Consider the following 243,793-nt stretch of genomic DNA (forward strand, 5'->3'; position numbering starts at 1 on the left):
GAAGTTTTCACCTTCCTGTAAATGCAATCTCATCCCCTCTTCACCCCACAAAATGCTAATCACAATGCTAAACAAAACAACCCAAATTTAATCCTATATGTGGAAGACAGTACGCTTCTTGTCCTGCACACTAACCACTAAACTACATTGCCACAAGAAGAGTGAACACCCTTTGGATCCGTTGATTACATTGACTATTAGTGTCTGAAGCGATGCAGAATAGACACAAATAATAACTGTAGCTGGTGACCAAAGGCTCATTCAGGGTCCAGCTGTATAAATTACAACCTCTTACCAAGGAAGCTCAGGGATATACTAAAAAAAAAAAAACAACCCTGTGAAGCATGCTGTAAATAACAGATGCAACAAACCAGCGAAAAATCTGGCTCCCCCCGACCAAACTTCTCTTGCTCTCAGCCCGACCAAACTTCTCTTGCTCTCAGCAGGATAGGAATTTTACTTTAGAACGAACAGTTGCTCCTACTTTGGCTTGGTGTATAACAGATATATGATATGGCACCTCCTGAAAGATACCTGGAAAAAAAGACAAGACACAGATGTCTTACAGATGTTACATATATCAGTCTTGAGTTTTAGAGACATCCTGATATGTCAGAAACTGTCAACTCTACATACTATTTGAGAAACTGTATTTCTATCAATTTAATAGCTGCAGAGATGACAACTCTTCATACTTCAGTCTGGTCCTATTTGCACAAATCAAAGAAGCAGAGTCTTACTGGATCGTCACTACAGTCTACGGCAAGGACAATAAAGTACATCAGAATTAGAAGTTACAGTTATAGATATATCCACCTCCATGCTGGTATAACCTGGCGTCATTCCTTTACAATCCAGGAAGCTGTGCCAATCTGCGTAGCTGAGTATCTAGAAAACACTGAACTTCTACGGCACTAACAATTTTGCTCTCCTCTGTTTGAAGAGATTGTCAAGGTTGAACTGCAAGATCAAACGGGAAAACAGTATGAATTTCCTATGCAGCCTTTTTATATGATTGTGTCTAGCGGCTTGTCCCGGTTAAACCCCAGCCAGCAACCAAGCACCACACAGCCACTCACTCCCTCCCGGTGGGATGGGGGAGGGAATCAGAAGGGCGAAAGTAAGGAAACTTGTGGGTTGAGATAAGAACAGTTTAATAATTAAAATTAAAAAATAATAATAATAAATTATAGTGAAAAGGAAAACAACAACAACAAAGAGAGGAACAAAACCCAGGAAAAACAAGTGATGCAACCGCTCACCACCCACTGACTGACACCAAGCCTGTCCCCGAGCAGCGATCGCTGCCCCCTGGCCAAGTCCCCCGCAGTTTATATACTGGGCATGACATCATACGGTATGGAATGGCCAGTCTGGGTCAGCTGTCCTGGCTGTGCCCCCTCCCCGCTTCTTGTGCACCCGGCAGGGCAGGGGAAGCTGAGAAGTCCTTGACTGGTGTAAGCACTACTTAGCAACGACTAAAACATCAGTGTGTTATCAACATTGTTCTCATCCTAAATCCAGAACACAGCACTCTACCAGCTACTAGGAAGAAAATTAACTTTATCCCAGACAAAACCAGGACACTGCTGAAAAAAGCGATGCTCCAAATGACCATGCATAGAAGCGTTTGGGGATCACAAGCAATGGAGACATGCACCTTAGTAGAGGTTGGTAACCTGCCAAATTTACCACCTTTCTCTCAAGACTGTAGACATTTCACCCTGTCTATAGATATGGTGGAAACACTGAGCAGAACACTGTTTTTCTTGTTTCAAGCTTAAGTGTTGAGTAACTTCTGCATTAAACTGTTTAATAGTCAACTTTTATTTCCCTCTCTCCTCTTACAAGTTACATGACCAGAGAGAAAAATTTATCAGCTTTCTCATGGAGCCAAATTTTAAGCAACTGCGTTTTAAACCCCACATTGCTCAGACTTCATGTTTCAGGCCACCGACACCTAACATTTACCAGAAAATTGCCCTGGGGCTACAAAGAATTATCCAGTGAGAACAAACTCCATCCAAAAAGCAAAAATAAAACCACTGATTTTGATTCTTGCCTTCTCATCATGAGGTTGAGGAAGTCCTCACCACTTCCACAAAGAACAAAGGAAGCATCCTTTGAAAGTGGCTTGGCAATGTTGGTATGGACACACTGTTATGGGGTGGGTTTTTGGAAATCCACACCCAAACAAACAGGCAGACTAAGTGAGCAGGATCGCTTGAGCTACCCATGGGCTTTTTTGCTGGCATCTGGTCTAAATTATTTCCATGTGTACGTCTCAGTGTGCTCTCTATTATCAGCATCCGTAAGTACCACAGCTGGATCAGGACTGTGCATCTACAACACCCCCTGGCATGGGATAAAGAGGGGAAGCTTGGGGGTTGATTCGATATGATGTGCTACAGTTCTAGGACTTTTACCTACATAATATTTACCAGCGACGTGGCTTGTATGCATTTGCAGGTCACAGGCATGCCTGAGCAGTGCACTAATTGCTGGAGGACGTTGTGCTCACAACACAAGTTGGTTACCATCGGGAGCGCTCCAGCATGACTTCGACCTTGGTCCACCAGGAAGGAAACCACTCTGAGCACGCTGGTGGTGTGCATAAGGGATTACTGCAAAAGCACAAAGATTGATGCCAGGTAAGGAATGCCTCCAGCATACGTTAGCGTAGAGGCATACCGCACTGCCAGCTGCGCCATGCTGAGCACCCTGTACTCGTGCTGTCTCAGGTATCTTCTGCAAGCAAGTATCAAGCTGCATCTGCATGGCATATTGGTCCCTTTATTCCAGCACTACTTGATTATAACCATTGCCATAATTAAGATAACTAATACTGGGAGGACAATGTGGAGCTGCATTTGAGATCAATGAGTTTTCTGAAGTCAGCAGTGACTTTAAAGGCCTCAATGCTGTGGTAAAACCCAAGAATAACTTCCATTTCAGAAGGTGGAGGCACTCTGAAAACCAGCTCTTTTTAATGCATTTCTACCTGGGAGCCCCAAAGCAGCTGGATCACTTGCCATTTTCCATATACTGGGCCAATATTTGCCTGTGCAATGGAGTAGTGCAGTTTCCAGAAAGCAGTATGTGAAATTAATCATAGAATCATAGAATCGTTAAGGTTGGAAAAGACCCTTAAGATCATAGAGTCCAACCGTTAACCTAGCACTGCCAAGTCCACCACTAAACCATGTCCTCGAGCACCACATCTACCCGTCTTTTAAATACCTCCAGGGATGGGGACTCAACCACTTCCCTGGGCAGCCTGTTCCAGTGCCTGACTACCCTGTTGGTGAAGAAGTTTTTTCTAATATCCAACCTAAACTTCCCCTGGTGCAGCTTGAGGCTGTTTCCTCTCGTCCTAAATCAGCCCAAAAGCCTAAATATCAGCCAACGCTTATGAACTGAATAGCCCTTAAATTTGGTGAAAGTTCTGACTGAAAATTCAGGTGTAGTTAGGAAAGGATTTTTAAATTACCATTTCTCTAAAGTGTCCTGGACTAGAAAGGTGCTTACACATAGACAAGAAGGGCCAGGGGTGAGGGGCAAAAACCAAGGAAACAAATCTGTTTGATGAAAAATTCTACTTCAACTAAAGTCTACATCTTGACATCCTACTAATGTCAAAGTGAGACACGTTGAGGCTCAAAGGGAGCAGGCTGAAGCCTTTGCTGCTACCCAGACTCTTGTGGTCATTATCCTTTCTGCAGCATTCCTGCATTAAAAGTATTCTCAGCCTAGACTCAGCAAAGCTCTTAAGCACGTGCTGAAACCAGTCAGATCAAGACTGGACAAGAAACAAGCTCTCATTCCATTAGGAGTTACAAAGCTCACTGCAGAAGTGCCTAGTGACGTTATATGGCTTGTTGCACGTGAAAGGTTAAAGCTCTTCCTTACCCGAAAAAAATAAACCACATTTTTAATCCACTTCAGCAGAGTGCCTAGTGCTGTCAGGACCCTGATCACACACAGGGCTGAAAATATGGCTACACTAGTTGTCTGCTCTTAGCAAAAATAAGCCAGCCCGAAGGAATTACAGCTTTTTACCTATTGCACTGGAAACTCTAGCTGATGAGCTTTCTCCCCCAAATAATGTGACATTCTGAAGTTTAGTTTAATTTGGCACTTTTCCTTCTCTCTGCTTTGAAAGGCATACAGCAAAAAGTTGCTCTAAAATATTTGTCCAGCAGAAGTTCACTCTCGCAGAGTAAAGAACCATTGAGAACAGAATGGAAATAACAGAAGCATAAATTATTCCGTTGATTGACTCCACCCTTCACCAGCCTGAGATTTTGGGACATGATGGCTGGAATAAAGCGCTGCCAGTCCAGGCTCTGAGGCTGGAATTCTCCTTCCTGGCAGTGCAGAACACAGCCTCGGCATGAGGCAGCTTTAAGGCAGCTTTGCGTACCTCTGATCTGCAGCTGCCAGATCCTAGGCCCAGGCACCCATGCAAGCTGGGGCAATCTGTAAGCTCTTCTATGCCATGACTGCTGCCAACAGACGTTCCCGCAAGCAAGGGTCAGTGGGATTCAGGAATAATCTCAACACGTCACCCTCTGCCAGGACAGACTGCCAGGAAGGGGCTGTCTGGCAATATTTCTCACTCGCTCTTAAACTAGGATTCCTTGAGGCAAGGCTGAATGTCAAGTTGGAGGTACCGACAGCTTTAAGACTAATTCGCAAAGTCAAGCAGCTAACCCAGATCTTAAAGGCCCTCCACATCTGATAAGTGAGTCTTTTATAATAAACAATCTTCATGAGGACTGCTTGAATTCACCTCCAGGGTTCTTTGGTCTTACAGCTCTGTAGAAAACTCACCTCCTTTATACTATAACACACTCAGAAATCCACTTTCGGCACAGGAGCAAATACTGACTTATACTCCCTGTCTCAAGTAACTGCCTTTTTGTAAACAAATTCACCTGCAGTGACTGAAAAGCAGTAACAAGTCTCCTAGGGAATGTTATGTATGCACAGGATACATGCTAGTGTGTTTTAGGAAAGTGATATGGAGTTTGGAGATTAGGGGATAATAAAATGAAGAGAAATAACTCCTCATCTAATAATTCTTCAAAGGAAAAGACCACTCAGAAAAAAATGCGGATAGATTCCAGCCTTACAGGAATTTCCTTCCGTTCTGCATTTGGCATCAGGTTCTTTCTTATTTCTTTACTCAGGCGTATTTTCCTTCCGGGAAAATACATTACAGTTAGAACACTGCCCATGATTTCATATGTATTTATGAAGTTAATCATACTCACGTCTCTCAAGGCATCTGTTAATCTGGGCTGGTAAATTCCTAATGATCCTTGCAGGGCAGCAATATCAATCCTGAGTCCTAGTACAGTGGGTTGCCACATTTAGTGTCCAAGGAAAGAACATGTTCTTCAGGTGTGATCAATGAGGGCTGTCTGGTACCGCAGCGGGCAATTTGCAACGTACGCCGAAACTCTTCCAGCGCATTCATCTCCTAAATCTTTTCCCCTCTCTGCCTGTTAGATTTCCTCTCAAGGAGACCTACTGTGATAAACATCTAGCATAAACAGACACAAATCGGTTAGATTTGTTTTACTTAGGGAAGAGCAGATGAGGGAACGTACGATACAGAAATGAAAAGGTAGCTGCAGAAAGAAGCGGTTAAGTAGCTGCATGTCCACAGTGGGTAGGATGAGAAGTAAATGACTAACTGAAGAGAGGGTGACTTGGGCTGGATGTTAGGACTGCATTTCACAATGATACAGAGAGCTGAGCACCGGGACAGGTTTGCCCAGGCAGGCTGAGGACTCTCTTGTCATTGGAGAGGTGTGGTTTGGACATGGTTGGCCTGGCTTTGGGACAGGTTTGGACATGGTTGGCCTGGCTTTGGGACAGGAGGATGAAGTTCCCTCTCCAGGGACTTGCTGATTTACATGGAGGATTTTAGGGAAGTCACAGATGTGCCAGGTTACATCAGACAAGACCTAGTGGATATTCATGATTTTTTAAAAGCAAAAGCGACTAGCTGAATAGAAATCAACTAGCCAGGTAGAAATTGACTTTATTGATTTCCACCTTCCATTTTAATCACTTCTTAATGATCATGACGGCAAAGTACATAATTTGTCATATTGTAACACAAAGCCTACAGCACCTCAGCACAGGTCTTCCCTCTCAACTAAACCACTGCAACTCAGCAATGCTAGAGACAAAAAATCTGACCCAAGCTGTGCTAAATTCAAATTAAAGAAGAAAGAAATGACAGCACAGTGGCACTTCACAGCAGACTCTAGCTTTTCTCACTGATACCTCTGGTTGTGCTTTAAACATGTATAAACACAGTCTGTATTTGCCTCTTGATGCGGATGCTGCAGTTTAAAACCAACACTTCACCTGCACAGTCCAGCACCCAGTGCATTTCTAATTAGAGCTGCTGCAGCGGCATCTAATGTTTTAAAATACTGTTGTAATAAATTCTGCAGCTGTAAATTCAATATTTCATAAAGGCAGGCAAGACAGAGTCTGAGGGAAAAATTTGCTCTTAACTGAGTCCTGTAAGAAAGCATTTCAGGGAGAGAGAGGACAAGCAAGCATGCTGGATTTGATCCTCCAGTCTTGCCTCCTCCACCATGAACGGGGACAACGCAGCAGGCAGGAATGGAATTCCTTGATTTTAAGCAACATCTTTACAGTAAAAATCCCTTTAGACTTTCTCCAGTCTTAAGCACTACTTTATAGATTCTGGTTACATGAAAAACCCCATCTTCAAATGACAAACAGAAATTTTACATTTCAAAGACAGCAGACTGGAGAGTTCAAAATTATCATTTGTACTATGACAGCAACTAGTATCACAGCTGAGACTGAGGTACAATGGTGCAAGTAGCCAACGTACTCACAAATAAGAAGCCCCTGCCTTCAGTAATTGAAAATGTAATAAAGAAAGAATTAAGCGCTCTTTGGAACTTTGGAGAGTCACTACACTCTTTCTTCTTACTACTTGATGAGAACTTGAGCCAAGTTTGCTTTGTCTAGAAACACAGCAAAGAGCCTAAAGCTAACAGATTATGGAACAAAAATAAATATGGAGCCAAATCTGCATCCCAGCAGAGATATACCACAGACTGCAGTGGTTTTGCACTAACATCCCCAAAAGCATAACCCATGATGTCTGAAGCTACAGGCCCTGAACCAGAACGCTGCTTCTACGCCTTAATCTTAGGCAGGGAGATTTGTGGGATATCCAGTCATTCTCACAATCCTTTACTCTCACAAAGAGGAAGTGTCAGCCCGGGCATGAAGAACGGATAAAGGAAACCCACTGATGCTGACCTGACAATACGACATGTACCTTGACATTCGGCAAAGCTTCAAAGCAAAGGGAGAGTTTGCTCTTGTTTAGAAATCCAAACTTAGGCACTCAAATGCGTATCAGAGAATCCAAATATCTGACCTCAATTGAGGGCGCTGCTGCTGCTCCCACTTAAGTTGCATTGAAGTTTTGACACACTCACACTTTTGAAATTAGGCATTTATGTAACTGCCCAAGTAGGAATTTAGAAACTAAAAATAAAAAACCTAACCCTGTGATTAGTTTCTTAACTAACCAACAGTCCTCTCTGCCCTGTGGGTTTTTTTTTTCCTACATGATCAAATCACCAATGTTATCCTCCATCACTCACTCAGGGTTTGGGTTTGAACTAATTGCAAAGGATGTACAAAACAGCTATTACAGCATACAATAGCAAAACAAATCCTGCCTTTGCATGGGTTTATGATCACACTAATGCATGCCACCTTGGAGGTCAATTTTTAAATACTGTGCCATCTTTGGATTCTGCAATAAAAAGAGAAAGCACTGGCACTGTCAGGGCCCACATCCCAGGAAGCATTTTGCAAGAGTTATGCAAAGTGCAGATAAAGCATCTGGTGTGATGCCCAGGGATCACAAACAGCCCTGCCATCCGGGGGAGCTCAAATCCACAAAACAAGCTCTGGGAGAGCTTAGATCTCTCTAAAGATTTCAAACAGCTGGGCACTTTGATTTAGCGGAACAACTAGACCCTACCAGTAATCAGTAGAGATGGACAGACACGTGCAGCAAGTGCATTACTCCTTCTCATGAACAGCCTTCTGCGGGGACCCACCAGAGAGGCAAAGCCTCTCTAACTAGTTTGGATTCTACAAGTAATATTTAGACAGCTAAAATTACCACAGGGAAGATCACCTTGCACACCTATGCAAGCAAAGATGAGACCAAGGCTGAAGCCATAAAGATCCTCTCACAGACTCCCCTGCAAGCTGTAAATGTCTGCAAAGTGACTCTAGAGCCAAAGCAGGATTGTCAGTGTGCATTTCTGCACAAAGAGAACAGCGCAGCTATTCCAACCGCATACCAGACAAAACATGATTTGCTGAGACTTACTGACCCCCACCACGTCCCTGAGTATCTCCTGAAAGAACAAGTCTCAAGCCTGAATAAGTCTCAAGTCCTGCCCAGACTCACAGGTGTGACTGGGGCAGAATTTAGCCCTAATAAGGTTCAGAAGCAAAGGAAAAACATCACTTTGCTGACAAAGCTTGTCATCAAACGAAAAAAGTACCCAGCCTGTGTGCAGTACTATCATAGAATCAGTTGGGTTGGAAGGGACCTTTAAAGGTCATCTAGTCCAATCCCTCTGCAATGAGCATGGACATCTTCAACTAGATGAGGTCGTTCAACGCCCCATCCAGGCTGACCTTGAATGTTGCCAGGGATGGGGCATCTACAACCTCTCTGGGAAACCCGTTCCAGTGTTTCACCACCTTGTTACAACATGGTGTTCACCAGCGGTTCCAAAGCCACCTTTTGAAAGTAGGGGGCCTCTCTGCACTGGCCAGGTCATGCAGAGTCCTTTAAGGGCACATCAAGGATCTTCACAGAAGTAAGAACCTGGCTCAAAATCCATCCATTCAACAGTAACCTCCTGCTGTATCACACTTTTGCAACACAAATGGTAAGATCTGTTTAATAGACTTATAGCTCTGAGAGTTTTCCAACATGCTTGACAAAACTACAAATCAACAAAGTAAAACAAGCCAGGGAGTGGTTCTAGCTAAATGCCAAGTACAGCAAGAAGAAAATCAATCCACGGGAGCAAGTAATAGCCCTTTTTTTTTTTTTTTTTTTTTTGCTGCTGTCTTTACGCTTCAGACTAAAATAGCCAAGATAAATTTAATGCATGGAATGGCTGCAGCGATATGTAATACTTGAAACAGGGGCCTGGGATAAGTCTCATCAGCAACAATAATTGTTTACCAGACACAGATATCCTGTAGGTGTTAAATGAACACCAGGGACTAGCGTACAAGTGACACAGAGAAAAAAAGATTGTCCTGGGGTATCGCAAGCCAGGAGCACAGCTGTGAAATTGCTCTGGCAGACACTGTTACAGCTAATAACATGATCCTTTCAAACACACGCATTAGAGTCTTCGTGCATTTGTAATTTGTTAAAACTCCCCATCTATCACTTCATTCTGAGGACATGAGGAGAAAGCAAGCCTGTACTCTGCTTGCCTGCACATACCTTGGCTCACCGGCACTTTTTACAAGTTTTACAGCACTTCTGCTAAAACACTGCACAGGTAGCAGCAAGGAGACTGATTTGTGTTGCTTGCACGCTTATGGCTACATAAGGGACAGCAGCACAGGCACGCCAGGGAAAATAGCATTTGTGAGATTCCACACCAGCACATTCAGAAATACAGCAATTGCGATTCAGGTGCAAAGATAAACCACTGGCACCATTTAAATGAACTCTGTGTTTCTGAAATGCCAACTGTAAAAAACTGCTGATATTTAATTTCTTTAGATATATTGCATCTGGTGTTTATGGCTTAGTGCTGTTGCCAGAGAGCCCCAGGAGCTTCGGTCTGGGAGCCAAGCCAGTGTCTACCAACTTAGTTGGACTACTGTGGATACACAAAGATCCAATATTCCTCTGATTTAAAGCTTTCAGGCAGATTTGCAGAGACTTTTGTTTTATTTATAGCTAGCATGTGTGGAGAGAAATAAAACAGTCATTTAATATGCTGCGCAATTATGGGCTTATTTCTTCCAGTTTCATGTTTCAGTAGCTTATTTTGAAGCGCAGAGAATTGAAAATCTGATTATTTCTACCTTAACCGTTCATATGTGCATAGACACAAAGAAATTCAGTAATGGCATGCCTTTCCATTAAAAAAGGAAAAGGCCAAATACAGTTTCATCACAAAAGCTGGACACCACAAAAGATGGTCATCGTAACTGTTACAGTCACATAATAGTTAAATGTTTTTCCTTCTTCCACTCCTTATGGCACAGATTTATATCCTTCTGTTACAGGAAACTCTGCCTTGTCAATGAAGATGCCCTGGTGCTCTGATCCTTGAAGTTTTAAGATTCTCTTCTGCTTGAAACTGATGCTCTCCAACCACCCCTACAGAAAATCAGAAGAATTCTGTTCATTAAACTAACCAAAAAATGTATGCCTCAGTCTCCAGAAAATTAAACAGAATTAGTAAAAATAAAGAGTATATATTCCATCTTCAGGGAATATTTTAAGCATCTGTGTAGACAAAAATATTAAACAAAAGTGTGCACAATTTTATTTCGCAGGGAAGTGTAGGACGCTTGGCCATCTGCTGAAAATGTAAGGCTGCCAAATATCACAGATTCACACCTTGAGTCTGGAAGTTGAGTTCACATGGCAAATCCATGCATTTCTTGTGGTGTCTGCATTCCACTGGCCTTTCCTTTACCTACTACTCAGTTTTACACTTCACTGACTGCTAAGCTGGATTGCTTCACAGGTTTTGAATGAGCAGAGCCCAATTTTGCAAAGTCCCACTGGCTGCCAGAGCTGCTGGCAGGATACCTGACTGTATGCTTGACAGGTTTTCAGAATTGGGGAGCATAAGAAAATCAGAGCATTCGGGAGATCAGGGCTCCCGCTCAAAGCAACTGGCATCAGGAAAAGGAATAACATTGTGCAGTTTGGGAAAAATTCTTCCATTCTGAAAAAGTAATCAAAAGGAAAATCCTTAAAGGCTGAACTTTTACAGGCCACCAGCTTATACTATGAAAAAACCTGAGACTTCCATGAATATCTGACTTAATCAAAACCTTGCCATACTTTTAATTCATATAAACCTGTTCCTTGTGTCTGATTAGCTGAGAGTATGGGACTAGTGTTCCCCTAATTTAAAGGGTGTTAACCAGATCAGGACGAAGGCAACAACAGTAAAACAAGGTTTCAGACAATCTCTTTGGAAATCTTGCCACTGTTTATAGCAGAGAACTTTATGGTGAGGTCTGCTAGATAGAGCAAAAGTCACTATTACAGTTGCTGAGCCTGGCAGGAAACAAATTTCTAGCACCTGCTGGCAATTGGGAAGATGACAAATATAGATTGCATTTTTTTAAAGTTCAGAAACCTATCTAACATTAATGCTGTTTTTCATAATGTTTCCTCAAATATAAAAGTGATCTTTAAACTCTTCTATTATTTATTAGGTAGTTAGCCAATTAGCAGGCATCCACTCACAGATTTTTATCATTGAAACTGCGGTATACCTCTAGTGCCTTCGCAGCTCAGCTTTGGGGTCCACAGCCGGCTAGGACACAAGGCGATGTGTGTCTGTGACTGCAGCTTGTATTGCTTTACCCGCAAACAGGCTAGCTAGCGCAGGCACCACAGTCACTATGCTGATTATGGGAGAAGCCTCACAGTTTAAGATAGAGTCAGGTCAAAAAAGCTGAAAAATACTCTGACTTTTTACCTTTACTAAATTATTTGCTTGTAGAGTGGTCTTGCCAGCAAACCTGAGCTACCTAGTTCAAAGGTAAATCAGGCAGCATCGCTGAGCTGTGGTCACTGCTGTACAGACACACCGTGTATGACAAAAGCTACATCACCTCTTTTACCTTATACTTTGATACTTTGTAAGGAGTATTTTTCACTGGACAACTTCTCTGTCTGCTTATGTCCAGGATGTGCCTTGGAATCTAATCCATCTGATCATCCCAGAGCAAGCACAATTTTGTGCCTTTTTCTGTAGGTTTCAACACAAACTGCAAACAGCATTTCACAAGATTCAACTTTTCTTGTTCTGTCCTATCTGTAAAATAGGGATAACCCTCACCTGTGTTGAAAACTTTGTATTCTAGGAGGACTTACACAGCAAAGCCCGCTGCCCAACCTGCCTCTAAGGGGACATGCACAGCATCCTTTGAAATTCTGGAGTATCTTTAATTCCTTCTCCCTTCCAATCTGCTGCCATTATTTAAAAATCATTTCCTCTTCATTTCTGCTGAAAGTCTTCACGGTTTTTTTTATTGCAGATTCCTGCTGGCATACCTATGTTTGGAGAAGTTCTTTGAAAAGCATCTGTTGTCAATACCACATCATTCATCAGCTCGAAAGCCAAATGGATTTCTCAGAACTCCTGCTTGTTTAGCCATCTTTCTCTGTAGCTCTCCCAGTGGGACAGAATGAAATTAAATTTAAACTAGGCTTCAAATTATTTAGTCAGAGATAACTGAGTTTGGAAAGTCATACTAGAGAATGATCACCCAGGGAAGTAGCTAAATATGATTTTGGGAGAGGAGGGGAGGCAGGATAAGGAGTCAATGTGTTGTATTAGGTACAGTAAAATCACAAATGTTATCAGTTCTCATAGTAAAAGGCACAAGCTGCTCTTTCATTCTGGTCGCGCAGAAAATAATTTCCTGCACACTTAAGAACGGCATCCTTTCTCCTCTGAAGGAATCCGGCCCTAAGGGGGCTGAAAGACCTGGTGAACAGATTACCTCATTTTTAGGGGGATTACATTTTCCAAATAAAAGAAGAACAAGCAGAACTTGTTTTTACATTATTAACTTTTCATTATGCCATGAGGGCCTCCTATAAGGGACAAAAGCTAAGTAGAACAGAAAGGCTGCGTTGATCTCACCACTGCTTTTAACTCAACAGTGACACAGACAGGTTTCCTTGAGGAAAAGGTATTTTCTAGTTTAGCTGTATCTGAATCTATCATAAAACAAGGATCATTCATATTCACCTGAAGTAATAAAATAGCTCTGTCAACATCCATCCTTATTTTACTCCCCCCTCTCTCTAGCCACCATCAAGCACCATCATTCCCCTGGATTTATCCTGATAGAAGCAGAGCAGTCCTGCAACTGCTTTCCTCAGACCAGTATTTCATAATTACCTTTTCAGAAAAACCCAAACTCTGCCCTAACAGACTAGATAAAATCCACTCCGACTGATTAGAAGGGAACCAAAATGATGTAGGAGGTGAAGGAAGATGCTCAGGGCTGGCACAGGCCAGCACCTCTGAGGCAAAAGGATGCCGTTTTGGGCAACTCTCGCACGCTGGGCTTCCTGCTGTGCCGTGAACGGCTCAGGGTGACCATCCTGCTGGGCACGGGTTTTTTAATTTTCCAGGGATAACCGATGGTCCTGATCAGGCAGGAAAGCACCATGGCTGCACAGTGACCGTGGCAGGCAAAAAAGTTCTCCCCTGTGCACGCACATATACGTGACAGAACTAAGTGGGAACACACCCAGGCAGCAGTGACCGCTCACACGCACAGCACAACTAAACCTGCTGTTACATCATACCAGCAATCATACATTTCTGGGCTTGGTATCTCTCCCAGAAAGCTCCACTGTAACACTGTCCCCTAGGCAAAGGCACCGCTTTCCTCTCCCCAGCGCCGGCAACGGGCCTCGCCCCGCAGCTCGCCCCGACGGGGACTCCCTGAAGGAGCCAACGGCCCGCCCGCCGCTGGCGGGAAACGGGCGGCGCCCCCGCCTCCCCACCGCGCCTGCGCGCCCCCGCCCCGCCGCCGCCACCGCAACGGCAGGCCGCGGCGCCGCAGGATGTCGCTGCCCGAGCCCCTGAGGAGGCGGCTGGGCTCCTTCAGCCGCACCGTCTTCACCGACAGCCACCGCACCGCCCCGCAGTACCCGGGCGACGGCGCAGGTAAGGCGCAGCGGCTCGCCAGCAACAAAAATGGCGGGGGGGAAGCTTCCCGGGCATGAAGATGGCGGCGCCGCCAGGCGTCACCTGGTGGCCGTTGGGGCGGGGCCTCGCGCTGAGGGCCGTGTCCCCCCGCCCCGGGGAAGGGCCGTGTCCCCTCCCGCCATCCTGGGGCGGGGAGGCTGAGGTGCCGGCCCCAGAGCCCCGTCGCTCTCCCCTAGGTCGAGGGGGGGAGCCCGGGAGAAGGCCTCAGAGTAGCCCAGGCGACGCGGGTGCCAGCCGGGCGCTAAAAGGAGAGGAGATGCCTTTTCGACGAGCTCTGCCTTCGCTGTCAGTCACGCTGCTGCTCTGTCGCCCTACGCTTCACATGCTGCAGTGTGGCAGGCTAAGACAGGCCTCCTTTGCCCTTAAAATATTAAACGGGGGACAGCCTGATTTAAAAGCAGGTGTGGAGAACCCTCTATAGCTGCCTTTACAAGTTAGTAAGCAAGTTTGCATAAAATATTGTAGATAAAATCCGTTGTTACTCACTCTGCCTATGCCAAAATAAAAATTATAAATCGTTTATGGAGGATACAGAACAAATAAAAGAACTGAGTTATTGTTTTAAGCTCACAAGTCCAGCACAGTTAGGGCACCAGACGCTTAAAACACAAAGAGGTATACCAAGCTAGAGTTCACCAGCAAAAACTCAAACTCGCCATACGCCAGCTTTCTCTTACTTCTTCCAAGTCTATCATAAGGACTGATAACTGTTCCTTCATCATATTGCCAGTGAAACCTGCAGGCTAACATGCCCTCTTTTCATACCTTTGGAGTGATAGTAGACGTCAAAATAACCACGGTCTGTCTACATAGGAAGGTTGTATTCATAGAAGTTAGCGTGTGAATTTCAATTTACAAATCAATTCCAAGCTGATAAAATTAATCAAAAAGTCATTCATATTTCAAGATAGGAGTTCTCGTTTTCTTTGTGCAGTCATGCCAGTGGAGTTATACTGCTAATACTAATTACTCATTTCATTTATCAGACAACACTGAAATATTTTCTGAACTCCAGGAATAGCTTCTATTTTTAATAATTTCTTTTCCATTTCCCATCATGAAAACTCCTATGTGAACATCCAACCCGTTGAAACCAATTGCGAATGTACCATTAACTTCTTGGAGGTCAGGATTTCAAAAATTAAGTTTACACATATATATCTTAGTGAGTTGCCTGAGCATCAAAGAATTGGCCATCGGAATACTGTCTGGCATTTCCATGAATTTTAGCAATCCCAGAAGATAAGCGTTAGTTCAATTTAGAGATAGAAGGATGAACTAGAATTGGCTTATATCACTAAACTTTCATCAAAAACACAGTTTTAAAACTTGAGCAGAAATAACTAATACCAGTGCTATGTCAATGAAACCTTTAACATACCTAAAACATCATCACAATGGAAGTTAGAGCTGTGGGCTTCTCTGGTTTAAGTAATATAGCCATGAACCATTAAATTTTCATCCAATACATATAGGGCAGAAGCATAGTTACTTGTAATTGCATGATCATGGGTTTTTTTGAAAGATAAAACAGTGCTTTAGAATTGTATCTTGGTGTCCTCTAAAGTCCTCCTGGTGTTTGAGAGCTTCATTCATTAGGACAGCTGGGACAATTTCAGGTAGATGGTGAAACTGTTTTTGAGGTCCCTATAGATTTTCATTCCTTTGTAGATGTAAGAAAGTGTTGATGCTTAAAAATGGGGTTATTAAAAAAAATATATTGGTTGTCTTGCACTTTCTATTTCAGTATAAGAAATCCCTTCCCCTCACAGCCTACCCTTAAGATCTGTCCCAGTTTTGTTCCCAAATCCTCCCTCCCTTCCCACCTAGTCTAGCAGCTACCAATGAATACTTCCGCAGCTGGCATAAAGACTTCTGGAACAGACTGTACCAGGCTGCATGTGGCTGGACTGGAAACAGGGATGCCAGACTGACATGGAACAGAGACAGGTATGAGAATGGTTGGAAGATACGGAAAGCGAAGGCAACATCAGAAGAGGTGGTTCTGAGGCTGGAAGTGAGACAACGTGGCTCACTCAGTGAGACAATTTTCAATCAAATATCACCATGGTGACAGACAGGGGCACAGGACTTGAATACAAATCAGCAAGTCACAATGAATACTTTCTAAACTTGCTCAGGTAGTACCAAGTGATGTGGCTACAAACTTCAGTTGGGGAAAACATGAGAAAGGGGACTGTTGGTAATTGAAGTAAAATGGATGCAGTATCAGTTTACTAGAATATGGCAATAAAACTTGACCCATTAAAAATGAACGATTCCCTTAGACTGCCCTTTTAAATTTTTCCTTGTTTTAAGCCTAATCTTGTAAAATCTATTATTAAATCCTAAATACAGAATTTACAGCCTGTGTGTTAGAGTTCAGTATTTGCTTTTCTCTACATTGTATGAATGCATTTTGTTCTCTCCAGAATTTAAAGGGTAAGTTCTAGTTTGACACATATTTGAAATTCTTAGCTCTTAAGAACTAGAAGAATTACTGGCTTCTTGCAACATTGCTTCCATCCAAATGGATGTTTAAATAAAGATTGAAAATGAAGAGTGGGCAGTGCAACCCTGCTCTCTAGCAGTAAGTCCTTACTCAGGAGGATCATCTACAAAATAACAATAATGCAGTATGTACTCATTTAAACTTTGGCCATTCTCTTAGGAAAAGCAATGAAATAACCACTAACTCTTTCTGCAGTATCAGTATACAGCACTACTTGAGCCAAGTCTATCAGTCAGATTGTGGAGTAAGCCATAAGCCACCAGGTAATCAACAGTCAGACACTCAACTTGAATATATGATTAAGTGACCAAAATTCTGTATCCCGTGAACTGAAGGTTGCATTAAATTCCAGGAAATGGTGTAACTCAGGATAGAGTAGAGATTTTCCTCTGGATACATAAAAATATTTTTCTTAACAGGGAAGAGTGTTAATGCCCTGCTTGAAGCTAAGGTGGAGCGGTATCTCTCTGTCATATTTATGGAAGGGAAGTATGGAACAAACTAGGAGTGATAAAGATGTCTCTCTATCTACAGATAATGAAATAGTTTCCAGTTTACCACTGCAGATGTCCCTCTATTTCAATGTTTATTTTTTCCCATTTTGGTGGCTCAGCACAGTTGTCACGCTCCATCTGAAGGTGAGTCCTGAAGGAAAGTGATGGTTTGCAAATGTAATATGTTTCTGATCAAACACCTCCCAGTACCGAGATAACCTGTAACTCCAGTGAGCTCTGTAAGGTTTATTTGGGAATTCCTGAAACTGGAGGTTCAAGAGTATTTGAAAGCCAACACAACACTGTCAACTTAGAGTAGCATCCAGTGTCTTCATTTAATCACAAACAGCATGTCATGAAACAGCACAGCAGAAACTTTTACTCTCTTCTTCCCTCTAGTATCCAGTCTTGTCAGATTACTACAAGTTCATCCTGGTGACAATCATGATCCTAGCCTCTCTAATAGAGGTCATTCGACTCTACCTGGGATACATGGGCAATCTGCAGGAGAAGGTATGTTACAGCATGTACATATTAATTTGTGCAGGAGAGCATTTTGGAGTTGAACATAAATAAAATAGTCTACCAGTTCTCTACGAAGAGATTTAAGTTGAGGAGATGGTTATTTCTCTAAGTTGCAATCTGCATCTTCTATTCCCTTAGCATCAGCTTCCATTTACTTTTGTGCATTCCAAGAAGTTTTCCTTCAGAAGAGAGCCCTCTCGCTCCCCAAAACTGTTTTGTCAGAAAATATAAGTATGGTTAAAAACACAGTATATGGAACATTACCTCACTTTTGCCATTTTACATCATGTGGTGGCTTTTGGAAGATAAAGAAAAATGTGGTTTTCTCCACAAAGTTATGTATTTTTTCATCTCCAACTGCCAGTTAATTGGTGATGTCTCCCTGATATAGGTCCCTGAGCTGGCTGGGTTTTGGCTCCTGAGTCTCCTCCTGCAGTTGCCTATAATTTTCTTCTTGCTATTTAATGAAGGTCTGAAAATTCAGCCACTGGAGCGAGCAGTCCATATTGTCTTTGCCTTCTTCCTCACCTTCCAAGTCATTGCAGCCTTTGTCACCCTGAAAAGAATGGTAAACAAACTGGCCACTCACTTCCGCCTTAATGAATTTGACCGGCTGGAGGAGCATCCTGCGCCTGATTTCTACAGCCTGGGTAAAGAAGAGGGAGCCGTTTCCATGGCTGGTAGGGGCCCATGCTGAGGAGGTTCACCCAGTAAGTGCTGCCTGCGGATCACACACTGAGGGCCCGAGAAGCCAACAGAAGCGGGCCTCATGTTGCTGCAGCTCTGTTTCCATTTTGTTGGGTCATCCTTTACCTTCCTACATCAGAGATATTAAGAATAGGTCTTGCTTAAGAGCCATCATTAAACCTCAGAGATCTGAGCTCTACTCTGCAAAAAAAGTCAAAGCCAATTACATAAGTGGCTTGAGTGGACTATTTGGGGACTGTTACTGCGTAGAGTACCAACAGAGCAGGTTTGGTGGGGTTTATATTTTACAAAGTCACATGGTGTTTTTAAAAAAATGGAAGTCTTTTTTCCTCACTGTTTGCACAGAATTGTTTTGTTTACAATAAATCTTTTATACACATTTTTATTTGTGTTGATAACCAGTTTTCTCTCTGTTCTTCCGGATTTGTTGCACATATTTAATGTCTGGTACCTCAGTTAAGAAAAACAAAAAAACAAAGCCAAACAAACAAACAAACAAAAACCATACCACCAAAAAATCCCAGATCCAAACCAACAAAGAACTCCAAGAAATCTTGAGGCACAGAAAGAACAATGACAAGATAGTGAACAAAGACTGCAGTTTCAGAGATGGTCTTCCAGGTAATTCCAGCACTAGGAATTCCTTACTAATAAACTAGGGATGGAATTTTAAAAGTGTTCCTTCCTCAAAACTTCTACACTAATCTTCTTTGGCTTAGCTACAGTTTTAACTATCAAGCCATTCAAACAGGGTGGTGCAATTTTCTCCAAGGAGGATTCAGTAAGTCAGCAGTAACAAAATTACAGCCATTAAAAAAATTGGTTTATGACACTGAAAGGCAGAGCCTGTTTCTCACAAGCCAGGGCGTATACCAAGGTTCTCTCCTTCCTGCTAGTGTATATCTGGACTATCTTCTCCAGTTTTGGTAATGGCTAAAAGTTCACTTTCTCTGTCAAGGAAGGATGGGGATCAAAAGTTAAAATAAATTTTTCATCTGAATCCTTTGAGTCTTCTGCAGGGCAAGAGTTGTCAGTTTTGACAGCTGGCACAAACATCCAAACTGCTCAAAGGAGTGTAAAGAAGATGAGTCTAATGTGAAAAAGGCGCAGTATGCTTAAAGCTGCTGCATATTTAAAGCTTATAGAACCTCTAGTGAAAAGAGGGCGTTAGCTTTGTTTTATGCCAGAACTGTTCATTTTCTTTTTAATCCATGAGTGAATGGTACAATTAATTTTACTAAATTTCCTTCTTCATTTTGTTACTGTAAAACATGTATTATCAGATCGCATATCCCTTTGTTTTTAAACAAACTACTGGCTTGGATTGGCTATTGTGCAGAAAAAGAGGATTTCTATAAGAGAATCTCTAAGAGTGTCTTTAACAGTTAACATAAAACATTTAGAGTGCCGTATTCAGAGCCTGCAAGAGAGACAGCGAGGTTTAAGCAGAAGTTACATCATTTCAAAAACACTTTCACGCATTAGAAACTCCTTGTAAAAACATTCTTAACTGATGCAACGGCTACGTTGCATGTATTTTCATGTCAACCACAATTATGCTACTGGAGAGTGCCACAGATGAGCTACAGGAGAAGTATGGTAGGATCCGTGACAGTAACAGGTAGCAGCACAATGGGTCCTGACAGGCCAAACAAACATCAGATACCTTGGAGCCTGTCTTTTCCAGTGGTCGTGAACTGTAACTCAGATGTCTTAGCGTATCGATAGCCATACAGAGCTGCCTCTTCCAGCCCAAATATGATGGGACTAACACCAAAGGCTGCCCCTCCTGGCCAAGGATGTAGGGTGGACCTCCAAGGAGCTCACATCCACCACAAAGAAAACCTGGGTGTTAGAGAAATACAAGCTAACGACGCAGCATGGAAGTTGAGCACTGCTGGTTTTCAATGCCTTCCAATAGTTTCTCTAAGAGAACACACAAGTTAAGGGAAGGCAGTATCTTTTCCATAGGTACACCGGTTCTCTGAGTCTGCCCTTGATATCATTGACAGGACAAGCACTGGGACAGCTTATAAGAGACACTAGGGCAGTTGCCATCCCTCCTGCTCTGCTTGTAGCTTGCCTGTTCCCCTTATTAAAAGCCCACTATGGGAGATAGTAGGGAGGTACATTGAGATGGTGTGATAAGCCAAGCTCTGAGGAGGCAGAGTGATTACCTGTAGTAATCCAATCTCTTGCCTTAAGTAGAGAAAGGCGTATCCTTTAGTTTTCTTTCCTGTATCGCTTTAAAAAGTTTAAAACATAAACTCTTTTGTAAGATTAGGAAGAGTTTAATGGGTGGGAAGGTTTTTGACACCAAATACATCAAATACAATGTGATAAGGCTGAAGAGAAGTCGACTATATACCAGTGCTGGCAACAAGGAACTGGCCTCCAGGCTTAGGGCCCTGAGACATGATTCAAAATCCTTGCTTTTAGTGATAAGGAAACTTGGAAGATCAAATTGCCATGCAAGACAATTATCAGGAGCCAAAGATACAGGGACACACAACTCTCTGCTGGAGAGAGAGAACATTGACGAGGTAATACAGAGAACCGGATTCAGAGAAACACTGTTAGAGTTGCATGGAAATGCTGAAGGTAGAAGCCAGTCTGTGATGTAAAACTTCAGCAACATACTTGATAAACACAAGACCTCTGCATTCTCTCTGCTCAGGCTTCCTAACAGACCTGCTAGTCTATTTTTAATTTCATCATTACCAGCTTAAACATTTAATTATGAAGAAAGCCTGCGAGCACGTAGAACTCGCATTCAGTGCCTACAGCTGCATTTTTTCCCATGAGTTTCCTATTCCTCATGTACTCAGAGACAGAAGAAAATTACAGTGACGCTCGGGAAGAGAGAACGACAAATGGATACTCTCACTGAAACTTTCCTTCAGTTTCCAAATCTCACAAGAACCATCAAACAAGCAGAAAATACACTAGTCACTTCTAACAGTTAAATTTTAGACACATAAAAGCAAACTTCAGAACAGAAACTTTCAATAAGCCTGTTGGGGAAAAAAAGAGAAGTGAAATACATGAGAAGAAAAGGGGAAAAAACACTACAGAAGGTACTTGCGCAATAAGTATAAATCAGAAAATAAATGGAAGGACTTTTTATCATCAAGAGCAAAGCAGCAATAATGGCATTAATGTTTTAAAGAAAAACATAGGAAAGCTTGGCTTGTTTTTAATGAAGAAGTTCAGGAATAATTGCCAGAACAAACTGGGAGCAGTGAAAGGTATGCGAGAACTTCAAAGGGGCACAGCAGGAAAGCTCACAGTCCTTCATAAGTCCTCTTCCTCCTGTTATTCAGATAGCTATGAGCAGGTATGTTGTCCCATAACAGGAAGAATATATTCATCTTGCAGTGCGAAGTATTCCCGAGTAGAACATGAGAATTTAAGATTCAGCAAAGCGGGTGTTTGGGGAGCGAGGGGGTTTGGTGGGTCATGTCATTCCAAAATAGATGGAAACAAAGGTGAAAGGAGGAAACTCAAGAACATTGGAAACTAGTGGAAGTTCCTTGAGCAGCATCTAGGCAGTTTTGAACACAAGCTGTACAATAGCAGCCTTTTGCCACACTAGGGTTTGTGCAGAGAACCACAAAACATGCGTTTTTTTATGATCTAGATGATAGCTACAAATAGCTTTCCCTTCACAAGCAAGATCTTTGAATGGCAAAAGTCTATGTACAGAACTCAGTTATTTTATTCCACCAGGTTTACTGCTAGGAAAGGCCAACAGCTAATTTTAAAGGAAATTTGTACCAACGTATTTCCTATACCTGAAGAAAAGAAGTAAGGAATGGGCATATTATCTTAAAATGTTCTTTTTTGGGTTACTGATCAATTTGAAGATGAGGAGTATTTTGTATTCAAGGGCATAGTTGCTGAGTTGTTCATACCTGAACTCAGCATGTGTTCCTTGTCTAAAATGGGCTTTGTAAGAGGATTTTTTTTTTTTTTAATAGTTGCAGGACTTCCAAGAAGAGAAAATTAAATTTGGAAGAGGCTTCAATTATGTACCTTACTCAAGCAGATAAAGCAGACATGAGATAAGGCACAGATTTGATAAAAAACAGACAATTGATAAAAAAGGGGGTACAGCATTAACCTTTCTATACCAAGAATTCACTCTTTCAGATTGCTGGAAGAACTGCACCCAGAGGAATGAGATCATACATTTCACTCTTGCCTTTGTCTCTTATAAACTAGACTAGTCTTAGCGTTAATCTTTAAATAGTTAATGAGGCAGGTAGAATTGGCATCATTACACGGTCTGATAAGATAGTCAATAGTAATATTTCATAGCTGGATAAGGCTGCAGAGATAATTTATTCTGAAAAACAAATTTTGTTTCTCCAGGACAAAGCTCAGATGGCAGCAATTAAAGAGGACTTTGTTCAGTGCTTTGAATAAAACAAAGATAATAAAGAGGTCTTCTATAGTTAGGCAGGCAAAGTAGTATATAAGGGTCAGCTGATAAGACCAAGAAGAATTTAAACTATAATAGAATAAATAATAGGTTCAAGAAGTGTAACAACACTGAGGGAAAATGAGTATGTTGATGACTGATGCCATTGAAGGAGCACCTGGGTACACGAAGCAGAGGATTGATGAAAAGGAAATAAATGTGCTAAGTTACTAGCTTGAAATCTTATAGGGATTCAGAGGAAACATTATTCCACCAGCTAAGCAGCAGCCTACGGACACAGTTCCACATTCATTAAATGAATGACGATCCAGGGTTTGAAGGTAATAAAAATATGGTCCCTGGGAAGCTCATACTAGCCAAGAGAGAATGAGCACAACAGAGAAGCCGTAGAGAGAAATGGAACAAATCTATCAGGTGGCTGCAAGCACAACCGTGCTAAGACCTATGGCTTCCCTGGTGAATTTAGAAAGTGTTAGTGACTTCCTTGAGAGCTGCCTTGAACATCCAGTGTTAGGGAAGGAGTTCCTGCAGTCTATGAAAGAAGCTACTGTTGTTCTTTAAGGAGTAGAAAAGACCCTTCTTTATTCACACCGGTAGACCCACACTGTTCCAGAGTCAAAAATGCAAGCAAGAATGCTTGAACCCTCTTTAGTTACCATGGTCTCAATTTATTGAAACTGTGCCATAAGCTGAATTTGTTAAGGTGAGAAGAATATCAGATATACCTGTTCCAAGTGACTCATACTGCTAATGCCAGAGGAGATTTATTTCTTAATTACTTTACACAGAGAAAGCTTATGGCAGGCTGGAGCTCTGAACAGAACCTCTCCTTCCATGCGACTACTGGTCCCCAGTTCTTAAAGAGGAACCTATTGCTTGTGTCAATCCAGAATGATTTGTATCAGTCAATGTGTTTGATCTCCTGTTGGAATTATGGAACGGATTTTAGCATGAACATCTGTTCTCACTTTGTTTTGCCCTTGACCCCATGGCCTTTTGTGCAAGAAACACAGAATTTATCACAGGATTAAAACTTGCAAGAGCACATCAGAAGATACCCAAGTATGCTTATGACTGCAGGATACTCATGTAAAAGTCAACAATTAAAATATATAGCTAAAGGATTCTGTATTTGATTTTTTGTTTGTTTGCTTTTAAAACACCTCAGTTTGAAGTGAAATCTTACCACAGCCAGAAATGCTAGAAATCCTCCCTTTGTAAAGCAGCTGGGAGTAGCTGGACAAGAAATCTTTGAACAATGCCTTCATTTTGAAATCCTGGAGAAACCTAAAGCTCACTCTTTTTTTTTTTTTTCCTCTCCCAAATGATTCAACATGGTTAGCAGAGCATGTATAAAAACATGGGGCGGGGCAGGGCGGGGGGCAAAGTGTTTTGCCAAGGATCTTCCAAACTATTCCAGAAGCGTATGAAGAAATACCAGAATTGATAGGAGTAGAAAATCCTCAGCACATGGCAGAGGCTTTCTGCAGGCATCCCGAATAACTCCGAGTGCTGCAAATGCAGTGACTGTGGCTCAGGGTGCTCTGAAGCACAGCTAGGCCATCTGAACAGAAACTGTGATGATGGAAAAATTTCAAGGTTATCATGCTGTTAGAAACATACCTCCAAAAGTTATTAACATCTTTTACCCCAGACAAAGCTATGCTCCTAGGAAAGAATAACTGGTTGATTGCTTCTTACCTTAGGCATCACCTGAAAGCCACAGCTGTTTAGAAAGACCAACACCACCCTGAGAAGTTACCTCCAGGAGAGCTTACTTTACTGCAGAAGGGAAAAGGATTAAATAACCTCAGGCCGCACCCCAGCAGGGAACAGCTTCAGGAGTATCTCACAGCCCTGACTGAAAGAACTCAAAACTCAGAATTAATGGGTAGAATGGGGACAGCTCTTTGGGATGTCCTGGGTGTAACTTCGGCTGATTAGCAGATGTCTCCTCATGCTCAAGAGATAAAAGGGCACTCGGTGAGGAGCAGCAACAGCAGGCAATGCAGGCCTGTCCTGGTGAACTGCTTGGGTCTGCTGCATTGAAGAGCACGTGATGAGAACAAGTGTGCTCAGCTGATGTGTCCCACCAAAAAGAAAGAGTTTTGACATTTGGCAATGGTTTTCTTTCCTTTTATTTTTCTAAACCAATCACACCAAAAGAAATAAGGGTTAGTCTCATGCTGGTAGGCACTAAAATACTAGCACCCTGTGCCTGACAACATATATGTGTATAATCCCCAAACAGAAAAACTGTCCCCTCTGCCTCTAAGCAATATCTACAGTCCTGTGCTAAGAGTAACAAGCAAGCAAATGAGCACTGCCCACGACATACATACACACATGAACTTTTAGCCGGTGAGAGGGATTATTAAATATTCACTTACTCCAAATTGGAATTGTTCTTATCTGCCAAAAAAAAAACCAAACCAAAGCTTGTCCAGTTATTTGATAGAGCTGCTTTGATTGATAGATAGCAGAAACAACAGGCTTCTGCCACGAAGGCGCTCGCTCCCATGTGATAGTACCTTCGTAGCAGAGCATCAGCACGGTGCAATCTGTATTTCTCTAAACAAAGGGACAATGTCCTTGTACGATCGCTTTGACCCCCCCACTCCTGAGTATGTGGTGAGGCTTGAGAATTTAAAACTATTCCTTTTATGCAATTTTACTTTGGAAAAAGAAGCAACTGCAACCTCTGCCCTAGGAAAGGTAGGGGCTTGCCACCGGCGCTTGCATGCTGTGCTGGGCAGGCATTGGCAGGTAAACGCCACTTAAATCACAGAGGCTAACATTTGGCGTAAGTGCAAATGCACATGCTGATCCGTACCCCATGCACAGGGAGATTGCATCTTATAGTGGTTCTCTGCTCTTTCACCACTCCCATCAGGAATGGAACTCTTTCCGTGTTGTCAGCTTTGGAGAATATTGAATATTCCTCTTTCCCAACTGGAGAAAATGTGATGGCAGCTGCCAAAATCAGGATGCTTGTCTTTGTATGTGACCACTTACCAGACTGAGCAATCACAGAGGGCAGCTGCAAATTTCATAGAACTGGGGGGTGGGAGAAACAAGAAAAAACCCTAAAAGCTGTGAAAGTAGAATGGACAAACAATGAATTACAAAAAGCCAGCAGCAAAAGGATTAGCCAGGCTGGTTGCAGTCAGCGACAGTGAAATGTGACACAATAAAAACTCACTCAGTTATTGAGTTAGGACAGCCCTAGGATACAAAAGACTGAAATGAAGGAAAGCTGTGGATTGCTTTGTTCTTGAATATTGAATTTTTTTTTCCAGAAGCGTGAAGCATGAAATATTACAGTGATAACGGAGACTGAAAAAGAAAAAAAAAAAAGAAAACAAAAAAAACCAAAACCAAAACAAAATCCAACCAAGGAAAAGTCTTTAACGGCTTATTTAGGATGCACTGAAAGAGTAATTTGGTTCAGTCCTAAACATCATCTGCAACAAAGCGGCCCAACAGCTATGCGGAGGATGGGACATGTTTGCCTGTGTTCACATTTCGCAGTGCAGCTTTCAATTGTATGTTGCTAAAGGACCAGTGCTGGCCCAGGAAGGCCAGGGAGCAGCAGTACAGCTCCCCATGCTCCCTGGCCAGCACGTTCCCACCCGGTGTGCCCAGGGGTCCTTCCTCCTTCAGCAAAGCCAGTCCCTGGGTGCAGGGCAGCTTTGGGACCCTCCTGGGTGGGGGATGCACCAGCGCTGCACAAATGCAAAAAATGGTGACGCCGCTGCCCTGAAATCCGGCCCCTGCCAATGGGGATTTTAACTGTGAGAAAAAGATGAACCCTCAAACAAGGAAGAGTTTGTTTGTGTTTTTAATTTCACCATATGGCCAGCTGCCATTGTTTTAGACTGTATTGCTGTAGTTAATCAGGCAGCCAGCAGCTTTAATTTTTGGTGCTGGCTGGCAGCCAGTTGCTAATATTCCAGCCCGGCGTGGTCACCAGCTGTGACAGGAGCTTGAGCAGGACCTCTGTGTCCAGCCTGCCTTCATGCTACTGCTACGTCCATCTGAATGCAAACCCACAGTAGGCACGTGGGCTTTAAAAGTGCTGCTGAGCGTGTTCCTCATCCCACGTGAGTGAGAAATCTGCTGGATTCCCCCCACCCCAGCACCCTGGATAAATACAACTTGTTTCTCATGAGGTCTGCAGAAAACCTGGGACTTCCAACAATGTCACCTGGTCTCTTTTCATCCTCAAAAGGTGTCTGCCCTGTTTTGGTCTTTCTCAGAGGACCAGGCACTCAAAAATTGATATTGCCCTATTTCAAGCATAAAAAAAAAATCAAATAATTAAAGCTAAACCCTTGAGGGGAGCAACATCTCTTTCAGGTAAGAGCTCTGCCCATTGCCCCACTGAACAAATGGTTTGAGCCTGTAAAAATAAATAAATAATTTCTTATTCTCTTTCATGCTTGGAGGATCAGGATGTTTAGAGAAATTGCACGGTGCTTTGAGGCATTTTACTGCTTTGTTGTTAGTACTTCTGAAATCGGCCGGTGAACAAGTGATATTCTGGGTCTGAAGGCTGACGGACCCTTCTCACCCAAAGCTGAAAGACTTCAGCCACTCCTGTTTGCCACCTACATAATACGGTGTTGCCCATTTTATGCCATCAGATCACCATCCCATATGAAGAATATTCAGATCACAGCTTTTCCCATACTTTTACAGGAATTAGGCACTTTTCCAGGCACATGCGATTCAGCCCTGCAGAAATCCCAGTGCTGTTTGTATGCAGAACAGGCACATACAGCTGGCTCAGTGCTTCAGCAGCCTTGCAGTGACAGCTCTGTTATTTAGCACCCATTTTCTATACATCATTAATACCCTGTAGGCTTTCTAACATGCAGCTTGTTCCTGCTCTCACTTCTGTATGGTTTTGATGTGTTAGACATGTGAATGGTGCTTTTCAGGGTTATGTTCAGAGCAATGCTTACGGTCTTGTTTGATCTGCTGCTGCATGAGTGTGATTTGGAAACTAATAAAAATGGAGGCATTGGCTTCACTGTCAGCAGCAGCATGCACTTACATGGAGGCAGTTGCCTGGAACCTTTTAGGGGAAAAAAAAATATTGGAAATACCTTCTATGCTGTTTTCAGCCAGCAGAGGGGCAGGGCAGCTTTTTCTCTTGCCAGCAATGTAAGAAATCCCTGTTGTAATATCTAGTGCTTATTATCCTTGTTGATAGCTCCGTGCTCCCTTGCAACCCAGGAAGAAGCTGTGGCAGGAGAGCAAGCACAGAGTTGCAGTGGATTGGGATTTATTCACTGCTGAAACCTTCCCAAGTCATCTAAACCCTCTGTCTCAGGTGCCTGCATTCTTCTTAAAATGGAAAAAAATACAAGCAGCCTGCACCAGAACCAATGAATCAATGGGGAACCAGAACCAGAGTCAATGGGGAGATGCAGTAGGTGCTGTGTAACCGGCACAGGCACAGGGAGAGGCAGTGTGGGCGGGTGTAGCATAGCTTACCGCCTGCTGGTTACGATAGAGAAGGAATTATTTTCCTCCTCCTCTATGGCTGGGAGAAATCAAGAGCAAACAGAGCCAGGTTTTAAAGCAGTGCATTGTGTAGCAGCAAATTGAACTAGCAACAAGAAGCGCTTTGCGAAAGCTTCTGGTGTGCCACGCCATCAGTGGAGGACAGCCTTTCGGCTGAGCCACAGCACACGGCTCCTTCTGCAGGATATACTGACTTCAGCCACCTGCTTTGAGAGATTTAAATTCTAGAAAATGCCCAGCATCCCCTTCGAAAAAATAAAATCTGATTGCTTTAAATGCTCCCAGGTTGTACCTTTGAAGCCCTGTGAGGTGTTTTCCATGATCTGTCTCCAAAATGGAGAGGAGGAGAGCGTGACAAAGTTTGAGGGACACAGAGAGGAACATGGAAATCCTAGAATAAAATTGCCCATCATCACTGTGACTGTGTAGTTTAATTGTCGAAGCTAAGACCAAAATCCTACTAGAGTTAGCATTATCAAGCACATCTTTACTGCAATATATCTTTCACATGTGCAGCCCACCCTTAAGAGAGGCACTTTGGCTCGGTATGTTAGAAAACCTCTTAAATAAGTTTAAGCTGTTGCACTTATTCAGCCATGTGCAGATGTTTTTCTGCTGCACTCTCCATCCCTATTTCCCCTTCCACCTCTGAGCAAGCCCAGACCACTGCACATCCCCAAAAAGCAGCTGAAAACACCCAAACCCACAATTACACAATCCCACAGCCAACTACAAGTCAGACCAACAAGAAGAACTAGGGGGAAAAATTAAAGCTCAAATGCCCAAAACAAGTCAAGCCACAGCTAAGCTGAATAATTTCAAGGGCAGGTCTAAAACACACATACCAGCAAAATATTTTGATGATCTCAGTTAAAAGACTCCACCTCTCCCTCTTCAGGGCCATAAACAAACTTAGGTCACTGGAAGAACGTTTTGAACTGAAGTACCCCAGCAGGAGAATGCACTCTTCTAGTTTTAACTATTAAAGCCTTATAAAGTAAAAACATTTATAAACAAAACTGGGATAAAATCAGTATGTTTAGTAGGATTTTTTAAATTTTTTTTTTTTAAAGCTATCTACAGAGAGCTAATGTTATCCTCAGGGTGCTTTTAAGCCTGATGCTGAGGCTGAAACACAGACAATGCGCAGCAGGGCATGGCTTTTTCGCCTTCCGTAGGTTGAATCCTGGCGTTCGCTGGAAAGCCAAAAGCAAGCTTGGAGGTGGGGACAAGGTGGCTGGTGGTGCATGGTGGCACTGCCTGCACATCGCCCTGGACCAAGTGCCCATTCCATGGCTGGCAGCTGCACAAGAATTTGGGGGGAAGAGCTATAATTACATTTCTGTGACAGTAATTATGTGTATTTCACACAGCTTAGCAGATGTCATATGGTACAATAGATGCTGTGAAGAATACTCATTTATTAAGTAATTTATAGCATAATAATTAACAGCTAATCACTTGTGAGTTAAGATGCTCTGGGAACAGACCCAATTCGCAGTATGTGCTGCCTCCTTCCAGGAAATCTTGCTATTTAGACAGTGCTGCTCACCTCCACAAAGCCAGCTTCTCTGCTCCATCTCTGCAGAGCCCGTGCTTGCACACACACATCTGCAGGTAATAACTGTGTACATGGCAGCAGCTCAAACTCTCATGTGATATCCGCAGGGTTGTCACCGTCTGTCCTCAAACCCACATCACAGGATGGTTTAATTTAAAGCTCTCAGCCCAAAAGCTGCTCACATGCAAAGCCTCGGGCTTTCCAAGCCTGCCCTCGCCATGGTCACCCCTTCCCTGCAATGCCCATTTGCTGCCTTGCTGCACACCGTCTTGCATGGCCCAACCTGCACCTTCTTCAGCAGCCTGGCTCAGACTGATGTTGAGGGATTTGGGGTCACTCGAAGCCTCCATGCCTCTGGAATGGCCATCCCATGGTCTAAGTGCTAGCGTTCAGGCTTTTGAACCGCCGTCACTGGTTCTCGAAGGGCTGCCCGGGGAAGTTCAGTGGGAAATCACTGCTCAGAAGCAGCCTGAGCTTTCCAGGAGATGGGGCTTTCCCCAGCATCCCCAAGTAATTTCTTAGCCATATCTACTGCATTTTTCCACATTGCAATCACTCACTTGGGTGGGTATCACCCAGTCAGTCAGCAAAATACCACTAGAAGTTTCTGCACTTGAGCTGATATGGTAAAAAAGACTCTCCAGGAGGGATTGTCTATGTTTGTGGTTATATTACAGCCTCACCAGCCTAGTGCCATTCAAACCACAGCATTAAAGCCACATTTCCACTTTTCCCTGCATGCAGCAAAGCCCCGGAAGTGTGTGCCAGCACTTGGTGAAGAACAAGGAACCATTTTCACGGCAGAGCATCACGTCAGCCCTCAGAAAGAGGTGTGTTTTGGCCAGGGCATTGATCAGAGGAAGGTCCTTGTCCTCGGCTGGCTTGACCCTATGCAGCTCAGTCCCAGCTGTAGGTGCCAGAACATCAGCCCTGTGTGGTTTAGTCTGCTGTGCAAAGAAACCCCTTCCTGCTCCCACCGGTTATGGCCTGAAGCAGGAGACTTTCAAACCCTTCATCATATATTTTCACTTAACTGTGGGTCATCCTCAGTCCTTGCCCCTGTACCTAACTTCCATTTGGGCATTGCAGAACTTGCTCTCGGTCATATCTGCTGTCAGTGAACTCCACCGCCCCATTTCACATGATGAAAAAAATAAAATATTATTTCCTTTATGAGCGTAAAGTTTGCCTTTGCAGTTTGCTTTCAGGGAGCGTCCCCTCATTCCTGTACTATGAGACAAGCCAGTTAGGATATATATCACTACCACAACCTTTTATTTCTTTCCCTCTTAAACTGAGCTGCACCAATCCCTAAGCTTTTCATCCAGGGACCTCTCCAAACCGTAAAAATTTTCATCACCCACCCAGTCCCGTGACTGCCTGCATTTTTGAACAGCAGCAATAAGCTGAAGCCATTTTGCCATTTCTCTTGGGCTTCAGCCTTTGGTTTTGTTTCAGTCGTCTGCAACGCAAGCAGAGGCAACTCGTTATAAACCTTGCTTGCCTGCAGGAGGGGTTATTCCTGCCCTCCCGTGGGTCATGGGGCTTGCTGGAGCCTCCACACCCTCCTTTACTGCAAGGGATTGCTTAGGAAATCTCATATGTACATTGCATATAAAGGTCATGGCCAGGAAAGGTTTAGTTTGGCAGAAAGTGCCTCATACAATGGCAGTGCTACAATACATAGCCACGTGGCTGGCCAATTCAGTAAAGCACAAAGCTTAATGCAAGGCCAGTAGTATTTTTTATCTGCTGTCTGGTTAGAGCAAGCACAGTGATGCATTCAAATTGCTCTGAGGAGATGGAGAAAAGAGAGTTGAGCAGAGTTTCCCCATCTCTGGATATGGCTAATTTCATCCTGCATCAATGGCACTCAAAAGCATCTATAGGAAGAAGGAAGCTTTTTTCCCTCCACCGCTCCATTTTAGACATGCTGCGTACAATTAATTACACTCTGAGGTATTTTTCCAAAACTCTTCCCTGGTGGAAGTCTCCCTGGAGACTCCTTTGCAGCCCTTGCCCTGTGGAGCACAGGCTGCACAGTCATCCACGTGCCATCAGAAATTTCCTACCTGTATTACTCAGTAACTACAGGGAGAAGCAAGCCAACGTCTCTGATGATGAATATATCTATAGACATTTGTCTCGAGGTTTGCTACCTCCTTGCTTGGTCCTCTGCAAGGATCCTTTTTTCAGCAGGGAAGAAGCAGTGGAGCATGCCCCAGCCCTGCTGCCGCCCATCCGCACAGCCTGGGTGCCCAGGGGTCGTGGGGTTTGTCCCGAGGGAGAAGGGAGCCCATGGGTGCCCCAAGTGTCTGGGTACCACCTGCCCTTTCCACTGCCGCTGCAACACAGAGCAATCACAGCAAAGGCTGAAGTATCCTTCTGGTCTCTGAATTCATCCTCACTCCTATAAACATCTCCTTATCATCTGTCCATGAAAATACCCTCTTTGCTCACTTAGGACCCATTTACTGCTCTACCATCTAGCACCTTAAATGAGGCCTTAGATGAGCCTGAGGTTCCTCCCCAGTGTGAAGACACAATGGAGAAGAGGAGTGAGAGGAGAAGTTTGGCAGGGAACAAGAGGATGTGTCCTAAACCTGGCAGGGCACACGGTGACATTGAGCCTCCGGAGATCTCTCTTGGCATGACAATAACCTCAGCAATACCCCAGCCTCTACCAACGGGCAGACCTTCACAGGCAGCAGAAGACACACAAATGGTGTCCCAGCAGGCTGTGAGTGCCCACATCCCTTTCCCATCTCTCTGCTGGTTGTGGGAAAGGAAACCAAACTCCTTTCCAGCATCTCTCCCTTCGCACTGATTCTCCCCACACATTTTTTGCTTTCACTATCGAGGCTGAGGCACCAGCCACGACCACCACATGTTGAATGAGGTGTCTCCCATTCTTCATTGCTTTTCTGCTGAGGCAGATGCAAATGGGTAGGGCGAGGGGTCTCCCACAAGGAAATCCCTCCACATCTTCTCCTCTAGCTTGATGATTCATGACCAAGGACAGTGCTCTGCGGCTAGACGAGGCTTGCCCTGCCTGCTTCAAAACTCAGGGAAAAAACAATCATCAGATGGACTTGAAGCATTTTGGAAGAATGAGTTCAACCAGGGCTCAGTAAATGTCTTTAAGAAAAATAAAAATCCGCTGACATTCAAGTACTGTTCCTCCCCCGCAGCTCCTAGGACATCTCCCAGTCTCCAAGTTAATCACAGACTCTCTGAAACCTCTGCACACACCACAGTTGTGCAGCGATAATGCGAGAGAGAACGGTTCCTGCTGCAAAAAAATCATACCTGGTGGCCCATAAATCAACAGAGTGTGTCATTTCATATGGCCAAGGGCTGTGAGTGAGCAGAGCGCTGCGCAGCAAGGTGACAAATTCATTTTGGATGTCAGAAGCAGCAGAGCTCCCAGTCAATCTCAGACTGCAGTGCCCGAATTCAGATTTACAGATCCAGCAGATTTGTCTCATTTTATTGTCTATTAATTCACTCTGCCACAGATGAAGGAGAAGAGCACATGCCAATACCCCAACCTGCAGCAGAGGGAAGAAATTCAGCCCCTCTCTGTTTGATTTGGGAGAGCAGCAAAGGCGGGATGGGCTGTTCCTAAAGCCAGCCTGGTGTTCATGAGGCAAAGCAGGACTGCATGCAGCTCCTTCAGCCTCAGTGGAAAATAAAAAGCAACATTATTCAGGACTGAAACGGTGGATATTTGTAACAGGGAAACTGTAACACCTATTGCTTATGATGAGCTTGATGTCTGGATCTGAGTCCTGCTGTGTTTTTACAGATCATACGTGCACCTTAGATGCTTCCAGTAGAAGCCAGACATTTCTCCAAACCACAGCCATGAGGAGCAGGTACTGTCACTTCACACCCTATAAGGAGAGAGGCAGCGTGCCAGCTCCACCTCCTGCTTTCACACCAAGCGCGGATAGACCCACTACTGTAGTGGGTTTGGCAGCAGCAAGCCCCTGCCTGGGCACATCGCTGCGCTGGCCTTTCCTCCCTCCCCCTAGGCCAGCACATGAGCATCAGCAGGACAGTTTATCTGGATGAAGGATGGCAGGGAAAGGTGGTCCAGTGGGAGCCTCGTGCCTGGGATACAGTGCAAACTGCAAGCAATAGAAATCAAAAAAATCACAAGCTGAAGCCAGCTCCCATCCTTGCCTTGGACCACCAGGTCCAAGCGGCCAGGTCCTCCCCCAGCAGTTGGCTGTGCTGCAGTGGAAGTTGCAGGATTTCCCTCAGTGGTTTACAGGATGAATTTAAGAAGTCATAGAATGGTTTGGGTTGGAAGGGACCTTAAAGATCATCTACTTCCACCCCTGCCTGCCATGGGCAGGGATACCTTCCACTGATCAGGTTGCTCAAAGCCTCATCCAACCTGTCCTTGAACAATTCCAGGGAGGGAGCATCCACAACTTCTCTGGGCAACCTTAGTGCGTGGGAATAGGCTGAAGTAGGTAAATTAAATGCTAGGACTTTATCCACAGCATTAGTTATCCCCCCGCCCCCGGGTTTAAGAGCAAGCCACTTATCTGCCTCCTAGGGAGACGTTTGCATTTCATTCTCTGCTACTTGCAAAATACTTTGAAAACCACATATAGAAAATTGTCGGTAGGAGCTGATTGCTCCATGTATGTCAAAGGAAGCAACAATCAGGATGTCTTTGGGAGGCCTATTTTTGTCTAACTTTATCAGTATATAAACCCGGATGGCACTAAGCAGCACTGAAGGGAGTTGCTGTTGGAGGAGTGCGTGCAGGGAGATGTTCATTCTGCTTTGCATATCTCTGCATGCAGGAGGGCCCCATCGGCATCAACTAATTTGGATGAGCCTGTTATGGGAGAGCAACACAGTCACCCCTCACCGAAGGTGCACCGCAGCTGCCAGCCAAGCACCAGGGATGCTTGTTTCTTTATCACCTCAGTGCAAGTAACATGCTCTCACCTGATTTTGCACAACATTGGCATTTATAATGCCCTGATTATTGCTGCAGCCCCCTCCCTTGGCATATCCCCCTCCATGCTGCAAATGTTGCTTCTCCCATGATTCAACAGCTGAAATAAAGAAATTGGTTTTTGGAGGGAGGGGTGGAAAAGAGTTACTCTTAAGGAAATCTCCGAGGTCTGTTTTTCCCCCTTCACCAGCATCGTCCCCCCTTCCCTGCAGAAAAACACAGCAGGGCCTTTTCCAGCCCGTTAAGCTCACCCCAGAGAGCAAACACTGAGCTGGGAACACATGTGCAAGCTCCTTCATTCAACCCACACCTCCACAGCACATCTTGGCAAAAGCTGGTCAACGAGTGCAGAGAGACCATCCATCAGCTGCACTAACTGGTCCTGGTTCAGCTAGGGACCCCCAGCTCTAGCTGTGCCCCACATCTGGCAGCCCCTGCCCAGGCCAGCACAGGGGCACAGCTCTGCAGCAGCAGCCCTTGCTGAGTTTTTGGTGGCAGACAGTGCCCTCCAGTGGGACACTTGCCACCACACCATTCACACATCTTCCCAGAGAAGAAAAAGTAATCCAAATTTTAAATTCCCTAAATTAGACAAATAGAGAAGTTACAAGCCTGCAGGTGGTAGGGGCAAGGGGGACGAAGGCAAGCTGGGCAGACAACTGTGTTTTACTGCCAGCAAGGAGGATTTATTTAGCAGTGGTGCTTTTTGCAGCCAGCATCTCAGCAACCAGCATTCATGCAAGCAGCAAAAATGGTGTCCCCATCATTCAGTGACAGGGGATCCATGTGCCATAACCCAGCCAGGAGTCTCCCCAACGCTTTAAGTCAAGCTCTGCAGTTTTCTCAGCCAGACTGGAAGAAGCTCCCTCCAGATCCTCAGGTCATGCCAGGGCTTCTTGTAGAGCTCTGCCTTAGGGGTAGGGGAAAGCAGGCAGCACTGAGCACAGATGCAGAATAATTTTTAATTTCTTAAATTAAGCACCAAAACATATTATTTCCTTTTTTCCTTAAAAAAAGTGTTTAATTGCCATGTGCTGACAGTTCCACGCAGCTCTCAAGCAGGCTAAGACAGGAGATGATGTATAGTGGTGTGGAGCAAGCGCTTTGTTTCCCAAGCTGAGCAAGTATTAAAAAAACCGAAATGGCAAGACAAGGAAGACTGTGGTGGGATATTTGTGATCCATAAAACACACCAGAAGGGTTTGGCTTGCACAGCTGGTGGCTTGTGTTGGCCAGGAAAGGCAGGAGCGACTGCGCAGGTCACTGAGGCCACAGGGGGTTTAGGGGAGCCCCGGGACCCCCTCAGAGTTGGGGGGACTGCTCCAGAAAGACCCGGTATGCCTGGCCAGGGTGGGCCCGGGCAGCCCACAGCCACTCGGGGGGCCTGGCCCGCAGCTTCAGCTGGAAGGGGTCAAGTCGCAGGCACTCCCCCAGGTCATGCAGCTCCATCGCTGGCTCCTCCACAGCCCTCACGGGTGGCTCCTCGGGGCTCGGGTTCCCCCTGGGCTGCCGTCCCTGCCTGGCTGCCCTGCACAGGGCACCAGCAGCCACCAGCGTCACCAGGCCGGCCATGAGGGCTGCCCCCACTAGGATGTCAGCGTGGCGGAGAAAGAAGCCGATTCCTGCAAGAGAAAGGGCATGGCCTCGTCCTGCTTGCCTCAGTGGCCCCCACTGTGCTCACAAAGTCCCCCACATCACGACTGCAGTGCTCAGGGGTGAGGACTGGAGCTGTGGGTGCTCCTCCAGGAGGGTCAACAGCTCCCCTGCTGCTCCCCAGAAACCCTCATGGCCACCCCCGGGGCAGAGCATCTCTCCCAAACCTCCATCCCAAAGAAATATTTAGACCAAGAGCCAGCCTGCAGGAGAGCCCCAATAGAGCAAAGCCATTGCCAAATACATGTGCAGCTATATAGAGGCTAGAAGGCCTGCTACCATTCCCATCCAGACCTGAAGGGACCCTCTCCTTGACCCAAGGGATAAATATGCATTTATAAAGTTATTTTTATATAACAATATCCAGCTCATCTGGATAGGCTTAGACTGCATAACTGGTTAATGAATTGGGAGGATGGATGAGAAATGCAATTTGTCTGCAAGCTCACATGCAGGTTTAAGCCACTTCAAGTGCTGCAGGGATGAGAAGTAGTTTTAGTAAAGTAGCAGCAGTGTTTTGACAATATTGCAGAATATTGCTGTTTTTCAGGCTGGATGGCCCCATTACTCTGCAAGATTGGATTAGCCAGCTCTGATTATAGTCAAGCACCACATGCCATCTGCTTATGGCATGTCAGGGGAGCACTGAGGTAAACACCAGGAACATCAATGTCTTTCTCACCAAGATCTAGACAGTGTGACAGGAGATCACAGGGCACTCTGAGTACCAAGTTAGCTGATCACATCAGTTACAGCAGAGGTAACTCATAAATCACGCTCGGCCACACTGCTTATAGCAACAAGCTCTGAGCAGCAAAGGCCAGAAGATGCAGAAGGTCTGGGCTCACACGTGCCAAGTTGTAACCCTGATGCAGAGAAAAGAGCAGACTAGGGAAAGAGAGGCTAAGCCTCATGGAGAGATTATACTTGGAAGTGCCAACACAGCCAGTGAGCAGAGCATGGCAGCAAACACCACAGGCTGTTGCCAATATTTAAACACCTGTTAAATACTCCAGGCTAAGCTCCAGGTTCAGGTGCTGGCTGCCACATTGACTTACTGCTCCCAGGGAGCATGAGCTTTACCAAAAGTTTCCGTCCACAGCCTCCCTCAAGCAGGGAGGTGGAAATCACAGAGCGGTTGAGGTGGGAAGAGGCCTCTGGAGGTCATCTGGTCCAACCTGCCTGCTCAAGCAGGGCCATGTCTAGACAGTTTTTTTAATATCTCCAAGGATAGAGACTCCACAACCTCCCTGGGCAACCTGTGCTGGTGTTCAGTCACCTTCACAGCAAAAAAAGTGTTTCCTGATGTTCAGAGGGAACCTCCTGTGTTTCACTTTGTGCCCACTGCCTCTGGTCCTGTCAACTGAGAAGAGCCTGGCTCTGTCTTCTTTCCACCGTCCCTTCAGGTATTTATATACATTAATAAGATCCCCCTGAGACTTCTCTTCTCCAGGCTAAACAGTCCCAGCTCTCTCAGCCCTTCCTCATAGGAGAGATGCTGCAGTCCCTTCCTCATCCTTGTGGCCCTTCATTGGCCTCTCTCCAGTATGTTCAAGTCTCTCCTGTATTGAGGAGCCTAGAAGTAGCAGCACTCCCTAAAACTTCCAGGCACCATTCTGGAGAGCCTTTGGGAGCACAGATATCACACTGAATTATACCCAACAAGTAACAATACTTTAACCTGACATGGTTAACTGATGCAGGTCACCCCTTAGACGCCTATCTAGGCTAACCTCTGAAAGCTGATGCCTTTGGAGTCTAGGAAAGATCATTTCTCCTTTGAGGATAGACTGTCCTCCTAACTTAAATACCTGTGCTGCCTAAACCTCACTCTTCCTCCCTCTCCTCAGTTTCCAAAATAATCACATTTGCCTCCAGTCCACTCATATCTGAATATAACTCCCAAAGAAGAACTCCTAAAGCCAAAGGAAGAAGCCTAAGGGGACAACCAGCTGGGAATTGCCTTGCAAAGATATTATATATCCTTCCCACACCCAGCCCAGATATCCAAAGCCACCATGCCAGTAGCAGTGCCATTTTTAAGCATCACATGCAATGCACGTTAGCAGAGGCTCAGCTGGTAGGACCCCAGCCCCTTACCCCGACATGCTCATGGCCAGGTTACACGTGGCAAGAGTGATGACAAATGACTCGCTCACACACATGAGAAAAACACCCAGATGCAGGAGAAAGCAGAGCCACTACTTTGTCCTCTACCTGATCGGGGAGCACGGATGCAGAGGGTGCCGGACTTGGTGGGAGAATGATCTTCATAGTCGTTTTTGCAGCGACAGAAGTACGTGCCCACGCCATTGAAGCACTCCGCCTCCTCCCCGCAGAGGCCAACCCCAGCACTGCACTCGTTCACATCTGTAACGGGGGAAATAGATGCCGTAAGTTGAGTCAGGCTTGGCATAAAATGGTTTATCCCAGAAAAAAGTGAAACACCCACCTTCAACAAGCAGTGAAACAAGCTGCAGCTTCTCCACTCCTACCGAGGTGCCAAGCAACTCCTCCAGCTGGGAGTGCAGGAGCAGAGACACATTTCTCTCCTCTGGCTTCAGGTGCAGCCAGAAGGTGAGCAGCAGGTTGGCACCGCTTGTCCTGCGGACAGGGGAGAGCCCAGGGTGAGGCAGGAGGAAAGCATCCCCACCAGGCCTGGCTATGAAAGCCTGTTTAGACCTCCCACACACTCAGATGGTGGCGCTGCAGGCTCTTGCAACCATTATTTCTGACAAGAGGCAGCTTTGCACTTGGACCAAGGGAAAAAGGAAAGCCCAGTAGTGGGCCCTCACTTGGAGCTAGGCTGAAATGACCAGGTATTCACATAAAGCAAATTGTAGTGGCAGTTCGCAGCCCCAGGTCAGCCTCAACCAAGTGTGGCAGGGACCTTGCTGACAGCTCACAGCTTTCTCCAGCAGACATCACAGCAGGTATGAGGATCCCTGTTTTCTCCAAAGTTTATATCCACCTATAAAGGCCCTAGCCAGCACTAAACATCCATTTTCACAATTTTTTGTCTAGAAAAGAGATTTCCCCCCCCCCCCCCCCTACTTTCAGGACAAGTTACACATCACAGGAGAAGAGCAAACCTGGGTCTCTGCCTGGGGAAGGAGAATGAGAACCCAAGCCACTTCTGTCCAAGCAGTATTTCAGGTTATAGCAGAGTCGCCTGCCAAGCCAGCAACACAACAGTAACTCTACCTTTTGATTTCCTTTAACTTTATTTCATTGACTCTGTTGGCAGAAAGTTTCAGGTTCTCCTGGATCTGCAAAGGAACAAAGTGACCAGTGCTGATTTGATGTTTGATGGGCAGGAATATGGCAGCAAACAGTTTCTTTTCTCAGTCTCCCTCCCCGCCATGCTCTTCCCCTTCACAAACCACTCAGGACACATTAGATGTCCCATAGCCCAGTGCCCTGGGCCTTTTCTCTAGGAGACTACTAATTGCTCACATCTTCTTAGCTTCAGCTCAACTCCCCCAAACATACAAGGTAATTTGGGAAGAGAAAGAGCAATAGTAGCCCCTGGTAAGTATTTGGGTGCTAAGCCATTGCAGAGCAGCAATGGAGGGATGGTGGCTTTCTAGGCTAGGCAGCAGGCTGAACCCTGTACCTGCTCCAGTTTGCATCCTGGAAAGGAAGTTTAGGTGCAGCCCTGAAAGCAGATGCTCACATGCTTGCTCACTTCAGGCTCTGGCTTACAACCTGCCCCATTTCCAGAGATGAATTACAGCCCTCAGTTGGTTGTATCCCTTTCTCTGCAGTGCTTTTCTACTGCCTTACAATGGCATGGCACTCTGAAGGGCTGCAGCAGCTAAATGCCAGACACTGCGGCCAGGCACACTGCCATGGTATTGGCCTCAGATGACAACCAGCACAAGCAACTCAGATGCTGGTTCATCATATGGCTTTAACAGAAAATCCTTGGAATGAAGAGCACAACATGGTCTCTTCTAGTTGAAGATTTGAGACATCACATTTGTTTTTCTCCCCCTCCCTGTGTCCAGACTTACATGGCTCTTCACAGATTCAAGAAGACCCTTTTTGAGCTCACGTCCACCATGAGTAATCCAGTCCTTGGGTCTGATTTCAATAGTTACTTCAAACAGCACATCTACCAGAAGACATAAGATCCTGGCATGTTTAAGTCCACATAACACAACAGGCTCCTTAAATAAGTTAGTCCTTAAATGTCAACAGCAGTAGAACAGCTACACGAGGATGTGCTTGTGTAAGTCAGTGCAACATGGGTATTTCCAGAGGTTGTGCATCTGGTAGAACAAGTTGTTGAGTAACAGGTGAAAGCAAACCTTAGCTAATGCTCAGTGACAAATACAGGAATTGATCTTTCAGCAAAAAGTATGTAAAGCATTAGTGTGTATCTGATCGCGCTCACGTTTCTTTAGCTATTATCTTTCCCAAAGGTATCATCATAATTTGTGATGGAGTCTAAAAGCCCACATCTCTCACCCATCTCTGTTTGGGATCAGCTTACATAAACTGCTGTGTTCTGGCTGAATCCAGGCTGGCACAGATTTGCCAGAGTCTGCTGTTTAAAGCCTATTTATTCAGCAACATTTCTCCTGTTCAAAGCTCAGGCTCCTTCTGTATTGACTCCTTTTCACAAACTGTTTCTGTGGCTTGCTCTGCCATATAAGCCCACTATTGTGCTGCTTAGTTGCTAATACTCCCAAAAGAAGGTTTTACTCCTCTCCCCAGTCTGAGGAGCAGAACTCCTGCAGGTTTCTGATCCAGAAAACCTGGATTAAACCTTCTTTAAACAGCCAGCAAGTAATGCTTGAACTCAAATAAGCCAACATTTATGTCAGGTGTAGCGTCTGAACGGAGGTTTCTCCAAGCCAAGGCACAACTGTGGGATTGCAGTGATATCTTAAAAATTAAAGTCTTCAAACTGGTTACTAATCAGAAGCACCCTCCACTGCTTTCTAAACTTAATGAGCAGATGATGTCCAACAACTCCAATCAGCCCACTGAACTTAGGGCAGTGTTTTAAGACATGCTTAACCCTTTGCATCGCTCACCTCCGGGATGGTGCTGGGATTGCAGTGCCATATCATTCTCCAGAGATGCCAGGGCAGAAACCAGATCTGTCAGAGCAAGGGAAAGAATCAGGCTGCTAACCTCAGCATACCGGTAAGGGAGAAAAAGTATATTAGGTATGTGTCACTTTGCAAGAAAAGTGCCATGTGCCAGCTCCGTTCTATATTCCTTGTACTGAAGTCAAACATCAAGCTCTAAATGCAATCTATTCTTCTCTACAGCGGGAAATGATCTTTAGAAAGAAAACACCCTAACAAACCTAATTTCCATTTCTGGAAGTGGATGAAGTGTTATCTCTGTGAAGCCACCAGAGCTCCTGCAACCAACAAAGCTGCCTTGGACCCCCAATGAAGAAAAGAAGCTTTGGCCTTGCATGTTAGATGCCAGCAACTACAAAAGAGCTTCCCCACATCTACAATGAAGGGGCAAGAACAGTTTGGAGGGGAGGAAAGACCAACTGAAAACATCTTCTCTTCCACCTTCAGGCAAAAATTAATGTATATCAGTGGGTAAATATTTCTTTAAAAGGAATCTACCATTAGCTCCTAATCTTTCTTGGAAGACACGAGCCTTCCCCCTCCCCCCCAACTTCTGGAACTCAAACTCAGTTATCATGGCTAGGAGCACCATGCCAGGCTACAGCCATGGGAATCAATGCAAGCCAGAGCTGTTTAACACCAAGCTGGGCATTCACAGTCTGCTTTGAGTATAAAGGCTGGCTCCTCCATGGACAATTCAGAGCACTTGGGTTAGGAACCAGCCTCTCCCTGTTAAGAGAGGCATCAGCCCATACGTGCCCATGTTACAACAGATAATCCTGTCTTCTCAACTACCACCTGCCTTCGATACAGGAGTCAAGAGTGCTACCACATGGACCAACTGATGGTGACAGCCATATCTACAAATAAAACCTCTCTTAAGAGAGTGCTGCATCATTGGAAATTGATCTTGCACAGTGTCGGGCATCAGTTCAGCCACAAATAACCCAAAAAACACCTTACCAAAGAGCTCTTCATTCCTTTCTCCTGGAGACACCACATCTCCAGCAGTCACACCAGGAGAAGGGTAGAGAGGAGAAGGTTTTGTACTCGTGTTTAGTGGTGGCTCTTCCAGCACTGGTGTCTGTGTGCTATGTGCAGCAGTGACTGCTTCTTCTGACAGGCTGTTGCTGGCCTGATCCAGGCTAGATGATTTGGCAGAGACATCAACATTGCTGCTGGACACCTCTGAGGAAGGAACACTCACTGAGTGACATGGAGCTACAGTGACCAGAGCAGACACCAGCTCTACATCCCCCTTTGCAATCTCCAAAGCAGATAGCTCAGCTTTACGCCTAGCTGGAGACGGCTCCACCAAGACATCGTCTTTGGTTTCTCTGCCCTCAGTGCTGCCATCCTTAAGGCTCCTTTCCAGCTCTGTTTCATCCCACAGCTGACCACATTCATTCAGGTCAAGCTTGCTCAGGTTAGGACCAAACTGAGCATCTTCCATGAGATCAGGAGAGTGTTGAGCCTCTTCATCTGGGCTCACAAGCTCAGGCTGGATCCTGCCACCAGCAGGTGCACCTGATGGGCTCAGAGAGGCTCTCAGCATGGGCAATAAACCTTTTGTTACTGCTTTCCTCCAGCTCTCTTTTTTGGAGACCTCCTGGACAGACTCTTTGGGAGCTATGGTATCATTTGAAGAGTCCACAGTTTCAGAGTTTCTGAATACATAATACCGTCCTTTAAAGTGTCTGTATTCGTGGCTTAGGGAACCACTCCCTGATAGAAACAATACATGGACAACAGTAGCTTGCGTAGCAAAGATCAGAGTACCTCGGTTGTGACAGGCGTATACCACTTTAGTTTCCACACTCGACAGGACCCCCTGGAAGATTATCTTGTCCTGGTTCTTCCCGCAGCCATCGCTCCCCTGGAACCCCTGGATGTAGATGACAACATGCTTCTGAGAACCTGCCAATATGGTCCAGTTGCACCAGATGTTGGTTTTAATGTCAGCATGCAGTGGCAGGTAAAATGTCCCAGACCCATTCCAAAAGATGATGTGGCAGCTTCTGACGGGGAAGTACTCCATTGCCCAGGGCGGTCCTAGCTCTGACACATCAGAAAGGAAACATAGTCAACCGTTATTGTACACACCAGGACACGGATATCGTGCTTCTAGGAAAGCTGCAAATTGCCACAGAAGAGGCACCGTTTAAAACCCTCTCCTGCTGCAAGATTTCTATAGTTTCAGCCCCCACAGACACATCTCAGCTCTGCAATTGGAGCTGAGCCTGGGCCCCAGCTGCTCTGCAGGGGTCTGGCCCTTTGCAGCCCATCCAGCCTCTGGCAGCTTGAATTACATGTTTTTGCTTCCAACAGAGGTTTGGTCAACAAGACCACTTTGTTGGAAGTCTTCTCCTCCCCAGACAGCTGGGTTACACCTGCCAGGCTAGGACTGCAGGTGATAGACACAGCTTCATCCTTGCCCCCACAAGTACTTCTGCCTTCTAAAGATGGCTTACGGCAAGACATGAAGTATTGGGAAACCTACCAGCATGTTTCTGTTGCTGTCCTCCTGGCATCCGGGTGTTTCTGGACACAGAATCATCAGAGGGCTCCCGAGACTTTTGGCCTCTCAGCACTGTTTCTCCCCCTTGGGCCACAGGAGGACCAGGGCGTGCAGGAGTGGCACTGAAGGAGACATTTCTCCACTCTCCTGTACCTGCTCGGAGAGCTTCTGCGGCTTTCTGCATTTTAAATCCCCCAAGAATGGAGGCAGAAGCTAATTTGTCATTAGCAGCCATGCCCTGATGGTGCACAGGCACCCCAGAGCCACTGCTCACACGGTCCTCAGGCCAAGGAAGTCCCACACCAGGCTTTGGACCAGTGACAGAAGCTGGGGAGGGACCCTCAGCCACCAAGCCCACAGGGGCTGAGGCTTCTCTTTGCTGGCTGCCCGCCTCCCCCAGCAACAGCTTTTGCATCCCAGGGCCAAAGCATCCGGGGGACTCATCTGTACCCGGTTCAGAGGCTACTGATGGATGGTGAGGTGGGGAAGGAGAGACCATCTCTTGTCCTCCTGGGCTAGCCAGTGAGACATCTGCCCTTTGCCTGAGGCTAACAGGGTCCAAATTGAAAGCTGCTGGTGGAGAGAAGACAATGCTGGACACAGGTTCCACTTTTGGAGGAAGAGGTACTTCAGGGGTGAAATCAGTAGAGCCAAAGTCTGCAGGGACAGGTTCTGTGCAGGAGACCACCAGCGCAGGGATTGTTTCTGTCCCTAGGGTGGACATGGCTATGGGAGGATGCTCCAGTCCTGTTGGCAAAGGAGGTACAGCCAGCCCTGGCTGTGTAGCTCTGTCACTTTGGTGGTGGAAGCTTTTTACACCCAAGGAAGACGCACAAACTTTCTCAGCAGCTGGATAGTCTTGTGCTTGGGTATTTTGGGGAAGGCTCCCAGGGTCTGTAGGGGCTGAACGCAGGACATGACTGCTGTGGCCACACAAATGAGGACGCTCTTGGAGGATGTCCCATGGTGCTGTGGGATGCAACACTGTTTTCCCCTCAACAACTCCCCTAAAACATTCCAGAGCAGAAATATCCATGAGCTTTGTATGTTGGAGGCCAGCTCTTCCCAGCTCAGGCTGAGTCATGGACGAATCCCCAAAACAGCTTTGGCATCTTTGGTTTCTCTGGAGTAGCAGCTGTGAGCAATCCCCATTTACCACTTCATGCAGGCTACTCAGGCTGGGCATCAGGCCCTTTGCAAGGCCATCAGCATCACTGCTTGCTGTGTCATCAGCCAGGACACTTGACTGGGGATGGCTTTCATCCTTCTCTAAACTGACTGTGTCGAGCCCTTGGTACATGGTGGTATCTGTGCTCTCTTTGCTATTTCTTCTGCCAGGGGACAAAGCCTGTGAGAGTGCAGCCAAGTCCAGGGAACTCGTGTGTGTTGGTTTAATAGTAAACTGTAGGTCTCCCAGATCTTTTGGCCCCAGGGTAGGGTGCAGGACAGACTGCCTTTTCTCCAGACCCATGCCTGCTGGCTGCAAAAAAGGCTCCACTACCTGCAAGGCACTGAGCAAAGGAGTTTCCAAAAGCACACTTGAAAGTCTGCACGTATAACCAAAACTCACAGCGATGTCCCCACTCATGGAGAGACTCTGACTCCAGGTATCCTGTGCTGCAGTGGGGATTATGACCCAAGGTGTTCCTCTGCCTTGAGCTTCCTTGCAGCATCTCAGACCTCCTTGCAGCTCAGACCCCAGCACACAAGGAGCTTTTGTTTCCAGGAGGGGTGTCCTTGCACCTTCATATGGGACCAGCTCAACAGGACTTTCCACAGCCGTAGTACCCAGCATGCTCCCTCTTCTCACCAGCGACCCATCACTCAACACCATGGTCTTGCCAAGGCTCACGGTGACACGTGTGGTCGCAAAGCCCAGCACATCTCTAAGGTCTTCAGCCCATCCAGACTGAAAAATACTATCTTGCTTTGGTAGTTTTGGAGCAGGAGTTTCAGAAATAACATCATCTTTGGAGGAAGAATCACCTTCCTGCTCTTGGAAGATGTAGTACTTCCCTTTAAATTGTGTCTCTCTGCAGTTTGGCGAGTACCTCTTCAGCAACACAACGTGGACAGCCTGAGCAAAGGTGGCAAAAACATGTGTCTCCTTTTTCCAGCAAGCATAAACCACACTGTTTTCCACCAGTGAAGAAACTCCTTCAAATAGGATTTTGTCCTCATTTTTGTTGCAACCCTCCTTAGAGATAAAGCCCTGAATATAAATTATTACATGCTTTCTGGAGCCTGCCCAGATTGTCCAGTTGCACCAAAAGTTTATTGGGGAATCACCACGGTACTCTGGAGGAGAAAATTCCCCGTACTTGTCCTTCAGGACTCTATGGCAGCTTCTTATAGGCACATATGCCAATATCCAAGGAAAATCGGACCCTGGAAGACAAGAAGCAACAACCTCAAGTTTTCCTCCATTTCCACTTCCCAGGAAGAGTTACTAGTCCTTACTTCCAGAAATTATTTTCGGGTTCCCTTATCTCCCCATTTTGCTACATCCCATTCCCATTTGCCAAGCAACATGCAAATCCATCAGCAGGAGAACATGCAAGTAACCCTGTGTCAGGTTCTGGGGTCAAGGGGAGGAGGCCACCTGGGCATGCACCCATGCACCAGCCCGGGGTGAGCCTAAAACTGCCATTCTTTCCAGCCCGAGTGACTGTTTCCACCCACACCTGCAACCTACCCCAAACCTCCTCCCCATCAGTGCTCACCCCACCAGTATGTGCTGCTCCAGAGTACTCAGAAGGCTGGGGGCAGCTGGAGAAGCTCTGGCCACCACCGCCACCTCCTGCCCCATGGAGAGCCAGGCTGTACCCCCACTGCTACCACCCCACAGCAGGACATGCTCATGCTTTGAGTCTGTGTCCCCTGCCGATGTGGCCATGCAGGAGCACAGAGGTCCCAGCACGGCCACGCAGTGGGTGCTACTTGTCCCCGGGAGGCAGGTTCCCCACCAAAGGGTCAGGCTATTTAGGGATCAAAGCTAAAGGCTCAGGGAATTGCCGCATCAGGACAAGTTACAAAAGCAAAAAGTGTGCTATCATGTTTGGTTTTGGCATGCAGGCAACATTTGTTGGTTATACACCTGCAGAGCTGGAAGATAATGCTCTCCGGAAGGCATTTTCAGCCCCTTTGCTTTAAAGGGTTCAGCCAAGCAAAAAGTCCTCAGAGCCTAAGTAGGATGAGCAACACTAGCATCTGACTATTGTTAATTTAGCTCTCAAAGAGGGAAACACCTTCCCTCAGGTAGGAAGAAATGTGGTACCTTCCAAAAACGCTATCTCAAAGCTAGAAGAGCCACAAGCCAGCGACAGGTTTACCCTACAGGAGCACAATTAAAGTTTGGATTGAACTTTTGCTACTTGTTTTAATTGCTGCCCAACAGTGATTTGCTACAGTGCATTGCTCCTGCCTCCAGGGTCCTGCTCTGCAGTAGGGGTTTGGCAGCTGTAAGATAGCAGCACACATTATCTCCCACACTAGCACTGATTTTTTCCTTTCCCTGGCACTTTATATCAGCTGTGTTCCCTTCCCTCCCCACACCACCCTGGGGCCAGGTTGTTGCTCCTGGTTTTCCATCGCTGGATGTGCCCAACATATTCTGGAGAAGATTTATTCAGGCTAAAAAAAAAAAAAAAAAAAAAAAAGGCTGGGCCGAGAATTAACTCTTACCTTGTTTAACCTTCTGATATTCCTGAGAGGACCCACATGCCTATAAAGAAAAGAGAGTCTTATTGCAGACCCAAGTACCACTGCCCATGCTTGTAACGCTGCCCAGAGAGATCTGAGCCCGATGGGAAGGGAGAACCAAATCCCCTGTATCCTGGTAGCTTGGGGGTTTGCCTGCACCCAGACCAAGACCCTAAGCCACCTCATTTTTCCCATGTGACAATAAATATGCACCCCTCCTTACCCCCAAAAACATTGCCTGATTTATGCTGTTAGACCACAGCCAGTAAAAAAACACCCCAAAAACACAGCAAGCAAAGCCCAGCTGTTCTTTAACCCATAGGGACCACGCAGAGGAGGAAAGGATTTGTAAGCAGGCAGGACGCTGCACCTAGGAAGGGAGTTTCCTACAAGCAACTGAGTCCCCGCTTCCCATCACTCACCCCTGGGGCAGCACCAGCAGCATCGCAGCAGGACCTCAGCATCACCCTAGGAGCCTGCCTGCCAGCAGCCAGTCCCCATGCCCAGGGCACCAGGAGCAGGGCCAGAAACACCAGGGAGGGCAAAGCCTTCATGGCAGAGGTTTACCAGAAGCACAACATTAAAATGAGACCAAAAAAGAAAAGGAAAACCTCTCCCTCCCTAAAATAATCCCCCAGGCAGAGCAAATGTGGGACCACCACGTTTCCCAGCCCTTCTCCAAAACACATCCCTGCAGCAAAGGGCTTGATCTGGGAGCCCACTCACTCATATACTGCCCTGCTACCCCTGTGACAGCAATTAGCTAATCAATGAAATGAGGCCAGCTATCACTCATTAGGGGCAGACCTGCTCTTTCAATTCACCGTCCAGTATTCCTCCTTTCCTGGGTGTTTTGGTGAGAAGGCATTATCTGTTTATAATCATCTATAAACATCATGCTATAAACTGGGATTAAAATAATACCGATACCCCAACCTGACCCAGAAGCAGAGCCCAAGTTGCTTGTTCTCTTAAAAAAAGAAAAAGATTCAATTACTGGAAGGAAAAAAAAAACCAAACCAACCTAATGTGAAAGTGAATGTTTTCATTACAACATTTTAACTGGCTTCTGATGAAGGCTGTGATTTCCCCTGGGGCTGCGCCATCCCGAAGCAGGACTGAGCGAAACAGGTGAAACTGCCTTGAAACACAAGCAGCTCCTCTGCTCATCCACACTTAGTGAAGTGTGGAAAGCAAATAGCCGAGGTGATTATGTGTAAATTATTAGATGCTTAAAATTCTTTCAGCTGTAATAGTCTAACTTGTCGTTAGGGGCCATGCAGATAAGGCAATTAGGATCTTTGACATGCGGCTTTGACAATATTCTTTTTAAAATGTCAATCATCACTTAGCAAAATAAAATAAAAAATCTTTTTTTTTCTTCTAAGTCACCACAGCTTGACAGGCTGATGGATGTTCAGGGACAAATACACCCATTTTTTTCATGGGTTGAAACAAGCAGCGCGTCAGAGCATCCCAGCTGCTCAGGGTTCGCAGGGGCGTTGCTGCGAATGACAGCATCCCAGCTCCTGGTTTTGAAGCTTTTCCACCCATCCCACCTGTGGTCCCGATGGCCCAACGGCCAGCAAGAGGCTGTGATTCTTCCAGTGGCACAAACCTTCTCCTCCCACAGCTGTGTATCTGTAACTACACGTCCAAAGTGACCTCAAATTCCCTCTCGCTGTCCTACAGCAGGCGCAGGCAGACCTGCAAACCCCACTCCACGCTTACCATGTAAATGGGGTTTGCCCTCATGAACATCAAACAGGGTTGTGCTACCACGATGTAAACCCTGGAAGATAAGCATCCTGGCTGGATGCCCTGTTGCAAAGCAGGGAAGTCCCTAAAGTATCATTTGGTTTGCGAGGAGAACAGGAGTGTTTGCTTGATTTTAGTTCAGCAGATGGTAGAGTGGAGATGGTGAAATAAATCATAAGGACAAGTTTATTTTTAATTTGCCGATACATAAATATTTGAGTGAGGAATTTTAACATGATGGGGTTTTTTGGTTGTTTGGTAGCTATTTTTTTGAGCTTTATCATGTATTTCCATAAAAACGTAAATTGTCCATTAGGCTGTTTGGCCCTTTTGACTAAATCCACGTGCTCAGTGGCTGCTGATTTTCTCATTTATTTTGGGGCTGTCTGGCCCGAAAGTATCTTTTGGAGGAGAGCTGGTGGGCACATTCATGCTAGCCTGTGCCGAGTGGCACAGACAAACTGCACCACGGGGCCAAAAAACCCAAATTGCAGGTCTCATCCTCTACCAGCTCCCACACTCCTGGTTTCTCGGGATGGGGTTGAATCTCTCCCAGGATGAGCCAATGGACCCAACATGACCCTCAGCAGCCAGGCAGCTCCAAAGCTGCCGAGGCACCTGGGCTGGCGGCAGCTGCTGGGGGGGACATGGCCACCATGGGGACCGCTGGTGCGGGCAGGGCCATCAAAGGGAGAGTCATCAAAATTAAGCTAATTTCAGCAAGCACTCAAATTTCCCCCCTTTGCCAGGCAGCATGACATTCTAGGTGCTCCTGCTTACAACTGTTCTGCTGTCATTTAGAAGGCAACATAAACTGGCTGAGAGCTTGGGATACATAAATTTACTGTCTATCTCCCTCTAGTGATTGCATTGCTGCATACAGAGAGAGGGAAAATTACACTGGGCAATAGTTATTTTTATTTTCTTTCTTAGAAAAATCAAAGTAACTGAACACTTTTGTTTTTTCTGTTGCTTATTCTCTATTCTCTTACGCACCAAAAGCCAACGGGAAGAGCTAAAGGAGGATGAGAAATCAGGAGCTCACTTATCACCTCACTAACTAGAAATAACTACAGTCCAAAAAAAAAAAAGGGTAACATGGGTGGCAGCTAAATGCTGCTGCAAAAACAACATTTTTATCAAAGCTGAGAATATTTTTTAGGAAAAATGGTAACGTGACCAATAAGCTCTTTTTTTAACAGGTTTCAAAAGTTGCATTACTCTTCAGAGCTCAGTAAGGCGCCCAGCTAAATACTGGGGGAGGCATCCTGGGTGCCCATCTAAGTGGCTCCATCCCCCCGAGTGAGCTGACAGTGCCGTGCTTGCAGGGGCTGCTCTATTATTTATATATACATTATGTAGAACAAGATCCTTGTATTTAGTTACCAGAGATAAGCATCAGTTTAATTCCCTTTCCTTTGTGTCACTCGTTAGCCGGATTGATTTTAGGTCTATTAAGGCCAAAGATGCAATTACGCTCTTAGATATAATTAAAGGTAAGCGATTTCTCAGGAACTGATGTTTTCCTTAAATACGGAGTTGGCTTTCCTTCATCACTGGCTGCTTTTCATTGATTTGTCTGCTAATCCTCCAGACTGTGCTCAGGGATGTTTTAAATGAGTAATGCCATCACACTCCAGTTTATCGTGGTGAGTGTTTTACCTATGTTGATGGTGAACTGTAATATTATTAATAAAACCAATGTATAGTTCAGACTTCATGTTTTGTGGGATTTCTATAGACTAATAGCATAAATCACACACCTGCAAGGTTTGTGTAAGAAGATGTGTAGCATGGTTGGGCTAAAGTGATTTTTCTCTGGGCTTTCTGATGCCTTCAAGGCACCTATTCCTTCTTTATCCTGACCTGGGAGTCCATGGACACCATTATTTAACCTCAGTTGGAGCAAGCTATAGGATCCATGTGCAATGTATATCTTTTAGCTTAAAAGTTTCCACTGTTGATTGTAGAGCACCTCATGTTTGCATGGAGCCCATCTCCATAGCCCTTAGAGCCAGGATGTTTGTGTCCAGATGTTTGAGTGTCTATGTCTAGATGCAGAGTCCAGATATGTCTATGGCCATCACTCTGTAAAACAGTATAAAAGGTCCTGAAGATGACAATAAATTGTATAAAGTGAGCAAATCCCTAGCTCTCTTCATGTTCCTGGAAAGCAGAGGGAACTACACCGGCAGGGCAGAGTTCCAGCTTTGACCTGCAGACAGTACCTGGGGGGTGCACTCAAAGCCCATCCTGCCTTGAAAGACCACAAGCTTCTGAGTTTTGACCTGGTTGTGAGATGAGATGGAAATGAATGCTGCTGCATGCTGAGAAAGCAAGTGCTAGCGGGCATTTCCCAGCAGATGGGCCCCGGCGGTGGGAGATGTCCCTCCAGACCCATTGGCCAGCTCAGCCCCAACCCGAAACTGGGTTGGCCCAGGGCTCCTGCAGCCCCCATCCCTGCCTTGCTTAGCGGAAGCAAAGCCTTCACCCCTGGGGACAAACCCCACCCAACACCCCCATCTCTGCCTCCACTTGATCACTGCTTTGGCATATTTTATGGTACAGTTTATCCTAGGCAGGTGCACACAGCAATTACCTGCTTAAACCCAAAATGCTGTCCCTGTCTTTCCCACAGCTGAACCATGGGAGGCTTGGTAAGACCCGCTACTGCATCCGCAAAACAAGAGCTGGTGGTCCTGACCCACTTCTAACCTCCCCCCTCACCTCGAAGGATGCTCCCGCTCCCCACAACCGGTTGCACCAACACCTGCAGATGGCTCCCACTGCAGCTGGAAAGGACAAATCCAGCTGAAAAACAGTATTGCTCAAATAAAATAAAATAAAATAAAATAAAAACCACCAAGAAGCCCAAGTTTAACACCCAAGTTGCAACATCTTGTTTACCTCATGAGGGCAGCCTCAAGTGCTGGCACTAATTTTTTTCCCATGCGGTTATCCTGCAGGGTAGAGGGGAGTCCATCAGGTGCATCCCACTGCCGGACCAAGCACCTCCCTGATACATTGCTGTGCCACTTCAGCTCGTTACCAAAGCAGGAAAAAAATCCCTGCTTTTTCTTTTTTTCCCTCCAGGGTGACTTTTCTTGCTACTTCAACATAAGGGCTCATGGCAGCCACCGCTGCTGCCCGGCAGGTCTGTGTCCAGACAGAAAAGCTGCTTGCAACCAAAAAAGATGATGAAAACTGCCGAGGTGGGTTTAGTGGTGCCTGAGACATGGTTCACCTGGCGGTGAGAGGGACGGAGCAGCCATCACCCCAGCCAGCCTGCAGCGGCCGCATGGTTTCCAGCTCAAGAAACCCAGGCAAGGAGCCCTTCGTGGACTGTGGCTGCAAATCAAGTTAGGGCTCTATGGAGTTATTTTTAAATTCTTTTTTTAAACTGTTATTTACTATTTTTCAACTAAACTACTTTTTTAAACTTTTTTTTAGCTGGCCCAACCTTTGTGGGAGATGCAACGTCAGCGGGATGCTGGGGCAGCACAGAGGGGACCTGTGAGCAAGGTGATGCTGCCGCTGCCTCTCAAACATCCCCCAAAGCATGGCTGGTTGTTGTTCTCCTCAGCCAAAAATAGCCCCTGCTTCCAGTTGCAATAATTTGTGATGAAGACACAAGGCTGAACTAAAGGGCCGTCAATGAGTCTCCCACATTGACGCTGGTTATTTCTTCAGCTGATTAATTAGCCCTGATGAATTACCAAAGAGCGTATTTTAGCCCTGTTTCCCATGGACAAGGAGCTCGTCTGCTGGAGGGGTCTGGCTCCTGCATGTGCAATGGCGAAAGCAAAGCCCTGTGAAGGGCCACGAGGACTAGGCGAGGGCTGGCCCTGAGGTGGAAATGCCCCATGAGCAAACTAGGTGATTTCCCCAAAAACTGTGGGCTGGTGGGGACCTGCCCAGCTAGTGAGATGAGGAGGGCTGGTCCCAAACCACCACCTTCCCTACAGGGGAAATGGTGTCTTTATTCCCCCATGGTCTAGAAAACAAAAAAAAAGAAGAAAGGGGGGGGAGAAAAAAGGGAAAAGGGGTAAAGGGAGAAAAAAGGAAAAAAAAAGGAAAAAGGAAAGAAGGAGAAGAAAAAGGGAAAGGAAGGGGGAAAAAGGAAAAAGGAAAGAAGAAAAAAGGAAAAAGGAAAGAAGGAAAAATTAAAAAGGGAAAAAGGGAAAAAAGAAAAAGGGAAAAAGGGGAAAGAGGGAAAGGGAAAAAGGAAAGAAGGAGAAGAAGGAGGAGAAAAAGAGGAAGAAAAAAGGAAAAGGAAAAAAGAAAAAAGGGGGGAAATGAAAAAAAGGAAAAAAGGGAAAAGGAAATAAAGGGTAAAAAAAGAGAAAAAAAAAAGGAAAAGGCAAAGAGAAAAAGCAATACACTTCTAAGTCTGTGTCTGGTAGGAATATACTGGTTTTTCTAGCTGCAAATTCACCCTGGGGCGGCAGACACATGTGTGAGGTGGCACCTCCCGCGCCTGGCTTTCCTCCTCAGCAATCGGGGCAGCACTAGAGGGAAAAACACGCCACACTTACCAAATACCCTTCTCCACACAGGGTATCGGTGCCTAGTTCATGAGTAACGTTGGAAATTCGCCACCCTCATTACTGATGGGATGCACGCACCCCTTGCCCTTCTCACCTCTCAAAGGAGGTGTTTTCCCACCCACGATGGGGCTGGGGCTTTCCCGGAGGAGCAGCTCTGCAGGAGATTCGGGAAATGTCCTTGTCCCTCTATTTAGAAGAGGTGGGATTTCCCCGAGCCGCTCCCCAGTCAGCAATTTCTGTGCCCGCAGCTGAGTTCAGGTGATGAGCAGCCTGGCTGGCGTGGTCACTGCGTGCCGGTTTTGCTTGGGCTGGTGGCAGAGGTCGAGCGCTGCCATCGCTCTGCCCTGATGGGAACAAAAAAAAGAGGTTTTTCAGCTCTTTCAGCTTAAAGCACGACAACATGATGGCAAATGAGCTGCTCTCCAGAACATGCAGTAAAACACGTTTTAAAAGAGATGACGGAAATAAATACTTGCAGAAATGTTTTTCAACAAAATATTTTTAAAATTGAGAAGCTTATGAATCTCGCCCATACAACGTGCAAGCTGCTGCTTCACTATGGGCAGCCTTTTTTCACTCAGTTAATTCAGCATCACTCTGATGATCTATTTTCAAAAACCAAAGGAAGTATTTCCCTGCTCCCAAGACCAGTTTTCCATCAGAAAAACAGGTTTATAAGTGAGCCTACATACCCACAGCAATACATGGGGAATTGGACTCTGCAGGGAATCCCAAAAGGTGGAGAAAGGCTGCTCATCACCTGAACTCAGCTGCGGGCACAGAAATTGCTGACTGGGGAGCGGCTCGGGGAAATCCCACCTCTTCTAAATAGAGGGACAAGGACATTTCCCGAATCTCCTGCAGAGCTGCTCCTCCAGGAAAGCCCCAGCCCCATCGTGGGTGGGAAAACACCTCCTTTGAGAGGTGAGAAGGGCAAGGGGTGCGTGCATCCCATCAGTAATGAGGGTGGCGAATTTCCAACGTTACTCATGAACTAGGCACCGATACCCTTCCCCTCCTATTTGATGGTTCCTTTTTCTGGTTATGAGCCCAAAACCACTCCGTCTGAGAGCCTTTCCTCTGCTGGCAGTGCCAAGGGTTGGCACTTTGGTCTGGTGTTTCCCCATCACCCATTTTAAAGGGCATCACAAGAAATTCACACCTAAAATTGGTGAAGCCCGTTGTTCCTCCCCAAGCCTTAATCCAGGCTTTCAGTGGAGCTGCTGACCTGACGGGTGCCAAAAATCACAGCATCCCTGCTGGGAGCCGCTGAGGAGGCTGGCGAACACAAAGGGGCCGGGAGGAAGGAAGCGCATTGCTATGGGACCCCCCTCTATGGCCGTGGATGATCCGTGGGGCTGCAGCGGGGCTTGTCCTCCTCAGGAGGAAACCAAATCAACCAAAAAAACCCCAACCCAAAACAGGGGAGGACCACCAAGGGAATGGGAGGTGCCACTGAGACAGGCGGTGTGCGAGAGGGCGATGGGGAGGGTGAGCGGGGAGGACCATGCAGCTGAGCCAGCGAGGAAGACAAGGCTCCCCGAGGGGCTGAAGGCTTCCCAGGAAGGGTCTGGGAATGGATGACCGGATGCGGGTGGTGCTCAAAAAATGTTTGGAACAGCCCTTTTCCCTGTTTTCAGGTACCGGAGGATGCCAAGCTGGATTGCCTGGCTGAGTGTCCCCAGCAAGAGAGGATTGCTAGGGCACTGGGGCAGCAGAGGGGAATGACACAAGTGCCTGTGATGCTCAGGGAGAGCCCTGAGAGCACCCCCGAGACAGCCTCTGCAGCTCCCCCATGGCCAGGGGAGGGCAAACAGCCCATGCAACCAGGGTGCAGAGGGCTTCAGCACCTCGGCACAATCCCAGCCCCAGGTCAGCAATTACATTGTCCAGCTGATGCTTGACATGAGTGCCTCACGGCCCAGAGGGTGCAACACAATAAACGCTCTTACAAGGCAGGAGGGAAGTTACTCTCTCTGTGCACATCTTGTTTCTTAGCCTTGTAAGCCACTGCGACTGTTTTCAGACACTGGGTCACATCATCCCATGATCTGGAACAGTACAGCTCTCTTTTAACCTTCTTGTTCCAGCCCAAATCCCAGCCCGTGGTCAGGATGGACCCCCTGCAGAGGTGTCCTCTCCCATGGGTGCAATGGAGGGTATCAAAGAAAGTCAATCTCGGCATCTGCCCAGTGACAGTAATTTCTGCTTGGCGGTGGTGGAGAGGAGACCCAGGGCTGGGATGAGACAGATGCCAGAAGCAACATCTGGCAGGACCAGAGCCTCTTCCCTGCACCCCTGTGCCCTCCCCAGTGGGATTTATGCCCCCCCAAGTCTCTCCCAGCAGGGACAGATGCTGCCCTTCTGCCCCAGACACAGGGGACAATAGTGGGTGAGAGGGCTGGTGGCCATCCCTTTGCACCCAGGAGGTTCCCAAGCCAGGGCTCAGCTGGGAGGACCAGCTCTGGAGGACTTGGGAGGGTTCGCATTCCAGCCGGGCATAGGCAGGCTCATCCCATCAGTGGTTCCCACCTTCTGCACACCCCGAGCAGCAAGAGGAAGGAAAGGCAGAACAAAAACCCCGCGGCAACGATGCCCTGGCCGCTGACCCACGCACCCGGCCAGGCCATTCATTCTGGTGGGAGGAAACCCAGGCTGCAGGCAGCTTTGTGTCCTTCTGCAAACCACTGCAAAACTGATTTATATTAAAAATAAAGAGCACACAATACCAAAGTGGTTGGGGTTTGTCTATTAATCTCTCAGCAGTCAGCTGCAAACCTAACAAATCCCCTGAAATAGCAGCAGGGAGCCATGTCCTAGCTCATTCCTCCCTGCCCCCTTTTACAGCTAAAAATAATCAATAACAACTGTCCGAAACAGGGAGACCAAAGCAATTTTACAGGCTGTGGGATCATGACTCATATTTTTACTCATGTGGCAGCTAGGCACAAAGAAACCACGGGGCTGTGTTTCTCAGCAGCCATGGTGGAAAATCACCTCTGAACCACCAGGGACCGGGACGGAGCAGCTGCTGTTGTTAGGGCAAGCTCCTGCATCCCCTCCATTTGCCGTGATCCTGCAGTGATGCTTTGCGGGGAAGAAATGAAAATAAAAATGATGCAGCCAGGTTGAGAGCAGCTTTATCCCCCCTGCTTTATGCAAGTGAATGCTAATTGAACCACCCGGGAGCAATAAGCCCCAGGGAGGCAGTGGTGGTTGTTATTCTGCTGATAATTGCTGTTTTCAGCTGCCGTAGGCAGCAGAAGGGACTTGTCTGGGGTTTCCTGGGGTGGCAACAGTGCTGGAGGAGATTTCTATCTGAATACCCGTTCTGGGGCCAGCCTCCTCTCCAGGCAGCTACCCTGCTCGGGGGAGTCCATTCTCTCTCGTGTACATCTGTGCATGGCCATTTTGCCTCGAGAAGCAGCAGCAGCACTCAAGGCAATGCTGGCAACAGCCAAACTGGGGCCTCTTTTCTCTACAGCAACGACGTTTCAAGAGCTGATAACAAAAACTAGCGTTTCGCACCGAGCTGGCCGCCATGCTGGCTCCTACCGCATCCGGGGAGTTTGCTGGGGAGGGGAAGATGCAGCCTTGTATCTCTGCGTCGGTGTCACCGACATGGGAAAAGCCCAGCACCTTGGGGAATTCCCCAGCCTGGCAAAAAAATGAGCTATATTGCTCCCTTCTGTCCCAAACAGCCTGTCCTGGCCTTGGAAAGGTGGTGGCGTGATGCCCAGCATAGTGGTGCATAGCGAACCGATGTGTTAGCTCCCACCCCAAACTTTCAGGATGACTGTACCTCGATCCATGTGCTGAGAAACACGCTTTTCTGGCAGCCAGATCATCTGTCCACCACAGCGTTTCCTTTCCCCGCTACTCTCTCGCAGCAGCATGCGTGGGTGCGAGGCAGCCGCAACCCTTTGCTGTTTCTCTCTGTGTTGGTTTGTTATTGCAAAGCTGGGGGGCAGAATCCCGACCTCTCCATTAAAAAAAAACCTGAAACACCTGAAAAAAAAGAAAAAAAAAAAAAAAACAGAGGCTGCTAAGGCTGTGGTCAGATTGAGGTGATTTACTCCTTGCCTGCTTGGGAATGGGGTGCCAAGGGGTTGCATGGGTCCCGTCCCAACCCCGGCGCAGGCTCAGCACAGACTGACGCTCTTTGCATCGGGTTACCCCCATTTCAAGCCAGCATGGCCGGATTGATGTGCTGGTCTGCAAAAAGACTGACCCATCACAGCAACGCATAGGGCTGGCAAGCCTGCCTGGTGTCATAGCAAAACACCCTGTGAAAATGAGGCCCTAGAGGAGATATTTTCCTGAAGCCCTGGGTGGATCTGCACAGCCCTGGTTAGACAAGCTCCCCACCTACCCCGGGTTAATACGCACCTCATCTTCTCAGCAAGGTCTGTTACACACATGCTTGCTTCTGATGCTCACGGTGTGTAGGTAGGGATGGGGTCACATTGCTGAAGCCTTGAGCGGATGTGTGCACCGAGCTGGTGGTGGTGACCAAGGGCTGGCGGTGGGCTCTGCAGGGGAAGTTCATTGCCCCCCACACAGACGTGTGTGGCCAGAGGGCTTTGAAGGCAGATGCAGCAACCTGATGCACGGAGCTTGCCTACACCAGATGCTTTCAAATTTGCTTTTTGCAGGCTGATAACCCCCTCTCTTCCCATCTCCTTTGACCCCACCACAGCCAGCAGCTACTCCAGGAGTCTGGCAGCATTGTTGCCTTGCGGCTCTCTGCATGGGGAAAGGTTTCATTTCCAACGTGCTGCCGCTGCCACCGGCTTCACTGGGCACATAGTGAATCTGAGACTGGAAGGTGCTGGAGGAAGGCAGCAGGGATTGGTGGGGTGTAAAAAGCCATGCTAGCAAAGAAAACAGCGCTTTGAGGATGATGTTGCAGTCAGGAAGCGGTTTAAGAAACAGTGCAAAAGTTCAAATTGAGAACACATCGCCGCTTTTTCCTTTAGCACCTCTAACTGTGTGTGATTCTGGAGAACAATGTTATTCCTGCTACCGAGCTACTGCTTCCTGCTCTTGCTGAAGATTTTAACACAGAGAAGCAAAGCGAAACGTTGAAAATCCAACAAACAAATCGTAAAAATTAGGACAAAGCCCAGCTCTGAAAGGCTGCAGGAAATGCTGCTCCATTAGCCCATGCGACACAGCCACAGAGGGACTGCAGCAGCAAAGCCAATAAAAGAGATGGATCCTTCTTACTGCTCTGCACAGGGAGCAAATGGCTCCCAAATATCGTGTCTGGCAGCATCTGTTTGGGAACCATCCAGGTGGAAGCCATCACGTTTCCAGCTTCAGCCAAAAGTTGGATATTTTGGTGGAAACCCGCTGGGGAACGGGCTGCTCAGAAGCAACCCATTGCATGCACCGAGGGTGTTCAATGAAGCTGGTGGCAAAACCCTGCCTGATTTCAAGGCAGACGTAAGCTCACCCTGAAAGGTCTGAATCCCAGATGCTTTGTGTGTGCTCGCAGGGGTGACGACTGGGTCTGTGCTGGCAGCGGCCACCACCCTCAACATCAGCTCTTTGAGAGAAAATCAGAAACACATCCAATTCCTCCAGCAGGACATTCAAATGACCACACCAGTAACGCGAACGTCCTCAAACAACAGACTGGAAGAGCTATCGAAGGGGAATTTCCCCTCCTTTCAGCCTGAATTCTCTTTTACTTCTGCTAATGACTTCACATGAAGGAATCCAGATGTTAAAAATGGCAGCCACGCCAAAGAGCTGGCCCGTGTCCGGTGTGTGACACTTCCCTGCTCTCCTGGCCGGCTGGGCTGGGAAGGAGCTTGGGAGCAAAAACCCAGCTGAGAAACAGCTTGCATTAGCTGAATGACTGCCAGCAGCCACAGCAACCCCCAAACCAAAAAGAAAAACCCCACCTGGAGGAGACCAGGATGATGGTTGGTTTAAAAAAAACAGACCAAGCAACATTGCAGCCCTTCATGGCTTCAAAAATTAAAATGAAATTTATAAAAAGCTAACAAAAGACACGCTTGGAAATGGTATTTGTAAAATGGCAGCTTGACCCCCACTTCTCCGGGTCTCTGTTCAAAGCAATTGGCGTGCAAGTGCCTGCACTGCCATGGAGGAGGCTGCTTCCATCAGCCATCCATGCTGGGCTGGGGAAGATCTTGGGCAAGAGATAACTCTGCAGGGGTCAGTTCATCCAATAATGCATATATATGTATTTTTAACAAATCGGTCTGTTCTCGGTGGAAAAGACCAGGCAGGACCATACATATCCAGGTGAGACTCACTAGTGTCTATCAGCCACCAGCACTGATGAAAAATGCCTGCTGTGGGGCTTGTACAACTTCCAGGCTTTCGAGGTCTCCAGCCCCAGCTTGGTTGAAAACGGCTCACCCGCCACCACCCTCACCGCAGCACCATGCTCACCGTGGAGCAGAGGGGCTGGGAAAGTTGACTGCATTCTTTAAATGCAGAAGTATTTTGACAGCCTGGCTTATTGTAAATGATCCTAATGAAAAGCAGCTGCCTCATGCCTGTAAATAGGATTCTCTATGCAGCACTTTGCCCTAACAGAGTAAAATCAGAAGATAGGATTTATATATTTATATATATAAAGATAGATATATATATAAAAAGACTTGCAATCTCAAATCTAAACTTTACTGACAGGCCAGCACCATTGGTTGGAGGGGGAGGGTTTAGAGATGATCATTTACTGAAATAATTTATTCATGTGTGTTCACTAAGACTTGAAGCCCACCTGAGGCTTCTTCACTCTGCCCACACCTCCCTCGCTTTGAGGGGGGTCCAAGCACGCAGCACCTGCTCCTGCCCCCCAGCATGCTTCAGCCCTCCAGCTCCGCTGGGCTGGGACTGCCAGGCATACCCTCAGCTGCCATCACACCAGCATCTGGGGACAACATCCTTCGGTCAGGGCATCGCTGGTTCAGAAGATAACCTGCATCTGAATGCCCCAGCCTCTGGAAAAAAACCTCAGCAATGGAGCTGTCAAGTGACCTCAAACAGCCTTAAATATCTTCCCCTGCCTCCAGCCACACTGTAAATCCCTCTGGCAAGAGAGATATGCTTTATATCACGTGAACTTCTTCACTCCTGGCCGTCCCTCGCTCCCCTGGGCTGGTTTCTCTGTCAGGTCCCTCCCCGTTAGCCTCCCCGAGCTCTGGCTAGTGGCTCAGCCCTAGCTGGGTTTGCGTCGTACAGCCACGGAGAAATCCAGCTTAACGTTCCTCACCGAGCAGGCACTTGTCCCAGTGAAAACTTGTCCACGATGCGAAGTGAGTGTAAGCCAGGACTGCGGTGTCTGCCCGAGCCCAACCATCTCCATCCAGGATGACAGCGGGTGCTCCACTGGTCGGTGGATGTGGGAGCCGGTGGAGAGAGCAGCAGAAGCCTGTGTGAGAGGCAAGGAGCGTTGCCGTGGGGCAGGGCAGCCTGCCCATCCCTGCAGGCACCGGGGCAAAACACCTACTGATTTCCAAGTGGCCTTTCCTTCCCAGGCAGTTTCACAGCCGTTGAGAAATGGCATTTACTCCTCTAAGGGGGGAGTCTCCCATGGAAGGAAGGAGTGAGAACCAAAGCATAAACCTCAAGCATTAGGTTAATAGTAGACACGTGAGCAATGAGCATGGTCACCACTGAGTGACACACACCCGTTTCCTCTCTTTTTCCACTCACCAATTCTTGCTCAAGAAGCTCTTGCTTCAAAAGCCTGGGCTTTAGAACTGTCTTTTTGGGGAGTCTATTCAGAACGAAGACAACAAAGAGTTAGTAAATGAGCACTGCCTACGTGCAATGGCTTGTTGTGAAAATGAGGAAAATAATTATCTTCTGTGCAGTTATTAGAGAGTTGGTGTTCCTGCATGTTGTACTGCTGGTAACTGCTAGGAATTTCGTATAAGAAAACAAGCATTTTTGTGCCAGCTCCTGACAACACTACTGGACGTGAACATAGGAATCAGCACCAGGTCAGGCCAATGATCCATCTAAGCCCACTGGCTTTGCCTCCAACAGCAGTCATGAGCAAACAACCAGGGAAGAGTAAGAACAAGACAACCACGTAAGGTATTCGCACTAAAGTGCTCTCCTGCCTTCAACTAGTTTCAGCACAGGGGTCTTCTGAGCCAGATGGGATTTCTGCTCAGTGACACCCACCACACAAACACACCGCGCTCCTGACACAGACTCCCTTTTTCAAGTAATTGCCCAGTGTCCCCTTGAGTCCATGTAGATATTGAGCATCCAAAAAACCTCGGACAGGGAGCTCCACAGATCCACTGCCTGCTGTATAAAATACCCACCAGTTTTTGCTGCACTTCTGGCTTTGAGTGGCTCCCTTTGAAGACCCCCACTTCTTGCTTTTCCAGGCCACTCATGATTTTGTACATGTCGTCACGCCCCTCTTCTTTCATTTCTTTCCGAATTGTGAGTAATACCTCACATAACTCTTCCTAAGACTGTAGCTGCTCAGTGTGGATCTTTGTTGTCTCCTGCACCTCTTGCAGTTCTCCTCTGTCCTTTTTAGATAAGGAAACCCAAACCATGTGCACTAATGAAGATACAGATAGACCATGGATTGAGTGTCATAAAGATGTACTCTGTTGCTTTCCTTGCCATGTTTGGTGTGCGATGGGCTTTGACCACTACCCACCACTACCTCCAGCAACCCCAAGATCCTGCTCCAGGGCGGCACCGGATTACACTACCTTCTCCCCGCACTGTATTATCTTCCACCTATCTTCCTTCACGTCTACCTCCCATTTTATTTGGCCTCCTATAGCCCTTCTGAACTCCACACAGGCTGCCCATGTCCTCATCACCACCATCCTCAAAAACTTCATCTCGTAAGTAAGCTGTCCCATCCCACTGCTCACCTCCAGTTCAGCACGAATACATTGAAGGTAATCTCGGTTCCTGTAAGAAACTGCCCTGTGCTCACCTGCCTAGGACTCAAGATGGTGAGCAAGAAGGAGGGTCCAAATAACAGAGGTCTGATTTCTGTTACAGAGTGTTTGGCTTTTCTCAAAAAATATGTCTCTCAAATCTTTCCCATGAGCTCAAGTGGTTAGGGACAAAAGCTGTTCACTGAATTTTTAGATATATTTATATAGCATATCTCAGATACTCTTTTCCTCCACAGTAGCTCCATGAGTCAGTGCGGAAGCATCCTGGAGCTGAATTTCAGAGGTTATCCTTTTTTCCCCCCAAACGCCAGCCCAGGAGGATATGACGCAACTAGCAAGAGCACTCAGCTCTTCTAACTCTTTATCTTCTTTCTTAAGTACCAGACTATTTCTCTTCCAAGGGAGTGTTTATAAAGATTTTCAAATCTTAGCATGAACAAAAATTCCCCGGAGTAGAGGCTGGCATCATGCCACACTATACATCATTATAAAAGACAAATTCCAGACACTGGGATATTCAGAACAGACCAGAAATAAAAGGAAGAAACACAGAAGGAATTTAAAGAGAAGTAGGCATGAGGGATGTTTAATATAATGTTAAAGCAGCACTCATGTATTTAAGCAAATGCTGAGTGACTAAATGAAGTGATGGTTGTAGCATTTTTCTTTTGCACAAATTGGGCCCTTTCGTTGCACAGATCTCCCTTCTGGGGATAGAAAAAATAACATCAGCCCCAAAGCACCATGTTTATCTGTTCACCCTCACAGAACTACAGCCACATGGGTATTCTAGCAGTTGTTTAGCCCCTGGAGACATGCAAGGTGTAAACATACATTGTATCTAGAAATAAGCTATTCACGGTGTTTTTGAAACCACTGTGCTTCACTTGAAATCGGGGAAGAGATACCAACCCAGGGGAAAAAAAGCCACTCATATTTCTGTGCATCAGTTTTCCACCAGGTTTTTCCTGGGATGCAGGAATGGGCCAAGGTTCCTACCTGCAGCTCCTGGTTTGCCATTGACCATGAAATCCTTCCAACTCTGATGACCCTGGCTGCCCCTCAGCAAACTGCAGACCCTCCATTTACAAAAACACTCCCACGCCAAGCTTTTTCATCTTTGTTTATATACTCTCCTTCCCCCTCTCCTCTGCGGAGGAGCACGGGAAGTCATTTCAGCAAGCCTCAGCAGGCAAGAGGAGCGTGGTGGGTGAAATCCATCATGTACCGCGTCAGCTGGTTGAAGTGCGCAACTGCTTTATTACAGGAATGATGTAGGTCTGAAATCATGCGGCCTCTAATGCTATTTTCCCTAGCCTGGTGAAACTGGGAGAGGTGATGTCTTTATCATTTGGGCTTCTCCTGTTTACCGTAGTGCTTTAGGACACAACCCTGCACACTCATCAGTTAAGAAGGTAAAGGATAACTCTGCCAGATTACATAGGAGCCTCTTCTCTAGACAGACACTTTGGGGATGGATGTAAATAGGATGGCATATAAAGATGTATCTTCTCTAGCACACTCCCCGTTTAGCAAACACGGCTTAAGGATTTCCTGAACAGAAAGCTGCACTGTGTGCAACAGCCACGGACAAAGCTGTAGTCTGTGAGTCACCCTATCCTCGTTTGATCTCTGCAGTCTCCTACAGAGAACAAAGTTCATTGATGTCCTCTCCTGGTTTAGATAAGGGACAATATAGTGTCGCTGAATTCAACCACGGCATTCTCTGTCCAACTGCAGCAACTTCCCTTGCTTCTCCAGGCAAGAGGCACAGGGACTTGGAGAGTTACCCAACACAAAATAAACAGGGAATTCATTTCATCAAGTGCCCTTATTCTTTGGAGGCATGAAAGGCAAGGATTGAATCATAGAGGTGGGGAATTAAGAACTCTTCTAATTATTAAGTACCATTAAAAATTTCAGTGCAAAACTTATCCACGTAATTAGGTTAGTATTAATTACCCTGAGTGAATGATTCAGATCTCCCTGGCATTAAACACCACCTACATACAAATACCCTAAAACAGGGAAAACCCCAAACAGACCACCTGAGAACAAGCAAAAATAAACCAGGGGAAAGGATATTACACTCTTAACCACCCAACTGAGAGCAGAACCAGGAGGTCCATGTTCTCTCCTGCCCTGAAACACAGTCAGAGTAGGGGAAAAGCACGTGCACGTGTGAGAGGAACCTCACATGTGCTGGAGCCAATTGGAAAAATGGGATAAAGGACCAGGCATCGTCTGAGAATCACTACGCTGGGTCCATGCCAGTTCTTCCTCCCAAGACACAGGCACATATTTCACTTCTCCTTGAGCAGGGAAACTTTCTAGCAGGCAACTGCAACTACATCACACAGTACGGCTCAGGCAACACACAAGACAGCTGGAAAATATGACAAATTTTGGCATATGCAAATGTAATTTTGGTGTGGCAAGCAGTAGGAAATCAGTTCCAAAGTTAGATCAAATGTGAATATTTTGAAACAGTTTGAGATGCTTCAATGAGAGGTCCAAAGACAACTCCTCCATAATGCCCCTACTGTGGCATTCACTTCCAGGCAGCTCTGAACCCAATCTTCTCGCACTTAATATTCTTTCACTTGTAGCTAATATGGTTTATCTTGCTTTCCTGTGAGGAAGAAAGGATAGGAATTAAAAATCAGGAAGCTACGGGAGGATACATGGATAATCCGCATTGAATAAGAACTGCTGACACATATCACATGAAGGTATACTTCATGGAGGAAAGAAAGCTCTGTTCAATGCATCACGTAACCAACAACCGCCTACCCATAAAACTTTCAATTTTTCCTGTTATATTTTGTTACTAAAAGATCACAAGGGCATCAGGTTTAAGTTACATCACCCATGGCTGGACCACTAACACCCACCAGGGGTGGTGGAATGGTCCATTCCAAAAAGATAGAGATAGACAGTAAAATAAAGACACCCTTCATGCTAAATCCATGTGTCGTATAGATTCTCAGGGGGCAACATCTGCCCCAGTGCATGCTGTCCTCCATGCCGAGAGTGCTTCAGTAGCACTGCAGGCTTTTACTCAGTAGGCATAGAAGATGCAGAAGAGTGACAGTATGCCATACGTACATACTACTACTCACACTGTTGCTGCAGGTCTCGCACAACACGGTGTTTTGCTCAAAAGCAAGTTTCTACTGCTCAAGTAAATTCTTCAAGCTTTTAGGTGTAGATTACTGGCTTTGATAAGGAAGGAGGTTAGTACTTATGTCCACTCCAAATTGCGAGGGAGGGAGGAGACATCTGACTAATGGTTTTGTCATTCTTGGAGTTCCAGATACTGAATTTTCATACAGCACATCATTATGCTGCAAAGCTCCTTGTCAGAGCATGCAGTGAAGTTAAAAAAACCCAGACGAATTCCTGGAAGATATTTCTGTTGCTCATCACTAACCACCATGGTCAACTTCTAATCAACTTTGTGGTCACCAAACAAACTTCCAATCATAATTAAAGGCTCTCCTGAGCTACCAGAAGCATTTTTGTGCTTCCTCTGAGGGCTTGAAGGACCAATCTAGCCTTGGTTTGGCCCAATACAGCTCTTCCTAGAATGTAAATTAGAACAATCCAGGTTATATTTATACAGAGATGGGATGACAGCTCTAATAACAAGAATAAATTCTCAGACTAGTTCCAACAAGGAACCTCTCTGAAACCTGAAGGGCATGAGCAAAGCTAGGCTGTGCAGCTCGCCTCTTGAAACTCATCCAATTTCTACGTATCTTAAAGCATGGCTTAGGTTTCAACCTTTTTGATAATGTAATAACTTTTTTCATCATTATCTTCATCTAAACATCATTAGTATTTTTGCTGAGCACCTGGGATTGTATCAAAACAAAGTAGGATAGATTTAAGAAAAACAGAACAATTCACTGCCTTCTCTGGCATTTATTTTCACATAAGCAAAGTGGTCAACAACTAACAAGATGATGAAATTTTCTCTCTCAGGTCTCTTGGGCAGCTGCCAAACCTACGTCTCAAGCAGAAGTCTGTTTCCTCACATACCAGAAAGAGTGAAGGGAAAGGAAAGCAGACAAATTCCTTTGGTTTTACATCTTCAAAAAATATTCCCTCACAGTTCACACTGTGCATAACAACGGATCCATCTTAGTCAGGGGTCATTTGTTCCTTCAGCTTAGGCTATTATTTCCTACCCTGGCTGTTGCTTACCTGAAAGCTTTTGCAATGTCTGCAGTGGGGATTTTTGTCTATGTCCTGTCCCATCCCGCCCTCCCATCCCTCCCCTTTTTAAAATCATTTTCATGTGCTTGAATACGGGACAGTAAGAAATACAAACCATGATGCAGGTTTTGGAAAAGAAGAAAAACACAAGGGATCTCTAGGTACACAAATGTGCTTCTGTTTTCTTCAATAACGTTACTGAAGAATATCTCAAATCTCAGTAAAATTTGGGTCTAAATTTGGGTATTTTTAATCTTGCCTCTACTCACAAGATGAACTTTCAGGTTTGATTTCTGTAAAGAGTTGACAGATGCTAGCCTTGGCTGAGTAGTTATATAGACTCAACACAAATCCCACAACCGTTTCCAGCTCTATCACAACAGCTAACAATCTGTTACAGGATACCAGGAAAATAAGAGCATGAAATATAACAAAAACATAAAGAAACTGAGTGATCCTACAGGTAAGAAAACAGGAAGGAGGTGACTTGAAGGATGACATTGTTTTCTGAAGTTACAACTCAATTTTATTGCACAAATGGAAGGCTTGTCTTCGTAAAAGGAAGGCATAGGTTTTAAGGAGAGCTTTCAAATACTCATCACACATGCATTCTTGCCGGTCTGCCAGCATAACACATGCTTGGTGTCCCCAAAAAAAGACAAAATTCAGACCATCATGAGATAATTGACTTTTCTGGAGGAGCAGGAATATCAGTGGCTGTGGTAGGAGTAGTGGGGAAAAAACAGATGACACATTTCAGCCACACGAGGAAACACAAATGAATGAATCATGTACAACCCCCTCGCACAGCAGAAAGAGCAAAAAGGAGAATTCAGTCAAAATTTAGCCAGAGGGATGGAGTAAGAGGGGAAAAGTACACAAAAATACAGCTGGAACAAATACTAAACTGCAGCTCTTGGCTTTAAAACCTAACAGGGGATATTTAGGGATTATTTCTAACCCTTGTAGAAACTCTCTCCAAATCTGCCCAGAGCAGTTTTGTTTAAAAAAATGACAATGGCAATTACAGTAGAAAAGCTAACTTTAAAATCATAAAGTTTACAGCTTGATTTGCAGCTCAGCACTTCCCCCCCCCCCCTTACTCCACTGTCTGAAACAGTTTGAATCAGGCTCTGATAGAAGTCATTGATTTTTGGTTTTTTCAAGAGCTGAATTCCCAGGTGAATTCCCAGTGAACACTGTCCAAACTGTCTCTTTGCTCCCTAGTCCAAGGGTCTGTCACTGAACATGAAGCCACAAAAATCAAATACCTTAAGACTATCCAGTCTGAGGGAACCAAAATCCACTTGCTAGAGAGGGGAATATCCGTCTGTTCCAGTGAATCCAAAGAGGTGCTTCTGTTTCTCAGTAAACCTTGAGGTTTACTGGAGAGGGAAGCACTTCACCTCCACCACAGCCGAGACAACACGGGACAGAGGGGACAAAGACATGACAACAACAAGGCAAGAAAGATGGATGCATTTAGATAGGGAGCTCAGCAGCAAAGACTGGAAAGAGCAATGCAGGTCACCGACTGAAGAAACAGAGGGAGTCAAGGAGCCTAGAAATTAGACAACCGATTAGGAATTTTCTCTCTATAAAATTTGAGATTGTGCAAATTTCTATCATGATAGATCTTTAACAGGAAATTCAGTATGTATTCATATGAATCCCCTCTCAAGAGAGCAGGGTAAGAGGGAGAGAAGGGCCTGACCTCAGATCAGTAACTTCACAGAACTCAACCAACAGCAGCAGGAGAGATCCCATCTCTTCGTTGTCCTTCAGGGCTGAATGAATGCCTTTTATGCCACCACAAAACTGACATCCCAATACACCTAAGGTCAGAACCGAGTGACATTTGTCAGGCCTCTGCGATCGTTAACACACACCAGACATGCTACTGCTGACCTGAACAGAAAGTTGGGCTATAAACTTACACGGGCAAGTTTTGGGGCCTCCCTCCACAGTTCTTCAGAGAGCAAAGATCCTGCGTGCTACCAAGTGCCCCAGCCCCTGCAGCAGGGAAGGGTGCCGAGTTATAAGCCCGTAACTCATGGTCTGAAGTCCTCAGGCAGGAGGGCAATTAAGGGGGGAAAAAAAAAAAAGGGAGCTAGATAACTGCAGTAACACACAAATATGGAAAACGGAGCAAAATTTGAGATCACACAGGTTTGTTCCATACTTACAGAAGTGTTAACAGATCCTGAAGTGAAGGCTAATGCACGAAGACCAGCTTTTGTCCAACTCACCTTGTTCAGTCACATGTTAGGGTACAAAGGTTTTCATCGACAAATGAAAACAAACTAAATCTTTTCAAAAGGCTGGCGTGCAAACTCCACAAGGTGCTGTTCAGCCATCCCTCAGCAGAGTCTAGCCAAAGTCGTTTAAACACTGCTTTGAGCAGGCTGGGCCAATACAAATATTATAAACTGTGATTAGCAACCAAAGACCTGGTCTGAGCACAACAAAAGAAAAGAAAAACTGACCTACTCAGTATTTCATCACCCCAACATGTAGAGAATTTGCTTAACTCTCTCAGCATACAATTTATAATGTGATGCGGAGCTACAGGAAAACAAGACATCAAAATGTTCCTGTGAGGTTAAGATCAAGACTGGCTCTTCCCGACCCTGTCTTTCTTCAACTTTCCTTCTTGGGAAAACCACTAGCAGATGTCTCTCCTTGCATAGCACAGGGCTTGTGGGCCATGACTTGGCCTCCAGAACCGCACATGCTTTACTAAGTTCTCACTCCCACTCCTGTTCTCGTCTTCATCCAGCAAGAAAGAGGGCAACAGCTTTAAAAAGTTTGAGGAAGAGGCTGAAGAAAATTTGAAGAGTGATGTTTTGTGCTCATGCTGATTGACATTCCTCCTTTCAGACCACCTCTGTGCATTACTGTCCGTAACCGGGATCCATTAAGCACCTCTTCCAGCCCTATCTGCTTGTAAGTTGGTTTCATGATTATGATGTGATGAGGAAATACTTCAGTGTAGACATGAACTCATTACGATTGGTGCCCTCAGGCAAACGCAACTACAGTGGAAATTTTATGCATATGAGGTGTAACAAGCTGGAAGGGAAAGGAGGTCAGATTTCAGGGAGTAAACTGCTTACCATCAGCTCGATCAGCACAACAGCAGCACCAGATAAGAGCTGGATTGCTCATTACCACATCACAAAGCCCAAAATTAAGAAGTACCTGCATGTGGATCCTTGTTGAATTGCGTACCTAACACAGACGTTTTACTAAATTCTAGTCTGCATCTTTCTTGTATTCTCCAGCCAAAACTCTTTTCAAGTTTGGCTTTCAGTGCTTCCAACACTGAAAAGCGGAAAGGATTGTCAGGAATTCTGTTATCACCACTCCTGTCAAGTGCTACATTTCACTCAAGCCTACATAACAAAATAAAACTGGGTAGGGAGAGAAGGGATCCAAGTCTAAGTGCATACAGTCCAAGTAACCAACTAGCACAAATTTTTTTATTTAGGAAAAAGGGACTCCATCCTCTAGAAGATAAACATTATAATTTGTGCATTAATTATAGCTCATTTACCTTCTTTATCCAAAGGCCTGTATTTCCTCCTCCCAACTGGATTTAGAAGCAAAGGCCTGAGCCTTTATACAAATGAGCTAATGGATTCTAATGGCTTAGCCTGATGCAATGTCATTTAATCACAGAAGCACTTCATTTGCTGTACTCAGGGAAGGAAAAAAAAAAAAAAAAAAAGACTGCATCCACATTCAACCGTCTCATCTAAACACCTTATTTCAGTGTTCAAATTCCATTATTCCCATTATTCTCATTGTAGTCAGATTTTCTCATGCTTTCATCTTAGTAGACTCTTTCCTCTCCCTTAAATTTAAGAAAAATAAAAATCCATCTTTAGCTCCCTGTATTTCCCAGATCACTTTTCAATAAGTAATTAAAAAAAAAATCATATATTTATTTATTTTGTAGTAGTTACCAGTGTTGCTCATTGTTTCCTCAACTGTAAGTTTACTTCATTGGAAATCAGTCCGTATTAAAAAAAAAATATTCCTGATTTAATTATGTTACTTTCACTTTTCAAAGTACCTAGTACTCAAGCAATGCTCCAAAAACCAGGAACCGCAACAACAAAAAAAAAAAATAAAAACAAACACAAAACCCAACCAAACCCAGATACAACAAACTAATACTTTTCATCTTCCGTTCCCACCACACGTTGTTTCTTTTGGTTGCCTTCTGTTTCCTTATCTCTGTTTTTGTTTATGTCACTTGCTCTTTACTCCACACACTCCCCATTCTTTGCCAAGACAATTCTTTCTTCATGGGAGTGGACTGGAGACTCAATTGGACAGTACAGTCACTGCTGCTTCTCCACACCCACAGTAAACAAGACTAGTCTGCCCAATTTCTTCTCCAGTACCTTTTACCCATTTTGCCCGCTGGGGCCACCTGCTCAATCTTTTCCTCTCCGCTCTTCCTCTTCTCTAGTCACTAGATGCTTTCTCACAGCATTTCTTCCTGGCAGGTACCACTCAGCCCATTTTTCCTTATTCTCAGTTGTGTCCTATACAAGAGGCCTGTTTTTAATCTCATGGTTACAGGAAGGGTAAATAATTAATGCTGGCACTCCACCAATCCCATCCATTTCACCAACAGGTTAGTATCACATGTGCACTCCAATCCATCTTACTCACAAGAATTAATTCCTTTTCCTCTCTCTCTCTCTCTCTAGTCCATGAAGACTCTTAACATCACATCTCTACTTGCATTCCCCATCATCAGCATAACTTCTCTCCTTTCACTTGGCCCAAACTCTTGACAAAATCCCCACTAATACTTAGAAAGAAACAGGATGCTTAGCATGGCTAGGAAGAACAGAGTAGGAAGTAACACATGTACAGTAAAACCTGCAGCTCTTTCACAAAGGTGTAATTTCTCATGAGGAATGACAAGGCACAGGGGCCAAACCTCATGGCACAATACCAGAGCACAGTCTGTCTTTGATCTGTCCTGGGGGTTGACAGTGAACATCTACAGGACAGAAAGGCGGAAGACCAAAAGACCTCACCTTCCCCCAAACAAAAAAATAAGGCACCACATCTGTTCTTCAAGGTAAACGAAGGAACAAGAAAGCAGGTGAAGAAGCCAAAAGAGTTGCAGCTGCCAAGTTATTTCAAACAAAAACTAAAGTGCCAGCCATTCAATCCATTCCTTGACTCCTTTCAATTGTGCAAGCAGTGTTATTGTACAGGCAATTATTTGTGTACAGACAATTTTTCTTAGGGCACTTAATGTTCCCATGCTTTTGCCAGAGTTGTCCTTCTATTACAGCATCTAACAAATCCATGCACAATTACAACATTTTCTTGACAGTCTACTACATAAGCATTAGAGAAAGTTGTGAATAAAGCCTTTTGCTGCTGAAATTCTGAAAGGCATTGTTACTGAATGCCATGGAGCAGAGTGCAACTGCTCTGTAAGTCAACATTATGTCTCAAATGAAGCATTACAAGAAATATTTAAATCACGTTTTATTTTTCAAATTCAAAAATAACAATTAGCTTTATTTAACATGTTACACATCTCAGATTTAAAATATCATGCTCTTTTTAAATATCTGAGTGACAACACTATACAAATAAAATGTTACACAAAATATATTTTAAGAAAAAATTTTGGTCTTCAATCTGAACAATAAATAGACAGGCACTTCTACATATACAAAGGAAGCAACCACTATTTAGAATAACTCTTATAAGCAAGATGTGGAAATACAGAAGAAAATCTGAGTTTTGAGAACATGTTTAACTCTACATGAGACATCATGCAACTTCAAAGTTTGTTTCAAAATTCAAAACTCTTAGGATCTGCACAATTCTAGATTTGCTACCGCTTTACAGGAGATCCAAACCATGCTCTTGTAAGCAATGTGCAATTTCAGTTATTTGCATCAAATCAAGCTACCTGATCACATTTAGTGCCAAAACAGAAAACAAGGACTGACCAGAGCAGCTTTTCACATAAATAACATGAGCAACAAAGTCAGCTTTACCTCACATAAGCTTTGGGCAGGGGGTGGACCTAGCTGTACTTAACTGCCCAGCTCCAAACAAAATCTGTTCTTCCTTTTCCTTGTATATTCAGCTCTTCTATGGGGTGTTTCAAACCCTTTTGTAAAAAAAGCATCATCTAATAAATGATTAAATCCTTCAGACACAGGCACACTTTGCACAAAAGATCATAAGTAAAGGAGAAAATACTGTTCTGGGGTGCAGAAAGACTGAAAACTATAAATAAAAAAAAAATCAATAGTTAAAGTCTCATAAGAGCATTTCATACTTAAAGTAGAACTACATTCCTCCAATTTGTGAACTTTCAATTTACAGTGGTTTCCACACACAAACACTACTCAAGGAAAAATTATCTTCCACCATCACAATTAATGAAAGATGCATTGTAGTAGGCAATCCCTGTTTCCAATACAGCTAACCAGTCACTGACAACTAATTACATCCTTTAAGTCCTTTTTAAAATTAAGATGAATATTGAAACATAATGACCACTAGGACAGTGGAAAAGTCAGGACCAAGTCTTCAAGCCATCCCCTCCAATTTAGTATTATTCTCATTTTCAAAAGTACAGGAAAAAGTTGCCAGAGAAAATTAAACTATTGAACAGAGCTTCAATGGTCCACCAAGAAAGTCAGATCCAAACCTGGAAAGTTATTTGGACTTAAGACACTTATGCACATTAACAATTTAAGTGTGGATCTTGCAAGCGTGTCCAAATCTTAATCATTTCTTGAGGTTTTCTACTATGTACTAACATTAAGTTTGTGTAAGAACATATGTTATTTCTGTATTTCTCTTCGATATCAAATGTTTTGAAGCCTTTGTGTTTTTCCGGAGCAAGCCCAAGCTTCTGAAGGCACATTCCAGTATAAACATCATCAATAGGGTAAAGGAGTACCTGGTCAGATGCATTATTCAGTCTTAATGCCAGATCACCAGAGTACAGAAACCCACCGCCTCCTGCATATGGAGGATACGAACCTTCATAAACACTTTCTGGGATGTAGTACTTCAATTTTTTCTCTCTATGAGGTCCAGCATCTTTGATCACATCGCCTATAAATAAGTCTTTGGCTTTGTCCTTTGATAAGCTCTTCAAGTAATCCAGGATCTGATGGGTATTCACAAAAACATCATCATCACCCTTAAAAATAAACTGGACATCTGCACAACTGCTGCTGACCCACTTAAGAAACAGCACCTCTTTTAGAGTTAAATTGAAGAAAGTGTCTCTGTAGCTCCAGAGGAGAATGTCTTGGTGGGTTTCACTCTCAAATTTTATCATGTCTGAAAGATCAGGAAAATTATCCTCTGGTGGGGTCTGTCCAAGTAAGAAGACCCTTTTGACTGTCACATCCCCCGATTTTATTTCCTTGCCCCAGGACTCCCTAATTGCTTGCCTTCTATCAAAATGGGGTGTAAGTGACTTAATAGCCAGCAGCAGAAAAGGTTTATGTTTACACTTGTTTGGCTGATCCATTAATAGCGAGTAATTTCTACATCTCAAATAAAGTAGAAAGTCTTTGAACCTGTCTGGCAAGTTTGCAAAGTCACTAACTTCTGAAGGTACCCACGGGTCAGGGTCACAGGAACTGAGAACACTTGAGTTAGAAACTAAGTTCTCGTCCACAGTCATATTGGAAAGAATAGGGTTGTACAGCAGTTCAAGCTTCTGTTGCTGTTTGTTCCAATAAGCTTTGTGAGGAGTATATTTTCTCCAGAATTTGCTGCGTGGTATAATAACACGACCTTTTGCATTCTTCTCTTGGCTGCCGCTTTTTGAGACTTCCACAATCACATAAATAAAAATGTTTACCATCATCAGAATTCCCAGCAGCTTTAATCTTCTGCGTCCAACACTCATTTCTCATATCTGGGAAGAGAAAACAATGACAGAATTTTAGCCTTCTTTCTATTAAGTTCTTGATCTCATAAAAATACAAACTACTTTCAGACCAAGAACGTGCAAGTTAGCAGCCTAAAACCAGAGGTTACCTACACACAAAAAAAAAAAAACCGCAAAAATGTTTAATACATGCCCACCTACAGCTAGTAGGGGTTTGGGGTTTCATCAGCAAACAAGAAGCTGGCAAGTATGTAAAATTTCCATTTGCTGCTTAGGAATTTTACACAGCACTTCACAGTGGTCTAAATTAGCCAGCAGTTTTTGCTCCTCATTTAAGTCTCCCTGAAACACCTGACTGTGTAATAATTAGAATGTGAGCCCTCAGCTTGGCAAAGGCAGGCAGAGAAACTTTTTTTTTTCTGCTAGTAAGGTGAACTTAAGGGTATAGAATAAATTCCTATAAGATAAGGTCAGTTATTTTTCAATTAAGTTTCAAGCTTTTACACTTGCACTCTTATACCTTCCAACTACATAACAGGCAGAGCTGAATTTTAAAGCATACAATTCGTTTCTGTCCATTTCACTACAAATTTTTCACTACACAAAATTTAACAAGCTGTTCCTTGGGAGAGAGGCTGACAAAACTGGCCAGCTGCATTGCTGGTATTCAGGTCTCTGCAGACAGAAGAGAACGTGAATTTTGTTGGTTTTTTTTTTCTCCAACTGGAAAAGGGAATGAATGGCAGCAGAAAGTGAAAGTATAATTATTCCTAGGAAGGAAAAAGAAACCGAAGAGAAATCAAAAAAGGAGAGGTTTCCCATATATGCAAGAGCAGGAATAGTATGCGTACCTCTCTGCTGTAGCAAAGGTTATTGTGACCCGTCTCCAGTTTTTACTGAGAGAGAAAATGGATCGATCCCTCTTTCTTCCACAGCTGTCAGAATGAAAGGTGCACAGTACAAGGAGCAATGTGAAAACAGTGTGATCCTCTAAAGTAGTGCCTATCAAACTGTTTACTAGCCCAGAGGGATATCAAGCTACAAGCTACACAAAATTTAACAAGCTATTCTAAATCGGGAAGTCAGACCAGAAAAGAACTCAGAATGAATAAGAATGAATAAGAATTCAGAATGAATAAGAAAGTTAGTAAGACTACATTTAAGTCAGATACAGAACTTACTGTTGAGACGCTTTCATTTGCCAGGAGTATAAATAATTATTGGAAGGCCAGAAAAACCTCATGAAATAAAAGATTCGTAATCACTGTTAAAAGCCCAGCAGTAAACACTGCCTCAGAGGTCCTGAAGTCACAGAGCAATAGCAGTCACTTGAGAAGTACACCTTGTACTTGCTCTTCTTTTCATTTTATTTTCAGCCATCACCAGACACCTGAGCTAGACTGACCCCTGGTCTCCTCTGGTTTGACCAGTCTTACTTTCTTTTACTCCTCAGCAAGTTAAACACAAAATTTAGTAAGAAAGCAGCAGGTAAACAATCAGTAATCTTTTTTTTCTCATTTGACCCCTGCATTCTCATTAAATCCAAGGGGGGGTGGGGTGTATTTTTGAATTTAAATAAAAAGCCACTCCTAGAAACAATGCACAAAATCCCTACTCTCCCTTCATTTGACCTCATGTACCACCTGCATATTTATCTTTGTATAGACTCAGGTCAGATCTACTTTATTGAATATCCTGTTCTCAGCCAGCTATGAAGTTTGCTGTTCCAATTTTAAAGTAGTTTTCTTCTATACCTCAAACACAAAAACATACTTTGTGGTCAGTGCCATTATTTAAGCTAAACAGCTGAACTGTTAGAGAGTACTGGCTGGCCACATAGAGTTCAAAGAAACTTTATCTTCCTCTTTCAACTGCCGCAGCAGCTTCCACTCAAAACAGACCATTATATATGATTTTTCTTCACTTCCCTTTCAGCACAGACAAAAATACTGGAGGAGCAGCTGTCCCATGTTTTGTACTATTCCACACAGTTCAGCACGCACGTCAGTGCTGATCTACCCTGTCCTCTACAGCACTTCTCACTAGAACAACAAATGACGTGGTTTTTGACCTATGATCCCAGGACTCCCGAGACAACAGGGCGAGAAGCTCCCCCCCCAGTGATAGCTAACAAACACAGGACTGTCAAGAGCTCAGCTGGAGCCTGATTTTCCAGGATATGTAGCACTACACAGCTCATCTGTCCACAGCCCCCAGCTACTAAGCTATGAGTATTCAACACCTCTGTAAGTTATCTGGATGCTTGACCTGAGACTGTTCTGAACACAATGAGACACCATTTACAAACAACTTTATTTTCAATCACTTAAAATCCTTCAAATCACTAAGTCTCTTGGGTATGTATTCAAATTCTGTAACTACAAGATCCTCCCTAATCTTCCTGTTTTTCACTTGTCGCCTTGCAATCCCCTGCAGCAAATGAGACAGGGATCCTACACAGAAAAATCTCCATTTATTGTTAAACTTGGTAGAACTTTTCATCAGGAAAAGTACCAGTCTGGCAAGACAACACTGGTTCCATCACATAAAGCACAGTAAATGCTATCAGTCCCACATGTAAACACTTCCAGTATAATTTTCAGTCTCCTTTTTAAAAAGCTATCCAATATTGGCGATAAAATTAATACTTCTGAGAAGAGACAGGTAACAAGTGACATTTGATGTCAATACAAATAAGAGTTTTATAAGACATAACACCCCCCCAATTTTGCATGAAAGCCTTCTTCTCTTCTGTAATTAAAAGCTATCTACATGTGCTTTTTATCAATTTGTTAAGAATATAACTCATTAAGAATATCAAACCAATACTAAGGGCTACCAAGTGAAAAAGGGATAAAAACTTCTTTGTTAAAAAAAGTGTCCTTTTTCTAAACTAGACAAAGACAGGTTGTATTAAACACTTATTGATAGCATTAGATCGACATTCCTGAACTAAAAGCAAATAGAAAACAATCAGACTTCAGAAAGGCTATTTCTATAAATTGAAATAGAATCCTCCATTTTGCAATTAATATGTATTAGCTTTAATCATTACACCTGAAGACAGGAATTGATAAAAGGAAGCCAGTTCAGCAGTTTCACATTAAGTGAACTGGATTTATTACAAAACATAGTATTACAACCTTCAGCACAATGGCGGGGCGGGGGGGAGGGGGGGGGGGTTGCATTTGTGGGGGTTTTGGGTTTTTGTGGTGTTTGGTTCCCCCCCCCCCCCCCCCCCCTTCAGAGTAAAGACCCAAGCCCATATCTCAACACAAATCTCATTTCTCCATCTGCTTTGCTGACACTGCAGTGATTGACCAAAGTGCCAGCACGATGGAGATTTTGTGCGCTGGGCAGCTTGCTAAGGAGCAGCATCGTAGAGTACAAGACAGTGCCCATTTCCTACTTACAGATTAGTGACAGTGATCTGGACAGATCACAAAAGCTTCCTCTTATTCCAGTAAGAGCTTCTTCTATCACCATTAATATTACAAAAAATCCCAGCTGCCTCCGTTCACTGCTGAGAACAGAAGATCTGTTAGTGAAGCCAAAAACAAACTAAAAGTGATCTGGTTCATACTTAAATCTATCTGATGCATTTTTATACGAGTTTTGTTGAAGAACTAAGATGATCGGTACAAAGCAATACTCTATTCGGAAAAATTCCTGCTGCTTTAGGCGTTAAAAAAGAAAATGCTAGAACACTTAGCTAGCTAGCAGAAAAAGCAGAATGCAAGAGTAAACACTATATATTGGTAAAGCAAATCACAGTACACACAGAACCTCTGGAACAGAAAATCCCGCAGAAATTTATTCCAACTTCAGCGGGTAAGGTGAAGAGAGCTACCTACACTCAAAGGTGATCTGACACACAGCTTTTCAACGCCTGTTTTCAACTTCTCAGCTACACTGATATGAAGACTGTTTCAGCAATCAGTTCAAGTTTGTATAAATCATGACATTTCTGCTTATGCAACTTCTAGCTGCACAGTTACACATCAGTATCACTGCATACATAAAATCCATTTGTTCAAAGCCTTTAGAAAATATCCATGTGGCTAGGAAAAAAGGGGTTAACGTTAACCATACTCTGGATAAACCAAGATTCTGCTACAGATACCGTATTTGGAAAGATTGATTCTGCAGAAATGGGGGGAGTTGCCCTCTTCAGCTCCACTCCACTCTTACACTTTACTGCAGTCAAAATTAAGGTACTGATAGAAGGGAACAGATTTATGGAACCAGAAAAGCAGCACTGGGATCAAGAGATGGATGGAAAAGGCAAGCCAGCAGAACCTGGGAAGAAAAAGAGTTTCACTGTGCGACCACACAGCCATCAATAAAACAAGATAAACCCCAACAGAAGAAAACAGGTATTAAAAAGAAGTCATGAGCTACAAGAAAAAATTCCAAATGCCCCAAAAGCTTTAAGTCTAAATAACATTAATGCACCACAGTGAGAAACTGTTCACAGGTTGTTTTTAAAACAGTATTATTTTATGCTTTATCTCAAGAGTGGATGTATTCCAAATGTCTGCAGGGAACCTATTCAGAAGTATAGAAGTGTTGGTATGAAATGAGAATCACAGAATCACTCTCCTGAGCTGGAAGGGATCTATGAGGATCCAGTCCAACTCTTGACTCCTCACAGGGCAACCTAAAAGTTAAACCATATATCCAAGAGCATTGCCCAAATGCTTCTTGAACACAGAGTATGCACACTCCGTCCAGTTCCAGCAATTAATCAGATAAGAGACACTTTTTTCTGGAGGCAAGAATTTACACAAACAGGGGCCATGATACCCCCTGACAAAAGACAGGGGTTACATCTGGAGGACACCAAGCTCAAGGTCAAAACCAAGAACAAGTATATCTAAGTGTACCAGCCCCTAACTAAGGGTGCACATGGTTCATCAGTTTGAACTTCTCACATTGGAGCTAGGATCCTGCAGAAGAATTCTGATTAGCCCTGTTACAACACTTGATTTTCTGTAATGACTTCACAAAGTTAGTATGTGATGCTACTGATGCTACTAAGACACTGCTATGCACAAAAATAAGCTTAAACCTCTAAATGAGGTTTAACTATAGAAGACAAAAAGGCAAAAGAAAGAGGCAGATGTTGCAAAGTGGCTAAAAAAGCAAAGTATATTTAGAAGTTCAGAAAAAGCAATCCTCTCTAGGATAGAGACAACAAAACACAGCGGATTCAGATGGTGCACTAACTAGTCCTCTATAGCAAGATGTCAGAACACACCTGGATTTGCAGTCACTGAGTGCAGCCTATAATCAATCCAAACAGGAATTCTGAAGACTTGGAACTTGCTTCAATATCCAGATTTTGGCAGATGCTGGACATCACCCACAACTATGAAGTAGTTTCTCTATACTACAGTTTTTAAGCAAGGCGCTACTTCATTTGAGTTGGAGATTTTACCACAGATAGCAAAAACCTTCAAGGTAGGACAGGCAGGTGCTCCTTTGGAAAGGTCATCAAAACACAGACAGCATTGATAAGCATGAAAGCAAGTGGCAAATGCATAAATTTTGACAGTCAATCCTACCAATTTTACCAATGAAGCAACAAAAAAAAAAAAAAAAATCTCTCCTGAGAAGTCAGATCAAGTTTGTATCTAACTTATTTCACTCTGCTTATATTCAACAAAACACCCACTGAGTGTTTAAAATATCAGAGGATTAACTGCTTGCTTACACATTAACTGAGAGATCATAAGACAACTTCAGGAATGCCACTTTCCTAAATTAGTAGAACTTTCTTTTATTCCAGGTTTCTAGTTAGCAACCCGAGTATCAAAGAACCATATATTCATACACCAAATATTGATCATATTTGTTGATTTTTATTGATGTTTAATTAAAGTTCTTAACCAGTGGAGCCTCTTACTAAGATGCCCAACTGCTGTACATTGAAGCTGCTTCTGCAGCACTCTACACACTGTCTCAGTCTCTGTAGAGAGATGAATATCCATCCCAAGCTCCCCCTTGCAATGCGAGTATACCTATAGCATGAAACTGCAGAACAAGCCTTCAGAAGGGAGCTACAAAAGGGAAAGCAACTGTTACCTCATGTGTCTTAATACTGACGGAAAAGTCATCTTCCTTGCTCGTAAGTACTGAAGCCCATGGTAAATTACATAAGTGGACAGATTGCTGGTGACTATTTAAAACTTAACACCTAAAAAGGCATTACTGTTGTTATTGCAGGACGGTTCCATCATTTCCCTTTCAAATAACAGGCTAAATTTTATCAAAAACACCACTGGGCATGATGCAATGCAACAATACTCAGCAAGGGTCTTTACAAGCAGCTTCAGGTCAGCAAGTACGTTCAGACAGCGCAACCCTGAACAGTGTAAGGGTGTTAGCTTGCATTCAAAAGGCAGCGTAGCCTGTGGTAGCACAGTGACCTGTGCTGCATTCCACTGCACAGCAAGGGCATACCCACAAACTCTTCCAGCAAGATGAAGAAAATGCAGTATTCCTGTTTATTACATAAAGAAGGATGAAACTTTCCTTCAAAGTTTCAAAGGAGCAAAAGACAGGTAAGACAGCCGCCATTTTCAAGGTTATAGTTCTATTTAAAGATAACTTTAAATGGTGTTTCTAGATGTACCAAACCTCATTTCTTCACTCCAAGACCAGTCTTTTGCTATTAAAACATTCTTCTTTTATGCTTTTACTTATGAATGATATTTATTATTCTCCGATCTCAATATGAAAGCTCAACAGCAGCAAAAGTAAGCTGTGACTACCAGTGACCAGTCTCAACAGCAGCAATGTATCATACAGATTTGCAGCTAAGCAAACCACCCAAAGCAGAACTCCCTTAAAACAGCTTCAATATTTAGCATTGAGAATTAACAATTCCCCTGGGAAAGGAAGATCAGATAACATGATGCAGACTACCTCAGGTGCTGTTCCTTCCCATGTTGCATTTATTGACACCAGTATTCAAGCACCAGCAAGGTGCTCCACAGCACATGCAGCCGTAGTAGCAAATCTGTACTTCAAGGCACTAAACCAAACCTAGGCACGCTCATGCAACTCCAGAAAGAAAGAAAAACAATACGTTTAACCAGACTACCTGCCTCAACCCTCGCCTCTTGCAGCAGTTCCAGGCTGTGGATCCGCAAGAAGCTGAACCGATCTAATTGCCTGACCCCTCCTTTTGATGGAGACTTTCTCCTCCTCCCTTTCTGACTCCAAGAACTCAGGTCCAATCCCTCCCTCGCACTGGCTCTGGTGCTCTGCCAGGCCTTTCTGGAAACCGGTTCACATCACTAACCCAGCAGAAAACTAACAATGACCAGAGATGCACACCAGATAAGCACCAGAGCAGCTACATATCTCCCCTCTTCAGCACGGATGACAACACATCAGGAACTGAGCCTGGGTTCTGGATCCATAATCCCTTCCACCCTCTAATAAGAGGCTATTTAGCATCATAGCAATGACAACATTATACTTACACCCTGGTGCAAACAGTCATATATAATGCCAGTCCTTGAACAGATCATGCAGACACAAGGTAAAACACCTAAGTTTTTCTCCTCCTTGAAGTCTGACAGAAGCCATGACCTTTAACTGCAAATACTTGTGTCTTCTACTGAGGACAAGAGTTATGCTGTATTTTCTAAGTGGGCTGAGTAACCTGTCTACATTATTTGACTGCCAAAGCCAAACATTAAAAGTCCATTTACTTACTGGGGCTGACAGAATATAATCCTTACTCCCTGCAGGTACTACACCTACCACTCTACTGGTTCAGGACTGAACTATCAGGAATTTGGCAAAAGAAAGCTGTAATTCAGGTATCTAACAGATACTACCACCTTTCTCTCTTTACAGAGACTAGCTATAACTGGGGCTACGTCAGACTTGGATCTCACCATGTAACTTCATTTTGAAGCTTGATATCCCTTACAGCAGTTGTACATGTAGCACAACTTCTGGTAGTTCTAGCAATAATGCATGCAATACTGACACTACGGTTCTGAAGATAATTTTTAAAATTATTATTATTAAACACATCACAAGCCATATGCAGTCCCTCTAACCTCCTGTGAGATGCATCAGCTCTTCTAATACCTCAGTTCTGTTCAGTGAGTCAAAAGAGATACTTGGATTGAGCAACAACAGTTTTAGAATGTGAAGATGTTGTTAATAGCCCCAGGCTGTTATAAAAATTCTGTGCAATTTCCAACTTTAAAAAACTTGAACACTATTTTTCTAACCACACACAATCATATCTCTTTTTCCCCTCAGAACTTTACACAAGTCCACTTTTACAAAATAGTAATTAAGGACATCTTAAGAACTGGCAAATATTCAACAGATATCAGCATTCTGCTTCTGCAGAAGCATGTCACAGTGGTTACCACTGAAAAAAATCAATGTCGCCTGCGTTCTTCAAACATCACAGTCTGAAACAATATTCCAGTTGGAGGAAAGTTACCAAGATAACACAAAGCATCAAAAAGTGCAATGAAATTCAGAGCAGTTAACTTTTATTTTAACATTAGTTTTAATGAACTGCATACACCTGCTTTGAGCCATCTTTCAGCACATTATTTCCTTTTAAGAGAAATACTACTCTCTCAGTATTTTAGTATCAAAATATGTGCAATATCAAAGTGCAACTTGGGCATGGAATCTCAAGATCCAAATAAATAGCAAGACTGGGAAAGGATGTGCTTGTATTTTCCTAAAGCGTAGCCTGAGGCATAAAGAACTATAAACAGTTTGAATAAAAGCCAATCTACTTTCACATTCTGTTTCCCACTAGTTACCTTCAGCACATTTTGCTAAAAAAAAAAAAAAAAAAAAAAAAACAACAAAAAAACACCAAAAAAACCCCCAACACCCAAAAAACCAACAAAACAACAAAACCCACAAAAAATCACCACCACCAAAAGCAAAGCTGAAAAAACTCCACACCCAAAAAACCCAACAGTACAGTGAGGCATTTCTCTAGTAATACTCCCCTGGTTTTCTGTAGTAAGGTATTACAGGGCCAGGAGCTGCATTTGAACCATGCTTAATTACTGTTGCTGAACCTAATCTCACTTTGTCCAGTCCCTCTTGGTACCCGTTTATATTTTCAACTTTTATGAATTCCACTGGTGATGAATTCCTCAATGTTTCACAGAGCAAGAACTTGGAATGACTTGCTTTTCTATTAGCACACAGGACGGGAACCCTCGGAAAATACAACATAAAAAAATTGCAGTTATTTTCTCTACGTACATTTGCCATACCAGCTATATAACCAACATTTATCTGTCCTCTGTTCCTTCTTTGCCACAATAAGAAGTCCTAGTCATTTTATTTCTGGAACTATTTTGCACTTCTGAGTAACCTTATCTTCCCCACCCACCCCACCCGCCTTAGGTAATATTTTAGATGGCAACAACAAAAAAGGCATTGAGTACTTAAAGCTCATGAATAAGAAGTTGCGGAGACTTTTTTAGAGCTATATATCAATGCGGCTTGGGATAAGGCGCAAGCCAGATAGCATACTCAGTCTTGCTAAACATAAGGAGGGAGAATTACTTCCAAAATAACCACAAAATTTGAGAAAGAACTCTTTCCCACACACATCTCAGCATATTCCCATTAGCTTAGAAAGCTTTATCATTTAAAACATCCACACACATAACTGGTTGTCCAAAACCCTCATGGCAGGTGGATGATACCGAGCTTTTGTCATTTAATTTTTCAGGAAAGTCATCATTGTCTTGTGACCTATATGAAGTTGGATCTTCTCAAATCAGCTTCCAGCACCCACAAATTTTACCACTAAAATTATCACTAATCAACACTTATTTTGGCTGTCTGGTAATGAGATTAACTGGACCTGACACCTCAGTGTTCCTAATAATACACTTAACTAACCTGGTTCCTCACGGACCATGCCCTACAATTTAAGGGAATGAAGCGTACGCTGCACGGAATGATAGACGGTTCCATCAGTTCTGTGCTACACTTGGTACTGCTTCCTTGTTACTCCTCATTTTCCACTGCCCCTAACCCTTGTCCATGCACTCAGCTGCTTCACAAAGTAGCTTTGATAATAAACTTGGGGCCTCATGAACTCTATCACCGGTTTATGTTATAGGTTACAAACTCAACACTATCTTTTCAAGTCTGAAACTGGCACAGAAGGATTGCCACCTCTTACATGAAAGAAAACAATCTCCAAACTTCAGGCATTGGAGTTACCCTAAGCATAGCGACAAAGCTCTCCACTGTCCCTCCTTTTCTGATAGCCCACCTGTAGCCCTATTCCTACAGAAGGGTTTTCAAATATGCTTTTGTTCCTGCTTTGAATTAATGCCTCTCAGCTTTAATGGTAGTTTTCACAGAGTTCTACATTGCACCACCCCCTCCCAATTACAGCAAAAACTTCTGCAGCAGCAGAAACACTGGAGCTACCTACAGACTTTAGGAAATAACTGCACCATTCATTCTCAATTCATTTGGCACATCACATTTGCAGTCACAGGGGTAAGAGCTTAGACCCAGCTTCTAAAAATATTCTGAACAACCATATGTCTGCACACAGATGGGTGAAAAACCCTAGTTTCCAACTGAAATGGTGTTAAAAAAAGGAAAGATACAAACTGTTGCAATTTCCCCACACAGAAAACGTCTCACTCCATGTGGCATTTAATCCAGTATCCTACAGAAACTCTTTAATTTTTTTTTTTCTTTAGTGGCTAATATACTTAAGTAAGACAAGCTGATCTAATGAACATGTGCTATTCAATCCAATGGTAATTAACTGGCTTGAATAAAAACCTTTAAAATGTTGTAATGTTGTACTCACAGGCCTATTGTTTTAATCATCGAAATGAGGCCCACAAACTATTTTCAACAACCCAAACTTTTGCCATCAGCCAAGGAAAAACTACAGTGAAAATGAAAGAACATATTTCTAAACTTTGACTGACTTTAATCAAGCACTAAAGCAATAGTCCATATTTGAACAGCTCCCTTCTTACTCATTCTTATACGAGCTACCATATTACGAACGTGACATTCCAAGAAGCCTATCTGGATTGTTTCCTGTGGTGGACTGATTGCAGCAATTAAGGAATAGCCTCAAACAGCACATAAGGTGGAAATTAATATCACCGTTATATTTACTACTTCATAAATAAAAATGATTTTATAAAAACATCTCTTGAAGGTTATTACACAACATACGAGTCTTAGAAATGCAAAAGAACGTAACTATGCTTTGTAGAATTTTAAGTGCAGTGGTACATAAAATACATGGCATTTTCTCTAAATACAATCTAGAATTGTAATTCACAGCCCAGTTTTGTGAACCACAGCTGGCTTACAGAATAGAAGTTGCACTACAGAACAGGTAAATATTTTTCTCCACACAGGCAGATAGTGTCTGTCATCTGGCACCATGTAAATACACACAAACTGGCTTTATTATATTAGTTATACCATCTCATTTGTTTCCTATGATCCACAGAGCTGCTTCCAAGAAAACTGTGCAATAACTATAGAAGGAAGGCACAAAAGACAATAAAGTCATCATGCACCCCACACGAACTACAGTTCTGAAGTAAAAGAAGGCCAAAGCTCCACTTGCAGCTTCTCAAGCCTCATCCAAGTCACAACCACAACCAAGTGAACCAAGAGAACATGTTCCAACAAGGTTCTTCTACAGCATAAGGCAAATTTGACCACGCTCCATCACCATGTCTCACCAAGACTCCAAATCACATGAATTAAGAGTCAGTCTTCATTAGGTAAGAACACCATCCTATAAGCTTGTCAGTAGACAATCAGATTATCATTGAAGTCAATTCCTCTAGGTACAATGCAGACAGACCCTGCAGCTATGTGAAGGGATCTGTGAGCACTACAAACATTTAAATTTCTCAGACTACTACCACCTCATGTCAGCAGGTTTATTCTCTGCAGAGTCTTGCTTCTCAAAGCAATCAGATGACGCACAATGTTTAAAACGCATTGCTCGAAGCAGTTATGTTAAGATGAAACTCAAGAAGTTAACTTGTCAGAAGCTGCTACAAAAAGGTGGGGAAATCCCTGCTACATTAAAGTTTGTAAAAGCATAATGAGAATCCGAAACTCCCTACTCCTAATAGCCTAGTTGACTGCTGTCCTGAGACTACTGACATTAGCTTCCAACTGTGGTACTAAGATGGAATAGTCCTTTCATTTATTGCTAAATGGTAAGTTCTGAATAGCAGAATCCCAAAATCTTCAGGGTAAGTTATACTACTGCTATGTTTCCTGTCACCATTTTGACTAGTTCCAGGTGCTTCCCTCCCTCTAGCTCCTCAAACAGGAAAGAGAAGTTACCAGAATGCTGCCTTTTAAGGTACAATATTTAAAATAACATCTATGAAACAAAAGTTTTGTTGACTTTATACTGCTGCTTAGAAATATTGCAGCAATACCCACAAAGTTTGCATCAAGTCATCTTTACAAAGTAGTTCAGGACAACAAAAACTTTTAACTTCATTAGAACCAGTTCATGCGAAATTCCTGCCTGACAGAATACTTGCAGATGGAAGAGATACCACCAGATCTCCACTATCTCTAACTGAACACTTCCAGCCCTGAATCAAACTGATAAAGTCACAAAACCTTCAACTGGAGAGTGATCTACTTTTTCATCCATTTTTAATTAGAAAGTCAGCTGCCAGTAAATCACTCAGATCATCCCAACTCTGTCTATATTTTAAGTTACTATAGGTCTCTCATAAAAGGTCTAGGTTTAATTAAGAAGATATTTAAATATTCTGTACCTGTTGAATTCAATGCAAGTTAGGCCTCAATATTTTTTTTACCTGTTAAAATTAAATCCTTGGATTGGCTGAAAGAATGTTCAGTTCACATTTGAATTGTTTCAAGTGTTCCTATAGAAGACCATGGTATATGCAAGAAAAGCCCTCTGGTCATTATGAAAAGTCTTCTGTAAACTCAATCCCAGATTTAATGTTTATTCCAGTTTTTCTACTGGTACAAACTACTTGAGTTTGGCCATGATTTTCTACAGGGATAAAAAAGGAATAGAGTTCCACACGTACACCACACTTACATAAGGCAATTTACACCATGGCAGTGTCCCCATAAATTAGTACATTGTGCTAATATTACCATTCTATACTAGCATACTTGCAGCCACACTAAACATCTATGAAGGTGTTCCTAACTGCACATGCAAAATAACTTGTGATAAACAAAGTTTAGTTTCTTTAAGAGTAAAAAGGATTTGGGTTGTTGGTTTGTGGTTTTTTTTACGAATTGAGATTTCACACTGACAACCAAGGGTAACATCTCAACTTGCTATAAAAACTAATATTAAAAGTTTAATACCTCAGTATTTGAGGGCTCATGGTAGTGAAAGCGACCTGTTTTTCCCCAATCCAGTATACAAAAGAAAAAAAAAAAAAATCACGTGTCATTCTAAGGTCAGTTCAAGCTTTAGAATTACGACATTGTGCAATTTGTTAGAATAACCCAGACCTGCCAGCTTCTGATTTACAAACTTCAGTTTTTATACACCTTTGAGAAGGCTTGAGCTTGAACGAACAGTAAATTACGAAGAACGAAGAGATTTAACTGAGTGGCAGCAGAGAAATATTTCTTGGAAGAAAATTAATTGTCATTCATCACATCGATTACAAGTCGGCAGGTACAGTTCCATGGCATTTAAAACAGTTTCAGTCATGGCTGACACACACTCCTGTAATTTATTCCTTCCCCTATTGCACAGTCTCATCCCACCTTTGCACTGATTTGACTGTGGTGAGTCAGTTCAGGGAGCTAAAGAGGATGATAAAGAACCTATCAATAAAGCAGCAATTAGTTTTCAGCTGGCTCACATCACTAGATTTGCTTGCTGCTGTGCTGCACAAACACCAGTAACAGTGAAGGAGAGGGAAGACTCACAAAGCCAAGACCACAACAGATCCCATTTTCAATCAGCTTAAGCTTTCATGTACCAGCACGCTGCCACTGCAGCCTGATGCAACTGATCTTGTTCCCACCTTCATCCACAGAGGTCCCACAGGCAGGGCTAGAGAAGCACCAGCACTGGTCCACCAGAAGCAGCTAGCCTTTAGGCAACCTCAACCATAACAAGACACACCCTGGGGTCTGAATGTCTCTAATACTTTTTGTAATCAAGTCAGTTGGTTAGCTATTCAACTAGCCTGACCCACCCATTTCCACTGCTCCTAGTGTGGTCTGCTGGAGTGTTATCTTCCCATAATTACCTGAAAGCTAAGGAAGTGGATAATGGACTACCTTCCTCCCAGATAGTTAGCATATGGACCAATGCTAGTTCTGGTAACAAAGAATGAAGAATGTCTAACACGTTGAAAGCATCACTGGGGTATGCAATGGACATTTTAAAAGATTTTAAAAGTCTACTGTCTTTTTACTTTTATGCTGTATTTGAAATAAAAAAGGTGATTTAGTATACCTATTCAAGATGCAGATAACCATAATTTCCACAAACAAGACAATTCACCTCCTCCTGGCATCTCTTCCAGCTTTATCTTAAAACCAGTAATTACTACTGCCTTAGCCATATTCCAACCACCTTTATGTCTGCATAGAGAGCATTCACTATTTAGTCAACTAACAAAACCGTCCTTTAAGCACCATACTTCAAGTCATCAAAATTTTACCTCTGCTTTGTCTTCTTGCCCATGTTAAACTGTCAGACATAAGCCACACTACTAAAAACTATGTTTCAAAAGCAAGGATGCTATAACTTGATAATGTCTGATGAGGTTACTACCCCCAATGACCACTCTGCTTTTGGGTTAAAAGTAAACAGACACTGGCTTTCAATGACTTCCATGAGATGCTGCCTTTGCAGCCAGCAGCTCGGTAACGGGATGCACAGGTGGGATGACAGCCTTCCCAGCCATCTCGAAACATGTTTCCCTGCAAGTGCTATGTGGTTAGTCAAAAGTGAATTCACACCAAATTCAAACTGTGAATATTCAGGTCAGAATTCCAAGATCTGCCTCTGAATTTACAGTACTGAACTAAATAAATGTTTAAGAATGCAAAACCTACATTTTAAAATGCAAATACATGAAAAGATTTTCACCTTTAATTGGTTTCGATTTCAAGTGTAATTAACAAGTACAGGAAAAATGTTTTTCATCTTTCTGAAGAATTAATTTAAAGTTCAGAACATCAGTGGGGTTTTAAGTAGGGAAGTTCATTTTCCTCCTCCAAACTTGTAAAACCTAAGATACAGATATCATTCCAGCCTATCACATTTAAGGAAAAGGGAACAATTTCTCCAGCAGTTTTAGGCAGCTAAAGATGCATATAAGTACCAGGAGGATTTTGTAAAAAGATCTTTAAGCAGGTTAAGCAGCTAACTCCCATTTTTGTTAATGGCAGATAAGCACCTAAGCCGCTTAGGGACTTCTAAATCCAAGCAGGAACTTCTTCTGTACCTGTTACCTGCACACCAATGCGAAGTATCCAGTACATTCGAGAGTGGTTTGAGTAAACAGGTTTAAGCTGTTTTGCATGTCTTTTAGTTGTTTTTATTCAAAAGTAAATGAATGATAAGTTTGCAATAACATTCTCCATCCCAAAGACAGCCTTCCATTACCATTTTCTAACATTCAAACATCAGATTAAAAAATATCATTGCTCTAAATTCAGGGTACAGTCTGACATTCAGCTGCACCATTCCTTAAACTGAATTTAAAAATCCCATCCTTCCCCAGTCCATGAATTCCCATACTTGCATAGCTCGCCGTATGACATTACGTATAACCCCAAAGACAAGCAAACAGAAAGGTTATTTCTCACCCCCCCTGGTTCCTCAATTCAGTTCGCAGCACAGCTGCACAAACAGCTACGCCAGCACAACAGACTGGGGGTGCAGAGAGGAGCACCGCCTTAGCCACTGTGCCTCGGAACCAGCCTACAGAGGGATGCTATCAGCAGGAAACCGGGTGCAGGCTGAATGGCAGGTGGCTGCAGCAGGAAGCTGAGCACCCCACATGCACGCACACCTTGGCGGGGCACAAACTTTCAGTACCCCACTGCTACTGTAAATTTCATACAAATATGCATATCCTCTGGTGGTTCATAAACCATTGAGAATTAATCTTTTCTAGAAAACGAATAAAATTAGTCACCCACAAAAAAAATCCCAAACCTCAAGATTTCTTGCTCATTTAAGAGCTGACTTACAAATTAAGTGAGTCAATCCACTCTCAGAGTAACTTTTTTGTGAGTTTAAGATGAAGCAGCTGCTAAATTTCAGAAGTTATTTACAAAGATGAACAAAACTAGTTCCAAGTGAAATGCTTTTCAGCTCTTACTATTGTATTTCTCTCAAACAACAAAGCTTTCTTAACCAACTGCTGATGAAATTGTTTCATCAATTCTCCCTTTAAAAATCTCAGCACCACACCCATCACACACTGGGATTCTTTTCCTTATTTAAATGCTAATTGCTTCTCATGAGACATCAAGTCAATCGTTCTTTTGCACAGTTCATCACAAGACATTTTAATGATCCAGTCTTTTCACTGGGTTTTACATGATCTGGAGACTTGGGAAGGTTTACTTACTTGCCTTTTAAATCCTAAAAGGCCCAGTGAAATCGATATAAGAGAAGTGCAGGATCAAGCCCAAGATACCTGTCAGTTCTTCCTATGTAAAAAGCAAAATGTGCCTGAACAGATCTAAGATATTTATTCCCTAACTTTCGGTTAGTGACTTTTTCACTCCATACTAAAATTATGGGAAGAGCCTGTATTTCATTTTATCATCATCATCTTTTCTTGGTTATTTTTTGCTGGTTTTTAAGCACATAAGGATTGTGCAATGCAACTGCAAAGTAGTAGCAGACTGATAAAAACATCTAAATATATATTTGTGAGGTCAGAACATGGCGTAACAGGGAGACTATATTAGTAATTTTTGTTAACTGCACTCACGGGCAAAAATTCTTCTCTAAACCATGTGAAGCATTTGTCTGAATATAGCCTACCAACGCACTAGAAACATCGAATACTAATCTGGTGACTTCGCATGCACAAAACCATAATGGCCACACCTTCCTCCTAAATTAATTGTTAACACTTCGGTTAAAAATGTTATTTTACAAATGCCCATTAGAAATTAAAATTGAGTATACCTGAAAAAGATTATAAAAGTTTAAATTTGAAAAGCAAATGGATGCCTACTTGCTTCAAAATTACTTACTTACTTCTACTGTATAGTAACAGAAAATATAATAAATAAACATACTAAGAAAAAAAATCCCAAACTGACAACCTATGAAAGGGACAAAGATGGTTTCAAGCTTTTGGAAGGTGATCAATTCTAATGGCTTTCCAGAAACATTAACATGAAAATGAGACACATTAGAAGTCTCCTTATTTTAATGAAATGCATCTTTTTTCTATATTCTGTGCTTTCTACAAAACCACACCAAACTAAATAAAACAGATTATTAAAACCTTGTTGCCACAATACTCTTGCCATAAGCTTCCCTCCACCCCCACCCCTCCTTTGGCAAGTTTTAGAATTACACAGTTTAAGAAGCTTTAAGTGTGTGACAAACCTACAAAGAAACCTACCAGGCTCTACTATTTACAGTGCAAATGCTTCAACTGAAAAAGAATAAATTAATGGGCTTTTTACAGCAGGAAACATAACCAAATCCAGTAAAACACAGAGATCTGGAATGCCAACCCTTGATGCATTTCTGACAGAGCTGCTCAGTCATTTTCTATCAAAACCCTGTGTCTGACAGCACACAGAAAAGGCCCATCAAGTAACTAACTTCACGAAGTTTCACAAGCTGTCTGAAGTAAAGATTTTACAAGATAATTTGACACATATTTATTTGTCAAAAATGAAGTAATCTGCTGAAAAACGTTACCAAAGAAGTTGGCTGAGGATTTTAATTGATACTGTTACATCTTTTTCCTCTCCTTTAGTTAATTTGGAGAAATACAGATATACAGGTTTCAGTCAAGTACACATATCGATGACAAGCCATCCCTGCTTCTTGACTGCTGTGATAATGACAATATTGGCTGTGGTAGGAGACATATGACTACATCCTATGTTTCAATACGATGGGCACTGACATAGACTGTCTTTTATCACCACCATTTGTTCTCCTTCAAGTGGTTTCACACAGTCAACAGAAAAAAATCACTATTGGAGCTAGTCCCACTAAAAAAATAGCTGCACCAGGTGGCAGTAAAATGACAATGGCTAAGGCTCTTGGCACTGACAAGTCACCATGGAGGAGTACTCCTCTGAAAGACTTCATTCTCCCAAGAGTCTGATGGGTAGGCAAGAAGATGAAGACTCAAATCCTGTATTTTTTTCCTCCATCTACAGTGTAACTTAATCATGCTGACAACTGCATATGTGTCAGCACAGAATACAAAACCACTTTATCCACTTCTCATTTTTCGTCAAAGCCTTTCTGAGCAAGCACTACTTTTATACTCATCTCCTCAGCAGCATCTTCATTACCCAGAAGTATTTAAAAAATTTAGGAGGAGCTTACAGGCAACAATAATAAAATTTTTGACCACCAGTGACATTGTGTTCATTAGGAACAATCTCTAGGGAGATTAGCGAGCTCTATCTATTACGAGACAGGGCATCAGACAGCTAGCTAGCACTCCCAGTCACCTAATGCATGACCTTCAAAACAAGGCCCTTCAGCAGTGTTACCTTGCTGCTGTACCTCATTTTCCTCGTCTATTTATAGTATATGGGGAAAAGAAACAAGCAAAAATCCAAGCAAAACCAGTTTCCAGATGACAGAATTACTTATAATTTTTGATCACTTTATGCAGTGTCTGTAGTTTCCTCACAGCCGTACAACAATATTGCACAACATGTCAGGTAGAAAGTCACACATTCAAAACAATCAGCAAAATCAGGGTTTCCTTTAAGCCAAAAGATTTCGATTCTAACCGATAGCATTACATTTTTAAGTGTACGACAAACATTCTGTATTTTAATTCATCTCCACTGCAATATTGTGTTTTAAAGAGTCTATTCTCTTTTCAAATTTTCACGGCCTGGCAAAAAAAAAAAAAAAAAAAACCACATTAGAAATCACATTTGCTGAACGAGAAAAGCTGATTCTCCGTTTTGCTTCCTCCACGCATTTGGTAATAATTCGGAGCTAATTCAGCTCCTCCGGTGGTTTCAACAGGTATTAGGCTGGGTGACTGAGGTGACAAGGCAGCCGTTGCCAGCAGCCAGTTCCTCACCTGAACAAAGCACCAACTGTACCACTCACCCGAGTGTCATCGGCTCCCCCCACCCCATCCGCACACACACACCTCCGTGACAGCATGAAAATCTGACGCAAAAGCGGAACTGCAAGAAGAACATGAAACCACTTTTAAGCAACTTTAAAAGAGAACTAAGTTCGAGACTGCCTCTCAAGACAGGGGAGGAATAATTAACCAGAAATTTCCTCAAAGGAGAACGCTATAATCATGTTTCCTCAACAACTTTCAGATTATATATTTAGCATGTAATTTTATGCATACATCCTTCCACAGCCAGATTAAACTCTTCTGTGCCCAAACTCACTGTGCCAAAAATAATTATATTAAAAAAAAAAAAAAATCAGGCAGAAAAAAGCAACTGAACCAAGTAAACTTCACTTCCATAGTTAAAACTAAAAGTTAGTGTTTAACAATCAACTCCAACAGCACTGAGCATTTTGGGAAGTCGGACTAAAGGGTTACTTAAGTAACTTTCACCATAAATTTTTGCAGGATGACTAATGAATTGTGAACTGCAGTCTGGCCACAATCAGAGCGCATAACCTTAAGTCCCCTCCTGGCGGGGCACTGTATATCTCAGGAAGTTTAAAGGACTAAAAAGCATCATCTCGTGACGGAACACAATATATTCAGGCCAACTCTAGCAAAAATATCATTTTCCCCCTTTCAGGTTCACCAAAGTGCATACTTGAGAGCCACCACCTCAGCACTGTACCGTAACAGCAAAATCCTAACGCTGCGCAGGTATTAATAATTAACCTACTCGGTTACAGCCTTCTAATTAGCTGACCCCACGAGCTGTGCGAGTCTTCCAGCTCCGCCACCACCGCCGAAGAAAACCCGACGGGCGCTACCCTGCCCGCGTCCTCCCCTCTGCTTCTCTCCTCCAGCCAAGGAGAGGATTGCAGCAGCACCCAGCACTGCAGCAACCCTACGCCTCAGGTTTTCTCTGGAAAAGGCTCACCGTTTCAGCATGAACTCCTCCTCCCCACGTTTTTAAAAAAAAAAAAAAAAGCGACGACAAACATACGGTCATTTAACTCGGCTGAGCTGGCCTAAGTTTCATCCATGCCAACAGACCGCGCCTCTGCCTTCCTCTCACCGAGTTTGTTGCAACATGTGCCGGCTGCCGGCGCTCCTGTGGGCCAGGGTAAATGTCGCGTCCGCGTAGTTTAACCCCACCCTTTCCACCGCCTGTCACCTCCTCCATGGGGCAAAAAAAAATTTAAAACAAAGCCCTAAAAATCCCAAATAAATATATACGTCTCCGACCGTTCGCCGCCCCCCCCCCCCCCCCGGTCAGCCTGTAGCTGTCAGTACACAAATAAGCTAGGGGCTACGAGGAAGAAAACCCTCACGACCTGGAAAACAAGAGGAGGTAAAAATTAAGTTAAAACATCATTTTTTCTCTCCCGCCCCCCCCCCCCAGCCCTTTTCGCAGCGACGACCCCCGCCGCCCCGAGAGGCAGCGCTGGCGGGGGCAGCAGCCGAGCCCCCTCCCGCACGTACCTTGCCAGGCTGCCGCGGGTCTCCGCCGGGGTTCTTCCTGCCGCCGCCGCCTCCACATCCACCATGCTTTTGTCCGGCCGCGGGCCGCCTGTACGCGGTGGGGGTCCCTCCTCCCCCCGGCGCCGGCCTGCCGCCCTACCACGGCCCCAGCGGCCGCCGGGGCTCCATGCCGCCGCCGCCACGCTCCGCCAGCCCTCGCAGCGGGCGGGGGCTCCGCACCTGAGGGCGATGCCGAGGCGGCGCCCAGGCGGCCACGAACGGCTCGTCCCGTCCCGCCGCCTCCCCGCGGGACGGCGCTCGCTGCCGCCGCCGCTCTCTCGTCAGGGCCGGCCGCGCCGCGCCCCGGCGGAGGTGCGAGCCCGCGGCGGCCCGGCGGCCGGGGCGAGGCTGGGACCGAGGAGAAGGGATGCGGGGGTAGAAAAACCACCCCAAACGAAGGGCGCTGGGCCGCGACGGGAGGCGGCGGCGTTGGGGGGCCGGGCGGGCCGGCCGTTGGAGGGGGCGGAAAGCGCCTCACTTGTTGCCCTGCGGCAGAGCCGCGCGCCCGCCTTCCCGCTCGTCACGCGCGCCTCCCCGCACGAGCACGAGCGCGCACACCGCCCGCCTACCCGCCAGGCGCCACCGCGGCAGCCGCGCGAGTCCCCCGCGGCTCGCACCACGCGCCGCAGGCGGGCTGGGGGGGGGGCGGGGGGGCGAGACAGGGGGCGCGGCGCTCCTGCTGAAGCCCCGCCTCCGGCCGGCCGGCGGCGCAGCGGATTGGCGGGCCGGGCGGCGTGGGGCCGGGCGGGGCACGTGGGACGGGGGCGTGGGGGGGGGGTGTCCCTGCGCCCCCTCTGGCCCTGGTCGTCCCCGCGGTTGTCGGACCGTCGTGTCCCTGAGGAGGCGAGCGGGCGGGCGGAGGAGGAAGCCCAGCACCGCTGCCTCGCCGGCCCCTTCCCCAGCAGGACACAATCTCCCCACCAACCCCCCGCCACCCTACGGCTTGCAGGCACCGCGCCTCGCCACCCTGCCCCCGCGGGGCCGGCTCTGAGCCCAGCGCCCCGTCCCGACCCCGCCTCTATGGCGCCCGCCCGCAGCCCCGCCTCCGGCCCGCCATGTTCTCTCTCGACGCCTCACCCCTTTCCTGAGGTAAAACATCCATAGCTCACTCCAAAACACACACGGTTGGCACAGGGGACAGGTGTCACCCGGGGTCTCCCCCCAAAAGGAGGGCATCTGGTTTGGGGGCCGTTTCCACTGGGAGGGAGCAGCACTTGACCCGGCAGAAAGGCAAACACCAACACGTGTAGGTCTGCCAGCTTTGTTTGCAGGAGAAGGTGAGGTTGTGCCTCCTTCCCTCCCTCCTATAATAACAAAAACATGTTTTCTGAGGTAAACACCTACTAGTTTTACAGACTGGTGGCCTCTACAGCCACAGGGGTTGCTGGTTGCAGCTACAAAACATCTTTGTGACAACATCCATTCCTTCGGGTTTTTTTCCCACACGGCATCAAGCAAAAGAGGAAAACCCCCAGCCATGCTGAAAAACGCTGTTCCACATCACTTTTAAAAAAAATTTTCTCCTTTCTAAGCAAGATAATTGCAGCTGTCTCAGTTTTATGTGGTGGTCTGCAAAGCTTTTGTTACTGAGTCCAGGCAGGAGAAGAAAAGGACTGCTTTAGTCTGTCAGTGCTTCCCTTAGTAAGTAAGTTTCTGAGAGTTTCAGATTTTGGAAATTTGCCTTCCAGAGCTGATACTAATCATGCATGACTCACTCATTAGTAACCCTCTTTTTTTTGTTGTTTGCTTACTTGCTAAATTGATGAGACTACAAATCCTGGCCAAACATCCCTATTAAACTAGAGAAATCACTGAGACCGAGGATGCTTACTGAAATAAAACATGCGTGCTGTTGCAGCAAGGAGTACAGTCTTCAGTCTCATTGTGGCCAGATCAATAGCAACCAGTGGACAGATTTACAGTTTACGTGGACTGTGAACCTCACAGCTTTTTGTCCTATACAGGAAGAAAATGGACACGTGCCATTTGTTTCTATTTTTAGCACCTGCATTCTCAATCCAATATAAGGAGAGGCCCAACCAAAGCAATTATCTCAATGTCACCTGGCACAGTCATTTAAAACCTATTTTTACTGCAAAGAGAGAGCAGGGTAAGCATGTCCCCACAATCCACGAAAATACACATTTATGCACTTCCATTTTACAGCACTCATTTTCACCAAGACTCAGTAGCTGACGTGCACAGCCATAAACACGACTGGTTTGGTAAACAGCATGAGTATCCACAGCACGTACTGAGCTCCCCATGCGCAGTGCCATTAAATATTGGAGGCCCATAGAAAACCTGCAGCGAGTCTCCTGGAGCTGTTCCAAAATCTCTTTCAGGAGTCTGGAAGGAACGTCCCCATCCACAGTGCGTTGGGAGGGACATTGCACGTTTCATTCCTCTTCAAATATTTATATATGTAGTTCACATTTGAGTAAAGCTGTCCTGTTCATCAAAGTAGAAAGATTACAGCAAAGGTACCCTAAATCGGCAAGCACCTTTGTCCATTAAGTAACACAAGGCTCGAAAGGAGAATTAAGCGTCTGGCAGCCAGGAGCTTGGCTTCACTGCATGGGAGATTTCATAACAATATGTTTTTAAAGCAATTAAAAAAAAAAAAGGAAAACAGAAATCAACTAGAACAGTGTGTCACATAACACTGGGTGCTAAGGAGCCTGGAAAAACACATTGAAGCTGAAAAGTTTAGACCATGGTGAAATGGTCTGCTGTCTTTGGGGGAAAGACATTTCTCTCTCCTCCCAATCCCACACCCACAGCCGTGCCTGCTCCTCTAATCGCACCGACTCAACTGGTCACAGGGCTGCGTTGTGAAACCCTGGGGGGGGAGAGGTGTTTTAATGCAAATATGTTCCCTGATCCAATTGGCAGCTGAGCCTCAAAAATTAGCTGAAAGGGGGAAAAATACCTAGAACCGACACTGCCACCGAGCACAGCGTATTTTCAAATTATTGCCTAACTGTGATGCCTCTGCAGTGCAGCTACACTCTAAAAACCTCAGCGAGGGGTAAGGCAGGAGCTCATTTTCCAGCCCTGCTCACGTGAATGCGGGTGGCTTGACCTTCCCTGAATCCGTGCATCACGCTGGGCAAAGCGTTAAGCCTGGGGAGGTTTCCTACCTGCTGCTGCCGATTAACAGGTCCCGCTATGAGTACCAGTGAGATTAGCACCATCCCAGGGCAGGGTCTGCAGGGCTTCAGTGTGCCTCAGCCTGCTACAACGGCACGAAAACTGCTCCAGCTCTAAACTCAAATCTCCTCTGTCAGTCATCAGGTTTAATTAAGTCTCAGTAGCACAAAACAATCCCACGAAGCAACTCTCCTTCCATCCCACAATGACATCCTCCCTTCAGGCTTCACTCCAAGGCAGCCTCCTTCCCTCTTGCCCCACGCACTCTCGCTGGGGGCCTGGACACCTCCTCGTACATCCCTGTCCCCACTGGGGTTTAAGGGAGGGATCTTGTTTAAAAGCACCTCGGTCACTCTCAGATTTTTAGTATTTTATTCTATTTATATCTCTTTCTCCATTTTAAGCAGGACCTGTTGCTTACAGCCACGGAAATGGGAGAAAACAACGCTGTCAAGCAAGAATGCGAATCCACCTGATGCCCCGCCATCCCGTGTCATGACCTGATACAACCTTATACATTAATTAATGGGAACCGGTTCCTAACAGCACCCAGACATGCTGTTCCCAGGCTTTTGCTGTTGTTGTTGTTGCTTTGACAGGGCCTGCTGGAAAAGAGGATTTTTTTATCGAGCTGTTGAGACAGGTAGTGGGGTGCCAGTGTAAGGAGTAACCTCATAAAAATACACTTTTTAAAGCACTGACAATGGAGTAGACACTACACCTGCCAGTGTCCCTGGGCAACTTCCAGCATGCATGGTAGGATGAAGTAGGACATGAGGGACCACATCTAAACAGAGATGTACAACCTTTCCTGGATGGCTGGTTGTGCTTGGGTGAAACTAAGGAAGCCCTGAAAAATTTGATGTTAAAATTGTTCTACAGTTTGCTTGATTAGAAAGGAAGCAGGATTTGCATGTTTCAGGTCTGTAAAGCTCAGCTTTGTTAGGGACACAGTAGTAAATTGTTGCTTTTTTTTTTTTTTTTCCTCCTGAGAAAGAGAGCAAATGCTTTTGATTGCAGCTGTTGTCAGCAGCATGTACACACTTTGGCCTGAATCCAGAATAACTTTTTTGCCTACATATTCAAAAATACCACCTTCACTCAGCATTGTGGTGCAAATTATGACCTTTCACAATGCATCCCAATGCAAGCCTCCCTCTTGTAAATACTCACCTAGTTCTCCTGGGTCAAATGCTCCTGTAAGGTCAGTGCAGCTGGAATTAATTTTCTGTGATGGACCAAAGCTTACCCTTATAAAAGCTGATAGACAAAAGCTTATAGACCAAAGCTTATAGACACAGGTCTATCTGATTTTTGTGGACAGACTGGTATGGCTAGAGGACACTGGGAAAGCATGGGACTAACCTGAGTGTGCTTCTGTGACCAAGGAGGATAAGAACACAAGATAAGAGGTTAAAATTTAAATAATAACAGGAGCCTAAAGATTGCTCCTGTGGCATGCGAGCACTTCAGCAGCAACCCTGATTTTCAAACATTGAAGATAAGAAAAAATAAAAATGCAAAGATGACATGCAGTTGGAGCTGGAGCATCTCAGCTCCTCCAGGAATGAATCTGGCTTTTCCGCCCCAAATGTTTGAGTCTGGAATTCAGCCAAGCAAAGAGCTTCTCCCAGGGTAGGCAAGGTTTGTCAGCAAGGCTTGCCAGCGATGTGAACACAACCTTTCAGTGGTCTCCTCACACAGTAATTTTCCCCACTTTCTCCCCCCAACACACGCATGCAAACCAGTGCAGCAAAAGCAACCGCTACAGAGCTGTTTTGCTCCACTTCCCTTTGCTTTCGTGCCTTGGTGAGATGGGGGAGATGTGAGTGGTGTGTTCAGCTTTGGCAAAACCACTCAAGTTGAAGAGATTGGCATGTCCATCCATGTTCCCCAGAGCACCACTTTTTTCTGGAGCATTGCAGCTTGCTCTTGCAGGCAAAGTGGGGCAGGATAGCAAAGGCGGAAAGAAACTCCCTCCTGCTACGTTGTGTGCTGTCATTTGCAAGTAGTGGGCAGCGCTGCATTGTGCTTGTATTGATTTGCATTTGCAAAAAACTCCCTGAGCTGCTTGGATTAAAGTCAGTGTTTCCCTGCTCCAGAAGGACATACCTGCCTTTTCCAGACAAAGGCTGCAGTAACTAACAGCATTTTCCTCCCAGTGAGGGTCCTTGTCCTTGCAGCCGGAAGGCACAGCAGTGCAGAGTGCAGGCAAGAGGATGGAGAAGAATCCACTTGAAATTCAACTTCTGTATCAGGAGAAACTGGACAACAATTATTTTGCAAACATCAAAAAAGCACCCCCTATGTACAAAACATATTTTTTTTGTGTCCTGGAAACGTGAGCCCCTTACACCTCTCCTGACCACCATTCAGAGGCATCCCACAGCATTTTGCAGCAAGACCTGAAGAGCTGCAAAACTGAAAACTGCCAGGCAGCAGAGGCTGCAACTGAGCCTCTTTGAAGGTGAGAAAACTTTACACTTAGGAAAAAAATGCACTGGACCCACTTCAGCTGAACTGCTTCCATTTTGTTTTTATTTTTTAGCAGATGCAGTTTTAAGCACCAGCAAAACGCCAGCTGTGGGAAAACTGCCAGTCCTCACATGTAACTTAGATTTTTTTGAACCATCTTGACTTCAGGCGTGCCCTGGATGAGGCTCCGCTGCGTGATTTCCCCTGGACTCTTGCGGTGCCAGCTTGGGTAAGGCAACTCCAATTAAAACCAGTCCTGTATCTGGAAGGGTGCTGACATCCAAGCTGGCTGTTTCTGGGTGGCAAAGAAAACTAAGCCAACACCGTGCGCAGGAGGTTTTTTAAGACACTCCCAACAGATTGGCAAAGTGCTTGCAGCCGCCACCGCAGTGAAATCCTGCTCAGCCCACAGGGTTGCAGACCAGCGGTGGTGGCACAGCAAGTGTTTCATCACTGGGGCTTGGGGCTGGCACTCCTCACTGAGGGCTCCTCCTTTGCATGACATGGGCAGAAGCGTCTCTAAAACCAGGGTGGGGAGAGTGGCCCTGTCTCAGGGGGGCAGGGCTGGCTGGCTCCCAGGGCTGCAGGGTTGGGGTGCGACCTAGCTGGGCTGTTTGAAAGCTCCCTCTGAGGCACTTGCCAGGCCCTGTCCAGAGGGCATGGTTGTTTTTGTGCCAGTGCTCTGGGGACCCCAGCAGGACAGCAGTTACAAGCCCTGGTTTTGGCCCCGCTGCTCCCCGCATTGTCTGTGCTGGTCCCAGGGTGCAGGCACCCATCTAGCACGTTGGGCACCCAGCTTGCGGGGCAGCCAGGGGCCTCACTCCCAGCTGGGAAGCTCCTGCCCCTCACCATCTGGCTGCTGATGGCTTCTGACAGGCACTCAGGGCTCATCTGATTTCCCCCAGGCCCCATGGATCCCTTGTAACCTTTTTACGTGTATTTATGCTTGTAAAAGCCACCTCAGAGGCCACAGGCCATTTGCCATGCTGCATTGCTCAGTTACCCACACCCATTACCACCCTGACCTCATTGCAATGGGGGGAGGCCAGCGGTACCACCCGGGGTGCAGGACGTGGCCCCCGGCCTATCAGAATTACAGTATATCAAAGAAGGAGATCAGAAAGCTTTTATCTTGTTATTGTAGGATCTGCAGATAAACTTCAGGAATAAAAAACAGGGCAAAGGGAAATGAAATAATCCACATATCTAGTTTTAATATCCAGCCTCATACCTACGGGTTACTGAAAAATGACCTGGAGGGAAGATACCTCCTGCATTAGGGACTGAGATCAGCAACATAATCAGAGTAAATGAAGGGTTTTCTTCATGCCGCTTGATGGAGAAATCCCTCTGACATGGATGTACTCACTATAAATAAATAAAACTTCAGAAGCCAGCACGCAGCACAGATGAGATCTAGCCTTGTAAATTAGTAAACCACTGCCCCATGTATGAAATTGCTGCCAGTTTTGTGCCTGATCCTGTACATATTTAACCTCCCCCATGTAAATAGTCCTCTGAAGTTAATGGAGCTATACTAATTTGCAATGGCTGGGGATTAAGCTGCCGGGGTTAAGCATTTCTGCCAGCTCTGATTGCAGCATGTTGTAGTTACAGGACTGTAGGATAACTCGGAGATGTTCCTGCTCTGGAAAAGAAACATTCGTGGCCATTACACTGTGTCACCAGTGGCCCCATGGTACAGCCCAGGTATGAGCACTCTCCCTTCACAGGCCACGTCCTTGGACAGAGAAATCCTGCTTCCACTCTGCAGAGGAGGGTGCAGACATTTTGTCGGATGCTGCAATGTAAAGCTTATTTCTCTCTTTCATTCTCACTGAGAATGTGCCAATGTTTTCCAGAGATCGTTTCATTACTATTATGCTGCTTGCAAGCATCTTAATTTAAATCACATTATAGATGCACCAAGGCAAAATGATCTATCCACAGCCTAAATAATAAACTGGAGTGAAAACATCCTTGGGCTGCAAGAGGCTAGAACAAGCACTAATTGAAATGTATAAACTTACATAACATTATTTATAGAAAGCAGCCGGATTGTCAAAGGCCCTGAGAGGGCTGGAACATGGGAATGTTTTTTCTCCCTGCAAAGAAAAATTAATTATGGAAGTTTATAAATTCCAGTTGCTTTGTTTGCTCATCTCCTGATGTGCCTAAGGACTGCTTGAAAGGTATTTATGGTTCCTGGCCACTGCTTCTCGATGGCGTTTTTTAACCTTGTACTTCTGCATGCCATTGCCTCGCAGGATCTTGGAGCAGGTGATTAGTTTTACGCACTGTGTTCCTCAGCCATAGAAAAATGCAGATTTATCCTGAGATTCTGCAGTAACAAATTTATTTTAGGGATGCCTGGAGGAGGCCAGGGCTCACCAAGCCACCAGATATTTTGCAGAGGGTGGTGGGGTGGCTGCTGTGTTTTGGCAGCATGGGGAGGGCCCTGAGCCACCGGGTGGCTGGGATCAAACGGACACCTCGCTCTGCTTGAGCCTGCTATCTCCTCCTGACATGGCTTTGCTTATTCTTTCACTGCCAAGAGCAGAGATGCCATGAAGACTCTAATGCTCTACATGGTTTGATTTGCAAGGCAGGAAGAGTGCCACCTATTACTAAAATGCACTATATCATATAATTTCCCAGTAATGCTGTATTTGGTCAGGGCTGCCAACTGGCCAGAAAGCTCAGGAAATATGGCAGACAAATTACGTATCATCAGACCCAAATGATGAATGTTTCCTCCCAGGCTCTGCCCAGAAGCACTATGGCTTTGGGTTTTGTGCTGCGATCGCTGTTTTTCCCCCCATCCAGCCCTGTAAAACGTCAGTCCTCAAGGGTCTGAGACACTCACCGGCATCCAAAAATGCCATTTATTCAATTACCTAGTTTTAGGTATTCTCCAATACCATCTCATTATGAAAGCTAATGGCTGAGTGCCGGAGTTTCAGTGCGTCTGACTGCTAAGTGAATTAAAATGCAAGTTCCAGGTCACCTGCACTAAGGGGAGAAAGAAACAAGAAAACATCTTCGGAGAAATATTTCATACCTCCCTGTTGGCCGATGTCCTCTGACAGTGCTGCATTTCAGGGACCTCCCCTTGGGTCCTGCTTGCTGCGATAACACTAAGGGCCACCTGCTAAATGCCCCGGAACCAAAGGCCCCAGGCAGGCTCTCTGTTCCCGGCTTCCCCGGCCGCCTCCCTCCCACATACTTTCAAACCCGTTTTCCTGCAATTTCTTGCATTTCAAGATCTGCCTTGCTACCCCAAAAGGAAGGAGGAAGAGCAAGGCATTTGGGGATTTGAGCATGGGGATGATCAACCCCATTATGTCTGGGAAGAAAGCTTCATAGCACCAGCCTCTACCACCCATGGATTTTGTGCTGGGACAAGCAGCTCAGGTGATATCCTCAAATAATCCTAATCAAGCAGTACTGGCAGTTCAGAGGTGGATTTGCACCAGGTGAGGCTGTAGCTGCATTCCCCTTGCCACCCTTTCACGGGAGGTGACACATCATGTCCTCTGGGGACTCTGGTGGCCCCGGGGATCACCCATGGGATTCATGCTACTGGGAAAAGGCATTTTTGTTCGTTTCTGTGCATCCCTTTTGAGGAAAGAGGGACTCATCCACAGCTTTGGCAAAGGTTGGCTAAACCACGGTGACCTTTATGGGTAGAAATACCTTTATTTTGCTGCACTGAGGGGAGGAAGCATCGATGGTGACGGGCTGCCTGTTTCCCTGCGCCGTCACCTTTACCTCCCAACAGGGCAAGGGAGGCCCAGGAGCACAGTCTGACCTCCTGTTGGATTAAACGGCACCCTGAGCCCTGCTTCCTCGGGATCTGGGAATTATTTAAGAGGCGGATTTTAACAGTCCCAGCTCCAAGGTGAGGAGTCACTGTCTATTCTTCCGGTCACAAGCCACATGAAACATAACGCATTAAAAAGTCATCAGTGGCTGCTGCGACGGACTGCTGCACTCCCCCGACCCAGCTGTTGCCATGTGGTACCGCATTCTTAAAAAGGCTCCCTCTGTCCCTGGCACCAACTGAGCGCCTTTTTATAAATATTTGGAATAAATGAATAAACTGTTGAAATTCCCCAGAAGGGGAAGGAAACATTTCCATGAGCAATGTGGGGCAAGTGTGAGTCATCAGGTAAAACTTCTCAGACTTGCACATCTACAAATGGTCGGCAAATATCTAAATCAGGAAATCACCTCAGAAAGATGGTAAGTGATTTATTTTATCAACAGATAGCAAAGAACTGACATACAGAAAAGAAAAATCTCTTAAAATGTCAACCAGCTTATCAAAAAGTTAAAGCACAATAAAATACGGAGGTCATGGACTCCAGCGAAAACCCTCCCGTGAAACACAGTAGAAGCACAAACATTAATTCTGACATTTATACTTGCAAAAAGGATGTGTAAGAATGGGAAATAAAAAAGAAATGTAAGATAAAATGAGACTAAGTAACCTGAACAATGGAAAAGTAAATCAACACCAATATAAAATAAGTATGCCTCATCGTCTGTTGCTTTCAATGGCCCAAAGCTTTATGAAATACAGCGCTTGCTTGGCTTGGATTTGGAAAAACATGGTGTGCCTAAATTGTTATTTTTTTCAAATACAGATATGCCTAGAAAAATACTCTAAAAATTCAGCAGTTCTGGGAATACGCAGACCAAGAAAAAAGAAAATTGTGCTAAGAGGAATCTTTGCCAAGCAGAGAGCGAGTGCAGGGCTTGCCAATTGTGTAATGCGTGATTGAAGGCGACAGCACTTGCAGATATTTTAGAGAGCACCAGATCATGAACGAGTGGCAACTTGGAGGAATTCCCAGAAAACAAGAAGCAATTGCATTAATAAATTGTAGGGTGTTTTAGCAGTGCAAAAGGTGACATCTGAGGAAGAACCAGCTGAAGGTTGCAACAACATGTGGCTGCTGAGTCTTTGGTAAGAAGCAGCAGAGCTTGGGATGGGCTGCACATCTGGAGTTGCACATCTGGTGCTCACTGCAGGGCAAATCCACATGGCTTCAGCAAGTTGTCACCCAGGAATGCGCCAGCAAAACTGGGACTGGAGTAAATTGCTGGTGCTGCTGGATGCTGTCCTCCGCCTGAGCAGCATCTACCTGGCCGTTCCCTGCCCTGCCTTTGCCAACATGATGCAGGTTAGATTAAATATCTAGGCTTTGATCGAAACCAAGCCGGCCCCAGCCTGGCACCACCCAGCAGTCCCACTCACGAATGGTTTTTAGTTGTTAGTAAACCAGGAAGGATGGAGATTGGGCAGATCGCAGGCAGGTATACCTGCAGGGGGGCAGCAATGAAGGGGGGTTTTCTGAGGTTATTGGATGCATGGCATGCATTGTGTCCCTGCTCCTTCCCTGGCTGCTTTCAAGGACTGGGTAGGGAAACCTCTCCCAGGTGGGACTCAGGCAGGGGCCCTCCTTCAGCCCTTTCTCCCGCTGCTTCCCTGTTTCCCTGACTTTTCTCCTCCAGCTATGCTGGGCTGCTCGTGTCCCTGCTGTAAATCTACCGACTGCCCAGCAGGCTCGACCAGCGGCTCGGGGCATGGTGCCTGAGGGAAGGAGGAAGAGAAGGAGGAGGTGACAGCCCCGGTGTGATGCTGCTGGCATGGCTCAGCACACAGGCATGGGAGGTGGTGCCATGGCGGGCAGTAGTGGTCTCCAAAACAGGATGAGGCCCCTATGGCCAACAGGGCTGTACTGGGCTGTCTGCTCAGATGGACCCACACAGGAGGCCAGCATCCACGCATGGCCCCAGCCACAGCAGGAGCTGCCTGGCCATGTGTTCGGGCTGAGTCGGGTTTACATCTGGGCTTTGGGGAAGGAATTTGAAATCTCTCCTGAAGAGCGTTAAGCAGCAGCTTTCATTTGCCAACACCACAGAGATATTTAGCGGGACCATCAGGAGCTCCCAACAAAAAGCCACGGGTGCTTGTGTCCTTCACTCAAGGAAGGAAAGCAGAGCAGCATCGGAGGCCTCTTCTCCTCCACCAAGTTCAGCCAAGAGTGGCCAATAGGTTGAAAACTCCACAGCAAGGGACAGATGGATGGACACACACATAAACCATCCCAGTAGGAAAGCATGGTCCCGCTCAAGGGGGACAATCTGTTCCCCATGCCGCAGTAGCAGCTGGGCATGACAGCAGACTGGGGAAGCACAGCATCCTCCTTCCCTGCCCACGTCAAACCGCGTGAAGCAGAAACGATTTTGCTGCCCAGTGACGCTCCTGTGCCCTTACCAAGGGCCGGACAGAGTGTGGTCTCCAAAACATTCAGCTTTATTTTTTCCAGTTTTGCATAGTAGTTTACAAACATCCAGCAAGAAGAAAATAAGGATCATTAGATATTCAGGGGAGGGAGGAGTAGGAAGAGAAAGAAGCGGCCACCCATTAAAACATGCCCCTTTTTAACATCTCACCTCTACTAGGAAAGTATCCAATTATTTCTTAAATGACGCTGATATTTTTTGCCTCGGCCTCCTTGCCTGGTTAGCCATTTCACATATTTATTATTCTTTGCATGAAATAATACTTCCTGACATCTGGTCCCAGTTTGTTTCTCTTCAATTTCCATTTATAGCACATTTTCCCATCCTCTGACCATGTTAAAGTAAAACAATAAGTATGTTTGAGATCGTGCAAGTTACTTAAGATCATGATCCTTCCCTGACCTTGACTTTATTTTTTTTAAACATGCTCTAAAACACAGAAAAAACATTTTAATGAACTTTGATGAAAAAGCAAGTGGAAAGATCAGAGAATGGGCAATCACTCAGCATTTCACACCCATTCTGGCAGCTGGTTACCTGGGGACTGGCGTGAGGATCAGCTAGTCGTTACAGTCCAGTTCCACTCTGACGAGTATCAGCTGGAGGCAGATGGGGAGAGCTGTGGGCTCGGCAGTCCCTGCACGAGACGGAGGGGAGAACCAGGTGGCTGTAGGAGATGAGGTAGCAGTGGGACAGGCACGGGAAAGGAAATGTTAATTCCCAGTGTGGTGATACAAATTGCCTCGGGTGATGCTTTCCCTCCTGACCAGGCAGATGGGAAAAGGTGCCCTTCTCTTGCTCTGAAAAGAGAGTTTGCTTCCAAATACAATCTGGCAGCTCCACAAGCAATAAATTCACAAGGGGAAGCAATGAGGAGTACTTTAGTTATGGCACAAGAACATTTTATGTTGTCATCTCTACCTTGGTACAAGCCCTCAATATAATTTTAGCTCAGGAGGAGGTGGCTCATGAAGCTAAAATAAAATGGAAAGAAACAATGTAGCCTCCAACCAAACGTGTGTGCATGCCTTCCCGAGAAGTAACAAAGCAAAACAGCGAGCCCGTGTCATCTCCAGCTGGTCCATCACCATTTTATGGACTACCAGGCAGCTCTCCAGTAGTATCACGTAGTATCCAGTAGTATCATGCTCCATACAAGCATTAGCCTGCTCAGAACAGCCCCTCCAAGTCCTCCTGCACTGATAAGCCAGTAAGCGTGGTTATACATCCTGCTGCGACAAAGCCGACAAGGTTGCACCCCTGAACACAAACATCTGAAACTGAAAACATTTCTGCTCAGTCCTCTTCAGCCGGAAGGGTAGCGGTTGCTCTGCAGTTTGGCACTATGGCAGACAGATGTGGGTGCCTGCGACAGCCAAGAGCCACAGCAACCTGGGCAGTTCGGATCATGGTGCCCTGTACACACCTTATCTGCCTCTGAAAATTTTCTTCACACAACTATTTTATTGATAGGGCTTTAACCTGCCAGGTTGCCAAAGGCGTTTTCCCTTTACCTGAATTCCAAGCTGAACATGCACATACTAGAAACCCTGGGTTTAACTTGGAGCTTTCTGAGGTCAAGACAAACATCATGACAAACAGGACTAAGAGCAGCCAAGTTCGACTGTGCCCTGACAAAACATCATTCTCTCAAACACACTGTGCAGCTCGGTGCCAGGGCTGCACCACTACAGCTTGAGAGCTGGAAGGCCTTTGGGGAAGCAGGTCAGAAGCGGCTTTGAAGGCTCGCCAGCAGATTGCTCAACACATGCAGGAGGACTGCTCCTTTTGGGAAACCAGCATCACCTCCCACCACCCAAGAGATGCTCCCCTGATTGTCCCCTGGCTTCCCACAGAGTTGGGTAGGGTAGGGCCACCTCACGCCTTGGGAACCATTTAATCCTCAGCAGCATACAGGCTCACAATTACAGAAATGTACGTTTGCATCTCTGCTCCCTGAACTCACTGCACTTCATCTACTCTCCTGGGCTTTAAGCTCGAAGCAGGCAGAGTTCATGCGGGTGGATTTGTCCTACATAGCCCATGGTTTGGAAGGATAAATGTGAGTCCTCCCTAGTCTGCCTGTTCCTTCTGCTCACTTCTCCCCTGCCACAACTGGCCAATTTACCTTTGCTGTTCATCCAGCCCAGTATTTACAGCATCTGGAAGACTTAAAAATTGATTGAGGGGAAAAAAGAGAAAAGCTACACTAAACTCGAAGCCCTGATTATGCACAGCTTTATGTGAACAATGCCACCACTGCCTTGAAGAACAGGCCTGGAGGATGGGTTGGAGAAAGCTTCACAATGTAACTTAGCCGATGCTTGGTTGTGAATGTGCTGTACAGTTATAGCTGGGATTTAACAATCATTACCTATTTTACGTGCAGAAACAGGAATTATGACAAAGTACTGAGGGTCATTTGTTTTCTGAGTTGCAATCTCTTTATTTGGTTAAGTGGTCTGAGTCAACAAAGTCATACTCTCCTCTATCTCCGAGAGTTTCTTCAGCATCTGGCTCACCTTGGCTTCATCAAACTCCAGACAGAGAAACTCCGATTCCTAAAAAACAAAATTGCAAGAACAATAGTTGAGAAAGATAATGGTTTTTCAGGCTTACAATGGAGGCAGGATAGCGAGTTCTAGTTTCCTGACAATTTGCGTCCCGTGTCTCCTTTTTTCCTGGTACCACTTAAATAACCTCAATAGACCCAGAGGTTGGCTATACACCTACCGAGCAAGAGCAGTGCGCGCTGGCAGGCCAGCCAGCAGCTGCCAAGGAGGACACAGGAAAGCTGAGCTCTGCCCGCCTTTCAATGTAGGCATCAGTTTGGGTCTCTCCTTAGCTGCAGACTTTAGCAAAACTTGTAGAAATTTATTTACATCTGAGACTTCCACTTTTCTTTCCAATCTGGTGATCCCCGAAGCATTGCTGCAGATGCTGGGAACTACAAAGTGGTTGGAGCCACCGCACAAAGCTCGTCACATAGGAAAAACAGATTTTATACAGGGGAAAACAAGAATCCAAAACACAGTCTTGTACAGGACATTCCAGTCTGGAAATTCAGGAGAGTTTTATATTCTCTTACACATGGGCTCTAGTGTCAATATAAACTTAGAAGCAAGTTAAGAAGCGGCACTGATTTGCTCTGGAAAGTCCTGTCACATCTTAAAAAATAGTTACTCTCTGACAAGATGGATATTGGGATATAGTAAAAGGATCTTGTCAAAGGCCAAGAAAATAAAGAATATATCTAAATAAATAAAGAATATATATATGTGTGTGTGTACACATATAAAAAAAGTTCAAATGATACGGAACTCATTAATAAACACCAATGTGAAAAGGCCTCCTGAGATCTCCAGTCCATTAGCCTTACCTACTGGTATGTCTATAGTTGCAAAGTATTTCCTATGGTGAGTCTGGCAGAAGAAACGTTTGAGATTGCCAGGAGTGCGACTGTGTACTAGAAGTCATTCCAGGTGAAGCACCATCCATGACAGAGAAACAAATTGAAAATACTTGAAGAGGGAAGTGCAGACAGTATGGAGGGAGGTTGCCTTATGAGACACTGGAATAGTTTTAGCAATCAGAGTCACTGTATATCCACTGAATTTCTATATGTAACACAGACCCTGTGGTGCTTACAAAAGCAGAAGGGCATCTCCAGGTCTCATCTGTTTTCCACGAGATTAAAATTTCTATCATTATTTCAAAATATGTTTTTTCCATACAATTAGCATCTAACCAAAACACTGCAACTTCATTGTTTACATTTATGGAATCAATAGTTAATACACAAGGATAAGATCATCGGACAAATTAAACTCATCAACTTCTACTAACCACATTTTAGGACTGTTACAAGTGTTTTCCCCCAGGCATCTGGAACAGTTTTACCTTTTACCCTCTCTCATTCTCCCAAGGATTCATGGATCATTTCATTTTTTGGAAGAACCAAACCAGCAAGTGAGATACGAAGCAAAATGTTCACAGAAGAACCAAGGGGATCATTTTGTTTGCAATTATCACAAAGGCACTGCCAGAAGAATGCTAACGGGAAAGAAATGAGGTGCCAGAAGTCAGTGATCAGGAAGCCGAGCATGTGGAAGCGCATGGAAAAGTTGTGCCAGGGCTTCTGCCCAGACATCAGTCATACAGGGAACTACCACAGTTCAAGGCAGAAATTAAAACAGTGATTTAAACCTTAAAACTTGAAACTTTCTGAGAAAGAAGACCTTGTAAAATGAGAGTGGCATGCACTTTAAACTTTTTTTTGTCTTCAAATATCACTGTCTCTCCCCTAATGCTGGTACTTAGATGCAATTATGCTCATAAACGGCATCCTCTTGGAAACTATTACTGTAGGCTGTGTTTTGTTTTGTTTAAAATTAATTGTTCATCTTTATAATATTACTTAGTACATTCCAAAACATCACAAAAGTAGCATTAAACATTCGGGATCAATAACACCACAGATATGAAATCTAGGACTTGGAAGAAAGGGCTCTCTCGCACTGTTTTTCTTGTCCTTGACAATGGTTATTGACACCTTGTATGGAAAATACCTTTGTATAAAATATCTCTGCAAGCATAATTACAGAAAAGCATAATTACAGCTGGTCACTGTGCAGAAAGAAAATGTTTGGTGAGGATTTTGACAGCTTAACTCCATTTGGCAGTGGGCTTTCTTGTATTTTCCTGTCTGATTAGGAGTGCACTGAAAAAAAGCTAGGTTGGATCTGCCTGAAGATGTGTTTGCAGGAGATTGCATGAGAAAGCCTGAACAGAACCCTGAAATATCTCTCTATACATTCCTTGATTAGGAAGCACTGGGAAAGTCAAATCTCAAGCAATCCGTTATTTAAACCCTGAAGCTTTGTGAAGCATTGTGCTGAAACCAGATCACAGACCTTGCTGCAGTAAACCATTCTCCACTGAAAGGAGCAGAAATGGGCAGCGTCAGCCCAACCAGTGCAACTGCTGCAAATTGGGACTGCAAAGCCAATGCCTCTTCAGCTCCACCAGCTAAATCCCCCCCAGTTTTAGCATCCTTGTTTTCCCAGACCTGACCAGAAAAAAGTTTTGAGCTCTCTTTCACAGAAAAGCTACTGCAGAAGCAGAAGCTTTTCTCACCAACCTAAAATCATCCCAATATCTGTAACACATTGTAAGTCTTGTTTCACAGACAATGTCTGAAAACAGCTCTTCTCTCCATAACCTGAACTCTTTCCTCAACATGTGTGCCATGGCCACAGCCTGATTTCTGTCTTGATCTTTTCCCTAAAACGCGGTGCCACGCTACGCAGCCCTGGGTCATAGTCCTCAACAGGACAAACTCCAAGGCCAAACTCCTGTTGACATCTGTGGCTTTCCAGCCACAACTGTGCACCTCAAGTCATGGGAGCCCATCAACAGACTTCCCCAGGCCAGGGTCTGCCCATGAAGCCTTGAAAATCTGCATAAGCTGATTTTACAGCTTAACCACATAGTGAGTGTGAGCCAACAGAAGACCGAATGTCCCAGCTCTGGTGGAGATGTTTTTGCACGAGCCTAAGGCATAAGGAGGCTTTTTTTTTCCTTCTTCAGGTTTTGTCAGTTAAAAGGAATGTAAATGGAGCAAAAGGACACTCTTTGATTATACTAAGACTCTGCATGCCACTTTATACAAGTGTAAGTGTACTCATAAAGCATGTTTTTATCTCTAAAACAGCTAAAACTTTCCTATGTGGATTGGACGGTATTTAAATAGTTATCACACTCTCATGTGGACCAACATAAAACATGATTGAGAGGGCTGTAAATCAGGCTGCTCAGAATTAGGCTTTAGTTTTATTTAATGCTTCGTTGGTTTATATTCTCCACAAAGTTCCAAATAAGGAGAAAAAACAAAGAAAAAAGAAGATGGAGCTGTGAAATTAAAACTTCCCGTCGCTCCCCTAAGGTGTCCTCCAGGAGCAGGATAAATTTGGTATCTCTGCTCCTTCTCAGCAAGAAACAAGGCATCACTTTTAATACTTGCTATTGTTATAGAAATTTTCAGCCCACTTGGATCTCTTGTAGTTAAGCAAACCCAAAATGGAATGAGTCGTTCATTAAAAATAAACCCAGAAGCTAACAAACTAGAACATCAGCAGGCTACCAAACACTTCTTATCTGAAGCCACCAAACACACAATGACAGCACCACGAGCCCCTTCACGGGATGGGGACCGGCTGTGGTGAATACTTCATACCCAAAGCATGAGTAGCAGTGCCTTGAAGCCCTGAAGCACGGCACACTTGCCTACCAGACCGAAATCTGGACTTCAGCTGAGCCCTTCATGGCGATGGATGCAGCCTTTGGAAAAAGGCGTGTGTATGCGCGACAAGCAGGGTCATTAGAGCATGTCTGTGTGCAATGGAAACGGCACGTGCATCCCCACCTTCAGGCTGGAAAGCCAAGCTCGATGGTCTCAGAAAGGTGTGGGAATGGACCTCCACGTCCTGCGACTGTCTTGGTTTTCTCCCCACATGCTTTCCCACCCCTCCTCCCACTTCCCTCCTGAGCCTGGGCTATAAAAAGGAGCTGCAAAACAAACATCCAAGAAACACAAACTCCCCCCAGCCATGAATTAGGTCTTCTAGGTTTTTTTCTCTTTCAGGAACAAGAGAGAGCTGCAAAAATATTTATATGAGAGACTAAGAGAAGCACAACTTTCTTTATCTCAGTAACTACACTTAAAAAAACATGTATTTTTAGAAAACCAATCCTTACACATTCAAAACTTAAAAAAAATACACCTGTTCTCTATTGCATCAGTTTGACCAGCTACTTAAAATGGTTCCCAGCATTTCTGATACATCTAGTATTTTTAAGCTTTGGCCATTATATTGGAAAAACAAAAAAAACCCCCTCTGAATTCATGTATCATTTTATTCATATTCATTTCCACTTTATTCGGAGACCTCCTACAACACTCAGCATTCAGGGAACTTGGTCACTGCCAGGACTGCAATGTAAGTTGGCGGTAAATTTGCTTTGGATCACGAAGTGTCTTGACTAAGGCTCATTCCGCAGGCCGGGGCGGTGGCTTGGGGCATCTCCTGATGCAGAAGTGAGGAACTCAGCTTTGTTCGCAAACAGTGGTCGTGAGGCAGCGCTGGTACGGATGCAGTCAGTGGGGTACCATGCCTCACGCTCGCTGGCCCAAGGACAATGAAGGTTGCTACATGCAGATATTTGCCTACCCAGGTGGAAACACCTCAAACAAAGCTTTGAGAGAGGTAAGGAGAAACCCCTGCCAAGGGGTAAGAAACAAAAATTGCTCAGCAACTACACAAGACGCCAAGGTGTTGATGACAGCCTTAACAACCCACAACCCAGGTGGGCTCAAGGGACCAGGGGCTTCCTTCCATTAGGTCAGAGGAGTGCTGTCAAACAGAGAGCTGGCCGGCTACCAGGAGAGCAGGTCTCCATGGTTCAGTGGAGGTGTCACGTGCAAGGGGAGAGGGAGCCAACCCCACCTCACATAGGTAGCGCTCTACGGCGTTCGAGAAACTGAGACAGAGAGAAATGCAGGGTTTGTCTGGTTGGATACTATTTCATATAAAAGCAGTTGCACTTTAAAACCCTACGCAAAGAGAATACAGGTGATGCTGTGTGCCTATCCTCACCTCCATGGATTTCAGACATGGCCAGAGCGAGCACAGGGTCCATGTCCCGTGGGAACAAGCCCACTCATAGCTGCTTGATCTGGGGTCCCAGAGGCCGCTGGGCTACAGGTGCTACTGCCAAGAGGGGCCCACAGGAAGAGAACTGCTTCAGATCACGTGGAAGTGGAAGAGGAGAGATGCCACAAACTGGGACCCACAGACCTTGTCCTGAGTGACTGGGAGGGAAGAAGAAACCTCAAGGACACCCCATGATGGGCAGCCACCAGCCAATGTGCCAGTCCCATGCATAAAAGCCTTCTCCACTTAATGTGGTGCTGGTAAGATCATTAATGGCTCTTTGCAAAGGAATTGTCCAATTTTGAATTACCATGAAAGCAAACTCTTTAGACAGCGAAAAAGCATCAGGTTCTGATGCCTGTGTGTGAACACAGCCAGCCAGCCAGCCAGGTACAGACATGGACTTCTGTACTCACGCAGCTGCTTCCTAGAGCAATGGGAGTATCATGGGGTTTTAGGTCTTATCCTTTTGGTACAGGCAACGCCATCATTTTCTCTGCAGAGGTTGGGCTTCAATGTAATTTCATTGCTCTGGAAGATATTTTATTCTCCTGGCTTAGGTTTTGCATTAGATTAGGATGTTTTAAAGATTTAGCTGCCCCTTGCATAAGTACAAACCAAATCTGTATTGTCACCAGAAACCCAACTTGCCTTCCAACATCCTGGTACCTTTCATTGTGATTAAGAACCCACATGAATTTTCAGCTTTCCCAATTTCTTTGGTCAACAAAGACATTAAGTGGGTTTGGAAAGGACTAGCCAATAAAACAGTTTTACACCTGCAGTTTGCATTTGCTTGCTAGCAAGGAAACCTCGTTATCCTTATTAACAGCTTTTGATACTGCAGTAAGCAAAGTGCTTTACTTAGGGAGGGTTTTTTCTTAATTAAAAGAATTGCGGAAGCCAGAATTTCAATAAAAGTTATTAACAAAAGTAGTAGAGTTCAGAAGTGTTGCCTTTTCTTTGGGCCAAAGCCCAACCATTCAGTGATATGTGATTAAAATAAAAAGTAACTTGTTTCTCCACTTCTCAATGGGATGTGTGAAAGGGTGAATCAAAGAAATTTCTAGTATAACATTTTGTATAGAAATGAATTTTGCTGCTTTTTAATGACTTCTGAGTTCCTCATGGCTAAGCAATACATAACAAATTCTTCACTACTCCATGTCACTTTTCCTTCCAGATCACTGAATATTCTGCAGCCAAGCAAGTCTCCTACCTCCTCTGTGAACCAGGAAAAATACCATGTATGTTTTACGTAAATAATTAAGTGCCATCACTGGAAAATAAAGACTCCAGAATCATGACCGTCAAACCTCTCAGCATTTCATGTTAGCTTGGGTAGTGAAAACAGCAAGGAATACCTCCAAAACGAAATCATATTCTACCGTAATATGCTGGGAGACAACCACGTATAGTTTTCCACCTGAACAGCTGCCCCGGTCTCCTCTGCAGAAGAGGTGGTAGGCCAGGAGTCTGCAGATTGCATCTGGCTCACGTGCCACAAGTCAACCCACGCTGATCTGCGATAGGATGCGTGTGGCAGCTCGGCAGGAGCTTGGGAAGGGATAAGGAGGCACCCTCCAGCCCCGCACGGTTTCGCTGCACCTCAGTGGATGCTGCCGACTTCCCAGCAAGTGAGCCCAGTTGTGGACACCCTCCTGCTGCAAAACCAAGTGCCAGGCATCTTGCTCAGACAGGCTTATTCTTTGTAGCAGGAAAAAGTACTGAAATATATGGAAGGACAACATGCCTTTGGAGGATTTCGGGCATACTTATACGTCTGAATAGCATATATCTTATATTCAGAAGAAATGCAAGGATATATAAAGCCACATACATTACAAGACAGCCAATCATTTTCTTTCAAACAGATTTATCTCTGTAAATGTGTATCTAAAAACCACCTTTCACTTTTATTCTAAGCGCACTAAGGAAATTCTGGGCTTGGCTTACATCAAAGCAGCAGGGCTAGGGTTAAATCAGCGATGTATTAACACCAGATGAATGATGAATTGTAAGATAAGTATCTTACAATTCACAATACAAGCAAATTAGGTTGCAAACAGAAAAGCCTGTGGGGTGTAAATAAAAATCCTGGAGAAAGCTGCTCAGTTTGGTGTGGTACAAGGAGCTAGTCACTAAGACATCACGCAAGCCTGAACTTACAGTCAGCTTGCATCACACGGGAATGAGCACTACTGCAAACATGCATGGGAATTCAAAGCACACTCATCTTCTCCAGCAACACCCACAAGCAGAAACAAATGTCACTTTGTTTCCAAGGCATTAATTAAACAGAAAAGACAAAATACTGATTTCGGAGTAAATCTATAGCTTACCAACTGTTGTTTTTTTTTTTTTTAATTTTTGCAAGCAAGTATTAAGACATTGCTTATCTGGAGTAAAAGGGAACATATGCATGGGCTTAGATATAACCTGCTTCAGCAGCATGAGTTAGGATTACCAGAAAATCTTCTGGTTTACCTGAAAATGTCAACTCTCCCACTTCCTCCAAATTTGCTAATGACATTTAAATACTATTTTAGTAAAACACCTGCAGAGACTACCCTGTAAGTAATATCCCAAGCCACAACTATAATAGTATTTCAATAGGAAAATCAATAATGACCGACTACCTTATCAGCTCCCATTTTATACCTTACTACCCTTACAGAGAGGTGCTGACGCTCCCCCTGGGTGTGCTTTCCTCCTCGCTGGCTCAGCACCAGAGCAGGTTTTGCCTGTGCCGGTCTGGTCCAGCTTCCCCTTCTCACAACCAGGAACTGCACGTTCTCAGTTATCCCTTTTTTATTTCTTAATCACGAAAAGATTATCATTGTAGTTGAAAAGAAAGTGTCTGGAAATAGTCAGTGAGGAAACCTAGAGAACTGGCAGAGGGGGTAGCGCACACCTGACAGTAATAACTGTACCTTAACTTTACAAATAAAAAACCATACAAACCAGTCAAAGTCCTTTAGACCTTTTTTAAGCAGTGCTCCATCAGGGTCACTTGGCTAGTTTTTAAGTCGATAGACTTAAAGTACAAGGTGGCTTTGGTCATTCCTCGACACGCCAGCACCACTGGGAGCAGGGGGAGAGGAGGTGGCTCCAAAGCAGTGACAGCGAGCTGCCTGCGGAGCCCACTGGCTCCAGTGTTGAACTGGCAAGTAGCCCCAGTCACGCCAGTGCCCCGGCCAATGCCGGAAGCTGTTGACAGCACGCTCCATGTTAGAGTTATTTCTCTAACACGGACAGAAACAATAAGATACTACCTTCAGGGTTTAGCTGGACCTGCTTAGAGGCTTGCATGATAAAGAAATGCAAATCTTAATTAAAAAAAAAAAAAAAATCCCAAACACCCTCCCCTATCCCAAAAAAGACAAGAAATAAAAAAAAAATCCCAACCTAACCCAAAATTCAAACTGGAAATTAGACGCTTTTTAAAATGGTGCAAGGATGCACGTTCCTTGGAAAAGGCACATCTTCAAGTCATTTTTGCAATTATGCCGCCCAGCTCTAGCGTAGAAGCCTGCCTTCATTGTAGACTACTCTTACTTACTCATTAGTGTGGGAATTTGCTATTGTACTGCCTGATGGCGGAAAATAAATAAACCCTGATAAAAAAACCCTGATAAACTCACCTCAGCTTTATTATTACTATTACTTGCTTCCAAACCTTTCTACGGAGGACCTCTCCTTGACACCTGCTGCACGCAATTCAAATGTGCCTCACCCCGGTATCGCTGGCAGGCCCTGAAGGGCTGCCTGGTAAGAGGTATTGGGTTCTGTTCTGCTACATGTCAAAACACACAACAAGCTACACTTGATCTTCTCGCAGACCATCAGGGTGGAAGCTCCGCCCAGCACAGAGCACTTCCTTAGTGCTCCAGGTTTGCTTCTCCAAGGAACAGTTGCTCGTGCCATTCCTAGCAGGACTGGGGGGAGAGGGAGACAGAAATGACCTGTGTAATTAATGCTAAAAAAAAATAATAAAAGATAATGCATAAGTTACCATGACATTGTTCTCGAAATTAGGAAAAGATGACCCAAAAAGAAGAAAAATATTGCATTTGAGCTAATTTTTTACTTCTTCAAGAATCAGGGCAATACCACATTGAACTGGGTGATTCACACTAAGTGAAAATACTTCACATCAGATGTTTATGAGAGCAATTAATTTTTGCTGCTTAGACTCTCAGATTAGGAACACCTGATAAGTGGTGAAAAGAGAAAAAAAACCAACAAAACCTGAGCTGCCACAAACCAATGCAGGGCGATAAAAGTACGAGATGCTGCATCAAATCTCCTATCACATTGCATCAATCGTGATCCCACTGCAAACTTCAGAAGTTATTTTGAGATTCATTAATATTCTGCAAGATACACTGGGGCATAAGATAATGACAGCAAAGTCTAGATAATTCCAGAAAAATTGGAATGGATGGCAATCCATTGATTTCATATGACCACATTTCTGACAATACTAAATTAATTATTTTTAATTCAATTCAATTGCAACAAACCTATAATCATGGCCTTCGAAAACCCTAAAGTAAAGTGCAATTCATTTCCATAATACTGTATAAAATAAAGCACAAATATTTGTAACTGAAAGTGCCTTCTAATTCTTCTACATTATTTTGGTATTACATGAACCAAGAATCTTTTAAGTGAATTATTATTACATCCACGTGGGGGAAAAAAGTTAACCCGCTTGCAGATTTTTTAATACTTTTAATGTAACATGAAGCCTGTAATATCACAGATTAAATAGATAAAGGATTGTAGAAACTGGAATAATTCCAGGAGCGTAAGACTAGGTCTCTGACACTGCACGGCGAATGTAATGTCATTGCTTTTACGGTATCAACCTACTGAAAATAGTCCATCTAGTATGTTATACCTTATAGGAAAGATGAATATTTGTGGCTGCAGAGATGCACACGCTTTAACCTGCTGGTCTTTGTGTCTTTTGGAAGCACAGGTTTCTTTTCAGAAAGTGTTACAAGAAAAAAAAAACCCAAACCATATTTTCATCAGTGTAACTAATTAGAAGGAAGCGTACACTGAAGTTCTTATACATTTCACATCATAAAGAATTAATAAGAAAAAAGACAACATAATACTTTTATGCAAGCTTTACATAATTTCTGTATGGCTATGCTGTTTTCAAACTGCTGATATGAACCTGCATTGGTTTCTGTAAGCCTTCCAACTTCCTCTCTTTGATTTAAAAAAAAAATCACTTTGATTTGTATGCATTTCCTTTTTTGAGCTGTTGTAACCTTATGTATTCCTCATATCCCACCCAGAGAGCAGCATCCTACCCTGTGTGCTCTCTCTACACAAACTCTGTATTACGGGGGTTACTTATCCACGCTTCCACTTAAAAATATTCTACCACGATGCATAAATACAGAGGTTGACAATGAACATTTGGTTCATTGGTGGACATCTAACATGGGTAATTACCCTGCGTTTGTGATTAGTGATCTCCTATTTCTTTTCATTATTGAAAGAGTGCTCAGTCATAAGCGTTGTGTTCCAGATGCTGCGAGGACACTGCTCATTCATTATTGATGCCAATTAGCCCAAACCCTCAGTTGTTTCAGAGAAAACACCACTAATGTCTTTCCTACGAGGGCAAAACACATTCAAATACCCCGAATGCTGAGCTACTTCATATGGCAACTTGCTGTGGCCGGGAAAGAAAGGTTATAAAAGCCACAGTTCTGCTGCTACCAACGCAATTCAGAAAAAAAGACCTGGTTATGTTGACAAAATGCAAATTTCATTCTGATTTACCGATGACTCTTTGCAAGATTATACCTGTAACTTTTTATGTGGGCTTATCGGATTGATTGCCACTTGCTAAGCTTACTTACCTGGTTCCTCCAACACCCTTTTACAACGTCTTCAGGTAGTTGAGACTCAAGTTACCCCATAAAATGCCTTTCCAAATCTGCTGTGGTCATCAGCCACCATGAGAGGTTAATAGAATGGAAAACCCTTTATGGCTTTCCCTCGCTGAAGAGCGGTGTATGTTTAAATGTATATAACATACATAGTATTTTGGCCTCCTGTCTGTTCACAGTTCAAGTCACTAATTATAAAACTGTGAATTTGATAGGGAATTCCCAATGATTTCTCCAACCCCACAGTCAACCAGCTTCATAAATGTGGAGTGACTGAAATGCGTTAATACTAATTGTTTAAAAATGGCCTGGTTTGTCGTCCTGAGTCCCACATGCCAACATTGAGCACCAATGCTAAGGTTGCAAAGTCAATCATCCCCATGAAGCTGCATCGGCTTCATTTCAGCATTTGGTAAACAGGCAAAGAGATGCAGAACCCAAAATCCCTCTGGTGTAGCCACAGTTTGAGATATCTACCCCATTTTTCAGAAACCTGCAGTGTTTTTAATAGTGCTCCGTACCTTTTCAACACAGCTCTAACTACCTGTGGCTGTAAGCATATGGCTCTTTGCAGAGTTACCCGCATCTGCCGCAGACACCCAGAAAATGGGGAACATCTCGTTGGGAAATGGCTCTGAAGTGCTCAGCTGCAGCCAGCTTCACCAAGCCTCACGCCAGGGTTCTCTGGACTGAAATAAGCCCGGAGGTCACACTTGACTGTCTTACACATGAGGTTGTCTCTTACCTTCTGGAAATGCCCTGCGTCCTGCCCTTGGATAGCCTGTTCATCAGCCTGAACCCAGAGCCAGGTACCTACAGCAGTGCCCAGAGCATCCAGAGGCTACATTTCCACTCTGGAACATGCTCAATTCAGGCAAAATCCTCTAGGAATTGAGCCACTGGACAAAATCTCTATCAAGGACGCACAGATAAGATTTTTCAGAAGCTCCTGCCTTGTTTAAGGCAGGTTTTTTTTTTTCATAAGGGCACCAAGAAGCACGTCCCTGACCTTGCTGTAAGCCTTGAGCTTACTATTTCCATGCTTTTTTCCCCAAAAAAACGTTACAGCATTTCCTATATGAAAAGATATTTAAGGAGAAACCCCCAGAACATTTTTCCCTCTTAGTCTTTATCTTGGAGATGGACAAACTAGTTTGGGGAAGGATTCAGCCTGGCAAGGGAAATACTGACCGTGTAAGTTGGTCAAAGCTGAAGGCCACCAAATACAGGGGTGAGTAATCCTAACTAAAGGCACTGCCATTGCTGTTGCCTTCTTTAGATGGGAGTGGAGTTATGGCAAGAGAACCAAAAGTGTTATGTTCTAACTCCTGGTGTGGAAATGAAAAGTGAGGCATCTCTGTATCTCAACTGATTTTAAAAAATTAATGCAAAAATAACCTCCCCTAACTCCTCTCTGCCCCTACGGACACTATTTTGACACAAAGCACATCGAGACTGTTTTCAGTTGAACCCCAGCATCTCTGAAAGCACGGCTGAGCTCAAGAGTTCTTTCAAACTCTAAAACAACAAGCATGGGATGTTTAATCTTTACCAGGGGCATTTTTCTCCTGCTGCTTGACTGGCTTGAAGTAAACAGGTGTAACAGCATGTGAAATAAATCATTTCACCTGCTTAGTCTGCTGATACTTTCTTGGTGATGCTAGTATGCCACTCTGGTTGCGTCTTGAGCCCAGCTGTTATGTAGAAGAAGGTGTAAACAAGCAGAGAGTTAAAATCACCAACTAAGAAATGCATTTGCTTCATTTGCACAAACTTTGTTTCCATTAGGCAAGCTTAAAAGACCTCTGTGCAGGTGGGTTGCAGAGATTTATATCACTTCGTGTGTGTATTAGGGAGAAAGCCCTGCTCCTCCCCTGTCCAACAGGCAGGGCCGTTTCCTCCTTACAACAAGAAGAAAGAGGCAATACAAGTCTAGAGAGTTGAGACTCTTCAAGGTCAAGGCTTACTAAGGGAAAATTTAGGGAGAATTTATTTAGGTGCTTGTGGTCAATTTTTGGAAATCATAGAATCATAGAATGCTTTGGGATGGAAGGGACCTTTAAAGGCCATCTAGTGCAACCCCCCTGCAATGGGGGGTCCAACTAGATCAGGTTGCTCAGAGCCCCATCCAGCCTGGCCTTGAATGTTTTCAGGGATGGGGCATCTACCACCTCTCTGGGCAACCCGTTCCAGTGTTTCACCACCCTCATTGTAAAAATTTTCTTCCTTATATCTAGGCTGAATCTACCCTCATAGACTGGTTATCGCTGGTCTAACCCCCATTTGGGAGATGGTACATAAAACCTTTTTGCGGAATTACATTAACTATGTAACAAACACGGTTGCCAGTCCCCAGTCACCCTAAAAGTGTAAATTAGACTGAAAGTTTCACATTATTTTTGCTCCTTTAGAAGAAAGCTTTTGGGGATCTTATGCAATTCCAGTGTCTGTCATAGGATGCAATCTTAGGGAAACAGAGGCTGAAATATTACATTTAACATTTGTATTTATCTTTCTCCATGTGAATGCCCTAGTGCAAGCCTACGGATATCTGGCAGGGCTTAAGAGGTTTTAAAGGGAAAAAAAAATGCAGCGATACCTTCAAGTTTCACCAAACTGTACAGACAAGTATATAAAGACAGCATTAAAAAAAATAAAAAATTACCTTTGTATCACTGTGAGATTTGAATCAACACATATATTTAAAAACTAAAGGAAATATGCTATATTTCTGGCAGGACATCATCTTACTTCTCATCTTACTTCTTAATCACATTTTTCTCCAGCTCATCTCAGCTCCCCCACTGCTTCCCCAGTCCTTCCACTGCCGGTGCTCACAAGGGCACCAGAGACTAGAAACTTCCATCATCATTTATTCGAGCTCTGCTGTGTCAGCTCTTAACTAACACAGAGTCTCTCAGTGGAACCACTGCAAGGTGATGTACTTTCCTCTGAAAGTCCCCTGCAGGGGACCTTAAAGGGTGAATGTCCTTCCTCCCTTATGATTGTTGCTTTCCTGTGCTGATCTGCATTTTGCTATTTCTATCTTGTTTGACAGCTGTACTTGTTTCCTTGCGCCACATTTTGTTTGGTTGGTGTTTTTAAGCCCGCTCACAGCGCTAAAATATCAGTCTACAGCTTTCTCTCTACATGTTTAATCTCCAAATACCTAGGCTAGTTTCTGTTTTTCAGTCTTGTAGCACTTAATTACAGTATGAAATTAATCTAAGAAAAAGAGAGCCCTTACTGGAAGGACCTTCTGTTTTACCCTAGATTCAGCTTCTCTAGCGAGAACATTAATCAGACCTAGAATTCATATTTACATTTTAACTTCCCTATTATCTAACATGGGACTCATTCAGCTTTGCAAAAAAATTAAAATCAAGCATCATTCAGCATCATAAGAAAAACCCTTTTCAGAATCAAGTTTCAACTTCTTTGTGATATTATTTACCATCTTCTTAAATGTATCAGAAAGTACCATGTTATAACATCAAACCCTCCGTGCCAGGGGGGCATGTTTTTGTTACAGGGTATGGCCAAGACTGGAGTTTGCAGACTGTGCATTTAGTTAACTCTTAATTACATAAGGAAATCTCTGTGCTTTTAACTTAACTGTTTATTTAATCAAATCAGTGTCAACCATGTTCCTCTCAGTTACCGCAATATTTACTGGCAGGAAAACAGGAATGAGCTGTGGGGTTAAGAATTATTTTTATACCAACTACATACACACAGTTTAAGTAATCTGCATTTAAAAATAATCTCACAGTCAAAGAATACAGCCAAAACCTGAGCAGAGAATACCTGACCTTTAGGAGGCTGCGTGACTTGGGATCCTGGCATATTCTGGCTGAGAGAACTATCAGCTTGCAGGCTTAATAACTTGGTTAGCATCCCCCAAAATGGATCTCTTTTGCTCCCTCGCAGCTCTTCAGTGTTTCAGTTTATCTGTTACATAAAGGATTCGAGTGCCCATTAATGCCCTGCCTAAAAGTATTAGACCAAATATAAAAGCTGAGTGGAAATTAATACCCTAGGACAGTTCAAGTGGCTATATTTTCCATGACAGCAGGCAATCCTGGCTCCTGTTGATGGCAATGGCTAGAAGGTCTTTGCTTTTTGATGCCAATCTGTCTTCAGTGAAGACAATACCTGGTTTGGTCAAAGAAGAGACCAAAGATTAAAATTACTCGGAATCAGCATTTTGGAATAAGTGTTTAAAACCTTCTTTTCTGCTCCTTTCTTAACCATGCATACTTGCCCTGTGGTCTAAAAGGCAGACAGATTGCCTGAAACAGAGGAGCAGATGAGGGAGGGGAGTACAGGGCACGTTGCTGAAATACTTCAACATGAGGAGCTGAACAAAAAGCACATTGGTCTTTGGTTGTTGCAAGTTTTGCAAGTGGTTAGTAAAGGCCATGCAAATCCTTTGCTGGTTTGCCTCTCTGAACAGTGACAGGCAATGCCCTCAAAAAGTCCCGTATTCAAAACGTCCCTATATTCTTGCACCTAAGCTCTTAGATCAGCACGACCCAGCTACAGCAAATACGTTTGTGCCCACAAAATGGAATTTTTCATAAAGTAATTTTTCAAGGGCATCTGTTTATGCACATCTATCCCGGCTGTGTTTATAGCATCACAGCGATGCCAGGCATCCATTTGCTCCAGGGTATTTTAGCACCTAGAGGAGGAAGAGCACAAAGCCTGGCAAAACAGACCCTCACAGGCACACGCACCACCAGCAGCATCCCCATCTCGTTATGAAAACATCAACCCTCTGTCCTTGGCACGCTGGTGCATCATGCAAATCCTGAATTACACATGAATATGCCTCTAAGGAGAGTGAAAAGGTACTCTCATTTGGGCAGAAGGGCTCATCTAAAAATATTAACACAGTGTACCAAAGGCTTGAAAATATGCCTGCAGTTCAGCACGCGTTCAGCTGGGTCTTCCTTCTTAAAATATTTAACAAGACAAAGTGGTCAGGCCAAACAGGCTTTTTTTTTGCTGTTTTTATGGCATTTATCTCTACCCTTTCCGATGATCTGAAAATAGAATTTATGGGGACAAAAGAGACTATTCAGAGTTACGTTGCCACTGCAAACACATATTCTCAGCGGGACCAAAATAACTATACTTGTTTCTTTTTAGTAATTTGAATGTATGAACTTAGAAGGGGAAAAAAAACAAATTGGCAAAAAATTGGTTTATTTCATTTTTTATATTTTCTTATTTCTTTTAGAATGCAAACTGCTGTCTTTCAATTCGCCTTGAGGAACCTCCCATGGAAAGGAGGGCAGCCACGTATTTGCAGTCCAGCCTGTTTTACAGCCCCTCCAACACTGCTGCCATTGCTGTTCCAAAGCCTTGGGATGGACATCGCACTTGGATTTATCAGCAAAACAGCAGCTCTTGTTGAGTGTGGTGCAAAGCCCACTAAAGATAGCGGGAATCTCTGAACTGACTTCAGTGACCTTTGGATCAAATGCACTAAAATACCAGTGTTACGTGCCAGCAGGGACACACCAGAGGAATATAGCTCTCTGCTGAAAAAAATGGAGAAGCTACAGATTTGCATTTTTCTTTGCCTTTTTTTTTTTTTAAAACACAGAATGTGTCCTTGCTAACATTTGCTATGTGATACATAACTCCTTTTTTTTTTTCCTAGCCTCTTTCCCTGTGTAAGAGGAAAAGCAAAGGCTCACAATGAAAGCTGAAGCTGTAGGTGCAATCCTGCAAAGAGATTAGCGTGGGAGGACACTTATGCCTGTGCAGAATCCCACTGAAGTCAAGGGGCCATAGGCTCTGCCCACACAGCTCTCTTTGCCTCAGCTAATATTACAACTTTGTTTTATTCAAGCTGCAAGTTCTAAATTAATCCTAGAAATGAATACAGGCAATAGAATACGAATTCTGCGTTACAGTCAATGCACCTCCCCTGGATTCATCTGTTTAAAAGTCTAATCAGGACAGATCAGGACAACAGTTCCCAACGTGATCCCAAAAACAGCCTTGCCACGAAGATTGTTTTAACGCACAGCACTTCATAGTCTTCTTGACAGGCATCATGGTGAACCATATCTTTTTTTAGAAAGAGAAAAAATTCAAAGAAAAGTTATCTAATTTTGGTTGACCTCTCGTTCTCAATTCAAGGGCAAGTGGTACTGAAGTAGAAATTATTTCCATAACTGAATTGCAGAGCAGTCATTTAACAATTAATAAGTGATCTGCTTGGCATATGAAAACTGAATATGAAAATAAGCATGTGAGAATTGGAAATACCTCTGCACAAAGAAAGGCTGCAGCCCCTCCACATCAGATATTTAATTGGTTATCTCTTTCTTTTTCTCCCAATGAACAAGGGGAGGAGAGGGCGATGAAATATAAAAGAACTTAACCACTTCTCCAGAGGAAAATGGAGATGATGTGAATGGCTCATTTAGCTTTCTGTGTCTTTGAAGCAGAGGAGAAGTCTCTCTTTTTTCTCTCCACAACGGCAACCTTTCCTTTTGCATCCACAGTTTGGACATCAGCATTGAGCAGAACAGACGCATTTGTCATTGGTAGTAAATCTGTAACGCTGCAGCCTTGTTCTCCTGCATCAAATCCTGTAAGATTTGTGACCGGTTCCCCTTGGCAGATGTAAGGTCATCGCTCTTTCTGTAGGACTGCGAGGAATAGGACATGTTTCACCTCCTTCCCATTCCTGCAATCAGACTGAACATGTCCTCCTGGGAGACCAACCTAAGCACCGAGGACCTTGCCTGGTAGACCTCCTGCTGGCCTGGCACATCATGGCCATGAGGGCGCAGCGACACCACCTTGTGTCTTCTCACTTCAGCTCTTGAGTGGAGGGACAAGAACCAAGTCACAATTTGTAGCAGCTCTTGGATAAAAGAAAAATGAATTGTGCTGTCTTTTAAGGTAGGGAGAAGAGCAATATTACAAAACCCAAAGCTTCCCCTTCCTTAAGGAAGCAGGGAACAGGAGGAAGATGTGCAATACTGAATGCTGTTGCCTGGTTTTAGACAGCTGACCTAAAGTGGAAGTATAATAAAGTTTGTAAGTGGGCCTGTGTCCTTAAATGTACCTGTTTCTTCTCCTTTCAAACATCAAAGCACTACACCTTTTTAATCCTTGCAAGCCTAGGGGTTTGTACCAATGGCTTATCTTTCTGCTACACTCTTGACCAACAGACACTAACAAAGCCAGGGCTAGCTGTGCACCATAGTAACAAAAATACTTGTTTCCGGTTTAAATATCTTGCTTTTCAATTTCCCTGCTTACTGTCCTACCACAGGGCTGGGAGGTAGTAGAGATTGTACAGAAAGATTTGGACTATATTAGGGGCTAGGGGGGACAAAAAGAGGTCTACATATAAAATAAAAAATGGTGATGAGAACAGGGAACGTCTGTCTTCCCTCCTTGCCCACAGGATTTTCACATCTCATAACCCTGGTAATGCCTATTATATCTTCCTATGTCTATTGCATCTTTCTTCAAGGTTAGGAGACAAGAGCTAGCACAGATTTTGCAGGAGCAGTAAGTAATTAAATTTTCAGGTTTATTTCCTCCCGTTCCTTAAGCTTGCTTTCATTTGCACCGCTGCTGAATGCCAAACAGGGATGTTCACTGATCATCCAACACTTGCACCCCTGGCTCTCCCTTCCTTCCCAAGCCTTTACAGCTCACGTGGAGCTCAGAGAAGTTTACAAAATCCAGATGACTCCTTCTCCGAACCATCATTCTGCCTCCCCTCCGGAGATTTAAAAAAACTCATCTTGGCTATATTAATTAGCAAAGCTGGGTTCAATTCATGTCAGCTGTTGTTTGTACCTACCACAAAACAGTAGTGATTAATTTCTCAGAGCCTGCCAAACTGCAGGAAGAGCTCAGGACGATGCATTGGCGGCGCTGCAGACGAAGAGAGAGGTGCATTGGCAGGGCTGCATGGTGACGCCGGCACGAGCTTGCCTGCATTATGCTTGATGTGAAGCCAAAAGCAGCGTTTCATTTTCAGGAGGACTAAATTCGCTCATAAATTGAAAACCAAGTTTGATAAATAGCTAAGAAGTTGTAAGAAAAATGGACACGGTGGTATGCTGGGCTTATCGCATTCATTCTGCTCCACTGCAGGCTCGGTAACGTACCACTGGACATTATAAAATGTGCCTTAATTTCCTGGGATAAAAGTATTATCCTGAGATAAAGTATGCTGGGAAGCAGCTTTACATTTGGAATGGCCTTTCTCCCCACAAGCCCAATCAACAGTTTTGGAAACAAATTGTAGACACATAAAGGAAATTTTACTGCAGTGGTATTTTCCAAAATATCAGCCTGGGTTATAAAAAGGGTGTTCATGGTATAGAGCTCCTAAAATAACTAGGGAGTGAAGATGGCATTTTTGGACTCCTTCGATTGATTCTCCAATAAACAAGTTCTTGATGAGAACTCAGCATTACCATTTGATGGGTTTGTGCTGCTTCTGTATGTACCCGTTTAACAAAGAGCTGTAATTAAATGCCGTTAAAATACCTTATTCTGACATTACAGCTTCTCATTTTGAACCAATGTAGAGGCAGCGATTGGTTTTAGTTTGGGTTTTTTGTTGTTGTTGTGGCAGCAGAGCAGGGAAGGACATTGGGCAACACGAGCATCCCCTGAACCAGACAAGTAACAACAAAAGAGGAACTTCCAAACGAGTAACTTTCAACATAACTTTTAACAAAGCCAGTCAGTCACATGAAGAAATCAAATACATCTTTGGTGCGTTATGAAAACAGAACAACACACGCTTGGTGAAAAACATCCCAGAGATGCTTTCCAGAAGAAACTCCTCTAATATGCTGTTGAATCCTGTGCTATGTATGGCAAAGGGTTTGATACAATTTCAGGCCACTGCTGGATTTTAAACAATAGAATAGGTACAGACAACATTAGACTTGGCTTTTTCTTTTTTAACCTCACTGGGTTTATCTTACCACACTGCTCTTCTCAATACGATTTCATAACATATTGCAAATGATGGAGGGAAGAAAGAGAGAACAAACAGTTCAGTGGTTGTCTTTGAAGGTGGGTATACTGGCTTGGCTGTCTTGATAGGTTAACGGTTGGACTCAATGATCTTTTCCAACCTTAATGATTCTATGATTCTATGATATATAGAAATATATATTTCTGTATTTCTTTATATATTTATATATTATCTCATCAGGTCTGAGGAAATTCTGATAGAGCAGTTTTGGATGTCATTAAAAAAACCCACAATGTCACCAAACTGAAAAAAAAAGGGTTCAGAGATATGCAAGCTCTTTGGGAGGACTGCGTGTCTGCAATAGCTGGCAAAGTGTCTGCAATAGCTGGCAAAGCTCTGCCGATCATTTCTTCCCTCCGCCCAAGCACATCGGACACTGAATACTCAGGCAGTCCTGTATTACACCTCAAATGCATCCTCCCCTGTCACAGTTCACCACCTCTTTTTGACTCAGATGGTTAGTCTGTATTTTGGGGTCTCTTAAGAGTGAAAGCTGACACAGACCGAGAAATGTGTGTTTAAGGATGCTTTCCATAGAGAGCAAGAGCTCTCGATACCCAGGTCTAAGAAATCAGGAAAGGAAGGCAAGAGATGAGCCAAGACCTGCTGGTTAAACTAAAGGGCAAGAAGGAAACACACAGGCAGTGGAAGGAGGGACAGGTATCATGGGAAGAGTATAGGGACGCTGCCCACTTGTGTAGACATGGGGTCAGGAAGGCCAAGGTGCAGCTGGAGCTGAACTCGGCAAGGGATGCAAAGAATAATAAGAAGGGCTTCTACAAGTATGTTAGCCAGAAAAGGAAGGTCAAAGGAAGTGTACCCCTCCTGATGAACAAGACTGGCAAACTGGGAACAACAGACAAGAAAGCGGCTGAGGTACTAAACTTCTTTGCCTCCGTCTTCACTGGCAATCTCTCTTCCCACACCTCTCGTGTTGATGGACGGAGAGTTGGGGAGCAAACTCCCTCCCACGGTAAGAGAGGATCAGGTTCATGACCACCTGAGGAACCGGAACATACATGAGTCTATGGGACCGGACAAGATGCATCTCAGAGTCCTGAAGGAATTGGCTGATGTAGTTGCCAAGCCACTCTCCCTGATATTTGAAAAGTCATGGCAGTCAGGTGAAGTCCCTGGGGACTGCAAAAAGGGAAACATTGCACCCATTTTTAAAAAGGGTAGAAAGGAGGACCCTGGGAACTATTGACCTGTCGGCCTCACCTCTGTGCCTGGCAAGATCATGGAACAGATCCTCCTAGAAGCTATGCTAAGGCACATGGAGGACAGGGAGGTGATTCGAGACAGCCAGCACAGCTTCACCAAGGGCAAGTCCTGCCTGACCAACCTAGTGGCCTTCTATGATGGAGTGACTGCATCACTGGATGAGGGAAGAGCTATGGATGTCAGCTATCTGGACTTCTGTAAGGCCTTTGACACAGTCCCCCACAACATCCTTCTCTCTGAATTGGAGAGATATGGGTTTGATGAGCGGACTGTTCGGTGGATGAGGAATTGGTTGGATGGTCACATCCAGAGGGCTGTGGTCAATGGCTTGATGTCCAGATGGAGATCGGTGACAAGTGGTGTCCCTCAGGGGCCCGTACTGGGACCAGTGCTCTTTAACGTCTTCATCGATGACACAGACAGCGGGATCGAGTGCACTCTCAGCAAGTTTGCAGATGACACCAAGCTGAGCAGGGTGGCTGACATGCCTGAGGGATGGGATGCCATCCAGAAGGACCTGGACAAGCTCGAGAAATGGGACCATGTGAACCTCATGAGGCTCAACAAGGCCAAGTGCAGGATCCTGCACCTGGGTCGGGGCAACCCCCGGTATCACTACAGGCTGGGGGATGAAGGGGTTGAGAGCAGCCCTGCTGAGAAGGACTTGGGAGTACCGAGAGATGAAAAGGTGCATATGAGCCAACAATGTGCTCTCGCAGCCCAGAAGGCCAACTGTATCCTGGGCTGCATCAAAAGAAGCATGGCCAGCAGGTTGAGGGAGGTGATTCTGCCCCTCCACTCTCCCCTGGTGAGACCCCACCTGGAGTCCTGCGTCCAGCTCTGGAGCCCTCAGCACAGGAAGGACATGGACCTGTTGGAGCAGGTCCAGAGGAGGGCCACAAAAATGATCGGAGGGCTGGAACACCTCTGCTATGAGGAAAGGCTGAGAGAGCTGGGGTTGTTCAGCCTGGAGAAGAGAAGGCTGCGGGGAGACCTTATTGCAGCCTTTCAGTACTTAACGGGGACTTATAAGAAAGATGGGGACATACTTTTTAGCAGGGCCTGTTGCGATACGATAAGGGGTAACAGTTTTAAACTAAAAGAGGGTAGATTTAGACTAGACATAAGGAAGAAATTTTTTACAATGAGGGTGGTGAAACACTGGAACGGGTTGCCCAGAGAGGTGGTAGATGTCCCATACCTGGAAACATTCAAGGTCAGGTTGGATGGGGCCCTGAGCAACCTGATCTAGTTGAAGATGTCCCTGCCCATTGCAGGGGGGTTGTACGAGATGAATTTTAAAGGTCCCTTCCAACCCAAACTATTGTATGATTCCATTCTACATACTTTGTATATACACGCCCACAAATGTATACCTACAGGCACTGAGTTTTGTTCAGAAAGATGCGACACGGAATCAAACACCAGGACAACGTTTCCTTGCCTCCACTTCCAAGCTTCCTTCCAGTCAACACTCCCTGTGAAAATAAAAAGCTCTTCTCCATTCCCATCATGTGACCACCCCAAAGCTTTGTGAAAACCACGCCAAAGGTCCTGCTTTTGACATGATAACCACTCTGCATCACGCTTTGTCATCCGTATGATCTCTGACTAGCTTTTGTGTGTCCTATTTGTGGCAGGTGGCTTTCTCCAAAATGAGCTGACGATCATAGCTGGTCTCTTACCGCCGGCCTTTGGGGCATCACGGGCACTGGGAAGTATACACGGTGGCCAACACTGTGGGAAGGTCTTGACCAAAATTTTACCTGGCATCTAGGAAGGCACATTTTGGATGAGGGGTTAAGAGCTTGAAGGTGTTTGCTTAGGGCAGCCATTGCCCCGCTGCATGGGGAGCTGGGCCTGGGAGAGCGCAGTCACACCCCAGGCTGGAAAGACTCGATGGTCAATCCTGAGCAGCAACTTCATGGATGCATTTTAAGCTCAGACAGCACAAGGCCCTACAGGACATTTCCCTGAGGGAAAAACCAAGTTGGGATGACAACAGACCTGCCCGCTCAGCGCTTGAGAGAAGTGATGAGGGATGAAAAACCTTGCTGGAACCCTCTGCCAACACTGGCTGGATAACGTTCTCTCCTCCCTCCACTATCCTCCAGCGCTACTCTTGAAGAACGTGTGCGATGAAATCTCCACCATGAAATCCCCAAGAAAGCCAGTCTTCCCGAACAGGGGACTAATTTCAGTGCTCCCAGCACAGATGAGCCTCAAAAACATGGAGTGGTACTTGCACGGCATCACTGTAAAGGAGTTAAGGAGGAGGCAAGAGGGTCACTGCCCATGACTTTGTCATGGGCCAGGTTAAAAAAACACGAGGTTAAACAGACAATATTTTCCATCTGGACCAGTCCTCCAACGCAACTCCCTTTTTCTTGCTAGCTTTTGGCTGCCTCAGATTCTGTGTCTCAAAATGGTCATGAAGAGGAAATAATAAGCAAATACAACATCTCTGCGTATTCCTACCGCCCGTTACGCATCCTTTGTGAGCAAATCGACAAGGACTTTTTAAAATTGTGGTGAACCATATTTTTAACTGTTACTAAAGATATAGTGAGTCATTAATGATCTGTGCACCAGAAGACTGTGCTTTCTGAAGTCATCACTGATCATTATTCCAAGAAAACAATTAGTCAAAATTAAAAACAAAGCCCTAGAGCTTCCAGGAACTGGATACTGTTTTTTGAATCATTCATGAACAGGATGAAGACAATAAAGGCCGTCTGGACCATCCCCTCACCCCTTTGTAATGGGTATAATAACCAGAGACAATTTCATCAGTGAGGGCCAATAAAAACACAGATCCCCTTCAGGAGCTCTGGATGGGGAGGATGGAGGGATGGAAACACTGAAAATTTATTCTTACTTACTGACCTGGCTGCGTTAAACTCCAAGCTACATACTTTTTATTTTTAAACAAGAGTCTTAAGCATCTAAAAATAATAGCCTGAGAGGAATACTCATACTGGAAAACCAAGGCAATAAGTTCAAATTAAAAAAAAATGTAGTTTTTAAAACTGGGATTAAACTTTTTCAAGACAACACATTTAGAAGATAGCATATTACCAGGAACAGAACAAAAATGAAGCCATTTCTTTTCATTAAAAAATGAATCACCATACTTTTCCCCAGCTATAACCCATTTATCTGACTATAATGAGGAGCCAGCATTTGATGTTCTAATCTCCACAGATTCCCTCGCTAAAATATAACTACCGCAGCAGCAAAAAGACCCTGGTACCTAGGTCTAAAGCACCGGTAGCACCATCTGAAGTTCTTTAGTCTCAGAATAGCCACATCTGTAAGGACAGATGCACTCCACTCGATGAGATTTATTGCTATTAGATAAAGCGGCCAGAAAAGCAGCTTTACTAATTTTTTGTTTTAGGTAAAAGCTCTAATCACTGTCCTCTTAGTTTTCAGCTACAAAGAGCAAAACTGTAAAAAAAGCAAAGCAAAACAAAACAAAACAAAACAAACCCCAAACCCACCATATGTTTGGAGTTTCAGTTACATCATCCCCCTCCGTGCCCTCGCTGACCCGAGAGACACGCTGCCACAGTGAGATCTCGCTGCAGGCGCAGACATGTGCCATCGGCTGCCAGCTCTGACACAGGGGAAGCAACCAGCACAGTTGCTCACCTGGATCTGAATTTACTTACAGAAAGGAAAAAAAATTTGGTTTATTCCTCAAAGGAGGGTTGGGGAATCTGAACCGTGGAGCCTAGGGGATGTTTTTCCCTAAAGATACCTTTCAGTTTGCAACTTTTTGTGCTTAGTCTGTGATCTACTTTTTCCTTCTGTCCTAGACTCTCTCTGACATGGCTTGTCTCCCTGTGATTCAGAGCAGGCATTTGGGGACTCTTCACTGACAGCAGGAAACACAATTTTCAAGTGGAAAAGATGAATCCTCTACAAAGCTGAGTTTCATATCTTTTCTTCGCAAAAGATGGCATTAGTGCCCCCCCCAAAATAAATCATTTGAATGTGTTACATTCAATTAATACCTGAAACATCCCCCCTTCTTGCCATTGCAGTTGTGACTGCTGACATTTTCTAGCAACAAGTAACGGCTCTAATGCCAGTGCTGAAAGCACAGAAACGTTACAAATGTACAACGAAGCCTGAGAAGAGCTGCTTGCTGTTCTTTCTGTTGGCTTAAACATTGCACTTTGGTTTGCAGTCCAGAACGTCCCGTAATGACGTTATGTAAGTAAGCAGCTGGCCCAGCATTAAATCTAACACTAAATCTAACTTGTCTTCCTCTTTTTCATGCTGGTGGAATACCCTCTCTGGTCTCTATCTCATGTCATCGATATTACAAACTTCTCTATTTTAGCTTTTCTAATTCACATCTCATCTCTCCATCTCTGCAGAAGTAGAGATCACCACTTGCCAGTTTGATTACAATACCCCTTCCTTGGGACAGCCTTTGGTATGTGTTTAAAGCATCTTTACTTTCAAATTGCAATACAACGTTTACTCCTACCAGGGTGACTATGTGATCACAGCAAAGACACTGGAAAGAAAAACCAATGTAGAAGAACGGCATTTATTATTTAAAAAAAGAAGTTGTTCCTTCCTCTTAATCTTCCCTTGTTGCTTTCCATTAGCAGTTTGGTAACTAGAGAAAATTTCTTGCAACACGTTTTCAATACGCCTAATGCAGTGGGTTTTATCCTGGAACCCTTGAACCACTTTCAAGAGATAAGGGAGAGTTAACTAAGAAAACTAATTTTATAGTTTTGCTTTGGAGCCACCTGCGTGTGCCACCTCCAAAGGTTCCAGTACCTCCAGCAAAATATTTTGCGCTCCAAAACTCAAAAAAGATGATCCCACACTACAGGCACCATCCCAAGACTATATGAAATGAAAAGGGGCTTAATACAGGCCATGTGCTATACTCATTTTGAGATCATATCACTTCTGTCCCTAATACCACTGTTTTGCTGGTTTTTTGGTCCGTGATGGATTGAACATCTCCAAGTGCATAATGGCAGACCAGTACCTCTCAAATGCAAAACCAGGGCATTTAATAGAAGCAGTATTTAAAAAGCGATCCTACAGCTACTGGTGGATCTGCTGGTTAATGTTCATACCTCTGCTAAAAGCAGCTTTGAAAAGGCACCTTTGCAGCCACATGTACAGATGTTAATGATTAATATGCTTCTGCATGAAGAGGGGAGGAGGAACAGGTGTACCAAAGAGATAACAATAGTAGGAAGATGTTGTTAGGGAAAAGAAGTGTAAAGGTCAAAGAATGGAGGAACCGTCCATCCTTAGAGCTACTAAGTGTAGCAGCTCACAGTAAATGAAGGACGGTACAGTTTCATTTTGGGGAGAAGACAATTTGCCAGTCAGTACAAAACTCCACTACAGCAATTTTTTGTAGACCAATTTGGTAAGTTGGAAGAAACAATTTTTTCAGGTGCTACCTTTCATTTGATGTTTTCATAGATGACACAACCAGGCAGCACTCTTTGAAGTAAATACAGAAACGTTTCTTGTTGGGAGGGAAGAAAACCCCTGCAAAATCTTTACCGCTCCTTTCACATCACTAGCATCAGGCACTACAGATGTAACTGCCTAACATGCACGAAAGACTTCTGGCTGAAGAAATCAAAATTAGTGTGTATTTTTTTCCTTTTTCTTTTAATGAACACGCAGACATGACAGGGCATCTAAATGAGCCATCTGAGACTTAATTTCTGTGAAACCCAATACAACTTCGGATGGAAAAGCAAAATTTGAAGCAGCCTTTAAACAAAGCCACCTACCTCAGAAATAGTCTTCAATACCTTAGCATGATTTTGAAGGTTTGTTAATGTGTTAAAGCATTTGTTATTAAATGGCACACATCAGAAAAAGCCTGAAACATGATCAGACTTTTCAGCGGTTTTGCTCCTCGTGTGATAAAACACCATTCCTGGCTGGGGAGGGGAGGGTTTCTTGATGGCCCTTATGGAGAAAGGGCTATCAGAAAGCTGCCACCTCCCACTGCAAGACAACAGAGCCACTGTGCTGAATTGCTCTGTGGAGATCCTCCTCATCTGCTTCTTTGAAGTTCGCTTAACCTAACTTGCTTAACCCACAAAGTTCCTAAAATTGCCCTGCCATGCGCCCGGAGCTCTTAGGAAAAGCACAGGTGGGAAGGCACGTACAAAGCACCCCACTCATATGAAGAGAATAGTAAGGCATGGGTGTATTTTAAATATCTAATCAAGGACCAGTTTTACTATCAGAATTTTATATTACCAAGAATTTTTTTTACTAGAATTTTGTTATCAAGGACTGGTTTTATTACCGGAATTTTATATTCTGCAATATTTGCATGGACTGCACAAGAAAGTAAACATCCCTAATTCAATAATGTGAATCCTACCACAGCAAGGAAGTTCACACAAAACTTTTGCTTTCATGCCTGAGCCAGTCTGGTTATTTGAAACAGAGATGCCAGTTCACTGGGCAAGCAACTACCTTTAGAGTTTCAAAACCAGAAATTCAGTAATCTATTAATAGTCATTAGTCTTCCATTTAATTTCTGATGTCCTTACTGTTTTGCTCATGGATTATCCATCTCTGCGTTAAAAACTGTAGACATAGCATCTGACTCATATTATACAAAGCCATAACACATTCAGTGTGAGAACAGTTTCATTAAGATTGCAAACCTGTTGCATAAGCTTTACAGAAACCTGGATTGTACATGGATTTCACCTTGACTGATGTGTCTAGTTTATAATCTAGTTTCCAAAAATGTCACTGTAGTTCCCTCTTTGTAAGAAAAAGAACATTAAAATGTTTGAGACGAGCTGATGAGATGATACTTGCTGTGAATAAGAATGTTTATACTGGTGATGAATTAATGTTTGCATAGATGTTTGTGTGACACTTGGTGGTTTTTTCCTTCACAGTGAGCTTTACATGAATTTTATACATATTTACCATGCATTAATGATGGTATCTATAAAACCAAATTGATTTCCATCAAAAAAAAGAAGAATTTTAAAGAAGCAGAGAAGGACCTCACAAATCAATTGCCTCTGTCAGGTGACAACAACTGGACTTCTTTTTAAGTAAGTGGACTTGTTTTTAAGTCATAGTTTAGCAAGGGATCAATACAAGCTGGCGATGGCAGCTAACAACCAAATTCAAGCTCAGATGAATTTTCAGAGCTGCAAGACAGGCTTTGTATCATAAAACTTGGAGGAAGGTGAAGGGATGTGAAAGACCCAAGATTATGGCCAAGGAATCTTTCAGATCCTCAAATCTACAGAAGAAAAATTACATTTGAGACTTGCCATCTTAGAAAATGGAGTCTCGGCAGCAAGCAATCCCATCCCTCCTCCCATCCAAATAATGGGAAAAACAAGTGGTGGCTCTTTGAATCTCTCTGCGCTGGGGGAGGGCTGATCACTAATGACCAGGAGAAACAATAGGCAGAACTAAAAACAATGGGACCGGCTCCTGTCTGCAGTTCCAGACATTGTTCTGGAGCATCCAGGAGCCTGAAGGAATTTTAAGTCCCTTTCACCTATATTTGACTTTTTTTTTTTTTTAAAGGGATGCCTATGGGTGCATGTAAGCATCAATCAAGTACTTGTGAGGAAAGCTTCTGGCCTAACAAAGAGATCTCTCATTTTTCAGTTTCTACAGTTTGTGCTTTTGAGATTAGTGCTCTTTCCACATTCATTAAAAGGCAGAAATCCAAAATACAATCCAAACCTGAGACTACAAACTTCTCCTATTACATCCAGCAAACTTGGTTAATGCAAGGCTTGAATACCAGCGTAATGCCCTATGCTGATGTGAAGGTGCCTCACTCCAATGCATTTTACTCTCATTTGAATGTTTCATTAGCAACAATTATTTTTTTAAGCTACAAAAGCTTGTTTTTCTTAAGCCTTGAAGTACCTGTCAGTATTCTTTTCCTTGGAAAAAACAGTACACTTAGTACTTGCACATCTTGGAAATTCTAATGGGTTAAAGATTGACAGAGCAAGGCACTCAATATCCTAATCAATATGAGCACTCGATGTGCTAACTTTCAAGAGGTTGGTAGTGAACTCACCTATGAAATATTACCTGGGAATCTCAGTGTATGAGTTAGGAAGTGCACAGCAAGAGAGAAAAGAAACCCCTCCTTTCATTTGATGAGAGCACTTGGGCTGCAACCTACTGGCTTGGGCCCTTCCTGATCCCGGCCAAGTAGTTCATCCTTCTGTACATAAATTAGCTTAGCATCACCAAAAAGCTTCAGCATTTCTTTTTTATAACTCTGTTTATTGATGCCTGTCAAGATGTTTGTTCTAAAAAATTTAGGAAATGGAGGTCTACGGAATCTGCTAATGAAAAGCTTATTACATCTAACTGAGGCTGATGTTACATCTTGGTTGGGTTTATTCATTCATGCTGGTAAACACAGATGAGCTGTTGTATCATTAGAAAATTATGTAAAACAATCAATATTCTGTGACATGAAAAGCAAAGTTATTTTGGGCAATCAATGTAAAAAAAGGCACAATACATCTCCATAGCCCTTTCATTTTTGGTCCCTGGGTGCATTTGTTTTAGCAGCTTCCCTTGCTATCTAGTCTTCTCACAACTGTGATCCACAAAAACAATGACAGAGTAACTAAACACAGATTTCAAGTTACAAAACAAAGTTGTTCACATTTGCTGGTAAAACAATCTCTGTTCCTGTCAGACCGAGCTTCAAAACACCTCGGTTAACTCATGCTGCAGATAAAGCTCTAAAAATATCTTGCCCTTAAGAGAGTTTTGACCAAAACAAATTATCCAGTTTAATAAGCATCGTTCCCTCCTTATCCTCCAACCATTATGCCTGCCAAAGGAATTAGAAACAAAAATAGCAGTTTTACCTTCCTCAAAACTACCAAACCTACAGGCTCCTAACGGAGTTAGAGCTCAGAGAGTGCAGCAGCCTGAGCTATGCGGTGTCAGAAATGAAAGCCAGAAAATGGTTAATTAGCTCTTCAAGTATCTGAAAGGGTAGGATATATTATAGGCAACAATTCTGCAAGTTCAACCTGAACTCCTGGTACTGGATTATTGATTGTTGACGCTCTCCTCAAAGCACAGGATTACAAATATTCCCCCCAAAGCTTGTGATTGAGCATCCAGAATAAGCTCCAAAACAAACCCAAAACTGAAAATGTTTTAAGAAACAGATGACTGTGAAAAATACAGAATGAACACACGAAAAGACCGACTTTTAATGAAGCTCTTCATTAAAACATACATGCTTGAACAATCTGCTTTTCTCCCAAGTATTGTTAAATGTTCACTTCAAGTTCCATGTTTCAAAAATTCCCTCTTCTACTACCAGGATATTTACTGGTAATAAAACCCAATGGTTTATTCATGCCAAACATGTCACAGAAACTTTTGATATAGGTGGTTTTTCTATGGAGCTGGTTTCATTGTCAGACTTAGGCATCTCACCCAAAACAGATATCCCCCATGCCAAATCCCAGAAACCAACCCAAATTTGCAGATTACCAGCCTACTATGTGCATCTGCTGCACTATTTTAAAATATCACATCTGTTGACAAAACTTCACCTCCGAGTTCCCCAACCTGCTTATTTTGGCCAAATACTACTGCTTATATTGGCTCACACACTAACGAGAAAAAATCTTTTTGTGTAGCCATAGTTAAAGAACAACTCTTATTAAATCCTGGTGTACACCCTTGCAAGGCCACTTGCTGGTGATTTCCATACAATGCATGTTCCTTGCTTTGAAATACATGCATGCTTTATGCTATGCAACGAATTTCTACCTAATACATTGTCAAAAATAGAAATTATTAACAGCAGATTTTTAAGGCTTCAGCTTAGTAGGAATTTACAGCGGTATCTATAATTTATCTCTGCAAGTGAGGGACCAGTCATCAGTCTTCTCCAGAAAGACACTGAAAACCAGCGGGATGACCAATATCTGAACATACAGAATTACAGAGGAAGAAGAGATGCATTTAATTAAAACAACGTAAAATGGAGTGTAAGCAGTTATTTGCATATGGTTTAAATACTCACAGGAGGAGTGGGAAGACAGCTGGGTAAGTAGGGAACATGATCAGTTCCTCCCTCCTTAAAGATAGAGGGTACCCACAACCCATTTTAAGAATTAAGTATCATTTGAAAGGATAACAATTATTTTTGCGGCAAAGCTTACTAACCAAATAAGCACAAAATATCAGAATATTTTTCTAAATTTGCATTGAATTCCAAATTTCCTGAATAACAGTAATCATTAAGTATTTTTGCATTTTATAAGATTTATCACTAAAGTAATAAAGAGAATTCTTAGAAATAGATACTTTCATTTAGAAATAATAAAAACCAAATTTGTAAATGCCTAAGCTATAATTTTGTTTGTTTTTACAAGGCTGATGATTTCATAAAATACAGCTTTTGCTGGACCCTAACCATGCACTGACTATTTAGCTACAACTGCTCTGTTCACAAAAGTATCTATCTGCTAATATACTTTAATAAAAGTATTATCTACGTGCTTAGAATGCATTAGCAGCTTATGGTACAGCCTCTTGAGCTCACAAGGAGCCAGGCTCCAACAGTTAACATGTGTACATTCAACACGTGTGTTGGAGTATGCAATGAAGTGAGCAAGTCCACAGCCAGTGCTTCCATGTGATTTAGCACCTTGACTTAGAGCCTAAACATTTTTGACTTCTTTAAGAAGAGACAAAATTAATTCTCTTCTCAAAATGTTCCCTGAGAGTAAATAAAAATGAAGCCCATCATACCAGTAGCATATTATTAAACAGAATAACACAAGTGGGAAAGAAGGCTTGTGAGAGTTTGATTATCAGACATCCAGGATTGTGGCAAGCAAGCCACAGGAAACAAAAAACATATTTAAGACATGACTAAAGGATCCCCAAATGTATTAAAAAACCCTCCTAGAAAATGAAGCTTATCACCTCAGGGATGGGTGACGGACATCTCATGCATCTTCTCAAATCAGGCACATACTGATGCTGAGGGGCAGTGCTGTGCTTGCTGCTCGAAACCACTGGTCTGAAATGGAGCAGTCCTTGTGCAATATGGCCACTGTTTCAGGAAAACATATCACGAGCCAAAAATAATTCATAATCTTTAACGCTTGCCACTAACTTCATACCAGGTCTGTGATGGAAACTTTCCAAAACAGTTATCGGATTAATTTCTGAAGTAGCTGGTTAATGACATTTCAGATATTTTGATTTTTCTGTCTCAACAGCAGTCTGAAAACCTAAACACACGCAAAAGACTGGATATGGTATGAGAAAGAGTAGTTCACCTCAGATTTTTTGTTGGTCATAACAAAACAACATAACCCCAGGATGCTGATGGAAACAGCTTTAGGACATGCAACCTAAGAGTCTTTGAATGCTGTTAACCAGCAGTGCAAGAAAACGCATGCAGGAGACTTAAGCGCAGCACAACAAGAGGAAAAAGCATCGCCGAATGACACAGGTTGCAATCTTGTCAAAGACATTTTTAAAACAAAGAGGCAGGATCTACTGCCAAGGTGAGTCCGAGGTAACTTCAGACAACAGCAATACAACATGTCTCACCAATAAACTCGTTTCTTAAACCAAAGGACTGTGTTGGTGCATGAGTAACTTCATTAGGGAAAACCAAATGTGTAATTGCCAATAAAAGCCTCGCCACACAATTAATGTGTAGTGTCCAAAAAATAAAATCCGAGCTAATTATGTTTATCTGAACAGCAGAAGATGTGAGCCTTCCTCCCTCAGAGGTGGAGGCTGGGAACATGCCCGGGACCCTGACACCAGGATGAGGGGCTGGGCTGGTTCATGCTCTGAGCACGGCTTCAGGTCAGCAAATGTCCCTAAAGATTTTCAGGTGATCTAGATATGCCATGGTTGAGGAACCACGTGGCATCCTGACATGGGGATGTCATGGGTGGCTACCATGACACCTGCACAAAGCTCTGGTGCAACAGCTGCGGCTGTGGACAACACTTTGGAAAAAACAAGCCCTCTCCCTGGGAAAACATACCCTGCCCCAAAACCTTTTTCAACAACTCATTTGTAAACCATTACAGGCATCAGCATCTTGATAGTTAAGTCGGCAAGAAGTGGCTGGAAACAGCCCCCATCAGATACCGTCGCAGTCCGGCAGGCAAAGCCTTGAAAACTCAAGTGTCTGCAACTGCTGCCCAGCTGGGCAGACCGTGTTGCTCGCAAGGGTTCAGCCTTCTGCACTTTACCAGACAAAAACATCTTTCTTGGGAGATGTGACTTTATAATCAGGCACTCTAACAAGGACTGCAATTCAGTGCCCAGAAAACAATAGAAGACCCGATCCTTCCCACGTGAACAAGCCGAACAGTGATCTAAATAAATAAAGCATAAGGCAAACTAAGTTTCAGCCATCAGGCCCCTGTTTTTCATGTAGCAAAGCCAAAAGGTACTAAATTTAAACACTGAAAATAAAGGAGACACTGTTCCAGTTCTTCTTCATGAGATGGTCTCCCCCACTACTCTTCTTTCACCAGGCACTGAGCAAGCCAACATAAGAGAAGTCAAATTTTGTATGAAAACGTCTTTGCCTGCTAGAAAGAGGAGAGAGACTCCTCTGACCCCCAACTGCACAGCTGCCGTGATGCCAGGGAAAAGGGCTTTGTCTCCCTCCCAGGCTTTGTGCATGCACACACACCATTACACACCTCTGCAAAAAATCACTTTGCAGAGTTAATTTATAAATGTTTTATGCCTGGTGTTGAACTAACGTTATGCAAGCACAAACGCTATGATAAATTACAGCATGTGCGCATGGGACAGAAAGCAGAATATCAAATGACAGAAATAGCCCAGTCTCCTTCATTGTTTATTGCTTTTCTTAATTTTAATTTAAAATGCACTTCAGAGATAAGCACAAAAGACTTTTTTTTTTTCCCAGGTCAGATACAATGAACTTGTCCTGAAAGAATTTAACCTTACTTTTTAGTCCTTCTCCAGAAATTCTCCAGAAACACTACAAAAACAAAGCTTTCCACATGCTGGGAAGAACAGAAACAAACCCAAAGCTTTAAAACCCGGCCACCGTGAACTGCAGCTCTCCCTGTCCCAAAGCCAAACGCTTTGCTCATCCTTGCCGGGCTGCACCGTTCAGCTACTGGCCATCACCTCAACGCCTTTTTCTGGTTTGTGGGTTTGGTTTTTTTTTTTGGCCATGCAAATACACGAAGAGTATGACAACACAGATGTGTGGATTTTTGGAAGGCAACGTTAAATTCAAGGGTATAGCTTCTCCCTCAGCACCTGGGTAGAGGGTCAAACAGCAAAGCTGTGGCAATGTGAGCAGGGGTGAAGACAGGCTTTCCTGCCAGCAGAAACCCTAAACCATGGACTCCTACACTTTATATATAAGCCTGCCCTGTTCGTTAAGTCCTTCCTGAAGAGGCCCCTGGTTGCTGCTGCTCCTAAACCTAGAAGAGACAGAAACTCAGAACTTGGTGATCAGAAACTCCTCAGACGGATCTGCAGCTTCCCATTCACTGCAGATCTTGTGCCAGCAAGCCTTCCACCATGGCTGATAGCACCAAAATGTGAGAATTTGAAATGTCTTTTAAAGTTCGTATCACTTGCACCACAGGATTTGACTAGACATCTCCTTCCACAGAAAGCCCCACAATGAAATCCAGCAAGAGTTTTTCCCTTAACAATTAATTAGCTGATATGTAATTTCAAAGGCAGATATTCTGTATGTACAAATCTCCTAAGAACCAAAAGTACACAGCACTTTTTGTCTGGTTTACTATTAATACAAAATATATTTCTGTGAAGTGATAATAATAAAAAAACCCACCAGTAAACCTTGACTAATATTTAGCTCTTTTTGACTTACGCATTTACTTGTATTTTTTTTAAGGAGGTTTCTGAATCCTGCATATCAGCAGGGCTGCCCTCTGTCATGAAATTCTCTTACCCAAGGAGTGCACAGGCAAACAGACTAAGTCAGGCTAGAAGTTCAAGACACAGAGAGGTCAGCAGGCGTTCCTATGGATTTATCCCTAATGGGAAAACTCCGCAGATAGCGCTGGCTACTTCCTGCTTAGACGGAAAGGAATTAATTTTACTATTGTAGATCATGTTTGAAAGTCGAATAAATGGTTGGGTTTTAGGATACATTGACGTCTTTCAATGAACAGATAAAACAAACTGGGTTTAATTCTGTCTGTCTTCACAGCCATGCTGTCAAATCAAGTCCCTCCTGCTCCAAACACCACACAGTGAGCAATGTGATAAACCACAAGTTCCTACAATTTTACAATATAGAACGCTTGAGTAATTTTCTTAACCCTACGATAAATCTTTCTTAATATAACTGGTATTCACTGTGAAAATATTGATATTAAATTTAAATTATTCCATATTTTTAAGACAGAAAGATATACTTGCTAAAGATTAATAAAGGCAGAATAGTCTCAGGCAAAAAAAAGAAAGAGAAAGGAAAACAGAATTAAAGAGGTTTAATTGTTTTTGTGGAAGCGTTCACATCTTTGGTTGCAAGTTTAGAAAACTACTCAGAACCACACAGGAATATTTCTGTTGGCAACAGCTGATCAATTTGTGGATGAAGATTTTGTTTCATTTAGAGCATTAGAGGAACAAATTCCCTCTTTTTTTTTATAAACAGAAAAGTATTTTTCCATTATTTCTATTACAACTTCTGTAAATGCATAACCTTTATCAGAAAATTGCACTCATCTTGAATTTCCATCTCGTTTTAAAAACTGTCTGAGAAGTCAAAGTGTAAAAGACAAAGTAATACCACTTCAATGCAGGATGAAACAGGACACTTCTCCAGCACCGGAGGGTAACAATCAGCAAACTCCCAGCTTTTATTTAAGGATGATGTTACGGGCACCGCTATTACAATGTCACCGAGATAACATGAGACAAAGAAATACCTCATTAAAATTCCTTTCATAGCACACCCTTCCTTTTGACCCCCTTCTTACCACCAGCAGCAAAAAGACTAAACAGTGTGACCCACCAAAAAGATGCAGGAAAATGCTGCCACGCAAAGCATGAGTGCGTGTGATTTTGGAGGGAGACAAGATCAAGCAGGGGCAGGATGGGAAAAGATGACAAATGGTTGTCTTCACCGAGGATGGACAGTAAACATACATATTATTATCACAAAGAAACTTCTCTTTACTGCATCAGTTGAACTTGGAAGATGGCTTTTTGAGATGCTAGCCAACCAACCAACAGTCTTTTACAAATATTTGCTCAATAAACCACACTGAGGAGTATTCTCACATCAGGTCGAGGTAGCTACGGTGCCTAAGGCAGTCTTCACTGGGCTAAATTTGCCCTCTGAATCAACCCTGCGTCACTCCCTGGAGAAGCCTCTCCCTCCGCTGACTACACAAGGAACCTACAGATACAAGACTGAACACACACAGTTCAGAAGCAATTTTGGCTGCCAAAGATTAGGTAGGGAATGAATCTTCCCAGCTGTCACCTTCTTGGAGGCAGTTGCTTGAATTTTTTGTTTAGTTGTTGGTTTCTTCACTGTTTTTATTCAGACGGCCCATCAGGTCATGTTAATTTTGTATCCCCCTAGAAAAATCTTTTCCAAGGTTATCTCTGGCACCCTGGATACAAGCTCCATGAACCTGTTCCCATTATCAACAAACTTTAGGGAATAGCCAAAAGGTCTGTAAGTGTATCAGGATCCATAACACAGAGGAAAAAAACACATTACTTGCAGATGAAGACTGCTGTCGGTCCAGCCAAGCTGAAGAAGTACTGCCGTGTCTCAGGAGATCAGTGTCCATTAGAAATTTCACTGACATTCTGGCACTGTACTTTGAAAACAACTCCTCTCCTTCAGCTGCTGGCAGAATGGGGAACAAACTAAAACCCAAGCAATTCCATTCATTTCACTATAATTCACATTTTCAAGCCCCTGGGTAGCAGGAAAACAGGCATCCAGTGTAAAGAGGCTACACTAGGGAAGACGAGCACCACACAGAAAAGTTAGCATTTAAGTCCTCATGAAAGTAAATAAACCACTGCAATATTTTCAAAATTCCTGCTGTAACAACACCTCTTTGAGCAACTGATATTGCCAGATTTCAGTTACGTCCTCAGTGAAATACAAGCCATTAGTAAAACAGACCCATAATTCATAACCTAGGGCCTCTTCTCTCTCTCTCTGTACTCTTTTACAAAAACCAAGGACAGCCTTAGGGACGGAGCTTTAGGTGAACAAACAAAAAACCCCAGGGCATTGCCCTGGGAAGCATGACCCCACGTAGGTGTTGCATGTTCTGGCAGACCTCCGCAGGAGGAATGACTCAGCAGGGCTGCCAGCATCTGAAGACTCCTTTATGGGAGCCTATTTTGCTATCAACTCCACATCTATCTCATAATTTTAAATATGAAATGCTCTGTTCTTCATGTTGTATTCAGCACCCTGTAACTTCACCCAACCCAACAAAACGAGGGGGCCAAACTCTACAGATCTTTCTCCCATGGGACTTGTCTAACGCATGGCATCAGCCCCAGGAAAAGCCTGCGAACCCACGACTCTGGTATGCACAAGGGGGGACATAGAAACAGCAGGAGCAAAGGTCTACTTTCACTAATTCTTAGTAGATTTTCTCTGCTGGAGAAGTGTTTTAGCTGATGGTCCACTGTATCTTTCACAAGTTTCTATATTCGGTCAGCTCCATATATTCCTGGCAGCTGATCTTTTTTTCTTAATATATATATCACTCTTAAATTTCTAAATCTAATGATTGCTAATATGACTTAGCTTCACTCTTCTAAGCTCCTCATAAATCTACAGCCAAAGAGGATCCTTTGTGTGAAATTCAATAGAATTACCTTCCTCAAGCCCAGGGGAACAAGCCTGTGGCTTTCTTTTTGAAGGAGGGGGAAAAAAAACCCCACAAACTATTTTGAATCTCGGATCCTGAGATTAGGAAAAAATAACCCTCCCAAAAATCAGTAAAAGGCCCTTTCTACTTTAGATACTGAAAATTAGCCTATGTCAAGCCCACATGACAAGTTATTTAGATATAACAGAGCCAGATTTTCTGTGTTTCAATGCTTATATTCTTAGAGTTCTCCCAAGAGAAAGCTATCCCACTCAACAGATTTATTTTTCTCCCCCCAACTTCCTGGTATACAGTAAGTTAGTTTTTAGTGCTTCTGGCCACTTGGTCCTTATGTGACCCATGGAATAGGAGGAAAAAAGAAAGAATTATGGTATTCTTATGCAGTTTAAGTTCTCATTAGCTTGTTTGTTGACTTTACCAAACTTAACGGCCCCTCAAAATAAATTCTTAGCTTATTTTGTTTGTTGAAAGCAAAGTATGCTTCAGGTCAGGAAGAACCAGTAATTACAGCATCGCTGGTTCAGAGAGAGGATGAAGCCTTCAGAATCACGACCATCATAGCCAGCTTGTGAGCAGCATCACTTGGAGAGTTTCTAGCAGAGCCTCCGTGAGCTACGTAAGGCAGCCAAACAGAGGTCCTCTCCCCCTTTCCAGAAAACCCTCAAGAAACCCAAACCATGTCCCCCTCACCAGCCCCTAAATCCTTGTACAAGCCGCTGATTCCCCTGTGCCAGCACTGGCAATCACGGGAGTCTTCTGTGAGCCAATTCTGTCCACTAACTTGGCCAAAAATCAACCTAGTAAAGCAAGCGAATCTCTTTCTGGGAGAGAAACAGAGCAGTGAAGGGGAGAGGGGACTAAAACCTCTCTTTCAGCTGTGGCAGTCTGTTAGACCCGCTCAAGCATGACGCATAACTTCAATCTTAATCCACGTGGCAAATTTTTCCAGAATAATATTAGCTAAATCATGGTACTAATCACTCTTCTACCCTGTAAGGAGTAGAATACTGTTGTACCTGTAACTCCAACATGATTCTGGAATCACAGGAGGCTTTGCCACACAGGGAAGGAAAATTATACACCCACTGGTCCCACCAGCAATGTCTAAACACAATTCTGGGTTGGTTCTGCTCTCACGCCTGCAGCCATGGCCTTGAGGTCTGTGTGCAATGCATTTTCCCATGTTTTAGAAAATTCTGTTTCAGGTTTCAGAACAAGACCATTAAGAATTGCTTCCTGAATAAATGAAAGGCCATAGAAGTTAGGACAATATTGCGTCGTTTCGTATTTCTGCTTTCAAAGTAGAAGTACAAAAGAGTCCCTTACCAGTGTTCATTTGAAACACACTCCTAGAAGTAGGGATCCATTTGTATTTCAGTGAGCAGCACTTTTACACAGGCAGATGCCCACATCAGAAGCTCTTCTCCTGAAGTTAAAGCAGTACAAAGTAATACAGTGCTGATAAGCACTAAGCAAATAATTAAAAAATGAGTTTCTTCTAAGGTAAATACATTGACATTGCAGTGGGAATTAGATATGCCTGTTGTTTAATCATCTTGGAATCAAAGCAATAAAAAAACCTTGTAAAAATTATTTTACAAGTACATGCAGGCAGTGTGACAGTGTTTAAGATCACCATGGTACCTGATTGCTGTCGCAATGACAGCAACAGCAAGCCAGAAATCTGGAGGTGTTTCAAACAAGATAAGCTCTGAGGCTCCCTTTTAGATTCTTATTTCCTTGGGTGGAAAAAGAAAGGGGAGGCAAGTGCACAAGGAAAAGATATTCTTGGTATTACTCACTGCAAGAGAAGAGACCTTGCAACTTGGGCGGGGGGGGGGGGGAGGGGGGGGGAGGAGATAGTTATCTCCTTTAACACTCAGAAAACCTAGTGATGATGATCCCTGGGGATGAAACAACTCCAGAGTGATGCAGATTACACTAATAAGCAGTTCGGTAGTTTAAAAACAGTATGTACTTCCCTACCCCGTTTTAAACATACTCTTAACCTAGGGATTATTAGAAAGGGGTAGCATCCCATATAGGTTTAAACCACCTGCAACACGATAAATTGAGGAGAAGTAAAATCGTTGGAGAAGAATAAACAGAGGAGAAGTAAAATCTTTGAGGATACAGAAATAGATAATAATAATAAATAAATACAGAACAGCATCTTTGTAAGGTTAGGATTGGGACTGGTCGTTCATAAGCATGACATATGGGACTAACCCATCTCTCTTCCACATCCAGAAAGAACTAAAGAATTTCTCTTTCCCTGCGCTCCTCTGAGGAAGGAGACAAACAGAGCTGTGGACAGGGAAGAGCTACTATGGCAAATATTTAATGCAAACAGTAATTTTGATAATGAACTAGCAAATGGTAAGCGCTGCATTCCCCCTATCTCCGTCCCTAACATGGAAACAACTGTCTGTATCCCAGTCCTGTGCTGGGATACATAAGAATTATTACCCACGTGTGACATTTTTAATATGATAGAAATAAAAAATAAGTTAAGGGGAACATAGATAGCATTGGTACTGTCATAAGTAAAGCAGACCTCTGCATTTATTTCTAGTGACTACTGGATTTCCATTGAAATAACTACATTTCTAGCCTTGCAGGAATCTCAGAAGAAACACTCCCTGGGCATCTCCAGGGCCGCCTCCACCCTAGAAATTTCCCTCAGCGTCAGTAATTGATACTTTGGCTCCAGGCACACCTACCTACAGCAAGTTGGCAGGGGTTCAGCCTTGTGAGTTTAAACAAGTTTCCAAAAAGCATAAAAGTCCACAGGCATGTATGTTTGTGAGGGGGTGAGTTACAAGAGTATCTGACACATTGCAATGACTCAAATCAGAGTGAAAATTTCAGAGATAAATAGGAAGAGGAGACAAAGTGAAAAGCAGCAAAGGCCAGAATAGCCTGTTATGTCCAGATGTTTATGCAAATGGAAGACTGCATATGAAACAAAATGTGCTCAGAATTTATCAGGGGCATAGAGATATGCCATTAGCTTTGTAAAGCATGACTTTTTCTGCCCATGAGCACACAAATATGCTAACTGTACAGCACAGCACTTACTGTGCATGAAGGCAACTTCACTGGTGATGCAACACACCCATAAGACGTACTTTTTCTGTTCAGGTCCTTACACCATCACTTTAATACCCAAAAATACCCTGGAAGCACATGAAAAAGCCCTCCTGCTTATCCAGAAGTATAGATTGTATAGATGAACCACTTTGCTTTGATTCAAAAAGGCCAAATCTTTTCCTCAACATCTGACTCATTGCTTTCCACCTGGTTTGTCTCTAATTAGTACCAGCCAAGTCTAAAGTTAAACATCAGCCTGAGAGATAAAGATGTGTTTGTACAGAGGAGAGAGAAATTACAGACAAAATGCATCTTCATAATTTCAAGTGTAAGAGATTTGAACGTGTTTGTTTTCAGCACAAAAAGTAATGTTCCATCCACTCTGGTGACCCAACCTTTGCCTCCATCAAAAATATCGAGTGTCAAGAGGATGCTGGGCTTTGCATTAACAATGCTTGTGGTGTGAAGTATGTTTACCACTGGGGAAAGGAAAAGGAAAAAAAAAAAAAATCTATTTCCATATGCAACATACAGAGCAAGTCTTCTCTAAATAAATGGACCCATTTGTTCATATATGTCAATCTTCAGTTATCAGAATTTATTTTCAAGTGTCCAACTCTAAAGGTCTAAAGAGGAAGACTTTTGTGCAGGCTACAAACAGATGACAGATGAAGTAGGGGGGTAGGGGGGAAGAGACGATGGCCCTTTGGTTTGCTGATATTTAATGAGACATCTGAAGAATTCATCCAATGCACGCATGATGGATTCTCTTGGTAAATCTATTAAACCCCTTGATGGCATCCTGTTTGAAGCTGAGATTGCCACACGATCCACTAGTCTAAAGGGGAAAAAGCATCAGAAAGAAGAACCAGTGTCCTCACGTACCTTAGAGCCACATGTCAGAGCATTAGTGTGCAGTATTATTTGTACAGTCTGACATACAATTTTAATTGAGAGCAGTTTGCATACCTTCATGGCAACTACAGCTTGCTTAAAATGCAAATATGCTTACTTTTAAGCTGCCCTCTGCCCAATCCCAGCACTATTGCTAATCAAGTCTCCAGGGTAAAAAGCCTGGGTTGTGTTCATGTGTATCTCAACTAGCAAAGCTGATTCTCAGTATAATCATCATGATGAACAAAATTATACAGCTCAGCTACATAAACTTACCACATAAAGCTCATTACTTAGAATACATTAGAACATGTAGGTGCCAAGTAATTCCTATATGCTCCATCATTGTTTTTAAAGCTCTACTTTGGTATTGCAGTTCACTAAATCCACAGAAGAATTATAGACAAGGAGTTTCATGCACAGTTTCAAGTGAAGATTTCACACACTGCTTTAAAAAAAACCAAACCACATACAACCCCAAGAACACAACGTAATCTATTCACAGCTTCCTATAAAAATAATCTTTGCCACAGAGCAAGAAGAATACGTTGTTTCCATAACACAGCACTGGTCTCAGGACAGTGACGTAGAGAGACAGCAAGTGGAGACACCTTGCAAACCCAAACCTTCCCCAGGAGAGCATCTGTACTTTCACATGGTCATGGGCAGCTTTGACCTGGGATGGTTCATGGCCCTCTTTTGTGCTGCACAACTCCAATACAGAAAAAAAAAACCAAACTAGGTTGCTCTGCTGAAACGAAACAAAGAACCAACTTTGAGAGCAAGGAGGAAGCCAAGGGGATGAAAAGAGGGAGGAAAGAGGCAGAGACGCACCCTGAGGGTGTGGGGGCAGAAAGGAAAAGAGAAGAAGCAGAAAGAAACGAAAGCAGAACCAGCAGAGAAAGGCAAAAGGAGAAACAGGAAGACTCAAACGCAGTGAGGAGTACGCTGCTGCTGCTGAGAGGTGACCTGCCTCTCAGGACCTGCTGGAGTCCGAGCCCTCTCTGGGATTCTGGCTCGGGCTCCCACAAGGCAACCCTGCTACAGCCTCCCACTCCCCACTGACCCTTCTCAAGCAGTCCCCTCTTTAGCAGCTAACCCTGGAAATAGTCCCCTGCCTACCAGCAAACCCATTCTAACTGATGGCCTGGCAATCTTCAAGCAATGGCTTATAATTTAGAAAAGCAGCAGAGTATCTCAAAAGCACATCCTGCACGTCGACGTGCCACACATCAAACGGCCTTCTACAGATGTTCCAAAGAAAATGACCTTTCTCCCCGTCAAAGATGACGCTTCCTTGGACAAACACAGCCCAACGCTAGTTGTTTTATAGCATGCTTCCTGCCTAGATTTCCAGCCTTGCAAAATACACACTTTAGCTAAAAAAAGAAAGGCAGCACCTGCCCAGGGTGCACTTCAGTCGCAGCTGGGCAGGCTCTGGTTTCCGAAAGCACAGGTGCATTACACTTATCCTGCTACACCAGTATAGATCAGATTTCTCTGCATGATTGCCTACTCCCTTAGTTAAGCCTGAGATTTACTTTATTGACTAGAGTGCTTACAATATAATCATATGATTACATTTCACTATGTATAAAATGCTATTGCTTCATGCAATATTCTTCCAAATTTGGAAGAAGGAAGATGTTAAGTAAAGGATGAGGCTGGATAGTACATAACACTCACATGGAGCACAAGTCTGGGCAAACCACTTCAGGTAAAAGGCAGCATTCAACTTAGGTTCTAACAACGGGGAAAGAAGAGAGAAGCACTAAAAGCCATTTCCCCGATTTTGGATGGGGAGGTATTAATATTCTGCTCCAATATACCTCCATCTCAGATTTTCTTTGGCTGGAAGAATCCCACCAATATTTTCTTCAGTGGCTTATGAATATCATGAGTGTTCTGCCTTTATTTGCATACAGCCATTAAGTAAACTTATTTGCCCACAGGTAAATGTTCTTGTGTGCACACTGGAGGTCCAAGCCAGGATTTTCTGCATGCATAATCTTAAGAAACTCTTTCTGACCCCATTCTTAAAAATTATATTCAAGAACACGAGCACTACAATGCAAAATTATCAAAATACAGAAAAATGTCAGAATTACAGTTGCCAGGCAACCTTAAATAACCTTCTGTCCTTTTGCATATGCGCTGTAACGCAGGTTGCCATAATGAGATCCAATACTATTTTTTTTTCCAGCCAAACTCCGTCGCAGGCAGTGCCCAGGCAATGAATGAGGGCTGTGTAGCGAAGCAAGCTGTGGTCTGTGGGCTGCCCAGGCTCACTTGCATTGCAGAAGCTGGAAGGTGCGGAGTGAAGCAGATGGGGAACTGCAGAAAGAGAAAGGATTTTACGGTTAAAGCAGCTGAATGATAGCCTGGAGAACTGGGCTGTGCCTTTACAGGAAAGCCCCTGAAATGGCAGGCAAGTCACGGCAACAACGGTTTTCCAGGTGGTCACTCACTGTGCGTTCCCTGTTTTCTCTGGGCTCAGTCTGAGGCACCTGGAGCCTGGTTTGCAGAATGACTGATGTCCGGCACAGCTATGGGTTCACAATCAGAAATGTATGCTGGCTATACCACCAAGGCTCAGCACTCTGGGAACTCAGGTTGAGGGCTTTTCAAGCTGGGCACCAAAATCAGTGGAAATCTTTGCATTTATGTTCTCCGCCCTCAGACTGTACCTTTGAAATGGGAATTATAATACCATCATAACTGATTATAACTTTATTTATGGGATTTTTATGGCAGTAAGATGGCTTGCATAGAAGCCTCCAAAATAATAAATACTATTAAAATAAACAATGAAGACATTCATAATTTCATGTTCAATGCACGCTGAAAACAAATGTTAAATAAATAAAGAGAGAATGAATGAAGAAGACAAACTACTTAGCAGCACCCTTTCAACAAGCCCCTTATTATTCTGGGCAGTGAATGAAACAGAGACTATGTGGGAGAGAAAACAAACACACAACCAAAGCCAAGCAAAGGGCATAAAAGAAAGGAGGGTGCAGAGGAGCCGCACTTAAGCAGGGAATGGTGCCAAATGGGGAAGGCAGTGAGACGGCAAAGGGAGAGCCCTGGTGACAAGTCCCTGCCCGAAGGAGAAAGCCCCATCCTCCGAGTGGAGGGAGGGTTGTTGGACACTGCTGTCACTTCTTAGGATGAGAGATCATGAGCCAGGCTGACCCAGAGCACAGCAAGCATTGGAAGTCATGTGCAAATTCCTGGCCGACAGCAAATTTCTCACATCCCATTTGCACATAAAAGCATTTGCAATACTCAGCCCTCTGGCCTGGCGCTCTGCTTGCTGCTCCAAGGGAAAGGTATGAGTTGAAATCTCTCCTGGGAGGCTGAAGAGCTTGTGGACAGCTCTGCATGTTGTCATGCAAACGGGGAGTTGCAAGGAACACGCAAGAAGGGGCAGAAGGAACGAGGTTGTGTCGCAGGCTTGGAGCACAGCATCACACCTCTGACAACTCCTTCCAAAAATCCTCTTCCAAAAGGCAATGGCTGAGAAAAGCAACATCCAAAGCTCTTTGAAATAAAGTACTGTCCATGCAGAACAAAAGTCAATGGTTTAGAGTAAAATACAAAGATTTGCCGAACACAGTTTTCTTACGAGGCAGCTTCTGCACAAGGATCATGGCAAGCCAACATCCCCCAGACAACCCCAAGGCCACTGGGACATGGCAGCACCATCCAACCCCACAAGTCCCTCAGCTAAGCTCTCCTCCAGCAGCCCTGGGGAACAGTCTCCTTCAGAGGTGAGGGAGCCTTTTTGATCTCCAAGCTCTGTGCCTAGAAAAACAAGCCTCTCTTTTTTTTCTCCCCCCGCCCCAACAGAGAAGCTTCAGGTCCTTGAAACTGATCCATTTGTCCACTGTCTTTCAAATCCTTGCCCTCAGCCGGGGGTATTGTCTTTCTTCTGTTTATTCTGCCCTAGCATCCACTAATCTTGACTCTTTGTCTGCAGAGGAAAGCGTTATGACCCAAAGTGGCTCGATCACACATCATATCCAGATCACGATGATATTTCAGTGCTCTTGGATCACTGCTTATCAGCACCATAACTGTCACGCATTGCATTTGGCATGTTTAAACCTGTAAGTACTTCTGCTCTGCAAACTTAACCCTTGTTTAATATGACTCAAAAGAAAGAAACACACATTTAAAGAGAGTTTCTTTATCCTTTCATTTATACCTTGCATTAATTTTACCCTGAGAGTTTCACTTTAATGCAAATGCAGGTCTCTGTCACCCAGCAGCCTGCACTTCTTTGGCTGACAGAATTTAATGACATTCAGTCGACTGCTCTTCCCCTGGTATAAATGGAGGAGCTGCCTTTCTCTTCTGTTTTTCCTCCCTGGAAAACAAAGACTGAGACATTTGCCTCATCTGCCCTGAGCTGAACTATGCAACAAGGTTTTATCTATACTATTCATCTGAGAAGAGTGGTTGTTAAGCCTTCATTAACCTCTATGTGGTTCAGACAAAGGGTGGGATCTATCTCACCAAACTTCAGGCCCCTAGAGCTAATCTAATGCTTCCTTTCCTTTGGGAGACCATGGAAACAGATGCTTTGAGGGAATGATCCAATGCAGACACCTGAACTGAATCAGATTTACCGTTCCCTCAAACAGCCTGGGTTTCTCCACGTGCTCCCGGTGAGCTCCGAGTGACTGGCTGGATGCAGAAATGGCTCATTGCTCAACTCTAACAGTGGTGACCTAAACACTACAGGACAGCAACGGTAGTGAAAAAAAAAGCACGTTTTACTATACACAGAAGTTGACTGGATTCAGTTAGTATCTTTTCTCTTCTAGTGGAAAAGGTCAGTAAGAAGAGAAACAATACGGGAAGATGCTGTTGCCAATGCCTGCACCTTCAGTGAGAGAGAGCATGTGGATCAACAGCTCTTTTTCATGCCCTCACAGCAGTAGGTATCACAAAAGCCAATTCTGTCAAGTGTTGTGTTTGTTCTCATCATATAATCAAGATATTTGTAGGTAGGAACAGGTTCCAGTCTAATTAATTTTTATCAGACTTGAGCTTTTTCCCAGACAGTCGCACTTTATAGTCGTCTCTGAGCATCACAGTGATATTTACCGGGAAACGCAAGCGCTCCATTTCCATAAAAGCAGGCAGTTTAAAATTAGCTGCAGATAACTCAAAATGACTGCTTAGAGCAGAAATGTAATTTTCTGAAAGGAGTTATTGGTTCTGAACATGATGCGCTGCACTCATGATCTCTCATGCCTCATTACTTCAGACCAAATAAGTCAGGCCAGCGTAACCGGATATTCTAGAGACTCTCCTCAATGCCGAGTTCTTTTGAGATGCTGCCTTCCAGGCTTAAGTCTTAAAAAAAAAAAACAAGAGCCATTACCAGACGAATTTTCTCAAGTCCTGTGGCATATTTACAGGTTAATGGGAATGAAATTTCTTTAATATTTTCTAAAGCACAGCAAGCACAGCTCCACTTTTGAGAGCAATTCGACAGAAATGGAACCAATTGACTTAAAAGTTTATTGCCTGTAAACATTCAAATATCACTTCAGAGGTTTGAAGAAATAGATATTATAGCAGCTTTGCATGTCCAACCAAGGTTCAGAAGCTGTCAGAGAATTTATTCTAATTCCAGTAGTAATTTGCAAGTATCTCATTTGATTAGACCACTGCAAACTAAATATAGGGCGAGCATGTCCCTGATTTGCATTGGTGGAGCTTAGCCATATTTGAACACAAGGAAACTTTGTTCTTTCCATCTTGTATCTGCCTATCTAACTCCACCTAATATAGTTTGGGAACTCAAATTACAATGCCATAATCTTCACGAGGTCTCCATTGGTGCAATTTATTACAATTAAATCATTAGGAATGTGATGATGCACACAAGGAGGACTAAAATTCAGCACAGAGGTCCTTTGGTTGTGCAGGGTCAGGGTAAAAAGCACTAGAAACTTATTTTTGTCACTAAACCAAGAGGCTTTATACCCTTCTTGTGACTTTAGAGAAAAAATCCTGAAAAAGTGGCATCATTTGTATGGTTACTTTAAAAAGTGGGACTATTATTTCAAGCATTTATTAACCAAATTAAGCATATGCAATTTAAATTATGCTTTCCTTGTCTTATTAACATATTAATGAATATACATCAGCAAGTTGAACTAAAAATATATCGAAGATTTGCATGTCTGATTATCTTTGTGGAGTTTTGCAACTGACAACTTGAAAGGAGGACAGAAACACCCCCCCCTTGTGTCAAGGTCTATGCAAAATTACAGCTTAGAGAGGTTCCTTAATCAAAGGGTTGTTTTGTATCTTTTATAAGCTAAAATGAGAATCTCTTTCTAAATGAAGAGGACTTGCTCTTAGAATTATGTTCAAAGTAGTCATTTCCTCAATTTTTAAAGCAGTAAACAGGACAATGATGTCTTAACCAAAAGCACTGCCAGTGATCTCCTCCCAACCATCTCCTTTCAGAGAAAAGCAGGGAAGCTTATGCTTCAACACACCGCCTCAGTAAGTATTTTCAAAACAAGCAAAAAGAAAAAAAAATGGAACAGAGGCATGCAAGGAAAGAGGGAAAGCTATTTTGACGATTAAATTGTTGACAGCAATCAACTTCTTGTAACAATTTAATTGAAAAAAACCAAACAAACAAACAAACAAAAAACCAAAACCCAACAAACCAGTTCATTTGTTAAGCTGTGACTAAGTCAGGACTCGCTTGCTGTTCAGCTCTACTCCTTGCTGTTCCCATACTTCTAGCATCACTCCAGGCAATTCACCCAAGTCTGTGGTTCAGCTTGCCATATTTCCCACCTAACAGTGGAGAAAATAATCGGACAGGTAATAAGACAAGTATTTCAATCATATTTCTCATTAAGGACCGTCATGAATGCGCGTAGCTGAGAAATTTTCTAGAAACAAAAAATACGAATGCTGCTAAAATACCAAGATTCCTCTGTTCTTGCAATCTTAGCAGGTTCCCACCTCCAAATACCATTTTAGATCATTTCCAAATCAGATACCTTTTCCACACTTCTCCAGATTAAGTCTACAATACCAAACTCGTCCAACAGCCATGCCTCTCAATTTCTATTCCACCTCCATTCTTTGAGGAAACACTGGCACTTTGGAGATGTTATCCTTAGCACTTAAGGAAAGCTACTTTACTTCTCGTGTTCAAGAGACCACTAAGTAGGATTTAAAATGGGTGATCCTTTGAACATCTATGTTTAAAAGAGCATTTTTAATGGCAAGGCAGAGTTCTTGATTTCTTTTGCTCAATTTTGCCCTCAACCTGTTCCTTCAACAAATTGATCCAAACTAAAAATAGTTTGGGAAAAAATAATAAAGGGTGGGGAGGGACTAAAAAGAATTTAAATTTGGACTCACTCAGCCAATTTTGACTTTCAGCTCTGTAAATGCGTAACTACCAGGGTAGCGCAATGGTGAGAACAAGTAGCAAAGGTCAGGAACTCTTTAAGTCCACCTCGCTGCAAGAAAAAGACCTGTAACCCAGAACTACCATCTAAGACCCAGACATGATTTTCCATAGCAGTTCTATTTACTGCCTTCCTTTTGGTCTGTGTTTTTAACAAGATGAAGCAAAGGCCAGGGTACTAAGGTGCACCTGTAAGACAAATCCATTTAATATGGAGGTAAGTGAACCTGCAAATGCAGATGCAATGTTTGAGCTTCTTCAGTGCAAACTCCCGCCAGTCATCTCCTGAAAACCTGACCTATACAACATGGAAGTTGATATTTGCAAAAAGAGCCGTGTTTCCTACAGTCTTAATTCACTCCCTTGGGAAAGGGCATGAGCATCTCTCAAAATTTTTTTGCTGGCATCTAGAAGTCCCTAGGTACCATTTCTAGTAGTATAAACCAATAGCAGCAAGAACACCTGCAGCAGGAACGAGGGTTTGCTTTTATGCAGACACAGCACTAGTATTCCAAACATTTCACATGTTGATTAACTACATTTCCATACAAGGAGCTGATAATACCTCAGCATTAACGCTCAGTTACCAACTGCCAAGGACAGTTTTGTACACCAACAAATTCCAGCAGCTACCAGAGAAATCCCTCTGTTACAGATTTTTGTAAAGGGAATGATAAGAAGAAAAGGAAGGGAAAAAACTTATGTTTATCTTTTTTCCCATTTTTAACTAGGACGAGACATACGAGTAGAAGCACTAAAAGGACAGAAAGCCACAGCTTGGTAGAAATTAGAAGAGCAATATCTCCTTGATAAAAAGATTATACTGCGATCTGCCTACAAATTGCATTCTCCTATTGCCCATGCCGTCTGCTGCCTAATGTATTAATAGAACTGCTCACCACGTGGGAATTCAATTCGTGAAGAAAGGTGAAAAAATAAAGCTGCTGGCAGATAACATACAAGCTGCTCACAAGAAATGACGCAGGTTCACTCTCCCCTCAAAAAACTTAAGACATGCAGAGAAACACGGCAAGTTTAATTATACAGTTTGCAGTGACTTTGCTTTGCTATCATGTACTGTTGGGTGGGGGGTTTTTGTTGGATCAATTCTTGCACAGCCAAAGCTAGAGTCCAGCTTTTATGAAGAGTATGTGTGTGTATATATATATATATTTAACACAGAATAAAGAGAATCCAAAGGATTAAGCAGCAAAGAAGGGTGTGAGTTACACGCATTTCTCCCCAATTACATGCCAGCTTTCCAATTTTGTATCTTCTGATACCTCCTCCTGCAGCAGCTCTTCCTAATTGAAATAAATTAAGTACGAACCTGTTCTTATTTACACCCCTGAACACTACTATTTGGGGATTTCAAGAAACACCATTACAAACCTGGAAGGATCTCCAAAGCGCTCTTCAGCGGCAACGTGGCATATTGTTAAGAGTGGGAAGACTGGCCAACTGGCAAAACAACAATTTTAAATATTCTTGGCCAGGCTAGGCCTGTAAAAACAAGATGCTTTGTCAGCCAATGCAGTGGGCACTTATGTTCATAGCAACTCCTTTTTTTCCCTGAGTTTTCTAAGAACAAATTACTTGCTAATGTTGACATCCAAGTCCTCTGAAGAATGCAGATGGCCAGCAATACTGGAGCTAAGATGCAAAGAGGACAGTGTTTTTGATTTGCTGTATACAGACTCCCCAGCAAAGAAATTCCACTTCTAAAAAACCTTTTATGAGAATCAAGCAAAACTTTTTACTTTTGTTAAAAAGCAGCTAGTGGAGATTACGATTTTTGGTTCTTCAACCATGTTCCCCTTCCTTGAAAGCCTCGTGGGGTAAATATATTTCATAAAATATTCTGAGATTTATCCCAAGATAAATTATTTCACAAAACAGAACACGTTCACTTTCACACCCAAACTACATGCTGCTGGTTTTACAAAAGGTGGGCAGTGTCAAAAGAAATCACTAACTCTTCTATATTTACACCAGGAGGCCTTATGCCAGCAAATGCTCTCTCTGGGTCCTCAACAACTGGCAACACTGCAGCCAACAGACCCAATCTTTGCATTGCAAAGTTCCTTTTAATAAGCCAGGAATCGATGACTTGGCCAAGCATGGTCCCCTCTGCCTCCTGCCCCAGGCTTAGTACAGGTACAATAGAGAAATGGCAACATTTTTTAATCTACCTTTTCCATTTCAGTTTTACCTCACCTGCAGATCTCCAAAGACCTTCCACTTCATACATTAAAGCTCCAACTTTCCATGCCTTACACAATGTTTCGCCTCAATTAAAGCCTGGTTTTACTGCAATAAGGTTGAATCTCTCGCTGGTTGGTAGAGGTCGGAAATGCAGAGCTGCTCCTCTACCCTCCAGCAGTGACCCAGGCCAGGCTGTGAGCTCTGAAGAAGGCAAAAGCTCTGACTAGGCTTGTTTAAGAGCAAGGTCATGCACTCAAATGGTGTGGGTCTTCACGTGGCATTTTGTGCAAATGCAGTGCTTTAACTTGCGTATTTGCAGTCAGTTTCTATACAACTCCATGGCCATTGTGGTGGGGGACTGCACAGACAGTGGAGTCATCTGTGATTATTTACATGACAGCAGTAGTGCAAGTGTCACATTGAAACTGCTCTGCCAACTGCTCAAACCGAGCAATTCCTTTGGTGACGGAGGGTATGCAATTTAGGGTCTCCGAATTACCCAGTTAATGCAAAGTGATGAGGAAGCACAAGAAACTCATAACCGTCCTCTAAGCTCGTTAGTGACACAGGAACTTTGTTATTAGAGAACAGACCCAGAGCTGTGGAAGTTTTGAAACTCATCAGCCATCTTTGCATCCAGCCTCTGCAATGTGTTCTCTTTGAATGCCATCAGCTTTTTTCGGCCCTCTCCTCCAACATTCAGTGTCACAGTTCCCAAACAGCTCTCCCTCTTCTGAAACCGAACTCCCGATTTCCTGACCCAGAAGTTGTTGCATTCAGACTGAACTAAAGCACAAAGTACAAAAGCAACAGAAACACACTCTTAGCTCAATCTTGCATGTGAGGTTCGGTGAATAGAGAAGGAACTGAAATGCACACGGTGGCTGGATTAAACAAGGAGCATGAAACTATCCGTTTCACCTGAAAGTCTGCAGGCTAAATGCTCAGGTCTGGTGTGGTGGAGACCCTGCCCGTATGTCTGACCGCAGTCTTTATCCAGCTTGAGTCTTGAGGATCTCAAAACGTACACTGCCACAAACTCTAAGGGTAACCTACCCCAGCACTGCAGGAATAGCAAAGAAAAGGTTGAAAAGTTTATAGAAATGCTTTACCTGGACTTCTGTTAAGGCCTTTGACACAGTCCCCCACAACATCCTTCTCTCTGAATTGGAGAGATATGGGTTTGATGGGCGGACTGTTTGGTGCATAGCTAACTGGCTGGCTGGTCACATCCAGAGGGCTGTGGTCAATGGCTCAATGTCCAGATGGAGATCGGTGACAAGTGGTGTCCCTCAGGGGCCCGTACTGGGACCAGTGCTCTTTAATGTCTTCATCAATGACATAGCGGGATCGAGTGCACTCTCAGCAAGTTTGCAGATGACACCAAGCTGAGCAGGGTGGCTGACATGCCTGAGGGATGGGATGCCATCCAGAAGGACCTGGACAAGCTCGAGAAATGGGACCATGTGAACCTCATGAGGCTCAACAAGGCCAAGTGCAGGATCCTGCACCTGGGTCGGGGCAACCCCCGGTATCACTACAGGCTGGGGGATGAAGGGGTTGAGAGCAGCCCTGCTGAGAAGGACTTGGGAGTACCGAGAGATGAAAAGGTGCATGTGAGCCAACAATGTGCTCTCGCAGCCCAGAAGGCCAACTGTATCCTGGGCTGCATCAAAAGAAGCGTGGCCAGCAGGTTGAGGGAGGTGATTCTGCCCCTCCACTCTCCCCTGGTGAGACCCCACCTGGAGCCCTGCGTCCAGCTCTGGAGCCCTCAGCACAGGAAGGACATGGACCTGTTGGAGCAGGTCCAGAGGAGGGCCACAAAAATGATGAGAGGGCTGGAACACCTCTGCTATGAGGAAAGGCTGAGAGAGCTGGGGTTGTTCAGCCTGGAGAAGAGAAGGCTGCGGGGAGACCTTATTGCAGCCTTTCAGTACTTAACGAGGACTTATAAGAAAGATGGGGACAGACTTTTTAGCAGGGCCTGTTGCGATAGGATAAGGGGTAACAGTTTTAAACTAAAAGAGGGTAGATTTAGACTAGACATAAGGAAGAAATTTTTTACAATGAGGGTGGTGAAACACTGGAACGGGTTGCCCAGAGAGGTGGTAGATGCCCCATCCTTGGAAACATTCAAGGCCAGGCTGGATGGGGCTCTGAGCAACCTGATCTAGGTTTGCCTAGATCAGGTTGCCAATTGCAGGGGGGATGGACTAGATGACCTTTAAAGGTCCCTTCCATCCCAAAGCATTCTATGATTCTATGCTTTCAGTAGGGGAGCCAGGATGAGGATCGAGGGCTGTTAGCTAACAGTAGGTTCCAAAAGTGTACCAACCACTTGTGGGGGCAATGAAGCTGGTAGAAGACCAGGGCGAGGACTTCCAGAAAAGCAACGAGCAGAGATAACATAGGGAGGATAAGAAGAAGGAGGAGGAAGAACAGGTCCTTCTAACTCATAAATGTGTAGCATCAATTCCAGAAAAAGGTAAGTGATGAAATGCATTTGCTGGAGACAATTTCCAACAGACAGGTCTGTTGAACCCAGCTGCCCCTATCCCAGCCTCATCGTAGTCTGTATCCCAAGGTTGCAAGAGATGGCTCTGCAGGGTGTTTCATCAAAGCTATGCAACATTTTATTGCTGCATGAGAATGCCAGATACATAACAGATGGTAAGTTCCCTTTCATAATGTCCAAGACCTCAATATATTTTCTGAGAAGGTAAAAAATTTCAAGCGTCCAGGACTGAATCTGAATTTAGGCAGATGAAACGCAGTAAATATGCATCGTTACGATAACATCGATCTTCATACACCTCACCTTCGATTAATCCAGAATTCTCCCCTTAATACCCTGAGCTCAGCTACAATCAAAAATATATGTCTCACTTAAACTATTCTATTTAACTACTTCAACAAATCCAGTTCCAGAGTAAAAACAGTTGACAATGAATATATGTGTGTGCATGCACCTGCACACCTGTATGTGTATATACACAGCACAAATCAACAAGGATGGAAACTGTTAGTACCACTAATTGTAGAATATCCTTGCTTCGTATAGGATGAACAGATGAGGTACTCATAAAAAAAAACATTGTCAAATATATACAGTGGAGAAGTGACAATTCAAGTTGGACAGTTATTTAATATCTCAATTTAATGCTCTTATCTCCGTAACATATTACACTTAAAAAATACCAACAGCCACAAATAACAAAACTCTCTTCTTGTTCCCCAAATTTCACTTTGCTTTCAGGAGAAGGTGACAAAAATTGAACTGTCGAAGCAAAGGACTACAGAGAGTGCCATGCAGAGGATTAAGGAAATAACTGAGTTAAGTCAGTCAACTGTGTTCCACTTTCCTCTGTGCGGAGTGACCCCTTGCCCTCTCTGGTTTTTATTTGCTTTTCACTGTACTGCCTTATGTAACTGTTCCCTCCAGCTCATAAATTTCCAAGGTGAATAAAAGCTCAAGTGATTACATTCAGCTTGGCCACAAAGGTGATTTTTTTCCACTAACTTCTACTTACTGGGTTTTATATTTTTAATCACATAGAAGTATTAAGCCCATTGCAGTTCACTTGATCGATTTGGCTTCTAAATGCCCACGCTTTCCCATTTTTGACCGGAACAATAGTTCCGATAATGTTAATAACTACAAAGATTAAAATGGGTTAAGGCTGGAAAGGAAACATTGTTTGGTGGTTGTTTTTCCTTCCCCTTCGCAGGCCAGGCTGTCCTTATTTGGGTTCGGGTACCTAGAACCGCTTTTCATCTCCCAAAGCATCACTTTGTTCATACCGATATCCTACAAATGGCAGTCTGTCTTTTTGGAATAGATCCTACATAAAAAAGACTGGAAGTCCATTATCTGAAGTTATTTTCAGTGATAGCTCTGAAGCAGCCTGACATGGAGTCACACGGAGACAAAAGCAAGCGCAGTCATAATCCTTCCTCCCTATAGCATGAGTTTACTCATGACGTTTTCTTGATCTGACCTTTCTTCAGCAGTGAAAGCTATTGCTGGAGATAACCGCAGCCTAGGGAAACCAAGAGACCTGTGCTTACAAAAATGTGCAAAATACCCACAGATCCTCAGTGGCATTCAGTCTGTAATCCTAGCAAGGTAATGAGATTTATAGAAGATAAATCCTAAGATTTTTTTATTACACTGTGAAAGCATGTTCAATTTTAATATTTGTCAACGTGTGAATTCAGCTTATCGTTTGTTTATAGCATGGTTGACAAAAATGTCAATATAAATTTGTGTAGAATATACATAATTGACAAGTCAGAAGCAATTTTGATTTCCCAAAAGTTTACTTTGAGACCTACTTCACTCCTACCCAGAACATTAAAAGAATTAAATCTTCATAGTCATACAAATTAAAAGTTGATGAAATTTCAAGCTCCAGACCTTCAAAATCCTGGTAGCATTTTACCTCTTACATACAGCACATGACAATTGTCTATGTTCATTATGAATTCTTTCTGCACCTGAATTATCTGAATTATTATTATTTTCTCTGAATTACCAGGGTCTGGACCCAGCCGCTAGCAGAGAGCAGATGTGATATACCTAAGGTAAACTGTGAGCTGACAATTCTTACTTTTTCAGTATCAGGTAAATTCTTGCACTGGCAAAGGACTGCTTCATCTAGTAAGCCCTTTCATCATAAAGTATTTATCTCACTGGTGAGAGTTTAAAATGGCAATCAAAATATAGTCAGAACTAGGAAGTCTAATATGACTTTTCAATTTATCAAAACACTGTTACTAATGCTTGCCTGTTCTTTAAAGAAAGATGTTTGTTTTATATGAAAATATACATCCCTCGTGATTTCAGACTTCAGAAAAATGATATGCAATGAGAGGCTGCTCTTTGCCCTTAAATTTGAAAGAAATTATCCTAATTTCATAACTTATACTGTGGCTTTTACTATCTGCTATATAGTAGTATTTACGCACCGTATACCATTAACTCAGTTTTATGATACCTCTGTCAAGCAGATGTTTTAAAAAAGGAAAGAGAAGAGATATACAATGTTTTGGGAAAAAACGCTCTAATCCATAATCCTGATGCAATTTCCTCAGGTCTTTCTGGGAAGAATCCTGCAGTGGAACCCCAAACTTCATGTTAAATTAGGGCAGAAAATACTCTTTGCTCACAAAACATGCTTAACATCCCACAAAACTTCAGTAAAAGTGCTATGACATGGATTACCAGTATCTTAAAAAATGAAAAGAAATGCATGTGAAAATACCCACTCTGTTCAAGCACAAAAGCCCAGAGCAAATACTTGGGCTAATCTATAACATTTGATCACTCTCAGATATTAAACTGCAAAATATATAATGCAGCAAGAAAGTAAAACTTATTGGCAAATCAGCCCAGAATACTAGTGGGAATAACACAGCCCCAAGGGAGAGGCACATCTCATAAGGAAAATAACATGGCAAAGTCCATAAAACAAATTTAAATATAGCTTAATGCCAAGCCACAGTGCAAACCCAATGCATTTATTTCCTATTAATAACAAGGTCAGATATAAATCTGTGACTGAAATCTGTAGGTAACCTAACATTACATGGCAGCGTCGTTCACCATATGGAGCAGCGTTGATGCAGCGAGGCAGGAAGGGCACGAGAAGGGCGACTCTCCAGCTCACGCTGCTGTCCCTCCCGGCGGATTCGTGTCCGGTTGACATTTCACGCCAAAAGAGCTTTACAGCAATGCCCAGAGAGGAAGAACAAGATTAAAAAGGACATAAAGAAGGGGGCAGGGCGCTATAGATGTTTTAAGAGAAAGTCAGCAAGGTATAGAGATACAGGAAGATAAAACCATTGTGCAAAAGAAAAGATGGGCTGTTCAGAAGGAAAGAATGGACTGGCAGTGATGAGTACCGAATATCGCAAACAGATGAAGGCAAACGCAGGCTAAAGTGCAACTGCTTTAGGAATTTTATTTTTAGTCATATTGTTAAAGAAAAAGGGCTTTCAAAGCAGAGTACTTCATGGCTAGCATGTTCATCTGCCTTTATAAAGACGACATCACCAGCATAAAGGAAACTTTAAATGTCTCTGTAAAATCTTTACTGAAGAAGAGTTCAAACTGCAAGTTACAGATCCTGAACCAAACTTCCCAAAGTTTGGAGCACCAGTATTACCAAATGTTTATCATTAGAAGTGTTTTTAAGAGCATTTAGAGGAAAGGGTTCATTTTTTTTCTATTATCAGTAATGCCAAGGATAGTAAGAATTGATTCATGCAAGTTGTAATGGATCCTCAAACCCAGAATCATCTCTCTTCTATGAGAAAACATTCATGAAATTTGACATAATTCATGTAAACTTGGTCTACTGACATTTATGAACCAGTCACATCAAACTCCCTATTTCTAGCCATATTAGCTCTTAAACACATAGTCTTTCCGTCATGAAACAACTGACTGATTAAAATTCAGAGATGGCAAGCAGAAAGCAGAAGGAGCAGACACTTCACCAAACTGCCTGGCCTTCTGCTGGGCAGAGATCTAAATCCAGTTCAGAGACATTGAGAAGAATCAGAGTGACTTTAAATTCTTGAAAGGTACATTTTCTACAGGGTATTTCTTTGCTTCTGTTAAAACATATGAAATATTAATGACAATTCATTACACATCAATGCATCTGTATACTCCCCTGTTATCAAGTGTCCAAATGAAAACAGTCTGTTCTGAATAATTTACTCCTGAATCATCAGCCAGCTTTCTTCTACAAATCCAGCAGATCTTCACTATTTGCCAAATCACTTCTATGACTGACAACCTTTTAGAAAATATGTTCTCTCTGTTCAGTTTCAGAACGGTACTAGCGTATGTGTATTTGATGTGCTACAAAACTTGATATTTAGAACAGATATAAATGTGCTAACAATAAAGTAAAAATACATATAAAGGCTATAAAACGTGATGGTTTTAAGTTGTGGGCTGAATCCAGCATGCAAGAACAACTCATTCAACCTCCAATAGTAAAGCCTCTGAGATCACCTTTCCAGGAGGTCTCAAACACATGTGGGAAGAGGCTGAGGGCTGGATGAACTGTTCTGGCAACCCACTTGCTGCTGTTTTGGTCCCAGGGTTCCCCCAACTCCCCTGCCTCAGCACATGACATGAGCATGCTGTGGACTGCCTCAGCCAAAAGCTTTGCAGCAGAAAATCTATTTAAACCAAAGCTAAAGACTATGTGAAACCGCAGCGCCTTAAAATAAATGCCAATTTTGACTCAAGTGGTGACAATCTTAATTACTCCATGATTAGTTCTGTAAGCACCAGTCTAATACCCTTATTCGCACCGATAGCCAGACTCGCCAACAGGTCACTACTGCACTGTCCTCAGCAAAGGAGACAAAAGTATGTCAGTTCAAAAAACCACATTCACACAACCACTTCTCTTTGAAATACGAAGCTGCATTGCTAAAATAATTCATTCTGCTTTTGTTGTGGGGCTCTTTGGTAAGAGAAATTACAGTGTCTCAGAAATGTCTATTCTTCGTTCACGTTCACATCCCCTTTCTCTTGCTGCACAGGGAGGAAGAAATATAAATGTACTTGCTGATTGACGTTACCATAATAATCCATTATCAGGGAAAAAACAATTTCAAAACAAGAGTCACTAACTACACAATTCCCTTATGAAATACAACAGTGATTCTGACTTAAGGATTTTTTTTTTTTAATGAACATGGGTATTTTTCCCATTTGCTCACTAATGTACTCACTGTAACTTTTTTTTTTTAAAACTTTTTCCATTTGTTACTAATGGAATATAATTATTTCCAATCTCAAGATCTTGAGCAGAAAACTCCACTTTTTTGAGGCTCAGAAAAAAACTAAAACCACACACCATTACTCTATTGGTCACTGCAGAGATACACGAGTGGAAGGCAGAGGGTCAGCACCTAGGAGGGCTAAGCTTTCAAAGACTGAAAGGAAAAGTGGACTAACAGAATAACTTCCACAATATATACTGTCTCAGTAGCATCCCAGTTTACTTATACTTTCATTCCGGCCTTGGTATAGCCACACAGTTTCAATTAAATCATTCAGCCTGCATAGGTATACTCCAGGTGTGTGTATATACACACATTTTAGGTATACCTAATCCAAGTACTCTTTTGCTATAAGCTACTGAAATATTATGAAATCCTAGGAAACTTGCTAAATGTTAACTATTAACATCAAAACCCCCAGATTAGCTTTACAGTATGATTTACAGTAGCTACTGCTAAGAAATGAGGTTTTAAGATTCGCTAACACATTGCAGAGGGAAAAGATACCAAATTGAAACATATTTCCTCTCAGAAAAAGACAGAAAAATTGAAGATGGGAAGCCGTGCCTTTAGTTGTACATTCATATGAATTATATAAAGATTAAAAAGAAATGCAGTGTTCAGCACTGACAGAGCTATACATCTCTTTCAGGAAGATAAGACCACATTGCATAATGTGACTGGTAATAAAGATGTAACATGAAAATAGGTATTATGTAAAATAAAGAGGAGTCTTTCCCCTCATTTATCCTAAAATGTAAGGGATGCTTGATCATCATAACTTGTGAACTTTATTCTTTTTCAGCTTCTACTTTGCAGATATTACCTAACTTTAGTATTTGATTAGGAAAAAATAAGACTAATCAACTTCACAGTGCATTGAATACATATGTAATTTTAATGTAATTGCTAGCATGGATGATTTTGCGTTTGATTTCTGCATCCTCAGGTTTTCCAAGCTTAATGTAAAGAGAGCTGTCAATACATATATGAAAACATAAAATAAGCAAAAATTGCATTCACCACCCAGAATGTATCTTTGTATCCAAAGACGGCCCACAAGTTCATTAAAGGCCCGGTGATGAAAAATACACTGACTTGATTTGGATGCAGTGAATTCAGCAATAGGTAAAATGTCTCAGCATCTACACAGCTAAATCAGTTTTATATATTTTGCAAAAGAAAGCTTACCTGCCCATTTTTCCCCAGTTCCATTTCAACTATTGCAACAGGTGTGTTTATCTGATCGATGTGTCTTGACTGGGACTTCAGGTCCACTCGCCAGTTCATGTTTTTCAACACATTATCCCAACGGCTTTGATTGATCAGGCTCTCGTGGATCTTTATTCGGTGGTTCTTCCAAAATTTTGCAATGACTGCAGCTTGATCGGATGTGATGCCACCTTGTTTTTTGGTTTGAGCAGTGAGAAAAGCCTCCAACTGATTCAAATCCATGTCCGCTGAAGCAATTGACTGAAGGGAAAAGAAGAGGAGAAAAAGGGAAAAGCTTGCTTAAAAATACTCTTTAACAGTCTAAGCTGAACAGTCTACCAAAAGGCCGCATCTTTGGGGTTTTACAAATACCGGATTTTAAAGGGATAGTGCAAACAAAGCTGGGTTATGGAAATAACCTGACAACTTTCATTAAAACTCAATTTGCAAGTGCCTGTCACTTATCCCAGATTCCTGCCCCCAGACAGCTGGAGGGTAATGCATCGGTAACAGCAATGAGGAAACTGGGAACACCTTTCGAAATGCAGTACTGGTACAGGATAACAAGGAGGCTTCTCACTCCCTGCCTGGACCCAGTATGCCCTATGGATACCCAACTGGTTGCTGCTGGGGACAGTCTGCTGGGAGCTGGGTCAGGGGTCTAGTATGATACCGCTGTTCTGATGGTCAGAAATCTGGGGCATACATGGCATGCCCCTGGCCAAGGCTGAAACAAGTGAGGAGACATCTCAGCTCGTTGCAACATCCACAGCTTCATTGGCCATCTCCACACCACAGACAGGGAAGCAAAACTGCTAAATGCTGCACCAGTCAAGCAGGGTCTGCAGCACTGGCCACAGTGGTGTGCTGGCTGCAGCAGCAAGAGCACGAGTCTTCCAAGGGAGAGTCTATGTGCATGAAGCAATCCTTAAAAATGCAACTCCACCTTCTTCTGAAGTGTCAGTGGACTCTGTTAGGCTAAATACTGTATTTGTGTTTTGCAAGGGAGCGTAAGGGGTCATTTATTCCTCCTCCCTGCGCAGCAACAGAAATTATTCTTCCCAAACCCCTTTTTTAATAGATATCCAGTTTTCCCACCTATTTTTCCAAAGCTGGTAATCCTACAGCCTCAAATTTGCATTGCCTAACTGGCAATGGTTGCTAAATACAGCTGTGAAGGGAGGGGAGGACAGGAGGTGGAGAAGGGAAACTGTGGCTGTTTCCCCATCATAGTTTCAAGCAGATGCTTTTGCTTCATTCCCACCCAAAACGGATGCAGCTTACCCTAAATGAACATGCCACCTCCAAGCATGCACCAATGTGGAGCACAGCAAGGTGAAGTGTGGCCAACACTGCCATCCTTGGGATTTGCCTTGATTTAATTTTCTTTGACACAGTATTCCTACTGCTGTATTCCATGCATTCAGGGAAATGACAACCTCACTGTCAAAGCCTACTGTTAGCCAAGGGGGTGACACCGTGTGGCTTTTCGCCGGACACACACTCTGTTCTTAACACTGCCTGTCTGCAAAGCAGGGCGTCACTTATCTAAAAACCAGCAGTTAGCACTCTGTGAGCTTGCCGAGGACACAAGACCTGCTGCTTCTCCCCATTTCATCAGTGATGAACCAAAAACTGTCAGTGGGGTGAACTACCGGCAGGCTTTGTCACCTTCTTCTAGACCAGGCAGATGTCAAAGTATGCGATCTTAGTCACACCAGGAGTGACCTGAAATAAAATGGTGGGTAAAAAACAAACAAACAAAACCACAAGAACTAGCCCAAAACAAAGAGTTCACATATCAGGCAAGCAACACAGAACAGCAACAGGTTTGCTGCTTTGAAGGGAGTAAAGCCAACACCGCAACTTGCTCAACCTTCAGCAGATACACCACCACATCCTCCTTACCCTGAGTTTTTTTTCCAAGAGAAAAGCAAACCAGAAACACCCCCCCCAAAAAAAAACGAACAAAAAACTTGTGATCTACAATGGTTACGCTGCCTTTTATCATTCAGTGTATAAGATCTTTCTCCCGAAGCTTTTATAGGTTTTTGCTTGGTTGTTTTTTTTTAAGAGGGACACACTGCCTTCCCTCACTCTAGCAATAGATTAGTAGCCATCTGTTACATGAGTGAGAAAAGAAGTGGCAATCCGCACCAGAAGTAACTGGGTATCAGGGTTCCAGCTTAATAGGAGTATCTGCCAATTTATTATAAAATTTGAGATGCCTAGTACACTGCTCTGTCTTTTCTACAAGTCATTCACTGTATCTGTATATATTGTTTGCTTTTATCATGAAGGTATTTAACTTAAGAGGTAATTATCCTGTAATATCTAATTAGGCGGTAACTGAAAAAAGCACGTATTTTCATTTTCAAAAGAAAAGCTATTTAGACTTGCAGTCCTTTCCTACATTCACATCTTACATGAACAGGACTGTCTATTAACAACAGTGTGGAATATTTTCTGTTCTAATATTTTTCACATCACTACATCTGTGTGTGGATCTCTTTGCATGTTGTGTGACACCAACTACTGCTTACGTACACCTTTTGTGTTGGCTTACGTGAATATGTGAAGGGGGGGAGGAATACAGGTGAATCAACAACCCCAGACCCCAGCACCTTATGTAAGCTCTGTCAAGACCAAGATCAAGTTGAGATGCAGACTTTCTTCTCAGTTCAGCTGTGCAGAAAATCGCCTTCTGTTTTATTCCTGTGCAGGAACCAAGAACATAAACTGCATCCTCTGCACTGAATGAAGCAAAGATGTCATGGAAAAACATCTAATCTGCATTAAATATGAACCTAATACAGATTCACTGGATCAAACAACGAGGTAACCCTTTTCTCGGCTTGATTTTACAACCTTCAAATATTTCACATTTGTAATTCTTAGGGGTTTCTTTTAACCTCACCCCCTTCACAACAACAACTTTTGCAAGAGGCAGCAATATTTCTGGCAGGGCCTTGCTAAGCTGATAAAAACACACAAAGTTCCTTATTGTGCTTGACACAATATAAATCTAACTTCTAAGCGTATCCAAAAGAGGAAGCTTATGACCAAGCTTGCTGTTTTAAGCTTAAGGATGACAAAACAGTATTACTAGGGCTTGTACAGGACAGCTAAACTGGCTCTGATTATGACTGACTCTGTATGTTCATGTACTATAAGCACCCTGATATAGTTTGCTACCAAAATACTATCACATAAAACAGAGGAAGGAAACCATGTATCATAATTAGCAATCGTTTCTCTCGCTACTGTACTTTGGTGGAATATTTATCAGATAATGCATGCTTTAAATAATGTACCAGTACAGTCCACTAGAATCTCTCTCAGCTTGGAAACAGTACTACTTAAAAACTCCTTTTTACAAAAAATGAATATACATTTTAACTGGAAGCAAGTACAAGCAATCAATAAGTTATACCTCAGTATAGTTGCATGAAGATATTAATGAAGACTTTTTTTTTTTTTTTAAATTCCTCAACAAAACCCACCAGCTATCAAGGTTTTCAAGTCACAGAAGAACAGCAACTCATTTTAATATCCTTTTTTATCTTAACTTGGAAACATTTCATTGTGGACAGGAAACCTGATATAAGTTACAAAGAATGAGAGAACAATTAAGGTCTTTGCTAATCTTCCATCTCCTTTATTGTACAAACACTTATACAACTCATTTTTTAAACAAGCATAGTTCTACGCCATTGTATGAGTGACCACAGTCAAATTTTGGACTTTTTTTAAGCTTGATGAAATGTTTCAATTTAACTGGGCAAAAAATTGTATTTCCAGTCATATTCTGCACAGCATTACAAACAGTTCCTTCCATTACTTTTAACAATGCTCATTTATTACACAGAATATCAAATTACAGTGAATACACCTTATTGATATTTCTAAGGATTAATTTAAAGTTAAAATATGAGGGGTTCTTCTGTGTTTACAACTAAAGACAGATAAAATATATCTGATTATAGGTCTCCCTCTCATGCTTTTAAACCCTAGGAGCTTTGGGTGAGCATTTACCACCACCAGGACAAAGACCATCTGTTGTCCAGCTCCCACAGCAGTGATGAAGATGGATTCACTGCCAGAATAAATCACACACACACATTTTAGCATCATTACTGGAAACTTCACAGGACTTAAAAGTGTTGAAACCTATTTTATCCACCAGCTCCTACAGCTGAATTACTGTCAGCATTGGTCCAAGAGGGATACATCTTATTAATGCCAAGTACTTAGTCCAGACAGACCTTAAAGTGCAGGATCTACTGCAGTAACTTGAGTCACTGTACTGTCAGTGGCACACGTCATTACATTATATAGACTTTATATTCTGAGCTAAATGTGTGTACATGGAGATTGATCCAGCCTTAGTTGTTTCCCATCTCATCTCTTCAGCAGTCATCAATAACCATAGTTTTGCAATATATTATCACAGCCCCCTTTTTATTTACAGTGTCCCATCTCTACACAGTTCTACAGTGCAACAAGAAGTGCTGTGTTAAAAGTATGACGACAAGGAAAAAAAGTTATGTAGGACCTAATTCCAGTTTTTATTGGTAATCACAAATTATTTACTATTTCAACATAAAAATCTCCAGCTAACAAAAAGCAGAAAAGTTTTCTAAGTATGTATAAAATCATAGCTACAGTATGCCAGTGAGTAATTTAATTTACATTACTAGGACTATTCACTCAAGTGACTAAGTAAAAAAAGCCTATTTTCAAAACTAGAGTCTGTAAGAGAACACCATTTGATATTAAAAATTTCCTCACATTATGTATTTTGAGATTTGTTAAAACATGCTTTTTTTTTTTTCCCCCCTAGGAAGCACAGCTTATGGACAGCATGTCATACAAGCAGGCAAAACCCACCCTCAGCAACTGGCTACACCTTTCTTTCCAGAGGCTGGGCAGATGCTTTTAAACAACAAGAAACAGTTTGGGTCATACTGACTTCTCCTTATGTTCACCTTCAACACATACCCACTATGTCTTCAAATATAATTCAGCCAATAAAAATATGACTTCAAATACTATTTCCTTAATGGAACAATATTTGATAATCTGGAGAGTTTTGTATTGGCTTAATTAGATCCATTAGACATGTGCCTTGGTACACAGAACAGGAAAACAGACTTAAATTCATTATTTCTTCCGAGAAATAAAGGCTGACAAGCATGCAATACTAGTTGAGAAACAACAATTGGTAAAACCCACAGGGAAAAAAGAACACACTTCATTTCCAGAAATAAAACATTACTTGTCAACCATTATGGAAGAGCTCCAAGAGCTGGCCATGCCAGCATGTGTAGGCATTTTCTCCAGCTGACCCTCAAAATTGCAGGCTGCTGCCAGCCTGTAGCACAAAGAAATCACAAGCTCAGAGAAACAAACAATTCAGGGCCATGTACCATACTAATGAACTCGCCTCTTCAGGTTTTTGGGAGGTGGGGGTGAGAGGCTATTCCTGTATCACGACCCTTGTAATTTGGATGTTCTTAGAAATATAACCTTGAAAACCATTTCTCAGACCCTTGGAGCACATGCACGGAGAGGGGGAACCAGCTGCAGACAGGAGGAACACACCAAGGGACCCCGCTCCGCCAAAACATTTTGATCACGCAAAGCTAATTCCTGTTAACGTCAGGATACTATGCATTTCTTTCACTTATCCTTAGAAGAAAACCTTTACTGGATTTGGGGTAAATATGGGGTGTCTGCTGCATGCAGACTTGGGGTGTGTAGCTTCCTCCTTCCTATCTAAAAAGAAAGGCAACCCTGGGAGAGCAGAGGGGGAACAGAAGCAGCTCTCATCATCCTTGAGCATAACAGCACACGCAGGTCATAGTGACACTGAGCTATTTGTCAAAGTTAGCTCAGCATGTTCTTCTGCAAATAGTAGCTTCAGACAGGAGGAATATGAGAACATCTCTGCAACCCTGTGGTTTCTGGGTCCTCCTTTGTAAGTATGTACTAACCAGACTCTCTCCCAAGGGCTGCTGAGATATCCAGTCCCGTAATAAATGAGCTGTTCCCATAGATGTTCCCTGGATATTAGTCCAGTAGACTTTCCCACGTTTCTGGAGACAGTGGAGGTTTTCAACTACTTGGTAGGTTGTGCCTCACAAACACTGTTTATTAGAGTCCAAGAGCTCTCTTGAGAATTGGAATTAAGATAAAATTAGATGCAACAGCCTGTCCGTCTGCACTTGAAAATGGTGATCCACCTTTCAGAAAAAACCCCAAAGCTAAAGGCCTCTACACTCCCCCCAAATTTGTAAGTCAGAAATCACAAGTGACCTTAACAACACATATAGTATTTCTACATCAAAGTAGAAAGGTTTTATCTAATCTTTAAGTCTTCATCTAATCCATGGGCGATCACACGAATTTCTTTTATTCAAGTTCCATACTATGTCCCAATATAATTTTAGTTTGCTTCTTATTGAGCTGTAATACACAGTTAAAAGTGAAATGAAACTGTTTGCTAAGAGAAAAGAGCTAACTGTGAATCATTAAGAGGATAATATTATATGTATTGTTTAAAAGCCTGCAGTTTAGTTTTTTTCTAGTGTATAATAGATCTTCTGCAACACCTATTTCTTATTCCAACCTGTAGAGCCTTTTGATTCATTGCCGAGGAGACACTAACCAGGTCAACTGACATTCAGCGGACTTGTAAATATTTTTAAGTTTTGAGTTATTCTGACTTTCATCAGGCTTGCTTCTTGGACTTCTTGGAGGACTCACAGCACACAGCAACAACAACAAGAAAAACTTAACTGCTACTGCAGATGGAAAAAATGTGTGTGCATGATGAAGTTTCAGGCAAAATTACATCCTTCCTGCATTTCTAATCTTGTTAAGCTTGATTCCACCCAGACTTGTCAAATGTGCACATGGAAGATAAAACTCTTCTCAACGGGTCGCTTCCATGCTTCTTAACTGACTCCTCCATTATCTCCCCCAAGGTTCCCAGGTTCCCACCAAGAAGAAACCCCCCAAAATCCCTATCTTATTTTTTTGCATACAAGCTCACCAAACCCAATGTTCTCTGCTAAAATTACTTTTTCATTTGAACATGAAGTTCAATAGCAGGAGAGCAGATACACAGCTATTTTTGGCCTAGCTTACAATTGAATGCAAAAGAGATCTCAGCATTAGTTTTTAAAAGCATCTGAAGTGACCACAACATTTTTTCTCCAGCTTGCCTCTGCTATTAGTCTGTGTGTCTGCTAGAAACGACCAGTTTGAACTCATAATTCCATAAAAAACCACTTCCTAAATTTATTTGCATGAGGTGTCATTTTTCTGCGGTATGAAGACTCATTTGATGACAAAGGAGGATAAAAGGCTGATTAAAATAGGCAGCCACCAGATGAACCACAACCTGAGCCGTGCTCCTGTGGTCAGATCATACTTCCTGCAAACCTCCTGTGCTGAGCTCAAGAAGTGGCTCCCCCACCCCAGCCCCATCTGAAAACACATCTTTAGCTGAAGGAAAATTGAGAATCATTAGGATTACTCTGTCTGGACCTGCTTACCGGACTCTGTCTAGGCTTTATACCACTTAGAGAACAGGAATAAATGAATAAATGAAAACAGAACAAGCCCACTCACTAGTAACGTTAGTCATAGCTAGATCTTCAAACGATGCCTGCATACTCAGATTACGAATAGATACTAAAAGCTTGGATTTTAAGCAATAAACATAAAAAAAGAAGCGCCACTCCCTTCCTGAATAATAGTTTCCAAACTACTTAAATTATTTAAAATAGAAAGAGGAAGAGATGTACAAAAAAAAAGGCAATGGAAAGCGCTTCTCAGAGAGCATAGATAGGTGTTGGACAGGCTAGCGGGAGATAAAACAGGGAACCAAAAAAATAAGGAAATGTTCTATTAATAGCAGATATACTTGCAACTACAAGGGTCAAATAGGAGGATTAAAAATATAAATATATTAAAATTAAAAATATAAATATAAATTGTCCATCATGGCCTGCACTCAACTGAATTACAGCAAAAAAATCCCAAACTTTGCTATCAGTTTTCTCCCCATTTGAGTCAAATTCTTTGCTATGGTTTAGAAAGCATTTTGCCATTTGGGGTGGAGGCAAAGAAATGCCACATTTCCTGTAGCTCTTAAACATGCAGCTGTGTTACAGACAAGTTTGACAGGTTCAACCTTTTTCAAAACGAATGTGCATACACATGTGCTCCCTGAACTATGCTTCAGTAGAAGCAAGTTGTTTTCTTGGAGAATGTCTAAATCTTCACAGGTTACATTACTCAGTCTAAAATGGTTTCTTCTTCAGTCCTCCTGAAGGAGCTGGATTCAGAAATAAGAACTGTCGACAGATGGAAGCCATTTAATGCAGTATTGCTAAAGACGGAGAGGAAAATAAAAGGCACAGAGAAATCCAGACAGGGCAGAATAAATACCAGACGGTAAATACAAAAAAATTCAAGGGATGAAATAAATGCAGGAAAAAGAGAGAAAGATAGACAAACACAGTGACAGTCCCAGGATTGGTGACATGACCTGTCGTTCCCTTAAGAGACCACATGGTTGGCATTTTTTCTGCTCCTCCGTTCTCTTACAATAAGAGAACTGTGTTTATCAGGTTTCTACAATCATTCTGGGAAAATTACTTGCTGCCGCGGACTGCTGCTTCAAGTTTAATCTTGTTTCACTTAGGAGAGTTAAAAATAGAAGCTGAAGCAGCACGTATTTTGAAGGCACGTGGAACAAAAAAAAATTGTAGCCCTACCCTGTGTGCAGTAATGGTGCAGACATTAGCAGAGCTTATTGTAGCTTTGTGCAGGCAGTGATCCTGTCAGTGAAATCAGGCAAAGTGCAAACTTGCTTTATTATGAACCAAGCACAGAAAATGGAATTAGCAGCATGAATTAATTTTCACTTTTACTCAGTGTATCTTGATTGTTTGCATCTTAAAAGTTAATAATTAACTGAGCTAATTTCCCTCTTGGTTTACATTTGGACATCAGCTTCCTTTATAGCAAAGCATAGATGCTCCAGCAGTGAACATGAAACACGAGTCACACCCCTCAACTCTATGATGTGTTGCCATATGCTCTGATGCAGAGCCAAACTCCGACTCCAGGCTCTGCTTTCCTTCCTTTCACAGCACCATTGTATATTATCTGTACTATTCTGGGCAATAGCTAAAGTTACATTTTCCTACCTGGAAGGAGAAGGGCTCCTGCACTCCTAAACGAGGCTCACACCATAGCCCATCACTGCCTTGGCCTATAACCCTGCAGACACATTTCACAGCAAAGAGATCAGCAAGCAAATCAGGCAAGTTTAGAGACTACACTGTTTCGAGGGAAGCAAGCAAGAGCACTTTACCACCTGGTTATTCATCACCTATGTTGACAACTCGTGTTACCCGTTGACAGGTTTTACAGGCAAGAGGTAAGCTTCCAGCTGGTAGGTCTTCCTTTCGCCATGGATAAAATGGTTTCCCCCCCTGTTGGCTCAGTGAAATATAAAACACGTTCCCCAAACCAGTAGCAGACATGGTGGTTGTTAACAGCTGGGCCTTTATGAGCAGAAAGGAGCAGCAGGTCAAACTCTCCACCACAGGAATCACAACTGCTCTGTGCAGGTCCCCACTCACCCCCTGGTGCTGGAAAACACCACCTGATCAGGAGCAAAGCCCAAGCTGGGGAGCTCAGATGAAATCATCCCTCACTTTCCCATAAAGATTTAAGTACAATTTGTGGTATCAAAAATGCTCTTAGAACTAAATGTAATAAATGTTTTGGGGAAAAAAAAGGCTAAAGACTTAATGAAACAGCCAAAATATCAATCTGAAAGCATTCTCCAATAGAATCACATTAAATATTAATGACTGCTTTAGTTACCCCAGAGCAGGTTCTCTATTTCTATCAGGTTAGGCTCCTGACCAAGACATCTATCGGTAGACCTGGCCAAGTAATCAGGTTTTCCAGCAAGTTTGTAGGAACAACTCCCCGCCTCTGTGCCTTCACAGACAACATGCACTGCCCTTGAGAGCTGCACATGCATGACAGTGGTTTGCAGAGCTTGTAGACACACATTATGGAAATTACACATGCCAGCCACCCTAACAGGGTTCGACTCTAGGTTTCCGCTGAATCAATGAGCCAAAAAGAGATTCTTCTAAAAAGTCCTTTTTATTAATAGTGCTACAGCTCAAGCTGGGTGCCTCCAAAGAGGGACCTCGAACAAAGAAATCCCTGGGCAACTATACCCTTACAATCTAAATTCCCCACCCATCATGTGATAGTTAGGACCAGTAGTAATATTACGGTCTGGGGTCTTCCCATTCTTCATTGGGCCCTTTCGCTGTCTCTAAGCAGGCCGTTTCTTTTCTTATCTCTAAGGCTGCAGCTTCTGTTAATAAATGTAGTTTCCTTATCTTCTGGCTTGAACCAGCTCTGGGGCCTTCTTTTGCCTGACTAGGTAAAAACTCAACATATCTAGGTGGAAGTTCACAGCTTGCGGTCTAAGGCTTCAGCAGATTAAGTTACTAATGCTAAGCAAGTTACGCTAAGCAAGTTCTATATAAGTAATATACCAAATCACAAAACACACCACCAGTGAAAACTGTTTGGTGCCAAACAAAATCTGCCTTTAGATTTCACTGTCGCAGGTCTAAACAGCTAAAAACCTCAGCATTCAAATGCTCCAAGACAGTGCAGCCCACACCATCAAAAAGAATTCAATTAATTTTTCCCATGGCTTTTCTTTGGCTCTTAGTTACACTGGGGGCTACTCATATTCAATAAACTCCCTACCATTTCTCCATACAAACTGGAAAATTTCTCTAGTGCCTTCTGTTCATTACAAGACTTTTTATAGATTTCCTGCCATGTCATAAACTGACATTACATAAAATGAATCCTGTGAACAAAAGCACTCTACCTGCTGAGCAAGGAACAACTGACACTCTTCCAACCTGGATCACAACAAACCAGAGCCAGATCCCACTCTTTTGGTCACGCAGGAGGAGACTTTATACAATGGACACAAAATAGAGGCACGCACACGGGTACTCGTTGCATACAAGGAAGCATGTCCAGTAACCGATGAGGGAAGAGTCATTCTGCAAAGCTGCATCAGCCGCTTGTGTCTTTGGGCTCCTTAGAGTCCTCAAGAGAGGACCATCTTAGAGGTCTCAAGAGGTCCAAAGCAGCATAACAACCTCTAGCCTCTTGAGGACCCATCAAGTAAAGCAAAGCTCAGGCAAGCCATGCATCTCACCCGTTAACAGTGGAAAGCAAACCACGGGGCCATACTGCAAGACCCCAACCAACCTCAGAATAACAGCTTATCATCTTCATCCTAGGCAATGCATACAAACTAAGTGTGTCCCTGAATGGTGTTAGAAGGGCACTCATTTCTGACCTCATTTTCTTATCTCTACATACGTGCATACATATTTTGTAACATGTACGTGTGAGCACCATGTGAATATCTGAAATGATATGAACCGTATGAACATCTACTAAAATAATAGCACACTGCCTAAATGTGCCATTTCTTCTGCAGAAAAAGGGAGTTACGCGTACTTTGTTTACTTCAAAAAAGGTAAAAATTGAGTTTAATGAAAAATGCAAAAGAAATCACAACTAATTCAAATGTATAAAATATTTTTACCATATTTGACCATTTAGAACTAAAGGGTACTTATAAAAACAGCTTGTTAGAACACAATATAAACTACTCTTGAACCAGAAATGGCAAAAAGTATAAGAGAACGGCACATCTGATGCGACAGTCTGAAGAGAAACAACAAAGCCATGTGTAAATGTCAGACAAGGAGTAAAAATGTCTGTTGCTTACTTGCCTTTTACACAGATACTACTTCAGTGTCTGCATATATCTTCAGAACATGTTTCATAATCCTGGCATTCACAGTTCATAGAGACTGCAAAGAAAGGAAAGAAAAAACTACCCACCAAGCTGAGGTAGGAATCTTTTGGCAGAGATCCCAAAACATCTCAACCAGAAAAAAAAAATCTAACCTTATTTGGAAAAAACACAGAATTTCACTCAAACTATATTTGTATTGCCACTTTTTATTGTTAGGGGGGAGAGAGAGAGAGATATGAAAAACATGCTTTCAGAAATATATTAATGTATGCAAAACAAGATAATTACAAAAATACTTTAAAAATAATTAGAAAAACACCTATTTTAAATCTAAAAATTTTTTTGACAAGTTGGCTATTATTTCACATTTGCTCTGCACAGTATATTTTATGTCTTCTTTCAGTGAGATTCTGTTGGAATCTATTTTTACTTACGTGGAATCACACACAAACTAGCATTGTTAAGAGGTAAATATAGAAGATGCTAAAGAATTAGAGGGATAAAAACATATTCCAAGATCACTGTCACCTTTAGAAGTGAAACACGCAGTCCTCAAGGAGAGCAAATAAACAGATATCAAACTCCATGGGGATGTGAGGAGGAAGAGGGAGTCACAGCCTTGCTTTACAGCTATAAAACTACCAACTTCATAAGAGATCAAGTACTCCGAATTAGATCTTGGACTATCAGCTATAAACAGGTGCTCGTGCACTGTAAACAAAGTGAAAGGTAAATCCCACTTGCTTTGTTCAAACAGTCCAATTTTAAATCATTGGGTGGCTAAAAGAAGTATAGGATGATTTGGTTTCCCTGGATGATTTGTGAGATGTAGTTTCCTTGTATATGACTACTATATACAATGGAACACAATTATGGAAAACCTACTGTGCTTAAGCTTCAGGTGTTCAGAATACGCAACAAAAATGCCCCAAAATAAGACACTGAGTTTGATTTTCCCAATAATGAACTCCTAATCCTTCACAATGGAGGCCATCCATGTTCCAGTCAGTTCTGACTTACTCCATATATTAAATCCTTTTTTTTTCTTTTCGAAGTTATTGCGTAAAAGTATATATTTATAATGATACACATAAAATTTTAAAAATGGGATATTTTAGGCTTTACCTTTAAAGAAAGTCACTCACTTCATCTTGTTCTAAAGCCAATGATCCTCCAGGGACGAACTTGGAGCCCTCTCAGTAAGTTGCAGCCAGCCCTTGCTGCCCAGGGAGGCTCACAGGGAACCAGACCAGCCCATTCAGACTGGAGCTCAAGTTGCCAGAGGTTCTTACCTGACAACTTCTGCCCCATTGGTCTCAATGATTAAAACATCAATGAACAAAAGACTTCATGTAACACTTGTACTGCCTGTTATTTTGTGTCATGAATGCTTTTTTTTTTTTTAATTAAATAAACTATTGCAAAAATCAACATCATCGAAACATGTTGAAGAGTTCAAGACTCCATCATACTTGGCCACCAGACTGGAAGATATCCAGAGAGTACAAGCTGCAAAATGGTATAATTCTAGCCACACAGCATTTTCACCACACTAAGATTTTTGGGTTTTTTTATACCAAGTCGTTGGATATACTGCATCCAGTTGCTACAAGCTGCTAAGCGTTACCAGAAATGGAAAATTTCAGATGTTCAGCTTGTAAAAAGGTTGACTTGCAAGTGTCATCCAAATTTCCTTTTCATACGCTAGCTGTGAACTTCAGTGGCTCAACCAAATGCCACAGCTCTGCATCTTTAATAGGGTGTTGGTTATTCAATGCATTAACAGATCATTCTGTGGCTTTCTTCTTGTTCTGAATTTTCTGTTAAATAAGGATGTATATGTTAGCAGAGGAGATTATGCTCATCCCGATGTAAAGGATCCATTGACTAGTCTTTTTTCCTAATAAGATTAATCTTTACTTACAATGAAAAAAATATATGCCTATTTGAAGAAAGAAAGAAGTCTATTATCGGCTCACCTGTGTGGCAGCCTCATGTGAGACCGGCAAGGTGGGAATAAGAATTTTTACTCCATTGCCAACATCAGTACTCTCCTGGAGCAAGCACGCACTAATCTTGCTTCACATCAGTTGTAACAGATACAATTTTAAAAGTATCATAGAATCATAGAATATAATTTCAGTGTACAGCCTTGCCTTTCCTTTTAGTGCTTCTTTATGCATCAAATTGTAGGAGAGACAACTCAAGTTCTCCCCTTTTCATAGGCCACATTTAAAGAGGAAAGACAATTCATACTAGTACAGAAAATCACCAGTGCTGAGATGATGGCAGTGAACTTCGTTACCCTCTTCAGCATTTCCCCCACGCTTTGGGGAATAGGGAACGGAGCATTAGTGTTACTGAAATAAAGGCATGAAACTACACGTGAAGCCTAAGGGAGTCTTTTTCCCTTTTCAAATATACTCCATACAGCCTGTGTTTGATGAATACTAGTTCAAGAATAGTAGAAGCATTTAATTTGTAGTAATGAACTTCAAAGGCAAGATCTGACTCCCCAGTCTTCAACCAGAGTAGACTCTCGTTAAGGTCAAGAGATACACTGCAGGGATCAGACTGGACTACTGAATTTCAGCATAATCAAAATACTTGCCTTTCTGTGCATGCATGTGCGTGTGCGTGCACACCCACACGTATATATACCCAACACATGCTAATCACACACACACACATACATATATGTAACTTGTGCTAATTATACCTGTGTGGGGTTGTTTTTTAGAGAAATAAAGAGTGCATCCAAAACTTGCTGGTGTTATTAATGATGAAAATACTACTTACTGGCAGAAATTCTACAAATGCAACAAACTGAACGACACATTTGGATGGGAAAAGGGAAATCAACAGGATACAAAGCATCGCGACCACCAGGGAATCCAACTTCCTCAGCAGCACACTGTTCTGGAAGTCCATTAACACACAATTAGCAATTTTCAGTAGGGCATTATAAAACTAAGACGTAATGCAGAGTCATTATAAACACAAAGAGCTGGCACTGACCTGCCTGCTCTAGACATGACACATAGGGCAGCCCTCACCTCTGCAACTGGGACAAAGCAACTAGATCTCTACTTGCAGAGATAAAAATCAACACTGTAATTGAGGAAAAACACAGAGAGAGACTTGCTTCTCGTTTGGGCAATAGAGAGTTTACCACAGCTGTTATACATCAATGACGCAGGTCTGCCAGCTTCTTTTAATGTACCACTTTTCTGTAGGTAAGAACATAAAAAAAATAATATGACACAAAAGGTCAAGTAAGCCATTAAACTTAAGGTAAGCCATTTTCATTGAAGTGGCACAGTTATAGCATATTGACACCTTACAGTCTCAAATGAAATGAGTCTTGGATTGGCCTCATTAGGTGATGACCTTTCACCTCTGTCTCATGCTTGAGTTATAGAAAATACTACTAATTAAATGAACAACATTATAATGGTGGGAGCCCTCCTGTTTCTGCCTGCCTTCAGGATTCGCACTTGTAGTTGCACAGCAGTAGGAAGACTATGAGGTTTGTAATGTGGAGGTGCGGATTCCTTGCTCACACTCCATTGTTTAAACGACAGCCCAATTTGTATAGATCTGCTCACAGTGCAGAATACCATCACCTCCACATGCTGCAGCTACCGGCAATAACACCACCTTCTACACATCTCTTCAGTAATTACAATAGCAATGAAAACAGTACTGCAAATACGAAAGGCTTTAACAACACATACACCAAGTTTTGCAACTGGAGAAATCACAAAAAAGGAGTATTAAAAAAATCCAGAACGATTGTTCTTTCTAGCTGACACATACAAGCAATAAATTGGTGCTCTAGTCAGTGAAGCACTGATCTTACTGCTCCTGTCAATGCTCTTCAACCATTTAACATCCTGCAGCAAACTTTCCTCTCCAGTTCTTTTTTTTTTTTAAGAACTTTCCCCCTCCGCTTTATGTTATTCCTACAACTGCCAGCTGCACCAGTCCTTATTTGAACTGACTGCATGCACACATACCTAAAATCTAAAATAACCCATATTGGAAGTACTAATAAGAATGCTTTGGGGCAGTATCCACAAACATTTTCATCACCGCAATACAGCAGGTGCTAGTTCAAGTAAACACTAAATTTTCTACCCTCCTAAGACGATGCTGAAATAGGGGAAAAAAAAGAAGCAGTAACTGTAGGTTTATATACTGAGAAGAGAAAATGTATGCTGCAACACCAGACACTGCAGAGGTGGCAATTGAGCTGTGTTCAGATTAGTGAGCTATATAATAGTGGTGTTTTGCTAAATTAAAAAAAAAAAAAAAAAAAAAAAAAGACTAGGATTGTTATTTAGTTATTCCAGGCAACCATCAATGGAGACAATAATCATTTCCTCATGTATGTCCATTTATAACAGTGTAGACATTCCATCCCTCCCAAAATTCTGTGCAAAGTTATTGTTAGTATATTTTCACTTAGCCCAATAACAAATACAATTATTCATAACAAGCCCAGTCATTCACTGGAGTGAAAGGTATAACACTATGCAGGACGCATATTTGGGTAGAGAGCACCTCATATGTACACAGTCGATACTTGCAGATACTGTTTTACAAGCAACTTGTTTCCTTTTACCCGAATTGAGAAGAATGAGCACGCATACTTTTCTTTTTAGTTAGCAGACGCAGGCACAGTTGCAATTCTAAATGGCAGAAAGCAAGTAGTGTCTCCTGTTAACTCTTCCCAAATAATTTTATCTCAGTCTTCAGACTGAGGCTGTTCTGCCTCTCAGCCTTGCAGAAGCTTGGACAACTACAAAGCGCTCAAGAGGTCATGACTCAGCCCACGTACTTGAGGAATCACAAGGTATCTGGGGAGAAGGAAGAATGACAACTCTCTTCCCTTATTAGAAAATGCAAGAAGTCATTTATTTCCCACCAGTGGCTGCCAGCAGAAATCCTGCTGAAGAAGATGCAAAGGCCTTTATCCTCCACAACTGAGTGGACCCTATGACTTTTTCAGCTCTGACTTTTCATCTAACAGCAGACCCATTTTCTGAAGATCAAGCCACTTTCTTCTCAAGCAGGGGCAGTCATGCTTTGGGACCTCCTTTCTGGGTAACAACAGCAACTTCATAGGGAAAGGACTGCAGTCTCTAACAGAAGAGGGACAGTCTTTAGGGACAACACATGATAACGGCACTAAGCAGCCTCCAAAGCACCTGCAGTTTGCTGGTGCTCCTCCAGAGCATTTCACACACCAAGAAGTTTTATCCACTAGTGGCACTGAGTTTTCCCCCCATAAGCCTTTAGATCAGATTTTGATCAAAAGGTTTCTTATTCAACAGATATTCTGCAAAGGCATGAAGAAAAGTAATCACTAGAAATACCTGGGCATTTCACAATAGAGAAGTAGCTTCAAGACGGGACTTACATACACCACGTGTGCCAGCGGCACAGCAGAGCCCAATAACGACGGTACCATCAGCCTCTTGGCTGAATGACAGCGAAATGAAATGTAACAGTCATTAGAAAACCTGGTAGAAGTATCAGCATGATTTATAGTAAAAACAACCAATGGGAGAGGGCTAGTGAACGTTATAAAGCATATACATAGAGTTTGGGTGCATCTTATGTCAGTAATCAAGCTCTTGGTTCTCACATATTACTTAGGTAGAGTCTGATTAATATTTTACCAATAACATACCAGTGTATTTATTACAGATGGTGACACCCTCAGTATTTGTGAAAATAAATACTTATAAATCAAATGTAATAAAATATTTAGACTCTTCACACTGGGATTTTTATTGTCATTTAGCCAACGTACAGTTTGTTCTGCAGCAGAAGAGCGAACCAGGACACCAGGACACTTCCAGCAAATGAGCGCGTTCAATAAATCCAATAGCCTACTGCCACCAAAAGGAAAAGAGTGGAATTACTCCAGATGTAAAATAACTTTTATTACCAGTGGACCTAATACAGTAAATTAAACTTATGTAAGGAAGAGACAAATATAGTATTTTAATCAGGATGAAGAAGTCTTTGAAAACCAAAAAAAGCTGGGGGTGAGAATTTGCAAAAGCTGATCACCCCAGTTTCTCAATGTTCTGAAACGTTATGGGATAGGAGGCTGGGAAGCATGAAGGCAGAGGGTAAAAAACAATTGATAGAAGAACATTGAAAGGGTACAGCTCTCCAGGGCCAGCCTTCCTAGGGATTTGTTCTACCTTCCAGGATATTCCACACAAGAAAAGAAATTAAATTAAGAAACAAACAAACAAAAAAATTTCACTAGAGGTAAATATAATAAGGTAACATGATTTCTCTATAAAATAAATTCAGCATTTTAGAAAGAGGTCAGATGATTCATGCACATTCAGCAGATCTATGGGCAGGAAAGGAAATAGGTGTAAGAAGTAGATCATTATGACATCTTTTATAAATATATCTGCCAACAAGGCAGATATCACAGTGCGAGTCTGCTATAGACCACCCAACCAGGATGAAGAGGCAGACGAAGTATTCTATGAGCAGCTGGCAGAAGTCTCACAATTGCTAGGCCTTGTTCTCTTGGGGGACTTCAACTTGCCAGATGCCTACTGGAAATACAACACAACAGAGAGGAAACAGTCTCGGAGGTTCCTGGAGTGTGGGGAAGATAACTTCCTGACGTGGCTGGTGAGGGAGCCAACTAGGGAAGGCGCCCCGCTAGACCTGTTGTTTGTGAACAGAGAAGGCCTGGTGGGTGATGTGACAGCTGGAGGCCGTCTTGGGCATAGTGATCATGAAATGAGAGAGTTTTCAATTGTTGGAGAAGTAAGGAGGGGGGTCAGCAGAACTGCTACCTTGGACTTTTGGAGGGCAGACTTTGGCCTGTTCAGGAGCCTGGCTGACAGAGCCCCTTGGGAGGCAGTCCTGAAGGGCAAAGGAGCCCAGGAAGGCTGGACATTCTTCAAGAAGGAAATCTTAAAGGCACAGGAGCAGGCCATGCCCATGTGCTGAAAGACGAGCTGGTGGGGGGAGAAGACCAGCCTGGCTGAACAGAGAGCTTTGGCTGGAACTCAGGAATAAAAGGAGAGTTTACGACCTTTGGAAGAAGGGGCAGGCAACTCAGGAGGACTACAAGGATGTCGTGAGGTTATCCAGGGAGAAGATTAGAAGGGTTAAAGCACAGCTGGAACTTCATCTGGCTACTGCCATAAAAGATGACAAAAAATGTTTCTATAAATACATTAGCAACAAAAGGAGAGCTAAGGAGAATCTCCATCCTTTATTGGATGAGGGGGAAGCATAGTGGCAGAGGACAAGGAAAAAAGGCTGAGGTACTTAATGCCTTCTTTGCCTCAGTCTTTAATAGTCAGACCAGTTGCTCTTGGCCTCTGAGCTGGAAATCAGGGACAAGGAGCAGAATGAAGCCCCCATAATCCAAGGGGAAATGGTTAGCGACCTGCTACACCATGTAGACACACACAAGTCTATGGGGCCAGACAGGATCCACCCAAGGGTACTGAGGGAGCTGGTGGAAGTGCTCACCAAGCCACTTTCCGTCATCTATCAGCAGTCCTGGCTAACCGGGGAGGTCCCAGTTGACTGGAGGTTGCAAATGCGCCGCTCATCTACAAGAAGGGCCGGAAGGAGAATCCGGGGAACTACAGGCCTGTCAGCCTGACCTCGGTGCTGGGGAAGGTTATGGAGCAGATCATCCTGAGTGCCACCATGCATCACGTATGGGACAACCACGGAATCAGGCCCAGTCAGCATGGGTTTATGAAAGGCAGGTCCTGCTTGACTAACCTTGTCTCCTTCTATGACAAGGTGACCCGCTTAGTGGATGAGGGAAAAGCTGTGGATGTTGTTTACCTGGACTTTAGTAAAGCCTTTGACACTGTTTCCCACAGCATTCTCTTAGAGAAACTGGCTGCTCTGGGCTTGGACGGGCGTACTCTTCGCTGGGTAAAAAACTGTCTGGATGGCCGGGCCCAAAGAGTTGTGGTGAATGGAGTTAAACGCGGTTGGCAGCCAGTCACAAGTGGTGTTCCCTAGAGCTCAGTATTGGGGCCAGTTCTGTGTAATATCTTCATCAGTAATCTGGATGAGGGGATCGAGTGCACCCTCAGTAAGTTTGCAGATGACACCAAGTTGGCCAGGAGTGTTGATCTGCTGGAGGGCAGGAAGGCCCTGCAGAGGGACCTGGACAGCTGGATCGTTGGGCCAGGGCCAACTGTATGAGGTTCAACAAGGCTCAGTGCCAGGTGCTGCACTTGGGTCACAACCACCCCATGCAATGCTACAGGCTTGGGGAGGAGTGGCTGGAGAGCTGCCTGGCAGAAAAGGACCTGGGGGTGTTGGTCAACAGCCGGCTGAACATGAGCCAGCAGTGTGCCCAGGTGGCCACGAAGGCCAATGGCATCCTGGCTTGTATGAAAAACAGTGTGGTCAGCAGGACTAGCGAGGTGATCATGCCCCTGTACTCAGCACTGGTGAGGCTGTACCTCGAATCCTGTGTTCAGTGGAGCGTGTCTAGAGAACGGCAACGAAGCTGGTGAAGGGTCTGGAGCGCAAGTCTTACGAGGAGCGGCTGAGGGAGCTGCAGATGTTTAGTCTGGAGAAGAGGTGGCTGAGGGGAGACCTTATTGCTCTCTACAACTACCTGAAAGGAGGCTGTAGCGAGGTGGGGGTCAGTCTCTTCTCCCAAGTAACAAGCAATAGGATGAGAGGAAATGGCCTCAAGTTGTGCCAGGGCAGGTTTAGGTTGGATATTAGGAAAAGCTTCTTCACCGAAAGGGTAGTCAGGCACTGGAACAGGCTGCCCAGGGAAGTGGTTGAGTCCCTATCCCTGGAGGTATTTAAAAGACGGGTAGACGTGGTGCTTAGGGACATGGTTTAGTGGTGGACTTGGCAGTGACAGGCTAACGATTGGACTCGATGATGTTAAAGGTCTTTACCAACCTTAATGATTCTATGAAATACAAAACCAGGACTACTCTACACACAAACCAGGGGAAAATAAACATTTAAATGATTATTGCTGCAGTAAATATGATACACTTTTGTGGCCCTTATTCATCTCCATACTTTTCACAGGTGCCATGCTTTGCACAGGTGGAATGCAGAGTACAGGAAAGTCCTTCACCTTATTTATACTCAGCTCTAATACAAGCAAGTGGTTGATTTATGGTACAGAGCTACGATTACTACTTAGAAGACATGAAGTACTACAGCAATTAAGTCACAAAAGCAATGAATCTCTCTGCTTCTAACCATCAACAACATCGGTGTCAGAGAAAAAAAATCCTCAAGAGACAGGAATGAGGCATTATTCATCCCATCCAATTTAGGTGCTTACATTCCCTATAAAGTCAACAGAAGACCGTATAAGACATCTAATCTTTTCCACATTGACCATACAAAGGATCTGGGCTTCTAAATGAGGTAATTGAAAATAAACAGTATGGCCATCTCCCGAAATAATCTATTTAGTGTGATTAGGTATTATCATCAATGGAGACATAAAAAAGTTACATGTCTTCTTCTGAACTTAGATGCAGATCACTGCACACAAGGGAAATGGCTGCGTAAACAAGTACTCTGACTTTCTGTTGCTATTCTGTTTGCTCCCCTTCCTCCACCACCCAGAGGAAGGAAAAAATAAAACCATGAAAAGATAACACAAATGTTGCTGTTAACACTTTAATAATGCACATTTTTCACAATGAATTAAATATCAAGACTAGAATAAATTTGCTCAGAAATTCATGTGACAATTGACAAGGAAGGGACACCACAGATCTTTGAGTGGAGCTTGCTCCTTCAGGTGCTGAGGAGACACCAGCATCCAAGACGTGTGTCCAAAGACTAAGATGTTATAAGCACAGAGGAACACTTTTCAAGTCTGCGGTTATCAGCAAATACAATATAACACCAAAACCCCCCCCATTTAAATTCACAGAGATACTAAAAGTATTCCAGGCAACTCTCTGAAGTATTGCACGTATGTGGTTTGCAGTTCTCAGCTGCTTAAAGATTTAAACAACTTGTAGGGCTAAGACACTTTCCCCTCACCCTCCCTCTGCCACATCGTTCAAACGAAAGGAAACGTTGCACACCATATCTCTACATGATGGCTTCGGATGACTCAGTTTATGCAAGAGGCAGAGATTTGTAGGCTAGCTGTGAGAACTGAAAAGGAGGTATCACAAATAATAGCTAGGACAATGGATTTTTCTGCTAGGTAGATGGAGGGAGAAGAAAGTAAGTTTAAGCCTCCCTACTTCTGAAGCACAACTCTAATAACAACACCTTTCTTCCCCATACTGGGAGGTGTGAAAGAGAGAGGGCCCTCAAAATGACCAGAAAGCCAAGGGATTTTTTAGGACCCTCTAGAACAGAGATCTTGAAAGTATCCACAGGACTTAGGTGTCACTTCATTTAAGTCATGCGCTAGAAATAAGCACCCCAAAATCCACACGCACGCGACATGAAGTTGTGTCTGTACAAAGCAGTTTTTGCATGGCTTAGCTCACAACTTCGACTTTAAAGTGTGTTGAACTGCATAAACTTTGGTTATTTATTTCCCCGGAATTTCATTCATAAGGAGACGAGAACAGTGGTGGCCGTGAAGACCATGAGACACACCTGATAAAGCGAGATGCTAATTTACATAGGAAGGCATGACCTCAAAGACCACAGTTGTTATCAGTTTTGGTTCTTAAAGCAAGCAGCACACAGGGAATGTGATATCCTCTCCCCAATATATTGCCATCCTCCTAAGCTATATCCCATGTTACAACAATTGGTAAATATCCAATAATTTTAATCATCTGTGTTTTCTGAGGCCTGAATTAACATTATATCCAGAATATGACACCTCAATAGTGCTTGAATAAGAGTTGTATTTGAGAGGGAAAGAAAAAAAACCCCACAGACAAAACGAGAGTGTCTTAAGTCCTGCAAGAATCACTCTTTATGATTCAGCTTTCATTCCAGGCTTTTCAGGGCATCATATGAATCTGATCATTAAAGAAACAATGGATCCTTCATAAAAGCAGAACATGAGTGCCAGCATCCTCATCAAATTCCAAATCTGTTTGCAGATGACACCAAGTTGGGTGGAAGTGTCGATCTGCTTGAGGGCAGGAAGGCCCTGCAGAGGGACCTGGACAGCTGGATCGCTGGGCCAGGGCCAACTGTATGAGGTTCAACAAGGCTCAGTGCCAGGTGCTGCACTTGGGTCACAACCACCCCATGCAACGCTACAGGCTGGGGGGAGGAGTGGCTGGAGAGCTGCCTGGCAGAAAAGGACCTGGGGGTGTTGGTCAACAGCCGGCTGAACATGAGCCAGCAGTGTGCCCGAATGGCCAAGAGGGCCAATGGCATCCTGACCTGTATCAAGAATAGTGTGGCCAGCAGGACCAGGGAGGTGATAGTGCCCCTGTACTCGGCACTGCTGAGGCTGCACCTTGAGTCCTGTGTTCAGTTTTGGGCCCCTCACTACAAGAAGGACATTGAGGTGCTGGAGCGTGTCCAGAGAACGGCAACAAAGCTGGTGAAGGGTCTAGAGCACAAGTCTTATGAGGAGCGGCTGAGGGAGCTGCGGATGTTTAGTCTGGAGAAGGGGAGGCTGAGGGGAGACCTTATTGCTCTCTACAACTACCTGAAAGGAGGCTGTAGCAAAGTGGGGGTCGGTCTCTTCTCCCTAGTAACAAGCGATAGGATGAGAGGAAATGGCCTCAAGTTGCGCCAGGGCACGTTTAGATTGGATATTAGGAAAAGCTTCTTCACCGAAAGGGTAGTCAGGCACTGGAACAGGCTGCCCAGGGAAGTGGTTGAGTCCCTATCCCTGGAGGTATTTAAAAGACGGGTAGACGTGGTGCTTAGGGACATGGTTTAGTGGTGGACCTGGCACTGATAGGCTAACGGTTGGACTCAATGATCTTAAGGGTCTTTTCCAACCTTAATGATTCTATGATTCTATAACTACATTTGCTTATCTAAATTTCTCTAGCTCTTTCCTCTGGATGTGGCACTGTCTTTTCTTCTGGCCTCAAACACATCATACTGGCTGAGCAGCTGTCACATTTCAGTGATGGTTAAAGAACTACCCATTCCTGCAAACAGAAAAAGCAAAGCCTATATAGAGTTTGGTGAGTATTCATGTAAAATTCTCTTTTATCTAAAGTTACTGTACTCAAGTACTGCCCTGAAATAAGTAGAAAAATAATACCTGTGTTTGCCAGGTATCTGCCAAACTTAATTCTCAGAGGTAAGTCAAAAGCACCTCAGAAAAAAAAACACCAGAAAAAACAGGTAAGCCAAAAACAAAAGAAAGAGAGAGAACCAGCAGGTCTGAAAAATTACTATCAGAACAGGGAAGAATGGGTACCACAGTAAAATTTGGCTTAGGCAGATTTAGAGCAGAAAATAATTTTAAAAATAAAACTGAAAAGCGAATCAAGAATGGAACAGGAATCTACAATTGTTGAAATATCAGCCAGAATACATGGGGCGGGGGGCAGGGGAGAGAATGTAGGGAGTATCAGCTTCTTTTTGAAAAAGAGTATGAATCAGGAAAAGCTGTCTTCCCTCCCCCACCCCCCCCAGTGATACTGTCAGGTAGAACTCAAAACATCCTGGCTTTTAGTCATGGATTGAGACACTGATCCTCACCAGGCTTCGTTTCCTGAGCTCTGGTCACCATCACTTCATGAAACATCGCAGAGAACACGCAATGTGTCCAATTCTGAGAAACTCTAGTTCACTGCTCAGTATATCAATAGCCATTGATTTCAGTTTACTTCAGTATGCTAGCAAAATAGCTTTCAACATATAAAAGAGGACATCTCGCTTCCCGCTTCCCGTCACTCCTGCTATACAGTCCCAACTGTCTCCTTTGATCATCTCTGATGCCCATCACATCTTTTCATGAGAGAATTTAAACTCAGGAACTTCACAGTAATTCTCTTTTTCTTCCTCCCTTTGAGTTAGCCAGTAATTCGACAGAAAACTGTCAGATCACAGAGCAGTCCAGAAAGAGCTCCATAGTTGTCAAAAGGTAAGAATTAGCGGCAGTGGATAGTGCAAAAGGAACAAGCCCCCGCCCCGCCCTTTGGCAATAACATACTTCCCAACGGGCATCCTTCACCTTGCAGAACATGTGGCAGACCTGACCGCTCTGCCCACCAAGGCGGTTCTCTTCAGGCATGAGCAACGACAAAGAAGCATCAAACTGAAGTGGTACGTTTCACGTACACAGTTCCTTACCTGATCCACAAAGAGGGAGGCTGCTGCTAACAGCGCTGTGGGCACAGCATAATTATGAGAGACTAAGCTGTGTTCTCCCTTCGGCTGGGGCTGCACGGCTAGAAGGCGCGTCCCCTGGGTGGTGGATAGGGGATCCCTCTCTGGAGGGTGCACCGGATAAAATTGAAGAAGGTGCCGCGAACCAACGCAGCCTAAGGGAAGGCCGCTCTGACAGAAAAAACACTGGCCCTCCAAGTCATGGGGGTTGGGCAGGAGGCCAACTACCTCCTCCCGGAAAAAAAATAAAAAGTTGCAGAAACGACGAGCATCAACTCGGAGATGGAGAAAATCAGTAATGAAGTGAGGAGGAGGAGATGGAACTGGATCGGTCATGTCTTGAGGAAAAAACCAACAGAAGACTGCGCTGTGGCCCTTGGGACTCCAGAGCACGCAGCCGCAGACCGATCGAAGTGGAAGAACGATGTTCATGCCTTGTGTGCCTCCTGGCACCGAGAGAATTCAGATCAGATCAGAAGCCATGTTCTCTGCTGAATCTGGTGACACTGCACTTAATGATTCAGTCATTTAAAGCAGCAGTTAACTGCTCATCTGCTGGGCTAACATGCATGTTTGCACTAACATACTGACTTCTGATACAGATGCAGCAATATAGTGAAAAAAACAAAAGAGGACATTTTACAGTATTTTTTTCTTTTAAAAAGCACATACACACTTACCTTTGACCTTGTAACAAAAAAGAACACAGATAAAAGCAAGCAAAGGCAACTCCTTTTCAAATTTCTGATATTTTTCATCATACAGACTAAAAGATGTTGTTTTGAAAAACATATTAATGATCTTGAGCAATACAAACAGCATGCAGTAAAAATAACGTGTAGCGACAAGGAAAGCATAGCAAGCAAACATGTTGCAGCTTCACTTGTATAGAAAAAAAGAACACTTTAGGAAGGGAAAAAGCCAACATAAAAAGCTCACTACTAAAGACGGGGGTTTGGGCATGAAAAATTATCCAGCCAGAACCACGTTACTGCATTTAGTTATATTTTTTCCTCACACGAGTGTGCCAAAAAACTACCGACCAAGTGTACAAGCCCTGCTAAACAGTCGCGGATTTAACCACCAGGTGGCAGCGGCCATCCAAGCATTTTGCCCCTGGAGGCTCCCTGTGCCAGAACGAGCTGCTACTCTACGCTTTTGTCCCTGAATGGAGTGCAGAAAAATCCATTCCGGAGAAAAATACCTTCTCTTACACATAAAGCAAGATCTGTTTTCTATTTAAAATGGCTTACTTTATACTTGGTGATGCTTTTCCCAAAATACAGTTTTCCCGTAAGAAACCTGTATTTTGAATAGTAGCTCTTCTCAGAAAGTTCTCACGGAGCGGTACTTCTTTCCAGGAGCGTGAAACCGAGCAGCCGTCTTTCATCTTTCACGGCGCACCGGCCCGACGGGCTCCTGCTCCTGCGGAGACGCGAAGGCAGAGCCCGACCTCGCCCGGGCCTCGGCTCCCCACCGAGCCGCCTGCGCCCTGCGCCATAAGGGACGGAGCCAAGGCTACGCTGGCTGCTTTCACCCATCCCTCGGCCGCGGCAGGGCAGGGCTGTGCTCAGGGCCCCGGCCTGGCGCCAGCCCTGCACCAGAAGCGCCCGGTACAGCTCAGCCCCACGCTGCCGACGGCCGGTTTCGCCCCCACCTCCTCCTCCTTGTGCGGGGGACACACGCCGCACAGCCAGGGGCAGCGAGGCCGAGGAAAGGGCTTCCCCCAGGGTAGGCGCCCCGGAGCAGGACCGCGTCCCCCCTCCGGAGCCCCGGGCCCGCCCCGGCCGGTACCTGGAGGAGGCCGCCCATCTTGGCGCGCAGGGCGCGGAACTCCTCCGGCGCCGCCTCAGGGTAGAGCTGCCCGCGCAGCAGCTCCTCCGTGATGTCCGCGTTGCCGTAGTAGGCGGCCTGGGCGATGCCGCTGAGGAGGGAGCTCAGCGGTTTGGAGCCTTCAGGCGGCGGCGGCGGCGGCTGCTCCGGCGCCGCCATGGTGGAGAGGGCGGAGCCGCTCGCGACCCCGCCCGGCCCGCGGCTACCGGTACGGCGGCCGCGCCGGGACAGCCCAGGCCGCGCCCGCCCACGCCTGTACCGAGTTTCTGACGGGGGTGAGACGGACGGCGCTCACGGAGAGCTCACCGTGACTATCGAGGACCAAACACGTACGTGGCAAAAGCAGCGGCTCTACCATCCAGACGAATTTTATTTAACACAAGTATTGAGGCACGTACCACCGAGTAATCGCACACTGAACTTGTTATTGACACAGGCAGTGACAACTGCAATGACACACACGAACGAACGCGCAGCCTTCACTGACCAGCATTCTTCCCTTCCCTGACGATTTCATGCAATGGTTCAAAGGTATCTGTGATTTAAAAAAAAAAAAAAAAACAAACAAACACCACCACCCCACAAAAAAACCCAACCCCATTAACCAGAACCAAACAGGAATGACCTGACTGGGTACAATAAATTTCTGCTTTCTAAACTGTTTCTTCAAGAAAAAGTACTCCATTTTACTAAATACTCAGATATTTTAAGGAAACTTCCATAGGCTTTGCGCTCTGTCCCTTCGCTATAAGGTGTTGCATCGACCACAAAACGCGGGAACAGTTAAGAAAAAGGTACTAATAAAAATCAAGTGTTTTCTCTGTGCACCATTCTATACAAGTTTAAATATTAAAAAAATATTAAAATGCTTTGTATATACAAGCATGTGCAGTCACAAAAGAGACTGTGTGCTCTCAAGAGACGTCTACAGCAAATTTTCTTCTGTTCATAATACACTGGTATCACATACCACCTGATTGCAATGATTTAAGCCCTTCATAGTTGCACTGTTTTTTTATGACATACAAGAAATCACACGTTGCTCAAAAATAGAAAACATAAGTTTATGATCAACATGATCTGTTCTGCGTAGTGCTTTATTCTGCATCTTGCTGTAAGTAGAGAACAGGCAAAGAACAGGCGCCAGCGGTCCGTGTCTGAGGGGATCCCAGCATACACCTCTTGAAGCTAGAGGTACAGGAAGAATGAACAGTACGTGCATCGACAAGTTTCTTCCGCTCTCCTCATTCATTTGGACAGTATTTCAAACGTCCTTCCTCTCCCATGGTACTTAGATTAAACAGCATCTTTAGAGGCTTTAAAGAATCTGGAGATAGAGGAGAGTTTCTTTCGATCACTAGAAATGAATACATAGCATGACAAACGGAACTCCATTTGGGTACAGACTCTTCACTGCACGGCTGACCCTCCTGGGACTCAGAACTCTTCTCTGATGGGGGAAGTTCACTGTTGCTCATATTTAAAAAGAAAAGGGAGCAGAGCTGTGACTCTTCACGGCTTATCCTTATCACCACGGAATATGAAGTAAAATTTCTATCACTCCGGTGTCAATTTCTGAAGATACTGTTCCTTGATTACATGCTTTCTTCCGCTGCAAGCTGATGTATGTCATTAAGTCCTAATGGGCAATGCTGGTTTACTGACTTAGGTTGAAGTACAAAGATAAATTTGTTCTTGTAATTGCTTTTTCGTTTCAGATCTCAGCCTACTCAATGCCTTGCATGAAGATGGCAAAAAAGCTGGTGAAGAGTGCATATTTTGACTTCAAAAACAGTATAAAATTATTCAGAATGCACATGGCGGCAACCAGTAACCTGTGTCTTTAAGAATATTATTTATTTGTTTTTGTAAACAACCTCATTTTTAAACAAATTAAAAATACATTGAGAAGTCTCTCTCTATATATACACAGTACATGTTCAAACCTCACTTCATTGTGATGCCATGGTTTAAGCAGAAAAACAAGAGTTCTTGATCCAAAACTCAGTTGCATTACAACCATCTTCGGCAGTACAGCACACCACGCTGCCAAGGCCCGGCCCTTCCAGGAATACTTCATTTGTTATTTATCACCTGAACCGTTTTCCGGCCATAGTGGTAATAGCTGTACGCAGATGTTACTGTTGTGAAAGCTGTGATGCACCTTTGGGGAAAATAGTTCCAGTAAGTCATTTGAGTCTAAGTATGATAATAAAAAGTGTTATTTTTTAAGCGTTTTCCCTGTTTTTCAGTACACAGTCATGGACTATGTCCTACAGAAATGCAGTTTACAATTTATATGCTGAAATTCAGTGCTAAGTGGAGGATTAGATAAACAAAGGAACTGCCACCCAGCGCTAAGCAGCATGCTTCTGTTCAATTGCATACTAGGCCAAGTTTTTACCATATTAGCACTTGTTTTAGAGACGGCAAAAGATTCAGTATTTGCAGCCTACGTAATTTTTACCAGCTTGAGAACTGACTGATGTGAGAAACTATCCCTTGGTAGTATGAAAGGGGAACATTCAAATCGTACAAGACTTTTACCAAGTTCCAAAGCTGAAGCACAAGTTTTGGCTTCAGCCTCTTTTGTTCCCTTCCCAGACGCTGGGTAATAATCATATATATTTCTAAATTAGCAGTGCTCCTCTGTGTCAAAGGCTGACACCATTCGGGTGCGAGCCACCGCTACAGTCCTGCCCCTCCATTACAGCTGCCCTCCCTGGACACGCTGCCAGACTCATCCAGGTCATTTTTGACAGTGTTTATAGAGGACTCTGCTAAATTGTTCCCAGCATCTCTCCATTACTCACAACATGTTAACTCTCTCATAGAGTCCCAGACAAGCAGCAATGTAAGCATCTTTCACAGATGCTGTTCCAGATTTGGCTTTCCAACAGGATGAAAAACCACAATGACTGTTAAGATCAAGGTTCCTAGCTCCTTAGAAGCTTGAGTTTTGCATTTTTTTTTTTTTTTTAATCCAAAAGACAAGTAACACCGGATTTTCCACTACTTTAAGTTACTTAGTAATTCTGCTATCTGCTATTCAGCCTTTTTGTTCCGAACTCTTACCTAACTGCTCAGGAGAAATTACTGCACTTGTAACACCTGCCCTCAGCTGCAATTGAGGTTCAGACACAGTTTAGACCTCCAATAACAGTGAAAGGAACAGCCATTATTTAGGGAGGTATGCTCCGGTATGCGTGTTTTCATTCGATCCCTCCCTTTCCTTCCTACAGTCTAGCAGGAATCACCATTGTTTTCAGGTGCTTTTCAAAGAGGCTTCAGAAACCTAAATTTCAAGATAGCAGGTACAGTACAAAGCAAAAATAAGAAAACACTTCCCATCTATTTTTACTGGTATCAAGTTTGTTTTTTCAAGGACACTTACAGCATGAATAAATAAAGAACCCATACAGCCTTTCTTCCCACTCCCTTCTTTTCTATTAATCTGAATTTACACTTTGCCTGTGTACACCATGTCTACTCTGAAGACTTGTTTCTTAAGCCGTTATTCCTGGATCTTAACTAGTTTAATTTGGCTACTTTTTGCTTGTATAGTAAATTAAGTACCAATAAATATCTAGCTCCTGGGTCAGTTAAGAATAAACGTGTAAAAATTCAGCTGTATGGGTCTACTACCTCATCTGGGCACAGTTTTCTTGTTCCACAAAATTAATCTCAATTACCAGTTTCTTTAGGAGTACATTAAATTATCTGAAAAAAAGTGAAGAGATAAGTTACCATAATGTCTGCAGATATATGCTGTCCACATAATTGAAAACAGGAGCCGCTAAAGAAGCTGCCACCAAAATTAGCTGAACCGCTGTATTCATCTGGTGAAAGCAAAATAGGAAATGTGACAAAAATGAAGACGTGTACTATGCAAGGAATACCAATATACACTTTTATTACTGGTTTAAGTATTAGTCTATATACAGAAAATTTATTTAGAAACCTGTTTTAATGAAGCATCTTACACACTCGAAATTAGCATGTGCTCTGACAGAGTATAGTTGAAAATCTCTCAGGATTTAAGCTGGCTCCAAATCAGTCAGCACTATTTTGAAACTGCACTCAGCAGAAGTAGTAAACAGCCCCCTCCCTCCAAACTACACACCACCCCAAGTACTGAGGAGTTACCTTTTGCAACGAGTTACTACTCTTACCTTGCTAATGAATGTTGGTTTTAATTGGGCAGTAGCATAACAGGGGTTAAAATACCTACTGAGTGTTCTCTGTTGGGTGAGAAAAGAGGGGTGGGGGGGAAAAAGGCAATTCTAGTATATGCAATTTGATGTACCTCTTTACACGATACAGAAAAGTCAATTGTAGCACCAAAGAATTATACTGCTACTGTTCTTATATGATTTATTACACATCATACACAGGGAAAAAAAGTTATCTATAGCTCTGACTCATCTTTATGAAACACTGTTGTGCTTACAAATCTATCTGGCAAAAGAACAAGCACAGCATTACATCTTAGGCTATCCACCCAAGTTTTGAGCAACCATCAAGTCTCAAGACGAAAATCTCTTGCTTGCAACTTTGTTAAAGCTTATTCTTTTTTTTATACTTGCAAAAACACAGAAGATTTAATCAAGATAAAATGATCACATGTTCATACAATTTTGTTTAATGCTATACACTTACCGGTGGAGAAAGAGTTTTGTATCGCACATAAAAAACAGCAGCAATGAGCGCTACATCCCTCAGAATAATCATGGAAGTCAGTGAAACTGAAAAACCAAGCCAACAGGGTCTAGTGAAAAATTACATCCATGACCAAAAAGAAAACAAAGTACAAAGCAAGAAGAAATAACCACTCTCAAATTCTTCTGAACAAGTTTTATGCGTGACTGAAGATTTTTAACATGACTTCTGAAAGGGTTTAATCTGAAGTCTTAAAACAATCCAGTCTATGAGAAAATTTTTGATATAGCTACTAACTATTACTGCTTTAAAGAAAGTACATTTGAAAATGGCAGTATATGCTAGTTATTTTTGTACATAGCAGCATATGCTTTTTGTGAGGTCTACTGGAGGGGTGTTTTTTCAGTATTGAATAGGAGCAAAGTGTAACTGACAAAGCAAGAGCTCCAAGCCATACACAGTTTCCCTCACAGAAACACAACAAATATTACTATGCATAAAATCAGCTTCTTTACCATGTATAGTACATGGAAATAATGACATTTTCTCACCTGGGATAAGATTTGCACAAGTTAGGCTTACATAGAGCACACTGATGAGAATTTTATCAGCCAGAGGATCAAGAGCACTTCCCAAAGCTGATTTCTGATTAGCCCAGTTTCGTGCAATAAATCCATCCAACTAGGAAAAACAAAGTTCAATGTTTCTCTGTTAGAAAACTAAGAATAAAAATAGCTTATACATGCTACTGTTACAGAGGTATTTCATGAACGACATCACATAATACACCTAGTGTAACTAAGGTGAAATATGATACCTGTTAGCTGATATTTCTATTATGCTTTTTCAAATTACATTCCAGATTCTGGAAGCCTCTGAACATATTAAATTCTCATTATTAAAAAAAAAAAAAAAAAGGAAGGAAAAAAAACAGGAAGAAGGAAAAAAGGTAACCGATGTTCTAAAATTCACACGATTATTGTCACGATGAGTGCACCGTGTACCCCTGCATATGGTAACAGACCACTAGATGCATAAGCACTGACTGGACAATGCCCACCTGGGGCTGGTCAGGGAACCCTTTGCTCCACCAGCACTTAAGTCCCCTTCAGCTACCTGCGAGCTCCCTTCGCAATGTCACAAAGGATGTATATACCATTTCTAGAAAACAATGAATATAAAACCTAATCTGTTTATTCATTTCTATTCTACATTAAAGTATAAATTTCAATGCACGTTAATGGGATCACCGTAACCCACGCTATCCCCAAAGTATTTCCAAACTGGTGTAAACATACCAAATCCGTTACGCCAGCCAAAACAAAGACACCTAGTGCAACATTGAAATTTTCTTCAACAATCAAATAGCCTAAAACTGGCGCCAAACCCATTCTTGCCATTGACAGTATATTTGGGATCGTCCAGGGGTTTTCATACTGTAAAGCAAGAAAGCAAAAACTTCAGGCCAGGAAGGCAAACCCTAACTTGGCACGTAACAGAATTAATCAAGACAAATACACGCTTTAAGTTGAACTGGCCAGAAAGCCTTCAAAGTTCTTGGAAGCAACCTGCCGCTTGCGCAAGACACGCGGACATGGCCTCTAACTACTAAACATTAACTTCGGCTTCAGAAGGAAAACACGTTGCTACCAAGAGACCCAGAAAGCCCTTGTTTGGCTGCAAGTTTGGGCGTGACACCTGTTTCCAGCAGGCAGCGCGCCTTCGGCTGGGCTACGGGGTAACAAGTGCTCCCCCACGCGCTGCGCCGCTTCGCCCCCGCCCCTCAGCGGCGGAGCGCGCCCGCCAGCGGCCCGCACCCAGGAAGGCGAGAAAGCGCCCGCCGCGCCGCGCCCCCCCGGGTCACGTACCAGCTCGGCGTAGCGCCCCGCCGCACGCCGCTCCCGGGAGGGCTCCGGCGGCGCGGCACCGCCGCTCCCCGCCCGCCGCGGCCCGGCCCCGCCGCTGAGGAGGCGCCAGGCGGCGGCGGGCGCGCGCAGCAGCCGCTGGTGCTCGCGCAGCAGCCGTTGGTGCGGGCGCAGGGCGGGCGCCGCGCGCGGCCCCGCCGGAGCCCCCGCGCCCGCCGCGAGGCAGAAGACGCCGCTGTTGCCACGGCGGCGGCCGCCCGCCCCCCCGCCGCGCCCCTCCGCCGCCTCGGCCGCCGCCGCCCCGGGCCGGCTGGCCAGAGGCTCGGCGCCGCCGCCCGGCCGCCTCCGCCCCGCGCCGCGGAGGAGCCCCCAGAAGCCCCTGCCCAGCCAAGCGGCGGCCAGCATGGTGTGGGGTGGCGCCTGCCCGCGGCCCCTACGCGCGCTGCGGCTCTGCCCGCGGGAGCGAGCGGCCTCCCGCCGCCAGCGCCATCCGCCGCCCCGACAGAGTGGCGGGGGCTCGGGGACAGGGTACGAGCCGCGGGGTGTGCGTGTGCGGCGACAGGGCGGGGGGGGGGGGGACGCGTGCGACTTTTTGCGACGCTTTACGGCAGCCCCCTCCCCGCCGGGTCGCGCGCTTTACGGCAGGCTGCCACCGGCGGCGGGCGCGGCGGCTGAATTAGAAAAATAAATCCCAGCTGTGAGGAGAAATACGGAGGAAAACAGCTTTTCTGCCGTTTTCCGCCCTACCTGCCAATGGAGGCTCTGCCCTAGGGACCCCCGGGCGCGGATGGCAGAGTCCATGGCAGCATGGTGGGTGGCTGCCCGGGGTCACCGTGCTCCTCCTCACGGCGGGGCGGCTTCGTGGGGCCGCGGTTTTTGCTCCAGCTGTTCTCTTACGAGCCCTTAACGGAGGAAGATGAAGGTTTGCTTTACCGTAAGAGACTTCTCAGAGGACCTAAGTAGTCTCTTGTTCTTGGTACTTGTTCTTCACCCTCCCTCGCCCACGTTTACTTTAGCTTAAGGAGAAAGAAGAGTTTACTTTTCCATGTGCAATCATTTATTTGCTTCTGAGGCTTGCTCCTACCCACCTTCCCTAACACTAAGAGACATTGTTATGTTTCATATTTCTGGTATCAGTTTATCACGCAGCTAAAGGTTTGACCCCCAGGTGTTCAATCAACTTTAATTACACACAGTAGTCAATACTGGCAAAACAAAGGTAGTCTTTAAAAAAAACCAAACCAAAACAAACCCAACCAATCACATGTAGGATATTTAACTGTACCTCTTGCACAGATGTTTGAAAGCCTCGAGAAAGCTAAAATGTGTATGACCTTGTTAATTTATTAATTCCTTTACCACATCAAATTAGAGGTAGTTGCTTTCTTTTGTGTTTTTTAACTGTGGGGAGGATGCAGGCAGGAGTAAAAGAACATGACCTGGACGCTGGAACAGGGTGCACCACTGCCACACCACATAACACACACATCCTCAAAAGAAGCCGACACAAGCACGTGTCTGGTATTCACTCGTCCCAGACCAGCTGCAGATCAAGAACCATAAGACAAATCAGACACTATTTCAAATAGCAAATTGAGGAAAACTGCAACCTGTTTATAAACACTTCACTAACAGTCAAATTCAATCCAAAATATTATTATGGAGAATGAACTGGTCATCTTGGTGGACTTTGCAGCGTTAGGTTTGTGGTTGGACTTGATGATCTTACAGGTCTTTTCCAATCTAAATGATTCTATGATTCTATCAGCAAGTTCACAGATGATACAAAAGCGGGAGGAGTGGCTGACACACCAGAGGGTGGTGCTGCCTTTCAAAGGGACCTCACCAGGCAGGAGAATTGGTCTGATGGGAACCTCATGAAGTTCAACAAGGGGAAATACAAAGTCTTGCACCTGGGGAGAGGTAACCCCAGGCCCCAGGACATGCTGGTGGCCTACTGACTGGAAAGCACCTCTGCAGAGAACGGAGTCTCCAGCTGTGGAGATACTCAAAAGCCAAGTGGACATGGACCTGGGCACCTGGCTCTGGGTGGTCCTGCTTGAGCAGGGAGGTGGGTCCCTTCCCACCTCTGCCATTCTGTGGTTCTGAGCACAGGCCCCAGAATTCCAGAGAAGGGGCGGTGGAACCCTGCTCCTGAAATTTCAGTTCTGTTCTCTACCTGTTATATCCTGGTTATATTGGCCAAGTCTGAGAAGGTTTCTTATATGTGGAAAACAAAAAAAAAAAAAACCCAAAGCCTGCATTAATCTGTTGGCAAAGATTAAAATCAATGTCTAACACCTACTTCCCATTGGTTGATATGGTAGGTTGCCTCCTCATGTGGGATTAACTCCCAGTTTGCAAGACAGTGTGTCTCCTCTGCTGCCTGAATGCTAACAGTCATGGACAGATGATGACTACTGTATGCCCATAGAGTTCATACATTAAAAAAAAAAAGCCATTAAGCACAGTTACCATAACAAGCAAACAAATCCTGGAAAGAGCAGACTGCTTGCCACTTAAGAGTTCATATGTAGAGCTATAGTTTCTTGGTTTTCTCTTAAGCATCCCATCCTTCAAATTAGTTCTCAATTTCAAGTATACTGAAGTAGGTTCACACAGAGGCAGCATTGAGCAGTTTAACACATTCTTTCACTTCTGTAAAGTTTGTATTTTCACACAAAAATTGCTGTGGAAGCATGCTGTAGATCAGATCCTTATGTCACTTAATAAAAAAGGCAGAAATAATGAAGCTTATTTTTTACCTTACAATTTATGTATCATATCTTACCTTAGAAATAAAAGGGGGAAAACAGAAGGATCAGCAATGCATTCTTGAATTTCCCCCCCCCTCCCCCCCCAATGCTTACACTGAAAGCTTCTCATCTGCCATTTTATTGCACTAGACCATGATTCTGATGTCGTAAAAGTCAGGAAACATTCAGCACTTTACCCTTGCAGAACACACGTTCTTCTGTGGCAGGAACAGAGTTACACAGTGTCCTGGTTTCATCCGGGATAGAGTTAATTTTCTTTTTAGTATCTGGTATAGTGCTGTGTTTTGGATTTAGGATGAGAATAATGTTGATAACACACTGGTGTTTTAGTTGTTGCTGAGTAGTGCTTACAGTAAGTCAAGGACTTGTCAGCTTCTCATGCTCTACTGACTGGCTGTACACCTAAGATAAGGAAAGGCGGGGTTTCCTATGATAGCAGGAAGGTTTAGGCTTAGGTAGGCGGGAGATGCACAAGAAGCTGGGAGAGGGCACAGCCAGGGCAGCTGACCCAAACTAGCCAAAGGGATATTCCATGGCATATGATGTCATGCCCAGTATATAAACTAGGGGAAAGCTGGCTGGGGGGAACTGCTGCTCCAGGACTGGCTAGGCATCATTAGCGGGTGGTGAGCAATTGCACTGTGCATCACTTGCTTTGCATATTCTTTTATTATTACTATTTTATTTCAATTATTAAACTGTTCTTATCTCAACCCATGAATTTCCTCACTTTCACTTTTCCGATTCTCTCCCCCATCCCACCAGGGAGGGGGGGGATGAGCAAGCAGCTGTGTGGTGCCCAGTCGCCAGCTGGGGTTAAAACCACACCACCAACATGGGGCTTGACAGGCTGAGATAAGGACAAATCTGAGCAGAGCACGTTAGAACAAATTTGTTATAAACATTCATTATATTAGTTTGATAGTCGCTGGTCACAATGTTGATTAATTTGCTCTCAAAGTTGTCGTGCTTGTTCTCAGAGTTGTGTTATCTATATGTTCCCTGTCGTGCTTGTTCATCACTGCTGGGAGCTGGGGCAAGGTTATCGTTTTGCTGTACTGTGTAACACTGGCTGATAATATTATAAAATGGCTCATCGTGAGACTGATCTGTTATTTGGACTTAGCATTGCTGTCATCTCCATACTTCAGGAGCCATCTCCCGGAAACTATTAATAAATAAGCTTTGTACCTTTTCTCCTCAGAGAGCCAGTTTACAGGGGGGACACTTTCCTTCACCTTCCCCTTCTCCTCCAGACTAGTTACAATAGCTCTTGAGAATCTTGAATAGCCTTGGGATGTTCAAACTGTCATGTTCCTGTTGCTGCTCTCCTGAATGTGTTTCAGATCTTGTTTAAACAACTATTTAAGAATACCACTCAGAGATCTACCCCGCGGCTGGATAGTTAGGAGTGGCAGGGTATGCGGGATAGTATGGGCAAGTACCTAGGACAGTGGGCACCTCCAGTGTTTTGGAGCTTCACCCCGAATAAGTGCAGAATCCTGAAAAATTAGTGAAATATTTGGAAAAGTATGCTGTCACCCTGGCAATTCCAGTGACACAAATCACTGCAACATGCTGACGCCTGGCCCATGCCTACCGAGCCCTGTTCAACACTATTCAGTAGCCTCAAGGGGAAGAGAAGGTCTCTAGCTCTGATGACAAAATGAGAGGCGCTGCGGCTACACCAGCCCCGGCGACAGGCACTGCAGCTGAACCAGAGAACCAACCCGTGGCGGTATCTGTCACCCTTATACAAAAGAAATCTTGGAAGCTAAAGTCACCTCATTTAAGTAACAGATGATGAAAATGCAGGGCCATCATGAGAAGAGGAAGAACTCGTAAACAAGACAGTAACCACCCAATCCCTATCTCTCAGCGAGCTGCAAGATATGGGAAAAGATTTCAGCTGTTGTCCAGGCAAGCACATTGTCACCTGGCTGCTGCGATGCTGGGATAACAAGGCCAGGAGCCTGGAATTAGAGGGTAGGGAAGCCAAGCAGCTTGGATCCCTTTCTAGGGAAGGGGGCATTGACAAAGCAATTGGAAAAGGGGCACAAGCCCTCAGCCTCTGGAGGCGACTCCTGTCAGGCATGAAGGAAAGGTATCCCTTCAAGGAAGATGTTGTATGTCACCCAGGCAAGTGGGCCACCATGGAGAGAGGTATCCAGTACCTGAGGGAATTAGCCGTGCTGGAGGTGATTTATAGTGACCTGGACAATGAGCAGTTATCCAAAGATCCAGATGAAGTCCAGTACACACGACCCATGTGGAAGAAGTTTGTACAGAGCATACCATCGTTGTATGCCAACTCGTTGGCAATACTGACCCGGAAGGATGGAGAGGAACCAAGAGTGGATGAATTGGCTGGCCAGCTCCGGGAATATGAAGAAAATCTCTCTTCCTCCCTCATCTCGGCTGTGGACAAACTGTCCTGGGAGGTCCAGCAACTCAAAGAGGATAGGTTCTACTCCCCACTTGTACAGATCAGTATCTCAGCTATTAGGCGTAAATGTTCCTCTCCTCAAGAAGGAGTATATAGAGGGTACACACCACAGGGCACCCTGTGGTGTCACCTGCATGACCACGGAGATGACACACACAAACATACATAACATGTTTGTGTTATACATCTTGTAATGGCCATTAACACCCACACCAGTGTTCACTGCCTAACACTCTTGAACAAATCACAGATTTCTCATATATAAGTTTAATGAAAGACACAAATAAAATCCAATTCCTGTTTTAAAAATTAAATATTGTAATAAGGCTATTTTCTTAAATCAGACTTGCATTTCAAATAAAATCTCAGCTACAAAGATCAATAAATACAGAGCTGCAAAGCAGAAAATTACATCAGTTTCAATAAGGTATCACTTCTTACAGCTACAAAACTATGTTGTTTCAACCAGAAGGCTCCCAACTTTTTGGAAACATTTCTATACTTTAAATTCCTCAAATAAACTACAATGCCAAAAAACACATCTCATCATCTTGTCATGAAAGATTTCTGGTTTTAAAAGCATGGGTCCCACATCTCTTTTAGAAGTAAAATCTGTTATGGCACTGTGATAATGTCAATATAAAATACACTTTCCACACCTCAAGGATGATGAGCTACATGCTAGTCTCACACAGAATCGCTTGGGCTAGCAGACTTATGGGATGAGTCAAGCAGCGATACCATGTGTCAGTTTGTCTTACGGCAGCTTAAAGCAAGCCTGTGGGCACCGCAGACAAATCTCACACCTCAGTAAGCACCAGCACCAGCAGTGCATCAACTGCCCTGGCAGGCTGCAGTGCAGCGTGCTTCATTGCTGCAGGTCCATCCATCCGTTCCAGATGTAATGATTATGTCTCAAGAAAGTTTATCACAGCAGCTCTTTTCACATAGTCTGAAGTTGATAAACTCTTGAACCTTTTTTCAAAAGATAACCCTGATCATTTAGGGATCCAATAAAGCTTTCAAAATCAGACACCTGGGAGAAAAAAAGAAAAAGATAAATATAAATATCAAGTTGGAAGAATGACTTTTTATCTGATGTAAAGCAACATAAACAGTTTGAAAGAACTTAATGAAATAAAGTGAGCTAAGAATAGGCTAGTTTCCTTAGCAAACGGCTGACCTACTAGGAGGTGGCATACAGTCATTTGCACCCTTTTGTGCTTTACTTACGCACTTTATGACATGCAGAAAAAATACAGAGTAACCTATGTATAAATCTGAGTTCTGAAACACAAGTATCTATCAAAGAAAAGTCTGATTTCTACAGCTCTCACTGATTTCCAAGTATTTGTTACAGGTATAGAACTTTGGGCAAAAAATATTCTATATATAAAGAGAAAATTAGAATTAATTGAATTAGCTATAGGAAACTAGTCGCTGCATCAGTGAATGATCATGCGATAAGAGACCTGGCAATAACATGTTCTGTCAGACAGGATTATATATAGTCAGCATTTGAACAAGTTTGGAGACTGAAGCTGTCTCGCCCCAGCAGGCCAAAGTAGGTTAACCAGGTAATAGAAAGAACAGCATTATTGCCCTTAAGTTCCATAAAGAGAAATTAATTGTCACTACTTTTCACTCATTACACATGAAATCCAGTTTTAAGTTTTAAATTGGCATTTAAAGCTTTTTATCATGAAGCAAAAAGTAGAATTAGCTATCGATATTTTTGTTTGGCTGAAGTCCCCCACAAGTACAGAATGCAAATCAATTACAGAATAAACCACATCTGTGGCCATCTGTCCTACATGATGTTCCTATTAAGTTACAATATTAGGATGCTTGAAGCAGGAATTAAAACCCAAAAGGCATATTTGGGCCAGAGAAGGTCAAGCAGAAGTGTCACTGCGCTGCTGAAATAGAACATGGACATCCCAACAATCTAAATTAGTGAACAAAAAAATAGGTGTGTCCTCTGGGGAGGCAGAGGAAGTAAAGTATACTGAAACCAAAATTGCCTTTCATGAAACAAAACAGAATCTTGTTAAGGACCGGCTTCAGAAGCAGAACCAACCCTTACTAGTGCAAGGAGTAGTTATTGTCAAACAGCTAGTGAGATGAGTAAAGCTTACAACGGCAATTCAGGAAGAGTGTTCAGCCTAAAAGCAGCAAACACTGCTTATTTCTGTTCGTTGCAGAGAGGCACAACAGATGTACCTTCTCCACTTCCCATTTTGCAATAAATAATTTTGACTGGTCTTGCAGTTTGTTGTTGAAGAAATGCTTGATTTCCAAACTTACTTGTATTTGTAGCTCCTTCCCAATCTGTCGAAGCTGTTGCAAGTCAAAGAGATTGTTGTAAGTTCTCTCTGCAATACTGTTAAGGGCAGAAACAAATCTTTTTGCTTGTGACCGATTGCTCATCCCAGACCCATGCTGTGAACGTTCAAAGTCCAGTTTTCCAAACTCATCAGAGTAGGTTCCCAGCATGCTAAAAACATATAAAAAAAGATCAACAGGAGGTAAAAGCAAGAGTACATGAATTTGCTTCCTGAAACATAACTGCTTGAGAAAGCTTTCAGAAGCCACACAGGAAACCATCCCCTAGTAAGAAAGTCACTATCTAGGGAACCTAGGCTAAACATCTGTCCAAATCACTTTTGAACTTAAATTTTTCAACTGCAACAACAGAGAGTAATCACACAAGAGAAAAACCTTTGGCAGCGCCTTGTGTCTAAGTTACTGTGCACTGGTATACATCACTGCTACAATCATACAACATAAAGGCCTTAGCAATTGACTTAGGGTTGCTGTCAGGTTTTTAAAGAAGAGCTAACAAATCTGAATATTAGTATCGATGGGCCTAAACTTGATAATTTCTTCACTGTGTTTGCATACCTGTATTTAAAAAAAAAGTTTTGAATGAATAGCACCATAATGCTTTATTTATTTTTTAAAGCAGTGTATATTACCTATATTTCATTATTTCTATTACATCCTCAGCATCTTCCTTGGTAGCTTTCTCCCTTAATTCCAGCCTTGATCGTGCCTTAAAACAAAACAAAAAACCCCACAAAGGTATATTTCAGATATATTATAGTTGATGTGAAAAAAGGCTACAATCGCCCTACAACAAGCACGAATTTTAGGAGCAGAGATGGAGCCTGAGCCTACAGGATTTAGAGGAAGATTCCTCTATTTTTTTTTATAGTGTTTCAATGTCATCTCCTGCATACTCACATTATTAGGCTGTAGCTTCGAGTTTATTTGCTTTTTAACAGTGCATTCTTGGGAAGCAGCAGATCACAAATAGTGTTATGAAGGCATAGTGTTAGGGAAAACAGTGGCAGTTTAAGTTCAAGATGGGCAGCAGCTTGTCCCTGCCTGCAACTACTTTTTCTCCTTTTGGGAGAATGTGATAGATTCTCTTGCCACCCCTCAAGGGTGTTTTACTTTATAAGAGGCTTTAAGCAACAGTAGCTCTTAAGCATTTATAAGTCTCTTGCATTCTCACTTTTTTTTAACACAACAAAAAAAACATAGCCATGAAGAAGCTGTCAAAAATTATAGGATATCAGTAGTAGTTTAAGAATAATTTCTTTGCTTTCAATCAAGTATTACAGCTTGCATTTACCTCCGTAAGTCGAATCAGTGACTCTAGCTGCCTCGTGGTGATTGGTGTGCTGTCTGCTCCTTGGTTCTGTTTCCGGAGCTCAAGGTAGAATTCCTGGAGGACCTGAGCAGCTTCTGGAGATAAATTTGGGTGAACGTACTGCCGAGCATATCCGATGTACTTCCTCAGCAGCTGATGTGGAATGGCATCAAAGTTTTCTCCTGGTAAGATCTAACCCAATTACAAAGAGCTTAGATTTCTGTCTGTCAGAACACCATATAATACAAATTTTAACAAAAAATCTTTATCTTATATGCTTTATCGAGTGAAATCTTCACTGTAAGGGCTTTAGTGCTTCATATATGAACTGTGTACTTAAAAAGTCCATACACTATGCTTAGACATGTAATTAAACATATTTGGCCATTTCAGAAAAAGCAGCTGAAGGTTTTCATTTCCAATGATAAGAAGTGCCAAATATGATTTAACTATATCAAGAATTCTTTCTCAAAAAGAGAAAATCCAATTTCCCAATTGTTATATCTCCACAGAAGATTAAACCATCACTGCTGACATCCCATTTCCAGAAGTGCATGTGTGTAGCTCCAGTAGGGGATATTCCTTCAAGACCTGGCATTTGACAATATCAGCTCTCAAACTGATCACTTAAGTTTAGTAAGAAAATATGCTTCCTCTCCTATAATCCCCAATTCTGTCATGAGTTGCAGGTGCCCAAGGATTTGTTTACACACTGCTTTATTCAGATTCAATACTTCACAGCACATCATGTTATATGAAATTATTATATCCAGCCTAGTTCTGTAGCTCTTTATTGAAATCTAACACAGCAAATTTGCTTTAGAGCATCTCATGCAAAGTGTCTTCTCACCACCACAACTGAAAAAAACCCCAACTAACCAAACAAAAAAAAACCCACAAAAAAACCCAAACCAGCTCAGCTAATAAATTCTCTTCTGTGTGGAGGTGGAGATGAAGATGGCTTGAGACACATCTTTAGCAGCTCCAGCAGAGGGGGTAATGTTAGCTAGAAACCGGTGGCTGGAGCTTTAAATGTTTCCTCTTTAATTCAGAGCCAATTATCATGAGAAGGATGGGAGTGGGAGATGGAGGACATCCAGCAGGTCAGGGTTGCCAGGTCCCAATGCAAGGAACACCACAGGAAGGGGCATAGCAACAGGACAAGTCCTACCTTTAGTCTTTCAAGCAATGGTCGATCTGAAACGACTTCAAGAAGAGAGCGCTCCTGCGTGTTGGTACGAGTCACAACAGCACTGCTGCATGCTGCCTGCTTTCCAGCTCGGATTGCCATCACATGCTCAGACAGCAAGTGATCATGATCTTCATTTGGGGTGTCCAGCAAAATGAAAACTAAATCAAATCTCGACAGTAAAGCACTCCCCATTCTAGAGTAAAAGACAAGAAAAGCACACAATGCTCATAAAGTGGAAAAATTACAGCAATTCTACTCCACTTCGAAGACACTTAAAAAATCCTGTCCCATTCATTCAGAATAAAGTAGAACAGCAATTTCTCCCTCAAAAACCACGAAAAATTATTATAGTAAGTATGTGTTCAAGCTCCAGGAAACTAGAAAGCAATACATACAAACTACAAGACTTCCAGAAGCACCTGCTCCTGAATGTGAACTATGTAAGCAGCATTTCAGAAAGTGCTCACTTTAAGTTCTCAGACACTGTTTTGGCTTTGTTATAATGTCCTCCAACTGGGTTTGCTGCAGCAACAATAGACGTCCGAGCTGGCAAACTGCAAACAATGCCAGCCTTGGCAAGGCTGATACTTTGCTGTTCCATGGCTTCCAACAAAGCCTGATGCTGGTTTCCCATCTTATCAAATTCATCTATTCCACAAATACCTGGAACCAATTAAGACAAGACAAAGACTTATTAGAAAACACATTAACTGATGGACAAGCGTATGCTACAATCCAGTGCTGATTGTATAGTCTGATAGATTGTATGTTACAATCCATCAGAAGTCCAACCTAACATCTTAGGGACTGCAGGAGACATCGGACCAAGTCTCCATTTCAGCAGGGTTTGTTTTCGTTTCATGCTGCTGCAGCTGAACCATTACGAAGTTGGCCTGGCTTGTGGAAGCAGTGTCTTGATTACACAGTAAGATGGCAAAACAAGCTTTTTAAAAACAGAAATAGATGACAAATCTCAAAAGCCAGCTATTTTTCAAAAACAGTAAGAATCCAGTAGCTGCCATTAAGTCAAGAGATTTCTCAACAAGGAAATCCTAGTTCTTTGACACATTAGGTAAGGCTCCAGTTTCCTGCACATCCTAAGCCCTAGGAAAGCAGGAACCACCTCCAGAGAAGTCACTGGAGAAGCTCAGAACTTCCCAAGATGTGGAAAGCCAATATCATACTTCAAATTTACATTTTTAGTCCACAATTATGCAAGCACTGTAGTTAACCTCAGACTCAGCAGCACAAGCCCCTCCATGTTTTTTCATGCAAAACCTGTAGCATTACAAGTATTACCTTGATCTCCAAGCACTAAAGCACCAGCTTCCAAGGCAAAATCTCCAGAAGTGCCATCTCTAGACAGTGTAACAGTCAGGCCAGAGCTGGTGGAAGTATTACCACAAACATACACACCTCGAGGAGCAACATTACACACTGCCTAGAAGAGAAAGAAATATTTTTTCCCCTCCACAAGGTGAAGAATTTGATAAGCCTTATGCTAGAGAAACAATTCAAAGCACATCCAAATTTATTTCCTCCTACTTAACGTGGCCCAATAGTAAAGTTATAACTCCATCCAACCCCAAAAAGACATACTTCTGCAAAACAGTAGAAATAACTTTGGTCACAATATTTGCACACAACCATGTCTACATGTTATCAAAACTACTAGGACTTTGGGCACAACATTTACATTTCAAAGTATACTGAAATGCTTGGGGACACACTGCCCATCACGGAATTGCAGATATAGAGTTTCTGTTTCAGACCCCAAGGTCTATTTAGACTAACATGTTGTCTGAGTGCCCAACACAAGCTGCTTCAAAGGAAGCATGCATAGCTCTCCCCACAACTAGGGGATGAAGGACAGTCCTAGTCTTGTCCATGCCTCTAGTATCCAGAAAGCAGCTCACAATTTGAAATATGAACTAGAAAAGCAAAGCATGGTAAGCTTGAAGAAATTTCACATAGACTGGCAAAACACAGACATGTTGCAGTTAAATTTGCATAGAATACAGTTACCATAACTGGATTTTCCCTGTAGATCTCTATAGTTACTGGTACCTCTATTTTATTTAAAAGGTGACACCCAAAGCACATTTTTTCAGTGCCAGATGTGACAGGCACCGAGTATTGAATAAAAAAATCCAACCAAACAAAAAAACCTGGCTCTTACACAGCTTTGGTTTTCTCCTTTGGATTTTTTTTCCTGTGACAGCAATGACTGAGAGGAGCCTTGTCTCAGGGTCTTATCTGAGGAACAGATTACTAGCTTTTCTTGAATGGTATTCTATTATTTAGTAACAATGTGAAAAAACAAATCACCTACTGTATGCTAGAGAGTCCCCATTCAATGAAAAAATAATTTTAAAATTTGTTTGCCAAAATGCTTGCATGCAAATCCATCACTTTGGTTAAGTTATTGCAAGTCATATCCCAACATAACATGTCCACATTAGAAAGAATCAGACTTTTTAAATGAAGTATGCAATCCTGCAGGTCTAGGTGAACTCTGTCCCTCTTTCACTTCACAGTAACCATAGGAAAAAAAGACATGCAACTTTAAAACCATTCAGTTTAAGATTAAAAGATTCTGTTACTAACTGATTTTGTCAGTCACGCAGAAATGCCCACAAAGATTAAAACCCAAACGCAGCAGCAGGTCCGTTTCCCAAAAAGCCGAGATCTGTGCTAGCAACATAGAAATCGGGTAAGAGAATGGAAGTAAACCTCACAGAAGGTCAGTGACATGGTACTTAAAGTTGCATTAGTTCCAAGAGTGTACTTATTTTATTTGACAACGGATCAGCTAAATGAAGATAGGAAGGAGTGAAACTTCTCACTGGGGAAAAGTGTTGGTGAAGAAAAAAACTTGTATAAGGGCAGGACAGCAAGCCTATACTTGAAAGCTCCCAGGCTTGACCAAGTATACCTGCTTTGTAAGTGTTTCAACAGGCCTGATCCTTTCTGCAAGGCTCCCTGGAAGGAGAGGACAGCAGGGGACCCCTTTGAGTACTACTCCTTATTTGAGGCATCCTACATGAAAAGGTAGCTCCAGCCAGGCTCAAGCAACCCTTGGGTCTTAGCGCAGCTATCCTACCATGCTTACAAGAAGTCAAGATAGCAAGGAATTAGAGAAAAATACAATCAGACAATAGAAATAAGTCAATCCATACTTGCAACATTTGACTTTTTCCTAATCCTGGATCTCCAACGACCAGAATATGTGGATCTCCTCGCACCGGGATTCTGTTCTTGTCATCTACAAACTTCTGACATCCTCCAAATAACGCCAGGGCCAAACCTGCCTTTACAATCTGTGGTGGTACATACCAACACTAGTAAGTATTTGGTCATGGTGACCAATACTGAGAGGTCCCTAGAATTGGCTGTAATAACCCTTTCCTTCCAGATGGCTGAACTTAAGGGTATAAGGCTGCCACCTCCTTGTCACTGAAAGTGACTGTGAATCACAGTCACCTGTAAATACAGTCCCTGCCCCTTCCCCCCACCCCAGAGAAGCTTTATAAATCCTTTGCAAGTTTACTGGGGCATAAACATTTCAAACTGAAGTCGCAAGCAGAGCTGTTAAATTATTTACCTCATGGCCATAGATTGCAGGACAAAGAGAGCTGAAAAACAAAGAACACTAACATAAGGGGAATATAAATCTTGTATTACTAGTAAATAATCAGTTGTTCTGTCTCTCGTCATACAATACCTCTATAAACATATAAAATTTTTGGTTAGCTGTTGCTGAATTTCTAACAGAATCAGTTTAAATCATCAGCATCAAATTTCTTGAATTTTTAGATAACCAGATATGCTTGAAATAAGAAAAGCCTTTCATCTGAGTTCACATAAACACAGAGGAGAATCAGTTTCCCAGTGGTTTCTGCACCTATTATCTTAATCAAGTAGCTACCTATAACCCTCATTTTAAAGGTTCTAGTTTCCTGTTCTTTGACTCCACTGGGAGGACCCCAGGGACACTCCAGCTAGAAAAGTACTTCTCTGTCTGAATGCAGGGTCTTTCACACCCTCTGCTCAGTTCTCACGCCTCTTTCCTCTGCTGCAGAAAAGCAGAGCAGAGAACAAAACAGTACTTGTGAGTTGAATTTGCTCAGTGCCAAGCAAAATTAATTAATTTTTTTTTTTTTTTTTTTAACCTGTGGCTTTCTGTCTCAGGGTTGAACTGAACACTTCCTCCCAAGCCCCTTGCCCACTAAAGTTTGTTAAATCTCTGTGGTGTCTATTGCACAAGCCTTAGACATTTCATAGCTTTAAGATTAGCTGTCATGTTTGTCTGAAGTTGGTCATGCTGATTGAGAAGTCTAATCCTAGACCTAGTCTAGGTCTGACACAACTTACTTCACAATGAGCTTGAACAGATTTTCCTCAGCTTGAATTTCTTGAACAGCATAGAGGTCTTTAAGTGAAAACTCCATGAATGATCTTTGAAAAGTCTCATCATCAAAATTCTTTGGTTTTTGTCCTTTACTGTTGCTGACAGAATTTGCCTCAATGTACAAAAAGAACATACACTTGTCATTCTTATTTTTAGAAGCTCCTGTTAGGAAAATTGAGAAAGGATGAAGGAATATTTTTTATATCCTTAAGTACTGATGTTATTTACAACTGGCATAGGGTAATTAAGAAATATTAAGTACAGTCATGTGCAAAATGTTCATATTTAGGTAATTGAACATCCACATTTTCAAAAATTGATGCAAAGTAAGTAAGTTTCTAGTTACAGTTGTTGTTTAAGTTTAGGCATGCAATAAAATATTTTGCTGGATTAAGAGGGTATATGTGTATAGAGAGAATTTTCTCCCAGAATAAATGAAGTTTTCCCAAGAATTTTAAATTATTACATTATTCTAGTCAAATAAGTTGAATATAAAATGTTTCCACTCAATATTCAGAGGAAAAAAAATCCATAGTGCAGAAGATTTAAACATGTAGCTTAATAATTAATCATTTTCTATATCCCCCAATGATTACTGAGCAGAGAATGTGATCTCACAGTAAATCAGTACTGCAGTTCTCTGCAATATATTCTACTACAGCCTCACTTTGAGGAAAAAAAAAAGAAAAAAGAAAAAAAAAGAAGTCTCTCAGAGACACTTTAGGAAATAAGGATGTCCCCCTTACATTAGTGGTCCAGAGAAGGCTCTCCTATCAGCTGACATACTAAACCAGCAGATGTCAGACTGGCACTTCAGATTCAGGACCACGGCTGCATACAGACCAGTGGGTTGTGAAACCCTCTCTCTATCAGCAGATATTAGAGACAGCGCTCCTCTTGGACAGCACTGCTTCTGGCTTTTTCAAAATAACTCCTCGTTATAAAACTTTGGAAAATATACACTTAATGCGTTTACAACTTTGAGATCTCAGATTATGGGCGATGGTTGTTGTTGCTCTTGTGTTATCACTAGAAAGATCTCCACCCTAGGAACAAGGTGTTCTCAGATGATGTATTTTACCTTCCTCTGTGCTCGACACCTTTACTATCCCTGTAATTGTGACCATATCTCCTGGGACACAGCTGTCCACAAGGTCTTGAACCAGTTCACATTCAATCGTGCGAGGGATTCGGCCTGCTTCTCGCTGATCATCTGACATGAGTTCCTGCACCCTGCAAAACACAAGGTGAGCATACACTTCATGCATAGCACTTCCAATCCAATTACGGCACACAAGATCTGCAGCTGTGTGTTTCCAACCAATCCTTTCCCAACTGAAAAGGGAGACAGCAGAAATGCCCTGATAAACACTAGAAACAGCAGGGCTGAATTTGAAGAAACAGACTTCTTCAGTTCAGACTTTAATAAATGGGTATATATTACGCATAAAACCCAGAAAGACAATAACTATGAACTCCAGAAATAATAATGTTGAAATTCAGATCTTCTAGCACTGATGAGCATGTTCGTGTAGAAATAAGTACAGTACATGAAATAAGATGGACCTCATATAAAAAAATTAAGAGGTCAGACATTATAGCCCTGATGAGTGCTTAATTGGCATTTTAAACCTAGCAAAGCCCAAGAAATTCCTCAGACCATGACAAGAATAGTAGAACAGTAGCTCACTCTTTGTATAGTTGTAAAAGGCTGGCAATTAACAAGTTCTTGTTGTAATGCAACAGGGTAGTCAAAAAGTGACAGGGTGACTGATTCCATGTTACACTGTGTAATTTTAATAATCTTATTCTTTTGCAGCAAGCACTCTTCAAAATTTGTATTACAAAGCTGTTGTTTTATCCGAGCACTAGTATACTTCATATATTAAACCTACTCAATATAATAGCTTCTTGGAAATTCCTCCTACCATGACTGAGTCCTTTGAGAAATGTTCAGTTTGTGCTCTTTGCAGCTTTTCTCAATCATTTCTGGTTGCATCTATTATTTAATGATTTCTTTTAATGAGCTGTAAGTCAGCTAGAAAAGCCCTACTAAATCACATTGGTCAGCTGCGCCAGTTGACTTGAATGAACTGAAAGTAAATTTGAGGGTTTAAAAAAAAAAAAAAAAAAAATCTTAGTTTGAAGTGGTATTGATTGTGTCCCCCAGTCCTTAAGGTACACTCAGTAGAAGGAAATAGTGCAGTGCCTGTCCATTCAGCTACTTTGTATGTCTAATCAGCAAGTAGGCATGCCTAAAATTTGTGAGATCTTTGGTATGAGGGGATAAGTTACTGTTTCTACAGCTATTAATAATGTTAAAGTGTAGGAAGGCGGACGATGGATCTGGTTTTCATAGCTTCCATCCTACTACACACTATCAGCGCTACGGCCATCCTACTATTGCCCCATAATATACGTTCAGAAGAGTTTGATGTGTTGTTTATGGTCCATCCCGTTAGCTTACTATGGTAAGGATGTCAGCTTGGGAAAAAAAAAAAAAGGAATCTGCTTACTTTTTTCCACTTCTTACATCCAGATTCTGTAAGTTCATGTGCTCTGTATCGAAAGTCTTATTGTGCCAAATGACATCTAAATATGTTCTTTTATAATTAATGTCCTGTAATAGGAGTTATTTAAAAATTCATTTAAAAAATAGGGCTAACATTCTTGCAGAAGGGAAGAGATGCTTACTTAATAGACTGCCAGTCCACTGTAGTGGTTAAAGGAGAGCTTCTGTCAGCTGTGAAGGACCGGCCACGGCACTCAGGAACAAGGCACTGTAACAACAGTAATTCTAATTCATTCTCAACATTTTTTTAAAATCATAATTTGAAATTGCCTTATTTGGTTTAAAAAAAAAAAGCAAGCAAAGCAATGTAATTCATTAACATCATTTTAGGAAAAAAGCTAGTTAAATTAGGACTGCAAATTAGCACATACATAATTAATGAAGAGCTATCAAGCACAGACACCTGAACCCTGACTCATAAACAGTAAAATTAAAATAGAAAGTTCTAAACAAAAACTCACAAAAAACCCAATCTAAGCATAGAAAACCACCACAGTGAGGTGGTGGAGGCTTTTTAAACATAACTGGTGAAATGGAAATGAAAAGAGATTTCCCCCCCCCCTAGATTTGAGGGAGTTTCTACATACTGCTTTTGTTTCAGCAGGATCCAATTTTTTCAAATAACAAGGGTATGCAGTAATACAAAGTTGCATGGTAATTCTGATTTTTTCTAATGTGTCGGTTGTTTAACCTAGCTTTTTTTTTAGATTTTTTTTCTTTTTTAATACCAGTGGTGCTGCTTTTTGTCAAATCACTACAGATAATGGAAAAGTATGAAGTTAAATGGTTTTAACTTACCTTAGTTGGAAGAGCATACTTCCCGTCAGGTAGAGGAACACTCTGAACATCTCCACATGCGCCACATACAAAAGCTAGCTTAGTGCAGAGAGGCTTAATGTTACTGACACGCACAACAGTACCACGCAAGGCAACGTATTTTCCATAGCAGTTGGCCCGAACGTTTTTCAGCTGAGTTAGAGGATCATAGTTGTACACCCTACACAAAAGTTAAGCATTAACATTTTGAAAGCTTACCATACTTGAATGCAGAACAAAAAAACCCAAACAAACAAACAAAAAACCACAAAACCCAAAAACCCTACCAAACCCAAACAAACAAAAAAATCCCATACCCAACAACAACAACAACAACAACAACAGGTTTACACACCAATCTATTAACAGTAATCCAGAGCAATGATTAGAAATATTTTGTCTGTGGACCCATGGCATAGTCTTTGATTCCTGTTCTAGAAAAGCAGCGTTACATGTAATATTCCTCAACAGCTGTACAGTTTGTTTATATAGCAACATCTCCCTCCTTTAAACAACTGAGACTAGTGATACAACAGAAATTACTTTTTAGTCATCTGTAACTGTCTCTGAATTTTTTGTAGTCTTGCAAAACAAAAGGATCAAAGATTTACTATGGCTATGCTCCAAAAAGGCGCACGAGTTTTCGTGTTTCAAGGACATAAGAACTGGTCATCAGGTACAACACACTGCACCTTGTTAAGGATGACAAAGAATAATACCTAGCTAAAGAATTCAGAATAATTCAGAATAACAAACTTTAAACAGAATTGTTTATCATGGAATGGACCTCATGAAGTTGTCTAGTCCCACCCTCCTGCTCAAGCAGAGTCAGCTAGAGCAGGTTGCCCAGGTACATGTCCAGTTGAGTTTTGATTATGTTCGCGATGGAGACTACACAACCTCTCTCACAGTAAAATAACGCTTTCTTGTGTTTACGTGTAATTTTCAGTGTTTTAATTTGTACCCACTGTCCCTTGTCCTGTCACTGGGCACCAATGAGAAAAGCCTGGCTCCTGAAATCCAGGGTTTTCTCTGCTCCCTCTGCTTGGGACCCTGAACACCACCAACTCATTGTTCAACTCTGCCTATGCTGCAGACCCATTTTAGGAACATGATATTTTATTGACTTATTGAATACTTTCCTCTACAGGATAATAGTCCATAACTGTCTCTAGAATTTTAGATATATATACCTCTTTTTGGCCACAGGTTTTTCCTAAACACATTCTACTGTGTAATTAAAAGGGTGCAGTTTTATAATATAGCAAAACTTAAAAATATATTATAGTGTGACAAACCCCCAAATTAAATCCACCTGCCATGCCCAAACATGCTGCTTTCTCATCCCAAACCAGCAACAGCAGGAAAAAAACAAAACAAAACAAACTCAAATAGGGCTTATACTCCCAGTCCCCCTCAGACTCCTGAAGTCTGAGATTCCATTACTCCTGACAAAGAAAAAAAAAATTGTGCTAAGGGCTTGTTTCATTAAGATCTCAAAGGAAGTCACATTTTTAAAATAACATAATTATGATTCTTCTAAGTACATGCTTGTTCAGAATTAGTGTAACCTCAGCTTCTTCATTTCAAATTAAAGTTTAATTAATTAGAATTAATATTCTTGAGACTTTCTACCAGTAATCCTTTAATAGATTTAAGCTAGTATAAAATAATACAGCCTCATACACCACTGTCAAAACAGCCATCCAAGGAATAATAAATATTACCAGTTGTAGTTTAGGTCTACACCCTCCAAATTAACTTCCTTATGAAGATGAGCCTTTTGCTAACAAAAGGCTAGATCATAATGCCTTCCCTACTTCTCCAGTAAACAGCAGAAATTTAAATACATTTCTCTGTTTTTAATCAACACATGTTTCACAGAATAGTTGTTCTACTTATAAGTTGCTTTTCTATTTATAAGTTTTTCTAGTTATAAGCTGTTTGTTCAGCTTATAAGCAGGTTTCATTTCACTTTTGTCTTCACGACAGTTTAGCCTTTGTCACGGTGAATAAAAAAGCAAAATGTACACTTTTTTTCCTGGAAATAGCTTCACAGAGTCAAGTCTCTCAATGAATAAATAAGGAAGCCTTCAGCACCATGCATGGACACTGACAGCCATTAGACAAGAGGCAAATAGATCCTCCTGAAAACAGACCAAAGACTCAACATGCATTACCTAGCATGAATGAGAGGCACATTTATTATAGGTTCTCCATCGAGGGGTAATCCTTCCTGCACCTGCAGCTCTGCAGCATGCCTTTCAAGGTCCTTTGTTAGCACCTAGACAGAAGACAAAGGCAGACACAAATGTAGTATGGATTCAATTTGCTATTAAGTTTGATTACCACCCCTTAAGATCAGACCCCATACTGAAGTCTAAACAGCCCTCTGCTGTCCAGTGACCCCCCCAAACAGTGTTTTTCTGCTTCTGAACAGTTTCAAGCTTCACTTTAAATGGAATTTTAAATCAACATATTTGTTGTGTTTGTTTCTTTAAAAAAAAAAAAGAAAAAGAACGTATACAGTAATTTTTAATGCTGGCCAATATGTGGAGTTTTGTTTGACTAAAGCACAAACATCTGAGAACTTGCCTGTCAACAAGCAGTGAATTGCTACTTTAAGAGACATTCAACAGAGCCAGGAATTCTTGAATCTGCTCACCATTCACCCACCAGAGCCATGGTTCTGTTGCATGAGGTGGGACACACAGCACAGGTAACTCACAGGATGTTTAAAAAAAACACCCGGAATTAGAACTCCCAATAGGGAGTAATATAAATATTAGAACCACGCTTAGTTTTAGTCAACTGCTTTGATGATGAGTAAGCAAAATGCACCAAGACTAAAGCATTTTCAAAACATGATTTTGTAGGCCATACAGAAATGGTGGAGATGGAAGAGTTTGAGTTTTGAATGAACAGTAAATTTCTGTAAGACAGAAAAACAGAAATTTGGGTTTTATAACATAATTACCTTTAGTCCCACTGATTCTTTGTGAGGGTTATGCTTCTATGTATTAGAACACCATATTTACCTGATGAATTGCCAGACCCATACAGTGCAGTATTTTCTGAGGCATATCCCTTAACTCAGTAGATATATTTGGTATTGATTTAGTTAATTCTCTGTCTTGTATCAGTTCCTTATAATCCACAAGAATACTTCCTTTTCTTTCTATTTCATCCTGTGAAACATTTTAAGTTATGAAATACACTTCAAATTATAAACACAACATATCCAAATCATGTCATAAACATTTCATATCTATGATGGAGATTATTTTTGATGGAGAAAAGACATAAAATCTGTAACGTTCTTGTATCAACAATAGGTTGTGGGGGGGAGGTGTTTTGTTTTGCTTTTACCTTATCATAAAGCTCAATGCGTTGCATGAAAAACTTTTCAAAGGCTTGAGTCTTCTGGACAAAAGGAGACTTGTCAGCATAAGCTAATTAGAAACACATTGCATTAATAATTGACATAATTAATTCCATTTCACAAAATAACACAAACAGGCAATTTCTCTTCCATTATTTTCCTGCATCCCAAAACTGAGGAAGATGATAGATCTCTACAGTATCACAGTAATGTCCTGTTATAAAACAGAACTTTGTCTAAGATGACATAGGACAAGCACATAGGATGAAGTACAGCAGAGGTATGTATATTCCAGTCTTTGACAGACTGCAGGTTTTATATGGCTAATTGAACAGGTTTAAGAAAGATCATATTTTACACTATTCAAGATTCCTTTCCAAGGTTTGGAGCCCACAGAGATTACAGTATACCACAAGACCAAAATCGCTACTGTATTAATGTTTTTCTATAACAAACATGAATTTCAGTTGCTTTCTGTTGAACTTATCCCCTCTACTTATAACCAATTTTAGAAAAAAATGGAATAAAATACTTCTACATATAATTTTGGTCTAAAAATACCTTCAGAGAAATAAAGTTTCCAGCCCTTATAGGGAATAAACTGGTCCAACGTTGATTGAACTAGTCGAGATCTTACTACCAAAAAAAAAAAAAAAAAAAAATTAAACCGGGTATTAAAACAATGCGGATACTAAAACTTTGCAAGTTTTATTCTCCGTGATCCTTTAGAGCACCAGGAGGCAACCAGCTGTAATCATGCAGCACAGAAGTAGGTCAAAAGAAAAGGTTGTTCTGAAAGCATTATGGCTTCAGAAAGCAGGGAGAACCACACGAGCTGGCTCACCAGGTTCGGGAATTCTTCTCCACCCTCCTGTCTGCCCTCTGCCTCGCCATCCGCCTCGCCATCCACCTCGCCACCCCTGAAAGCCTCTTCCCCGGGTGCATCCCCTGCCTCTGACGTCTCTGCTCATCTAGCTCTGCAGGCATCAGTTTAGGGACGTGGCGGCAAACCGAGCTAAAGAAACAGAAGTTTCACCAAAAGATATTTAATGTAAATTAGGGTTATTTGCCAGGGGGACTTCGTCTGCGGGGCTGGGAGTAGAGACCCCGAGGTACCTCGAAGGCCTTGCGGAAGACGCGGCCTCCCTCTCCCCACCGCAGGGTACCACCGCGGGCCGCCTAAGGAGACGGGGAAACCCTCACCCCCCTCAGCGTTCTAGCTTGGCGCCCATCCCTTACTTCCGGCTCTGCAACCAATCCCGAGGCAGCATGTGGCGTGGCCGCGGAGCAGGAGGCGTGGCTCTCCGGCTCTCATTGGCCGGCTCTTTCCCTTCCGCCTACTCGCCCTCCTCTTCAGCTTGCCCTGCTTCAGCGCGCGGGGGCCGGCGGCCCCTGCCATTGGCGGGAGAGCGGCGCATGCGCCGCTCTCCCGCCAATGGCAGGGGCCGCCGGCCCCCGCGCGCTGGCCGCCCCCGCGACGGAAGGCGCACGAGCGGCTGTAGCGATGGAGGACGGCCTGAGGCCGGGCCCGCGCATTTGTGAGGGGGATTGCGCCGTCCTCAAGCGGGACGACGTATTCAAAGCGGTACCTGTGCTACGGCGGAGGTGAGGAGCCGGTCTGGGGCTTTCGATCCCGCTTGTCGCCTCCCCCCTCGGCCAAGGTTTGCGCCTTCCCCTCCCCCCACCCCTCCGTGAGGCGATTCCAGCGGCCGTCGCGCGGCCCCAGCTGAGGGAAGGGGAGTCCTGGCGCGGCCGATGTGACCCATAGCTTTCCTGGCGTGCCAGTCAGAAATAACGGCCTCGCTAGGCCCATGTGACAGGCAGCGTGAAAAATTTTAATGCTGTCTCCTTTCCTGTGACGAAAAAAACCCCGGAAGATCTGGCTGCGGTTTTTGTAAGAATTTGAAAGATATTTAATATGGTTTTGTGTTGTCATTGTCAAACTGGTGCCGATTGAATAGGAGAAAAGGCGCAGCAGCCTGAGAAGCATATCTTCATCATACTTATTTCGCTGTGGCATGTAACTTCTGTGAGATGCAGCATTGCTTTGTTAATAATAGGGATTGGCTTCAGTGTTCTCATCGGTGTTAGACTGTAGGAAGATGCTAGCTGTCCGTTCTGGGTAGTTGCTGCTTTGGAGAGGATGCTGTGAAAGGTCTCCTATTTCTTTTTCCTAGGCCAGCTGGCATAGCATGAAGTGCCTGCACCCCAGCAGGAGATACTGTAATCAGTGGACACAGTCTGGTCTCTTTCCATTGCAGCATACAGTTTTATAGTGTATAGTATGTATAGTTTATGTGTAGAAGTCAGTATTGGGTAACGTGGCCAGACATCTGATTCAGTAGCATGGAGATTTAAAAGTACTATGCTTGAATAAGACTGGTTTAAAAATAGCATAGCTCGGACCTAAGAATTTGGGAGTACTGGTTATTGATAGGCTTCATGTTCGCCAGTAGAATCTGGCACCAAAATCAGGTAGTTACTCTGTTAGCCTGCAGAGCACTGCCAAGATCGGTTCATTAGGTCCCTCTTCAGTTTTTGTTTAAAACCCCTATGATAAAAGAAAGAAAGAGTAAAAAAGTCAAAAAGTAAATATTGGTATAGGAAATTAAATAATTTTTGCATTAATTTTTTCTTTTCTATAATCTGATTAGGGTAAGGACACTCCAAGAACATGTGACAATAGCTGTGGTTGGATATTCTGTTTAGAAGGGACATCAAAATGAAATTTGAGCACATGCACACAATTTGTTATCTATATAAATTCTTTTAAGTCATTTCAAGTCTTTTATAATCATTTATTAGTCTTTCAAGATCTGTGTTGGCAGAGATTAATAGACTTTACATGAGCAAGTATAATGTTAATTTTTTATTAAGAGGGTTTGGTAATATGTCTGACAAACCTTTTTATTCTTATGCTTTATTTAAATTCTGCATTGTATTTTGGGGTACAAATAATATCGTATTTAAAAGATATGCATGAATTGTCTACTTCAGTCAGTAGAAAACTGGAAATAACAAAGAACTCAATCTTTTTGCTCAGCTTCAGAATTAGTGATGAGTATAATAGGCATAATAAGAGCTCATATCGGTACATTTTGATTCAAATGTGAGTGCGGCATAGACCTGTGTCTATGTGTGACATAAACAGTACCTGTTCCACCATAGTACCTGTTTCACACCTGACTGTGTGACATAGTACCTGTTTCATTTGAGGAGATTGATATTTCTCTGGTCAGCAAGGAAACCTTTGTAGGTCAGCCTGAAAGTTAAAGGCTTTGTGGGTCCTTTTTTGTGTGAAGAAGGAAAAATGCAAACCTCCCTTAGGGCAATCAAAATGAAAGAGATGATAATTTTTTTTTTTTTTTTTTGGTATTATTAAACCATGTAGGATTACATGACACTGGTGTATGTTTTCTTCATAGTCCTTTGGCAAATGTTATTTCAAAGGAGCTCTGCAAAATACATGTTCATGCTCATCTTTTTGCACTAATCTGCATGACCCAACCTAGATTTCATGTACTTTAGATTAATTTCATTCTTTGCCTTGTTCTGACTTTCTCTATCAAAAATGGTACTATATAATTCAAGTGCTATATCCTTGTTTTATCTGCCATTTTAGAATTCTTTTGAACTGAAAAAAAAATTCTTACTGTATGCTCAATTTAAGTTCTTTGTTCTTCTCCTAACCAGTTTCAGTTTAATGTGGTTTTGTGATTAATAGTAGTTGGTGTTTCACTTCTTATGCTTGTCCTGGTTTTCTTCAAGGATATAGATAAAAATGGCATATGTGAAGCTATAGTTTACTTTCAACTATTGTGGGTTTCAGACATAGTAAAAATAATGCTTTCAATATCATTAACTTTATTATTTCAGAAAAATTATTTTTGAGAAGCAGTGGTTCTATCTGGATAATGCCATCGGACATATTTATGGAACTACATTTGAAGTAACCAGTGGGGGAAACCTCCAGCCAAAGCAAGAGGTGGAAGAGACTACTACAGGTATTACAGAGGATTGACTAGTGTTTGGAAAAATGAGTTCTAATTAATGTGTTTCTTTGATAATACCAAAGATGATGGAAAAGCTTTCTATTAATCATTTGTTAACTTAACGTTACTTATATTCTTTCTGTCATAAAAGTGCATGGTTTTGTCTTGATCTGCTGTTTCACTAGTCCTGTAACAAATCAGCTTTTTAATATGGGAGAAAATCTGAACCTTAGTTGGGGTGAATATATATACTAAGGTTTATTTTACATATTACATTTCATTGATTGCTTAGGCAATACTTTGCAAGGCCATGAAGCATGTGGGTTTAATCCTGAGAAGTCTGCTTTCTGTGAAACTAAAATCATATGTTTTCCAACTTAAAGATATTTAGAGCTAGATTTTACAAGTCTATATCCTTTTCCTTTAGAAACAAAAGAAGCAGGTACAGATAATCGTAACATAGTTGACGATGGAAAGTCTCAAAAACTGACTCATGATGACATAAAGGCTTTGAAGGACAAGGGTATTAAAGGACAGGTAAAAATAAGGTTTTGGTGTCATTTCTGTGCTACCTTGGTGGTTATATTTTAGTTTATGAAATAGGGTATTCTTTTTATCGGTGCATAGACTTCAGTGCTTTTTCTTTGTTCTTCTGCTCAAGTCATGTGTTTCCTAAAGATCTGTTTTTACAAAAATGCAAAGGCTATTTTCAGAGAAAACTTCATGTAGCGTTGGCAACTTTGTCAATAGAGAGTAAAGTATGAATTTTTACGGCATCAGAAGTCATAACAGACAAAAAGAAATATTAAAACTGTTAAGGAAATACAGCTTGCCTAATCACCTTTTAGTTTTGTTTGTTTATAAGATTCAAAATATTATTTCTGTATTACAGACGTATTAAAATTGTGCAATAACTAAACTATCAAAGGAGGAGGAAAGGATTATGGATAAACACCAAAGTATTAACACATAACACTATGTAACAAATGTACTATCAGCACGCCTCTAGGCCGTACCTACCAAACGCATGTGATGCCTGTGCTTTATCTGCACCTCAGAAGCTAAGAATATTCTCCAGAGATCAGTTCTGTTCTGTTAGAAAAGGGATTGGATTTTACCCCGCATTTTGTCAACAAGAAGTGAGGCCATCTTAAACGTTAATAAACCATTGTAGCCAATTCTGTTCTGCCCATGTTATCAGTCAAAATTCTCTCTCATCTTTGGTTTACTCCTTCTAATAAAAATAAGAAATTGCTCATGCTTACATCAAGTTCATCTCCTCTTTGCATCTTGCTGTTTGCTGCTGCTCTTCAGAGCAGCTGTTCTGCTTTTGCCTGCTTAATGGGTCCAAGGAGTTTAGACTGGCATTTCTTCTGTTCCTGTGGTTGTGCTGCTCGTGGTGTTCTCTCTTTGAGAAGAATGTACTAATCAGTCTGATAGCTTTGACGTTTTCTATTCATTCTCATTATCTGTGGCAGAAGATCATTCTGGCTTTTCTGTATGTCCTCAGCATGTCTGTGCCATACATCTACCATACTGTTATTTTAGATTATTAAAATATCTTACTTCGTTAATTCTGGCTTCTGAACTGTACTTGAGTATTCATTTTAGACTGTGTTGTATTATCAGTAATAGATATTATTCTTCCATAAATGTCTGGTAAAATTTGAACTCATGTTTGTGAATGGCATGTCTTTGTGATGCAGGCTCACTTTAGAGATTATTCTTTGAAATAAAGCAACCGCAATGTTAATGGGGTTTGATTTTTCCCATCACTTCCCAAATCCTTCCCAGGTCCTGAGGGATAGGTGTTAGGATGCAGACACGTACAAGTGGCATGTACTCCCAGGGCATTGCATAGTGCTGCAGCTTCCCTGTGGCTTGTTTTGCTTACCCTGCAGAAATACTCCCCAGTTTCCTTGCTGTAAATTTTACTGGGGGGGGGGGGGGGGGAGGAAAGCCACCAAAAACTCAAATAACCCAGACACTGCATTTAACTTTTTCCAAGAATAAAGCAAAAAAAGAAAGATGTGCTGTTTCATGCCATTAATAGTACATTTTAAGTGCTCGAAGGGCTTTAAGAAATAATGGCTTGAAAAGTAGCAATAGAATGTGAGAAGTACTTGTACCGCTGTATTTTGGAGCAGGTTCTTAAAGTGCAACGGGAGACGCAGTGTCCACAGTGAAAATGCTCCTTTTGTCATTCCCTGCCACCACCCTCTCCAAACTCCTGTGAGGCGAGGTTATACCATTGTTCTTCCTACATGTTTAATAGAAACTTACAATTTTAGCAGTTAAACTACTTTGATCACAACCAAAGTAGCACTCTGCAGCATTTGTTCTTGTATCGCAGACATGGGGACAAACCCTGAGCAATGAAAGCTTTTTTTCTGTTGGAGGTCTTAATGATCCCTCCAGCTGGAACCTGAAAGTATGAGGAAGAAGAGTTGGATTGGCAAAAGGAGGAGATTAGGAGACCAGGAAACAAAACCTGGAATTCTGGGGAAATCTAGGAGCTAGAGAAGAAAGAGGTCAGGGGGACTACTGTAGGAAATAGTAAATGCTAAGGAGTTTGACATCATGCAAGGAGCTGGTACAGAAGTCTAGCACAATTTGGAAAGCAGAATAAATTAAGTGGGGTAAGGGAGATGTCTGGTAAATAGCCAGCGTATAGGGGAAGAACTAGCACAAGATGGAAAAAAAGATACCCTCAGAGATAGAGATGCTAAAGTCAGACAAGAGACCCAAAGAGGGAGTTGGATTAAAGTAAATATTACATATGACATCAGGTTCTTTGGTTTGGTTTGGTTTTGTGAAATATTTTTGCCGGTATAGCTTCACACAGGACTTAGGGTACTGTCATGCAAGCCAGTTACTATGGGGAATGTTAGACTGACAGAGTATGTGTCAGTTGTTCCATAGTAGCTGACAATAAACATAACTCTGCCTCATTCTAAATAAATTAAATTAAATTAAAAATAGCTAATCACATAGAGAAAGCAGGGTAGTCTCCTTGACATTCAGCATAGGATAAGAACACGTAGGTACTGAGGCTTCACAGTAAGAGCTGAAGTAACGACTTGCTGATTCTGAAAGGAACAATCCTGGTGTGTGTTTGTTTCTGGCCATACAAGTCTGCCCTCTCTCATGAGTTAGTTCTGGCACCTACCCGACTCCTTCCCCACAAAATATCCTGTTTCCAGGACAAGCATTTTCAGTTTTATCATTTTTATGCTGGCATTATGTAGTGAAAAGAACACCTAGAGGCAGAAGTATATGATTAAATTCCTGCACATAATCAGTGTAGTGCCTCAGTTGTCACGTTGATCAGTAGAAATTTACTTTGCCATTAATGTCAGTAGAAGTGTATGGTATACATGCCTCTACTGGAAGATAGTATTTTCAGTGTTTGTTTAAAAAAATACTATATATGAAATGAATGAGAAATAAATACCAGCTATAATAAAAATAAATTGTCTCTTCCAAGGAAATAGTTCAACAGTTAATAGAGAACAGTACAACATTCAGAGACAAAACAGAATTTGCTCAAGATAAATACATAAAGAAGAAGAAAAAAAAGTAAGTCAATTTTAAAATCTGGAAAATACTTAGTAGTTCTCTAATTTGTTGAGCTTGAAATAAGACTATTACTCTGTGTTTCTTACAGATATGAGGCAGTTATTACAATTGTGAAACCATCCACTCGCATTCTTTCAACAATGTATTATGCAAGGGAACCTGGAAAAATTAAGTATGTTTTCATTTTGTTTCTTTTTTCATATTATAACAGAGAGATATTTTAATATTTTTCAAAATACCTGTATTATACCGAGTATATAATACTCCTCACATCATCTTTTTTCCCTGTTAATGGAAAGATTGTAAATTAATGAAAAATAATGTTGATATAGAAGAGGAATCAATATGCTATTGCAGTGAAAACTCTCTTGCATGCAGCATCAGCTTTTCCCATTTCCCTACCACCACCATCTTGCTAATTACCTGTGTAGACAGAGGCTCTTGGCATTTGCAGAGGAATCTCTTATCTGTTGTTGGTCAGTGGCATACTGTCTCTCTTCTCTGGCTCAGTAATCAAAATAACAAGCCACCTACCAGAAACAGGAATTTTTGTCTTTAACATGTTAGGGAATCAGATCTTCTTCAGTCAGAAGTCTCCAGAATTTAAAAACAAGTGGTTAATTTGGGGGGGGCAGGGCAGAGATCTAGCTGCGTTTGATTTTCGCTTACCTAAGTTAAATGATACAGTATTCCAGACATTGTTTAAGAAGGACTGATTTATTGTTTTTGAAGTAGTAAAAGTAGATCTAAGATGCTGAGACTGAAAAAACTGCTATTTGTGTTATTTAAGTCTTCTCAAACCTTTTTCCTTCTCCTCCATTTGGCTTTATTTATCTATTAAGATTAGTTGTAATTTCCTTGGCCATCACTGGGCCTTGTCAGTGCAGGCGCTGCAGTCGGTAGACTTAGGTTTTGATCCTGGATTGCGGGTGGTGTATGCTACTGCAAAACAGGTGAAAATCGCTGAGGATACATTACTGGATTAGGAAATGCGTTCAAGTATCGTTTGTTCTTCACAAAACTGACATGTTAGAGAGAACAACAAAAAATTGAAAAGAAGTTTAAAAAATATTTTGTCTGACTGGCACAGCACGAGATGTGCACTTTATGATGTGCATCCTACTTCATATCCTGCTTTTGCTATTTTCATGTAAACCTAAACGCTCATGCCCTGGTAATTTCTTGTTGGCTCTGTTTCTAGTGCTTCTTTATTACCAGATGGTTAATTATAAGTTTCTGCATGGTGTCTCTGAAGGCCACTGATACTGTTTCTGAAAATCTACCTGTAATCCAATTTTTTTTGACAGGGTCCTGATAATACACAGTATTTCTAACTGTAAGGAAACTAATTTGGTATTTCTTAAAACCTTCTGTCTTCTAGCCACTTGCGATATGACACCCTGGCTCAGATGCTGACTTTAGGAAACATCCATGCTGGCAACAAGATGATTGTAATGGAAACATGCGCAGGCCTTGTGCTGGGTGCGGTGATGGAGCGAATGGGAGGCAAGTAACACGGTAGCTTTAGTAATGTACAAGCTGAGGGCTTACTTGAAACTTAAGAAATACACATCTCTGTGATACTTTTAAAAGGCAGTACTTTAAAACACTTTCTTAGTTTTTAAAATTGACTTTTACTGTCTCCGGTATTCAAAGAGATACTTGTTTTTTCCATTGGAGAAAATTGTATTTTGCATGTTTCAGTTGGATTTATTTTTCACTATTTTAAAAAAATAAGAAATTTAAAGTTGATATTACTGTATGTAGATCTGTTTTAGTTTCTGTCTTAGCATAATGACATTGTGTTCAGAAAAGGCCGTAAGGAGCTTGTATGCAGATTCTTCCCAGGCACCTGGAAGTCCAGGAAAGTGAATGGCAGAAAACAGGAGTAATAACACTGGAATTCAGACAGCCCACAGCACTGAAAATGTTGTCATTCCTCTTGTTCACCGTGCCAGAGATTTAACGTCTGCAAAATGTGTATTTTAAAAGTAGTATATGACGTTTTCTTGAGCGTATTCTAAGAGAAGTTTGACTTGTTTTTTATTTCTCAAACTCAGTTAATTAGTTTCATCATAAGTCATTCAAAGACACTAAACAGAAATGACAATTATCTTCCAGAAGACTGGAAAGGTAGGAAGTGTGATGTAATATTGTGGACCCAGATGTGCTGTCTGTTGGCTGAGAAGCACACGGGCAGTTATACTTTAAATGGTGTTTTTTTCAGCAACTTTTGGCCATAGGGATACTTTCTGAAGTGAATTAAATAAGATGCAATTTCAATATAGCTATTGAAAAGTTCTTTTTAGTATGTTTAAGCATCTGACATCTCTTCCTTTAGAGTCTGGATGTGGAAGAAATTCTTTGCCTATTAATGCTGTTCAAGTTAGCTTTTGTTTTTTATCAAAACCACTCCATAGTTATAAGTAACAAATACTGTAGAAAATTTGTCTTTTAATTCTTAATTAAATTAGCTTTTCTAACAAATTGTCACTGCTTATATGTTCTGTGCTAATCCTAAATACATGTTTAATACGTGCATAATCTTTCAGTTACCTTGTTCTTTTGAGTTGCAGTAACTGTTGTCCTTCCAATAAAGATTTTCTACCTTGAGGCATACTTCAGCAGCCTGTTAAATTTGATGAAGGTTAGATTAAAAGCAGGCAATTTACTTACCTATTCTTAAGTGAATCCTTCATTTAAGCATTTTAGAAATTGAGAAGATTTAAGCAATGTAAGAAATTCTGGCTTTCCAATGTGTTTTTGATTCTTTTGCTCTCACAGGCTATGGATCCATTATTCAGATGTATCCAGGAGGGGGACCTGTTAGAGCTGCTACCAGTTGTTTTGGATTTCCAAAACTTTTTTTCAATAATCTTCATGAATTTCCTCTCAGCAAAGTGGATAGTGTCCTGTCTGGGACATTTTCTACAGAGACCCTGCCTTCAGAACCTGAAGATAACGCGCTAGGGGAAGAAGAAAGCAATGGATTGACTGATGAGAAGCAAACTTCCCTACAGGAAACAGAAGAGGAATCTACTACTGAAGCAGCTATGGAGATCAACCAAGCAGAAGAGCAAGAAATGGATGTTAATGCTGAAGATGTAGAATTTAAAGAGAACAAAGAAAAAGAAGATAAAGAAAATGTAAGAATATTTATTGTGGCTATTCAAGTTTTAGAACGTCTGCATACTTAAAAGTTCTCTCATCTGAATCAGACGTGCTGAAATACAGGTTATTCGGGTGTTAAAATAGAACTCTGGAAGTTATCTTTTGTCTTGCGTTAAGCCATCTAAGATGCAAAAAATGAAAATTCAGTCCATGCAATAGTGGTCCAATATATAATTACCAGTTAAAGTGCAAACTATTTGTTTTCTTGTTCAAAGGTTCGGGAAAAGCAAAGAAAACAATGGGAGAGAAGGAAAAAGCTAATAGAAACTGCTGCTTTGTTGAGAGAGAAGAATGCTGATGGGTGAGTTTGTAGTTAGAAAGGTCTTCTGTTTGAAAACATATCTACAGAAAATAATTTCCTTTCAAACAAATAAAAGCTTTGTTTTAAAAATACCCTATTTTTTTTCTTAATTTTTACAAGCAAGCAGTCAACCCAGATGTGTCTTGGGTCTTGTCTGGCTCTTAACTGGTTGAGATTTTTTCTGTTATTTAAATGGTTTGAAATTTCATGATCTAAAAGTCATAGTTTCCTGACTAGCTATGAGTAAACAGTAAAAAAAAATCTACCCGGTGAGAAACAGAATCCAGGTAGAATTTAATACAAAATGACTGCCGATAAAAATCACAGGATTCTAACTGGCAAAGTAGAACCTGAGGTTTTAAGTTTATTAAATTGGATCTAAAAGTTGGTTGTTTTGGAGTTTGGTTGGTTGGTTTGTTTTTAGAAACTCATTTACTTTTTACACAGGAAAAAATGCATAACTTCATTTTACCTGCTTTAGACAGGATTGATTGTTCCCAAGGAACAATTTAACATGAAGATTTAATATGAGAAGTTTAAAACAAATACGATAAATATATTCCTAGAAATTCAGCCCCACAATAGTGTAAGAGCACTTGGTGGTTGTGACTTTTTCATGATGTTCTTAGCAAATGCTGAAGTGATTTGAGTTAATCAAGTAACATTGATTTAGTTAATTTAATAACATACATATTCATTTTTTCCTCCTAAGAATAGGCTCACTGGGAATAAAGCTGTTCTGCTTGGATAAATTTTAATACATGTTTATTGGTTATGTTTAAATGCTTGTGTATAATTTTTGGTTTTATTATTATGAAATGTTTTAACTCATGCTCATTCATATTTTAGTATATCTCATCTAGCATATTTAAGTGGTAGAACTAGCCTTTTCTATGAAGCTGCAGAGACAGGTCATTCTGTGTTCTCTGAAGCAATAAAACGGTAAAGGAGGTTTGTAAAAAGTACTGCACATCTGTCTGGCAGCAACAGCACCACCGGTGATGCCTGTGGATGACCATTAAGCTGCCTCAACAGTGGCAGTGTTTTGTTACAGTTTTACTGCTGTCTCCTGCACCCATCATTATAATTAATGTCTGTGCATGGTTTGGCAAAGCAAAAATTAATATTTTACTTTACTTGATTCTTCCTGTAGTGTAAAATTTGTAAAATATTTGTAAAATATTAGGTTGTTGATTAAGTTTGAGTTCAAGGAAGCCTATTTAGTATTTGTCTCTTGTTTTCAATCACTTGTCTACTTCTTACGTCCTTTGTAATGCGTGAAAGCTATAACAAATTATATACTTGAAGGGATGAGTGATTTCTTGCTTTAGGAAGTCTTCAGCATGATAGGGAGGAAGAGAGGTTTGTGGCTGCTTGAAGGCACTGTCCCAGATGGCTCAGTCAGGATGACCTTTCTTCAGTCATCTGCCTTTTATAGCCCACCCTTTGTTTAGATTGAGAACCACAGGGTACATACACTGCTAAGCCAGGAAAGATTGGCATGGAATAAAGAAATGCTTCAAACTAACAACTTGGCACGTGAGTAGAAGCAGGCAGGGAAGTTAGGATTTTGTTTTGTTTTGCAGGAGAGAAACGGGGAAAGGATAGGTAAAAGCTGGTTAACATTGGATGTGGGGAGAAAGATTAGGGCTTAATATCAGAGTAGAGAAGAACTGGTCATTAGGTAAAGATGGGCACCAGCTTTAGGAGAATAACTTCGTTGAGTTCCTGAATTTTACAATATTTACTACCTAATGTAGAAGATAAAATTTTAATAAAATTTGTCTTCTGTGCTGTTAGGTGGTAAAACAGTCCTTCTACTAGACCTATTTGTTCAATTCCATTTATGAAAGTTGTTGTCTGTCATAGGTCTTCAAGGGGGAAAAAGGAAGACATTCATTGCTATTTTTCTAAAGATGACTTTTTTAAGATAGACTATTAAACTCTGATAAGATAAAAGCAGAAATGGGTTTATAGACACTCCATGTGTTCAGAATTAGACCACACCCCTCTCTCTACCCTTCCCTGCCCTTCCTCTACCTCTTCCTTCTCCCCTCTCACCCATTACATTGTTTTGCGACTGGCCGGACTACCTGCTGACAGCAATATGTGCTGCCATACGAGAGAACAGAATTTGATTTTTCACGGTCTCTCTCATCTCTCACTTTCCTTCCTGTTGTCTGGCAGAGCTCCTGGCAGTGTCAGTGCAGCACTCCGAGCCCTCTGAGGCACAGTCTGGAGTCCTTTTTCTTTATAGTCTGCTTGGTTAATTACTGAGCACAAATTTTTTGAAGTGTGGATTTGAATTAAATGGCCCGCAAGGCCATGGCCAGCAGAAAACCAAAACAGAAACAACTGTAAAAGAATTGTCTCACCTCTTTACCTCTATTGTATTTAGAAAATTGAACATCCATTTTTACCTCCCTTTTGTTAGGTAAGTTTAACGGTGTCTCCAGTGCTGTACATTCCCCTGGAGACCAAATGTTAGTTGATGGGTTGTCTCATATAGTATCTGTACACTGAAGAAGTAGTTTAATTAGCTCATTCTTTGTGCACAAGTACAACTTAATAACTAATTTACTCAACTATTTGTTAGCATCTAGTTTAGCAGTGATTTTTTTTTATTAAAAGTCTAGATACCTGTAGAGAATCTTGACCATCTGTAAATCCAAGTTATACTATGATATTAAAATGAGGATGGAGAATAAAATATGAAGCCTTTAAGTTGGCAAGGACATAATTTCTTTCTAACAGATTTTTAGTCATGTCCATTAAGGGATTGTTTTCTACTTAAATAACAACTTTTTAATATAAAACTGTATTTAATGAAGATTAGCCAGTTTAAAGAGTCACGACTGAGGTTACATTCTAAGCAACAATTAGCAGTCACAAAATTTAAATTATATTTGGACAATGGTCTTAGGGTAGAGAAAGCAGCATGCAAATTCTTGGGTCACAAGAATTACTGTGGAGCTCAGCACAGCTGAAGTGAGTGCTTCTGCAGTGCATTTAATATACTGCACTTCAGGGAACAAGTGTTTTATCCTCTTAATTATGCAAGTAGGAAATTGTGATTTGTTTTTATATTTGAGGAGTTGTTATAGCCATGAAAACACGCTGATTGGCAACGTTTATGCTATAATTGATCGCTGTGCTAAGTAGGAGAAAATGTCTCTTGATGAATAGGTTTTAGAAGCAAAACACTAACGCACATGAAATTTCTTTTGCAGCTTAATTGTAGCCAGCAAGTTTCATCCCACTCCTTTACTACTTTCTTTACTGGAATTTGTTGCTCCTTCAAGGCCTTTTGTTGTCTACTGCCAGTATAAAGAGGTAAATCAGGCATGTTATTTTAGCTGGTATAGTTCAAGTTTGAGACTATTCTGCTGTATAACCTACTATTTGTTTTTTTTAAGCCATTATTAGAATGTTACACGAAGCTGAGGGAAAGAGGCGGTGTCATTAACCTAAAGCTGTCTGAAACCTGGCTACGAAACTACCAGGTAAGGACTGCAGTAAGTCGTCAAAACTGCATGAATACTGGAGAGCGAAACACTTTCTGAAAATATGTTTAAGCTGAAAATGTGTATAAGCACATGCATTTGTTGTACCTGAAAGCAGTGGGAAAATATTCTGAGGAGTTTTAATGCTTCATTGCAACAATTTCAAATGGAAATTCTTTATTTTCTTCTTCTAAAACATTTCATTTAAACATTTGCTGAAATATTTGTACCACACTGAAAGATTTAATAGTTGTGCTGCTTTAGTGGCCGGACTAAAGTGAGGAACAATTTAATGTCGTGTAAGAGAGGTGTAGCAAAATATTACAAGTGTTTATTCATTTCCAGTTGGTTTGATAGCTGAAAAAAAATCTGTAATGTTAAGAATGGTGGCGACCTACAAATAACACCTTTCCTGGAACTAAAGTAACAAGAAGTTTCCGGTCTGGGAACTGAACAATAAAAACAAGATGAGAGGGGAAAACATCTCCACAGTGAAAAATGTCAGTTCGACTAACTTTGAACAAGATGTTTGCAAATGTGGAGTACCGTCTCAACTATGAAGACGCAGAAGCGTGTCTGATCTCTAAGCAGCTCACCACCTCTGAAGAGGTTCTTGCATTTTACTGACTTTCTCCTTGCCCATAGGCTTCTGGAGTCCGTAAGGAATTATTATTTAGGGGATGATTTAATTCAAGGGTGGCCGTGATTACTGACTATTGATCAGGCAACCAAATTGGGAATGATTAGGAGATTCACAGATGATCATGTTCACACAAGTTAGGCGTGGCAAGGATTACTATGTCCAGGTGCACGTAGGAACAAGTACTGCATCGTCTCTTGGACACACGTAAATCAGCTGAGAGCTGTAATGGCAGTCAAAGCACAGAGGAGGCATAACTGAAGAGTTTTCTGCATTTACAGAAAAGTGTAACGTAGCTGAAAGCGATGGTTCATTGCTATGTCTTACCTTTAGAGTAGCTACGTAAAGATTATAGTGACAGAACTGGAAATCACTGTATTACTTAATGCTTTTTGTTAGACCAGCTGTGGCTTCTTGCCGAGCACACCGGTTCTGAACACATTAATGAGACTTCCATGTATCCCAAACCTTGACTTTATAATTTTGCTGGAAATGCCATGAAGAAGTAATCAGTAAGGCAGTAGCCTGTATTCTTAGGTATTTCTGGTATGCAGATACTTCGCCCTTTGAAGGTAAATATGCTTTCCAAATGGCTGTTTGTTGTGGTGGCTGGAAAAAAAACCCTACGTCTTACACTGTAAGCTTAAATTACACAATTTGATGTGCACATACAGAGTGAGTTGTTACAGATGCTTGTTTGTTTGTTTTGGGTTTTGTTTTTTTAAAGGTCTTACCAGATCGAAGCCATCCAAAACTGACAATGAGCGGAGGTGGAGGGTACCTTCTATCTGGTATAACTGTTGTCTTGGATAAGGGCAAGTCTGATTCCAGTGATTTAGAAGCACTGAAGATGGAAGAGCCATCATCTAAAAGATGCAAAGTTCAAGACCTTCATTGTTAACATTTGAAGAATTCATTTGTTTTTTAGATCTCAGGAGTCCTACTGTTAGTAAAATAACAAGTGTGCTTTCTGTGCTCCTGACAGCACAGAAATTGTACCTGTCATACACCTGTCAGCAAAAAGCAGCAGAACTATGCGGTAGGGAGGATTGTCTCGCTCTTTACCAGTTTACATGATCAGAATGAGAAAAACCCTTGGAATCAAACATCTCGCTGAAAACACACTAACTTCAAAAACAAGAGAAGATAAAGCATCAGTGAAGGCATTCTGTTTGTTTGTTGCCAAAAGTGGATACAATGAAGTAGTTTTTTCAAAGGTTGAGTCCGAATCAACACATTTAACTTAGCTTCCCATTTTCCCAGAACAGCATCAGGGTAAAATGTTCTACGTAGTGATCTGCTCCCACTTTGGACACAGAACCTGGCTGTGTTCAGTAATTTAAGGAATTAGAATGAACAGCAAAAATAATACACTTTTCTTTCCAAAGGAACAATAAAAAGAGAATACTAATACCAGAACTTTACAGCATGGCCTGAAATAAATACAGAAGAGAAGTGTATGTTTGTGTCGTGGTTTAACCCCAGCCAGCAACTAAGCACCACACAGCCGCTTGCTCACTCCCCCCCCCCCGGTGGGGTAGGGGAGAAAATTGGTAGGGTGAAAGTCAGGAAAACTCGTGGGTTGAGATAAGAACAGTTTAATAATTGAAGTAAAATGAAATAGAATAGTAGTAATAATAATAATGTAATACAATAATAATATAAAGCAAGTGATACACGACACAATTGCTCACCACCCACCGACGATGCCCAGCCCGTTCCTGAACAGCGATTGCCTTCCCCTCCAGCCAGCTCTCCTCAGTTTATATACTGAGCATGACGTCACATGGTATGGAATAGCCCTCTGGCCGGTCTGGGTCAGCTGTCCTGGCTGTGCTCCCTCCCCGCTTCTTGTGCACTGGGCAGAGCATGGGAAGCTGAAAAGTCCTTGACTGGTGTGAGCACTACTTAGCAACAACTAAAACATCAGTGTGTTATCAACATTATTCTCATCCTAAATCCAAAACACAGCACTATACCAGCTACTAAGAAGAAAATTAACTCTATCCCAGCTGAAACCAGGACAGTTTGTAAATTAAAATACCAAATATTTAAACAGAATGTCTCTATTAGTATTGCCTGTCATTTTCCTGAGAGTTGTTATATGTTCTTAAGATACGACTATTTTGAAAACTGCTATATGTATATATATTTATTCTACTGTTTTATCCTTCATGATGTGTAGCTTTTTTATTATTTTTTTTTTAACTTTGCATTTGCCATTTCAATTAAACTGCAGCATGTTTTTCCTAATGAGATTTATTTCCTTTTTCTTACTTTTCCCTCTTTTTGGAAAGAAAAAGGTCTAGCAGAGGCTTTAGGAGGAGAATACCCTTGCTGACTGCACCTCGT

General features: G+C 42.9%; 6 protein-coding genes across 16 annotated transcripts; 2 read left to right on the forward strand and 4 right to left on the reverse strand.

Annotated features, from left to right (window-relative positions):
* Nucleotides 1–13,857: 13,857 nt before the first annotated feature.
* TMEM17 (transmembrane protein 17) lies at nt 13,858–18,618 on the forward strand. Its single transcript, XM_082306179.1, has 4 exons — nt 13,858–14,003; nt 17,092–17,195; nt 17,451–17,564; nt 17,968–18,618. The coding sequence occupies exons 1-4, from the start codon at nt 13,901–13,903 to the stop codon at nt 18,271–18,273; spliced, it is 627 nt and encodes a 208-aa protein (XP_082162305.1). The 5' UTR covers nt 13,858–13,900; the 3' UTR covers nt 18,274–18,618.
* A 54,142-nt stretch (nt 18,619–72,760) lies between these two features.
* Nucleotides 72,761–96,029, reverse strand: B3GNT2 (UDP-GlcNAc:betaGal beta-1,3-N-acetylglucosaminyltransferase 2). 2 transcript variants are annotated; one of them, XM_082306187.1, is made up of 2 exons: nt 95,983–96,029; nt 72,761–75,163 (listed from the first exon to the last, which is right to left on the reverse strand). In XM_082306187.1, exon 2 carries the CDS (start codon nt 75,152–75,154, stop codon nt 73,970–73,972), a length of 1,185 nt encoding a protein of 394 aa, XP_082162313.1. In that variant the 5' UTR covers nt 75,155–75,163; nt 95,983–96,029; the 3' UTR covers nt 72,761–73,969. The 2 variants fall into 2 exon arrangements, with proteins under 2 accessions (XP_082162313.1, XP_082162314.1); XM_082306188.1 differs by lacking the exon at nt 95,983–96,029 and adding an exon at nt 95,504–95,590.
* A 14,336-nt stretch (nt 96,030–110,365) lies between these two features.
* Nucleotides 110,366–198,646, reverse strand: COMMD1 (copper metabolism domain containing 1). 9 transcript variants are annotated; one of them, XR_014227610.1, is made up of 5 exons: nt 198,439–198,646; nt 171,432–171,713; nt 168,020–168,154; nt 159,469–159,601; nt 158,013–158,134 (listed from the first exon to the last, which is right to left on the reverse strand). XR_014227610.1 is itself a non-coding variant. In XM_082306340.1 (4 exons), exons 1-3 carry the CDS (start codon nt 198,634–198,636, stop codon nt 142,876–142,878), a joined length of 570 nt encoding a protein of 189 aa, XP_082162466.1. In that variant the 5' UTR covers nt 198,637–198,646; the 3' UTR covers nt 110,469–110,525; nt 142,836–142,875. The 9 variants fall into 9 exon arrangements, 7 of the variants coding, with proteins under 7 accessions (XP_082162465.1, XP_082162466.1, XP_082162469.1 ...); XM_082306340.1 differs by lacking the exons at nt 158,013–158,134; nt 159,469–159,601; nt 168,020–168,154 and adding exons at nt 110,469–110,525; nt 142,836–142,965; XM_082306341.1 differs by lacking the exons at nt 158,013–158,134; nt 159,469–159,601; nt 168,020–168,154 and adding exons at nt 141,773–141,829; nt 142,836–142,965.
* A 234-nt stretch (nt 198,647–198,880) lies between these two features.
* CRLS1 (cardiolipin synthase 1) lies at nt 198,881–205,406 on the reverse strand (the record flags this gene model as incomplete). Its single annotated transcript, XM_082305868.1, has 7 exons — nt 198,881–200,641; nt 202,225–202,316; nt 202,650–202,718; nt 203,137–203,222; nt 203,688–203,817; nt 204,435–204,572; nt 205,005–205,406. The coding sequence occupies 7 exons, from the start codon at nt 205,404–205,406 to the stop codon at nt 200,554–200,556; spliced, it is 1,005 nt and encodes a 334-aa protein (XP_082161994.1). The 3' UTR covers nt 198,881–200,553.
* Nucleotides 205,407–211,167: 5,761 nt separating this feature from the next.
* MCM8 (minichromosome maintenance 8 homologous recombination repair factor) lies at nt 211,168–227,226 on the reverse strand (the record flags this gene model as incomplete). Its single annotated transcript, XM_082305867.1, has 18 exons — nt 211,168–211,260; nt 212,532–212,721; nt 213,203–213,279; nt 213,865–214,074; nt 215,054–215,267; nt 215,542–215,737; nt 216,374–216,515; nt 218,254–218,394; nt 218,679–218,709; nt 219,449–219,647; nt 220,567–220,718; nt 222,180–222,265; nt 222,856–223,054; nt 225,054–225,157; nt 225,912–226,061; nt 226,243–226,325; nt 226,817–226,891; nt 227,100–227,226. 18 exons carry the CDS (start codon nt 227,224–227,226, stop codon nt 211,168–211,170), a joined length of 2,469 nt encoding a protein of 822 aa, XP_082161993.1.
* Nucleotides 227,227–227,732: 506 nt separating this feature from the next.
* Nucleotides 227,733–243,337, forward strand: TRMT6 (tRNA methyltransferase 6 non-catalytic subunit). Of its 2 annotated transcripts, none has more exons than XM_082306182.1 (11): nt 227,733–227,860; nt 230,132–230,259; nt 230,675–230,784; nt 233,735–233,826; nt 233,915–233,998; nt 235,208–235,332; nt 236,611–236,972; nt 237,213–237,298; nt 240,529–240,631; nt 240,715–240,801; nt 242,169–243,337. In XM_082306182.1, the coding sequence occupies exons 1-11, from the start codon at nt 227,760–227,762 to the stop codon at nt 242,340–242,342; spliced, it is 1,452 nt and encodes a 483-aa protein (XP_082162308.1). In that variant the 5' UTR covers nt 227,733–227,759; the 3' UTR covers nt 242,343–243,337. The 2 variants fall into 2 exon arrangements, with proteins under 2 accessions (XP_082162308.1, XP_082162309.1); XM_082306183.1 differs by lacking the exon at nt 242,169–243,337 and adding an exon at nt 241,147–241,490.
* Nucleotides 243,338–243,793: the final 456 nt, after the last annotated feature.

The sequence above is a fragment of the Platalea leucorodia genome (assembly GCF_965183815.1).
Source record: "Platalea leucorodia genome assembly, chromosome: 3".
Lineage (NCBI taxonomy): Eukaryota > Metazoa > Chordata > Aves > Pelecaniformes > Threskiornithidae > Platalea > Platalea leucorodia.

Coding starts and splice junctions, on each gene's coding strand:
- TMEM17 (XM_082306179.1), top strand. CDS start 13,901: ATGTCGCTGCCCGAGCCCCTGAGGAGGCGGCTGGGCTCCTTCAGCCGC. Junction 14,004..17,091: donor GTACCCGGGCGACGGCGCAG/GTAAGGCGCAGC, acceptor CTCTATCTACAG/ATAATGAAATAGTTTCCAGT. Junction 17,565..17,967: donor TGGGCAATCTGCAGGAGAAG/GTATGTTACAGC, acceptor TCCCTGATATAG/GTCCCTGAGCTGGCTGGGTT.
- B3GNT2 (XM_082306187.1), bottom strand. CDS start 75,154: ATGAGTGTTGGACGCAGAAGATTAAAGCTGCTGGGAATTCTGATGATG.
- TRMT6 (XM_082306182.1), top strand. CDS start 227,760: ATGGAGGACGGCCTGAGGCCGGGCCCGCGCATTTGTGAGGGGGATTGC. Junction 235,333..236,610: donor GGTGATGGAGCGAATGGGAG/GCAAGTAACACG, acceptor TTGCTCTCACAG/GCTATGGATCCATTATTCAG. Junction 237,299..240,528: donor AGAGAGAAGAATGCTGATGG/GTGAGTTTGTAG, acceptor TTTCTTTTGCAG/CTTAATTGTAGCCAGCAAGT.
- COMMD1 (XM_082306338.1), bottom strand. CDS start 198,636: ATGGCGGCGCCGGAGCAGCCGCCGCCGCCGCCGCCTGAAGGCTCCAAA. Junction 171,714..198,438: donor AGATGGGCGGCCTCCTCCAG/GTACCGGCCGGG, acceptor TTTTCCCTTCAG/TCAATTGCTTCAGCGGACAT. Junction 168,155..171,431: donor AACTGGGGAAAAATGGGCAG/GTAAGCTTTCTT, acceptor ATTGCTGTAAAG/CTCTTTTGGCGTGAAATGTC.